The 279,772-nt window shown below is 53.2% G+C and overlaps 4 protein-coding genes, 2 long non-coding RNA genes and 1 other non-coding gene across 14 annotated transcripts; 5 read left to right on the forward strand and 2 right to left on the reverse strand.

Moving 5' to 3' along the window:
* The first annotated feature begins 2,718 nt into the window (after positions 1 to 2,718).
* Positions 2,719 to 177,978, forward strand: NEGR1 (neuronal growth regulator 1). 4 transcript variants are annotated; one of them, XR_014956980.1, is made up of 9 exons: positions 2,722 to 2,955; positions 73,273 to 73,505; positions 93,402 to 93,527; positions 100,248 to 100,379; positions 116,529 to 116,649; positions 122,052 to 122,203; positions 141,810 to 141,851; positions 161,432 to 168,373; positions 168,409 to 177,978. XR_014956980.1 is itself a non-coding variant. In XM_031505577.3 (8 exons), the coding sequence occupies exons 1-8, from the start codon at positions 2,786 to 2,788 to the stop codon at positions 161,554 to 161,556; spliced, it is 1,101 nt and encodes a 366-aa protein (XP_031361437.1). In that variant the 5' UTR covers positions 2,719 to 2,785; the 3' UTR covers positions 161,557 to 177,978. The 4 variants fall into 4 exon arrangements, 3 of the variants coding, with proteins under 3 accessions (XP_031361437.1, XP_031361438.1, XP_085442194.1); XM_031505577.3 differs by having other exon boundaries at positions 2,719 to 2,955; positions 161,432 to 177,978; XM_085586068.1 differs by lacking the exon at positions 2,722 to 2,955 and adding an exon at positions 3,124 to 3,582 and having other exon boundaries at positions 161,432 to 177,978.
* On the forward strand, positions 26,043 to 41,277 carry LOC146766715 (uncharacterized). 2 transcript variants are annotated; one of them, XR_014956979.1, is made up of 3 exons: positions 26,043 to 27,607; positions 27,740 to 33,787; positions 33,823 to 41,277. It is a non-coding gene; the product is annotated as an uncharacterized LOC146766715 (long non-coding RNA). The 2 variants fall into 2 exon arrangements; XR_014956978.1 differs by lacking the exon at positions 33,823 to 41,277 and having other exon boundaries at positions 27,740 to 33,721; positions 33,757 to 33,820.
* LOC146766716 (uncharacterized) lies at positions 146,567 to 151,841 on the forward strand. The gene is made up of 3 exons (XR_014956981.1): positions 146,567 to 148,637; positions 148,674 to 148,750; positions 148,829 to 151,841. It is a non-coding gene; the product is annotated as an uncharacterized LOC146766716 (long non-coding RNA).
* A 24,716-nt stretch (positions 177,979 to 202,694) lies between the features above and the next one.
* Positions 202,695 to 212,695, forward strand: ZRANB2 (zinc finger RANBP2-type containing 2). The gene is made up of 10 exons (XM_021535605.3): positions 202,695 to 202,803; positions 202,944 to 202,996; positions 203,552 to 203,660; positions 204,551 to 204,633; positions 205,488 to 205,564; positions 205,872 to 206,009; positions 206,813 to 206,979; positions 208,994 to 209,080; positions 210,433 to 210,597; positions 211,123 to 212,695. Exons 1-10 carry the CDS (start codon positions 202,748 to 202,750, stop codon positions 211,184 to 211,186), a joined length of 999 nt encoding a protein of 332 aa, XP_021391280.1. The 5' UTR covers positions 202,695 to 202,747; the 3' UTR covers positions 211,187 to 212,695.
* Positions 212,696 to 214,022: 1,327 nt separating this feature from the next.
* Positions 214,023 to 232,504, forward strand: PTGER3 (prostaglandin E receptor 3). 2 transcript variants are annotated; one of them, XM_085586069.1, is made up of 2 exons: positions 214,023 to 214,931; positions 232,180 to 232,504. In XM_085586069.1, exons 1-2 carry the CDS (start codon positions 214,122 to 214,124, stop codon positions 232,312 to 232,314), a joined length of 945 nt encoding a protein of 314 aa, XP_085442195.1. In that variant the 5' UTR covers positions 214,023 to 214,121; the 3' UTR covers positions 232,315 to 232,504. The 2 variants fall into 2 exon arrangements, with proteins under 2 accessions (XP_085442195.1, XP_077641657.1); XM_077785531.2 differs by lacking the exon at positions 232,180 to 232,504 and adding an exon at positions 219,739 to 221,248 and having other exon boundaries at positions 214,025 to 214,931.
* Positions 232,505 to 245,713: 13,209 nt separating this feature from the next.
* TRNAL-AAG (transfer RNA leucine (anticodon AAG)) lies at positions 245,714 to 245,795 on the reverse strand. Its single transcript has one exon. It is a non-coding gene; the product is annotated as a tRNA-Leu (tRNA).
* Positions 245,796 to 248,111: 2,316 nt separating this feature from the next.
* Positions 248,112 to 262,290, reverse strand: LOC110473256 (cystathionine gamma-lyase). 3 transcript variants are annotated; one of them, XR_014956982.1, is made up of 13 exons: positions 262,030 to 262,266; positions 261,070 to 261,205; positions 260,462 to 260,557; positions 259,467 to 259,576; positions 258,785 to 258,916; positions 257,528 to 257,585; positions 257,255 to 257,332; positions 256,457 to 256,609; positions 256,230 to 256,351; positions 255,430 to 255,482; positions 254,281 to 254,419; positions 250,014 to 250,189; positions 248,112 to 249,584 (listed from the first exon to the last, which is right to left on the reverse strand). XR_014956982.1 is itself a non-coding variant. In XM_085586070.1 (12 exons), exons 1-12 carry the CDS (start codon positions 262,189 to 262,191, stop codon positions 249,120 to 249,122), a joined length of 1,704 nt encoding a protein of 567 aa, XP_085442196.1. In that variant the 5' UTR covers positions 262,192 to 262,266; the 3' UTR covers positions 248,112 to 249,119. The 3 variants fall into 3 exon arrangements, 2 of the variants coding, with proteins under 2 accessions (XP_085442196.1, XP_085442197.1); XM_085586070.1 differs by lacking the exon at positions 250,014 to 250,189; XM_085586071.1 differs by lacking the exons at positions 248,112 to 249,584; positions 250,014 to 250,189 and adding an exon at positions 252,517 to 253,058 and having other exon boundaries at positions 262,030 to 262,290.
* Between the last annotated feature and the right edge of the window lie 17,482 nt (positions 262,291 to 279,772).

Below are 279,772 nucleotides of genomic sequence, written 5' to 3' on the forward strand. Positions count from 1 at the left end.
GACAAAAAGCTTCGTCTTTGCTATTATTGATTGAGATTTATAGGATCTTTTGCAACGTGAATAAATGAATAAACAGTGCTGGGGAGATGCCTTTTGTCCCGCTCATTCAAAGAGGAGCAAATTGTTTGATTGTTCGTTAAGGTCAAGCAAAAGGAACATCATTGGACTCATTAAAGGTTACAGAGCTCTCTGAAATGAGCTGTGAGTTGCTGTCACATCCTGGGTGATCTGAGCACTGAGCGCACCAGAGCACCCCAAGGGCTCCTCACAGGTGGCAGCTGGGTGCAGTTTGGCACATCCGAGCCCCCGATGCCCCCGATACGGGCCCTGCTCTGGATGGAGTCTGCAGGGGCTGCCCGAGCTCAGAGCGTGCTCCCAAAGCTGTGCACGAGCACTGGCAAGCACGACCACTGTGCCTCAGGAGTTTGGCATTGCCCGTGAGCTGCTCCAGCTGTGCAGGTGTGGCACAGGAGGGGCCGTGTTTCACCGGGGATGGCAGCTCTGCCAGGGCAGAGTCTGCTCGGAGGGATCAGTGCTCTCCCGGGGTGCACCTCACCTCCCTTTTTGTGAAAGAGTTGTTGTGCAAATGGAATTATCCCGTTTGGGTGCACCCCACAGTGGGATGGAAGGAGGAGCAGAAGGCCTTGAGGAGCAGCTGTGGGGGTTTTGCTGCTCTCCTTGTCACAGTTCTTGTCTTGAGTTCTTGAGGGTTCTTGAGGCCCTTCAGGACCCTTCCCTTTCCAGCTGCCTGGTGTGTGACGTGTTTCGCTGGTCCCTCGAGAAGCTCCCGGCTCTGGAGAGGCGCTGGGGGAGGTGACTGTGAATCTCTGAGTGGGTGGTGGTGGCAGGGTGAGGGGTGGGACAGCTGCACCTCTGTGAACTGCTCGGTGTGGGTGAGAGAGCCCACATCCAGTGCCCAGCCAGCTCCCAGCTGCATGGAAGTGTTCCCAACAATGCTTCTGGCACTTCAGTGCTGCGAGGAGCTCCTGCTGCCACGAGGGCCGGCACTGTGAGCTGGGCAGCTGCCCGCATGGCACGGGCTGTGTCACTGGCACTGGTGTTCCCCGCTGAAAGGAGCTCTGTGCCCCCAGGCACCCCGGGGCAGCCAGCCCCGCTCTCCCCCTCTCCTTCCTTACCGAGGGAACTCTGCAGCCTCGCTGCTGCAGGAGAACGGGAAGAATTCCCTTTTGTGTACACTCGAATTTCTTCTGGCAGCTGGAAGCATCTAATGGGAGATGTGGTAATGAAGGGAGAAGCTTCCAGGAACGGGGTCTGGCTTTCCCGAAAGAGTGGCGGCAGAAGCATCCTGATTATCACAGATCTTCTTCAATTGGAACCTTCTACTCCCAGATCCTTGTGCTGCAAGCCGCGGGCAGGGGAGGAGGGCACACGGAGCAATGCACGCCCTGGCAGGGGATGAAAGGGGACACGCGCGGGCCGGGGCTGCGGGAGGGACAATTGGGACATTGTGCGGGCCAGATGTGCCTGAATCACCCTGGGAACAGCCCCAGTGCAGCGTTCCTCCAATTCCCGTTCCACAGCGGCCTTTATGCAACTTCTCTGGAGCTCCAGAGGAGAGGAGCTCCTGCAGGGAGCCGGGCTGAGCCCAGCGAGGTGCAGCCGGGGCTGTGGTGTGGCTGCTGGGCCTGGGCCCAGCCTGGGATGTTCAGAGAGCCCCAGGGCAAAAGAGGCTGCTCATTCCTGGCTGTCTACAGCAGGCTCGGCTGCCAGGGGATTTCTTGCTTTTTTGAAGGTCTCTAAGTGTCCCAGTAGAATTTTGGAAATAATCTGCCAGTGGATTTATGTTCCTTGGTGAAAGGCTCTTGATGGCCTCGTAGAATCTGTCAGGCAGGGTCTCCAGATGCCCTGCTGGGATCTTGGGGGAAAATGTGGGTGGTTTATCCCTCTTTGCTGTGAAGGTTTCTGGCTGTCCCGGTAGAATTTGGGGAAATAATCTGTCAGTGGATTTTTGCTCCTTGGTGAAAGCTTCTAAATATCCTGGAAGAATCCTTCAGTGGATTTTAGATCCTCGGCAAAGGTTTCTAAGTGCCCTGCTAGAATTCTGGGAAACAACAGAGCAGTGGGTTGTAGCTCCTTGGTCAATATCTCTGAATGTCTTAGGACAATTTTAGGAAATAATCTGTTGGTGATTTTTCTCTCTCGTCGGTAAAGGTCTCTGGCTTCCCTGGTAGAATCTGGGGAAACCATCTGTCAGTGGTTTATTTACTCTTTGGTGAAGGTCTCCAGCCCACAGTCTTTTTATTCTAGGCAGAATATTAGGAAATGGAAGCACCAGAGTGGGCGACCCTCCGTTCCAGAAAGGTCTGGAGCTTCCAGCAGGTCCCAGGGGCCCGTGGCCGGAGCGGCCGGTGCCGTTCCCGGCGCCGCCGGCTGCGTGCTGCCTTTTGGCAGAGCGGTCCGTCCTCAGCCGCGCTCCGCGGGGCGGGCCGGGGGCGCGGGGGGCCGGAGGGCGGAGCGGGCAGCGCGGCAGAAGAGGGCCGAGCATCCCTCCGCCGCCGGGCCGGTTGCCAAGGCGACGGCTGCGTGGCAACGGGCTGGCAGCGGGGACCGCCCGCCGCCGCGCAGAGCGAGCGGAGCCGCGCGGAGCCGCGCGGAGCGAGCGGAGCGGAGCGGAGCGGGCGCGCTGCCCTCCGCGCTGGATGCTGCGGCGGCCGCCCGCCTGCAGCCGCGCTCCGCCGCTCGCCGCCCGCCCGCCCGGGGCCGCCGCCGCCGGCAGCCGCCGCGCTCCGCCGCTCTCCGCCGCCGGGGCCGGCGCGGAGCGGAGATGGTGCCGCTGGTGCGGGGCAGCGGGGGCTCCCACCGGTGGCTGGCCGTCCTTCTCCTCGGCCTTTGCTGGCTCCTGCCTCCCGGGAGATTGGCCGCGCCGGGCGGAGACTTCCCGGGCTCTGCCGTGGACAGCCTGGTGGTCAGGAAGGGGGACACGGCCGTGCTGAGGTAGGAGGCGCCGCGGGGAGGCGAGGACGGAGCGCCGCGCTGCCGCAGCGTGCCCGAGCCGCCCGGGGCTCCGGCGGGGAGGCTGCGGCGGCGCCCGGCCCCGGGGGCGCCCCGGGGGTGTCCCGGGGGTGTCCCGGGGGTGTCCCGGGGGTGCCCCGGGGGTGCGGAACTCGTCCCCAGGGGCAGCGGGCACCCGCAGCTCCGGGCCGCTCGCCGGCTCCCGGCGTGCTTTTCTAACGCGCTTTGCCCTTTTTTCCCTCTATTTGAGAAGCCCTGGCTGGTGCTGGAAGTTTAGAAATGGGTTGTTGGGGTGAAATGATGCGGTTTTGGCTTCCGGCAGCGGTTTGGGGCTCTGCAGAGCGAGCAGCGCGGGGCTGTGGCAGGGAGAGGACGATTAAACCCTGCCAGGAGCGTTACCATCGGTAATAGTTATTTTGATACGTAGTTCTATATTTCCCAACGATTGGAGCACTGGCTCCATGCCACGATGAGATTTTGTGCTTCCCGTGGCTCTGTTCCCGCCTCTCCTAATGGACCCTGTGCTCCCGGATCGCCTCGTCTCTTGACTGGAGCAGAATTTGTTTACCAGCACTCAGACACCACAATCTACTCGGACCTTTCCTTCTGGTTTGTGTTGGGCAATCCTCTGCCTTGATTTAATTATCCCCCAGCCCCCACTCTAACTTTCTATCCGTGTGCTGTACTTCTGCTTGATCCTACTGTAGTTCAAGCCCCCCATTTTCTCCTTCTCTGGAATACGGTTGCAGTTGGTTGAAGCTCCTGGCTGGTGAGAAATCTCCGATTTAATCAGCAGCACTTCTCAGCTACGAAGTCTCTGGCTGTATTGTTTTTTGTTGGGCTGTCACGGAAATCTCCGGGTTGCAATGCATTTTATCCACAAGCCACATTTTTAATGATCCAACAGTCTGCTGTAAAATGCTGCGTGAGGCATTTTCGATGGGGATTTGGAAGCGTTTTTAGGCTGCTCCTGTTGTAGTAGCTCCTGAAAATACAGTAGATGTCTATGTAGGGCAGCTGACAAGTGGTTTTTATGTGTACCTCAATTATCCTCTGTATTTTGAGACGTGCTCAGGTCCTCGTGCTTTCCGAGGCACAAATGGAGAATCAAAGGAAATAATAATTAAAACGTGCTTTATTTGTACTGTTGCAGGGTGGGTTCGCGGGCTCTTCAGACATACTCAGCCCTGTGGAGCACCGTTAGTAGCTCAATACGTTCCCAAGCGCCTCACGAAGGAACGGTGCGGCTGCTGCCGGGCGAGCTCCGGCCGGGGCTGGGCTGGAGCCCGTCCAGCCAGGCCTGAGCTGCAGCCCGGGCTGTAGAACGGGGATGGGCTGCGGGCTGGGGACACGCCGGGCTCAGGCTGGGGAGGGCCGGGGCGCTTTGTGCAGAGATGCTGCCCCGGGGAACCTCGGCGGAGCGGTGGGATGCGGGATGCCGAGTGCGGCAGCTGGGGCTGCCCCTCGTGCCTCCGCTCAGCTCCTCTCGCGTCCCGTGCCCCCGGCAGGCTCGCTTTAACCGGGGGTGTCCTGCTTTAAGCTGGTGCCTTGAAAGGGGAATGACAGCGGGATCACAGCGGGAGCAGCAGCCGCAGGCTTCACCCCGAGCTCTCGCTGCTCCTCTGGCTGGCGCTGGCTGCAGGCCGCGCAACACACCTCGGCACGCGTTAGAGGGGCTGCTCCGGCTCTGGAAGCGCTGGGATCGGCTCTGCGAACCCCAGCGGGCTGCGAAGGCCACGGGGGTGCTGAAGGAGGAGATTGTTCCCCCAGCTCCGGAGCCGGCCGGGCTCAGCCCTGCACGGCCGCGCCTGGCAGCGCCCGGAGCCGGCCGGGCTCCAGCTCCAGCTCCGGCTCCCGGGCAGGGTGTCCGTGGCTCCCGGGCAGGGTGTCCGTGGCTCCCGGGCAGGGTGTCCGTGGCTCCGGGCAGGGTGTCCGTGGCTCCCGGGCAGGGTGTCCGTGGCTCCCCGCCAGGGTGTCCGTGGCTCCCGGGCAGGGTGTCCGTGGCTCCCCGCGGCCAGCACGTCTTGATCGCCCCTCTCCGCCCTGGGTTCGGCCTCCCCGTGCCAGCCAGGGCTCCGAAATGCCGCTGGAGCGGGCGGCTCCGAGCCTGCGGGAGCTGAGCGGGATCTCCGGGCTGGGGCTGAGCCGGAGCCATCCCGAGCCCGGCCTGGGCTGCCCTCGCTGGGCACACAGCCCCGGGCTCGGGCTGCCGCTGGCACCGAGGACACGCTGCCACTCACGAGTCGTTTTGTGCCCATGTGCCAGGGGAGAAGGCGCAGAGCCCCTCCCGATGAGTCCGGGGCCAGGCTGAGCTGGGTCCCGGCCCCAGCCCTCCTCCCAAGGTTTCGTTGCCTGCCTGAAGACGGGCAGTAAAGGCTCCTTGGGCTGCTGGGCTTTTCCGGGAGCAGCCTCTGTGTGCTAACACAATAACAAAGTTCAGCTCCCTCATTTAAATGGTTAATTCGTATCTCAGTGTAATCCGCCGATTTTGGGTCGAGCACACAGAATTTTCTGTATTTTCTACAGAAGCAGCACCGGGAGGATCGTTCCCTCCCTGTCCCGGTGGAGCACGGCTCCCTGCAGCTGCTCCTGCCCAGCCGGACCCCCACCCCTCACCCCCACGGCCCGGAGGGTGGGTGGGCTCCCCACCCTGTGCCAGGCCCGCGGTGGGGCCGGATGGTGCTTTGCTGCTGCCCTGGTAGCACAGGGAGCTGGGACTGTCCCCTGGTGGCACAGGGAGCTGGGACTGTCTCCTGCTGCCCTGGTGGCACTGGGAGCTGGGACTGTCCCCTGGTGGCACAGGGAGCTGGGATTGTCCCCAGGTGGCACAGGGAGCTGGGGTTGTCCCCTGGTGGCACAGGGAGCTGGGACTGTCCCCTGCTGCCCTGGTGGCACTGGGAGCTGGGATTGTCCCCAGGTGGCACAGGGTGCAGGGATTGTCCCCAGGTGGCACAGGGAGCTGGGATTGTCCCCAGGTGGCACAGGGAGCTGGGACTGTCCCCTCAAACCATCACTCCCCAACAGCAGCAGGGTCACAGTGCCCACGTGTCCCTCCCCGAAGGGCTGACGGAAGAGAAGGTTTGCCAAGGATGTCGCTGGGCACCTGTTTTGGTACAGAAGCTCCTCAGCACGGGGATTTTAAGGAAAATCCCTCCTTGGCTGTGGAGCTCCGCCTGTGATGAGTTATTTCTGCAGCCTCAGTAATTAAAGCCTGCTCCCTTTTGTTTGGTTTCAATGGGTGATGGATCCCCGCAGTCCCAACTGTTTGTGTTTGTTGGAGTTAGCAGAAATTCTGTCAGTAACGCAGCTGTTTTGCGTGGCAGAAAAATTTTGGGAAGCCGCTGTTTTTCAGCAGTGGAATTCCATCCTGCATCCTTTCTGTATTCTTCCCAGGCAGGCAGTTAAGATTTTATGAGAACACACGGAGAAGGGGAGAGCGAGTTCTAAAGCCATGGTTTTATTAAAAGAATAAATTGCTGCGTTGTGCACGGGTAGGAGCTCAGGAACCAGGCTGTGTGCTCGGAACCAGGGGCTCATCTTGTGCCGTGACCCTGTGCACGATCCACGGGGGGATCGCCCTGTGCTGCAGCACATCCCTCTCGCTGACAGCAGAAATGGAATTTCGGGAGAGGTGACAAATGCAGAGCCCTTGGTGGGGAGCCAGCGGGGACAGCCCGTGTCACCTCCCGTGTCACCTCCTGTGCCACCTCCCGTGTCACCTCCCTCCCTGCCCGGGAGCAGGGCTGGATACCCGGGGAAACAGAGGCTGCCTCCAGCTGGGAGAGGCTGCTGCCCTCTTCCCGGGCGGTGGAAGGGGATGCGGGGAGGGCAGGGAGGAGCTCACCTGGGGTCGGCAGCACGGGGCATTGCTGCTGCTGCTGCGGGGAAAGCAAGAACTCCCCTTTTCCCTGCTGCAGCTGCTCCAGCAGCTTCGTGCCTGGGGCTCTCGGGGCTTTACCCCAGCCAGGACCAGCGGTGCCAGCAGAGCTCACCTGCAGCTCGGAGCCCAGATCCCCTCGGAGATCGGAACGTGCAGAGCTGAGGATGATCAAAAGGGGTTTTCTAGCGAGTAAAAGTTTGATTGTGTGTTTTGTTTCCTCAAAGCTCACGGGTAACAAAACCGAGTCTGAGTGAGGGTGCCTTTGTAGTGCCTTTACCTTGCGTCAGCGCAGCAGACTGGGCTGTAGAAGTTGTGGTTTTGAAAAAAGCAGATCTTTTTGGCAGCGTGTGGTTCCCGAGGAGTTTGGGGCAGGTGTGTGGTGCAGTCTGTGCAGCACTGAGGGCTCCTCCTGCACAGTTCAAGCTGGAGCAGGATCACTGGGCTCTCGGCTCACCTGGCTGGGAAGTCCCGGGCTCAGCTCTGGGCCAGCGGGTCAGCGAGATGCAGCCACGTGTGGCTACCACCGTGCTCCCTCTGGCCACCTGGGCCGAGTGCTGGCCGGGGCTGGGGCAGCCAGGCTCACCTGAGGGGTGATTGTAGGAAAATGCCTTTTTTGGTCATAGATCAGGAGCTTTGGGGCTCTTTGGTTTGTTTGCTGAACTGGAAATACTTCATGTGCAGCCTGGCTGCTTTTCTGCCCCTTGGAGAGTTCCAGGTCCGTGTGCTGGGCAGTGGCACTGTCCCCTGCCCTGGACACCTGGGGCTGCCACCAAACACCCGGGCCGAGCTGGACGGGCTGAGCCTGCAGGCCAGCACTGCCCAGGGCTGCTTTTACTGCTCTGCACAGTTTGGGCATGTGGGAAACGGCTGATCCGAAATTCCCTGCCTCCTTTGGTGCCTGCTCTTTGATTTTCTCAACTTCTGTTGCCAAGTTCTTCCGCTTGTGGGAAAAGTTCTCATCTGAGGAACGGGAGCAGCAGCTCCTGGTGTCTGGGAGCATCATGGCCCCAAAGGTGGGGAGTGTGACCTGGTGTGCCCCCAGAGAGGGACCATGCAGGCAGTGACCCTGTGTACCTGTGTAGGGAGTGTGACCCTGTGTCCCCAGGCAGTGTGACCCTGTGTCCCCCCCTGTGTCCCCAGGCAGTGTGACCCTGTGTCCCCCCTGTGTCCCCAGGCAGTGTGACCCTGTGTCCCCCCTGTGTCCCCAGGCAGTGTGACTCTGTGTCCCTCCCTGTGTCCCCACGCAGTGTGACCCTGTGTCCCCCCTGTGTCCCCAGGCAGTGTGACTCTGTGTCCCTCCCTGTGTCCCCACGCAGTGTGACCCTGTGTCCCCCCTGTGTCCCCAGGCAGTGTGACCCTGTGTCCCCCCCTGTGTCCCCAGGCAGTGTGACCCTGTGTCCATGCAGGGAGTGTGACCCTGTGTCCCCACGCAGTGTGACCCTGTGTCCCCCCCTGTGTCCCCACGCAGTGTGACCCTGTGTCCCCCCTGTGTCCCCACTCTGGCCGAAGCTGGGGCAGCAGCAGCCAAAGCCACCCGTCCCTCCTGAGCTGTGAACCCCACGGGTCCCAGCTCCTGGGAACACCCAGTTCTGGGGTGGGAATGACTGGGGAGCCTCTGTCCAGCAAACTTTGCATCCCAAACTGGTCAGCTCCTCAGGAGCATGTGGGTGCCTAATTAATATTTAAATTACTGAGGGGCCAGTAACCTTTGGAGATTGGGATCTACCAGTTTTGCCTTCTTTTCCAAGAGATCCATCCTTTATAGCTGAGAGCCTTTGCCTAAGGAGTGATGGTGTCCTGGAAAGCTGTGACACATCTGTCCCAGCTTTTAGGATGTCTGTCCTCCCATTGTCATTTGTGTTAGTGAGAGCTGAGCATTTGGAAAGGAGTTGTGCAGCGGGAGGAGAGCAGTGGACAATGAGTTAATGCAGCGATTGGAATTTTGGGCTACTCTGTGCATCCCAACATCCCAGAGCCTGCCCGGGGTGGGGTGTGGCTGTGAGCACAGGCGCTGCTCTCTGTGCAGAGAGTAATAAATACAAAAGTCCCCTTCTTTCCTTTATAATTTCAAAACATCAATTTCTTCATTCCATACTCTTGATATTCTGGTGCAATTTGGGGTCATAAATCCTTTGGCTCCGTGGGGTTTCATTCCTGAAATGTGGCTGTGGGACGTGCGGGCTCCCGCGCACACCCCCAGTAAATGAAGTTGTTGTTTGCACAAGAATTTCCTCTTCCCAGTCCCTGCCAATTATTAAACAAGCACATTATGGCACTTGCCTCTTGTCTGCGCGGCAATAATAAATAAATCCAGTGCAAATTAAAATAATTTATCATTTTAAATGATGGTGAATGTTTCAGCTGCTCTGCAGAGGAGCTAACAAAACAAGGAGTCAGTAAGGGATGAAAACTGGGATTTGTTCCAAAGGGCTGTTTTGCTGAGGAGAAAACAGGGACTTAATGACTTTCTCCTTGTCACCGTGTGTGAGTGAGTGCAGCCGATGTCCCAGGGGAAGGATCTCGGGGTTCGGGCACTGCTGCCCCGGGCCAGGCAGCCCCCGGAGCTGAACAGAGGTGCTGGAATGGGGCTGCTGCTGCTGCTCTGCTGGGGAGCTCCTGGGAGCCCGGAGGGACCCCAAAGTGAGCCCTGAGTGAGCCCAGAGTGACCCCAGTGATCCCCGTGGGCTCTCCCCAGGAGCTGGAGCCCTGCCCCAGGTGTGTGGGGTGTGAGCCAGGGCAGGAGCAGGGCTGTGGGAGCTGGCCCTGATCCCAGTGGGAATGAGCTGGTTCAGACCCTCAGGGACGTGCAGGGGGGATGTGGGGCTGAGCTCGGTCTCTTCTCCCTGTCCCTGGCTGCTGCTGGCCCAGGAACGTTTGCCCCCCTGGGCCTGCAGTAATCCTGGTGTCTCCTGCATTCCAGGGCAGCTGGAGGCGCAGGGCGGCCAGGCTGAGTGCTGGCTTTGGCAGCTGGCACAGGGGATGGGGCTGGTGGCAGAGTTCAGCACAAGCTGCCCCTCATCCCTGCTGCCATCTGCCATCGGACCAGAGCCTCCCCGGCCAGACCCCCGTGGGCAGAGGCTGCCGGCGCTGCTGGGGCAGGGCTGTGCTGAGCTGAGCTGAGCCGAGCCGTGCTGAGCCGTGCTGAGCCGTGCTGAGCTGAGCTGAGCTGTGCTGAGCTGAGCTGAGCTGAGCCGAGCCGTGCTGAGCTGTGCTGAGCTGAGCTGTGCTGAGCTGAGCTGAGCCGAGCCGTGCTGAGCCGTGCTGAGCTGAGCTGTGCTGAGCTGAGCTGAGCTGAGCCATGCTGAGCTGAGCTGTGCTGAGCTGAGCTGAGCTGAGCTGAGCTGAGCTGAGCCGTGCTGAGCTGAGCTGTGCTGAGCTGTGCTGAGCTGTGCTGAGCTGAGCCGTGCTGAGCTGAGCTGAGCTGTGCTGAGCGGTGCTGAGCTGTGCTGAGCTGTGCTGAGCCGTGCTGAGCTGAGCTGAGCTGTGCTGAGCGGTGCTGAGCTGAGCTGAGCTGAGCTGTGCTGAGCTGAGCTGAGCTGAGCTGTGCTGAGCCGTGCTGAGCTGATCTGAGCTGAGCTGTGCTGAGCCGTGCTGAGCTGAGCTGAGCTGAGCTGAGCTGAGCTGTGCTGAGCTGAGCTGTGCTGAGCCGTGCTGAGCTGAGCTGAGCAGAGCTGAGCTGAGCCATGCTGAGCTGAGCTGAGCTGTGCTGAGCCGTGCTGAGCTGAGCTGAGCTGAGCTGTGCTGAGCCGTGCTGAGTTGTGCTGAGCTGAGCTGAGCTGAGCTGTGCTGAGCTGAGCTGAGCTGAGCCGTGCTGAGCTGAGCTGAGCTGAGCTGTGCTGAGTTATGCTGAGCTGAGCTGAGCTGAGCTGAGCTGAGCTGTGCTCACAGGCTCAGGTGGCTCCAGAAAGGTGGGGGGAAGCAGAGCGTGCCCTCCCTGTTACTGGGCTGTACTGGGCCCTTGGGGTCTGTTGGTCGAGGTGACCCCAGGAGTGTAAAATCCTCATTTCCCAGCCCTGCAGCCAAGGAAGAATTCTGAATGTGCAGGGTCGGCTTCTCAAGGGTGTTTATTTCCTTTATCCAGAACATTCTCTCTCTGCCCTGCTGAGCTCTGGCCAGCAGCTCGGCCATGGCATTCTGTCTGCCCTCAGGGGGTGTTTGCATTTTATACCAAAAACTGCCTGTGCCATGTTTGCAATAACGTGCCAATGTCTGTCATTTGTGTTGGGCAGTGTGTCTGTCCTTAAACCAACAGAAAAGTGTCACCAGCACAGCAGGACATGGAGGGCAAGAAGGAGGAGAAGAAGGGCAGGACATGCCCAAATCTCTTCATCTTGTCCCCTTGAACCCCATTTTAAAAACTCAAAAATTCTACTTTTTCACCCCATGTTAATCCAACTCCCACACCACTCAAACCCTTGTGGTTTGTAACTCCTCATACAAACTTGGCAGCTTTTTCCACAGGCTAAAATCTCAGCCACAGGTGTTTGTGACTTTGTGCCAGGGTCCCTGAGCCCCTGCAGGGTCTGAGCAGCCAGGGCAGCCAGAGGGATGTGCTGGGTCCCACAGGGATGTGCTGGGTCCCACAGGGCTGTGCTGGGTCCCACAGGGATGGGGAGGGTCCCATGGGGCTGGAAGGGTCCCACGGGGATGTGCTGGGTCCCACAGGGCTGGAAGGGTCCCACAGGGATGTGCTGGGTCCCACAGCGAGGTGCTGGGTCCCACGGGGCTGTGCTGGGTCCCACAGGGAGGTGCTGGGTCCCACGGGGCTGTGCTGGGTCCCACGGGGCTGTGCTGGGTCCCACAGGGATGTGCTGGGTCCCACGGGGCTGTGCTGGGTCCCACAGGGATGTGCTGGGTCCCACGGGGCTGTGCTGGGTCCCACGGGGCTGTGCTGGGTCCCACAGGGATGTGCTGGGTCCCACGGGGCTGTGCTGGGTCCCACGGGGCTGTGCTGGGTCCCACAGGGAGGTGCTGGGTCCCACGCTGGGCTCAGCTCGGTGGTGGTGGGTGCCCAGAGCTCTTTACTCCCCAAACCTCTCCTGGGGACACTTGTCTCTCTGAGCTCTCTGCAGGCTCTTCTGCTGTGTCCGTGAGCTGGGCCAGGGGAGGGAAGGGCTGGGCAGGGACAGCTGAGGGAAGTGGGCACCCGTTCCCAGGTGCAGAGCCTTGGCCACATCCACGGGAGGAGGGGCACAGGAAATCTGTTATGAAAGTGGCCTAATTATAACGAGCAGTTTTCCCCCTGGCTGGAACAAGTGGACTAGAAAATTGTACTAGACTTTTCACTCACAGACTATTAAAGAGCAGAGGAAGAGAGAACAAAATATAGCTTTTGTCACAGCTCTTTTTATTTCTTTGTTGTTTTGGTGTGGAGTCTTGCACGTGGCGAGAAATCAGTTTCAAATTAATTCAATTATCGTATTTAGTTTGTGATTGTTTTTTAGCCCGCATAAACCCCTTGGTGTTAGGTTTCTGGCAGCGTGAAGGTGCGAGGGCTGAGCACACAGCACAGGCAGCAGATGAAGCGTGGGGGATGAGGGCATTTGGGGCACGGCAGCGGGGTGCCCCAGGCTGGGCACACCTCGGGCTGGGCCTCCCTGGCAGCCAGCAGGGAGATGCCTCCTGCAGCCCAGCGGAGGGGAGATGGGCATGGGCACAAGGACTGATCCCAGAGAGATGGGCATGGGCACAGGGACTGATCCCAGAGATGGGCTGGGGCACAGGGACTGATCCCAGAGAGATGGGCATGGGCACAGGGACTGATCCCAGAGAGAGGGGAGAGCCTGGGCTGGGCTGGGCACAGGGACTGATCCCAGAGAGATGGGCATGGGCACAGGGACTGATCCCAGAGAGAGGGGAGAGCCTGGGCTGGGCTGGGGCACAGGGACTGATCCCAGAGAGAGGGGAGAGCCTGGGCTGGGCTGGGGCACAGGTCCCAGGGCATCCTCCAGGAACAGGGCACAGCCTGGCGAAGGAGGGCGGGCGTGCCATGGATATTGGGAAGGAATTCTTCAACCCAGAGAAGAGCCAGTCTCTGATCCTCTGGGTTTCACTCAGACTCAGGTTTGCTGACCTCCTCCAGCTTTGCTTTCTTTGGCGTGGGTTTGGTTCCTGCACCTGCAGCTCCAAGCATCGCCCCAGGATATTTCCCTGAGCTGTTCTCGGGGGGGTGCTGGATTCTCCTCAGGGTTTCTTGGAGCCGTGCTGACCACATCGCCTCCCCAAACACCTCTGGGGTCCATGGACACCTCCTGAGTGCCCCCTCCCCACAGGCACTTCTGGGTTCTTGGCTCCTGGCCTGGCTCTGCCCTGAGTCACAACCACCCCAACCCACAGAGGCAGAGCAATGCACTGAGTCATCCTTAACCTCCTATTCCACTTTTTCATTTGCATTAATACCTGCAAACAATATTCCTTCGGAGCCCCCCCTCAGCTAGTCTTGTAAAAGGAAAATGGATTTGGACATGTATAAAACATGAAAAGTCACGGCAATCAAGCTTTTCGAGGCAGCCAGCCCAGAACCATCAAGCTGGAATTAAAAATAAATTTGCTTCCAGGAAATGCTCTCCCCTGCCGTTCCCTCGGTGTAACAACGGGGCAGGAGGCAGCAGAGCCTGCAGGGAAGGCTCGGCAGCGCCGGGAGAGCTCCCAGCTGGAATGGCTGGAATGGCTGGAATGGCTGGAATGGTTGGAATGGTTGGAATGGATGGAATGGTTGGAATGGATGGAATGGTTGGAATGGTTGGAATGGATGGAATGGATGGAATGGTTGGAATGGATGGAATGGTTGGAATGGTTGGAATGGTTGGAATGGATGGAACAGTTGGAACTGTTGGAACGGTTGGAACGGCTGGAATGGTTGGAATGGATGGAATGGTTGGAATGGTTGGAATGGATGGAACGGTTGGAACGGCTGGAACGGCTGGAACGGCTGGAACGGTTGGAACGGCTGGAATGGTTGGAATGGTTGGAATGGATGGAATGGATGGAATGGTTGGAATGGATGGAATGGTTGGAATGGTTGGAATGGTTGGAATGGATGGAACAGTTGGAACTGTTGGAACGGTTGGAATGGCTGGAATGGTTGGAATGGATGGAATGGTTGGAATGGTTGGAATGGATGGAACGGTTGGAACGGCTGGAACGGCTGGAACGGCTGGAACGGTTGGAACGGCTGGAATGGTTGGAATGGTTGGAATGGCTGGAATGGTTGGAATGGTTGGAATGGTTGGAATGGCTGGAATGGATGGAATGGCTGGAATGGTTGGAATGGCTGGAACGGCTGGAATGGTTGGAATGGCTGGAATGGTTGGAATGGTTTCCCTGGGCAGGGAGAGCCTCCCTGGGGCACCTCGGACTGGGAGGGATGCAGGGAGGGCAGGGGACAGTGCTGGGGACAGGGACACTGCTGGGGACATGCTGGGGACAGGGACAGTGCTGGGGACATGCTGGGGACAGGGCACACAAGGCATTTCTGCTGGGAGGAGCTGGGCTGGGATTCCCAGAGCAGCTGGGGCTGCCCCCGATCCCTGGCAGTGCCCAGGCCAGGCTGGGCACCGGGGCTGGGCTGGCAGCTCCTGGGCAGAGGGAGGGGTCCCTGCCAGGGCTTGGGTTTGGAAGGAGGCGAGATTTAAAGTCCCTGCCAGCCCCAGACAGTCTGGGTAAGAATTCTGTGTTTATGGAACTGTTTTGTTTGTTTGGGTTGGTTTTGTTTTGGTCTGGTATTTTTCATGCTTTGTTTGCTTTTATTTTTCTCTTTCCTTTTGTTATGTTTTCGGTTGCGGGTTTTGTTCTGGCAGCTGTGTGCAGATCCCAGATTCCATGATTTTCTGGGAATGTGGCTGAGGCTGCCCCCAGCCCCTGGTGTGGTGCTTCCCTCTCAGCAAAGCTCTGTGAGCTCGACATTCCGACCCTGCTCTGGGGGAGCTTTTTAACATTCCTGAGCCTGAACAAAACAGAGACTGTTCCTGTAGTGCTTCCAAAAACATTTTCACCAGCTAAGAAATTCTTTAAATAGTCCTCACCGAGTGAGGCTGCTAATTTGCATGACAGCTTGATTAAAGGTAACCTGCTTCCACACTTAATTTATTTTGAAACTGCCCAACGTTTTCATTCCACGCCATTAATTTTGCATTAGTAGACTGGCTTGATTATTTAAGAAGGAAGGTAATTTTGTCATCTTCGTTGGTGTAAGTTCAAATCCATACTGAAAAATGGCCTGAAAGCAGTTATAAATAACACAAGCCTTTGCTCCACATAAGGATCTGCTGGACCTGGTGGTGTGATGCAGAAGGAAATGCAGATTTAGGTGGTTTAGTGATGCAGAAGGAAATGCAGATTTAGGTGGTTTAGTGATCATCTTTGACTTCAGCAGAACTTGGGCTGCAAACGTGGCTCCGTGTTGCGATGTCTATTCTGAGTGTGGGGGTTTGGGGAGCCAAAAAAGCAACGTTTAAGGGTGCAGCTTCCCCAGGTGCTTCCCCAGGAAGTGATATTTTTGGGAACACGGAGTCTCAGATGCTCAGATGCTTCCCCCGTGCAGCGGATCTGTCACAGAAATGGGCCACGGCTCTTTGCTCTCCACGGGGCTGGGGCTGGGGTGCCTCACGCTGCTGCCCAGCCCTGCAGAAAAGGGCCCAGGCAAGACCCCCTAAAACTTATTTCTGCACTAATTTAATCAGCTTCTCTTGCCAGGGCAAGACTTGTACAGAAAGAGAATATTTCAGATTTCTTGCAGAACTGGAGCCTAAACTAAAAATTATTTAGGTTATCAACCATCTGTTCTCAAAGGATGGTTTCATGAATATGGCTGTGAATGCAGTTTTTAGGTAAAGCTCCTGAAATTCCTCCTTTCTTTTTTTTTTTTTTTTTTTTTTTTGGTTCCCTTTTGAATATTCCTGTTATCCCACACTTTTGCCCTGCAGGCAGGTTCTGGATCCTTCTGGATCCCCTCCCTCGTTTCCTCTCTCTCTGCTCTTGGAAACTCAACTTGCAGTCTCCATGAGGATGGCACAGAGATGTTTTTCTATTTCAGGTTTGCAAACTGAAATGTTCATTTTATCTGCTGAACTGTCCTTGTAGATGCCTTCCAAGGAGCTCAAGCCTTCCACTAAAAGAGAATAAAATCCCTCCTGTGTCATTTCTGCCAGGCCCCAGGGAAGGGACTCATCCTTGGACACCCCGCGGGGCAGCTGTGCCAAGGTCTGAGCCCCTTTCCATGGGGAAATTCCTGCTGACGCTGGGGTGAGAGCAGTGGAGATGAGGAAGAGGGAAGCTGCTCAAAGGGACAGCCCAACAAGCTGGGTCCAGTTTAAAACCAGAATTTATGCTGGGCCTGACTCAACACCACAGCAAAGCCCAGGATCCCGAGGTGTGCACAGCTGGGCGTGGAGGAGGATCCCAAGGCTTGGCTGATGTGGAAACATGCTGGATCTGTTTTCCCAAAGCTGCTGGCAGGGCAGAAAGGGGCAGAGGAGGGAGAGAAATATTGTACAGGAAATCAAAAATGTTTGCGGGGAGAAGCTTCAGGAGCTCCGGCTAATTAGCTTGGCAGAACGGCATTAGGCACCCTCATTGTGCTGGAGAATGGTTTAATGTCAGAAAACTCTGAAAATCCAATCTTGGCAAAAAACCCATCATGCAAACGAATGGCTAAAAGCTGAAACGGAACAATTCCAACCTAACTGTGAAGCGAGGGCTTTAGAGGCAATTAGCTGCTGGAACCAGCTCTCAGCAGTGCAGGGCTCCACATCTCTCTGCCTCTGCTGGAGGCACCTGAGGCCCTCTGCTGAGCTGGATGATGGCAGGAAGGGCTTTCTTGGGCAGGGGCAAGGGAGAAATTCCTGTTTTCCCAGGCCAAGGGCTGCAGGGCTCTCCTGAAGCCCAGCTCCCCCCGGCACCACTGGTGTCACAGCAGAGAACAACCATGGGCTCTTTTGAGGATTTCCTGCAGCCACAGCTTTGTTTCTGAGTGTTAGTGGGTGTCAGTGTGCAATTAATGCTGGTCTTTAAAACTCATTAAATTGTTCTTTGAGTTTAATGCTAAAGATCTGATTTCTTTAGTGACCCAAATGGAAGCTGTTGTGTGTAGGGATGGGATCGAGAATATTCTAATGTAGGCTGCGGGTGTGGAAAAAAATGCAAAACCTGTTCAAGGGATGCTTGACCTCTGCCTTGTCATTGCCACCCCGTGGCACAGGGCTGCAGAGGGCAGCTGAGCTGATTCCAGCTCCTCCAGGAGCCAGGCAGCCAGCTCAGGCACTGCTGTGCCTTTCCCCACAGTTATTTAGGAAACAATTTGCTCCCGTGTCCTCTGCTCATAAACCCATAAATCTGTGCTATAAGCAAGCAGTTCAATTTAATAGTCAATTTTATCTGCAGATTGTGGACGTCAGGACTTCTGAGCAGCAGTGATTTCTGTCAGCAGCAGGAAAACGCTGCCTGAGTTCCCCTGGGGGAGGCGTGGGGGATGCCCCCGGACCTGCAGGGGGGCTGCACTGGTGGCAATTAGCAGGGAGGGCGGGGGGGCAGGTCCCTGCTAATTGCAGGGGCTGCACTGGTGGTAATTAGAGGGCAGAGCAGGGGCAGGGGGCTGCACTGGTGGCAGTCAGGGGGCAGAGCAGGGGGCAGGTCGATGTCCTGGAGCACCTCGCTGTCCCCTGGCAGCCCCCCAGAGCTGATCCCACCGGGATGCAGCCCACGCCGGGAGGATCCATTTGCTTCCTTCCCAAAGCACTGAGGGCCCCAAGCTCACGCAGCACTCGCTGGAAACAGGAAAGATCCACAGAGAAAACAGAGTTCACACACGAATGGCGTGACAGAGCTGCATGCAGCTGGGCTGCCCCCGATCCCTGGCAGTGCCAAGGCCAGGCTGGGCACTCGGCTGCAGCTCCCGGGACAGTGGGAGCTGCTGGATCTGGAGGAGCTTTCTCCACATTTCTCACTCCTGAAGCTTTCAGGAGTTCCACACGATGTCCCAAGGGCTCTGGGTGGGTGACAGATCCCGTGGTCCTGCCAGGCTCAGTGGGTGCTCCCGGGGCGATGGGAACCTGCCTGGCCAGCTCTCATGAAGGTATCCCACATCTTGGGGATCCAATTTACTGACTGTCACTGTTAATGAAATCTCTCCGAGTAAAACCCGGGTTTGACACTCCCACGGACAGAGACAGAATCCATTTCAGGTGAGCACGGAAATTCAGCCTGTGAGGTACCTGTGACTGTCACAGGTGAAAATCTCTGCTAATGAACTGTGTATTAGTGTGAGACGGGAGAGAACTCCCTCGGTCCCTGAATTTACTTTGAATAATTCATTAGCTTGCACTCCTCACCCGTGGCAGTGCAGGTAAATCCCACACTGGAGCTGCTAATTAAACTTGCAGGATGAAGGGAAGCTGCTAATGAGATGCGAGACAAGTCCTCCAACAATGCAGAGGCTCCTGTAGGAGCAGGAAGTTTTATTGTTGGTTTTCACAGAGGGCAGGGAGCGCTGGGAATTCACACTTGTTCCAGCAGCACTGGATCAGTGCACAGCCCCTGCCAGGAGGGGACAGGGACAGGAGAGGGAACGGCCCCGGGCTGGCCAGGGCAGCTCAGGGGGACTCCAGCAGGAATTTCCCCATGGAAAGGGGCTCAGGGGTTGGCACTGCCCAGGGAGGTTGGATGCCCATCCTGGAGGTGGCACTCAGAGCTGGGCTGGGCACAGCTGGCACTCGATGGGCCGGGAGAGCTTTTCCAGCCTCGGGGATCCTGTGAGGAGCAGGAAGCTCCTGTGGCACCAACATGAGTCCTTCGTGGTCTCCAAACATGTGGAGATGGGAAATAGTGCAATGTTTCGCTTTTTTATGAAATAGAAAAAGAACAGATCTATACATCAGTGTGGGTTTTACTGACACTTTTATGGATAAATGCACTGCTATAACACCACCTCTGCACCGTGCCATGTTTTACAGGTTACAGCCAGCCCTTGTCACCTGTGCCAGGCCTGGCTGTGCCATGTGCTCAGGGGCATGGCCCTTAGGGAATGAAAAACACAGCTTTGCATGGTAGGGATTTGTGTATCTGCTGTTTGCTTCTACAGCGTGAGATGCAGGGACTGAATGCTGTGTGCAGAGTAGAGAAAATTGCCTTTCTGTGGTTTGTGTTGTCTGGCTTGTTCCCTGCACTGAAATTTGTGATGTTGCAACACGTTTAAATGTGTTTTCTGCTGGTTGGGAATGAGATGTCCAGAGATCTGTGTGGGGACATGGAGAGGGACAAAAATAGACTTTTAATGATTATTTTCAATGTACAAATTGCAGCTAAATGCTCAGACAAAATTACTCCAAGCACTTTATCTTATTCAAGAAATTATCTCCCAGAGAAATCTGAGCAGCAGAGCCCCCTGAGCCCGGCCCAGATGGGTGTGAGGAGGGTGAGAAGCCCTGGGAAAACCTGCTGGAACAGCTTTCCTGTGGAAACTGGGAAATACTAACACTGTGCCTTTCGAATAGAGTGAATTGAGATGGGGCTGAAACACACATAGCTGTGATTTAACATGCAAGCAACCTCTGCAAATCAATATCAGCTCTATAAAAAGGGTTCAAAATGATAATGCAAATGAATGCTGAGGTGCAATGTTCCTGGCAGGCACAGCAATTGTTTCCTGAATAACTGATCCCTGCCACTCCCAGCCTGCTGGTGTCTGCAGCGAGGTTCCTGCACTCCTGGCAGAGCCACGATGGGAAGATAAGGGCCCCGTTTGAACCAAGCAGGGCTTCGACAAAGCCTCAACAGCAGCAGGGATCCAGAGCTGAGCCCAGGGCTGGTGCAGCTCAGGGAGAGGGTGTTCAGCAGTGACCTCTGTGCTCAGCACTCCAGATAGCTCTGGAACAGCCTGAGCCAGACCCAAATCCAGCTCTGGAACAGCCTGAGCCAGACCCAAACCCAGCTCTGGAACAGCCTGAGCCAGACCCAAATCCATCCCTGGAGCCAGACCCAAACCCAGCTCTGGAACATCCTGAGCCAGACCCAAATCCATCCCTGGAGCCAGACCCAAACCCAGCTCTGGAACAGCCTGAGCCAGACCCAAACCCAGCTCTGAAACACCCTGAGCCAGACCCAAATCCATCCCTGGAGCCAGACCCAAACCCAGCTCTGGAACAGCCTGAGCCAGACCCAAACCCAGCTCTGAAACACCCTGAGCCAGACCCAAATCCATCCCTGGAGCCAGACCCAAACCCAGCTCTGGAACATCCTGAGCCAGACCCAAATCCAGCTCTGAAACAGCCTGAGCCAGACCCAAATCCAGCCCTGATCCAGACCCACACCCCGCTCTGCCCAGTGTGGGGCTCCAGGGGAATTGGCACCTCTGGGTGTCCTGTCCCTGTGCCAGGGGAGATGCTGGGACCCTCCTCCAGCAGCCTGTGTGGGGTTTACAGCGTTTGAACAAAAAAGTGAAGTTTCCTCGTTAGAGGCAATGACAAATAATCTGCACAAGGACTCATTAGCAGAAAGTGTAATTATTGCATCTTGCATTGAAAATGATTTAAACCTCTATTCTTGACAAATAAAGCAGGTGACCCTTGATTAAAAGAGATGATGGGTGTGAGTAATTAAGGCCACACTAAATGAAATACATCTTCAAAGCATCCCTGTGCAATTTGTCTTCTCTTGCCTCTTTTGAAAACTTCTCTTCCTTGTTTGAGGTTGCTCCTCCAAGGATTCTGAGTAACTGAATTATTTTGCTGGTTAGTGGATTGGAAAATAATTTCCTAACCTTGATCATAAAAGTTCTGGGAAACACCTGGGCTTCTTCTCAGTATGAGAAATCCACTTAGTGTAGAACAACTGTCATTTGAAAAAAATCTCTTCCCTAGGAGTTGTTGGAAAGGAAGGGGAGCCGAGCTGGTGTTCTGGCAGTCAGGAGCTGAGGCATTGCAGGGAAGGGAATTTCCAGCTCTTGGGAGCTGTCCCTTTGGACACTCATTTGGTAATTCAGATTTGTACAGGTCACAGAACCATTGCAGGGCTCATCTTTTCCTGATCTGAAATGGTTCTCTTGCTGTAAATCAAATACCCTTGGATGTGTTTGTGGTCATGAATGAATTCATTTCTCTCACAGCGATATGAAGTCAGTGCTCCATGGTCAGTCCTTCCCCTTTCTGGACTCTGCGATGGTGGGATCCTGGTGCCACAGAAACCCACGGGCACGGGACTGTGCCCTCAGATTTTAGAAACAGTGGAAATCTTGTTCCTCAGATTAGAAGTCCAAGGGCTTTCAGTCTTTAAAGGAAAAGAGGAAATGTTTCCCTCCCCTTGCCATCTGGGAATGCCCAGGAGCTGGATCTACCTCGTGTGTGGACAGGACACAGCAGAAATGCCAGACCTGGAAGCACAGAGGCATCCCATCTCCTGGGCTGGGCAGGATCCTGGAACTGCCTCCTGCTTTCTGCAGAAAAAACAAGAACCAAGTGCTGCAGCCTTGCTGGAAAGGGCCAGACCTTGCCCCGGGCAGGGCAGAGCTGCAGCTGGTGCCAGCAGAGCCAGGATCTGCTGCTCCTGCCACTGCAGTGGAAATGGGAAAGAGCTGGAAGGAGAGCTTCTTTTGTAGCCAGGGCCAGAACAGGGCAATAATGATTTGGGAGACTGGAAGTTCACTCCTGCAAGGCTTCAGAGAGCTGGTCCAGCTTTTCAGGCGGCTTCATCTTGGTTTGATCTGGATGGGAAAGCAGATCTGAGGTCCCTCTTTCCTTTTCTGCTGAGACCTCACTCGCCCAGTGCATTGCTAGGAAAAGGAGACCTGGTGGGTGCCTGTGCTGGGAGGGACCTTCCATCCCCTGGGACTGCTCTTCCAGCCCTGGAGCTGCAGCCAGCCTGGCCCCTGACTTTCCTCTCTGTGCTTTACCCCAGAGCTGCTTCCAGAAGAGGACAGACACCTTTCCTCTTCCTCAGAGCAGTCCGAGTGACTCATTTCTGCTATTTCAGTGATAAATTAGTCAATATTGCTGAGAAGCCACGTCTTAAATCCTTTTATTTGTTTCCTTGGGCCCTTCAGGAGTCATTTTGAGTCTGGCCACGAATGTTGTCTGTGTAGAAAAAAATGCCAGCAGTGAGACTGGCCCTGGAACGTGTCTGTGTTTTCCTTGCCACCTGAATTTTCCATTTCCTTCCTACGAATGAGACTGAAGTTTGGTAACACAAGTGGGAGTTTTGACTTCTATCAGAATTAGAGAATAGATTCACCTGATTCTTTTCATCTAAACCCAAAAGCAGGCTCTGTACATCTGAGTTCCCACTTTCCTGCATTAATTTCCCAGGCAATCTCAGCAATCTGGAGTCAGTGTGTTTTTATTTAAGGTGGACACTGCTGACATGCCCAGAAACACTCCCCAAAGCTCTCACCCAGCCTGGTGATTGCTTTGTGTGAGGAACAGGCAGGGAATAAATACGAACAGCAAGATTTTGAGGCAACTTCATAAAGCCCCACTGCTGTCAATGCAGAGGGCAAGTTCAGTGCTTTAGAAGGAGAATAAGTGTAAAATAGGAGATGGAGGCTGTGCTGCCAGCATGGGACAGGCTGCAGGCAGAGGTGGATATGTGCTGAGCTCGGGGCTCTGGCATCCCAAATTCTCCACCCACACGCTCATTTATTTTCATATAATGTGTTTTTAATACCACCATTTGAATCTGCCTTCGTTTCGAACTGCATTATCTGCATAGAAATGCCTGGGTTGTGGCTGAGAGTCCTCCGAGATGTTTGTGGATCTGAAAAGAGACAGATTTATTATTCCTGATAGTGTCACAGAATCCCAGCCTGGTTTGGGTTGGGAGGGACCTTGAAGCCCCTCCATTGCCACCCCTGCCAGGGCAGGGACAGCTCCCGGTGTGCCAGGCTGCTCCAGGTGGAGCAATTCCCGATTCCAGTCTCCCATCCAGCCCTGCCCACCGGGCACTGCCCGTGTCCTTGTGGCTGGAACCCCGGGTGTTGGTGCCTGCTTTGGCTTCAGCCTCGCTGCGGGCAGGGAGTCACGGGGAGCTGCCACCCTGGGGCTGAGAGAACCTCACCCCCCTGCTCTCAGCTGCTTTGGAAATCAGTTATTCCTCTCGTCGTGAATAGACCCATGGGATGCAGGAAAAGGAGGTTGATTCCCCCTCGGGATTGCACGGTGCCTGTCAGAGCCTGCTCCAGCTCCCCTTGCAATGAGAACAGCTCTCCACGGCTGGCAAAACCTTCCTGTCCTGAGAGGAGCCTTCCTGGGCTCTGAGAGCTTGGCAGAGCACTTCAGCCCGGAGGAGGAGGAGGAGGAGGAGGAGGTGCTGGCTGCCAGAGGCACCCTGCTCCCTGGCAGTGCCGCCCCAGCCGTGCCCAGCTGCCAGCACCCCCATCCTGCTGCTGAGCTCCTCGGGCTGCTCCTGGCAGCAGTGGCCCGGCAGCTCCATCCCGGGCTGGGCTCCGGGGCTGGACTGGGAATTTATCAGCCAGGCAGCACCAGGCGCTCCTGTCACCTTCTGCGCCTCCGATTGAATCTGGAGAGGAGTTTATGGCTTTAATAGTTGATGTTCTCTGAGTTTATCGGAGAGCCCTGAGGAGCCCTGGGCCTTTCCCTGTGGCTCTGAAAGGCTCCGCAGTGCCCCGGCTCTCTGGGCTGCTGCCCCTCTCCCCTGGGCACAGCTCCTGCCTGCGAGTGCTGGGGGATCCCCTCCTGCCCCCTGCCCTGCCCAGCCAGCTCCTCCCTCAGCAGGATGCCAGGGGAAGGAGAGTGCCACGGTTCCTCCAGCACCCAGGCTCTCAGCTGGCATTTCCCGAAGGGCTCGGGAGGAGCAGGAGCGCTCCTTTGGGTGAGGAGCCCCCAGGGAGCAAGCCAACCCCTCTGGGAGCGCTGCAGCTCTGCTCTTCTGCACCGAGCCTCCCCCAGGGCTGCGGGGGTCTCCCCTTTGCTTTCCCTTTCATTCCTCCCTCCCTGTCACTAACACTTGTGACCAGCAAAGGCTGATAATGAGTGTTAATGAGGAAACTTTTGCTGCTGCAACTCTGGCCGGGATGAGGATGGAATCGGAGCACAGGGGCCGGGGGGGTACCTGCCTGTCTGAAACCTGAAGGGTTTGCACCAAGCCCGGCCATTCTGTGATGCTCTGTGCTCTGGATAAAAATGGATCCAGCCAATTTAAAAAGGAAAAAAATAAAACATTTATTACAGCGATCGAATTCTCTCTGAGCCAGCCACAAAGAAAAGGACAGTGCCGAGCCCGGGACCGGCGCTGGTGGTCACAGGTTTGATCACTCCAGCAGTCTCCTCTGCCACACACATCCTCTGGGCACAAGCGGTTTTTATAGGAAATATCCTGCCCGAGGCCGGGATTTCGGCACTCAGCCTTTTCTTTCCATTCAAAGTGCCACATATTGCTAAAGTCTCTTTTCTCTGTGCTGGGGTGGAGCAGTTCGGCTCCGGTGGTGCTGAATCTCCCCGATGGAGCTAAGGGAGCAGCATTCAGGTTCCCAGCCTCGGGCCATTACGGGATGAGCAGCTCCGGAGTGTTCCGTGTCACCTGGAGGAGCGGCCCATCTCCGGGGAACCACGGGGATTAGCTTGCAAATGAGCTTTGGTCAGAAACCGCTTTCGGGTATGTGGGGCAGCTCCCAGTGCTGCCGTGTGTGCTTGCAACAAAATCACATATTGCACATGTCATGTTACACTGGCGCGAATCGCATTCATCACAAACTGCGCTCGGGATGGCATTTCTGCTTTTGGGAATACAGCTTTCCCTCCACCTTCGCCTCTCCCAGCTCGAGTCTCTCTTTTCCCACTCCACCGTTGCCTCCGTTTCCTTTTCTTCATAAGAACATTTCGTAGAGCCTTTCAGATTATCAGCACGGTCGGTATTGTTTTTCCTTTCTGATTGCCAGTATAATTTTCCCTATGTCCCACTTTGATCCCGGCTTTTCCTCAGTGCCTGATCATGATTAAGAGATGACGACAAATCCCGTGTGTTATCTCCCTGCTCTCAGCAGCAGCTCTCTTTAGCTTTGAACCATTCCAGCAAAACTAAGTTTGTAATTGGGAATCTTTCCTTTATGGGAGACTTTTTTTCCTGTTAATAAGATTTGCTCGGCAGCTGTTGGGTCCCCATCCCCGGAGGTGGCACTCAGCGCTCTGGGCTGGGGACAAGGTGGGCACCGGGCACAGCTGGGGCTCCGTGGGCTTTTCCAAACTGCAGGAATCGGTGATTCCCTGGAGGAGAAGCTCCGGGACGGGGCAGAGGGGGAAGGGGAGCTGGGGGGGGGTCCCAGGGCTCGGGCCCCGCCTGTCTCGCTGCGGGGTGCAGCGTTCCGAGCTGCAGGACACGGCAGGACACGGCAGGGAAGCGCTGGGAATAGCAGGGCTGGGATGCAGGAGAGCTCGGGAACCGCGCTGGGTACAAAGAGCGGCTCCAGCCGCCATCCCCGGTGTTCCAGCGGCGGCACCGCTGGCCGGGCCGGAGCACGGCCGGAATCTGCCCTGCAGAGGGTTAAATCCATCCCCGGGGTGCGGGCAGAGGAATCTGCCCTGCAGAGGGTTAAATCCACCCTGGGGTGCGGGGAGAGGAATCTGCCCTGCAGAGATTAAATCCATCCCTGGGGTGCGGGCAGAGGAATCTGCCCTGCAGAGGGTTAAATCCATCCCGGGGTGCGGGCAGAGGAATCTGCCCTGCAGAGGGTTAAATCCATCCCCGGGCTGCGGGCAGCGGGATCTGCCCTGCAGAGGGTTAAATCCATCCCTGGACTGCGGGCAGAGGAATCTGCCCTGCAGAGGGTTAAATCCATCCCCGGGCTGCGGGCAGAGGAATCTGCCCTGCAGAGGGTTAAATCCATCCCGGGGTGCGGGCAGAGGAATCTGCCCTGCAGAGGGTTAAATCCATCCCGGGCTGCGGGCAGAGGAATCTGCCCTGCAGAGGGTTAAATCCATCCCGGGCTGCGGGCAGAGGAATCTGCCCTGCAGAGGGTTAAATCCATCCCCGGGCTGCGGGCAGCGGGATCTGCCCTGCAGAGGGTTAAATCCATCCCTGGGCTGCGGGCAGCGGGATCTGCCCTGCAGAGGGTTAAATCCATCCCCGGGCTGCGGGCAGAGGAATCTGCCCTGCAGAGGGTTAAATCCATCCCCGGGCTGCGGGCAGAGGAATCTGCCCTGCAGAGGGTGAATCCATCCCCGGGGTGCGGGCAGCGGGATCTGCCCTGCAGAGGGTTAAATCCATCCCGGGCTGCGGGCAGAGGAATCTGCCCTGCAGAGGGTTAAATCCATCCCCGGGCTGCGGGCAGCGGGGGGAAGCAGCGAGAGCGCCGCGCTTCCAGCCGGGCGCGCATCCTGAGATTGCCGCGGCTCCTGCCGGCTCCCGTTTCCATGGGAGACGGGCACTTGTGCGGCAAAACCCGAGCTCGGACTCGTTCCTGCCGCTGCTTCGGGCCGCAGCCCCGGAGCAGCTCCGGGAGCGACTCCCGGGGCTCGGGGAGCCTCCTTGACCTGGGGCGGTGCCGGCGGTGGGAGCTCCAGAGAGGCGCAAAACCATCTTAGAGAGGCACAAAAACATTTTAGAGAGGCACAAAACCATCTTAGAGAGGCACAAAACCATTTTAGAGGGGCACAAAACCACCTTAGAGAGGCACAAAACCATCTTAGAGGGGCACAAAACCATCTTAGAGAGGCACAAAACCATCTTAGAGGGGCACAAAACCATCTTAGAGGGGCACAAAACCATCTTAGAGGGGCACAAGACCACCTTAGAGAGGCACAAACCACCTTGTGGAGGCACAACAATGTCCTGGAGAGGCACAGAACCATCGGCCAGAGCCCGGCCCGGCCCCGGGGCTTGCCGGGCTGGGAAGGGGGGATGAAGCCCTGGGGTGGGGAAGCGTTCCTGGGGATCCGCGTGCTTTGGTCCATTTGCAGGACTGGTCACTGATAGTTTCAGTGTGTGCAGCACTTCCTCCGACCCTTCCCGTAGCTCGCCGTGGATCATCTGTGTGCCTGGCAGGACACTCTGAACCCCACAAGGGTTTCTACATCAGCAGCTGCATCTGCTTTCCAGCACGCACCAAAATCAGCTTTTTCTTCAGATCACTGGCCCGGGGAGCAGCTGTGCAGATACCTGGCTGCAGGGGTGTGTTGGATTAGTGAGTTTTAATGCACTGCAATTCAGGATTACAAAGTGCTCCTTGATCAACTCTCTGGAATTGTTTTGTCTCAATTAAGAAATATTTCTCTATATTTTAGAAGAAGTTAAATATCTTTTATTGTCACCTTTACTTGAAGCATGATTTTGTTTTTTAAAGAAAAAGATTGTGGGTTGTGGAATGAAGGCAAGCAAGAAAACGATTTCTTTCTCTCCTATTCTTCTCCAGATACTATTTTTTTTTTTTTTAAACATTGTTTCCCAGCTGAGCACTTTGGGAAATTTAAAAGCATTTTTGATGCGGTGTGGTAGCAAGCAGGGTTATCAGCAAATGGCCTGTGCCCTTAGCAGCAATATCGTTCCTGCAGCAGCACCTGCCTCTGCAGGAGGGGAGCAGCTGCTGGGGCTGGCAGCAGAAATGAAACCTTGATGGAGTCCCAGTTCCATTCCCGTTCCGTGCCCCTTCCCTCCCTGCTGCTCTGGCTCAGCCCGCCCGGCCCCGGGGCAGCTCCCAGGGCCATTCCAGGCTGGACAGGCTCCTCTGGAGGCCTGGGAGAAGCAAAGCCCTGCTTTTATCTGCAGGCTCCAGTGGGGAGTTTCTGTGCTGTGAATGGAGTGAGATGCTGCAAGGAGGTGGTTCTGTGTCCTGGGTGAGGCTCGAGGAGATGGTTCTGTGTCCTGGGTGAGGCTGCAAGGAGGTGGTTCTGTGTCCTGGTGAGGCTGCAAGGAGATGGTTCTGTGTCCTGGGGGTGAAGCTGCAAGGAGATGGTTCTGTGTCCTGGTGAGAGGCTGCAAGGAGATGGTTCTGTGTCCTGGTGAGAGGCTGCAAGGAGATGGTTCTGTGTCCTGGTGAGGCTGCAAGGAGATGGTTCTGTGTCCTGGTGAGGCTCAAGGAGATGGTTCTGTGTCCTGGTGAGGCTCAAGGAGATGGTTCTGTGTCCTGGGGGTGAAGCTGTAAGGAGATGGTTCTGTGTCCTGGGTGAGGCTCAAGGAGATGGTTCTGTGTCCTGGTGAGGCTCAAGGAGATGGTTCTGTGTCCTGGGTGAGGATCAAGGAGGTGGTTCTGTGTCCTGGGTGAGGATCAAGGAGGTGGTTCTGTGTCCTGGTGAGGCTCAAGGAGATGGTTTTGTGATGGTTCTGTGTCCGGGGCTGGCCCCTCAGCCTGGCAGCGGGGCCGGGGAGGGACTGGGGACAAGGATGGAGGGACAGGACACAGGGAATGGCTTCACTGCCACAGGGCAGGGATGGATGGGAGATTGGGGATTGGGAATTGTTCCCTGGCAGGGTGGGCAGGCCCTGGAATAGAATTCCCAGAGCAGCTGTGGCTGCCCCTGGATCCCTGGCAGTGCCCAGGCCAGGCTGGAGCAGCCTGGGACAGTGGAGGTTCCCTGCCATGGCAGGGTGGCACTGGGTGGGCTCGGAGGTCCCTCCCAGCCCAGCCCAGCCTGGGATTCTCTGGTTCTGTGGCTGGCACAGGGGCTGGACTCGAGGCTGTCCGTCCCTGGGCTCTGGCCAGGCAGCTCCTGGTGGGTTTTTGCTTCCAGCTCCAATGGCCCCAGTTCCAAGCCCAGCTCTTTGCCATCCTGGCTCACCAGGGCAGCCCCTGCCAGCCCAGTGCAGTTAAACACTGCCCTCCATGGCTCTGCAGCTTTGTGCTCTCCCCTCCACCCCCTGATCCACTCTGACAGACTGATGTGGGCAAACGTAGCCAAAGAGATTTTTCCTCATTAGGGTGATGCCTCATTCCTCTTCTGTTGCTTTTCACTCCAGATTTTATAGCTTGCTCTGAGAAGATTGAGATGTTTTATTCCTACTCCATTAAAAAATAAAACACTGGTACAAACTAAATGTTAGTTTGAGAAACAAAGTGTGAGAAATGGGCTGTGATTGCACTGTGGTGGAAAATCTCCCTATTTTATTGAGACATAATCAGTATGGATCAGTTCTGTGGTGATCACAGCAGCCCAGGGACCTGCAGCCAAAGGGAAATTGTGTGTGGAGAGGCTGCTCACCCTGCTGAGAACCTCACTCAAATGTGACCTAAAGTCTTCCTGATAGGGACTTAGAAAACGTTGTCCTTTGACTCCAGGTCCCGTTCTCTGCAATTCCCACAAACCTGGCTAGTGCAAAATTTCCTGTTCCAGTCACTTACCCCTCTGGCATTAATGGAGAAAGCTCGGCCAGAACTCTTTTCTCATTATGCCTTCCTTAAAATAACAAACCCCAAACCCTCAAGTAAAGAGCTTTTTCTTCCCGAGTCCAAGTGTGTCAGTTCCAAATTCATGGGATTGCTGCAGGTGGAAAGGTTTGTTCCTCCTGACAGCTGTCAGCTTCACTGGGGATGCAAATTAATATTGAAGGACAACAAATGAATGGCAGAGGAAATCTTGAAAATCTGCTCAGCCCGAGACATTCGGGTGCAGACTTTTAATGCACTAAAATATGAATTGCAAGTAGGCAAATGACTGGGGGATTTGGAGCATTGTGAGGGGAAGGAGCAGATCCCTCTGACAGGCCCAGAGTGGACAAAGCGTTTCAGAGCCCACCTGGACAGACAGAGCTCCCAGGCACTGCAGGCACCGGTAGCTCAGTGCAGGAAATGGAATTTCTGTCATTATCACTCACTTGTTGTTGCTACTTTCCACGGCTAAATTATTTTACCAATATCGGCCTCTCCTGTTTGATGAGAGGAAACAGCCTCATATTGTGCCAGGGGAGGCATGCTCATATCCACCCTTTTATTTTTTTTGTTGTGAATTTTTAATTATTGCCCCAGTGTGCCTGGGAGAAGCTGCAGTTGTCAGATTATCGGTTGTAAAGATTTACTCGTGTTGGAGTGCTGTGGTAGTTTGTGCTATAAAATTCAGGATTGGAGAGCAGCACAGGAAAATTTAGGCTGAGTAATTTTTCCGGATCAATAAGTGCATCCGTGAGCGCGGGCGCAGACGGGGCTGGAGGCTGGAGCCCTCATCCATCACTGACCCCGGGAGCCAGGCAGGGCCAGAGCTTTGTCATGGCAGCCCGGTGCTGGGGACAGCCTGCTCTTGCTTACAGAAAATGAATTTATTGACAGCTGGCCTGCATCGATTGCAGCCCGGCTCTTCCTTGCCAGCGTTTCCCTGCTCTTCACCAGGAACGCTGGGGAAGGGAGCCCGGGGCAGGGCAGGGATTTGCTCTGTGGAAGCCCCGGGCACCTGCAAATCCACAGCTCAGGGTTAGCACCCCGACACCAAAAATAATCAACAGCAAGTGCCAGGAGCGCTCCCTGCCCTGCCAGGCTCTGCAAGGCGCCTGTGCCCACACGGCAGCTCCAGCTTCCCGTGGGGCTGGCAGCAGAATATTCCACTGGGCAGGAACTCCTGCTGCTCTTCTCCAGAAGAGATCAATCTGCAAATAGTCATTTCGCACAGCGCTCCCCGAGTGACCTGTTTAGCTTTTCCTGATGTATTTTTAGTTGCATTTTTTAGGCGTAACTCTTGATTTGTGTCTGGTCAACACCGCTCCCTTCTCAGTGCTGGTGATCTTTCATATGTCATACAGTGAATTAATTATAAAGGGAAAAAAAAAATCTTCTGGAATGGACTTTGTGCACGTGTTTATCACTGTTTAGTGAGACAAAATTAAATCAAGCGAAATCTAATGGAATAGAAAATCTGATCTCCCCAAGGGGGTTGCTGTGGTTCCTTGGAAGCTCAACAGGACTCAAGCATGACTAATCCCAAAGTTTTAGAAATAAATAAAAATAAAGTTATTGCTGCTTCCATTGGAAGGGGCTGCTCCCATCCCTCGGAATGACCCTGCCGTCCTCGGTTTACATTGGGTATGCAAATCAGGTAATTAGTTGGCAGCGTGCAATTGCGGGGTTTTGCATGGGTGATTCTGCAACCCGGGCCTCAGGTGCGGAGCGCTCACCGTTTCCACACGTGCCGCTCATTTATTTATTTTAATGCCTTTTTTCCACACGCTGATCTCTGTGTGCCTCGAGACCGGCAGAATCTCCCGTCCCTTGGAAATGCAGGGCTGTGCTGGATTGCAATTTCCCAGGGGAGGGGAGAACAGTTCTCTCTATTTTCACTCCATTGTTTGTAATGGGAATCAGCTCTTGGTAGAATATTTGCAATAAAGAGCTTTGAAATAGATTAAATGCCTGAGGTTCCTCTTGGCCATTAACCAAAGTTGGCAGCCATTTATTGCTTTGAACAGAGCGAGGCAGCAGAGCTAATCCCTCCAACGGAATCGGTCCCTGCAAAGAATGAAGTGCGAAGAGCAGCGTGATGATGTCAAAGTCCTGCCTTGTAGGGATGATGCAGGAATATCGTATTTCCAGCAAGGGCAGCTTTCCTGCAGCAGTGACACTGGCTCCCTCCCTGGGCTCCCCAGGAAGCTTCACCCACACCCAGAACTGCCAGTTCCCATCCACGGTGGACAAAAAATCCATTTCTGGAACACGCACCCGAGTTCATTTTTCGCTGGAGCTCTGGGTTTTTCTAGGCCACCTGCTTACCCTAAATATTCTCCTCTGCAGTCTCTGCCTGTTTACAGCAGGCCCAATTAGTCCGATCTCAATCAGCCGGGTTTAATGAGGCTCCTTTGAAGCTGCATCCCTGGGGCTGAGCCCGCTCCCTCCTGGCAGAGCTGCTCCCCTTCCCCCGGGGTCTGCCCTCTGCCAGCCCGGGGCTCTGCTGCTTGGCCGGGGCGCTGGGACCAGGGCAGAGTGCCGTGGGACGTCAGAGCCTGCGGTGGTGTCCAGGGACAGTGGTGGGGTTGTGGGTGGGGATTGTCCCTGACAGGAGTGGACATTGTCCCTGACAGGAGTGGACATTGTCCCTGGCAGGAGTGGGTTCCAGGTCCAGGAAATCCTTGGGAAAACTTCAGAGGTGGTTGTCTGAGAAATTAAAGTCATCACCTGGAAAGGACAATATTTACAGTATTCCTCTGCTTCCATTTCACAGCTTCAGTGTAAATCCTTCCACACAAATTTATTATTTACCTTTGTCGCTGGAGACCTTGTCTGGTGTTATTTATCATATATATTGTGTGTGATTATATTTCAACTTCAAATTACTACTGGCAGACACGGCCATGCCTTGGCATCTCTCTTTATTACACTTTGTGCTCAGCAATTCATTTTGCCTGATGCAGCCAGGGCATCACACGGGCAGGTTCCATGATTTATTGCTGTGCTCCCAGACTTTTTTTGTCTTGAGCCTCCACCTGTTCCCCAGCTGTTATTGGAGCACGTGTCTCACTTTGGGAGGGTTGGAGCTGTGCTGGTGAAGCTCTAATGCAATTCCTCTCTGTAATCCCACTGATGACACAGGGCTCTGTAATCATCACTGGTAATCTCCTTTGTTCTGATGTGTGTGCAACCCACAGCAAATTGCAAATGCTGCCTGCTCTGCTCAGCTGGGCCATAAAAGCAACTCCAGTTGAAGCCCAGGTAGCTCAGAGGTCAAAATCAAGAGCACTAAAGTGTGCAGGAACCAGTGAGCAGTCGCACTGCAGGATCAGGGAACCCCAGGCTGGGCTGGGCTGGGCTGGAGGGGCCTTAAACCCACCTGGGGAGATTTGTTCACTGCATTTGGGGTAAAATTCAAAAGCTGCACCGTGTCTGGTTGTTCATCCTAATTCAGCCTGGGACACCTTGAAGGAAACTCTCCACAACAGGAAGATTTCCTTCCCTCTCAAAGCGTTGCATAATTCTGATTGCATTAGGTCAGGCACGGCCGAAGTGCCAAGTTTGTGCCTTCAGTGAACACGTGGCATCAAACGTGGCAATGCCAGGGTTTCTGCCACGCTGATGGAAAGCTGACTGAGTTCCTCCAGGGGCTCTCTGTGTTTGTCCCTGGGGTGCCAGGGTGGGGTTCAGGACAGGCACTGCCTGCAGCAGGAGCAAGGCTCTGCTTTGCAGTGAGGACTCTCCAACGTCCCAGGCTGCAGTAACCCTGCTGGGGTTTTGGTGTTTGGGCTCCGGGGAGAATGGAAGGACTGGGACAAGATGATCCTTAAGGTGCCAAGCCTTCATTCTGTGATCTGGGAGAAGTTCTCCCTTCCCAACTGTGTAACAGTGATGTTCATGATTTTCAACCACACACTCTGTAAAAGAGCAGAGGATTTCCAGCCAGTCTGGTGTCTCTGTGCAGCACTGGGGCTGGGCAGGGGCTGCTCCACTTTGGGATTCATTTTTGTGGGGTCCCATCCTGGACATGGGGTCGGGCTGTGGGGAGGGATTTGGGCCGAGCCTCAGCCCTTCTCAGCAGGGTTTGGCCCTGGGGCAGTGCTTCACTCACATTTGGGGAAATGGGCTCAAACACAGATTTTGGGCCCATTTCTGCTGGAAATTTGCACCATAAATTGCATTTTCAACTGGGCAGTAAATGGCATTTGGTCCCTTTTGGGGGACAGCATTCTGTGTATAACAAGGGGGTTTCCTGCAGGCGAGGGGTGAAGTTCCCTTTTTGTGGTCAGGTATTTCCTTTAGGTTCATTTCCAGTGCCAGGTGTTTCCTTTAGGATTGTTTCTATGGCCAGGTGTTTCCTTTAGGATGGTTTCTATGGCCAGGTGTTTCCTTTAGGATGGTTTCTATGGCCAGGTGTTTCCTTTAGGATCGTTTCTATGGCCAGGTGTTTCCTTTAGGATGGTTTGCAGTGCCAGGTGTTTCCTTTAGGATGGTTTCTATGGCCAGATGTTTCCTTTAGGATGGTTTCTATGGCCAGGTGTTTCCTTTAGGATGGTTTCCAGTGCCAGGTGTTTCCTTTAGGATGGATGGTTTCTATGGCCAGGTGTTTCCTTTAGGATGGTTTCCAGTGCCAGGTGTTTCCTTTAGGATGGATGGTTTCTATGGCCAGGTGTGATTCCTACAAAGGAATTCCTGAGCGCTGCCGGGGCGGATTTTGGGGCACCGGGGACAAAGCGCGGAGCATCGGCCCGGCCCGAGGAGCCGAGGCTGCTCTCGGCAGAGTCAGAGCTCCCTCTGCTTGCAGGCAATTAGCGATGGCGTTAATGACGCTGGCACTGGCACGCCAGGGGCAGGGCTCAAGCTGCTTCTCTCGATGCAGGATGCGGGTGGTGCTGGCACGGGACGTCAGCAGGAAGGTCTCCAATATGTGTGAGGGCTTCCAGTAAATCTGGAGATTAGAGGGAAATTCCTCTCCCTATCTCTGATTTCTTAGTTCATTTCCATATCCCACTAATAGAAATTATAATACTTATTATTTTAGATATATGTGTACATACATGTACAATAATAATGCAGTAATGCACATAACATTAAATAAATTAAAAAGCAATATATTGCTTCATTCAATTTAATTTCAGGTACAAACTCGAGTCTGATGTGAATCCCTGGCTTTGGTGATCCAGTGCTTAACACCAGCTCAGGGTACTGCCCCAAATCTCCTAAGTGAGGGATTCTTTTTCATCTCAAAGGAGGAGAGAGCAGGATCATGTGGAAACAATCTTGTTACAGCAGATTGGAAGCGACTGGTGTATTAAACTTGTAAGAGGAGCCTTTCTGGGCTTTAATTGCACAAAGGCCGGGCTGTCACTCTGTGCTGGTGCAGCAGCTCCTCTGGGTTGGTACATGGGGCGTAGCTGAGCAGGGGCTGTGACCCCTGGCAGGGCAAGCACGGCCGTTCCCCGGGTAAGCCAGCTCTGCAAAGGTGTTTTTGTGAATGAGCAGCAGGTTTGTTCAGAGCTGGGAGCGGGACTGGGAGCACCTCTGCTGGGGTGGGCTCTGGGAGTGCCTGCGGGGCTCTTCCCCGAAAACAGCATCCCAGGGATCTCAGCTTGGGATGGAGGGAGCGTGTGTTCCCCGAGCTGGGAATTCTCACTGGGAATTCTGGTGAGAGCTCTGCTGCAGGGATGAGGCTCTGGGAGTGCCTGCGGGGCTCTTCCCCGAATAGAGCATCCCAGGGATCTCAGCTTGGGATGGAGGGAGCGTGTGTTCCCCGAGCTGGGAATTCTCACTGGGAGTTCTGGTGAGGGCTCTGCTGCAGGGGTGACAGCTCGCTTCCCTTGGCCGGGAGCGGCTGAATTCGACCTGTTCTGGTAAATTTGTGTGATGTCTGAGAGCAGCTGGGTGCCAAGTGTGGCACCATGCAGGGAGAGTCCTTGTTTCCTGCTTCCTTGCCGAGGCTGGGCAGAGAGGAGCTCCTGGAGCTGGGCAGGAACAGGCACAGGCTGGGGGTGATGTGCCCTGGCTTTGCAGGAACTCCGTGGTTCTGGATTCTGAAACGCTTCTCCCAGGGCTGCTGGCAGCTGCAGGAGGTGCCCAAGGAATGCACAGCACCAGCCTCTCCCTGACTGCAGAGAAAGTGCTGGAGATCAGGATTTTGCTCTCCTCCTGCCCTTCCGCACCCAGGACTGTTTGGGGCTGGCAGAGCTCCAGAGATGTTGGTCTATAGAACAGTTGTTCCCTGGGAGACAAAGCAGGTCCCTTGTTATTACATAAAAACCCCAACACAGATATACTAAAAAACCCCACAAACGCACAAAAAACCCCAGCAAAAGTCAACAAACAGAGAAACAACCAACCAATATCAAACCCACCAAACAAACAAGAAATAAAGGCAGAGAGATGGAGAGAAAAAGGCTCCCAGGTGTGTTGTCAGCAGGAGGGGCTGCAGCCCCCTCCTGCTCCTGCCTGTCCTCTCTCCAAGAGGGGCTGGCAGGGGATGGGCTGGCTGTGGAAATTCAAATTAGGCTCATCTGGACCCTCACTGCACAGCAGCAGAGCACCCTGCACAGACTCAGGCAGCACAGGGCACAGCACTATCCCAAAGGATACCCTTGGGAAATGGGACCCCAAACTGGGTTTAACTGGAGGCAAACTGCTGACCCTGGGCTGGGCTGGTGGGCAAAGGCAGGCTGGGAGGCAAAGGGCTCTGTGTGCAGCGGGGAAGGGAAAGCAGAAAATGAGGGAAATGATGCATGCAAAGGGAAATTCCAAGAAAATTCCTCTTTCCAGGCTTGGGAAACAAGTGCCATGGAGTTAAATGTGTCCTTGATCTCGCAGCCACGCAGCGAGGCTGGAATACGGATGTGGATCTGTGAGGGATGGTGTGAGCTGAATGGGAATTCCTGGAGCAGCTGAGCCAGCAAGGCTGGCACGGGGCTCAGGGAAACACCGACATGCCCTCTGCATTGGAATTCAGCTCAGGACTGCAAAGCAGCAGCCACGGGCACGGTGCAGCACCCCAGGCTGGGAGAGCTGCTGCCCACTGCCAAGGAGGGGAGGCACTGCCCACAACTCACCAAAGTGTGCGATGCCAGTTTATGTCCGTAGTTATAATGGTTATCAAATGCCCAGTTTGTAACCAAATTTACCAAATCTCAGTGCTGCAGTTAGCTATTAATGAGGCTACAGCTGATGTGCACGGAGAGATATTAAAATGGGGGAGACATGGAAAAAAAGAGAGAATAAAAGAGAGAGAGAGAGAGAGAAAGAAAGAAAAAGGAAGAAAGAAAGAAAGAAGGAAAGAAAGAAAGAAGGAAAGAAAGAAAGACAGATTAACAGAAATTTGTGTCCTGCAGGTGTTGCTGTCCATAAGTTTTTGAATGTTCAGGTTACTATTCATTTTGTGGCCACAGTGAGCGAGGGCTGGGAGGATGCTCAGAGGATCAGCAATAACCACCCAAAACACGACAGGCTTCCCAAACCATTCCAGTTTGAAACAGGTACTCACACTGGTTTCCTTTAACTTGGTTTCTCCAGGCTGAGATACTTGCAGTGCTGCTCTAAAGCAGTTATTGGATTTATCTGTGCCTTTCTTGCCGCCTGCAAAAGCTGATGTACAGCACAGCTCCTTCCCAAACCTCAGGTCAGCAGATCAGGGAATAGCCAGGAGTGCCCCTTGCTGCAGGCAGGGCAGTGTCTGTCTCTCTGGGCACCCTGTGCCAGGGCCTCGCCTCCCTCACAGCAGGAATTCCTTCCCAAAATCCTGGCTAAACCCACTCCCCGTCTGACAGTCACTCCTCCTTGTGTCTGCCAGCATTTCCTCTCTGTTAACGGGGGATGTTAATAAATACAGCTTTGTGTCAGTGGTGGTGGCCGCTGGTATTTGCTGCACAAGCAAAGATTCCTGGAAAAGAAATTAAAATTATCATCAGTGGACATCCCTGAGCTTTCTGAGGAGAAAAACCCCGATTTTTAGGCGGGTTTAATTGTTCTCCAAGTGGCTGTTAGTGAAGAGGTAATTCAGCCTGAGCAGGAGGAGGCTGAGCACAGAGCAGTTATTTGCCATGGTTACCCCGGCCCTGAATGAAGGGACAATTATTCGGAGAGGAGCTGGAGATCCTGCTTGCTTTGCCGTCCTCAGAAGTGCTTTTCCCACTCCTTTGTGCAAACAACCAAAAAGCCAGTTCGGTGCATTTATCCAATTTTAGAGCCCAGTGTTCGTAATTAAGAGTTTGCTGCTGGCCTGGGCGGGGGTGAGGGGTGCCAGGGGTGCCAGGGGTGAGGGGTGCCAGGGGTGAGGGTGCCAGGGGTGAAAGGTGGCTGGCATGGAAAATCCCCGTGCTGCCCAGCTCCAGGCTGCAGGAGCTGTGCTCTGCTCCCGTGTGTCCCACCAGCCCGGGGATGCCCAGATCCTGTGTCCCAGCTGTATTCTCCTGCTGGGCTGCACAGGTTGGCTCCCCAGCAAAGCTCTGGGTATTTTGGACTGGGGGGACTTGGGGAGTTTTGGCAGGGAATGCTTGGATGAGCTGCCTGGGACAAAACACCTTTACAGCCAGGAGAGCAGGGACATGGCAGGGCTGGCAATGCTGCATGATTCCGGGCTTGTTCTTGGACTCTTTCTCGATTGTTCTGAGGTTTGGAGCCCCCAGCAGCAGCAGCTGTGTTTGAGGGCTCCCTTTTTGTGCCTGGCGTCTTCTGGAGGAGCAGATTCCTGTTGCTCGCACCTCCAGCTCAGTGCCAGCCTGGAGTTCCTCCTCTCTCCTGTCTGCCTCTCCCTCCCTGTTCTCCCTCCCCTTCCCATTCCAGGGCCATTCAGACCAGCCTGGAGCTCCTGGGGAAGGGCAGAGCCAGCTCTGGGTGCCCCTGGCTGTGCTGAGAGAGGCTCAGGGGTGCAATGATCCATGAAAACCCTCCTGGGTGACTTTGCCACGGAACACAGAGACTTCAGTTTGGGCAAAGGCTTCACAGAATTTACCCTCCTCTTGTCTTGCACCCATGTTCAGTAGAATGAGTTTGATCAGGGTCACTGCAGAGAGAGAAATAAAAGGAGCTTTTTCTTCTGAAAGAGAAAAAAAATTAAATTCATTGTATTAGGAGCAGGTTAGGGGCAGGATTTCAAAGGAGCTGCTCCCTTTGGTGACTCCTCCTCTTCCTCCTGTGCGTAGTCAGGAACAGAGGAAAGGAAGATGAATTTGTCAAGCAAATCTGAATTCCTGGGTTCTGTGTTCTCTCAGTCAACAGGAACTCGATGCTTTAGCACTGTAATTAAGTGCTGCTCTTGTCCTTTGGTTTTTCCCAAGAGCCCAGGCCGTTCCTGTTACAAAATGCTTCGAGACAGAACTACGTAAAACATTAGCATGGGTGGTGACTTTTGCTCGGCTTTTATCTTTTAGAAGTTTAGTTTTAATATTTAACAATACTTTAATATTTAATACAAGTGGAGCTGTTGCTGCAGCTCGTTCTGCTGGCCCCTCCGGTGCTGTGCTGAGCAGCTGCCCACTAATGGCATGGTTAGGATGCTTGATGGGCTGATGTTGGGCTGGGACTGATGGAGCTGTCGGGGGGCACAGCGGGGCCGGGCCCGCAGGGGCTGCTCCAGCCCCCCAAAGTTCCTCCTCAGCCTCCCTCCACAGCTCTGGGCTGTGACAAAAGCTGTAGACAAAAACGGGCTGTCCTGCCCTGCCTTATCAAAGTCACTGAAAACGGCCTCCTCCAGCGTTCCTGGGAAACTGCAGGGGTGTGGGGGATATTGTGTCTGGGAAACCAGGGAATCCCACACTGCTTTGGGTGGGAAGGGGTCTCAGAGCCACCCATCCCACCCCAGCCCTGGCAGGGACACCTCCACTGCCCCAGGAGCTCCAGCCCCAGTGTCCAGCCTGGCCTGGGACACTGCCAGGGATCAGGGGCAGCCCCAGCTGCTCTGGGAATTCCATCCCAGCCTGCCAGGGAACTGTTCCCCATTCCCAGTCTCCATCCAGCCTGGCAGGAAGGATCAGGACCTGTTCTCCCAGGGTTTCCTTAGCTGGGTTCCTCAGGAGAGGAGGCACATGGAGCTCTGCCAGCTCCTCCTCCTCGGACAAGCCCGAGGCTCTCCAGCAGAGCACCAGCTCTGGGACAGAGATGGAATTCTCACCAGCTCTGGGACAGAGATGGAGTTCTCACCAGCTCTGGGACAGAGATGGAGTTCTCACCAGCTCTGGGACAGAGATGGAGTTCTCACCAGCTCTGGGACAGAGATGGAATTCTCACCAGCTCTGGGACAGTGATGGAGTTCTCACCAGCTCTGGGACAGAGATGGAATTCTCACCAGCTCTGGGACAGAGATGGAGTTCTCACCAGCTCTGGGACAGAGATGGAGTTCTCACCAGTTCTGGGACAGAGATGGAGTTCTCAGTGTCCCTGGCCAGGTTTCCCTCTCAGGCTTTGTGCAGTCTGGGCTGCGCTGCTGCCCGAGGGCTCCTGGCTCGGAGGAGCTGCAGGATTTTGTGCTGCACGCTCAGGGGTGACAGGAATTATGCACCCAAGAAATGCATCCCCCTATGCACTCCTGGCTTTTTCAGCCCTTTCTCGTGTGAAAAACGCCAATCACTTGGCTTTTAAAATTTTAACAGTTTACTACTAATAAAATGGTTATAAAAATAGTAATACAATTAGAGTAATAAAGTTTAGAGTTAGGACAATTACAAGATAATAAAAAGCAAAGAATTATGGACGTCCTTGAGGCGAGTATCTCATTCAAAAAAAAACTCTCCCCACATACATAGTCTCTATTTTAACATTATGTTGGAACCTAAAGCTATATTTAACACGCTACTTAAGAGAATTAATACAGCATAACTTTCTAACATCACACATATAACATTCACTCTAATATTTGTGAAAAGCCAATCATAAAATCTGCATTTTTCACACCCAGAAGATCTCCCTGAGCTCCTGTCCTGGCTGCTGCCCTGGCCCCTGCTCCCGTCCTCCTGCTCCGTGCTCGGGGGCTCGGGCAGTTGTGGGGGATCCTTCCTGCTGTGCCAGGCTGGTTTAAAACAGCACCTCCAGGACTTAGAGCACATTTCTGGCCCCATTGTTTCGTGCTGGGTGGAGACAAAAATCTTCCCTTCTGGAAGTGGCACAGCCACGAGGCATTTAAATATCATTTACTGGGAGAAACTCCAGGAGTCAGCTCCATCTGACAGTTCCAGGCTTAACTCATCTCAAACAGTTTAAGCCTATATTCTATTCCCCAGATATGGAAAATAGAACTAATTTCAACTGATTTCAAATAGTTTAAGCATCTATTTTAATCCCCAGGTATGGCAAAGATAGAAAACTAAACACGGTTGTTATTTAAAATGCAATTGAAAAGGAAGCTAAAATAATAATGATAATAAGGTTCAGACTTTGTAAGGATTATGTGCATAATAGCACAATAAATCTTCAATTTGAGAGAGTTTGCTCTTATTTCCTGATTTAATATCATTGATGTTTTTTTGGAATCACACATGTCTTGGGCTGACATAGAAAAGTGCAAACAGAGAAGCACACAGGAGAGCGTAGAGAACACACAAGATAATGACAAGGAAAATCACAATTATTGGAGGCTCTCCTGTCCCTTCCCAGCTCTGGGCACAGACACAGACCTGGAGTGGCTCCTCCCCAATGTTTCCCACTGCAGACTCCCTTTGCTTCTCCTCTCCAAATATGAAATGGTTTTCCTCCTTGACTTGTAACAAGCCATTCTCAAATCTCCCTTACAGTCAATTAAATTCATTAATTAAAAGCAGATAAAGATCAGTGAGTAGAGGCTGAGCTAATATATGCCTAATATATTGTTGTATCATGCTTTGTCAAACATACCAGTAATTGCTCATTTAATTTATTCAGCATTGCTGATTTAAATATCTTTCTGGACGTTTTGGAGTTAGTTGTCATTTCCTTAATGTCTGCTGGTTGCATATCAAAATGTCACTTTATTATTTCAATACATTATCTGTGACTTGGGTTTCCTTAAAACCTCTAATTGCTGTGACAGTGCTCCCAGAAATACAGGCCCGATGTGAGGTTAGCTCAGTGGTAATGCAAGCAGGCAGCTTCTCTGGCCAGGAGGCTTTGTTTGTGTGTCACCTTTGCAGGACTGCAGCGTCCTGGGGACCCTGCAGCGTCCTGGGGACCCTCCCTGCAGTGTCCTGGGGACCCTGCAGCATCCTGGGGACTCTCCCTGCAGCATCCTGGGGACCCTGCAGTGTCCTGGGGACCCTCCCTGCAGCGTCCTGGGGACCCTGAAGTGTCCTGGGGACCCTCCCTGCAGTGTCCTGGGGACCCTCCCTGCAGTGTCCTGGGGACTCTCCCTGCAGTGTCCTGGGGACTCTCCATGCAGCATCCTGGGGACCCTGCAGTGTCCTGGGGACTCTCCCTGCAGCGTCCTGGGGACCCTCCCTGCAGTGTCCTGGGGACTCTCCCTGCAGTGTCCTGGGGACCCTGCAGCCTCCCGGGGAGAAGGCAGGCAGGCAGGAGTGCTGCAGGAATTCTGCTGCAGGGAATTCTGCTGCAGGGCCAGCGAGCCCTGCCCTGCCCTGGCTGCTGGGTGTGCCAGGCAGCAGGAGCCAGGGGTCTGCTCTGCCAGCCTGGCCAGGGCCAGCAGCTCCTGCAGCCATGAATGTCCAAATTCCCATCAGCCCAAAGACAGACTCTGCTCTCCTGCCTTCCTCCCAGTCACCCTGTTCCTATCGTGGTGTCCCAGTCACCCTGTTCCTATCGTGATCTGTCCTACAATTCACAACAGACCCCAGGGCTGGCGTGTTTGAGAGGGGGATGTCTGGGGACTGGGTGTTTGGGGGGCTGGGTGTTTGGGTTTGGTGTTTGGGAGGTTTGCTGTTAAGGAGGTTGGGTGTTTGAAAGAGTGGCTGTTTGAGGGGTTGGGTGTTTGAAAGACTGGGTGTTTAGAGGGTTGGGTGTTTGGGAGTTTGGGTGTTTGAAAGAGTGGCTGTTTGAGGGGTTGGGTGTTTGAAGGAATGGGTGTTTGGAGTGTTGGGTGTTTGGGTGTTGGGTGTTTGGGAGGTGGGGTGTTTGGGTGTTGGGTGTTTGAAGGGTGGGATAGATCGGAGGGGTTGTGTAGGTTTGAGTGTGGGAAAGAGAAAACAAAAGCTTTTCAGTGAATGGTTTCAGTCCTCATGCAACCTGAAAGTGAAGAGAATTGCACTGGCACCTCTGAATGATAATGATCTGAAAAGTTTTAATGAAATACGTGAACTGGGGGAAGGCCTGCCTGCCTTGTGCTGGCAGAACCAGAGAATCCCAGCCTGGTTTGGGTGGGCAGGGACCTCAGAGCCCACCCAGTGCCACGGCAGGGACACCTCCCCCTGTCCCAGGCTGCTCCAGCCTGGCCTTGGACACTCCAGGGATCCAGGGGCAGCCCCAGCTGCTCTGGGAATTCTATTCCAGGCCTGCCCACCCTCCCAGCCAGGAATTGCTGCCCAAGCTCCCACCCAGCCCTGCCCTCTGGCCGTGGGATCCCTTCCCTGTGCCCTGTCCCTCCATCCCTGGTAATGGTCTCAAATGCCAGATCTCATCCCAGCCCCAGAAAACATCCACCAACAACCCAGTCCGTGACAAAAGACTTTACCTAAAATGTTAAAACAATTATTTTCATAGGAGACAGAAGAAAAAAAAGGATTAAATATTTGGTAAAATGTCAATTTCTAAAGGTCTCCAGACAAATCAATGGCTGGAGCTCAGCAGTGCAGTGTCGGAGCCAGTGGTGAGGAGGCTCAGAGGGGAGCTTTAGGACAGCAGTCAATCTAAATTCCATATTCCCTGATAGGTTTTCACAGAAGGATTTGATTACAAACTCCATGCAGAGGTTGTGGAAATTGTGTGTGTGCACACGTGTGTACAGAAACAAATGCACAAATTGTATTTCCTGCTTCCCTGGGTGCTCTCTCTGCTGCTTTGCACGGGTATCAAGCACTGATTGTAGCCCATCAGCTTTCTGCCTGGGGTTCTCTAGAGCTCTGTGGGCCTTCAGAATAGCTGGTAGGAGTTGTCAGGCACAGCAAAATATTTCAGCAGTTGGAACTAATTAACTATTGAAGAAGGGGTTTGTTAACTGTGAATGGTGGTGGTTTATTCATTCTTGAATTTTTAAGATTTTTTTTTCCAAGACCCACACAAATGTAGATAAAGCAGTTCCCAATAACTGTTGCAGAACAGTTTGGACTGTCAGTTTGGATGGAATGCCATATGCCCGCTCAGCTGCTCGTGTAATCCTCTCTAGCTCTCCTCAGAATTTACTGCACTGAGAATTGGCTCGGCTCTGGTTTTTACTGGCCACAGGAGCCCTGGGGAGAGGAGCAGTGGCCTGGTGTCGAAGGGACTGTCCCAAGAACAAATACTTTTTACAAATGTTTGTGGCAGAGAAAGAAGAATTTGCCATTAGAAGCAGTCTGTGGTGGTGAGGGAAGCACTGGGAACCAGCTCAGGTGACCCCCCTGAGCTCCAGTGCCAGCAGGGAGCCTACAGGAGAGATGGATCTTTCCTGTGATGCACTCAGGTCATGGACAAAGGCAGGTTTTAGTCAAATGGATAACATTTAGTGTGAAATCTTGGAGAAAAGCTGCGGAGGGATTCCAAGTCCCTAAACCCAGACTGTGCCATGGCGCCCGTGCTTGGTCTCCATCAACCTCAGCAATTCTCTGTTCTTTGACCTTTGCGAGTCACTTCTGAGCTTCTGGTTAGCAGCTCCAGCCTTTGGAGAAGGAGACAGAAATCAGCTCTGCCTGTCCGTGCTGGGGGAGCTTTGGGTGGCCCAGCAGAGCAGAGGGGGAATGAGGGATGGGCACTGGGGCAGGAGCACAGCAGGGTCCCTGCCCGGCCACGCTGGCACGGGCTGAGACTGCCCTTCCTCCCGGGCACAGCTGGATGGGGCAATCCAGCTGTGCTGGGCACGGGGCAATCCTGTGCTGGGCACGGGGCAATCCTGTGCTGGGCACGGGGCCATCCTGCTCTCCTGGGCACGGGGCAATCCTGTGCTGGGCATGGGGCAATCCAGCTGTGCTGGGCACGGGGCAATCCTGTGCTGGGCACGGGGCAATCCTGTCCTGGGCACGGAACAATCCAGCTGTGCTGGGAATGGGGCAATCCAGCTGTGCTGGGCACGGGGCAATCCTGTGCTGGGCACGGGGCCATCCTGCTCTCCTGGGCATGGGGCAATCCTGTGCTGGGCACGGGGCCATCCTGTGCTGGGCATGGGGCAATCCTGTGCTGGGCACGGGGCCATCCTGCTCTCCTGGGTACGGAGTGCTCCTGCAGCCGGGGCTGAGCTGCCGTGCCTGGTTTGGCAGCGCAGTGATGGATGCTCGCCCTTGGACCTTGATTTCTGTGTCTGGGAGGTGCATTAGCCCTGGGGTCACCCTCACCCCGAAGGGTCTGCTCGCAGATTATTTTGTTTTTCACCTTTACCATTGCCTGTCCTAATCTGTTTCCTATTCAACCCAAGCATACCCCTTCCGCTGCCTCTTTTCCTTTGAAATTGGCAGTAAACTACCACTGAAAAAATAAGAACATTCAGACATCAGCTTGGAAGTGTGAACACTTTGTTCTCTCAGCTGCAAACACAGTATTTGTGTTATTTTTGTTCTAATTCTCACTTCACTCCTATTAAGGAACAATTTCAGCACATTCACTTCACATTGCTGCCAATTTTCGTGGCATTTTAAAGGAACAACAAACAGGTGCAGACCTTGCAGGAGTCAGAGTAGTTGGCTCGTGGCTTAAATAGGTTTCATGGAGCTCTCCATATTTTTGGGAATTCTGCTGGTGGTCTCAGGGACTTGGAGAGGCATCCTTCCTCCCCGTGGGGAGCCTCTCCTGTGCAGGGCTGGGCTTCCACTGTGCCCAGCATCGCTGCCTCAGCTGCTGCTGGGGTGAGGAGTCATTTCCTGAGGGGGTTGTAGTGAGCAGCCAACGGGACCTGGCCACCCCACCCCGTGCCAGGGATGCACTGCACAGGAAAGGCTCATTCCCGGCCAGCTGGGGTCCTGTGTCCTTGCTCCTTTTCCTCCCGTTGGAACATTCTCAGCTTCCTCCTTGTGATCATTCTCACCCTCTTTTCCATCAGGTTTTCCCATTGGGAAGAGATGCTTCAGTCTGGGAATGCTGGAATCAGGAGGGGCTGGGATCAGGAGATGCTGGGGCTGGGAAGGGCTGGTTTCAGGAGGAGCTTGTTTCAGGAGGAGCTTGTTTCAGGAGGAGCTGGTTTCAGCTGATGCTGGTTTCAGGAGTGCTGGGCTCAGGAGGAGCTGGTTTCAGGAGGAGCTGGTTTCAGCTGATGCTGGTTTCAGGAGGAGCTGGTTTCAGGAGGAGCTGGTTTCAGCTGATGCTGGTTTCAGGAGTGCTGGGCTCAGGAGGAGCTGGTTTCAGGAGGGGCTGCTTTCAGGAGGAGCTGGTTTCAGGAGGAGCTGGTTTCAGGAGGAGCTGGTTTCAGCTGATGCTGGTTTCAGGAGGAGCTGGTTTCAGGAGGAGCTGGTTTCAGCTGATGCTGGTTTCAGGAGGAGCTGGTTTCAGGAGGAGCTGGTTTCAGCTGATGCTGGTTTCAGGAGGAGCTGGTTTCAGGAGGAGCTGGTTTCAGCTGATGCTGGTTTCAGGAGGAGCTGGTTTCAGGAGGAGCTGGTTTCAGGAGGAGCTGGTTTCAGGAGGAGCTGGTTTCAGCTGATGCTGGTTTCAGGAGTGCTGGGCTCAGGAGGTGTTGGTTTCAGGAGGAGCTGGTTTCAGGAGGTGTTGGTTTCAGGAGGAGCTGGTATCAGGAGGAGCTGGTTTCAGGAGGAGCTGGTTTCAGGAGGTGTTGGTTTCAGGAGGAGCTGGTTTCAGCTGATGCTGGTTTCAGGAGGAGCTGGTTTCAGGAGGAGCTGGTTTCAGGAGGTGTTGGTTTCAGGAGGAGCTGGTATCAGGAGGAGCTGGTTTCAGGAGGAGCTGGTTTCAGGAGGTGTTGGTTTCAGGAGGAGCTGGTTTCAGCTGATGCTGGTTTCAGGAGGAGCTGGTTTCAGGAGGAGCTGGTTTCAGGAGGAGCTGGTTTCAGGAGGAGCTGGTTTCAGGAGTGCTGGGCTCAGGACCCCCTCCCATTCCTGCACACAGCCCCAGCTGTGCTCCCCAGGCAGGGAAGGTGCCTCCCCCCGGAGCAGGGTGCTGGGCAGCCCTGGCCCCTCCTGGGGTGCTCCCCAAGAGCCAGCCCTGCTCCCCAGCTCTGCTGGCTGGCACTGCAGCCCTGGGCAGAGCATCTCTGCTCCCCGGGCTGAATCACAAAGGATGCCAACACCTTTGGAAGGGAAGTGAGCTTGCTAATTTATTTAACCCTGGACTGGAGGTCCTGGAGCGTCTGCTCGGGGCTGTTTTGGCAGGTGCTGGTTTGGCAGCAGTGGGGAACGTGCAGGCTGGGATCTCTCTTTCAGACAGCTCCACGAAGGATTTCAAGCTAGATGAGGCTGTTGTTGTGCAGGGCAGGAATGAACAGAGGGCAGAGCTGCCAGCTCGGTGATGGGTGTGGATTCGGGAGATGATAAATGGTGGGATGCAGAGCAGCAACTCAAGCCTTTGACAGTGTTTATAATAAAAAGACAGTTCATCCTGCATCAAAGGCCTCTGGAAAAACACGCAACAGCTCTGGAAGCAAGGCAAGCACTCCTCAAGAAGGAGCAGAGTGTTTGAGGAGGGTTTGACTCGCCTGGCTGAGGGCAGCCCTGCAGTAAAGGTGGGTGGATGCTGAGGGCTCGCAGCCAGCCCTGCGGGTGACACCTGTGTGACACGGGACAGGGAGTGCTGGCATTGACTTGATGGGCACAGGGCACTGCAGGCCAGGGCTGCCCCGAGGGATGTTTAATTGCCACAGAAATCCCCGCTGGGCACGCTGTGCCCTGCCCAGAACCAGGGCTGAGCTCATTCTGGGAGCAGGGCCAAGCGCTGCTGGAGCTGCTGTTGTTCCCTGCTGGAGGTATCACACCACGCAGGAATTGCTTCCAGAAACCACAGCAGGATTTCCGCGGGTGTTTTGGAGGTGGGTTTGGGTTAGGCCACCCTATCCTCCAGATAAAACCGGATGTGAATGGGTGAAGTCACAGGATCCCTGAGGCTGGAAAAGCCCTCCCAGGGCACGGGGTCGGAGCTGGGGCTGATCCCAGCCTGTCCCCAGCCCAGAGCCCTGCCACGGGCCTGGCTGAGGGAAGGTCCACGTGCACTCCAAGGTGGGAGGCAAATCTGCTGGAACGCCACGGGGACACTGAAGTTTGGTATTTCAGATGAAACCACATGGAAGAATTAAAGGTTTAATCCAAATATGCAAAATGGCATTTATTTTGCCAGGCTAGCTTTCAATATAATTGGCTAAATGGCTTTTCTTCAGTGTTGCATGGGGTCAAATGCTGCGTGAAGTGTTTCAAAGTGCTGATTTTTAACTTAATTACTCTTGATTGAAAATACACCCTTTTTTTACACTAAAACAGTGAGAAACTGCGTGTGACTAGTGGGAAGCACAGTTAGGAGTCATCAAAGCCGTCCCTTCTGGAATTCACGGCTCTGGCATTCGAGGACAAAAGTGTCCCTGTGTCCCAAAGGCTGAGCTCTGATGTGGGGAGCTCCTGGTGCTGCAGGGAGATCACTTCACAACTCCATCTCAACGTCCTCTGCTCAAAGCGGGGCCAGCTCCTTCCCTTTTGTCTTTGAAGTGCTTTTAGAGAGATCTGATGCTTAAAAAGGAGCGGAAATCTCTTCCCTACAAAGGCTTTTAGCATTTGATGTCCTCATCTGATCCCTTTGGAAATGCCCTTCCCACCTTGCAGAGGGGCAGCCAGTGGCACGAGGGTCGCAGTTTGGGGAGCAAACCTCAAAGAAAGGAGAAGGGCAGGAAGAAATGAGCTTCTCATGGACGTGCACAGGTCTTTGGGAAGGCAAACACCGCGTTTGATTTTACACAAATCCTGCCCTCAGCCTCAAAGGTGGAAACACACGGAGGGATTGCTGGTGGAGGGCAGAAATCCGTGGGACAGGGAGAGCCCAGGGCTGCAGTGGGAAGAGATGGAAATGTGACAGCCAGGTCCTGGCACAGGGGGTGTGTGGGACCCCCCGAGAGCTCAGGGCAGCTGGAAAACAGAGGGGAGACATTTTTTACATTAAATATTATGTGAGGACTACCCTTTCCAGGGAGAAAAAGGATAAAACCAAGCCAGGGCAGCAGGAGAAGGCGCAGTAGGGAAGCAGAGCCAGCAGATGTGTGGCACTGGGAGGTTTCTGGGGGGGCTGTGCAGAGATTTCCCTCACACCCCAGCTCCTGGAAGCACTGCGGGATTCATTCCCAGCCAGGTGAGCTCCTGTGATTGCCTCGGATCCATTTCCGTCAGGGAACGTGCTCAGACCTGGCCCAGACCGGGGCAATTATGCTAATGAGGGATGTGAGAAACTAATTTCAAGCATAAATAATGTATTATTGGCCATAAGATTTCCCTCAACCTCCCGTTTCATTCCTTCTCCATCATTTTGCTGCCGAGGTAAATTAGCCTTGTGGAAGGAAGAATTTGGGTCCCCTTGGGATCCTGGACTCTGTCAGGAATGAGTCAGGGCCACCTCCCCAGCAGCTTTGGGGTGATTGGAGGGAGATAAAGGTCTGTGGAAATGCCCTCGGTGGGAAGGGGACGAGGTTCTACAGGGGACTGCAAAGAGCTGCCAGCCCCAGCCCGAGCCCTGCCCACTGCTCCTTCCCAGGGACGGGGCTGAGCTGGGTCCTGTCGGGTGGGAATGGCCAGGGAAAGAGCAGTAATTACCAGGGAAAAAAACAGAAATTACAGGAAAAGAACAGAACTTACCTGGGGAAAGAACAGAACTTACCAGGGAAAGAACAGAACTTACCAGGGACGGGACCTGAGCCAGGTCCTGTCCAGGGGGAATGGCCAGGGGAAAGAACAGAACTTTGGTCAGTGCCTGGAAACTGGAAATTGCTTGCTCTGGACCATGCAAATGTTAATTTTCTGTGCAGGGATCCCACCTTTAATTACCCACAAGGTGTGTGCTCACAGCCCACACGGTTTTGCTGAGCAGGAGGATGTTTTTTGGGTTTGCCACGGTGATTTCTGTTTTCTGGGGATGTGAAAGGAACGTTCCCTTGCCACACAGCCTTTGTTGGTGCCATCGATTCCCTCTGCAAAGGAGAGGAGTCGCTGGTGCCTCGGGGCAGAGGGCACTGCAGGAGCTTTCCTGTGCCAGGACAGGGCAGCTCAGTGCCCAGGGAACAGGGAAATGGGAAATGCAGGAGCGTGGCCCTTGCTCGTCAGGGCAGGGATGAAAACCTCTGTGTGCAGTGCTCACTCACTTGGGCTGCAGCCCCAGCAGGGAAAGCTGGGCTCGGGTTTAGCTGGGGGAAGTGCGTGGGGCTCGGTGTGACCTGGGCAGTGAGGAGCAGCCAGGACTGGCACTGCAGCCCTCCTGGAGCCCTGCTGCATTCCTTGGGTCGTTAGGATTGTATTTGGTTTTCTGCTAACAATTGCAACTGCAGAAGTGCACAAAGGACCAATTCCTTCAGGCCATCAGGCAGACAGAAACTGCTCACGCTGGGTTTCCCTTTCCAGCAGCCTGTGCAATTCCATCCCATAAAGTGCCTGAGGGAGCTGGCACGGCGTGGCACCTCCTTACCTGGACCAGCCCAGGGCTAAAGGGGGCTCAGGCCTGGCTGAGAGCACCTGAATTCCAGAAGGAGCCTTTGTTGTCCCCCTGGGCCCAGCTCAGCTCAGGGATCTCATCCTCCCCTGCCTTGCCTGAGTCCTGTCAGTCCTTCAATCCTGGATCTCCTGAGCTGACAGGACCCAGGGGCATGGCCCAGCTCCTGGCCCTGCCCAGACACCCCAAATCCCACCCTGGGCACCCCTGGCAGCATCCAGACCTCCTGGAGCTCTGCAGCCTCAGGCCGTGCCCATTCCAGGGGATGTGGGCAGTGCCAGCCCCTCTGGGGAAGAGCGTGTCCTGCTCTCTTTCCCAAACCCAGCAGGGTGCTCACTGCTCCAGCAGAGCACTGGAAGCAAAGCTCTGTGCTGGAATTACAGCATCAAGCCAACTTTCCTTCCTGCCATGGTGGCTCCCAGCAGAACTCACCTGGGTTCTTCCAGGGACTCCCCCAGAACAAGCGCTCAGGTGTGGGCCTCACATTCCACACCTGAAGAATATTTCAGCTTTTATTGACTGCCTGAAACTTTGGCTCACAACCTGGAAAGACTTTTTCCAGTCTTTTGGTTTGCTAATTTCTCCCTGGCTAGCTGATCCCTAGTGCTGTGCCCAGGTCAAATTGCGCCAGGGTCATTCCCAAAGGGGATGATAATTCACCCCAGATCTTGCAGGTCTGGCTGGAATCAGCCCCCCAGGCTCTGAAGCTCAGGGGCTGGGATCTGTGCATTTGGAATCAAAGCTCTGCAGTGCTGGAAATGTCATTTGAATCGCCTCTTTTTTGATATTTTCTTTAGGAAAGAATTCCATTCAAACAGAAATGTTCTAGGGAACAAGAAGGAAATGTCATCTTTTATATCTTTTAAAGCCCTATATTGTGAGCTTGTAATACAGCCAGTACAAGCCTTCAGAGCCAGAAAGTTGCTGCACATCAGAATTTTGCCATGGAACACTGTATATTGTCTCCCCTAAATGTCACCCTTTGTGCTCTCGGGCCGGACCCAGGGAGGAAATGTGAAAGGGCTGAATTAATATTTCATTTGATGTCCTGGTAATTACAATCAGGATTAATTCCTTCAGTCTGGGAGCGGGTCCTGGGCATTATGGGCATTGTAAATTATTGATTTGTGAGTGGCACGAGGAGTGTGGCTGAGCCACTCTGCTGCAGTGCCCGGGCAGGGAGCACTGACCAAGGAGAGCTCCAGCCCCAGCGTGAGGAAATCACAGAATCCTGGAATGGTTTGGGCTGGGAGGGATCTCGGAGCCACCCAGTGCCACCCTGCCCTGGCAGGGACACCTCCCCTGTGCCAGGCTGCTCCAAACCTCATCCAGCCTGGCCCTGGGCACTGCCAGGGATCCAGAGGCAGCCCCAGCTGCTCTGGGCACCTGGGCCAGGGCTCTACACAGAATCACTGAATTACAGAATCCCAGAATCATTGAATTACGGAATCCCAGAATTACAGAATCACAGAACCCCAGAATTACAGAATTCACAGGATCCCTGGGTTGGAAGAGACCTCCAAGCCCATCAAGTCCAACCCATCCCAACACCTCAACTCAATCCTGGCACCCAGTGCCACATCCAGGCTTTTCAAACACACCCAGGGATGGGGACTCCCCCACCTCCCCGGGCAGCCATCCCAGAACTTTATCACCTTTCTGTAAAGAACTTCTTCCTGCTCTCCAGCCTGTATTTCCCTGGGCACAGCTCGAGGCTGTGTGCTCTGTTCTGTCAGTTCCTGGGGACAGAGCCCAGCCCCAGCTGGGCACGGGCACCTTTCAGAGCTGTGGGGTGCCAAGGACAGCTCTGGCTGTCCCCAGGTCCCTGCCAGGGGTTTCCTGCAGCCTGGCACCCCTGCAGTAGCCCCAGCCCTGGGCATGGGCACCTCTCAGAGCTGTGGGGTGCCAAGGACAGCTCTGGCCATCCCCAGGTCACTACCAGGGGCTCCCTGCAGCCTGGCACCCCTGCAGCAGCCCCAGCCCTGGGCACGGGCACCTCTCAGAGCTGTGGGGTGCCAAGGACAGCTCTGGCCATCCCCAGGTCACTACCAGGGGCTCCCTGCAGCCTGGCACCCCTGCAGCAGCCCCAGCCCTGGGCACACCCCAGCCCAGCAGCACCTGGCAGGGCAGGCAGAAAAGCCTCATTTTACCCCAAAGCTCCCCTGCTCCAGTCGCAGCTGCAGCTCCTTGGGGAGCACCCTGGGAATAAGGGAAGCTGCAATATGGAACGCAGCCATTGCAAGGGAAATTTCGATTTTGCCAGGGCTAGAAAGCAGCGTTAAGCTGTAATTAGAAAGTTATTGCAAAGCTGCACGAGGCTCCAATTCCGTGTAATGGCTGCAGCTCTCTGTCCATCATCAGGCACAATTGGTACAGAGCCACACAAACCTGGATTTTACCTGTGTAATGCTGGCTGTAATTACCATGTGCTCATATCCGTCCCTAAAGTGGAAATTCTACAAACTGGGATATTTATATTTTATGCATTGAAGTTCTGCTTCAAATCAGGAGATGACCCAACTTGTGCAGGCCTGCAGATTAATTAAAAAAAAAAAAGCAATTATTGAAGCCAAAAATGAAATCCACACTTGTTGTGTATAAACCCAAATACACAGATCTTAGTGGGAGCGTTTTTTATTTATTTATTCCTAATCAGCATTGCAGCAATGTTAGAAAAAACCTGTCAAAACCTTTTACCTGGCAGACCTGTGAAAAGCTTTACAAAATTAAGTTATAACTGTATATAATACAAAATTAATGGAACTGTTTAGAAAACCAGAGGTACCGTTGTGGGAACAAAAACTAATCAGAAATAAAACCTTTTGTTACGTTTAAAGAAAACCTGAAAAAGAAAAACCTTTTGCTTAGAGAATACAGCTGGTGGGCTGGTGTTTGCATTTGTATTTTAGGCACCCTTTTCCTGCCATGGCTTGCAGAACTGGAAATGGGATGGGGGCTGGGGATGGTGGGAAGGCAGAGTTTGGGAGGTGCCTGTGGAAGCAGGAGGTTTGCCAGGAGCAGTGTTTTGGATCCACATCTTCATTTTTCAGCTCAGCATGTCTCAGAGCCAGCTGCTCCTGCTGGAATTGAGAAATTGGGGTAAAAGCGCCCCAGTGCCAGCGTGCTGAGTGAGAAATGCTCTCGTGCACAGGCAGGGCTGTGCAGCTGGAGTTTCCTGCCCTGTTCCTCACGGGTCCTGTAGAAGGGTTTGCATTCAGCTCTCCTCAGCTGGGCACAGCACGGTGCAGGAACCCAGCCCTGGTACTCACCGTTGCTTTATTCCTGTCTAAATTCTGGATTACGAGGAAAACTCTTTAGAATTCAGCGTCACTCTTTAAATGTGACAGAACAGCCCAAGCTGTAGTTTTTTCCCCCAAGTGAAAACCCATCAGCACAATAGCAGAGTGCAGTGGGCTGTGTGGGATCGCTCACTGCCACCAGGAAAGATCCAAAACTTTGCAAAATTCCCTTTTCTCTCGTTTCTGTAATAAGGAGCAGAAAGGGCATTTATGGTTGCCTCATAAAACCAGCAGTAGGCAGCCCCAGGAGATGTTTCCCCCTGGGATGGAGGTAGAAATGTCCAGCTGCTGGGGTGGCCGTTCCTGTGGCTGAGGAGCCCTGCAGGGACCTCTGCCCCTGTTCCTTCTGCCACGGAACAGCAAACAGGAGAGGGGAAGCACAGCTGGGCACTGGGAAAACTCCTTTTGGAAAGGCTGGGATCCCCATCCCTGCCCATTCCCAGCCATCCCTGTCCATCCCTGTCCATCCCTGTCCATCCCTGTCCATCCCTGTCCATCCCTGCCCATCCCAGCCATCCCTGCCCATCCCTGCTCCATCCGTGTCCATCCCTGTCCATCCCTGCCCATCCCTGTCCATCCCTGTCCATCCCTGTCCATCCCAGCCATCCCTGCCCATTCCCAGCCATCCCTACCCATCCCTGTCCATCCCATCCCATCCCTGCCCATCCCTGTCCATCCCTGTCCATCCCAGCCATCCCTGCCCATTCCCAGCCATCCCTGTCCATCCCTGCCCATCCCAGCCATCCCTGCCCATCCCTGCCCATCCCTGTCCATCCCATCCCATCCCATCCCTGCCCATCCCTGTCCATCCCCATCCATCCCTGTCCATCCCCATCCATCCCTGTCCATCCCCATCCATCCCTGCCCATTCCCTGTCCATCCCTGCCCATTCCCTGTCCATTCCCACCCATCCCAATCCATTCCCGCCCATCCCAGTCCATCCCTGCCCATCCCATCCCATCCCTGCCCATCCCTGTCCATCCCATCCCATCCCTGCCCGTCCTGGCTGGCACTGCCCACGCTGTGGCTCAGGGAATGGCATTTCCCAGATAAGCAGGGGAGCAGAGAGGTGCTGCTGCTGCTGTGGGTTTGTCAATAGTCTCCCATCCACGGCTTTGTGTCTAATAGGCTTTGATGGACTTTTCTGCCATTAATTTGTCTAATTGCCTTTCAAATCCATTTATGCGTCTGGCTCCCACGGCATCCTGCGGTAATGAGTTCCACACTTTAATTATGCACTATGTGAAAAATTACTTTCTTTTCTTTGTTTTGCACCCACTCTCTAATTATTTTCTGACAACCCTTTGTTCTCGCGTTTACAGAAACAACAAATAATTGTTGGCCACTTCACACTTGTGCTGCCACCGTGGTTTTCTCAGTGCTCCTCGGCTCTCCTCCCTGAGCAGAGCTGGCTTTGGCATTGCTCTGATCAGAACCTGCTCTTCCCTGGGCTGGGAGAGCTGGCACAGGTGCCCAGAGCTGCTGGGGCTGCCCTGGATCCCTGGCAGTGCCCAGGCACTGGGGCACTGGGGCTGGAGCTCCTGGGACAGTGGGAGGTGTCCCTGCCATGGCAGGGGTGGGATGGGATTTAGGATCCCTCCCCGCCACACCATGCTGGGATCCCGGGATCCCACCACTGCACCATTCTCATCACATTTCCCACACCTTCTTTAGGCCCCGTGGTCCTTTCTGAGCCAGGATGGCAGAGATGCAGCCCTGGCTGAGCGCCGTTCCCGTGGCTCAGGGTGGCACCAGGAGTGCCAAAGCCCGGCCGCCAGGGCTCTGCACACCCCTCAGACATCCAGCACGAGGAATGTGGAGTGTTTCTTGATGGTTTGTTTAATAGTCAGCACCTTCTTCTGTTCTGAAACGCAGCTCCCTTTTTAATGTGGTGAGCTCTGTGCACGCTGGTAGCTTTGGATTGGGCTGGGTTTGGTTGAATTTGCTCTCCTGAGCCTGCTGAGGCCCCAGCAGGGCCAAGGTCACCCCAGAACCCACAGAGCCTCTCCTTGCTTTACCAGGGAGCCCCCGGGGTGCTGCACCCCGGCTGTGCTGGAACCCAGCTGGGCACTGGGGAAAGGAGGCTCAGGGTCCCTCTGCCTCTGCTCAGGGTCCCTCTCAGAGTTCTGGGGGGCTCAGGGTCCCTCTCAGAGTTCTGGGGGGCTCAGGGTCCCTCTCACCCAGCTCTGGGGGGCTCAGGGTCCCATCTCAGAGCTTTGGGGGGCTCAGGGCTCCTCTGCCTCTGCTCAGGGTCCCTCTCACAGCTCGGGGGGCTCAGGGTCCCCTCTCAGAGCTTTGGGGGGCTCAGGGTCCCTCTCAGAGCTTTGGGGGGCTCAGGGTCCCTCTCACAGCTCGGGGGGGCTCAGGGTCCCTCTCAGAGTTCTGGGGGCTCAGGATCCCCTCTCACAGTTTTCACAGGAACAGGATTTTCCCTCATCCCCCGTTCCTCTGGGATCCTGGAATTGCCACTGTCCCTGTTCATGAGTGCTTTTGCACCAGGAAAGCTGCTCTGGGCATTTGAGAGTGACTTTATTGTCGCTGCAGAGGAGAAAACCATTGCAGCCCCTTCCCTCCGAGGTTTGGGAGAAGTGAAAAGCGAGGTTCCCTCCCTGGGGCTGGGAGAGCCCCTCGAGGGGCTGGGCACAGGGTGGCACCTTGGGGGTCACTTTGGTCACCACGGGCTGGGCTCTGTGCAGGGCCAGGGGTCGGGCCCCAGCATCCCTGTGGGAGCCTTCAGGAAATTCCATGATTCTTCCTAATCCAATCAAGTTATTTGCATAACTACCTAATTTCCAGTGTTCTATTTGCATTAGAATAAGAGACTAAATATGCATAAATAAAAGTTATGTTCAAATAAAATGAAGCCAGCGACGATTCCTTCCCAGCATTCCAAACCAATTAAAAAGTTAGACACATGTATGGCTGCTTTTCCATACAAGAACTGTCTAAAAGACCTTCAAAATCTATTTAAATTCTGGCTTGTGTATTATATTAGTTCATTATAAAGCCTTTTAGTTAATTCACTTTATCCTTAAAGGCTTAAAATTCTAATTAAATTTTATATCATACCCCACATTCATTAATATATTCCTTTAAAAGCATTTATAATTCATTGTCTTTATCACTTTTACAATTACAAACGTTACTCTAGTTTGGATCTCAGTACCAAGCAGCAGCTGCCTCTGCAGGCAGCGCTGGGAGGACGCAGAGGAGCTCAGTGCACACTTGTTTCTGCTCCCCGGGTGCCAGTCCTGCCCGCAGGGGTGCCTGTGGCTCAGCAGAGTCTGTGCCTGGCAGGGACATCCCTGTGCCATCCTCCCCATTCCAGAGCCTGGCAGAGCTGGCAGCAGGAGCCCTGGATTCCCAGCAAACAGAGGGTTCAGAGGTTATTTCCCAAATCCATGGATTCCCAGCAAACAGAGGGTTCAGAGGTTATTTCCCAAATCCATGGATTCCCAGCAAACAGAGAGTTCACAGGTTATTTCCCAAATCCATGGATTCCCACGAGGATGCAGAGATTATTTCCCAAATCAAGGGATTCCCAGCAGACAGGGCTCAGAGGTTATTTCCCAAATCCATGGGTTCCCAGCAGGATGCAGAGGTTATTTCCCAAATCCATGGGTTCCCAGCAGGATGCAGAGGTTATTTCCCAAATCCATGGGTTCCCAGCAGGATGCAGAGGTTATTTCCCAAATCCATGGGTTCCCAGCAGGATGCAGAGGTTATTTCCCAAATCCATGGGTTCCCAGCAGGATGCAGAGGTTATTTCCCAAATCCATGGATTCCCAGCAGGATGCAGAGGTTATTTCCCAAATCCATGGATTCCCAGCAAACAGGGCTCAGAGGTTATTTCCCAAATCTCTCTCCCCCGACCATCTGAGGCAGAGCATTCACAGCCCTGCCCTGGCTGGGGTGGCTGCACAGCTGCCAGGCCTGGCCAGCGCTGTGCTTCCCAATCTGATTTCCCCAAATCCTACAGCCCCAGGCTGGTTTGGGCTGGGAGGGCCCTCGGAGCCCCCCGGTGCCACCCTGCCCTGGCAGGGACACCTCCCCTGTCCGGGTGCTCCCGCCCGGCTGGGCACTGCAGGGCGCCGGGGCAGCCCAGCTGTGTTTGTGGCTGTACGAGTGCCCAGAACTGCAGCTCCGGGAGAGGAGCTGGGGTGGGCATGGGCACCCCTGGGAGCCTCTCCTGGGCCCTGGCCAGAGCAGGATGAGGTGCTGCAGAGCAGGACGTGGGTGATGCAGAGCAGGATGAGGGTGCTGCAGAGCAGGATGAGGTGCTGCAGAGCAGGATGAGGTGCTGCAGAGCAGGACGTGGGTGCTGCACCCACTCCCCCAGCCTGGCATCAGCCAGCCCAGGGCCCGGGTCCGTGTTTTCCCCCTGCATCTTCTCCAGATTGTGTTTGGGTTTGTTGTAGGCTGGAGCTGTCACCAGCCCCTCGGTTCTAGAACCCTCTTCCCAGGCGTTTTTGTTATTTTCTCCTCTGCTGCATTAGGGTGCAATTATGCACTTCAGCTAATTGCCAGTTCCTCAGTGTCACAATGCATCCTGAGTGTGAAATGTCCTCGCTCCTCTGTCGGGATCCTGAGCAGGACGGAGCAAATGCGAGCCCTTAGTCTTGGTGAGAATTTACCTGAAAACATTTGGTTTTCCCTGATCCATCCCGTTTTTGGCGGCAGTGCTGTGATTGCAGGCGTTCCTGTTGCAGTTCCTATTTACAAATTATTAGTCCTTGAATCAGTTTTCGTGTGGGACTTATTTACCCAGAATTACAAATTCACATTTGGTTTGGCACGGACTTGGGGCTGATAAATCTGGAAACATTTTTCAGACTAATGTAACTGGACAGCAGCAAGTGCCAGAAAGCATTAGGAAAATGGAAATCTTTTTCACAGCTGAATTTATCCTTTTAGAGACACTGAATGCATTTGAATATTTTATCTCAGATATGTGTGAGGTAGTTGGGAAAAGGTTTAAATTTTAAAAATGGCATAATTAATGGCAGAGCTAATAATGGCACACCTGGCTGAGGTGTGCTTGCTTCTAAAAAAGGAGCTTTTTCTGTTCACGTTGGCAGGCTGCCGGGCTTCTCTTTCAGAGCTCTTAAGTCACATCATTTTTGGCACATGAAAATTATTTTTAAAAGAAAATTAGAAAGTTCCAGAGTCAGTCTTCAGGCAAGGGAATTCTGGAGGAGGGGGCCTGGAGCAATCTGAGCCCCGGCAAGGCAGCCGGGCTTCACCAGGCAGGTTTTGTTGTCTTTTCTGAAGAAAAAAACAGAGAAAATCTGCTTAATTCTGTGGCTTAATGAAAAATCACTGGAAGTCTCCAGAATCTGGCATTCCACAGCTTTTTGCATCTCAAGTGCCAGGTCAGGAAAAGTTTAAGGAGTTTAATGTGCCTAAAGCCAGCAAGGCAAGGAAAAGCACGGGGGAGTGCCTGAGCCTCACACCTCCCTGCACTCAGCTGTTCCGTGTTTGCTGATCTGGGGGTGCCTGCTGTGAGGAAATGTGAAAAACGCCAATCACTTGGTTTTTAAATGTTTAATAATAATAAAATGGTTATAAAAATAACAATACAGTTAGAGTTAGGACAATTACAAGACAATAAAAAACAAAGAATTACAGATGTCCAGAAGCTCTCGGACACTAAGTTGGGAAAAGCATCCCTTGAGAACAAAGGAATCACCCTTAAACCAACACACTTGTTGTATATTCATATATCCTTCATGGTTATGCATACATTCTGTTCTAAACAAGAAACTCTGTTTGTTGTATGTCAGCTGTTTCCTTTAATCCCCTGGTGGCTTCGAGTCTGAGCAAGGCCTGAAGAAATTAGTTTCTTCTGATAAAAAGCCATAAATTCCTTTTCTTTGGAAGATTTAGGTGTTCCTCGAAGTGAGTATCTCATTCCTAAAAACAAACAACTTTCCCCACATCCATAGTCTCTATTTTAACATTATGTTAAACTATATTTAACACACTACTTAAGAGAATTAATACAGCACAACTTTCTAACATTACACGTATAATATTGACTGTAATATTTGCAAAAAGCCAATCATAAAATCTGCATTTTTCACAGGAAACAAAACCAAAATGTGGTTTTGCCTGCAGCTCTGTGGGGCCGCTGTGGCAAGGGATTATTTATTGAAAATGCAGCTGAGAGGAGCCTTCCCTCTCGGGAGGTTCTGGGACTCCCCCGTGGCCAGGGAGCCAAGGGTAGCCAGGAGAGAAATCCCAGAGCAGCTGATCCTGCTGCTGTGGCACTGTGCCATCCCCAGACGGGCACGGGCTCGGGCTGGACACCCTGGGGATGTGCTCCAGGATGGGTGAGAGGGGCTGGCACACCCTGGAATTCTGCTCCTAAAGACAGAGAGGGGCTGGGACACCCTGGAATTCTGCTCCTAAAGATAGAGAGGGGCTGGGACACCCTGGGGATCTGCTCCAGAGGGATGAAAGTGGCTGGGATGCTGGCAGCGTCCCTGCCTGTGGCTTTGGGGCCACACCACTCTGGGTTTGTGATTTTGGCTTTCCCATGGGACAGTTGGAGCTGCACAAACAGCAGAACTCACTGCAGAGTGAGGTTTTCCCAGTGGGTTTGAGCAGAGGGCTGGGAATCACAGGACAGCAGCTCATCCAGTCCTGATCCCTGTGGGAAAAGGTTAATTGCTGAGGAAATGTGCTTTCCTCCCCGTTCATGTCCTGGGGTTTGAAGGGAGAGCCTGGCCTCTGAGCAAATCCTTGATAATTACCAGTACCACAATATCTGAATGTGAAATTCAACCTTTCATCATCTGCTAAATCAGTCCAGATTCCTCCACTTGAACTGCCTTAGGGAAGCCTGAACTAAGACAGTTTTTTTCCTTAATTTTTCTGAAACATCCTTTTTCAAGGGATAGGAGCTTCTGCTCCTCCGAGCTACCTGATGGAAATGAGATGGAAGCTCTGCAGCCACACTGCCCGGGGTGCACAATGCAAATCTGATTTGTACACAGCCATTCCCTTCGGGACCGGGTCTGTAAACCTTGAAAGTGCAGAAACTTCCCCGGCTTTTCCAGCCCTGCCTCATCACCTGGTGGCTGCATCCTGCCACGGCAGGAGCCTCTCAGTGTCTCACTAATTCCCCTGATTTACCTCCACAAAATTTGTTTGCAGCTGCAAAATACTTGCTGCAAATTCAGAGCACTCCAAAACCTGCTCGATGTTCACGGGGTGAGCTGCCCTGCTCCGGGGAGCCTCCCCAGCTGGGCTGGAGCACCCTGGGTGGGGGAATTCTGGGGGGTCTGGGGGCTGCTCCACGGAGAAGGGGCTGGTGGCTAAAACAGGAGGTTTTAGGTCAGGCTGATGCAAGGAGGAAGGGTTTGGTGGCTAAAACCAGATTTTAGGTCAGGCTGATGCACAGAGAAGGGTCTGGTGGCTAAAACCAGATTTTAGCTCAGGCTGCTGCAAGAAGAAAGGATCTGGTGGCTAAAACCAGATTTTAGGTCAGGCTGATGCACAGAGAAGGGTCTGGTGGCTAAAACCAGATTTTAGCTTAGGATGATGCAAGGAGGAAGGATTTGGTGGCTAAAACCAGATTTTAGCTCAGGCTGCTGCAAGAAGAAAGGATCTGGTGGCTAAAACCAGATTTTAGGTCAGGCTGATGCACAGAGAAGGGTCTGGTGGCTAAAACCAGATTTTAGCTTAGGATGATGCAAGGAGGAAGGGTTTGGTGGCTAAAACCAGATTTTAGCTCAGGCTGCTGCAAGAAGAAGGGTCTGGTGTCTAAAACCAGATTTTAGGTCAGGCTGCTGCATAGAGGAAAGATCTGGTGGTTAAAACCAGATTTTAGGCCAGGCTGCTGCAAGGAGAAGGGTTTGGTGACTAAAACCAGATTTTACATCAGGCTGCTGCACGGAGAAGGGTCTGGTGGCTCAAACCAGGGATTTTAGGTCTTTTTCTGGGCTTCCAGAGGGGAATGGTGCCAGCAGGGCCTGGAGAGCTGCAGGAAGCCCCAGGTCCAGCAGGGAATGGCAGGGAGGGACGAGCAGCACTGGGGCTGTGTGTTGCAGAGCTTGAGAAGGGTTCAAATAAGGATTCTCAGTGTGGCACTCCTGCATTTGAATTTAGTTCTGGATTCTGAGTGTCCTTTAAATGAAAGAAGGGACACAAACACCGGCAGAAGCACAAACCCCAGGCAATGGTTAAGCACTACACAGCACTGCAGAGGCTGGGAAATGGCTTCTCTGATTTCCTCCTCCTCCCTGTCCCGTCCTGTCCTGTGACTTTCCTGGTTTTTCTGCAGAGGAAACTTTGGGCTGTGCTGCTGCTCTCTGAGAACTGGTCTCTGCCAGGTTTAATTATTTGTCAAGGGCAGGCAGAATCTCAGAAATGTGTCACTTCACGTTTCGTAGGCTGCAATGGAAATAAATAAATGGGGCTGAGAGCTCAAATGAGTGTCTGCACAGTGGGCAGCAGCACTTCAAATGCTTGGGAGCATTAGGAGGCTGGAATATGTTCCAGCAGCATATTGAACAATGGGAATCTCATCTGGAGCCTCGCAGCCAATTCTGTTTGCCTCCCCTCAGCTCTAATTAAGATTGACAAGGTTATCCAGAGCAGGAGAACAAATATTACAGCAATTGGAGATGTGTTGACACACGACTAAAGAACTACATGAAATTAAATTTCTAGACAGGAAATATGAGCACAATTAAGACAAGGCTACATGAGAAAATGTGGGGAATATTTGTGCGGGAATTCTCGGGCTTTGAGCTCTGGGGCTGATTTTGTGCCATTTTCACAGAATCCCAGACTGGTTTGGGCTGGGAGGGACCTCAGAGCCACCCATCCCACCCCAGCCCTGGCAGGGACACCTCCACTGCCCCAGGAGCTCCAGCCCCAGTGTCCAGCCTGGCCTTGGGCACTGCCAGGGATCCAGGGCAGCCCCAGCTGCTCTGGGAATCCCAGCCCAGCCCTGCCCACCCTGCCAGCCAGGAATTCCTTCCCAAAATCCCACCTATTCCTGCCCTCTGGATCCATCCCCCCTTGTCCCTTGTGACCAGCCTCTTCCCACCTTTCCTGTAGCTCCTTCAGGTCCTGGAAGGCCACAGTTGGGTCACCCTGCAGCTCCTCTTCTCCAATTGTTGCAGGAGGGTCTTTTATTCTTGCATAAAAGTAAAATATCAGGACTGGCACAGGTGCCCAGAGCAGCCGGGGCTGCCCCTGGATCCCTGGCAGTGCCCAGGGCCAGGCTGGGCACTGAGGCTGGAGCTCATGGGACGTCCCATTCCCTGCCATGGGAATTCCTGCCATGGGAATGGGATGAGCTTTAAGGTCCTTTTCAACCCCAAATATCCCATGATTTAATCTAAAATGATTCAAAGTTTGCAGATATTTAATGTAAACATGACTTTTCATGTCTGTTGCTGTGGGTTTTCCAGTGCATGGTTCCCACCTGTTAACACACCCAGCATCCCACCACACCTCACCAGAGGTTATCAATAATCAGCAATCAATGCAGTTTATAAAAGCCTGTTCTGATGGGAAATTGCTGCATTTCAAAGGATGTGATTCTATCTTCCCCGTTCTTCTGCAAGTGAAATGAAAGCCAGGGTACTTTGAACATGGATAGGGAGACTGGGTCTGCTTTCTTCAAAGGGAAAACACAAAGAGGAAATGGAATTCCCACTGGCTGTTGCTATTAAAAAGCTGTTTATAGGTGAAGTGCTCAGAGCAGCCTTGCTGCTCAGGCTTGTGCAAATGTGGAGGGACTCCAGGGCCTTTCTCAGGATATAAAACCAGTTACCCACAGGCAGAGGGAATTTGGGCAGGCACTGAGGGGTTTGGGGTGCTCAGGGAGTGATTGCTGGGTGCTCAGTGATCCTTTAGGGGCTCAGGGTTTAATACTCAATGTTTAGGTGCTCAGGGTTTAAGTACTCCATGTTTATGTGCTCAGTGTTTGTTTAATGCTCAATGTTTGTTTAGGTGCTCAAGGATTTTTTAGGTGCTCGATGTTTATGTGCTCAATGTTTGTTTAATGCTCAGTGTTTGTTTAGATGCTCAGTGATTGTTTAGGTGCTCAAGGATTTTTTAGGTGCTCAAGGATTTTTTAGGTGCTCAATGTTTGTGTGCTCAATGTTTGTTTAAGTGCTCAAGGATTTTTTAAGTGCTCAATGTTTGTTTAATGCTCAATATTTAAGTGCTCAATGTTTATTTAGGTGTTCTGTGTTTAAGTATTGAATGTTTAGGTGCTCATTGATTGTTTAAGTGCTCAATGTTTCTTTAGGTGATTGTTTAAGTGCTCAATGTTTAAGTGCTCCATATGTAAGTGCTCAGTGTTTATATAAGTGCTCACTGTTTAGGTGCTCACTGTTTGGGTGTTAAACATTGTTTTAATGCTCAGTGTTTGTGTAGGTGCTCAGTGCTTGTTTAGGTATTCTGTGTTTAAGTGCTGAAAGTTTGGGTGCTTCTGTTTAAGTGTTCAATTATTTTTTTTAGGTGCTCAGTGTTTGTTTAGGTGCTCAGTGTTTGGGTGTTCAGTGTTTAAGTGCCCAAGGTTAGTTTGGGTGTTCAGTGATCGTTTAAGTGCTCAGTAATTGTTTAAGTGCTCAGTGTTTAAGTGGTCAGTGTTTATTTGGGTGTTTAAGGATTGTTTAAGTGACTGTTTAGGTGGTCAGTGTTTGTTTGGGTGTTTAAGGATTAAGTGACTGTTTAGGTGGTCAGTGTTTGTTTGGGTGTTTAAGGATTAAGTGACTGTTTAGGTGGTCAGTGTTTGTTTGGGTGTTTAAGGATTGTTTAAGTGACTGTTTAAGTGCTCAGGGTTCATTTGGGTGTTTAAGGATTGTTTAAGTGACTGTTTAGGTGGTCAGTGTTTGTTTGGGTGGTCTGGACTGTTCCTTTAGAAAAGCAATTGGTGAAGGTTTCTTTGGGAAGTCCAGGAGCGTTAGTTTGAGTAGTCCAGGAATGTTTGTTTGGGCTGTGCAATCCGTGTTGTTTGGGTAGTCCAGGAATGTTTGTTTGGGCAGTCCAGGGATGTCTGTTTGGGCAGTCCAGGGATGTTTGGGCAGTCCAGGGGTGTCTGTTTGGGCAGTCCAGGGATGTCTGTTTGGGCAGTCCAGGGATGTTTGGGCAGTCCAGGGGTGTCTGTTTGGGCAGTCCAGGGATGTCTGTTTGGGCAGTCCAGGGATGTTTGGGCAGTCCAGGGATGTCTGTTTGTCTTGTCCAGTTGGTGTTTGTGTGTTTGTTTGTTTGTTTGTGGGTGGAATGTTTCTTGGGCAGGTCGTTCCTCCTGGGCGCCATCCCCGGGCCGGGGATCGCTGTTTGGCTGGGGCAGCAGTGGGGCTGCTTCACGGCAGAGGAAACTCAAATCCGCTGGGATCCCTTCTCCTCAGCAGGCTGGGCTGGTCTGGAGGCTGCTCGGAGCTGAGGTTTCTGCTCGGCGGGGCTCAGGTTTGTGTCCGAGGGCAGTGCTGGGACACGGAGGCACCCAGCCCTGAGCCCGGGGAGCTGCTCCCCTCCTGCGGGCACGGCTCTGCAGCTCCGAGCTGGACCCCTGCCCCGGGTCCCCGCCGTGCTCTCCTCCCGGGACAGATCCTGTCCTCGCTGCACCCTGTGAGGAGCAGCCATGGCAGGGGATGGCAGTGCCACCCCAGGACCCTTCCCCGTCTGTCCCCGGGACCCTTCCCCATCCATCCCTGGGACCCCTCCCCAGTGCTGCCCTGCTGGCTGGTCCGGGGGTCTCCCCCCTCCTTCCTGCCAGGATCTTCCCCCCGGGCTGTTCAATAGTGTTGTTAATAATGCATTAGTCTGGAGCAAGCAGCTGGGAGGTTCATCCAAAAATCCGACTTGCTGGCAAACACAGCCCGAGCCATCTGTGCCAAGGCCTGTATTTACATCATCCCTCCACAACCAGTTCCTGCTCTTGTAAATCAGGAGATCATTGTGATCCTCCTGAAAGATTCATTGTGGTGAGAGACTGCAGCACAATTAAATCTGCCTTCTTTTATTATTTATCACTAATATTCCAGCCGGTGGTATATCAACAAAGTAAATGTTCCAGGAGATAAGCCCAGATGGAATCATGGATCAGCCCTGGTAGAAGGGAGACAAATGGAGTCATTCAGTCATGAGTTTGGGCAGGAATTCTATTTCATGAGAGAGCCTTTGGTATTCTGAAGCTTTGTTTTCATTCTGCCAGGGGTTGGAGGTTGAAGTGTTCTGGCAAAAATGGAATTGCAGGGACGGCGTGTGTGCCACAGGTCGTTATCTGGTGACCTGCAGGGGGGACACTGCTGGGGATGAGCTGTGCCTGCCGGGAGCAGAGACCTGCACGGGGGTATCCTGTGGGTTCTCCTGTGGGTTCTCCTGTGGGTTACCCTGTGGGTTACCCTGTGGGTTATCCTGTGGGTTATCCTGTGGGTTACCCTGTGGGTTACCCTGTGGGTTACCCTGTGGGTTATCCTGTGGGTTATCCTGTGGGATACCCTGTGGGTTATCCTGTGGGTTATCCTGTGGGTTATCCTGTGGGTTATCCTGTGGGTTATCCTGTGGGTTACCCTGTGGGTTACCCTGTGGGTTACCCTGTGGGATACCCTGTGGGATACCCTGTGGGTTCTCCTGTGGGTTCTCCTGTGGGTTATCCTGTGGGTTATCCTGTGGGTTATCCTGTGGGATACCCTGTGGGTTCTCCTGTGGGTTACCCTGTGGGTTCTCCTGTGGGATACCCTGTGGGTTATCCTGTGGGTTATCCTGTGGGTTATCCTGTGGGTTCTCCTGTGGGTTCTCCTGTGGGTTCTCCTGTGGGTTACCCTGTGGGTTATCCTGTGGGATACCCTGTGGGTTCTCCTGTGGGTTCTCCTGTGGGTTCTCCTGTGGGTTCTCCTGTGGGTTCTCCTGTGGGTTCTCCTGTGGGATACCCTGTGGGTTCTCCTGTGGGTTCTCCTGTGGGTTCTCCTGTGGGTTCTCCTGTGGGATACCCTGTGGGTTATCCTGTGGGTTATCCTGTGGGATACCCTGTGGGTTCTCCTGTGGGTTACCCTGTGCAGAAGCAGGCTCTCGGGGTGGTGTCAGAGCCCTGGGGCTGGAGCTACCCCTGCTCTGCCCCGGGGCTGGTTTCCACCTGCAGGAGGGGCAGCAGAGGGGTCCCACAGGTGTTCTGTGTTTATTTGGGTGTTCAGTGACTGTTTAGGTGCTCAGGATTTTGAGCACAAACCCCACAGGGCGCTGGGGTTTGGAAGCAGCACGCAGCTCCAGAACCTCTCCTCCCTGCTCCTGGCTGAGTGCTGACGCAGCAGCGCGTGGGCCCTGTGCCTGGGAGTGTTTGGGTGGGATTTGGGCTCCTCTGGGCTGTTTTCAGCCAGCTTTGGAGCTTTCTGCACCAGGAGCTGCTTGGTCAGACGTGTGGTACCTCTGGGGCTGGTTATTTATTTATAAACCTGCTGTCTCTGTTATAAAAAGCTTTGCAATAGCCCAATAATAAATGCATTCATCACCACATCTGCTGTAATCACTGCAGCTCCTGAGCTGCTATTTGGCTCTCATTAGTTGCAACTCCTATTCACCTATAATTTTGGAGAACACACAATTATGTGTTATCACTCCTTCAAGTGATTACCACACTGGATGTTTTTAAGATAATGGCGTGGAACACGCCGTGATGAATTACACCTCTCCAGGTAGTTTTGTTTCTGTCATTAACTCTATTATTTTATTTAAACCGGCCCAGAGGAGCTGTGGGGCAGGGTTGGCATCCCCTGCTCGAGGAAGGGTCCCAGGTCAAGGCTGTTCTGACAAAGGACGTGGCCCAGCACACAATTAATTCCCTCATGTCTGCCCTCCCCACTCACCCTGCAGGTATTATGATGAGGAGACTGGAAACCCAACCTGTGGGCACCTGGAAAGGTCCTTTTTTCATTGGGCTTTGATTGCAATAAAAGCCTTTTCAGGGAGAACATGGGGAAGAACAGGGATGTTGAGAAATCCCTGGAGCCTGGGAGAGAAGAGGCTCCAAGAGCTCTGCTGAGGAGCAGGAGCAGCCTCAGCTCTGCCTGCAGCTCCTCCTGCCCCTGTCCTGCTTTTCCTAACTCCCATATCTCACTCCAGCTCTTGACTCTCTCTGAGCCCAGCCCCAGGTGGGTTGGATTGGCCACCAGGCTCAAACAATCCTCACCAGAACCCAACCAAGCATCACCCCAGGGAAACTATTCTCCAAACACATTCCACATGGGAAAACAAGGAGCAGGAATAGAAATTGTTTTCTCTTTCTTCTCTCTGTGCTGCTCTATGAAAAATCCTGAGAGAGAGAAGCATGTGCCTGTGACAATCTCCCACAGAGCCCAGCCCAGGTGCAGCAGTGCCCAAGGACAGGTTCAGTCCCTCCTGGGCAGGTGTGGGCAGTGCCAGGGCACTCCCAGGGCTTGGGGCACACTGGCCATCCCTGCTCCCTGCCAGCCCTGGGGTCCTGGTCACAGCCACTGCCAGGGAGCACACCTGGCCCTCCTTCCAGAATGAAAAATCAGGATGTTGCCCTGATTTTTAAAAGTGTTTTCTTTTATAGTTCTTTTGAAAGTTTTAAAGTTCTCATACAAAAACTGCTTTAGCCTTCTGATGTTTGCATATTTCTACTGGAGTTCTCACGCACTATTCACGTAAATAATGATTGTTTTGCTTTCTTCATTGTGGGAGGAGAGAATTGATGGGCTGCTGGTTTGACCAGCGTGGTCGGAGAGGTGGCAATCCCATCCTCCAGTCTACATCACTTTTGGAACTCTGTATATTGCGTGGTCAGAAAGAAAAGGAGCAATTTTTCTCTTTTGAACTTAGCAAGATTCTGTGTGCTCCTTTCATGTCCAATAATGACACAGGACCAATGTATGTGTCCCAAAACTGGAATGAAGGCACTTGCTGACTGCTCTAATCCAGCTGGATATTTCGGGATGCTGAAACCCCTCAGCACCACGCTGGGATATTGGAAATTTGGGAAGTAACAGGAAATGTTTTGTCATTCTCCAGACCTTTGCCTTGCTTTGGTCTCAGAGCTCATGGTGCTTTTTACTCCTTTAATTTGTGTTTCAGTGTTTTGTGGTAAAAGAGTCAGAAAAAACCTCTGACTCTGGCAATCCTTTAAAATAAACACAATAATCTCCCAAATTTTCCAAGACCCCTTTCCCTCCCCTTTGAGGAGTAGTGCAAAACCAAAAGGCAAAGCCATGTCTTGAATTGTTTCCTTACTTTTCAGCATTGGTAATGTCTTCTTTGTCATTTCTGGAAGTCAGTGTTTGTCTATCATAAATCTCCAGGAATTAATAAATATCAAATGCAGCAGACAGACCCTTTTTAATATTTCAATATTTTTAATATTTCAAATAATGTGATGAATTTGGGAATTGCTCTCTGAAGCTGAAATCAAGGCTCTCACACCAACACTGGTGTGGGATATTATTTCTGAGCCTTCAAAGAGAAAATAATATGGGCTCCCATGAAGGAAATGATGAATGACTAAAAATTCTGAGCTTTACACTGCAGTGTTTTGTCCATTTTCGTATGAAAATACATCTGTGAAAGGGTGGCGGGGGGAATATTTTTGTATAATTAAAACCAAATGAATTTATTGCAGTCGTGGCAGCACCAGTTTCTCTGTCCTTGCCATGGGGAAAAATCCATTTCCTGGTGGCAGGAGGGAAACAGCCACTGAGGGCATGGCTGGGGTTGTGTGCCAGGAAATCCCTGGGAATGGGAACCCCTGGGACATGGAAATCCCTGGGAAATAGAAACCCCTGGGAAATAGAAACCCCTGGGAAAATGGGAACCTTTGGGAAATGGGAACCCCTGGGAAATGGGAACCCCTGGGGAAATGGGAACCCCTGGGACATGGAAATCCCTGGGAAATGGGAACCCCTGGGAAGGAGGAACCCCTGGGACATGGAAAGCCCTGGGAGATTGAAACCCCTGGGACTTGGAAAGCTCTGGAAATGCCCTTTCTCCTGGCTGGGACGGGCTGGCAGGTGCTGAGGGTGGAACCCACAGAGATTAAAGGTCACATGGCATCAGCTGCAGGGAAAATTGCATTTCAAATCCTGCAGAGGAACAAATGCTTTTGCTCTTAATTACTGATATTGGGCTGGTTTTCTGCCTGCAGAGGTCCAGATGCAGGGGTTAATCCCTGGTTATCTGCAGAGATCTCTGGAGCATCCCGAGGCAGATGGGATTAGGAGCCCAGCAGCACAGGGTCCCTGCTGCTGTCCTGGTGTCCCACCCACGGGAGTCTGAGCCAGTTATGGGCTGGGAGCTACAGCGAATTCATTCTGAGCACAAAAGCAAAAGGATCAATGACCCAAATGGCTTTACACTGAAGGGAGGCAGGGTTAGACTGGAGATTAGGGATGGATCCCTCCCTGGCACAGGTGCCAGAGCAGCTGGGGCTGCCCCGGGGTCCCTGGCAGTGCCCAGGCCAGGCTGGACCCTGGGGCAGTGGGAGGTGTCCCTGCCAGGGCAGGGGTGGCACTGGGTGGGATTTCTTTAATGTCCCTCCCAGCCCAAACCATTGCAGAATTTGGAGACTTTTTTCCTCTCAAGCGCTGCCCAGGCACCTTCCAGCTGCAGCCCAGGGAGAGCCCAGGATGTGCCCCACTCCTGGGGCTTCTGGAGCAGGGCAAGGCTGGGCAGCATTCCAGGCCATTCCAGACAATTCCAGACAATTCCAGACAATTCCAGGCCATTCCAGGCCATCCCAGGCAATTCCAGGCCATTCCAAGCAATTCCAGACAATTCCAGGCAATTCCTGTCCTTTGGGGCAGCCAGGTGGGATCCCAGCCCGTGGAGGCTCCTGGAGCAGAGCCCCTGTGCAGTTTTAATTAAGCAAGTGGAAGAACTGTTTTTTACAAAGATTAATGGATCTCTGTTTTAATTATGGTGGAATAATAGACTGGAGAGCTGGGAAAGTGGGAGGCATTAAAAAAAAGAGGATTAAAAACTTGAGGGAAGCTGGGTGAGACTATATTTTTCCGTACTTACAAATTACAGAAGATCATTCCCATTAATAATGATTGGAAAAATAATAAAGTGCCCTCAGCCATGTATGACAGTTAACATTAAAATCTATTTTTTATGCTTGTTGTGTGGGGAATTTCTGATTGCAATCATCAGTTAAAAAAGAAACTGCGCTTTTTTCCAATCTTCCAAATTTAAATATAGAAGAATTCTCTGCTGAGTTCAGCTATGGTTTCATCAATACTTTTCCAAGCCATGGCAAGGTAAAAAGAGCAAAAGTCACTTTTATTTAATGACTGTTACGCTTACTTTAGTTGTGCTGCAGTGTTATTATTAATTGCTAAAAATAATTGGTTCTATGCATAGATTTAAAAAATACATTGCAGGAAGTGCTGCTGGGATGTGCAGGGAGTTTGATATAAACAGAATTTAGGGAAAGAGAGGAAGAAGGAAAAGAGGCCTCTGATATTTGCAGTTTTTCCTGGTGGCCATCCTTTCAGTGAGTGATTTCCCAGAGGCTGCTGGAGGAAAGGTTTTGTTGTTATTATTTTGTTAAACCCACGGTGCTCTGCTGGAATCCCTGCCCTGGGCACACAGTGGCACACAGACCCTGCGTGGAGAGGCTGCTCCTCCTCAGGAAACTGTGAAGGTTTGGGGGGGAAAGGCCAAACCTTCCTGTAAACAGTGAAAAACCCTGGATTTTCCTTATTTCTGTTCCCTGCAAAAACCCAGAGCCTCTGGCGTGGGAGGAGGTGAGCGAGCTCTGAGGTCCTGCAGAGAGCTGCAGGCAGCAACTGGGGCTCCAGGGCTGGGAGGGGATTTGCAAGCAGAGATTAAATTCGGGAGATCAGAAAACATTTCTGAGATGAATCATTGGACTGCTGCTTCCGTGGGGTAAATATGCATTTATCCATCCCATCCCACGTGGCTGGTGGGAAAGCACAGGATGCTGGCTGCTGCTCCAGGAGCTGGGGGTAATCCAGGAGCTGGGGGTGCCCAGGAGCTCATCTGGGGGTGTCCCAGGAGCTGGGGGTGCCCCAGAAGCTGTGGGTGCTCCAGGAGTTGGGGGTGCCCCAGAAGCTGTGGGTGCCCAGGAGCTCGTCTGGGGGTGCCCCAGGAGCTGTGGGTGCTCCAGGAGCTCGTCTGGAGCTGGTGGCCTTGGGAAGGACCTCCAAGCCCAGCCCATCCCACCCTGTGATCCTGGAGGTCTTTTCCAGCCTCAATGATTCTGTGAATTCTTTTCTGATTTGGGTTTTTGGGGTTTTTTCTGGCGAGCAGGGAGTTGGTGGAGCTGGGTTTTTGGGTTTTTGTGCTGGGAGAGGAGGAGGAGGCTGCATGTCTTGGGACGTGTGAGCGTGAATAGACAGTGGAATTACTGAAGTGGTAAATGCTCACTGAGCTACAGGCTGCCTGCAAAAATGCTGCTTTGTAATTCCTGGAGTCCCAGAGTGGTCTGGGCTGGGAGGGACCTCAAATCCCACCTGAGTCCAGCCAGCAGGGCACGCACAGCTCCCTCAGGCCAGGCTGCTCAGCTCTGCTGGGATGGGCTGGACCCTCTGCTGCAGGGACTGGGGGGAAAGGAGCGTGGGCTGCTGGAAAAATCTCAGTGAACTGGAGCTTCCTCTGCCTCTCCCACCCTGCTGCTCACTAGAATCAAGTTCAAAGCACCGACAGGACTTTGAAGGAGGCTCCTTGCCTTCCCTGGATGGGACCAGGCCCTGCAGAACTCCTCCTGCAGGGATCCCAGCCTCAAAGTGCCACTTCCCTGTGGCATCCCAATTCTCTGCTCTGTAAATGGGGATTTTTTATCCCACGTCGCAGCTCCCCTCAGAGCCCTTTCAGATTTAGTGCCGAGATCATTAATTAAATGACTGGTTATTCTCATGCTTTGTTTCTGAACCATTTCAACCTGATATTTCCAGTTCCTTATTCCTGAATGGAATGTCATTTTCCACTTAAACAATACTGCCAGATGCTTAAGCCACCAAATCACCATTTTCTGCCTCCACTTTCTATGGCTGTGCTATTTTAATGTTTCATCAAAGGGACGAGCTCTACTGCGTTCCCTTCTTCTCTTGGATTTCCTTCATGTAGAAAGCTCTTTATGAAATAAAAATGTCCCATTAGTCTGTTGCCCTTTGTATTATCCTCCTTCTTACCTTCCTTCAGCTTTTAAAATGGTTTCAAAGCCTTAAATTCCAAGGTGGGCATGGGGGTGAGTCTAAAATTTGCCTAATTCATTTGCCACGTTTCCTGAAGAGTCATTAAGTGATGGAGAGAAATGCAGATTTCCCGGTGCCACAGCATCCCTGCCCGATGGCTCCGGGCTCTGCAGCCTCCTGAGCCCGTGCAGCTTTTCCTGGTTCCACGGTGCTGCCCGTGGGCAGTGGAGCACAGAGGTGTTTGAGCCAGGCTTAGACATCCTCCTCCCCCCAGGCAGGCCCAGGCTCCTCCACCAGCTCCTGGGATGGGATGGGGTGGGATGGCATGGCATGGCATGGCATGGTGTGGAATGGCATGGCATGGCATGGCATGGCGTGGCATGGCATGGCATGGCATGGCGTGGTGTGGCATGGCGTGGCATGGCGTGGCACGGCATGGCATGGCATGGCATGGCATGGCATGGCATGGCATGGCGTGGCACGGCATGGCATGGCATGGCATGGCGTGGCGTGGCGTGGGCTGTCAGCTCCCTTCCCACCCAAACCACGGCAGGGGTTCTGGGGTTCTATGAACCCCCTGAAAAGAAGCTGCTCTGGGCTCTCTGGTGCCCAGGTAGCTTTTCCTGGAAACGTCTCTTGGTTCCTGAGCTCAGCAGCAGAAGGGGGCTGTGCCCCAGGAGCAGGGCAGGAATTTTCCGTGGAGCGCGCGTCGCTGCTGAGGCTGGAATAGAAATAATTCTATTCCCAGGCAGGATAGCAATAATAACTGAGGCTTTCCTCCCAGCGCTCCAGCAGCCTCTCCGGCAGGAGAAGGGGCAGGAAGGACAGAGCAGCCTGTGCTGGCTGTGCTGGAAGCTGGCTTGGGCTTGGGCTGGCTCCGAGCTCACGAGTGACTCCTGTGAGGGTTCGGCCCTGATAAACCCCAGCTGTGCTCAGCCTAAAGGCGGCAGCGGGGGCATCGAGCGGCTCCCGCGGCTCCGTGCTCAGGGTTTCCCTTCTCCCCAGGTGCTACCTGGAAGATGGAGCCTCCAAAGGGGCCTGGCTGAACCGCTCCAGCATCATCTTCGCGGGCAGCGACAAGTGGTCGGTGGATCCGCGCGTGTCCATCGCCACGGCCAACCGCAGGGAGTACAGCCTGCAGATCCAGGACGTGGACGTGACCGACGACGGCCCCTACACCTGCTCCGTGCAGACCCAGCACACGCCCAGGACCATGCAGGTGCACCTGACTGTGCAAGGTAGGGCTGCGAGAGCGCTGGGACGGGGAACTGCAGCCCCCTCAGAGCCCCTTCCTTCCTTTCCAGAGTCCTTCCTTCCCTTCCAGAGTCCTTCCTTCCTTTCTAGAGTCCTTCCTTCCCTTCCAGAGTCCTTCCTTCCTTTCTAGAGTCCTTCCTTCCTTCCTGGAGTCCTTCCTTCCTTTCCAGAGTCCTTCCTTCCCTTCCAGAGTCCTTCCTTCCTTTCTAGAGTCCTTCCTTCCTTCCTGGAGTCCTTCCTTCCTTTCCAGAGTCCTTCCTTCCCTTCCAGAGTCCTTCTTTCCTTTCTAGAGTCCTTCCTTCCTTCCTGGAATCCTTCCTTCCTTCCTTCCTGGAGTCCTTCCTTCCATCCCAGAATCCTTCCTTCCTTACTGGAGTCCTTCCTTCCATCCCAGAATCCATCCTTCCTTCCTTCCTTCCTTCCTTCCTTCCTTCCTTCCTTCCTTCCTTCCTTCCTTCCTTCCTTCCTTCCTGGAGTTTTTCCTCTTCTTTCTCTTCTTTCTCTTCTTTCTCCCTCTTCTTCCTCTTCTTCCTCTTTTTTCTCTTATTTCTCTTCTTTCTCCCCTTTCTCTTCTTCCTCTTCTTTCTCTCTCTCTTCTTTCTTCTTTCTCTCTCTCTCTTTCCTTTCTCTCTCTCTCTCTTTCTTTCCTTCCTTCCTGGAGTCCTTCCTTCCTTCTTTCCTTCCTTCCTTCCTTCCTGGAGTTCTCTTGCTTTCTCTTTCTTGCTTTCTCTTTCTTTCTCTCTCTCACTCTTTCTCTCTGTCTTTCTTTCCTTCCTTCCTGGAGTTCTTTCTCTTTCTCTCTGTCTCTCTCTCTTTTTTTCTCTTTCTCTTCTTTATCTCTCTCTTTCTCTCTCTCTCTTTCTCTCTCTCTCTTTCTCTCTCTCTCTCTCTTCTTTCTTTCTTTCTTTCTTTCTTTCTTTCTTTCCTTCCTTCCTGGAGTCCTCCCTCCCTCCCTTCCTGAGCTCTGGTGTCAGCTTTCACACGGATTTAATATTTATTGCATTGTTCCAGGGTGAACAATTCTTGGTTTTGATTGTCTTCCTAATAATTAATGCCCTCATGCAAGGGCTAAAAAAACAAGTTGGAAATTAATTGCGTGTATAAAATACATCAACAGGAGCTTAAAATTAATTAGGCTAACTACAAGCATATAGAGAAATAATAACTCAATAGTTAAAAATATGCATAATTATTAAGCAATTGCATTTATATCTTCAGAAATGCAAAGTATAACCTAAGGCTTTAACTTATTAGTCTTTGGTGCAATCATCATTAACATTTTCTTTTGCATTTTTATGAGTAATAAGGCAATGAATATAGAGGAGGAGAATTGAACTGGCAATCCCTATTAATCCGTGTGGCACGTGGAAATCCCTTAGAAATAACGGGGTGAGCCACCCCCACACCAACTGTCCACACCCACGGGGATCCTGCAGGAACGCTGGGCTGCACTCGGAGCTCAGTGAGTGTTTTATTAAAACACCCTGCAGGCATTTCTGTGACCCAAAACACCCTGCAGGCATTTCTGTGACCCTTGGGCTCGGCCTGGGGCTCGGGGACAGGGACAGGAGGAGAGGGAACGGCCCCAGGGCGGGCACCAGCAGGAATTTCCCCATGGAAAGGGGTCAGGGAATGGCACTGCCCAGGGAGCTTGGAGTGCCCATCCCTGGAGGTGTCCCGGGAATTCTGGAGGTGGCACTGGGTGCTCTGGGTGGGGACAGGGGGGTCCTGCAGCCCCTCAGTGCCTGCTCTGTGCAGGGACCCCCTGACACCCCTTGTGTTCCACTGGGAACAGCAGGGCCAGGGGGCAGAGGACCCCAGCCCCAAAAGGGACACAGGGCAGGGCTCAGAGGGACCCCAGCCCCAAAAGGGACACAGGGCAGGGTTCAGAGGGACCCAGCCCCAAAAGGGACATGGGGACACAGGGCAGGGGGCAAAGGACCCCAGTCCCAAAAGGGACACAGGGCAGGGCTCAGAGGGACCCCAGCCCCAAAAGGGACATGGGGACACAGGGCAGGGGGCAAAGGACCCCAGCCCCAAAAGGGACACAGGGTCACAAGTCAAGGTTCAGAGGGACCCAGCCCCAAAAGGGACATGGGTACACAGGGCAGGGGCTCAGAGGACCCAGCCCTGCACTCGTCCCAGGGGTTTTGGGGCTGGGTTTGGCTGCTGGGGGTGCAGAGCTGGCACAGGTCACTGTTTTGCCATTCCGGTGCAGAGCCCGGTCCCAGCCCTGTCCCCAGGTGTCCCCAGTGCCTGCTGCCCCCTCTGTGCCAGCCCCACACGCCCAGCCCAGGGACACGGCCCCTGCTGCCCTCCCAGCCCCACCTCACCCTGCAGGAACCTGCTCCCGACACGGGAGCTGTAAATAATTCAGTTATCCTTGGAAATGCCTTTTATAGATTCAGTCAGGAACCACAACCTCGGGTTTTTATTTAAGCATGTTTAATGTTCCCCAAGTAATACTCTAGGCCCTTTTTCTGTTTAATAAACCCCCTTAATGTCCCCTAAATATTAATGTATTGATTTAGTCTTTGCAATGTTTGCAAAGTCTAATTTGTTTCCTCAGCCAGGCCAAGAGGGACTTGCATTTGAAGCTAATGAGATAAATCTTCCCCAAATTTATTTAAAGTGGGACAAAATAAATATGCAAAAGACTTTAAAATCATCTAACAACCACTTCCCAGCTAAAACTGACAATCCATTACTCTTTTAAATTGCCAGCACTCGAGCAGGGTGTCAGTTTTCTTTATAAAATCAACTTGCTGGTGCCAGCCGCCGTTATCATCTTGTCCCCGCTCAGCACGGGGAGAAAAAGACTTGGAGAAACATTTCTGGGGTGGGGGGAGGCAGGCACGGAGGGTTGCTGGTGATGCAGAGCCCCAGCGGGTCTCTGTCCTGCCCCACGAGCAGCATCCTTGCCTGGCCGTGGCCTGGCTCCCGTGCCATCGCCACGCCAGCAGCGGCTGATCCCGGCGCTCTCGTGCTGCTCATCCCTGCTCTCAGTTCCTCCACCCGTGGCCCTCCCAGGAGCTCTCGCTCTAAAACAACTCCGGGTGGCTCTTCCCCGCTCGGCCGGGCTCCAGGCACAGGAACGGCAGCGCTGGGAGGGGATCTCGCTTACAGGGATGGAAATCGGGGTTGTATCTGGAGTGGAGCGGGGCTGCTCTCGTCTAAACCCATAATTCTGCCATGTGCGAGATGCTTTGGTCACGGCTGCCACCGAATTTCCATTGCCAGCCTGAAATCTCCATCTTCTGGAATCTGCAGGCAGAGGACAATGGGCACAACATGATCATTTCCTCTCTGGCCTGAAGAGTGTTGGTTCTGTTCCAGGGAATTGAGTGGAGTGGGATGGTTGGTTGGAGTCCTGCTAAAGGTGCCTGCAGCAGGGTCCCAAGGGCCTTTCAGGAGCTCCTTGTGTTACATGGCCATGCCAGGCGCAGGAGGAGGAAAAAATATGGCATAAAGTGAAAAAATAAACCACCTCTCAAAAAATGCTTAGGTGAAAGAAAAGAATAATCCGCCTCCCTCAGTGAAACAAACCCACCCAGCTGGGAAGGATCCCAGACCATTCTGAAGCACAGGGGTTATGGAGATTTTGGAAAGAGTGGGGATGAGCCAGGAGCTGGTGGTGGGGCTGCCCTGTGCCCTGGGCTTTGATGGGATTGAGGCAAACAGGGGTGAAATCTGGGCTTTGAAAATGAGGGAATTGGTGAAATCTGAGCTTTGAAATGGGGGGAATTGGTGAAATCTGGGCTTTGAAAATGAGGGAATTGGTGAAATCTTGGCTGTGCAATGAAGGAATTGCTCTAGGACCACGTCACATTGGAACCTTCAGCAGGGGTTGGTGCCCCCAAAACCTGTTGGGTTGTTTTAAATTGTTCTCCCCCTTTTCAAAGGATAGTTGCTCCATGCAGGGGCAGTCTCATTTGAATGCTTCCACAGAACTTTATTTTGGAATGGACTGCAGGAGAATGAAAGCTGTGACATTTGGTTAATGGCTCTCTCCAGGCTGGTTCCATGGAGGTACCCAGTGTCCTCCACCCCTCTGGGAATGTCCCTTTCCCTGGACTGGGCTGCCCTGGGCAAACGAGGCAGTAATTTTCAGGATCACTGCCATCATCTCCTCACCCAGAGCTGCTGGAGCTGCCCACCCTGAGCCAGCAGTGGAAGACCCCTGAGCTCTGTGCTGCCTGTCCCTGAACTCTGGGGCTGCTGGGATTTTTCCCAGTTTTCCCACTGGATTTCTGCTAGTTCCTCTTCCATAGCTCCAGCCCATCAGTTGTCAGGGGAGGTAAAGGCAGCCCCTGTTTGAAAGTGCAGCTTTGGCCTGGAGAGTTGATACCAAAGGAAATCAAACAGCTCTGGAGAGCACCGGACATGACCTCTGCAGCTCTTCCTCAGAGCATCCTCTTCCTCACCCCAGACTGGAAAGAGAATCTGAAAACTGTCACACTTGATGGCCTGGAATATCCTGGATTTAAATCTTAATATTTAATACTTAATGAAGGCTTGCTAAGGAGGAGCAAACCCACTGATTTCCCCCAAATGAGGTTCCAAAATCTCCAAGCATCCCTCTCTTCTGTTCCTATAAAACTGAGGAGAAGATGCTGCAAAAGCATTTTAGAGTCCAGCTGTGGCCAGGCAGGACTTTTAGGAATTAAAGGGGTCCATGTGCCAGAACCATTCCTACAAATCCTGGGAAGGAAAGGGGATGAACCAAAAGGACTCCTGGAACATCCTCTGGTGTCCCCGTTAGCCTGACTGCAGCTAATGGCTCCTGACACACTAAACAGGAGACACCAGAATTGGATAAAAACATTTGTCAAGTCCAGTCAGCGTTGAAAAAGTGAAACAAATGGAAATTGGGCTGAATTCCCAGGTTTCCTGAGGAGTGAGAGCTGCCCTGCAGCCGCCCTGCTCCTCGGAATGAGGTCTGTGAGCAATTCCAGAGTCCAGCACTTGTTTAAAGAAACAAATCCTTATTCCAGGCTCCAGGGCCCCAGGGATTCACGATTTTACTGTATTTGCAGTTAAAAGCAGCAGCATCAAAGCTTGTTGTGTGAGGTCATGGAGAGGAGAAGGACCCAGGGAGAGCTCGGAGCCCCTGAAGGGGCTCCAGGAGAGCTGGAGAGGGGCTGGGGCAGGACAAGGGAATGGCTCCACTGCCAGAGGGCAGGGATGGGTGGGATGTCTGCAGTGAGAGGAGCTGCACGCTTCAGCTCCCTTTCCATGGTGTTTCCATGATCTCAGAGGGCTCTTTGCTTTGGCTGTGCCTTCCTCTGGTGGAGCAGACCCCTGGCACCTGCAGCCTGCGCTGCTGCTCCTCTCCCAGGCACAAGGGAAGGGACCAGAGGGAGTTTGTCTACTCCTGCTTTTAAACCCCTGTCAGCCTGGGAGATGGGGTTGTTGCCCTGATTTACGTTCCTGGTGGCAGCTGTGGCCCAGCACATGCTGCTGCAGGAGCTCCTGGTGTGCCAGCTTCCCTCCAGGGCTGCCTGAATGTCCCACCTCTGCTGCGCTGCCCATTCACAAACCAGAAACTGCAGGGGGGCAAGGAGCTCGCAGGGAAATGCAGGGGCAAGAGGAGAAATGCACACGCCTGAAGCACTTGAACAACCTGGGCAAAATGAAGGAGGAGCTCCCTGGGCCTGAGGCTGTGCTGGAAAACAGGAGCAGTGTCCTGGAAAGGCTCTGGGAATGCACAGGAGCCTCAGTCCAGCTCCTCAGGATTTGCCAGCTGGGAAAGAGGGGCTGGGGACAGAGCTTTTCATTGCAAAGGTGATTTCTGAAACTGGAAATAATAGCAGTGCATTTTCTCTCTAAACCCCACCTCAGAGTGCGAGGACGCTATTCTTCCATTGGGATTTATTCCATGGCACATCTTGGCTTGGATTTCCGAGCTGGGAACTCGGAGAAGGAAAACATTCAGAGCCCTGAGCTGTGTGGGGTTGGTGTCTCTGGGAGAGCCACAGGGTGGGATGGCCCTGGTCCAGCAGCTCCTCCTCACGCTGCTCACACGAGCAGCATCTCCTCGTGTTCTGCACACACTCCCTACTCCAAACCCCTCGTTTTCATTTCGGCTCCGTAGCCTAAGAAAGGGTAAAGGGAGGATGATGACAAAATCTGATATTTGCAAGCAGCCAAATCCACCAGTTGGAAGGAGCAGAACCAAATGCCTGTCTTTAAAAAGAATGTAGGGAGCTAATTTAGGAAAATTTCTGGAGATGACTGAAAAAACAACTGAGAAGTAAAGTGGCAGATTCATCCTGTAGGACTGGATTGTGAGGGATTTGACAGGCAGCTTTAAAGGGTTGGGATTGAATGTTTCCTGCCTGGAAAACCTCCATTTGAAGGAGTGGATCTTTGATTGTACAGCTTTCCTAAAGGTGTGAAGAAAACTTTTCAGTTGTCCATCCAAAGATTCTGGGGCAGCAAATCCCATGGTTCCCTTCCCTGGCAGGGGTGCAGGGACAGGAGGGGACAGCTTTGGGGACAGGCTCTGGGCCCAGGGACGGGACAGGGGAAAGGGCCTCAGGCTGTGCCAGGGGAGCTTTGAGCTGGTGTCTGGGCTTGAACAGCCAGGTGTCTGCTGAGGAGGGCAGGAGCCTCCCCTGAAATGGAAAATGCAATCCCCTCCCTCCAAATTATTATAATTTTGAAATTAAGGGGCTCTCGGGCAAAGATATGGGAGCAGGAAGAACAGAAAGAAAATTGAAAATACAAATGCAAAAGTACAAAAAAGAAAACAAAGCAGTGCCAGGGTCAGAGCATCCCTGTCCCCTGTGGGTCAGGGAGTGGCTCAGCCCCATCCCAGGGGGGCTCAGCCCTCCTGCAGTGCCAGCTGTGCTTCTGCTGGAGCAGGATCTGCACAAGGGGGGAGTTTTCCTTGGAGCTCCAGGGCTGGGGGAGATGGGCCTGGGCTCCTCTGGGAATGCAGGGGGAAGAAAGCTGCTCCTCTGGGAATGCAGGGGGAGAAAGCTGCTCCTCTGGGAATGCAGTGGCAAGAAAGCTGCTCCTCTGGGAATGCAGGGGAAGGAAGCTGCTCCTCTGGGAATGCAGGGGGAAGGAAGCTGCTCCTCTGGGAATGCAGGGGGCAAAGGCTGCTGTGCTGTTCCCAGGTCAGATTGGATCCAGGTAGGAATGTTTGGCTCCTCCCCTGGGCAGAGCCTCTCCCCATGGATGATGGAATTTTCTCAGCCATGCAGAGACACCCAGTAGCCACGAACAGAAGATAATTAATAATGAATGGCCCATGAACAGCAGAGATCTGGAGGGAGGATTGGCTGTGGCAGAGATCAAGAAAACTGCCCAATGAACAGGAGATAACTGCCCCAGCTCTGACAGGGGGTGACAGAACACACAGCCCAGCCACATCCTGCATTTCCAGCCTCAGGCAGTTGGAGACAGGAGAAGTTCTGCCTGGACAGGGCTGTCCAGCCCTGGCACGGCTGCCCAGGGCAGGGCTGAGTCCCCGTGGAGCAGTTTCAGAGCTTGTGGCACCTGGGGACATGGCTGGGGTGGCCTTGGCAGTGCTGGGAGCAGTTGGACTCCAGGCTGGGAGGCTTTTCCAGCCTGAAGGACGCTGATTCCCTGATTTTCTCTGCCTTTCTGCAGGTGCCTGAGGCTGATGGTGTTTCCTTTAATCCAGCCCTGTAACGCTCCGTGCTCCTCTCTGGGAGCAGATCTCGCAGGGGATGTTCTGGGAGTTTCCTCACAGGATTCACACAATGCAAACCCTGGGACTGAAATTACGGGGGCTCCTTTCCTGCGCGGTGTCGTTTGTGAGGCAGGAACGGGATCATAAATATACAAGGTCTTTAGCTGCAGACGAGGAAACGACAGCAAAATCAAACCACACAGCACTGATTCATAATGCAATCCCATAATGTGACTCCAGCTCCTATTATACCCACTTATCACAGGTCTTTTATCCCAGCTATTCAGATAAAAGCTCGGGAATTTGTGCAGGCAGCACGGCACAGCCCCATGGGTGAATTCTGAATGCTGTGCTCAAGGAGATGCACGCACAGAATCTCTCCTTTTACTGCTGGTTTTGGCATCCTCTTTTTTTTTTTTTTTTTTCCCCCCTACCTGATGTTTTGAACATTTCTCCCCTCAGGTTAATATGTTCATTTATAAGGAAAGGATTAAACAAAAATCTCACGAGGGAGACGTGAACTTGAATGTGAGTGTGCAGATTTGAATGGATAAAGAGGCACTTCAGGAGCTGGATAAAACCAGAGCGTTCCTAAGCCTCTGATTCCAAACCTGCCTCAAGGCCAGCGGTGCTGAAGACATTACAGGGAGCAGAATAAACAGCTAAAAATTGCTTACTTATAAAAAGCTTTGTAATACCAAAGGCTCAAGTAGAGAATTGTAAGTCAGTTATTCTGTTGACCCCCGTGGATTACTTGTTTTGTTGTCTCTAAGATTCAGAAATGTTCTTATTTTATTTAGACTGAAATTTTAATCATCCCCACTTTGCATTTAAAATATGATATTATTTCCCCTTCTATCATCTGTAAGAGAAAATGGGGAAATTTCCTTAATAGTTGGCAGATTAGCTTTGTTATGTAAAGCAGATCCTGGCAAAAGGAATTATAATTAACACAAGCGTTCCATTACACAGTGAAAGGCTTGGTTTAAAGTCTTTCTGTTCCAAACACTTCAAAGCAGAGGCTTTGTTTTGTGCTCCCACTGAATTGGATGTAGTTAGCACGCCCAAATATTTTGCCCATAAATATTCCCAAATCGCGGATGTGATGGCAGCAATCTCCGAGTGAACTTTCCCCAGCCCAGCTTTGGGGTTTGAAAGCTATGGCAAATCATTTCTGTCAAAACCCTGCTCAGCACAGATACCCAGAGCCCTTTAGGAGCAGGAAATTGCTCCTGGTGCTAAGCTGCCTTGGATTTATGGCAACAAGTGCTCGTGCCCACCCACAAACAATGCCCAGCACACATCCTGGCACCCTGGGATCCCGGGCAGGTGATCATTTCTGTGCTGCATGGATGTCACTTCCTCACGGGCCTGTTTCACTGCCTTTCTTGTATCTGGGGGATTTTTTGGGAGGAATGTGGTGGTGACACCCCTTCCCTGGCAGGGTGGGCAGGGCTGGGATGGAATTCCCAGAGCAGCTGTGGCTGCCCCTGGATCCCTGGCAGTGCCCAGGGCCAGGTTGGACACTGGGGCTGGAGCTCCTGGGACAGTGGGAGGTGTTCCTGCCAGGGCAGGGTGGCACTGGGTGGGATTTAAGCTCCCTCCCAGCCCAAACCAGTCTGAATCCCGTGATCCTGGGATTCCCAGGGAGCTGGGGCTGCCTTTGGGCACGCCGGGGGCTCTGGGGGCTGTGGCTCTGCCCCACGGGTCACAGCGAGGTCCCTCCGGAGCCGTGAGCAGAGGGGACAGGGCACCAGGCACAGATGAACCAGCTCCTCTGGGGCTCTGCCAGTCCCCTGCTCTGTCCCGGGCCATCCTGGCCCCACTGCTGTGCCAACAGGGTGTGCTGGGGGCTTTGAACCGCCAGTTACCATCAGCTGATGGAGATCTTATTTGTTCATTTATTCACTTATGCCTTTCTGGATGCTGAGGCTGCGATGTCCCAGCACAGAGAACTGAGATTTTATTTATTTATTCATTAATTTATCCATTTCTGGGTGCTGAGGCTGTGATGTCCCAGCACAGAGAATAGAGATTCTATTTATTTATTTATTTATTTATTTATTAGTTTTTCGGTGCCCAGGCCATGATGCCCCAGCACAGAGAACTGAGATTTTATTTATTTTTTCATTCATTTATTCATTTCTGTGTGCTGAGGCTGCGATGTCCCAGCACAGAGAATAGAGATTCTATTTATTTATTTATTTATTAGTTTTTCAGTGCCCAGGCTGTGATGCCCTGGCAGGGAGAACTGAGATTTATTTCTTTATCTATTTATTTATTTATTCATTCATTTCTGGGTGCCAAGGCCATGTTGTCCCAGCACAGACAATTGATATTTTATTTATTTATTTATTTATTTATTTATTCATTTATTTATTCATTTATTTATTCATTTATTAGCTTCTGGGTGCCCAGGCTATGGTGCCCTGGCACAGAGAATTGAGATTTATTTATTTATTTATTTATTCATTTCTCAATTTCTGGGTGCCCCGGCACAGATAATTGATATTTTATTTATTTACTTTTCTATTCATTTATTAATTTCTGGGTGCCCAGGCCGTGGTGCCCTGGCACACAGAAGCCCCTGGTGTGGCTCTCCCCTCCGATGGACAGAGCTGCTCTGCAGGACCAGGGCAGGGTCGTTAGCTGGGCACCGGTCATTAGCTCCCCCAGTTAAGCAGGGTCATTATCTGGGCACCTAGCCCCCAGTTGAGCAGGGTCATTAGCTGCCCCAATTAAGCAGGGTGATTAGCTGCCCCAATTAAGCAGGGTTTGGGGGCTCAGCCCTGCTGCCCGGGCTGCCGGTGCAGGTCCCGCAGCTCCGGTTTCTCGGTGGCACAGTTCCCGTACCGGTGACTCTCAGGGTGGCACGCGGGCTCGTGCCCGTTCTGCCCGCGCCGATCCCAGCGGGGCCGTTCCCGGGGCCCGTGGGGCCGGATCTGCACCGGACCGGGCAGAGGAGCCGCAGCCCGCGCTGCAGCCCCGGTGTAAGCAGGGTGACTTTCCTGGGCAGCGCTGGCCCAGCGGAGCGCCCTGCACGGGGCTCTGGGCGCTCTCCAGCTGCCCCGTGCCACAGCGGCGGCTCTGCGATCCCGACAGAACGGGATTCACCGGCACAATCCCGACCGAACGGGATTTATGGGCACAATCCCAACTGAATGGGATTCACTGGCACAATCCCGACTGAACGGGATTCACCAGCACAATCCCAATTGAACGGGATTTACCGGCACAATCCCGACTGAACGGGATTCACCGGCACGATCCCAAACGAATGGGATTCACCGGCACGATCCCGACAGAACGGGATTCACCGGCATGATCCTGACAGAACGGGCATGATCCCGACAGAACGGGCACAATCCCAACCGAATGGGATTCACCGGCACAATCCCGACCAAACAGGATTCACCGGCACAATCCCAACCAAATGGCATTTACCGGCACAATCCCAACTGAACGGGATTCACCGGCACAATCCTGCCTGAGCGGGATTCACCGGCACGATCCCTGCACAGCACCACTTCCCCTGTGAAGGGCAGAGCATCCCATCGCTGGTGAGGGCACACCTCGAGGGCTGTGTCCAGCTCTGGCCGCTCAGTTCGGGAAGGACATTGAGACATTCGAGTGCATCCAGAGGAGGCAACGAGGCTGGAGAGGGGCTGGGAACACAAACCCTGTGAGGAGCGTCTGAAGGAGCTGGGGCTGTTCAGGCTGGGCTGTTCAGCCTGTTCAGCCCTGTGAGCAGTTTGAAGGAGCTGGGGCTGTTCAGGCTGGAGAAGAGGAGGCTCAGAGGTGCCCTCATTGCTCTCCACAGCTCCTGAAGGGAGTTGCAGACAGGTGGGGTCGGTCTCTTCCACCTGCAGCACTGACAGAGCCAGAGGACACAGCCTCAGCTACGGCAGGGAAGGTAGAGGTTGGAGATTAGGGAAAAATTTTCACCAAAAGAATAATAAAGCTCTGGAATTGTCTCCCCAGGGAGGTGGTGGAATCACCATCCCTGGATGTGTTTAGAGACTGGCCATGGCACTCGGTGCTGGAGTCTGGTGAGGTGTCAGGGCATGGGCTGGATTGATGACCTTGGAGGTCTCTTCCAGCCTCATCATTCCGGGATTCTGTGATCCTGTGTGATTCGCATCTCAGGGCTGGGCTGGGCCCCTTGGGGGAGAACCCGGAGCCCACCTCGTTTTCCTGCAGGGAAACCAGGGCAGAATTCTGTGCTGTCTCTGGCCAGGCATCCCAAAGTGCTGGGCAGGCAACGGCCCGATGTTAATTGGGTGCTAACTGTCTGTAGAATATGAATATTAATTACGCCATTAATCCCCATTAATCCCAGCAGTCCCCATGCCATTGGAATGTCAGGAAGATTAAATCACACCACTCCCCACGCATTTCCGTGGGATGGGGGCAGCTCTGCAGCAGCTCAAGAGGAGGAATTAATAATGTGGAAAGCAATTCCAGGTTTCAGTGTTAGATAATCACTACTAATTTCTAGGCTTTGTGGTGAGAACAAAAATAAATACTGAATAAATTTGTAGTCACTGAGTTAATCCAGGGAAGAAGCCTGTCCTCCCTTGGACTGAGTGGAAGCACTGGAAACTTGCTCAGGGTAAATTTGTGTTCAGGACGAGCAGAGACCATAATCTCCTAAACCTTCCCATCCCAGCCCTGCCCACCCTGCCAGGGAACAATTCCCAATTCCCAATCTCCCATCCATCCCTGCCCTCTGGCAGTGAAGCCATTCCCTTGTCCTGTCCCTCCATCCTTGTCCCCAGCCCCTCTCCAGCTCTCCTGGAGCCCCTCCAGGCCCTGCCAGGGGCTCTGAGCTCTCCCTGGATCCTTCTCCTCTCCAGGGGAACATTCCCAGGGGCTCTGAGCTCTCCCTGGATCCTTCTCCTCTCCAGGGGAACATTCCCAGGGGCTCTGAGCTCTCCCTGGATCCTTCTCCTCTCCAGGGGAACATTCCCAGGGGCTCTGAGCTCTCCCTGGATCCTTCTCCTCTCCAGGGGAACATTCCCAGGGGCTCTGAGCTCTCCCTGGATCCTTCTCCTCTCCAGGGGAACATTCCCAGGGGCTCTGAGCTCTCCCTGGATCCTTCTCCTCTCCAGGGGAGCCCCCCCAGTTCTCCCAGTCTGGCTCCAGAGGGGCTCCAGCCCTGCAGCAGCTCGGGGTGGAATTCCCTGGAGTCAGTGGTCCATGGGGGTCCCTTCCAGCCCCCAATATCCTGCGGGGCTGTGCTCTAGCACGGGTGGGAGAGAGCTGGGGCTGAGAGGAAAGGACTAAGAATTGCTTTTCACATCAGAGCAAAACGCTTAAAATGGGAACTAAGCAGAGCCATATGGTTGGGATACAGGGAAGGGGGAGTGATGCAGCCAGAGAACTGTCAAGGGAAATTATTTTAATAACTATCTTGGGAATACGATGTAAATCTGTCATTCAGGCTCGCTGAAGAGAGACTGAACCTGTACAATTCTCCAAAAGGAAAAATGCAGAGTTACAAGAAATCATCTCAAATCATTACAGCTCTTTTATTTAGTTCCTGTGACAGCATGAGCAGCAACAGGTATATCACTGTTTACCTGTCACAACCCTCTAATATTCTCATTTTGCCTGTAAGGAGCAGTGATGAGGTTTTACCTCTAATTTTCCAATCTAGAACTCTCTTCTTGGCACTTCTTGTGTGGCAGGAATCCTTCAGTGAACATCCCTTTGCCCGAGCACGTTGGAATTTGTGTTTAAAAGATGGATATCCCTGTTTGAGTGCACAAATTCCAACCTTGGGGACAGGGACGGGGGTGGCTGGGGCTGGGCCAGGGGAGGTTGAGGTTGGATTTTAGGGAAAGGTTCTTCCCCCAGAGGGTGCTGGGCACTGCCGGAGCTCCAGGAGCACAGGGTGGGATTGTTGGGCTGTCTGTGCAGGGCCAGGGGTGGGACTGGTGATGCTGGGGGCCCCTCCAACCCAGGATATTCCAAAATTCCGTGGCTTTCCCAGCAGCCTGCACCCCCTGGGTGCAGCTCTTCCTTTGTCTGCGAGGATAAAGAAAGGAAATCCGAGTTTATTTTGAATTATTACATTTTATTGCTTTTCTGGCTGAGCAAACAATGGTGCTCTGGCTGCTGGTTGGAACTCGAGCCTTGTAGGATTTAGGCTGTGGTCTGGAAAGGGGAGCAGTGGGGTTTTAAGGGGATAATGTGTGTGTCCTTAGGTAGCAGCAGCAGCTTTCTGACACCTCTGGAGCAGCAGAGGAGCCCATGGGTGATGGCCCAGGAGGAGGGGAGGATGGGGCTGCTTTTGGGGAAGGTGGAGGTGTTTTTGGGATCCATGTGCTGGGATATTGATGGGGCTTTGCTGTGTTTCATTGGCCTCCTTCACTCTGCAGCTCCTCAATCACAGAGACCTTCAGGAGCTTCCCAGGTCCAGGAGCTTCTAGGGATGTTCAGACTGGTTTATTCAGATTTATCCAGGCTCTGTTAGGCTGACAAATGTTCATCCTGTCCCACCCAGTTGTCCTTTTCTTCCCCTGGGTAAACTCTTCTGGTCTTGCTTTAGAAGTCTTCTTGACTTATAAAAGACTCCAGGGGAGCACTGGTTTAACCAGATAAAAACTTGTGTTATTTCAACCTTTGACTACTTTCATAGTTACAATCATTCTTCTTCAGCCCCATCCAGCCTGGCCGTGGGCATTCCAGGGGCAGCCACAGCTTCTCCGGGCAGCCTGTGCCAGTGCCCAGGGAAGAATTCACGGGCTCCCCTGTCCCCTGGTGCTGATGGAAAGCATCCCTGCTTTTCCAGAGCCCTGCTGTTAATGTGGGCCCTGCTCAGCCAGAATCAGCGCCCAGCTGGGAGGCCTTTGGCTCCAGCCTCCAGGAGCTTGCTTTTTTTATCGTTATTTTTGCCCTTTACAACTTTTTGGCTCCATTTCCATGATGAAACAGTTGACAGAGCTTTGATTGCAGAGTGCTGCTCGCTGACAGGAGCTTGTGGAGCGTCCCAAAGCTTTTCCAGGGCGTGGGGAATGAGCTGCACCTCCTGCTCCCCGTGTCTGGGGGCCAGGAGTGTCCCGCTGGGCCAGCTGAGCTGCCCTGGCAGGAGGAAGGGTGGAGAGGCACAGCCACAGGCACAGATCTGGCCCGGGGCACAGAATTCCCAACAGGAGCGTTCCTTTTCACCCCTGCCCTGGCACTGCCCTCAGACTGGTCTCAGAAAAGCTGAGCACACAAAGCAGGTGAAGATAGAGTTCTGAACACCACGAATTTGCAGAGATCCGTGGATATCAAAGAGGGAAAAGATCCATCCCAAACTTAGGGAAGGGCCACTCTGGTGCCACTTTGTCACGCCTCGGCGCTGACAGGAATGGGAAATAAATGAAGGCTCGAGATCCAAGCATTTCTCTTCCCAGCCCACCCATCATTCGTGTCCTCAGCCCCACTTTGCCAAAGCTGCTGTGTTTGAGACAAATTGTGTTTAATTAGGAGGAGGTGGAGACCTTTAGGCAAGGCTCTTCAATCAAAGTGCCTGGAGGAACTAATCATGGGCATGCAAAAGCAAAGGGCTGCTGGCTGGCTGTCAGAGGGGAGGGCTGGGGCTCTGCTGGAAAAGCTCTCCTCATTTAAAATCTGGGCTCAAGACTCTCTGGAAATGGTGCTTGTGCTGGGGGCATTTCACTGCTCTGTAAATATTGAGCTCATCTGAGTATGAAATGAAGAAATGTAAGAACTATAAAAAACAGAGCAATTTTCAGTGAGCATTGATAAAAAATTTTACTACGCCAAAAAAGCACAGTTATCTTTTTTTATGATTGATACTTAGGATGCAAGATGTTCAACTACACAGAGGAGTTTGTTGGAAATAATCCTTGGAGAGGCTTAGGGTTGGTTATAGTTTAAAGTCAGGGATTTGGGGTGTGGCAGCCAGTGTTTAGGGATCAGTGTTGTTTCCAGGGCTGAGGAGGAAAACGGTGCCTGGGCTTGCCAGGGAGGTGGAGGATTTATTTTACCAGGGATGGAGGGACAGGACAAGGGAATGGCTTCACTGCCAGAGGGCAGGGATGGATGGGACATTGGGAATTGGGAATTGTTCCCTGGGCTGGAATTCCCAGAGCAGCTGGGGCTGCCCCTGGATCCCTGGCAGTGCCCAGGGCCAGGCTGGACACTGGGGCTGGAGCTCCTGGGGCAGTGGGAGGTGTCCCTGCCAGGGCAGGATGGGATTTGAGGTCCCTGTGAACCCAAACCATTCCAGAATTCTGGGATTTCATCACACAAATAATTTGGGAACCTTGGTGAAATCCAGGCAGTTTCCCCCCCGTTTCTGGGAGCCTCCCAAGCAGCTCCTGGATGGCAATTCTGGGTTTTGCAGCACAGAACTTTCACCTGGCAGAGTGGGCATTGCACAGTCCTGCTCTGGGGGGGTTCTCTGCACTCCTGACATTTTGAACCATTTTAGCAATATTGAACTATTCCATTGCAACCTGCATCGGATTTGTTGTTTTTTCCTTGAACCTTTCCTTTAATTCCCTATTGTGTTTCCCCCATTTTCCCCCTGAAAGTGATGGTCAGACAGGATGTTCTTAGAGCTCCTTTCCAGCCTGAAGGGTTCCAGCATTCCATGATTTGACTCTTCTGGCTGTGTGTGGTTTTCCAGGTACAAGCTGCTTTGTCCTTCTGCTTACAGCAGGAAGAACAGGAGAAGGAAAGAACAGGAGAAGGAAAGAAGGGAATTTAGGGATTTCCTGCCACGCTGAAATTCCTGAGCCCATGAGGCAGGGAGAGGGTGTGTGGCAGGGAAGACTGAGGATTCTCAGTTAGTGGGAATGGAGCTTAATCACCCTCATAAGCACGTTTTAATTTTTCTATGGATTTCTCATTAAAACCAATTATTACGCCCAAGCCATAAAAAGAAGAGCAAGAATCAGTTTCCTGTGCCTGGCAGTGATTTCCAGCTATTCCCCACGCTGATGAAATCAATTTGATGCTGTCCCTCAGAGGAGGGGACAGCCAGGGAGGGGACAGGGGCAGCCAGGGAGGGGACAGCCACCCCAGGCCTGGGCAGCTCCTGCTACTGCCACGGGTGCACTGCTGGAGGGAACTGGGGAGATCACTGTGGAATTCATTGTGAAATTGTGGAATTCTTTGTGGAATTCTTTGTTGAATTCATTGTGGAATTCATTGTGGAATTTGTTGTGGAATTCTGAATTAATTGTAGAATTGTGGAATTCATTGTGGAATTCATTGTGCAATTGTGAAATTAATTGTGGAATTGCAGAATTCATTGTGGAATTCATTGTGGAATTCATTGTGGAATTCATTGTGCAATTGTGAAATTAATTGTGGAATTGCAGAATTCATTGTGGAATTCATTGTGGAATTTGTTGTGGAATTCTGAATTAATTGTAGAATTGTGGAATTCATTGTGGAATTCATTGTGGAATTCGTTGTGGAATTCTGAATTAATTGTAGAATTGTGGAATTCATTGTGGAATTCATTGTGGAATTCATTGTGGAATTCATTATGGAATTCATTGTGGAATTCATTGTGGAATTGTGAAATTAATTGTGGAATTGCAGAATTCATTGTGGAATTGTGGAATTCATTGTGGAGTTCATTGTGGAATTCATTGTGGAATTGTGGTACTCATTCTGGAATTGATTGTGGAATTCATTGTAGAATTGTTAAATTGTGGAATTGTTTGTCGAATTGTGGAATTCATTGTGGAATTGTGGAATTCATTGTGGAAATGTGAACCTGTGGAATTGTAGAATTGATTGTGGAATTGCAGAATTGCAGAATTGATTGTGGAATTGTGGAATTGCAGAATTGATTGTGGAATTGTGGACTTGTGGAATTGCAGAATTGATTGTGGAATTGTGGAATTGCAGAATTGATTGTGGAATTTGGAATTGCAGAATTGATTGTGGAATTGTGGAATTGCAGAATTGATTGTGGAATTGCAGAATTGATTGTGGAATTGTGGAATTGCAGAATTGATTGTGGAATTGCAGAATTGATTGTGGAATTGTGGAATTGCAGAATTGATTGTGGAATTTGGAATTGCAGAATTGATTGTGGAATTGTGGAATTGCAGAATTGTTTGTGGAATTGCTTGCGGACTCGTGGGGGCTGCCAGCCCGCCAGGCCCTCCCCAGTCCCTTCCCTGGCTCCAGGCCGGGGTCCCTCCTGCTTCATCCTGTAAATCCTGGCCCAAGGGGAGCTCTGGCCTCCCCTGAGCCTCTTCCCCCACCCTCAGCACCCCTGGCTCTCTCTGCTCCTCCTGCAGCAGCTCCCAGGCTTTGGGCACACACCCTCTCCAAAAAGGAAAGTTTAAATTAAAGGCATTGTGCAAAAAGGGAAGGGTTTACGTTAAAACATTAACATTAAATTAATGGTTTAAATTAACTTAAAAAAGAAAAAGCCAGATGACTGCAAAGCACTTTCCATGTTGGACCCCCGCACCAAATTTACTTGGGAGTTTAATTCCTCTTTCATCCTTGTTTATTATCTCATTTCCTTGGCCTTCCGTTAATCCGTTTTCTGAATAAATGTTTATTTGCTGCTGTATTTAATTTTTTTCCCTGACCTTCACAGCTCCACGTGGTCTGGGTGGGAGGCAGGAGCTGCTGAAGTGGGGAGCAGCTCAGTGATGGGTTTAATGTGGGCTCCAAGCTCAGCAGAGCAGATTTTAAATGCCAAATCTGCTCCGAGATCAGTCTCTTCAGAGGTGTGGGAAGAAATATGGATGCAAAACAAACATTTTTTAATTCCTAATAAATATTAACATTCCATTGTGATGCTGCACATATACTCAAGACCTAATTAATAAATTCCACAGATTTTAGTGATCTGAATGCAATGATCCCTATCAGGCAGTAAATAGGAGAAGAATTAGCAGCAGACTGATAGGGCAGAAATCCTGATTTGTCTCAGGCTGCCAGGCTCCAGAAATGCTGTGGGAGCCAATTTCTGTCCCGGGATGTTCCTGGGAAATCAGTGGCAGTAATAACGTCCACGGCGTGCCATCAGCCCCAGAGCAGCCTGGGCTGCAGCTCTCTGCTTATTTGGGGTTATTTTAATTAATGGACCTCTCCGATTCATTTCTTTTCTAATTCTATTTTGGAAACGCATCAATGGTGTGACCTGCTCAGTGTCATTGTAACGAGGCTTACAGACATCCTCAACGAGGTTTGATTTAATTTCCTCACTGTAAAGCCCAGATTAAAGAAGAGCCCAGTCAATTAGGAATGGAACAAAGCTCGTACTTAAAAGGAAATCACTTAATCTGCACCCTCTAAGTCTGGAAAATTCTCCACCTTCTACCATGTCACAGCTCCAATCTTGCCTCAGAAAGACTGGAAAGTTCCTGCTGGGAAGTCCCAAGATGCCACAAAAGCCTGCACATTTCTTGTGGGTCAGATCTTGGTGGCTTCAGCCAAACCTGGGGAGGGTTTGTGCCTGTCTGGCAGCCTGGGCTGGGCTGGAGCCCCTCTGGAGCCAGGCTGGGAGAGTTGGGGGGGCTCTCCTGGAGAGGAGAAGGATCCAGGGAGAGCTCAGAGCCCCTGGGAATGTTCCCCTGGAGAGGAGAAGGATCCAGGGAGAGCTCAGAGCCCCTGGGAATGTTCCCCTGGAGAGGAGAAGGATCCAGGGAGAGCTCAGAGCCCCTGGGAATGTTCCCCTGGAGAGGAGAAGGATCCAGGGAGAGCTCAGAGCCCCTGGGAATGTTCCCCTGGAGAGGAGAAGGATCCAGGGAGAGCTCAGAGCCCCTGGGAATGTTCCCCTGGAAAGGAGAAGGATCCAGGGAGAGCTCAGAGCCCCTGGGAATGTTCCCCTGGAGAGGAGAAGGATCCAGGGAGAGCTCAGAGCCCCTGGCAGGGCCTGGAGAGGGGCTGGGGACAAGGATGGAGGGACAGGTGAATCCCCTAATGAAATTTAAGGGAACGCTGCATTCACATGTATCTGCCCAAGGATGTCCATGACATCCAGCTCAGATCAGGCCCCGTATCCCTTCAGATGCCTCCGGAGAGCCACATCCTTTTACTTGTAAATTGGATTCCAACACACACCAGGTTTCGCCTGCGAGGGTGGGGGGACTCCTAAAGCAAACGTGTGATATTCAATATCCCAGCAGATATTCAATGTCCCAGACACCATTCTGGGAATGGCGTGGATTGTGTCTGCTGGGTGACCCCGGCCGCCCTGAGCCCTGTCCCTGTCTCGTTGCAGTCGCTCCCAAGATATTCCGCATCTCCGGCGACATCGTGGTGAACGAGGGCAGCAACGTCACCCTGGTGTGCCTGGCCACGGGGAAGCCAGAGCCCTCCATCTCCTGGAGACACATCTCCCCCTCGGGTGAGTGCCCGGGCACGCGTGTCCGCCCTCAGCCTGGGCAACCAGCGGCCGCTGCCCTGACTGTTAATGGTGTGAGGTTTCTTTGATAGTTCTTCTGAAAGTTTTAAGGTTCTCATAAAACTCCTTCAGCCTGCTGATAATGGTTATGTATTTGAGAGCCAGAGTTCCCCCACAATTTCGTGTATAAATAGAATAGTTTATGTATTTCTCTGTGGGTGGAGAGAAATGATTGATTGATCTTTGACCAGTGTGGTCGGAGAGGTGGCAATGCCATCCTCCAGTCCACGGTCACCTCTGGAATTCTATAAATACCAGGTGGTTGAATAAAACCGGATCTTTTTCTCTTTTGAACTCACCAAACTTCTGTGTACTCATTTTGTGCCCAATAACAACACAACAGGGTCAGAGCTGGCAGGTGACACCTTGGGAGGCTGCCTGGAGCAGGGGCTGGGCAGAGCTACAGGAATATTTATGAATATTTACAGATGGACTCTGAGTCAGGAGTTTCACACTTTTATAAGTTTTGGTCCATTTATTTGGGTTAACTGTTCAATTCCAGCTCCAGGTGATGCATCCCCAACCTGCCAGCCTGCTCTCCTCCATTCCCTGCTGTTTGCACTTTTTGGGGCTGAAGCTGTGTGGATATCCTCAGTTCAGTCAGTGAGAAAAAGAGAAAGATTTCAGCCAGGCTAAGCTTGGGGAAAAGTCCAGGAGGAATGTAAACAATCGATTATCTCTCTTTCCATTCATATTGTTCATAGAGATGTGATATGTTCTGCCACACTGACCTGAGTCCAGTGCAACGACCAGGTGAAATGGTTTTACTCTAAGACCAATGGAATTCATGTTCACAATGTTCTCTATAAAAGAGAGAGGTGCTTTTGGATAAATGCTCATTTGCCTTCTGAAACTGTACAAGTAGTTTTGCTGTCCCTGGCTCAGCAGCTCCAAAGCTGCCGTGGTGTCCTTGGCTCTGGGCTGGAAAAGGATTGCTCTGTCTGGCTGAGCTGTGGGGAGAGCTGCTGGCACTTGAGTTCAGAGTCACACACCAATGCAGAGTCTGGAAAATAGGGAAGCTCAAACGTCAGGCATCACCGTAACACAGGAATGAGGACAGAGCACCTAAAAATGAATATATGTCCTTACATGTGTTGTAATCCCAGTCGTGGATCAAACAATTCCAGTAAAAACCCAAGCTAGGATGAGATGAGGAGCACAGGGGCTCTCTAGAACTGGGAAACGTGAGAGTTAAACACAGGAAGGGGTCATGCAGTAGGTTCAGTTTACTGTCATCTACTGCTACAGGGTGGGATTTTTGGGGTGTCAGGGTTGGGACTTACACTCCTGGTGGGTCCCTCAGGATATTCCAGGATACTGAACCATTATTCCGTGGTACAGCTTATCAGAATGGTTTTGCTGAATGAATTAAATGATGTGTATGAAAAACTGTGAACAGAAGGGCGAGGGAAGGAATGCTGTTTGGTATTTGCATGTACCCCCGTGGTTCCTCGCAGCACGTTGAGAGGAAAGGTTTTGTGTCGGGGCCACTGGAGCTGCTCCCTGTGAGCAAAGCAGGGCTCTGGGGAGATGCCTGCTCTGGAAATGAGGATTTTGTGCTCCCCAGCTGTGTCCCAGGCAGGACTGGAGCTGCCTCTGCCTTGGGGCTCTGCAGGGAGGGATTGCTCTGCTCCCCCAGCCTGCACAAAATCCCTGTAATTTCAGGCAAGAAGGGCTCCGTGGGCTGCCACAGCCTCTCATCATCCTGAGGAACAGTTGGCTTTACAAAGCAAGATCTGGGAAAAAACCCTCACTTTTGACCTTTAAAACAATGACGATGAAGTGTCCATCAAGGGACTGGAGGAAAAATTCAGTTGTAGCAGAAAATGGATTTTAACTAAATGTCAAATAAAATTTTATTGGAAGCCCTGGCGATACTTTGGATTAATGGCTTAAAATGTTTGAGTGGCTGCAGAAAGGAGCTGGGGTGATGTTCCTGGAGAGGGAGAAAAGGAGAATTATTGCACTCAGGCAGCAGCAGGGGCTGGGGGGGAGGCAGAGCATCCTCCTCTGGAGCTCAGGCACCTGGGGACGTGGTCAGGGCTGTCCCCAGGGGCCCAGAGGGACTTTCCGACCCAAATGAATCTGTGGAAATTAATGCAGAGGGGCTTGCAGTGCCCCCCTGGATGTGCTCCTTGCTCCGAGCCCACCTTGGACACTCCCATCCCCAGGGATCTGGGGTTCACAGGCACAGCTGGGTCTGCAGAGGCAGAGTTCAGCCCCCTCCTTGCTCAGGAATGCTGTCAGATGTGGTGGGAGCAAGCCCAGGAGGGCAGGGGCAGTTCTGTGCCCCAGGGGCAGTTCTGTACCCCAGTTCTGTGCCCCAGGGGCAGTTCTGTGCCCCAGGGGCAGTTCTGTACCCCAGTTCTGTGCTCCAGGGGCTCTTCTGTACCCCAGTTCTGTGTCCCAGGGGCAGTTCTGTGTCCCAGGGGTAGTTCTGTGCCCCAGTTCTGTGCCCCAGTTCTGTGTCCCAGGGGCAGTTCTGAACCCCAGTTCTGTACCCCAGTTCTGTACCCCAGTTCTGTTCCCCAGGGGCAGTTCTGTTCCCCAGTTCTGTACCCCAGTTCTGTGCCCCAGGGGCAGTTCTGAACCCCAGTTCTGTGCCCCAGGGGCAGTTCTGTACCCCAGTTCTGTACCCCAGTTCTGTGCCCCAGGGGCAGTTCTGTCCCCCAGTTCTGTGCCCCAGGGGCAGTTCTGTACCCCAGTTCTGAACCCCAGTTCTGTGCCCCAGTTCTGTGCCCCAGTTCTGTGCCCCATTTCTGTGCCCCAGGAGCAGCGGATGCTCCGTGCCAGGGCAGCAGCTCCGTGCCCAGGGTACCCCAGCCCTGCCAGCAGTCCCAGCCTGGCTCCACCAGCTCCTCGTGGTTGGCATTCTGTCTGCAGCACCTCGCCTCCTCCCGCTCAGCTTCAGCCGCACTCGCTAATTCCTGCCCGCTCCCGCTGTAATTCCCAGCGGCACTAATGAGCCTCCCAGGCAGGCAGCGCATCTCCCATCCAGCACTAAATTATATTAACCAAGCATATTTAGAATATTCTCAAATTGTTTGTCAAAGCTGCTGCTAAAAGATAAGGAACTGAAATCTCTGAATACAAATGACTCAATGTAGACTAATTCCAGGATATGATCATGATTTACATCAACACAGCCTCGACTCGCATGAGGTCGGATTCAATTTTTCTGAACAAGAGATAAATTGAACCTTTCGTAGGAATAAAAATAAAATGCATTTCAAGGTGATTTTTAAACTTAGTCCGTAAATTATTGGCCTGGAATCTTTATTGTGCATGTTTAACTTGCAGTCATTATGTAAATGCTCGCGTTCTATAAATATTCATTACGCAGCCCCATTATGTAAATCCAGCAAATCTCCCCACTCAGCGTAACAGCGTCGGGCTGCGGGCTGTAATCTCCAAATCTGTATTGTTGAAATGTCACCCGAATAAATTGCAGGTATTACTTATTTTGTTCTGACATTTCCCGGCAAAGCTCAGCATCGATATTTGGGAATGAAGGCGGAATGTTAAAGGATGAAGTTCTGCCGGGGACCCCGCTCCAGCTTCAGCTCTGCCGTGTCCCACCAATGCCTGGGCAAAGCTCTGCACTCAGAAATCTCCCGATAAAGCTTCCTCTTCACCAAAATCCAGGTGCCGTGCACCAAAACCCTTTCCGCTTTGCTTTTGGCAGAAGTTCCCCAAGGGAGCTTCCCCAGGGGAAGGAAGGGGATGCCCAGGAGGCAGGGACAGCACAGGTGAAGGAGGGTCACTTTGGGATGGAATTCTTCCCTGCAAGGCCCTGAGTGCCCAGAGCAGCTGGGGCTGCCCTGGAGCCCTGGCAGTGCCCAGGGCCAGGCTGGACACTGGGGCTGGAGCTCCTGGGACAGTGGGAGGTGTCCCTGCCCTTGGAACAGAGGAGTGAGATGGGATTTAAGATTACTTCCAACCCAAACCATTCCAGGACTCTGGTTACTTCTAGTTTCATGTTTTCCAGCTCCTCCCTGCTCTCTTTCCTTGTTCTCAGGGTTTTGCATCCATCCCTCCTGGCCAGCAGCTGTCCCGGAGCCTCTGGGCTCACTCACGGGGATTTTGGCCTTTTCTTTTTACCAGGATTTGCAGGGAGGTTTGCTGCTGGCTCCAGTTAAGGACATTCCGTGCCAGGAGCCGCTGCTGGGTGAGGTGACACTGCCCTGCAGCCCGGCCCTCCCAGGGACACTCCTCAGGAAAGGGCCATTGCTATCAGGGCCATTCCAGGAGGTTCAGCATCCCTTCAGGAACAATTAAAGGCATTCCTAGAAACCCTCAGGCCTTCTACAATCCTTTAAAAAATTCCCTTTAAAATACACTTGTCAGGAGAAGAATACTCCAGCTAAGATGGTCAAATAACTGGGGCTTTGTGAAGGAACTGAGGAACAAGAGTGAGATCAAAATCTTAGAGAGATACAAACTAAAACTGCCCAAAAGCGTGGCACAGAAATGAGCAGGGTCTTTTCCTTTTTGACAATTCTATGATAAATGGGAAACATTTCTTGCTTTTCAATGAAAGTAGATGAACTCATTAATAACTCGTAGAATGCAATGAAAATGAGAGTTTTAACGCAGGCTGAGCTTATTCCCACAGACACCAGCTATCATTTTTACCTGAGAAGCGTTGCGGTGTGAATGAGCAGTGTGTGGCTCCCAGGAGATATGTCAGAGCCTCAGTGTTCAGAACCAACGTTTCCTCCTCTTTGCAGAGCCAGCCAAGCCCTGGTCACTTATTATACACCAATAATTCATTCACCCCTTGATGGCCAGACACGGCAGTGTCCCCCCTGCCCACAGCCACAGTTATTAACAGCCAGTTCAAGGCTTTCAGGCTGGGGAAACACTTCCAGCAAGGCTGTTAAACCCTCAGATGTCTAATTTCCAGCATCTGTGGTGGGGGCTGCTGTGGGAGCCTGTGCTGCAGCAATAATGCACTGAACTCTTTGGGGTTTGTGCTGCGGTGTCTTGTGAGGAACCCAGAGCTGTAAGATGGCCCTGGAGAGGCTGGGAGCAGAGCTGGGAGCAGGGAGCAGCTCCAGGTGAGGGACACCAAACACCCCCTGCCAGGTGGGACAGGAGGGGAGGGCTGGCAGGGGCTGGGATTTTGGGAGCTGGGGAAGTGTCTGTGCCCCGTGTCAGGGGGGGAATAATCAAAATCGTGTTCCTGGGCTGTGAGAATTCCTGATTGATGGGTTCCAGCTGAGACAATTCCTGATGGGTTCCAACAGAGCTGGGTCAGTGTTCCTGGAACAATTCCTGATGGGTTCCAGCTGTTCTTGGCTGTGAGAATTCCTGATGGGTTCCAACAGAGCTGGGTCAGTGTTCTGGAACAATTCCTGATGGGTTCCAGCTGTTCTTGGCTGTGAGAATGCCTGATGTGTTCCAACAGAGCTGGGTCAGTGTTCTGGAACAATTCCTGATGGGTTCCAGGGCACAGAGCAGCACGGACACCAATGTTTCTGTTTGGTTCTCTGTCGTTTCCCAGCAGGAGATCTCTGCCTGTCCTGGGAATCTCTCACAGACTGTCCTTGTTCCTGTGAAACCCAGATTCCCATTCCTCCCGGTCCTGTGGCCAAAGAGAAATGTTAATTATTGGATCAGCTGGCTGGGATCTGCTGCTTTGGTCCCTGTAGCTGGCTCTGAGCTGGCTTTGCTCCATCCTGCAGGGCAGGCTGGTGTTACCTTGATTTTTAAAAGTGTTAAGTTTCTTTTATAGTTCTTTTGAAAGTTTTAAAGTTCTCATAAAACTCCTTCAGCCTTCTGATAATGGTAACATATTTCTACCAGAGTTCTCACACACTGTTGATGTAAATAATGATTGTTTTTCTTTCTTCTCTGTGGGAGGAGAGAATTGATGGGCTGCTGGTTTGACCAGTGTGCATGGAGAGGTGGCAATTCCATCCTGGAATTCTCTATATTGCGAGGTCAAAAAGAAAATTGAGTCTTTCTCTCTTGAGCTCAGCAAACTCCTGTGTGCTCATTTGGTGTCCAGTAGTGGCAGGCTGGGCTCAGCCTGCCCAAAAACCATCAGCACTGGGGGATGCAGCAGCTCTGAGGCAGCAACGCTGCAGGGCTGGGCTGGGCTGGCTTGGAGGGGATCTGAAGCTCGTCTTGTCCACCGTGCCATGGCAGGGACAAATTCCCCTAGCCCAGGCTGCTCCCAGCCCTGCCCAGCCTGGCCCTGGGCACTGCCAGGGGCACTGCCAGGGGCACTGCTGTGTTCTGTGACACCCATCGGGGACAAATTAGGCTGCTGTGTCTCGGGGCTGTTGAGTTTCTGTGTGGAGCTGGGTCAGGTGAGACCCTCTGGTCAGCCCTGGGAGTTTTTGGGGTTTCAGCTCCCCGTGGAGCTGGGGTTGCTCTGGGAATTTGGGGTTTCAGCTCCCTGTGGAGCTGGGGTTGCTCTGGGAGTTTTTGGGGTTTCAGCTCCCTGTGGAGCTGGGGTTGCTCTGGGAGTTTTTGGGGTTTCAGCTCCCTGTGGAGCTGGGGTTGCTCTGGGAGTTTTTGGGGTTTCAGCTCCCCGTGGAGCTGGAGTTGCTCCGGGAGCTGCCAAGGCTGAGCTGTTGAACTCTGGCTGCTGCAGTGTGGATTTCAGGAGCTGTGTGCTCAGCAGTAATTTCTGTTCTGATGGTTTCATTTCAGCCAAGCCCTTCGAGAGCGGGCAGTACCTGGACATCTACGGGATCACCAGAGACCAGGCTGGGGAGTACGAGTGCAGCGCAGAGAACGACGTCTCGGTCCCAGACGTGAAAAAAGTCAAAGTCACAGTAAACTGTGAGTGCTCTCATTTGCTCTTCTCTCCTGTCCTGGTTTGCAGAAGGAGTCTGGAGCAGCAAAGAGCAGCTGCTGGCTTTGTCTCAGTGGCTGGGGGTGCTGTGCTCAGGGTGGCACCTGGCTGGCACCAAGGCGGCCACAGCGAGCTCGGGGTGCGGGCTCTCGTTTTTGGGTGATGGTCTGAGCAGGTTCTGGCGGCTGCTGGGCTGAGCCCTCCCTGGTTTCTCTGATCATGGTGGTGCTGGAAATTATGTGAGGAGATGAGAACGTCTGCCTGGGTCCTTGGACAGGGCCTGACCCCATGGGAGTGTGAGCTGCTCCCAGAGGAGCAGCTGGGTGCTCCTGCAGCCCCGCTGCTGCTGTGGGACCTGCTGGGTGCTGGTGGCACCAGCAGCTCTGACCTGCTGGGATTTCCACACCCAGGAGGTGCTCTCAGCTTGGGTCTGAGCCTGATTTAGCACTCAGTGTGATGCGAAATGTTATTTTTCCCTCCAACATGTGAGAAAACACAGGCAGGACAATGTGAATAATTTCTCTTGTTCATGCTAAGTTTTCTTTATGTAAGCTCAGTTACCCAGCGTGTGATTTGTTCCTGGTTTTGGAGTTGCTGTGGCAGCTTTAGTGGTCACAAATATGGGATGGCAGTGTTGTGTCTCCCCCAGAGGCCCTGTCCCAGTGATGTGGGGGGCAGAGCCCCTTGGGGCCGCTGGGCATTCCCTGCCCAGGCTGCTCTCTTCAGGGGCACCAGGGCACGGGGACAGTGCAGTGGCACTCCATTTCCATTCCAAACTGACAAGAGCAAGGCTTCCTCCCCAGAAATTCCATCCTTTCGCTTGGTGCCTGTGGACCTGGCTCGGTGGTGGCTTTGGCAGTGCTGGGGGAAGGCTGGACTTGGTGTCCTGGGGGGCTTTTCCAACCTGAATGTTTCTGTGAGTTCTTTTCCTTTGCTGCTGTTCTCCTGGGTGTTTTCCTCGTGCCATTCCCTGGCTGTGCTCCTGGTGCCATTCCATGATTGTATTCCTGGTGCCATTCCCTGTACCCCACTCCTGGTGCCATTCTCTGATTCTCTGATTCCATTCCTGGTGCAATTCCCTGGCTCCACTCCCAGTGCCTTTCCATTCTTGTCCTGGTGCCATTCCCTGACTCCTCTCCTGTGCCATTCCCTGGCTGTATTCCTGTGCCATTCCATGATGATGTTCCTGGTGCCATTCCCTGTACTCCTCTCCTGGTGCCATTCCATGATTGTATTCCTGGTGCCATTCCCTGGCTCCTCTCCTGTGCCATTTCCTGGCACCATTCCTGGTGCCATTCCCTGGCTCCTCTCCTGTGCCATTTCCTGGCACCATTCCTGGTGCCATTCCCTGACTCCATTCCTGGTGCCATTCCCTGACTCCATTCCCGGTGCCATTCCCTGACTCCACTCCCAGTGCCATTCCATGATTGTATTCCTGGTGCCATTTCCTGGCACCATTCCTGGTGCCATTCCCTGGCTCTACTTAATTTATGTCTGTCCTCCCTCGTTTCCCTGTGGAAAAGGGTGGCCCGAGAAGCTGCCTGAGCTCCAAAAGGATGTGGGGACACGGAGGGAGAGGAGCCACTGAAGCTGCTGGCTGGTGCTGAAGGAATGCTCCACCAAATCAAGTTAAAATAGATAAGATGTAATCCAATTTCATTTCACAAGTAAATCCTATTAGCATTTTCCATTACATTTTGCAAAGCAAATACAGATTGATAGATTATAATATTGAACCCTGCTTTGAATGAACCAGTGTCTGGATTTAATGTGTCATCTGGAAGCTGGTCTGAAGCTCTCCAGGTGCTACTGTCACTTTGCTCCTTCTCTCCTGCTCCATTACTGCCGTGCCTGGAAAATACTAAAGGCAGCTGCTAAATCCTGGAATTTCCAGTAGAGCTGAGGCCACGGCGAGAGGATGAGGAATGGGATGTGTGCCTTAGGAAACTGGAATTTATTTGCATTTATTTCAAAGTGTCAGCTGTCTAAATAAATAGAAAACGTGGATTTAAAGTGGAGTGGCATTGCGGAATTCCCTTTCCTGAGGATAATCCATGCTAAGGGTCAGTTTGCCTGTAATTGTACCTTGGACAGCTCTGCTACAGCTGGAGCTTTCAGACGTGACTGAATCAAGATCTGGCGGCTTTGGGGAGGGAAAAGACATTTTTGAATTCGCTCCTGGGTGGTTTTGTCCAGTTTTCAGGCTGCTTCTTCCATTTCCCTGGGTGATTTCGGGGTGCTCGGCCCTGGTTTTGTGTCACTCCCCAGCAGCAGCCCGGGAGTGGTGTCCAGGTGAGCAGGGTTGGCAGAACCCTGTGCCCACCTGAAGGCAGATTAGAGTAAAAGGGTTTTAAAATCATGGGGATTTAGGGTTAAAAGGAAAATTAATCTTAGTAGGCCCTGAAAAAAAAAAATACCTTGGGTACATGTAGGCCTTGCACCTTGCTAGAACTGCACCTGTGTATCTAGTGCATGATAAATGATATAATTGTTAGATGTGATGATTGTTTAGTAATTAAATATAATTACTGTTTAATCATAAGAATAATCACGAGAAACTGTGCTCAGGGGCCTGAGAAAGATCACGAGAAACTCATGCTTGAATAAAGTCAATGTATACAATAGAACAATATAAGTTCAATAATGAATATGTAAGTTATATAAGAGAGAATATAAAATACGTTCAGCTCGAGAGCTGTGCTGGGGTCAGATTTGGGTCTGTAGCCTGATCCCAGAGCTCTCAATAAAAGCGCTGCAGATGAGGATATCCTGTGATTATTTGTGCTCCTGGAGGCTGGCACGGGCACTGCTGCCGGGGCACGCTGCTCCCGCCCGTGCTGCCCGCTCAGGGCTGCCTAATTCAGCCTTTTAATGAGCTTCTCAGCTCATTAGGCTGATTCGGTTCCAATCACTTTGGTTTATCCAAGTTTGTTTGCTGCACCGCTCTCTCCCTGTCGCACCCCGGGATGCGAAGCGAAGGACTGGGCTCTGTGAGCTGTGGAATCCTGCCTGTGGAATGGTTCTGCCCAAAGCTGAGGGCTCCAGAGCCTGGAAACGCTCTCAGGACGAGGGGCACCCGGGGGTGTCCTGAGCAGGGCTCCCTTTGCAGCCCCCGATCCCCACGGAGCCCCCCAGCTCAGCAGATTCCGGGCTCTAACCCTTTCCTCTTCACGGCCCCGCTTTGTGTCCTTCGCCCATCCCTCAGTCTGGGCTTGGGGCTGATTCCCAACTTCCTCAGGTTTTCCTGTGCCTCTGGAGCCTGGGGTGAGTGCTGGGAGCAGTTCCACATTCCCTGGGACCTGGGGGACACCCCGGCCCCTCCAGGGCTCCTCAGCCAGCCCGGGGGGGCTGCGGAGGGTCCCCAGGGCAGGCTGTGCCCTTCCCTGGGATGCATCCATCAGGAATTTCTCCGGGATGCTGTGATCAGGAATTTCTCCATGATGCTTCCATCAGGAATTTCTCCGGGATGCCTCGATCAGGAATTTCTCTGGGATGCTTTGATCAGGAATTTCTCTGGGATGCTTCAATCAGGAATTTCTCTGGGATGCTTCCATCAGGAATTTCTCCGGGATGCTTCAATCAGGAATTTCTCCAGGATGCCTTGATAAGTAATTTCTCTGGGATTCTGTGATCAGGAATTTTTCTGGGATGCCTTGATCAGGAATTTCTTCGGGATGCTTCCATCAGGAATTTCTCCAGGATGCTTCAATCAGGAATTTCTCCAGGATTCCTTGATCAGGAATTTCTCTGGGATGCTTCAATCACGAATTTCTCTGGGATGCTTCGATCACAAATTTCTCCGGATTCCTTGATCAGGAATTTCTCCAGGATGCTTTGACCAGGAATTTCTCTGGGATGCCTCGATCAGGAATTTCTCTGGGATTCCTTGATCAGGAATTTCTCTGGGATGCTTCAATCAGGAATTTCTCCAGGAAGCTTTGATCAGGAATTTCTCTGGGATGCTTCAATCAGGAATTTCTCCGGGATTCCTTGATCAGGAATTTCTTTGGGATGCTTCCATCACGAATTTCTCTGGGATGCTTTGAACAGGAATTTCTCTGGGATGCTTCGATCAGGAATTTCTCCGGGATGCTTCCATCAGGAATTTCTCCAAGATGCTTCCATCAGGAATTTTTGGCAGTGGGGTTTTTCTGGTGCAGGAATGTGTGAGTTCTTGCTAGGAATTTTAAGTGGGGTGTTTTGTTTTCGCTTGGCCAGGCCGGGCTGTGCAGAACAGCTCCCCTCATTAGCATTTCTCCCCTCATTAGCATTTCTCCCCTCATTAGCATTTCTTCGAAGGCTCCTCGCTGTTGCTATGGTGCTTTGCATAACATTATGGATAACGCTGCGATTTTACTTTGAAATCAGACATCCTGTACAAGCCACGCCGGCCTAATTAAATCTGTAACCTCAATTCTCCTGGGGAGAAGCCGCGGGGCTCCGGGGCTTGGGGCTGCCAGTCCCTGGGACCTGTCACCGAGACTCTGCCCGGGAATTGTCACCCGTTCCCCACCCGGGATCAGCATTTCCTTGGCAAGCTTTTGAGTTCGGGTTCAAGAAGGAAAGTTGCCTCGGTTAAATTATTAAATATGAAGGCAAAGCCCACATATTTTCTGGAGGTCTCAGTCCTCCTCTGCTTTGGCACCAAGTGAAAAATTGCTCAGAGCAATTTAATTCTAATTTCCTCTAATAAAAGAGAGGGTAGGAGGGGGTTTATCTCGAAGTAGAAATCAAGAACTCTGATTCTTTTTTTTTTTTTCTGTTTTTAATAGCTCCTGATTTGCAGCTCCATCTTTTTATCCCTAAGTTTGGGGTTTGGGGTTCAGGTCAGCGTTGGCTTTAGGTGCCAAGCTTCGCTGCCAGGGGTTTTGCTGCTTGCTCAGGCTGCAGCCTGCCCTGTGTGCCACACAAATTCTGCTGTGCTGAGCGAGGGCCGCTGCTCCCCTTGGCCTGGGATTCCCTCCCCGCTGCCGCAGCGTCCTCCCTTCACCTTCCCACCCAAAAACATCTGCAAGAGGGCACAGCTGGAGCTCTGCTGCTGCTCGAGTGGGGACAGTGGCCCTGGCACCCTGCTGGGGACAGGCTCAGGATCACAGGATCCCGGAATGATGAGGCTGGAAGAGACCTCCAAGGTCATCAATCCAGCCCATGCCCTGACACCTCACCAGACTCCAGCACCGAGTGCCATGGCCAGTCTCTAAACACTTCCAGAGATGGTGATTCCACCACCTCCCTGGGGAGACAATTCCAGCACTTTATTATTCTTTTGGTGAAATTTTATTCCTAATCTCCAACCTCTACCTTCCCTGCCCTAGCTGAGGCTGTGTCCTCTGGCTCTGTCAGTGCTGCCCGGGCCAGCAGTGCCATGGCCAGGCTGGGAGGGCTGGGGTGCAGGGACAGCAGTGCCATCCATGGCCAGGCTGGGAGGGCAGGGGTGCAGGGACACGTTTCCTGCAGCACGTCCCACCCAGCTGGCAGCAGAGAATGGCCAGGAGTGAGAGGGGACAGAGCTGCCACTGGGCTGAGGCAGGTGAGGGGCAGCACAGCCCTGCTGGAGATTTGGGTGGTGCTTTCAGTCAGTGCTGGGTTTGGAGCTGCCAGCAAAACATTACAGATGAAACCAGTGCAAATAACAGCTTTGGGTTGGTTTTTTTTGGTTTTTGGTTTTTGGTGTGTTTTTTGTTTTTGTTTTTGTTTTTGTTTTTGTTTTTTATACATAAGATAAAGGTCTTTGGGGAATTCCTGTAATCCTATAGATGGGAGGTTTTGTTCATGCACAATGGCATCAGTTGGGTTTTTTTTTTGCTTTTTGGGTTTTGTCTGGCTATTTTTGGTCTCCATGAGGACCAAGTTGTTATTTAGCTGATTTGCAAGCTGCTCTCATCGCTGAGAGCCCATGTGAGTGATGTGCTGTGCTATCTCATAGCAACACAGTGAGAACCAGCTTCCACCCTTCCATAGGAGCTGCTCGGGCAATTAGAGCCACCTCAGCTGCTCGGTGAGGGAAGGATGCTGCTGCTCTGAAGGAAATATTTCCCTTCTCTGCTGGGGAAGGGAACCTCCTGTGGAGCAGTGGTTCTCACTTGATGTCCTTCAGGTGCTTTTATTAACATTCAGGTGCAGATTAAACAATGTGGCTGGCGTTGGAGACTCGAGTGCAGTTTGGCTCGTGGGTTCCTGTGGATTTCTTTGGGGGGATGCTTTGTGCAGAGCTTCTGGGAGCTGATCCCTGCAGATCCCTGCCCAGCTGGCTCCTGTGGGAGCGTGGCTGCTGCCAGCCCTGCTCAGGGGGTGGCACGGTGTGCCAGCTCCTCACCGGCTGGGCAGTGCCCAGGGAGCTGCAGCGTCAGCTCCCCACCTCCCAGACATGAGGAGATGGTCTGCACCTTCCAGAGAAACCTCTGCCTGCTCTGCCAGGATGTGTTGGTCAGGAGCCAGCGGTGCCAGGGTGGGGCAGGTGTGCCAGGACAGCAAGTGCTGCTGTCCCCAGGGTGCCAGGACAGTGAGTTCTGCTCTCCCCAAGGTGCCAGCAGTGCCAGGACAGCGAGTGCTGCTTGCCTAGCAAGGAGCCCACAGTGTTCTGTCTGCCCTCAGGGTGGTATTTTCCTTTTATATCAAAAGTTACATATAGTCTGTTTATAACAATGCACCAATATCTAACATCTGTGTTGGACAGTGTGTCTGTACCTTAAACAAACAGAAAAGTGCCACCATCGCAGCAGGACATGGAGGGCAAGAAGAAGGAGAAGGGCAGGACACACCCAAATCCCTCCATCTTGTACCACCTTGAAACCCATTCTAAAAACTCCAAAATTCTACTTTTTCGCCCTGTGTTAATTCAAATATCACACCACTCAAACCCTTGTGGTTTGTAACTCCTCACACAGAGTTGGCAGCTTTTTCCACAGGCTAAAATCTCAGCCACAGGTGTTTGTGACTTTGTGCCAGGGTCTCTGAGCCCCTGCAGGGTCTGAGCAGCCAGGGCAGCCAGAGGGATGTGCTGGGTCCCACAGGGCTGTGCTGGGTCCCACGGGGCTGTGCTGGGTCCCACGGGGATGTGCTGGGTCCCACAGGGAGGTTCTGGGTCCCACAGGGAGGTGCTGGGTCCCACAGGGATGGGGAGGGTCCCACAGGGCTGGGAGGGTCCCACAGGGAGGTGCTGGGTCCCACAGGGAGGTGCTGGGTCCCACAGGGAGGTGCTGGGTCCCACAGGGATGTGCTGGGTCCCACAGGGAGGTGCTGGGTCCCACGGGGCTGTGCTGGGTCCCACGGGGATGTGCTGGGTCCCACAGGGAGGTGCTGGGTCCCACAGGGAGGTGCTGGGTCCCACAGGGATGCTCTGGCACTCCATGGCTCTGGGGACCTCTCCCAGCCTGGTTCTGTGGGAGGATGCAGCAGGCAGGCCCAGAATTGGTGGGAAGTGCAGGAATTGCTGTATTGCTGCTGGTTTTTACAGCCACCCTGAGAAGCTTTCAGGCTGCTGCTGCTGAAGGTGTGGCACCGGCCCCTGGGTCTGCGGGCAGGAAAATCCATGGAAAGGTTTTCCATGGAAGGGTTTCCAGGGGGTTTTATCCAGGGCTCTGCTCTGCTGTCATTGTGCTCTGCCAGGACAGGGTGACCCCCCCCAGCTCCAGGTGATGCCACCTTAAACTCCAGTGGAAACACAGCTGGGGAGATGGAGCTGTGATGGGAACGGGTTCCCCTAAAGGGCTGCTGCCTTTGAAGCAGCAATTTGGAGCAGAGCTGTGTTGGACTCCGGGCTAGAGCCAAAATTAATGGAGAGCTCTCGAGCTTCCAGGAGTGTTCCCCTGCCCAGATCACTCTTCAGCAAAAAACAATTACTTAAAATATTTCCTAATAGCCAAGAGACCTCAAAGCAATATTTCTCCCTGTAATTGCATCGCTCCTGCTGCTGCGGGGCCGGGGCTGAGCCCTCCCTGTCCCTTGCAGAGCCTTTGAGCTGATGGCCAGAGGGGTCTGAGTGCAGCTGCCGACAGCAGCTGGAGCCACAAAAAGCCAGGGCTGAGCAGTGTCAGCCTCGTGCAACTCTCCACCCCTTGATTTCTCTTTTTCCCCATGTTTTTTATGCCAGTAATTGCAGTTTGAAACGGTTCTGCACTAGGGATGTGCTGTAAGGATATTATTACAACCTGATTTTTACCTGCTGTGGTGGCAAAGGTGTGCTGGAGGTGGCAGGTGGCAGCTACAGGAGCTTTGGGAAGTCCTCTTTTGCTTCCATGGTTTCAAACAAAGCTGTGCTGTGGGTGCCAAAGAGAGGAAAAGCTTCCAGCAGCACTCCTCGGGCATCAGAATCCGTGAAGCTGCTTCTTTTTGCCTCCTGGAATGAAACCCAGCTGGTCTGAGGCTGGAGGGACCCTCTGTGCACCTCGGAGCTGTGGGGCGAGCGGGGGCTCCATGCTGGGAGGTGTGCCCCAGGGACAGAGCCCGTGTCTGGGAGTTCAGTTCACTAGGAAAAGCTCCCTCCAAATGCTCCGTCTCCAGTGCCCTTGGAACAAATCCTGTGAAAATTCAGACGTGTCCCCACCCACGTGTGCGCTGCCCCTGCAGCCGCTGGGGCCGGTGGCCGAGGCAGGGGGACAGGTCAGGAATTGTGTCGGGGCAGCAGCTGCTGAGGGCAGCTCCAGGTGCAGCCGGGGTGTGCCAGGCGCTGCCCGGGATCTGCCATCCCTTCTGAGCGTGGGACAGCCCTGGCAGGGACGGCGTGTCCCCGGACAGGAATCCAGCCTGGCAGTGCCCGGCACGGCCCCTGCTCAGGGCTGGGGACCTGGGCAAGCCCTGCCAGAGCCAGCCCGGGAGCTGCTCAGTGCCCTTTTTAACTGCAGCTTTGTTTCCACAGCCCGGGCTCCTCCGGGAGCGCAGCTGGCATTTCCGTGGCTCTGGTGTGCCACTGGCGTGCCCAGCCAGGCTGAGCCCTTCCCATCTCCCAGAGCTGCCAGGCCCTGGGGAGAGCCACACGCCCTCCCCTTGTGCAAAGTGCCCTTCTCTAGCTCAGGGCGAGGGCTCCGAGCCCGTGCGTGGCTCCCTCACCCTTCAGGAGCTGCACCAGCTCCGACACGCTGCCAGGGAACAGGCCTCTCAGTCAAAGAGCCTGTCAGGAAAGCTGATTGACTCCCAGGAAAGCTGTCAGAGCCTGACAGCTGCTGTCTGCAACCCCAAACAATCTGCTGGCTGCGCCCGTGCTCGCACTGATTGTGCAGCAGCAATCAGGGCAGGGCAGGGCAGGGCAGAGGTTGGGCTCACCTGGCTGCTGGGCAGAGGTTGGGCTCACCTGGCTGCCAGGGCAGCACTTTGGGCTCACCTGGCTGCTGGGCAGCACTTTGGGCTCACCTGGCTGCCAGGACAGAGGTTTGGGCTCACCTGGCTGCCAGGGCAGAGGTTGGGCTCACCTGGCTGCTGGGCAGCACTTTGGGCTCACCTGGCTGCCAGGACAGAGGTTTGGGCTCACCTGGCTGCCAGGGCAGAGGTTTGGGCTCACCTGGCTGCCAGGACAGAGGTTTGGGCTCACCTGGCTGCCAGGGCAGAGGTTTGGGCTCACCTGGCTGCCAGGACAGTGGTTTGGGCTCACCTGGCTGCCAGGGCAGCACTTTGGGCTCACCTGGCTGCCAGGACATTGGTTTGGGCTCACCTGGGTGCCAGGACAGCACTTTCAGCTCACCTGGGTGCCAGGACAGCGGGTCACACCTGAGCTGGGTGGGGTCCCTCGCTGCAGGAAGGTTCTCTCTCCTTCTGAGCTCTGCTCCCAGCTCCAGTGCCAGCCTCCGCTCGCTTCCATCGCTCTGAGCTGGGATTTCAGGGCTGCTGGGAGCCAGGGAGAGCGTCAGCTCTGATTTTCCCTTTCTGGTGAATAATGGATTTCGGTTTAAACACACCAAAGGAGTTTATCCACAGAAATGACTGCAGGAGTTTGGGCTGGTGCTTAATTATCCCAGCAGCTCGAGAGCACAGAGCTCCCACCCTGGGTGGGAAGGACTGAGGGCTCAGGCTGCTGCTGTCCCGGTGTCAGCGCTCACACTGCCAAAATTTCAAATGAAAAAAGAGCAGGAGCACCTTGACATGTCCCTCAGGAAAAGGCTTCCAGCCCTGCCTCACCATCCCCAAATCTGCTTTGCTGCAGGTCTGGCTGATTATTGCCAGCCTGGCCCGTGACAGAGCCGGGCTGGAGCTGGTTCCTCCTCCCTGCTGCAGTGCACCCCAAAAATCCCCTCCTGCAGCCCTGCTGGCCCGAGTTCCTCCTGTCCCTGAGCCTGGGGTGCTCCAGGGTGCCTGGCCCTGTGCAGGGCTCTGCTGTGGGTGAGCAGCACCTCTGGGAGCTCCCGAGATCCCAGTGGGGCAGCGAATTCACCCGAGAGCTGCAGGGTGAGGCAGGGCTCAGGGTTAGGGGGTGTGTTAGGGGGTGGCTGTGCTGGCTTTGGGGTGTCACAGGTACAAATTAACTGAGCCCCTTGGCTTTCATTCATTTGCTTCAACCTGTATACAAATATTTCTTGGCAATATGACATATCTCATTGTTATATCACTTTATAGGCAGGAATTGCCTGTATTACCCATGACGGGGTCACGCTGAGTGGGGGCACAGCCAGGCCCCTCCTGGGTGGGATCCAGGGCATCCCTGTGGCTGCACCCCTGGGTGCTGCTCAGGGCAGGGTCTGTGTCCCCAGGAGCAGCTGGAAAAGCTTTGCTGGAAAGGAAAGGGATCAGAGAGCTGCAGCAGAGATAAGCCCCATGGGCAGAGAAACAAAGCCGTGCTTCCAACCTGCCTCTCCTTCTGCAGCTCCTCCAGCTCCTTCTTTGCTCTGCTGCTTTTGGGGAGCCTTCATTAACTTTTTCCTCTTGTTTGTTTTTGGGTTTTTTTAATCCCTGAGCTACCTGTGAAACAGATTGTCCAGCTTTTCGTCTGGCGGCCCACTATTGATTAAGTGTCATTCTGTGCTGCTGATTTTGGTGTTTTGCCCCCACATCCCCATCCCCCGTGGGTTAGGAGCTTTGTGCTCAGCACAGGGAGGGCTCTGCCCAAACCCCTGAGGACACAGCGGGCAGGGCTCTGGGGATCCAGGGCAATCCGTGGGCTGGAGCCCGGGAGGAGCAGGGTTTGGGGGCCCCGTGGCACCCCAGATGCCAGGCAGGGAATGCCTGGGGGGGCTGGCACCTTCCTCCGCCTTGAAGCACCGCGCTGGGAAAGGGGAGGCTGAAGGGAGACTCCTCTAGACGGGACATTGGGAAGGGAATCCTGGCTGGGCTGGAATTCCCAGGGCAGCTGGAATTCCCTGGGCAGCTGGAATTCCCTGGCAGTGCCCAAGGCTGGGCACTGGGGCTGGAGCTCCTGGCACAGTGGAGCGTCCCTGCCAGGACAGGGTGGCACTGGGTGGGCTTTGGGGCCCCCCCAGCCCAAACCAGTCTGGATTCAGTGGAAAGCTCCAAGGAGAACTGTGCTCCATCCAGAGCTGAATTCCTGCCACATCTCCTGAGCTTGCCTGTGGAATTCATGGAAACGTGCGTGTCGGGGTGGCGGTGAGCCCAGGGTGCTGGGAGTCCTGGGGAAAGGCTGGGATAAATCAGCTGCTCCTGGCCGAGCCCCGGGGCTGTTCCAGGCTCTCTCAGGAGTTCCTCCCGGCAGAGAAGGCTCTGACACGAGGAGCCATTCTTAAACCCCTCCATCCATCCGGGGAGAGGAGGGCCGCCGCGCTGAATAAATTAGAGAAATTAAATAATCCAGAGTGTCGAAAGCCCATCTTAATTATTTAAAGTACAAGTAGCACTGTCTGACTCGTTAGTGCGTTGGTAAAACACTCGGAGGGTGCATACACAGAAAAGAATATATTTGAATATCGCTGATATCTGTTCCTCTGAGCACAAAACACATCTCAGAAAACCCGTTCTCCTACCTGGAATTTTTTATCTTAACGCCCTGGAAAGCAATTTCACTAACAAAAGGTGGCATTAGGATGCCAAATGAAAAGCTGATGAAAACAGGGAAAATAAAAGATCTTTTTTTTTCCTTGACATTTACAATTAATGCCACAGAAATGTTGGTTTAATCAGACAATATGGGGGCTCACAAAGGTGAAATTGGAAGTTTCCAGCCCTGAATGCTCGTGTAAAAGTTAATAAATTCAGTTCGTAATCATTATGCACATGCTAGTTATAATAATTTACTGTCCATACCAAATCTTTATAAGCATTGTAATTAAATATAAAATGCACATTAGAATTATAATGAGTAATTAGGGCAACATAACTAATGTGCCTAAAAGTCCCGAAGCTCATTAAAATGTTGAAGGAGGAAAGGGCTGGAGCAGAGCTGGGGCTGGGCTGAGCACTCCCGGTGCTGGGAATGCCTCGGGTCTGGCTCTGCCTCTGGACACCTGGGAGGGTGCTGGGGTGGCACCGAGGTCTGGTGACACCTGGGAGGGTGCTGAGGGTGTCACCAAGCCCTGGGTGGCACCTGGGAGGGTCCTGGTGGTGACACCGAGGTCTGAGTGGCACCTGGGAGGGTGCTGAGGGTGTCACCAAGCCCTGGGTAACACCTGGGAGGGTCCTGGGGTGGCACCGAGGTCTGGGTGGCACCTGGGAGGGTCCTGGGGGTGTCACTGAGCCCGTGGTGGCACCTGGGAGGGTCCTGGGGTGGCACCGAGGTCTGGGTGGCACCTGGGAGGGTCCTGGGGGTGTCACTGAGCTTTGGGTGGCACCTGGGAGGGTCCTGGGGGTGTCACTGAGCCCTGGGTGACACCTGGGAGGGTCCTGGTGGTGGCACTGTGGTCTGGGTAATACATGGGAGGGTCCTGGTGGTGACACCGAGCCCTGGGTGACACCTGGGAGGGTCCTGGTGGTGACACCAAGCCCTGGGTGGCACCTGGGAGGGTTCTGGTGGTGACACCAAGCCCTGGGTGGCACCTGGGAGGGTCCTGGTGGTGGCACTGAGGTCTGGGTAATACATGGGAGGGTCCTGGTGGTGACACCGAGCCCTGGATGGCACATGGGAGGGTTCTGGGGGTGGCACTGAGGTCTGGGTGGCACCTGGGAGGGTCCTGGGGGTGTCACTGAGCTTTGGGTGGCACCTGGGAGGGTCCTGGGGGTGTCACTGAGCCCTGGGTAACACCTGGGAGGGTCCTGGTGGTGACACCAAGCCCTGGGTGGCACCTGGGAGGGTGCTGGGGGTGGCTCCAGCTCTCTCTGCTTTGTGTTTCCACGCCTGGAGTAACCAGGGATTTCCTGGAGCAGGGAACATTGGTTTCAATGCTTGCTCCGAACAAGCAGCAGCTGAAATCCTGCTCAAAGGGACATCTGAGGAGATTCCCTCCTCAGAAGTTTTCCAGCGGTGCCCAAGCCAGCAGCAGGGCCTGGGATTGTTACTTGGAGCTGGGGTGCAGCTGGCAGCCCCATCCCAGCTGGCCCAGGAGCAGCAGGAAGCCGCAGGATTTTATGCACCAGCTCATCCCCAGTGTCAGGGATGTTCTGCTTTTGTGTGAAAAACAGCCAGCCAGGCAAGACAAAAATCCCCCCAAAACAGCTGGGAAAGGTGGGCAGGCCCAGGGGGAAGCAGCAGGCTGGTGCCTCTTAGGAACAGCAGCTTGGGCTGAGCTCTTCCAGTGCTGCACCTCTCACAGAGCCTGGGGGAAGGAGGGGAACGTTCCAGTGTCCCCGTGGTTTTCAGGGAGGAGCAGAAACAATCTGTACGTTCTCTTACGCAGATGGTGGGTGTTATAAATGAGAATTTATTCAGCCAGATTAAAAATAAAAATCATTTTATTTGCGATCAAATTCTATCTAACCAGCCACACGGAAAGGACAGAGCCGAGCCTTGAGTCAGCCCTGGGTGTGCAACAAGGAGTCAGCCTCAGCAGAGGTTTTCCCCTATGCCCACACACTTCCATCCTGGCACGAGCGGTTTTTATAGGGAAAATTCCTCCTGAGGCCAAGATTTCAGCAGTTAGTCTTTTCTTCTATTCAGAGTCTATAGGTTAATTAGATTATCTTTTTTTGGTGATGAGGAGAAATAATTCAACGTCCGGAGTAGTTGAATTCTTGATGAGAGTTTACGGGAAGGCTGCATTCACATGGATCTGTCTGAGGATTTCCATGATATCCATCTTGGACGATCAGCACTGATGATAGTGATGATCAACACCTGGAGCCCAGCCATGGCCCATCTCCTGGCCAAGCCACATCCTTTTACTTGTAAATCAGTTTCTAATATACATCCAGTCTCGCCTGTAAGGGGGGGGGGACTAATACAACAGGCATAATCTAACAAGTATCTAATATTACATATTTCATACAAGGGATGGCACACATTATATTTACTACACATAGCAGTGGGGAAGCCATGCAAATTGCTTGTATGTGTATTCTGCCCTTCGGTCGGTAATGTGAATGGAATTATGGATTTTTTTTTGCTGTACTCATTGGATGAGGAGGCTGGAGGCAGGGGCTGAGCCTGCCGGGCTGATGGCACAGGGAGAAGGTGGAACTCCTGTCCCAGTGCAGCCACACCAGGCTCGTGCTGGGTGCTGGGGCTGCTGGCTGGCCCTGGCACGGCACATTCCCTGCCTGCGCCTGGGATGAGGCTGCCACTGCCTGCAGCTCCCAGAAAACATGCCAGCCTGTGCCACAGGGAGGGTTTTGCCAAGGAAACACCTCCCAGGGCTGGCAGAGGCAGCGGGTGCTGGGGCTGGGGACGTGGGGCTTCGCAGAGCTGGTCTGGGGCGCTGCCGGGCCAAGCACACAAGGGAAGGGTCTGGGATGATCCACACAGGACAGGGGCGTGCAAGAGGCAGAGCAAAGGACAGGGAGGCAGAGAGAAGGCTGCACAAGGTTTGGCAGTGCTCAGCCGTGGAGAATTTCACATTTACAAAGCCATTTGCTGGGGTTTGACTGTAATTGCAGCAAGGCTCAGCCACAGAGCTGAGATAGCTGCGCCCAGCCACGATCGACTCACACCCAGCTAAAACCAGGCGTGCCCCTGTTTCCAGGTGTGGAAATGGGCTGTGCAAGGCTCCCTGTGCTTCGGTGAGATATTCCCATCCATCCATCCCTCTGCCTTCCCCCAGGGAGGGGTTTGCACCCGGACACGCTGCTGCTCTGGGGCTGGAGATGCTCCCGGGGCCACCACCAGCTCCCATCCTGGCCACAGCCCAAGCCAGCAGCTCTGTGCTTTCTTCCCAGCTTTTCCAGAGCTGCTGGCATGGCCAGGCTCGGCTGGGCTGGTCCCAGGACCCTCCAGCAGTGGGGTGCTGCAGCCGGGGCTCCTGAGCGGCTCCTGGGGCTGGGCTGGGGGAGCAGAGCGAGGCAGGCTGAGCTCCCCCTGCCCATAAACATCCTAAAGCAACATCTGGAGAGCTGCTGGGGAAAAAACAAACAGATTTTTATTTATAAGTTATGTGGTTTGGTTTTACAGCGTTTTGATGATGCACATAAATTATTGTTTAAAACAGAGAGCGTAAAAAGTTGCAGGAGGAGGCAGTTGCTGCCTTTGATAATCTCCTTCCTGAGGAATTTGCTGTGTTTTATTTTCAGCTGGCGGTTCCTTCTGCTGGCAACTGGAAAACCTGACAATTGCTTTTCATCTTTATTGGTGTCTGTAGTTCTAAGCTCAAAAAGTTTATTACTATTTACAATGTTTACTATTTAAAAAGACAAAATGCACTTACTGAAACAACTCCATATGCGGCGGAACGGTGGGAAAGCCACTTTTCCCTGGGGTTTGTGGCTGGCTCATCGTTCCGGAGGTTTGCAGTGTTAGTGTGAGGTGTCAGAGGTTTGGGGGAAGGAGATAAGTGCAGGGGATAAGGACCCCCTCAGTGCCAGGGTCCCCCGTGCTGGGGCTCCCGCGCCTTTCCCAGTGCTCAGGGCTTGAACTCGGATCGCTAATTCGGGAATGTGCCAGCCCTGCCTGTGCTGGGCAGTGAAAGCAGCTTTCTCCAGGGCTGCACTGCTGTCCCCACGTCCCAGCTGGGTTTCCAGAGCAGGCCCACGGCAGGATGGGCAGGGTGGGACGTTTTCCCCTGCTGGAGCCCCAGCTGAGACGAGCCCTCGGCGGGGCCGAGAGGAGCGGCGGCGCTGGGTGACTGCCTGTCCAGATGCCAACGTGCCTTTGTTTCACGATTCTTGTTTTGCAGTCGTCCCCACAATTCAGGAGCTCAAATCCAGCGGCGTGATGCTCGGAGGGAACGGCCTGATCCGCTGCGAAGGTGCAGGAGTGCCTGCCCCGGTCTTTGAGTGGTACAGAGGAGAGAGGAAGTAAGTAGCGCTGCCCGCCCGCCCTCGAGTGCCAGGGCTGCTGCCAGGCTGGGGCTGCCCGCGCCTCCTGCCCTGCCAGAGAGGAGATGCCAACGCCTGGCACCCGAGGAGCTGCAGCCCTTGGAGGGAGACAGCCAGCAAGGCGCTGGGAAAAGCCTGCAGGAAGGATTTCTGTTGAATTTGTCTCCCTCGCCCTTGAGAGCGGGGCTTGGGGCCCTGTGGGTGGTTCTGCTCCCTGGGTGAGAAGGGGCCGGGGCAGCGCTGAGCCCTGGCAGCTGGCCCTGTGTTCTGGCCCTGTGTGGGCTCTCCTGGTCAGCAGCAGCTTCTCTCGGAGTCCCCTGTTCCAAAGCAGCTCAGCAGACAGCAGGGGCTTTGCCTTTGACAGGACATTTTGGGTTCCAGCTCTGGGCCCTTGCAGGAGCTCCTTTCTCCTGGGCTCTCACGCTGCTGCACGAGCAGGTGGAGCTGTCCCCTGGGGCTGGGAAGCTTTGGGAATTTCCCGGCTTCCAAGCGCTGGGTTTGTCAGCTCCCACGTCCCATTAAACCTGGGAGCTGGCAGGAGAATATTAATGGCCCTTTTTCACAGAAAGCCATCTGGCAGCTCCTTCCTCAGCTGCTCCCCTGCTGCAGCACGAGCTGCTGGCCTCCTCCCTCTTTGCTGAGCCGTGGCCTCCACCATCTCCTAGAGCTTCTCTTCCACTCATCTTGCCTCTGTGGACCAGGAATATTTCCCCTGATGGCGAAACCCATCTGCATCCCATTTCCCTGGCTGCTGGGTCGTGTGGTGCCCATCCTGGGGCCATTGCAGCACAGCCTTTCTCTGGGGATGGTTCAGAGCAGGTTTTGGCACTCCGGGATCAATTAGCAGCTCCCAGCACGCTGATCACCTTTCTGCTTGTAACTCTGCCCAAAGCCCTCCCTGCTGAGCAGGTTCAGTGCTGGGGCAGCAGCAGGAGAGGTGAAGCAGAGCAGCTCAGGACACCCAAGTGTGCTCCTGCTCCTGCTCTGCTGGGCCTCAGCAGGAAAAGCTCTGTCCTGCTGGGTCTTGAAGCTCAAATATTGGGTTAAATCTAATGCTCCATCCTTTCAGGAGCTGGGCTCTGCTGATCCTTGGGGGTCCCTTCCAGCTCAGGGGATCCTGTGAGCCTTGCTGGTGCTGGGGATCTCTGAGCTCCAACCCTTGCAGGAAAGGGGAAAGTACCCAGAGGGTTTTTTTGGGGTTTTTTTGGGCTGGTTTTGGACCCAGTGTCTCCCCTCTGCCTCTGGATGATGGGCAGCCAGCTCAGGATGGTCCTTGGTCAGCTCAGGATGGTCCCTGTCAGCTCAGGATGGTCCCTGGCCAGCTCAGGATGGTCCTTGGTCAGCTCAGGATGGTCCCTGTCAGCTCAGGATGGTCCTTGGCCAGCTCAGGATGGTCCCTGTCAGCTCAGGATGGTCCTTGGTCAGCTCAGGATGGTCCCTGTCAGCTCAGGATGGTCCTTGGTCAGCTCAGGATGGTCCCTGTCAGCTCAGGATGGTCCCTGTCAGCTCAGGCACTGCTCTGGTGCAGAGCTGAGCAGGTTCAGCCCTCTCACAGGAGTATCCCCACTACCCTGCAGATAATTTGCAGCCGTGCTCCACGGCTGAATTTGCTCCCTGGGTGCGCACACCCTGCTGGACTCTGGGCTAACCCAACTGAGAGGATCTCATTTTTGTCAGATACTCTTGGGCTGGGACTCTCCTTCTCAGAAATCGGGATGGGCTGTTCAATAAATTCAATAAATTCTCACACCTGTGTGAGCAGTGTGTGAAACAAGACTTTTGGGCTGGAAACGGCCTCGTTGTTGCTGAGATTGCTGTAAACCCAAGCACACCGCTGCCAGCCTCCAGGGACCAGCTCATCATAAAATCCTCATTAAAGCTGAGCACGGAGGCAGCAGCAGGCTGCACGGAGGTAAAGCCATTGCTCCTTGGGCAGAGGCTCTGCTGGTCACTGCTCAGGAACTCCCCCAGCTGCTGCTGCACAGCCTGGGGAGAGCTGGAGAAAATCTGGGGGCGAGTTACTAAAAGCATCTCAGAATTGTCCTGGAAACAGCACAGGGCTGGCCTGGAAGGGATCTGAGAGTTGACCCTGCTCCATCGCCCTGCCACGGGCAGGGGCACCAGGCTGCTCCAAGGCTGCCCAGGATCCAGGGGCACCCAGGGATGGCGTGGCAGGAATCTGTGCCCGGGAGGGCTGTTGGCATTCCCTGAGCAGGGCAGGGCTGTGCCAGCTCTGAAGCCAGCCTGCTCTCAGGCTGGGTTCTGGGCATGCACAAATTCGAGCTCAGACATGAAACAGCCACAGGCAAGAAGCCCAAAGGTCACCTAAATGAAATATTGAAGTATTAATTGCCTTTTCCTTCCCAAAGCAAACGAGACTTACGTTTGAAATGACAAAGCTCATTGTCATGGCTTCATCCATTCTAGCAGGGGGCAGGATGAGGGCGGCTGGCACCGGGCTGGCACCGGGCTGGGGATGCCAGGGAGGCACCCGAGACAGGAGCAGCTCCTTCAGCCTGTGGGACACGCACAGGGCCAAGGGGAGGGCGTGCAGGGCAGCTGGGCACACCCGGAGTGTGCTGGGCACACCCAGAGTGATGTTTGCACACCCACAGCACTGCTGGGCACACCCAGAGTGTGCTGGGCACACCCAGAGTGATGTTTGCACACCCCGAGTATGCTCTGCACACCCAGAGTGTGCTGTACACACCCAGGGCAGCTGGGCACACCCAGAGCGATGTTTGCACACCCAGACCCTGCTGTGCACACCCACAGTGCTGTTGCACACCCACAGTGCTGCTGTACACACCCAGAACTCTGCTGTGTACACCCAGACCCTGCTGTGCACACCCAGAACTCTGTTGTGCACACCCAGACCCTGCTGTACACACCCAGACCCTGCTGTGCACACCCAGAACTCTGTTGAAGCCTGGCAGTCACTGGGTGAGGCCCAGCAATAAACGATTATACAATAAACGATTATACAATAAACAATTATACAATGAATGATTATACAATAAATTATTATACAATAAACGATTATACAATAAACGATTATACAAGAAACAATTATACAAGAAACTATTATATGATAAATGGTTATACAATAAATGATTATATAATAAACAACTATACAATAAACGATTACACAATAAACGATTACACAATTAAAAAAATCACACAATAAACCACTCTATAATAAATGCTAAATGCCAGCTCAGAGCTGCACCTGCCAGGCCGCGCATGGGGCAGCAATGCCCCAGGAGGAGCTGCCCTCCTCAGCTGCACACAGCCAGCCTGCCAGCTGTGCCCAGCTGCTGCCCTGGCAATGATGCCCACCCAGCTGTGCCCCTGCCAGCTGTGCCCAGCTGCTGCCCTGGCAATGGTGCCCACCCAGCTGTGCCCCTGCCAGCTGTGCCCAGATGCTGCCCTGGCAATGGTGCCCACTCAGCTGTGCCCAGCTGCTGCCCTGGCAATGGTGCCCACCCAGCTGTGCCCCTGCCAGCTGTGCCCAGATGCTGCCCTGGCAATGGTGCCCACTCAGCTGTGCCCAGATGCTGCCCTGGCAATGGTGCCCACCCCGCTGCACCCCTGGCAGCCCCGTCTGCCGCAGACCCCAGCCCCAGCTCTGTGCCAGCCCCTCCCAGCAGGGCAGAGGGAGGCAGGGCCCCGAGAGGCAGCCCTGGCAGCCTGGGGCAGCGGGCACACGGGCAGGGCACTCTCACGTGAGAGATGGCACCTGGGACGGGGCAAGGTGACAGCAAAGATCCCAGCACTCCTTTTCTTTGGGGAAAACCAGCTGAACTTACAGCTGAGATGGAGATGGTGGAGCTCACACCTTGGTCACGGGCTGGGGAACAGCTGGGGCAGACCACGGGATCCCAGGCTGGGTTGGGGTGGAGAGGACCTCAAATCCCACCCAGTGCCACCCTGCATGGCAGGGACACCTCCACTGCCCCAGGAGCTCCATCCCAGTGTCCAGCCTGGCCTGGGCACTGCCAGGATCCAGGGACAGCCCCAGCTGCTCTGGGCACCCGTGCACGGGAGCAGCACAGCAGGGGAGGTTTGGGAGTGAAGAATTCCTTTGGAATTCTGCAGCGGAGGGACAGCCCTTGGTGGGTTTAGAGGAGACAATCCACGTGCAAAGGCTGAAGGGACAAATTTCCACCCGGCACAGAAATTTTCTCTGTCTGGACAAAAGGTGGATCTCCCAAGAGCAGCGCTCACCCCAATCCCTCTTTCCCACGTTTTCATGCCCATGGGGTGTTACACGTCCCCTCCCCAGCCCTGGGCTGGAAGAGCAGAGTCCTTTGCAGCAGCACAGCCTGCCCAGGGAGGAGAAATCCCCGTGTGGGCAGCACCTGCAGGGCCCTGGTGGGAAGAGAGGCAGCCCCTGGCAGCGAGCAATGCTCGGTCCACAACCTGCAGTCATGACGGATCTGCCAAGGTTTTCACACACAACGCTGCGAGATGGCATCAATTCCCAGGATAGATGATTCCATCCTTCAATATAGCAGACAAAAATTGCATTCTTAATCCAAAACTCTGCTCCTTATGGGAAATAGAAGGAATTATGAGTAATAACTCTAGCGAGTTTTTAATAACCCGGTTCCCCTTCTCGTCTCCTTGTTTGATCAGACGTGGTTTGCCTACGACAACATCATTAAAGTTGGTTCTCCTGCTTTGTCCTGGAGCCCAGCAATGCTCCTGGCATGGCTCTGGGAGCAGTATCCACACACCTGCACTTTTCCTATGAATCTGGGGTGGGAAGCTCAAAGCTGGGTGAGAGGAGTCCTGATTTGCTTTTTTCTGTGCTTCATTACCTGATCCTGCCCAGGCTGCTGCCTCAGCAGTGCTGCTGGAGCATTTTGTCCCTAATTGCAAGGCTCATTTGCTGCTGTAGAGCCCCATAAATGAAACCATGGTCACAGTCCTGGCTCCTAATCCTCACCTGCCACCAGCCAGAGCTGTGAGAGCACACAACAAACTCCCGGGGCTGAAAAAACCCTCTTAGAAAGGCTTGCCAGGACCCCTTCCTGCTGCAGGGAGGGAGTTTCAATTCCCAGCTGGCTTTGCCCAGTTTAAAATCCGAGCTCTGCATCCAGGAGTTTCTCCTCCTGGCAGGCAGGGCTGTGGGTGCTCCTTCTCTCTCAGCTGCAGGACACGCAGGCAGCACCATCACCCCCAGCCCCAGGGCTGCCCGTGCCCTGCTCAGTGCCAGGAATTGTGCTCAGCACAGGACTGGCACCTTGCAAAGAGCTCGCCGTGCTCCCGGGGCTGTCTGTACAGCCAGGAAACAAAAGAGAGCTGTGGGAAAAATAAATAAATACAAACCTTGGTTGTGGTATATGAGTTATAGACATTTTCTTTTTGCTTTCTAGACTGATCAATGGGCAACAAGGAATCACTATTAAAAATTATAGTACAAGATCCCTTCTTACTGTTACCAATGTGACAGAAGAGCACTTTGGCAACTATACTTGTGTCGCTGCCAACAGGCTAGGGACGACCAATGCCAGCCTGCCTCTCAACCGTAAGTACGGGGACGTGTGGCCGTGCCCAGGGGGTTCCTGCAGCCCCGAGGGGGGCACGGCCCCAGAGGGGCAGCGTGCCCGTGCCCCTGAACCCCTGGAGGTGCCCTCGTGCCCGCCGGGGCTGCTCCGAGCTGGGAAGGGTTTGGGCTCCGAGCTGGGCTCTGAATTGGTCTCTGAGCTGGGCTCTGAGCTGGGCTCTGATTTGGGCTCTGAGCTGGGCTCTGAATTGGGCTCTGATTTGGGCTCTGATTTGGGCTCTGAATTGGGCTCTGAGCTGGGCTCTGAGCTGGGCTCTGAATTGGGCTCTGATTTGGGCTCTGAATTGGGCTCTGAATTGGGCTCTGAGTTGGGCTCTGAGCTGGGCTCTGAATTGGGCTCCGAGCTGGGCTCTAATTTGGGCTCTGATTTGGGCTCTGAGCTGGGCTCTGAGCTGGGCTCTGATTTGGGCTCTGAGCTGGGCTCTGAGTTGGGCTCTGATTTGGGCTCTGAGCTGGGCTCTGAGTTGGGCTCTGATTTGGGCTCTAATTTGGGCTCTGATTTGGGCTCTGAGTTAGGCTCTGAGTTGGGCTCTGAGCTGGGCTCTGAGTTGGGCTCTGAATTGGGCTCTGAATTGGGCTCCGAGCTGGGCTCTGAGCTGGGCTCTGAGCTGGGCTCTGAATTGGGCTCCGAGTTGGGCTCTGAGCTGGGCTCTGAACTGGGCTCCGAGCTGGGCTCTGAGCTGGGCTCTGATTTGGGCTCTGTGCTGTGTTCTAGGGGGACCAGGGGCTGGGCTCTGCCAGAAATGCCAGCTGACCCCACCCTGGTATGGAGGCACAATGTGCACAGCCCCATCTCCCTGCTCCAGGGCAGCCCCAGCTCCCTGTTCCAGGGCAGTCCCATCTCCCTTTTCCCAGGGCAGCCCCATCTCCCTGTTCCAGGGCAGCCCCATCTCCCTTTTCCCAGGGCAGCCCCATCTCCCTGCCCCAGGGCAGCCCCATCTCCCTGTTCCAGGGCAGCCCCAGCTCCCTGCTCCAGGGCAGTCCCAGCTCCCTGCCCGGGGCACTGCCAGCCTGGCAGAGATGCCCAGCACAGTCCCGGGAGCAGCCTGAGCTGCAGACCTGGGATGTGCCACGGCTCCGTCCCAGCTGGGGCTGCCCCTCGCCGTGCAGAGCAGGGGAATCTCCTGCAGGACACTCGAGGAGCAAGTGTGGGTGCTCAGCGTGGAGCCTCCCCCAAAGGGACCCAGGAGCTGCTGGGGAGGAGTTTCTAGCTGTGCCTTGGTGGCTCTCACTGCTCTGGGCTGTTCAGCTGTGTGCTGGGGGATCCACAGGTGTTTGTGGTGAGCTTTGGTGCTGCTCTGTTCTGATGGTGATGAAAGAGAGACAAAACTCCGGGTGTACCCTACACGTAAAGATATTCCTCACTGCCTGGAAATGCCGAGTTTCTGTTGCTTGAATCCCACAACTGTTACCTTCCTTCCGTGAAATTTTCTCCCGAACGTACTCCCCATATGATGAGTGTTGTCAGGAGGTTCTAAATTCCTGCAGGAGCGATGGAACAGGCACAAAATAACAGAGAGCCTTTGCTGCCATTTATTTAATATTTGAGGGATCATTACCAAAGCAGGAACCACGTTACACTTATTTTAAACAGAAAATGCAAGTGAAAACAAGGGAATATTAAGCCAGAAGGAGCTGGAATTTGGTGTATTTGCAATTCAGAGCAGGTAGAAGGAAGGTCTGGCTTCATTTGAACAGAGCAGAGCTGAATCTGTCTCTGAGCTGCTGCCAGGATTTTTTCCATCTTAAATTGTGCGGTGCCTTGTAGCCACCCTTGAAAGCACTTTGAGAGGCAGAGGTTGAAAATGTCATAGAAGTACCAAGTGCATTGGTACAAACCATAAAAATAGATGTTCTCCACCATGAAAGAAAGGGGAGGTGGGAAGCAGAGTGGTCTGAGACAAAATATGGAAATCTGGGTCTGCTCCTGACCTCAGGAGGGAAATGGGGGATGTTGGCTCAGAGGTTTAACTCAAAGACCAAGATGAAATGTCTTATTTTATACTGTGATTTTTTGAATCCAGCTCTCCAAACAAGACAGCTGCCCTAAAGGTGGTGATCTGGATTTTGGTTGGGTGTGAGGATCATTTGGTGAAGCTTTTCCTTAATGCTTATAATTTACATTAATATTATCTAGAAGCATTATCCCTTTAAAAAAACCAAACAAACTAAAAAGTAACAATAATTCTCAGGGTAGCAACTCGTTAAGTGTGGAGTCCTTAATCCTTCAGCGAGAATCTCCTCCTGTGGAGCTCTTGCCTTTCGTTTTGCTGGCAGTGAGTGGCCCACGTGTGCTGGTTCAGGTGTGTGCTGGTTCAGGTGTGTGCTGGTTCAGGTGTGTGCTGGTTCAGGTGTGTGCTGGCTCAGGTGTGTGCTGGTTCAGGTGTGTGTGAGGGCTGCGGGCTCTGCCTGCCTGCAGCTCAGAAGCCAAAGGCAGAGCTCGGCAGAGCCCCTCCGTGACTGAGCAGAGCTGGAATGGAGCTGCTGCCTTCTTCCACTTCTTCCAGGGCGGGCAGGCTGGGGCTGCACGGGGAGACACGGGCGGAGGGACGGCGGCGACTCGGGAGCCCCAGCCCAGGGAACCCTGGGGAGTGCAGGGACACGGGGGGATCCCAAATCCCCAGTGTGACCCCGTGCTGTGACCTGGGATCCTCCATCCCAGGGAACCCTGGGGAGTGCAGGGACACGGGGGTATCCCAAATCCCAGTGTGACCCTGTGCTGTGACCTGGGATCCCCATCCCATGGGAAACCCCTGAGGAATGCAGGGACACGGGGGGATCCCAAATCCCAGTGTGACCCTGTGCTGTGACCTGGGATCCCCATCCCATGGGAAACCCCTGGGGAATGCAGGGACATGGAGGGGGATACCAAATCCCCAGTGTGACCCTGTGCTGTGACCTGGGGGAGTTTGGGATCCTCCATCCCAGGGAAACCCCTGAGGAATGCAGGGACACGGGGGGATCCCAAATACCAGTGTGACCCCGTGCTGTGACCTGGGATCCTCCATCCCAGGGAACCCTGGGGAGTGCAGGGACACGGGGGGACCCCAAATCCCCAGTGTGACCCCATGCTGTGACCTGGGATCCCCATCCCATGGGAAACCCCTGAGGAATGCAGGGACACGGGGGGAATCCCAAATCCCCAGTGTGACCCTGTTCTGTGACCTGGGATCCCCATCCCATGGGAAACCCCTGGGGAATGCAGGGACATGGTGGGGATCCCAAATCCCAGTGTGACCATGTGCTGTGACCTGGGGGAGTTTGGGATCCTCCATCCCAGGGAACCCTGGGGAGTGCAGGGACACGGGGGGACCCCAAATCCCCAGTGTGACCCCATGCTGTGACCTGGGATCCCCATCCCATGGGAAACCCCTGAGGAATGCAGGGACACGGGGGTAATCCCAAATCCCCAGTGTGACCCCGTGCTGTGACCTGGGATCCCCATCCCATGGGAAGCCCCCAGGCTGTGCAGGGACACGGGGGGATCCCAAATCCCAGTGTGACCCTGTCCCATGGCCTGGGGAGCCTGGGGTCCCCATCCCAGGGGCACGGGGAAGGGCAGGGCAGTGCCCTGAGCTGGCCCTGCTGCAGCAGGGTGGGCTCCTCTGCCAGCCCCGACCCCACCCCTCATCTGGGATCTGGCCCTGCATCCCGGGCTGGGCGTGTCCACCCTGTTCTTTCAGAAGTTTAAACTTCTTCTGAAAGTTTTCTATGCCTTCTGATGTTTACCTATTTCTGCTGCAGTTTCTCACATACTGTTCGTATAAACAATGATTGCTTTACATTCTCCTTCGTGAGAGGAGAGAATTAATTAGTTATTTTAACCAATGCAGTTAGAGAAGTAGCAATTTCACCCTCCAATCCACTGTCACCTTTAGACTTCTGTATATTGCAGAATCAGAAATAAACTTCCTCTTTTTCCCCTCTTTTGCATCTAGCCTGCATGTGTGAGTTATTTCGTGTTGTAGTGCCACAGGCGTGCCAGGCTCGTCAGGAGTTTACCCTGACTTCATTCATTAACTGGCACCTTCATTAATTAACTGGCACCACAAAGTTCATCCTCACACGCAGCAGTTCCATTTTACTGACTGAGAAATCACATCTCAGTGCCTTTGTGTTACCCTAGTTTTTAAAAGTGTTTTCTTTTATAATTCTTTTAAAAGTTTTAAAGTTCTCATAAAACTTCTTTAACCTTTTGATAATGTTTACATATTTCCACTAGAGTTCTCATACACTGTTCATGTAAATAATAATCGTTCTACATTCTTCTTTCTAAGAAGAAAAAAATTAATAGACTGTTAGTTTAACCAGTGTAGTTAGAAAAGCAACAATTTCATCCTCCAATTCCCGTCATTTTTAGAACTCTATATATTATGAAGTCAAAAGTAAAATGTACTCCTTTTGTCTTCTAAGCTTACCAAACTTCTGTATACTCATTTCATGTCCAATAACATTTTTGGGCCTGTGTCAGGTTTCTGCTCAGGTTTAGCTCCACAGCTTTGCCTGGCCCACCAAACCTGACATTTCTGGAAAGAAATACATTCTCCAGGGAAATTCCCTTTGTGTCCACAGTTTCTGCTGTTGTCCAATTACCTGAGAAAGATTTTGCTATTTTATCTCTCAAATACCGGCCTGGAAAGCAAATCAAATTTCAATTTGCATAGTTCTGTCTCAGCCAGGCGGGCTGGTCTGCATCAGAAAATGAACAGAAAAAGTGTCTGCAGGTATATATATTTATCTATAAGCTTAAATGAAAATTGCTGTTCTCATTAGCAGCCTGCTGGAAGGCTGCAGCATGAGTCAGAGGACAGTTATTGATTCAGCAAGGCTTGGATCCAGCCCCTTGGGCACACAGCACCGGCTGCTGCAGGAGAAGTCTGGTCCATCCTGGGAATGGTCCATCCTGGACACGGACCCAGCTCCTGCAACTCAGAGCAGGACTGAGCACAAATCCACAGTTTGGGGGTTTTTATTTCTGCTCCTGGGTGTTTTGGGTGCTTCTTGGTGACCGTGGCTGATCTCTCTGCTTCCTACAGCTCACTTGGTGTCCCTGGTTCCTACAGCTCCCTTGGTGTCCCTGGTTCCTACAGCTCCCTTGGTGTCCCCGGTTCCTACAGCTCACTTGGTGTCCGTGGTTCCTACAGCTCACTTGGTGTCCGTGGTTCCTACAGCTCACTTGGTGTCCCCGGTTCCTACAGCTCACTTGGTGTCCCTGGTTCCTACAGCTCCCTTGGTGTCCCTGGTTCCTACAGCTCCCTTGGTGTCCGTGGTTCCTACAGCTCGCTTGGTGTCCGTGGTTCCTACAGCTCCCTTGGTGTCCCTGGTTCCTACAGCTCACTTGGTGTCTGTGGTTCCTGCAGCTCACTTGGTGTCTGTGGTTCCTACAGCTCGCTTGGTGTCCCCTGTTCCCACAGCTCACTTGGTGTCCCTGGTTCCTACAGCTCACTTGGTGTCCCTGGTTCCTACAGCTCACTTGGTGTCTGTGGTTCCTACAGCTCACTTGGTGTCCCCTGTTCCCACAGCTCACTTGGTGTCCCCGGTTCCTGCAGCTCACTTGGTGTCTGTGGTTCCTACAGCTCACTTGGTGTCCCCTGTTCCCACAGCTCCCTTGGTGTCTATGGTTCCTACAGCTCACTTGGTGTCCCTGGTTCCTACAGCTCACTTGGTGTCCCTGGTTCCTACAGCTCACTTGGTGTCCCTGGTTCCTACAGCTCACTTGGTGTCCCCTGTTCCCACAGCTCACTTGGTGTCCCCTGTTCCCACAGCTCACTTGGTGTCCGTGGTTCCTACAGCTCACTTGGTGTCCCCGGTTCCTGCAGCTCACTTGGTGTCCCTGGTTCCTGCAGCTTCCACCAGGAGTGTCCCAGGTCCAGCTGCAGCTGCTGGACCTGCCCCCAGTGCCCTCCAGGTGGATGTTTGTGGAGATTTCTGTCCCCTGCCTTTCTGAGGGCATCCATCCCATGGGTGGATGCTCTTGGGGTGCAGCAGGTCCCAGCTGCTCAGGGCTGGGGAGAGCTGGCAGCAGCAGGGCTGCAAATGCACAGAGATGCTGCTCCCCAGGGCAAACAGCTCAGAGAGCTCCCCGGAGCCCAGGGCACTCCAGCCAGGGAATCCCTTCCTGCCCTGCCCTGTGCCCTGGCAGGGCTGGGGAGCCCTCCCAGAGCTCATCGCTGGGAGCTCGGCACCCCGGATTCATCCGCTGCAGAGAATGGATAAATGGCCAAATCCCCCATTTGCCTAAGCCATAATAATTCTGTTAAATGTTGGGTTTGAGCTCCTTCCATATGGATGCCAACTGCTGCTCCAGGTAACAATTACCGAGAGTTATGAAGGAATTTTCTCTAAATCCATTTTCCAGCTTGAGCTTTATTATGAATTATGTGACAATAAGTGACTGAGATGGGATGAGGCAGAAATAACCCGTTTGTGCAAGGCCAGGAACACAAGTTTCTCCTTGACATTTAGCAGAAATGTAAAGGCCTGAGAGTGGCTCAGGGAAAAATCAAGCAGAAATCAAACAAAAGCCCCGGGGTCTTTCTGTAGGTTCTTGCTGAGTTGCCCCAATGCTCTGGTTTGTTCCATTTGTGTTTATGTGCAGAAATTTTGCAGTTACCCACGGGGTTCAGACTCCTCTTCTTTCCCACCTGATTAAATCAGAGGGGTTGAAGCGAGGCCAAATCTTCATTTTAGGTACCAATCATAAAATCCTGGAATGTCCTGGGTGGGGAGGGGCCCACAGCGATCACTGATCCAGCTCCTGGCCCTGCAGACACCCCTCAATCCCCCCTGCCCCTGATTGTGTCCAAACACTGATTAAAACATTCCATGGAATATTAAATTCCCTGTCTGTGCCCCCTCAGGGGGAGCAGCACCCATGGGCAGAGCTCACTGTACCTCGAGTTTCTTCTCAGAGTACAAAAACCTCCAAGTAAATTTAAAAAAATGGAAAATCCAAAGAATACAAATGGGATGAAGACACAAAGTGCTATGAATAGCCCCATAAATAATGATTTAGATTTATTTTACAGCTCAGGCTGGAACACAAACTTCAGCCTGGCCTCAAAACTTGGGGAGGGAGGGAGGGAGGAGGCTCAGAAAGGAAGCAGAGGATGGAACAATCCCCAGGTGAAGGGACTGGAGACAATTACTGTCTCTCCTGGGCAGGAAAAGTGGGTTATTGGAATATTGGCAAAGGTGCATTAGGAAGTTTTCTCATAACACAGGCCCAGGAGAGAGTCACTTAGGCTGATCAGTGACCAATTCTAAACCCAATGCAAAGCACTTCTTCATTAGAAGGTTATTAAGTGCAGAACTCATTTTCATATCGAGTTGTTGAGCAAAGCTCAGGGGGCTTTACAAAGGAATTAGATATTGATCGAGGATATCCTGAGTTTTCAGAGAGATCAGAAAATAGATTTCAAACCCAAGACTTTGGTATTTAAGCAAATAGTCTAACAGGCTGGAAAATGCCAAAACTGAAATAATTTCCCAGACAAATTCTGGGTTAATTGACAAAAGCATTTGCTTAAACCCAAACATTTACCTGCAAAGTTTGTGTGCTTCTACCGAGTCAAGTGTTTGTAATTTAGGGATTGCCAGAAAATAGAGACTTGGTGATTCCACAGCTTCACTGCATCTTCCTGCTCTGAGTTCCTGAGTGTCTGGGCCCCAGTGAGCTGAAGGAAAAGAGGAAGGGGAAAAAATTAATCTTTTTTTTTTTTTCTTTCTGCAAGAAAGCTAAAAATAACTTCAGAGATTCAGAAACAAGAGGTTTTCAGTGAGCCCACACCGGAAGCACTAATTAACCTCTGTGCTGAACCACAGAGGTAACAAAATGCTGAGGTGCCTCAACGAGCCTCGAAAATCAAGAGCTCAATTACTGCTACCCTTAATTCCCCCTCCAGGTTTCTGTGTGGAGATTTGGACTGGATTTGCAATAATAAATTGAGCATAAAAGCTTTTCTCTTCTCAGGGCTCTTCCAAGCCTCGGGTGCAACGCTCTGGCATCAGAGGCTTTGATTTGTGATATCAGAGCTATTCACAGAAAAGGGCCTGTAATGAATTTTTCAGAAACTTCCTTTTTTCCCCCACATATCTAAAGTAACAAAGCTGATTTCTTGACTTTTAAATGTCCTGCCATGAAGCACCTGGAGAAATAACCTGAATTTTACTGTGGGGGAAAGCGCTGTTCCTTTAGAGACCATTTCTTTAAATTGATATTCAGAATTTTAGGCTTGGCAATATTTAGATTTACTAACTATATTCAAAAATAAAACACAGGCATGAGAGCTGAATCATTTAAATTCTGTTAATTTATTCAGTTAAAATTATATTCCAAGGAAAAGAAGAGAGATTTTTAAAGGCTGAGGATGTGAGGAAGGAAGGAGCAAATCTCATGGAGGGGCTGCATGCTCTGACGATGTAGCAGCTTTAATTTAGTCAATAAATCGTCCATCTTTTGCCAGCCCTTTTTCTGAGGCTGGTGCTGAGCTGTCCAGGGGGCTGCAAATACTCAGGAAACGCCTGCAGGAATGGGAAATCAGAGTCAGAATAGAACTGGGGCTTATCTGGCTCAAAGGATAAAAATGTGGATAAAAATCAAACCACAAAAATGTGGGTTTTGTTAGGTTTGGGGGGTTTTAGTTTTTTTTTTTAAATGTAATTTTACAGCCAGTGGTAGTTCTGTGCATTTATTCAGCTTCTCCATCAAGTTAATTCAATTTATTCATCTTAATCAAGCGCAGACTTTGAAAAATCAGCTCCTGCTGGTCCCAGAATGTTGCATGCAGGATGTGTGGTTCCAAAAAGTGCTTTTGAAAGTGCTTTTGCAGAATCACTGCCCTGCTCCGGGCTGTCCCCAGCCTGGTTCTGAGGCAGTGCTGCCCATCCCTGCTGTGTTTTCCAGGGCACAGCTGCACAAAGGAGGCAGCTGTGCTTCCCTGGCCTGGCCTGCAATGATCACACCAGGGTTTATTCACCTGCTCCTTTCTCCCTGCCATGATCACACCAGGATTTATTCATCTGCTCCTCTCCTTTCTCCCTGCCCTGCTGCACCTGCAAATTTCAGATTCACTCTTCACTCCCAGACTGGCCCAGGCTGAAGGGACCACAGCGGCTCCTCTGGAGCCACCTCCCTGCTCCAGCAGGGACATCCCAGAGCACAGGATTGTGTCCCAATGGTTCTGGAATATCCCCAGAGGGGAGAGCCCACAGCCTCTCTGCACAATCTGCTCAGGGCTGGCACTGCCCGGGGCAGAAGGGCCTCCTGTGCAGGGGGAATTGCTGGGCTCAGTCCCTGCCCGTGGCTCTGGGGCCATCGCTGGGCCTGGAGCAGAGCCTGGGGCTGCTCTGACACCCAGGGACAGACAGGGACAGGCAGGGACACACAGGGACACACAGGGACACCCAGGGACAGACAGAGATACGCAGGGACAGACAGACAGGGACAGGGACACCCAGGGAGAGCCAGGGACACACAGGGACACACTTAGAGATACCCAGGGCTGAGCACTCTCACTGGGCTCTCTCCAGGCTGAGCAGCCCCAGCTCCCTCAGCCCCTCCTGGGCACCGAGATGCTCCAGGCCCTTCTCAGCTCCAGGAGCTCCTGGCCCTGCTGTGCTGAGGAGCCACAGCTGGACACAGCACCCAGAGGTGCCCCCAGGGCTGGGTGCAGGGGCAGGATAATCTGCTCCTTCTTAACTCTAACTCCATCTTAATTAATCTCCTTTCACAGAAATTGTAGTCATTTCAGGAATCTCATCATGACATGGGCACATCTCCTGTGTAATTTATAGAGATTGTAATGATTCATTTGATAGGCATTGTCTGTGGATTTCGGCTCGTCAGGGATCAGCAGAGCTATAATTACACTGTAATTACTAAATAAGTTATTCACAAATTGCTATGCCAGTGAAAGCAAATAGCAGAGCACTTGAAGAGTTTCCAGTTCTGGGCACGTGTTCGACCCGTGTGGGGAGTGCGGGGCTGGGAATCCATGGAGCATGAGGGAGAGCTGCTGGAATCCATGGAGGATGAGGGACAAGGGCTGGAATCCATGGAGTATGAGGGACAGGGACTGGAATCCATGGAGTATGAGGGAGAGCTGCTGGAATCCATGGAGGATGAGGGACAGGGGCTGGAATCCATGGAGTATGAGGGAGAGCTGCTGGAATCCATGGAGCCTGAGGGACAGGGGCTGCTGGAATCCATGGAGCATGAGGGAGAGCTGCTGGAATCCAGGGCACAATGAGGCCAGTCCTACAGGGACCATCTCTCAGACCACAAGTGGACCCCAAATGCTGGGAAGTGTGGGCACCTGGATCCATGTGGACACCTGGATCCATGTGGACGCCTGGATTTGGGTGGGCACCTGGATCCATGTGGACACCTGGATCCATGTGGACACCTGGATCCGTGTGGACGCCTGGATCTGTGTGGACACCTGGATCCGTGTGGACCCTCCCCATCAGCTCCCATGTCCGGGCTGCTGCTCCCGTGCGACGCAGGCAGATCCCTCAGGTTCCTTCTGCTGGTTTCCTGGGAAATGTGGTGACGGGCTGCCCCTGCAGCGGGCAGGGCTGGGTGGGACATTGGAAGTGGTGCCTTGAGGAGCTGGAGCAGAAGCTAGGTGGAGTTAAGAGCAAGAAAGAGAATATTTATGGCAGGGCCTTCAAAGGCCACACCCTGGAGCCACAGCCCTGGCTCTGCCAGGAGGGCTCCAAGATGGGAGCAAAAGAGGGCTTGGTCAGGAGATCTGACATTTCTATAAGTTCTGCTCCATTTGCATACAGGAGATAACTGCCTAATTAACAGCTTCAAATGATAGAGTTTCATCCTCCTTGCTTGCTTTCCCTCTCTCCCTTGTCACGTTGTTTGTGCTTTGGGCCTGAGGTTTGAAGAGATTGTCCTTGAGTCTCCAGCTAGAGCAGGATTGTTTTGTCCTCCCCACGCTGGGAAAAGATCCCAGTAACACTGAATAATATAAAGCTAAAAGCTGCACACCAATACGGAGCAGAACAACATAAACCCCAAGGTTTTCAGTTTCTCAGTTTCAGTTTCCCCACTTTTGACAGAATTATTCCCTGGCAGGGTGGGCAGCCCTGGCACAGGTGCCCAGAGCAGCTGGGCTGCCCCTGATCCCTGGAATGTCCAAGGCCAGGCTGGGCACTGGCCAGCATCTCCAGGGGCTGTTGGGCCGTGTTTATCCCCAGAAGTGCACTGACAGTTGTGCAGATTTAAAAAGTGACCTGTGAGAACAGGAATATCGATGCTGGGAGCCAGGGCAGTGCTAATCATATGTTTCTGAGCAGCAAAATGCTAACAGATTTCCAGCTCTGCATTATTCATGAGCTCCCATTTATCCATATGAATGGAAGACCAAGCTCAAAGGACACAGCCAACTCTGGCACTTTTTCTTCATTTTGTTGTGATGTCAACAGCTGTAAAAACTATTAAAGCAGCAGTTTTCCCTGGAAAAATCCGAAATGGGGGATGAGGACTCGTGAGCAAATATTGTTTGTCCTTTAGAACAGTGTACTTTGAATAACTAAATCAAAGCTTTCATGTCCCTTTGGTGACCTGGACATATCCCAGTGTGTGAAATGTGTGGCTTTCTCCCTTCCTGGCCTGCTCTGGTTTGGGTTTTCCTCTGAGTTTTCTTGGCAGGAGCTTCTCCAGGCACACCTCGGTGGGGTGCAAGTGCTGGGGGTCCTTCTGAAACCTGTGAGGATCTCAGTGCTCACATTTATTTCTCAAATCTGATCAAATCCATGATTAATTTAGTCGATTTTTTTCTTCCTGTGTTGCACCTTTCCATTTTGAATGGTTTGGTGCTGCAAATGCTGATGCAAAGACGTGCCCTCACGTTAGTGGGTATATAATTTCATGATCCTCAAAAAGTGGCCTGCAAATGAATGGCTGCTTTTGCCAACACCCATTTGCTGGGGACAAAGTTCCCTGATTTATTCATTTATGCAAAATACAGGCAGTCCTGCGAAAGGTAAAGCCTTGAGCATATACAGTGTCTTATAGATGTGAAATTGTTGTGAGAGTGAGGATGGAAAATGCATATTTTTACTGCCAAGAGAATCAAATGTGTGACCTTTAATTAATACATTATTTTGAATGTTTTTAATTAAAATATAAATTTGTCTGTTGCTGGTTCACACACACACACAACACGGCCCCTCACATTTAAATTAAATTAAATTGAATTTAACTAAATTAAATTAAATTAAATTAATTTTTTTCACACTATGAAATTGTTAATCCTGCATAAAACATGATGGCTCACTCTGGAGCTTATTAAAAAATAAATAAATAAAAAAGCTTTTAGTAGACCGGGGCAGTAAAGCAATGTGTTTAGTACCTTTCTCTGCCTTTCCATTTGGAAAGCAAATTCCATCTGAATTTAAGTAAAATTTGAAATTCATCCCATTGTGCTGCCAGCTGAGAACAAGTCTGGGACCCGGGGCTGGAGGCTCTGGCACAAACCTGGAGGCTCTTAAAAATTACCTTTTGTTGGACTTCTTGTACAACAGGGCACGAAAAGCTGTCAATAATGTGGTTTTCTACCGCCTTAAAAACATTTGAATATTTATTGAGAAGCCCTTGTTATCAAGCAAAGCAATCAGCTGGAGGTGTAGAGCTGCCGGAGGATGGAGTGAGAAAACTCCTTGGCAATTTCAGGCCTCAGACTTCAAGTTCACAATTATTATTTTTTTAACGTCTCACCGGTGTAGAGCTATTAAATATTTATCATCCTGTAATAAAAGAATAAACCATTTAAATAAAATAAACCATTACGAGGCAATTAAGGTGTAATAACTCAAACCTGCAGAAAAGCTCTAATTGTAATTGCAAAATATTAAGGGTGAGAGAAAGACACGGAATAAATTAAGGTCACGTCTCTGCCCCATCCACTCAGAGTTTCCATCCAAAAGATTTATTATGAAGTGTTTTTCCATTTTTCCTGGTACTCAAACAGGCTCTAGCTTCCCTAGGCTTAAAGACCTCGATTTCACAATAAATCATTAATCTTTAACAAAGCTGATGAAGCCTGGGGGAGATTAGCTTAAATAAACCCAGTTAATTATCAAAGGTCATAAATTGAAGCAGTTATGAGCATTTTTTTAATTAACTAATGAGATGGTATTTAACTGCCAGTTGTGTTTTGGTCCAGTTATTGATTCCTCCGCGTTGAAATATCAAAGTCAAACAATCGTACTGGTGCAGATGGAACTGAAAGGAGCTTTTTGCATTCTCCAGCTGGGAATGTTCTCCTTGGGACCATCCCAGCCATCCCACCCTGTGCATCCCTGAGAGCTCTGGCAGGTTTGGGAACGTGCCCGTTCCCTGGGGAGCACCGCATGGAGAAGAACCTCTCCTGAGATCCACCCTAAACCTGCCCTGAGGAATTCCTGAGGGGTGGCAGCCACCAACGTCACGAGTGAGGGGCTGCAGAAAGCAATGGAACATTCCAGAGTTTGTGTTCCTTGAAAACAGGTTGGGTTTTCTGCCACTGGAACAGTGAAGGACACTGGGAGTTCATTATAGCATTGCTTTTTTATTCCCCAAACCAGAAATTAGGCGTGGCTTTACTCACAGCAAAGCACATTTTTCACTTTTAAAGCCTGGTATCCCCCTCGCAGCTGTAATTGCTCCAGCACAACCGTTTGCTTTTGGACCAGCTGCAGAGCAATAAAATCAGGTACCACTGACGCTGCTGAGCCAGGGACGGGCAAAATGGGTCATACCATTTTAGAAGGTAGACTGAGTGCTTATATAAAAACACTTTTTTTTTAATAGAGAACATTGTGAACATGAATTCCATTAGAGTAAAACCATTTCACCTGGTCGGTGCACTGGACTCAGGTCAGTGTGGCAGAACATATCACATATCTATGAACAAAATTAACAGAAAGAGAGATAATCGATTGTTTACATTCCTCCTGGACTTCTTCCCAGGCTTAGCCTGGCAGAAACCTCTCTCCTCTCTCTGACTGAACGAGAATATCCAAGTACCACTGTAACAAAAAGTGGGATTGGTAGCTTCAACTCTAGACCTGGTCCCAGGGATGGGCTGGTGCTGAGCTTGTGCAGGGAGGGGGCTCCGGAGGACTGGAAAAGGGCACTGGCCTTTGGAATGGGAATAGGATGGGATGGAATGGAATGGAATGGAATGGCATGGAATGGAATGGAATGGAATGGAATGGAATGGAATGGAATGGAATGGAATGGAGAGGGATGGAATGGAATGGAATGAAATGGAATGGAATGGAATGGAATGGAATGGAATGGAATGAAGAGGGATGGAATGGAATGGAATGGAATGGAATGGAATGGAATGGAATGGAATGGAATGGAATACAATGGAATGGAATACAATGGAATGGAACAGGAATGGAATACAATGGAATGGAATACAATGGAGTGGAACAGGAATACAATGGAATGGAACAGGAACGGCCAGACAGGAATGGGATGGGAAGAGCTGGGACGCCCTGGGCAGTGCCCAGGCTGCGGCTGGCTCTGCCGGAGCTGCTCCTGGGATGGATGTCTCTGGGGGCACGGGCTGAGATCACTGCTCTGCCCTCTGCTGAGCTCCCCCTGCTCTCTGGGGGATGAAGTTTGGGCTTTGCCGTGGACAGGAGCCAGGGTCGGTGCTCTGCTCCCTCGGGTCATCCCTGCCCAAATCACCCGAGTTTCCTCCTCACAGGAGCCTGGTTTGTTTGGGGAGCTCCGAGGAGGAGCAGCGTGAGCACAGGCAGGCTGGAGAGGTGCACGTCCCCCTGGAATTCTGGAGGAATCTGCCCCCAGTTTGTTCCCTTTGCTCAGGCAAACAGGGGCTGATGAATCGCTGCCTTCCTAACCACATGCAGGAGATTTGCTAGGCAAATAATTACCAGTAATTGGCCTCTGGTAAACTAAAAGTCAGGGTTTATTTACTTGCTTGTTTTCACCTGCCTGTATCCTCTAATAGCTCCTTCCAGCTCATATTTTTCCCAAGCCTTGGATGTCAGGAAGCTGCAGCTGTGGGTCCTGCCCTCCTCGAGCACGTCTGTAATTCTCAGCCCCGCTGTCCTCCCCTGCCTGGGAATTTACTGTTGTTTTGACAATTTTATGTGCAAACATATTTAAATCCCTCTGACCTCAGCCTCCTGAGCTGATTGAATTTTGTTTTAACTTTGGTCTGGCAATTTCCATTTTCATGTTTTTATGCAGAATGCCAGGGTTTCTGCTTGTGATAAAACTGAGACAAAAATAGGTTTGGGTCCGTGCTGAATTTCTGTGTGAGCAGAGGGGCTCTCATTTTGCTCAGGGTGCCTCATTCCTTCACTGTGTTCTTGAGTGGAAATGGTGGGGTTTAACTTGGACTTGATGATCTCTGAGGTCTCTTCCAGCCTTAATGATTCTGCAGTCTCTGGGGTCAGCTTTACTTTGGCGGTTCCCTTCCTGTTCTGGCTTTCCCAGCCAGGGCCTTTTTGCAGCCAATTCCTTTTGCTCCCTGTAATTTGCCTCCTTGTGCTCCCCTTTCATGGGATGCTTTCCCATTCTGATAAGAGGTTTTCTCTGCCAGCTCTTTTCTGCTGGGATCAGAAAGGAATTTCTAGATACAATCTCTGTGCTTTTGGTAAAAGGCAGCTACTAAACGTCCTTGGCATTTAACCTCACCTCCTTGGCCCAGCTGCCTTTAGTGCTTACATTCTGCAGAGGTTTCCCTTTTGAGGATTAGAGCTGCAGCTACAAATCCCTGGGGTTTATTCTCCCACTCCATTTGAACCCTCTCAGCTGCTGACTGTCTGGGTCATTTCCAGCGTTAGATGCGGCTCACCACCCCCAGCCAGAACTGATTTTGAGGAGAACAGCAGGATTTACCTCTTCCCATGACAACCTGCTGGGGATTCCTGTGCCCACATATTCCAGCAGAGCTGGGCTGCCACACCAGCACTGCCTGAGCCTTTCCTGGTGCACCAGGGCAGGTCTGGTTTGGATAGGAGGGAAAATTCCTTCCCTGGTGAGTCAGTCAGGGGCTTGGGGCTTGGGGCATTTAGAGCTGGGCAGGAACTGCATCCCCACTTCTCCAGGTGCGTTTGGCAGCCAGGATGTTGTGCCAGTATCCCCATGCCCAGAACATTCCTGGTTTATGTTTTTGAGCCCAGCCTGACGCCAAGCTCTGCTTTAAACCAGCGAGCCGGGTTTGGTGTCCCCGAGGAGGTGGCTCTGCAGGGACCTCACACAGGTCCTGCACACGCAGCCCAGCTCTGCCACGGGCACAGCAGCAGCTGCTGGGCACTCCCTGCTCTTCCAAAGCCCCACGGTCCAGCTGGGGAGAATTCCCCACTGCAGCCCCAGACACGGTGGGTTTCCATTAGACTTGCAGATTCCTTTTCCACAAGCACCCTTGGAAATGTGAGCAGCCCTGATAGCGCAGGACTGGGTCCCAGGGAGGTGCAGTGCAGATCGTGCCACTCTTGCCCACGCTTCCCTGCCTCCCAGGGCTCCTAAGGAGTCATTAACAAATTTTAATTTGAATGAACCAGCCTAGCGTGCTTCTTCAGAACCAGCTGGTTTTGTTTTCTCTCTACAGACCTGAACATTTTCATGAATAAAGATTTGCAAAGAGTTTCAGAACTTGAAACTAGAAATAGATCCGTCTCTCCAATGCCTTGGTCTAATAATGTATTTAAAAATGAGATTTTTTGCAAGAATAATACATTAAATCACCGCCCTCGCTTCCAGCCTCAATGCTGCCAGGAATCTGTGACTTTATGCTACCTTAAGCACCTATAATTAAGTCTAGATCTGATGTTTCCCAGGGAGACACGATCCCAGCACAACCCCTGCTGGTTTGGGTAGGGTATTTTGCTTTTTAATGAAATATTGTACTGACTGAGTGTGTTAATTTGCCTGATTGTTGGAAAGAATGGTGTTCATCTGCAGCAAGAGGAACTTTCCCAGGAAGCCACAGTCACGAGGATTGAGTCCTAAATTCCCAAGAAAAAGATGCTGTTAACTTAAGGTAGCCAGAAAAATAACGTTTGTCATCATTGCACAACACATTTGAGCCAGTTTGAGAATTATCCATGAGGAGAAGGCTGTAATTGCTCAGAACATTAAGGCTTGGGAGAAGTTAAGGAACACTAAATCAAATTATTGTCACACTTTTAAAACAGCCTTTAAAATACAAAACCGAGGAAATCTTGATAGGCTTTTGTTTTGTCTGAGCCTCTTGTTGGACCCCAGCTCCTGTTTCTCCTGCTGAAGTCAGGGTTGCTCCGTGCAGGGGCACAGCCTCCTTTGCCAGGGGAACATTTTGGGGTGGGAGCATTTGCTGTGCTGAGTTTCCCTATTTCCCTGTGCTGAGTTTCCCTTTTCCCTCATGTTGAATTTCCCTTTTCCCTCATGTTGAGTTTCCCTTTTTCCTCATGTTGAGTTTCCCTTTTCCCTTATGTTGAATTTCCCTTTTCCCTCATGTTGAGTTTCCCTTTTCCCTTATGTTGAATTTCCCTTTTCCCTCATGTTGAATTTCCCTTTTTCTTTTGGGTTGAGTTTCCTTTTCTTCCTTGTGTTGTTTTTCTTTTCTTCATGTTGAATTTTCCTTTTTCCCTCAGGCTGAATTTCCCTTTCCCCCATGCTGAATTTCCCCTTCCCTCATCCTGAATTTCCCTTTCCCTCATGCTGAATTTCCCTTTCCCTCATGCTGAATTTCCCCTTCCCTCAGGCTGAATTTCCCTTTCCCTTGAATTGAATTTCCCCTTCCCTCATGCTGAATTTCCCCTTCCCCCATGCTGAATTTCCCTTTCCCTCATGCTGAATTCCCCTTCCTTCAGGCTGAATTTCCCTTTTCCTCGCCTGGAGCTCCAGCAGCTGCTCTTGCTGGGGCTGTCCCTGATGTCCCCTGCGTGGTGCAGTGGCACCCAGGCCCTCCCTGTGCCCCTGCCTGAGAAAGCACCTTTGGGATTTTCAGATCCAAACCCCACAAATGCACCTTTGTGGCTCTTTCCCCTTTTCCCCATCCACACCCGTGTCACAAAGTCCAAGTTTCTTCAGTTTCTTGAAACTTGGGCATCGCTGCCATGAATTTGGCATCTCACAGATTTCTGCATTTCTGGGCAATTTTGCTTTCTCTCAGTTAAATATTCTGGGGAAAAGCCTTGTTTGTGCCCTGGCTGGCTGAGCAGAGTTTTAAGGCACAATGAGCACCCTCCCCATCCCTCCTCTTCCTCGCTGGAGCCAGCTGCACGTGCCTGGGATGCTCCTGCATGGAGAGCAGCATCTCCCCCTCTCCCTTGCCATGCCACGCTGGGGAGTGAGGTGGGGTACCAGGGACAGACCCATCTGCCCCTGCCCCTGCACAGGGCTGGGAAACCTCGTACCCAAAACCCTTTTTATGCTGAAGGTGTCACCAACTTCATGGATTTTAATGCCAATTAAAAGTTTAACACAGCTCAAATTCCATTTCGCTTTCAAAACGTGATTTGGGTTCATCAGCACCCACAGTGTGTTTGTCAAGGTGTTGAATAATTGGTTTTAAGGTTGGAAACATTCATCTGCATTAGCAGAAGTTTAGCAGTTGGGTAAAGAACCTTCATAACTTTTTATTTGGGGAAATATTTGTCTGCTATTTCTCTTGAACTCGTGTTTGCACAGTATTAACCTGAAAAGCAATTGTAGGAGGAAAAAAACCCTCAAAATTGGCCAGGAGCTGGTGTGTGCTCAGCCATTCCCTGCACATCCCTGCTTGTCAACTCGCTCCCATTTTTTTTCATTAGTTTCTTGTTATAGTCAAGATATGGTCAATGATCTTTTGAGCTTGGTAATTTTGTTAAACCTTTTTTATGAGCAGTATTGAATTGCTGCATTGAGACGGGAGCTTGCTTCCGTGCAAGATTAATTGGGACCGGTATTTCATTTTGCATAGCACTATTCAAAGCTAATAAAAAGGCCCAGAATAATGAATTTTAAAGTCAAATTATAATGAAAAGCCACAGGTGATTGTTTCATTAGGCTGGATGCAGGAGAACTGTGTCTTCTCTTAACTTTGCCTGTTTGTATTGGTTGCCCTGGGGGAAGTAAACAACTTCCAAATGGGTTTGATGTTTCTGAGAAATGTTCTCTTCTGGAAAGACTTCAATAATTAAAAAGATGTGCCTTCTTAAAAGTTCACCGAAGCACAAAACAATTGCTTTAAAACATTCTTTGTTCAAAACTGTTACCTTGACTGATCTTCATGGGAGGAAATTGCCTTCAATGGAGAGAACAAAGCCCTTCCCTTAGCCAGGTTTCAGTGGCTCCCGGGAGAAAAGCTTTGGAGCTCCAGAACCCCAGGGGCAAAAAGCCCGGCCCGGAGGGGGTGTGATGGTGCTGATGGTGTGCACAAAGTGTGGGTAAGAGCAGTGCTGGGTGAGCTCCAGCACAGAGCTCTGCCCAGCCCCACTCGAGATTGAACTGTGCTGTCTCTTGCATGACTGTTTGCTGTCTCATTCTGTACTTGTCTTCCATGTGTGATTAACTCCCAAATGTTCTCTTTTTCTTTTTTTTTTTTTTCCTTTTCCCTTTTTGTAGAAATTATTGAGCCTACTACCTCTAGTCGTGTCTCGAGCCCAGGTCAGTATCCCCCGCAGGAGGTCGGTGCCTGCCGGGCCTCATTGCCATCCGTGCCCGGGGCTGACCCGGGCTGCTGTGTCGTGGTAGTGCTGGACTGTCCCTGTCTTTGTGCTTCCATTGGTGTGTCTTCCCTGCAGGCTTCGTGTCTCGTCCTCTTTCTCCCTGTTTCGAGCAGCCTGTCCCCCATCCCCTCCCTGCCACGGGTCTCTGCGGTGGGGCTGTGCAGGGCACTGCTCCCTGCGGGCACCTCCCTGCTCTGGAACCACCTCCCCCTCCGAACCCTTGCTGGTGTTGTTGCAAATGTGGGTCTTGGTTGGAGGATGTGCAGATCTCTCGCTGCCTCGTCTCTGGCTGCCTGTGGGATGGAGCAGGAGCTGTTGGGAGGGCTTGGTGGGGGCTGAACGCTTCTCCGTGGGCCTGGAGGGCACCCACAGCTCCTGGTGCTCCTGCTGCATCCCCCTTTTCTTGGGGATTCCTGTTACTGCTCCCCAGCAGGACCCTCAGTGGGGCTGCTCACAGAATCTTGGAATGGTTTGGGTTGGGAGGAACCTCAAAGCCCCTCCAGCGCCATGGCAGGGACACCTCCCACTGTCCCAGGTGCTCCAGCCCCAGCGTCCAACCTTGGGCACTGCCAAGGATCCAGAGGCAGCCACAGCTGCTCTGGGCACCAGTGCCAGGACCATGCCTCTCTCACAGAGAATAATTCTTTCCCAATATCCCATCCAGGATAGCAGGCAGAATTTTCCTCTGGCAAAGCCTTCACCAGATGAGTACTTTTATTTCCTAACTAAAGATTGGAAGGATTGCACCAGAAAGCCACAGAAATTGAGGTGATTAAACCAAGTGAGGCAGGTTAAACCAAGGGCTGCAGAAGGAAAAGCAGGCACAGGTGATTCCAACACCCCAGACCTACAGGAGCAGCAAGCTGAGTGTTTAAATCTGCAGTGCTTTAATTAAAGAGCTTAGGGAGGGCAGCTCTGGTGTCACTCAGGGGGCAGAGGTGCTGCCTCCCTGCTTTCCCCGGGCTCCAGGGAGCATCCCAAAGCTCTCCATCTCCTCTAGGGCAGAGTGTGTCCCTGTCTCCATCTCCTCTAGGGCAGAGACTGTCCCTGTCTCCATCTCCTCTAGGACAGAGATTGTCCTGTGCCTGCAGCCAGAGCTGCAGCAAAACCTCTGCATGATGCCTCCATCCAAAGCCACGGCATGGGAGGGGGGACTGGACTGCAAAAAGCTGATGGTGCCTGCAGTGAAAGTCCCCATCCTGGGGATTTTCCACAGTTGCTTTGGACTAGCAAGCAGTTGGACATAAGCTGGGGAATTATTTTTGGATTAAGAGAAGCTGAGAAGAAGGGTCGGGTCGCTGCTGTGTCGGTCGTGCAAAGCAGCGATGGGAGAACCTCACCCTGGTGGTGTTGAACACTGGGGTTTGGAATTCCTGAAAAAGTGCCCTCAGCCTGGTCCTCTTCCAAGCTCTGCCCAGGGAAGGAGGGAAATGCCGGGTGGTTGCAGCTGGAGTGGACTCCAGTAACATTTCTGGGTTCAATCCCCAGAAGTGAGTGCTCCAACAGAGTCACGGTGGTTCCTCACTTTCAAAAACTGCTCTTCAAGTAACGCAGCTTTGAGATGTGTTTGCATTCTTGTCTGCAGAGATTTGCACCAAATGAGCAAAATTATGTGTATTTTTGGGAGCAGCATGGAGATGGGGGAGTAGAAAGCAATAGAGTCCTTTAATAATGATCCCTCTCTTAATTCTGAAAGCACGGTGCTAAATAGAGAGGGATTTTTCCAAACATGAAATTGAGAACATGAAAACCTCTGAACACAATAGTAGAAAAATTTGGGAGTCATTAAAGTTGCAATAGTTATGAAACTACGTGAGCAAATCCAACTTTAAATTACCAAGGAAAGCACTGAGCTCAGTTTGCAGTTGAAAACCAACATCTGTTCTGCTGAAAGACAACAGAAAAGGGGAGGAGGGTTTAAAGACAGTTCTCAAAATGGTTGAAAATTTATTATTGAGTCTTTCCTCCTGGAAATGAGCCCTGGTACCAGCAGTGACATTGCAATGAACTGTTCTGTTTGCCTTCCATAATTAAATAACACTGTGATAGTCCCTCTACTTGGCTAATTTTAGCCTGGTAAATAGCTGGGAAATGCCAGCACTATTGTTACCAAGTCATTCAGCTGCAGAGGCAATGAAAACCTTCCCAGAGTGCTGGGAACTGAGTCCCCGGTGTGCTGCAGCAGCAGCAGTGAAGGCAGCAGGTTGGGCTGATGGTGGCAGAGAAGCTGGGTTATCTGTCCACAGCTGCTTATGACAGTAAAATTTATCATAAACCACAGGATGGTTTGGGCTGGAAGGGGCCTTAAAATCATCTCGTTCACCCCCTGCCAGGAGCAGGGCCAACGTTTCTGGCTTTGTTCAGGTCCTCCCAGGAGGTTCTGGCCAAGAGTCCTTTGGGTCTGCCTGCCTGCCCCGCTTCCCTCGTGCAGGAATACAAAGCATGGATAATCTCTAGGAGCTCATTTTGGCCTCGTGTCTCACATCAGTCAGAAAACAGAGCATCGGCCTCCTTCCTGCTCAATCAAGGCTCTGCAGCTAATTAGCTAATTACCGCCATCCTTCAGCGCTTCAGCGCAGCTTCGGGGGGCGTGTTCTGCTCCCCGAGAAGGTTTTGCTGCTGGGAGGACACAGATCCTTGGCAGGGTTTCAGCGCTGAGCCAGAGGTGTGAGAACTCCCCAGAGGGAGGCCGACACTGCCTGCAGCTGGCTGAGGGAGCTGGGGACAGGCTCCCCAGAAATGCAGGGAAACGCCTGACAGCATGGTCGGAGTCCCATCACCACTGCTCGGTCTTCCCAAGGACTGGGAAGGGTCTTCCCAGTCTTCCTCAAGGGACTCGGGTCATCCCAAAGACCCGAGGGTCTTCCTCAAAGACTCTCAGTTTCTCTTGGGGTTCTGGGGGTCAGGATGACCCCGAGAGATCAAAAAGAGTCTTTGCTTCCCTGGCCCGGCAGCCAGAGAAGGAGCCTGGAATGTCTCCAATTGCATTCTCCAGGCTGTTTATTTCTTCTTATCTAAACATTCTTTCTCTGACCTGCCAAGCTCTGCCTAGCAAGGAGCCCGTGGCACTCTGGCCCGAGCCTTGGGCAGCTCCCACATTATATACCCAAAACTACACGTCTATGTTTACAATTTCTTCACCAATTCCCATCACCCATGTTAGACTGTGAATCTCTACCTTAAACCAATAGAAAAGTGCCACCATCACACCAAGACATGGAGGGCAAGACAAAGGAGAAGAAGGCCAGGGCATGCCCAAATTCCTCCATCTTCATGCCCTGAACCTCATTCCAAAAGCCCAAAATTCTACTTTTTCACCTGTGTTAATCCATCTCCCACACCACTCAAACCCTTGTGGTTTGTAATTCCTCATCCAGAGCTGGCAGCTTTTTCCACTGGCTAAAATCTCGGCCACGGGTGTTTGTGACTTCGTGCCAGGGTCTCTGAGCCCCTGCCAGGGTCTGGAGCAGCCAGGGCAGCCAGAGGGATGTGCTGGACTCCGACAAAAGACCAGGCTTGGAAGTGATTCTCTGTAGGACGTGAGGAGTCTGTAGCAGCCTGGAGAACTTTCAGGATCCGCCCCGGTTCCCAACAGGGGACAAAGCTTTTAGGACATTTTTAATTCATGCAAAGCAACGCCGTGTTCGAGAGCCCTGGTGGCACATTTGTGCATTTCTCTGCCGGAGCCCTTTTCCCACATTTGGGGATTTGCTCTCCTAATTTGAAGCGACACTGCTTCAAGCATGTAGAATTAGCTGCAGAAAGTTACCAAATTGGGGCCACGGTTGGTATCTGTGTTGTCAGCCAGCACCAGGAGCTGGAGCTCCTTACAAATCTTTCCTCCTTCAGCATAATTAGTTCACAGGTGGTGTCTTGGAAAGCCTTTGAAGATGTTGCTGAATTCTTAACGCTGACTAAACAAGTAACTGTGACAGGTCAGAGAGAATAATTGAGGAATCTTTTTTAATTAATGATTTCACATCTTATGAGGCACTTTTATAAAAATTGGAGTGGGAGAGAGAAGGACCTTAAGTTATTTAATTTTCTCAGGAACAAAAGCATGTGTTTAAATGAGCACTTGGGTAGGTTGGACAACTCCTTGAACTCCAGTTGCTTCTCCCTGCTCTGCCTTTCTGCATATCTAACAAATTTAATATGCCAGAATACTCAATAATACCTAATTTCAAGCAGGCTCTGTTTGTTTCATGGGAAACCTGCCAACCCCTCCAGTTTTCTCCTCTTAATGCAGTTGCAAATCCCATTTAAATCAATCAGTGATTTTGTGTAAGGAAAGTCTGCAGGGCTGGACTCTGAATTTCGGGATTTACAGTGGTCTTTCTTGCCATTAGTTCTGTCTGTTGGTGAGGAAAGCAGCGTGTTCCTGCAGCTGGGGACTCTGCATGGCAGCAGGAGAGGCTGGTGCAGCAGCCCTGGAGCAGGGAAGAGCCCTGGGGCAAGAGGCAGGGCCAGCTGTGCTCCTCCAGCCAAAGCCCAGCAGCTCTTCCTTCTGCAATTCCTGCCAGAACTCTAAAGGGCTGTGAAAAGGTGATCCAGATTTCAGGAGCCGATCCTGGATCACGGCAAATTTAGCTTCTACATCCTGTTGGGAGCAGATGTGTGTTTGTTCCAAGAGTCTTTGATGCTTGGTGGCTGCTTTGTTGCCTCCCAAATCCCCCACCTGGAAGGGAAGGCAGAGTCTCCCAGCTCCATCAGCTGGTGGGAATCACCCTCCAGCACCCAGCCCCAGAACACCCGAGCTTCTTCTGTCCCAGCACAGGTACAGGGCTTCACGGCTTGCTGTGGGTACGTTGGCATCAAACAGGTGAACATCTCGAGAATATCAATGTATTAAAGCTCCTTGTTAATCAGCTGGGAGCTTTATGTTCCGGGCACATGGAGGGCACTGCTGCTGCGTTCCAGAGCCCGGGCAGGGGTGAAATTCCAGCGTGGCTCCAGGAAAAGCTGGTGCCTGTGTGCAGCCAGCTCCCTGCACCTGCACCGCTAATTCTGGGTTTGTTTCTGTGGGAACCCGCGGCCGAGCCACGCTGGGAATTATATCCTGGGGGAAATTGCTGCTTCCAGTGCTGCAGTCACCTGCTGCTTCAGGCAGGTGGACTCTGTGCTGGTAAATCATGCCGTGAAGGCACACCCTCCGAGTGAGCGTGTGGAATCAGGCAAACATTCCTGCTTGAGCTGAACGAGCGTCTCAGGGCGTGCTCAGTGACATTCAGCGTGTTCAGAGCCTGCATCACCATTCCAGAGAATGTTTGAACACACTAAATCATATTATTCACTGCTTGCTGAAGAGATGCATTATTTAATATCAAGAGAGCTGCTTTCTATCAGCTGAAAAATAGGACTAGAACTAGGTCGTTTTTAGTCCATTGATTCCCACTCTCTAAGCCGGCATGTAAAATACAAGGATGTTTTTTTCCTGATACTGTATTGCCTACAAGCCTTCTGTCAGTGGGGATTTCAATATTAATGAGTTTTCCCACGAATATGAGAAGCCCACTTAGGAGAAGAAGCTGCTCTGAGAATCCTGAATATTTTACAATATCACACATCGATCAGTTGGCTGGAATTTCACATTTTAACCAAGGAGTGCTTTTGAGAGATGCCAGGAAAGCAGAGCAGGGCCAGGTGTGAAATGGCTTCTGGAGGCTGTGAGAAGGGTGGAGGATGTGGAGGGTGGGGAGATGCTCAACCTCCTGTTGCTGCTTTCTCCAGCCCGTGTGTGGCTGATGCCGGGGGCTGTGGGAACCCAGGGCACCGGGGATATTTCTGTGTCTGCTCTGGGGTGTCCTGACCCCCAGGGCAGCTCTGACCTTGACCCTCAGTCATGGAGAAAACTCCCAAAGCCTCAAGGTAAACTAGAAACCACGAAAGTGTGAAATAGATTGTAGAGAGTAGTGGAGTATGTCACATGGGTGAGAAATTTAGGATTTTTGGAGTGTTATAGATGGGTTCAAGATGGAGAGTACAGGGTGTTTTCTCGAGTTCCCTTCTTCTTTCCTCTTCTTCCTCTTTCTTCTTGGGTTTGGGTGGTATCTTGTAATTGGGTGGGAAAATCTGCATTGTGGCTCTTTAGGCATCAGTTATTGTCTTAGAAAGGAAAATAATCTAGGTGTCACTTCTTAATTGGGCAGTTAGTTTTTGATTAGGCTAAAAAGGCCTTGCAGCACGAGGTTGTTGGATATTTTTGTGCTGTTTTCACACCTGCAAGGTCTGGGTGCAGTGTGCTGAAGTTTTGATCAGGTAACAATAAACAGAGGCTGAAGACTGAAAAAGTCCAATGTGTGTCTGCCTCTCCTGACACAGAACTGCTCCAGGAGGGTCTCTCCTGCCAGGGGAGCCCCAGGGTGTTGCCCAGCTTGGGGCCCGAAAATTCAGAGGGGGTGAGCCAGGAGGTTCCTCCCATCTCTGAGGGAGGTTCTCAGCAGCCAGGGATCTCTGTCCCTGGCTGGGTGTGCATCAGTGCCAGGTCAGTTTGTGTTCCCTGGCTGGGTGTGCATCAGTGCCAGGTCAGTTTGTGTTCCCCAGTGCTGGGTGTGCATCAGTGCCAGGTCAGTTTGTGTTCCCTGGCTGGGTGTGCATCAGTGCCAGGTCAGTTTGTGTTCCCTGGCTGGGTGTGCATCAGTGCCAGGTCAGTTTGTGTTCCCTGGGTGTGCATCAGTGCCAGGTCAGTTTGTGTTCCCCAGTGCTGGGTGTGCATCAGTGCCAGGTCAGTTTGTGTTCCCTGGGTGTGCATCAGTGCCAGGTCAGTTTGTGTTCCCCAGTGCTGGGTGTGCATCAGTGCCAGGTCAGTTTGTGTTCCCTGGTGTGCATCAGTGCCAGGTCAGTTTGTGTTCCCTGGGTGTGCATCAGTGCCAGGTCAGTTTGTGTTCCCCAGTGCTGGGTGTGCATCAGTGCCAGGTCAGTTTGTGTTTTTGTAGATGGGCTCAGTGTTTGTCAGGTGTGTGCCTTGTGTAGAACTCCAGCGTGGGAACCTGGGAACACGGGGAGGGCTCTTCCAGTGCAGCTCTAACTTCCCACAGTTAGTTGGGTTTAGAGCACAGATACTCACAGAATCAGGGAATATCCTGAGCTGAAGGGGCCCAAGGATTATTGATCCAGCCCCAGGCCCTGCCCAGACCCCCCAAAATCCCACCCTGGGCATACCTGGCAGCATCCAAACCCTCCTGGAGCTCTGCAGCCTTGGGGCCGTGCCCATTCCCTGGGGATATGGGCAGTGCCTGCACCCTCTGGGGGAAGAACCCATCCCAAAATCCAACCTGAACCCCTCCTGGGCCAGCTCCAGCTGTTCCCTTGCTCTTTACACAACCTATTTACCCCTTCCCTGAGACAAGTCCCAGTTCTGACTGAGAGAAGACAAGCAGGAGATTCCAGAATGTGATTCACCAGCAGGAAGAGAGCAGTCCGTGTTTTTATTTATCACAGAAGGATATGTTTTAAGTGAAGGTTTGATCAGCCAGAACTGGCTGACTAGAGGAATTGTACAGGAATAAATATGCATATATCCATCTAGATGAGATGGGTGCCCATGTGCAGAGATTTAAAATGTATATAGAGCTGTGTATCCAGAGCTTCAGGGAGGGCCCAGCTCTGCGTGGAATACGAGGAGCCTGCAGCTACAGCTGGCAGGGAAGGATCTGACAAACTTGGGATGTGGAGGGAGGGAAGGCTTGGGGGATTAGGGGACTTGTCAGAAAAAGCCTGTTTGAAAACTCCATGAATATGTCAGTTTTAAAGAAATTCAAATAAAGGCCTGTTGAGTTTTGAGTGGGAAAAAAAATATGTTGGCTTCCTTCCAGGCTCCCCATCTCATTCCAGGCAACACTTCTTTTTTTGTCTTTTCCCTGTCTGAATTTCGCACCAAATGGAAATTTCAGTTCCATGCCAGCTGCATTTAGAGTATCTGTGCAACATGGACATTTTGATGGAGTTGCCAACAATATTTCCAGCCAGGATGGAAAACAACATCCCAGGATGACACAGGATCAGCCATTTCCTCACTCTGAACCTGATGCATAAAAGCTGCATCGCTGCATCTTTTCCTTTCCCTCACGACAAACAGGTGCAAGGCCCAGTCCACTGAGGTGGATTTTAAGCTGGGTTTTGTCCTCCTTTAAACTTTCCAGATGAGCTCTTAACATGCAGGCAACCCCTGAAAGGCTGAGTGTGGGTTTTTCTAAGAGGCCTTCTGGGTTAAAGAAAGCAGCACCAAAATTTGTAGGCAGGAACATGACAGCTGAGCCAGGCTGCATCCTTCCAGGAACAGGGTGGTAACAGGCTCAAGCAGCAGCTCTGAACAATTAAATAAATTGAATTGTGCTCTTTTAGCACTGGCACCTGCTCCTGTTCATGGTTTTCAGGAAGCCAGATTTTAACCGAGCCTCTGAATCCACGGAACAGCGTGGAGCCATCTGATTAAAATTTTAAAGATGCTTTTCATTAAGATGGAAGCTGTGCAAAATGCCTTCCCGTTTTCAGCTGCTGAGTCAGACAGCTCCCTAAGAAAACGCTGTTGGCAGGAGGCAGTGGAAGATGAGCCCAGGGGGTGGGTGGCAGCCTGCTCCCCAGCGAGGCAGGGCCTGGGGTGATGCTGGGTGACACCAGCAGCACCTGCCACTGCAGACACTGGGGTGGAATGATGGACCTGGGCCCCTTTGGGCCCCCTCGTTTCGGGGCACGGGGCTCAGCTCTGCGTGCCTCTCCATCATCCCCAGGTGCTGCCTGTTTGTGCAGGAGGATTGTCATCACCTTCCTCTGCCCTGGTGGCTCTGCAGGGTTTGTGTCCCCCTGGGGTGAGCTCTCTGCACAGCCAGGCAGCTCGGAGGACAGCTGGCTCTGGGAAGCTCCAAGGATGCTCACAAACAAACAGGCCATGGATTTTGGACTGGGCAAGCAGGGAGTGATGTGAATAACCCCCAGGAAACTGCCAGGGCAGAGAGCTCTGCTCAGAGAGCCCCAGCAGGAATGAGCAGTGCCTGCCGTGCTGCTGTGAGGATCCCAAACCTGCAGCCTGCTGTGCCCTGCCCTCCCACGCTGCACAGCCCCACTTTGTGCTCCATTTTCCCAGAACCACAGAATATCCTGAGCTGGAAGGGACCCAGCAGGGCCCAGTCCAGCTCCCAACAGAAGGAGCTGTGGTTTACAAAGAGGTGGAAATCCCACCCTGCTCGATGCAGGTCATCACTGTCCAATTCCCAGTCAGGTGCTGGAGAAACCCAAAGGATTTCAGTGCTTAGGGGCTATACATGGTACAAACTAGGAAAAAAAGATTGGTTTAGATTGGTTTTCAGGCAGAATATGTCGTTCTGCATGTGTCTCAGAGTCAGTTTTAAGGCATCTATCTCTGTCCCAAAAGCACCAAAATACTGTACTAATTACTAGGGGTTTTCAATGGCATGGATCTTAGCAGAACCTGCATGCCTAAAGCTCCCAGTCAGCTTTGAAAAATCTCAGCTGCTGGGTTTTTTTCCTCTCTTCTGTGCAAAACATATGCAAAGCTGAGCCATAATGTCTTCAAAATCCTCAGGATTAAGCTGAAAAGCGAGTGGGGAAGGCTGGGGCATGGAAAGCTTCCTGATGCAAAATCCTCCAGCAGCAGGAAAAGCTGCAGAGCAGCAGCAGGCAGGAAAGGGTGAGGGGCTCTGGAATGGGACCCCCAGCAGAAATCCCACCCCAAATGGCTCTGGAAGTGGGGGGATCATTCCCTCTCACCCACAGGTGGCTGCAAGAGCTCAGAGTCCTCCCTGCACACCCCTGCACTGCTGAACACCCCTGCACTGCTGAACACCCCTGCACTGCTGCACACCCCTGCACTGCTGCACACCCCTGTACTGCTGCACACCCCTGCACTGCTGAACACCCCTGCACTGCTGAGCCTCTGCACACCCCTGCATTCCTGCACACCCCTGCACTGCTGAGCCCCTGCACACCCCTGCATTCCTGCACACCCCTGCATTCCTGCACACCCCTGCATCCCTGCACACCCCTGCATTCCTGCACACTGTGGGAACTCAAATTTGGAAGCACGGGTTGGAGGAGGAATTTCACCACCATATGAGACCCCAGAGCAAGGCTGGGGTTCTCACAGCACACCCCTGCATCCCTGCACACCCCTGCATCCCTGCACACCCCTGAATTCCTGCACACCCCTGCATTCCTGCACTCTCCTGATGCACACGTCAGGCGAGGCCGGTGCTGGCTGCAGCCCAGTCGGGGGAAGATGTCCATCAAGTTGAAAAGTAGCAGCAATTTCAGCGGGGCAGTGTTTGAACACTCTGGAGCTCCATGAATAGTTCATGGCACGTCAGGGGCTGCAGATGAACGCTGCTGGCTCTGGAGAGCAAATGGCTCCGGCTGCCGTGAGCTATGTTGGTTCCTGGCGCACACAGCCCGTGGAAATGGCAATCGTCCCTCACGAGGGGCTCAGCTGCAGCCAGGAGGGTGGGCACTGCCCGGCTCTGAGTGCCACCTCCAGGGATGGGCACTCCAACCCCCCTGGGCATCCCCTGACCCCCCTCTCCACGGGGAAATTCCTGCTGCTGTCCCCCCGGGGCTGTTAGGTGCAAGGTGCCACTGTTGCTTCTGGAATTAGCAAACAGTTGGGCTTGGTTGTTTATTTTGTCCACCAGCTTCTTCTAATCAAAACTCTATTGGTGATTAATTCCTTGGCTATATTGGCAGTTTGGGAGTAAATTTCCCTGGCTTATGGGGTTTTTAAGATTCCTATAAAAAGAGAGGAATACATGCACTATGCAGAAATGTGACCAAGAGGAGCCCAGCAGAAATGCTTAAGAAAATCAACAGAAATCTGAATAATCCCCACATTTTAGAAATCATCTGCCAGCCACCTCAGTGGAAGGTTTGCTGAAAGGCTACCAGCACTTCCAGCTGAAAAACTCCTTCCTCATACACCCAAAAAAGGAGAGAAATCATGTTCCAACCTGCTCCGCTCCACATCCTTTGTCAAGAGCACAAGAATGATGTGGAAACCGTGCAGAAACTGGAAAGCTCAGTGTAAAAAATTATCATTCACGCTGCTGTATGACATTGCCTCAACACAGCAGAACCAACAAAGTCTTCCTGATATATGAGAACTATCAAAGATTGCCACTGAACACGGAGATTTAATGTGCTGCTTAATTCAAGAGCTTATTTACAATGTCACACGTCACTTGGAGAAAAATGGCTCTGACAACCAATCATTTAAAATATAGGAAGAATGTTTAACAAAAGGTCAGAAGTACAAATATTTTACATATTAACTACTAATAAATTCATTTCCTCTCAAAGTTAGGAGGATCAGCAAATGTCTCCAAATCCATTTGCAATATTTCAGCACGAGACCCAACCTCTAATTACCAATGTAAGCTGTAAATAATTGTCAAGTATGCAGATGAGCCAAAAATTCTCTCAAATTAAAGTAATTAGCTCCCAAGTCAAATTTTTCTGTCACATTAAAATGCTTTTCCTTGTCTCCAGTGTGACACTTACAAATAAGAGCCACATTGTCAGGGAAGCAGTTATTGTAGGCTGCCAGAATGATGCCTGAGGAGCCTGAGCTTCCCAGCAGTCGATGTTTTCCCTGCTCACCCTACGTGGGAGTGGGGAATTCATCCAGCTGGAATCCTGGATTCCAGGAGCAGGTGGCTCCAAAGTTTCCCCATCCCTTGGTGTGGGAATGTCCCTCATGGAAGGCCTCAGTGCTTGGCTCTTCCTGGTTCTCCTTCCCTGAGGAACCTCTCCAGACCTCCTGGTCCGGCACACAGGGATGGGGGAATGGGATTGGGATTGGAAATGGGGATGGGGATGAGCAGTTTGCTTCTCCCAGTGCTTTCTCTGGCCCTGTCATGGTTTATTTCCAATGTCCCCTTAACCAAAGCTGTGTTTGCCATGTCCAGTGGAGGATCCTGGGCCATTCTCCTGTTTAATTTTGGATTCCCAGGCAGGACCCAGCGTCAGGCTTGGTTTCTCTTTAACTTCAGGCTAAACAAGGTTGGGTTTGTTGTAGATGAACCCAAAATCAGGGCAGATGTGAGGGAGGATGGAGTCCCAGCCTTGAGCACATCCCATCCCAAGCCAGTTGTGTGACCAAAGGGCTGCACAGAGCCCTGAAATGACACAGGACTGGCCTGTTCCCTTCCAGGATCCTTTCCAGAGCCCTGAAATAACACAGGACTGGCCTGTTCCCTTCCAGGATCCCTGAAATGACACAGGACTGGCCTGTTCCCTTCCAGGATCCCTTCCAGGGGCTGTTCCCCTCAACAGTTGTTGCAATTCCACTTCTTCCAGACAAGACCACGGGGTTAGACTCAGCAATCCCAGCTGGATGTGTGGCATGGTGTGGTTTGCCCTGGGTGTGCCAGGAGCAGTGAATGTGGAGGATTCTTAGCGCAGGAAATCTGGAGGATCCCTGCAAGGGCAGGGAGGGGCTGAGCCCTGCTCAGCACCTCATCCCTCAGGGCTGCAGGGCAGGAGGGGTGCTTCCCCCAGAGGGGCTGGCACTGCCCGGCCTCCCAGGGAACGGGCTCATTCCCAAACCTCCAGAGCTGCTCCAGGAGCGTTTGGACAGTGCTGGAGGGCCCAGGGGCCACGGTTTGGGACCGTGGGTGGCTCCTGCTGCCAGAGCCATCGAGTCCCTGCTCCCTTGGCTGATTTCTGCCGTCTCCTTTGCTGGCTGAGGGGGTGAGGTGGTGGTCCCGTCCACCCCAGGGCTGGGGCCCAGATCTCCTCTGCGTGTCCCACCCAGCCCAGTGCTCAGGGCTGTTCCCATCCAGAGCTGTCACTCCAGAGCTGCTCAGAGATGTTTCGATTTTCCAACACGACCGCACTCCTCAGCCACACAAAGAAAGGGGACACGACTCCAAGATAAAGGATGATATATAAAGCCAAATTCCATTCTGTTCCCTTGCAGTCATTTTCCTCATAAATACTTCTTGGGATTGTGAAGTGTTGCTTGCAGCAGAGTCCGAGTCCATCGGGACTGTGCTATTTCATCCTGTTCAATGGAGCTTTCCGTGCCTCATTCATCCCACCCAGGCATCACAGGGCCTCTGTTCCCCTGCAGGATTTCAGGGAAGGTGCTTGTGTTAGATACCTCCAGGTTTATCCCTGTGTGAATGAAACTGCACTGAAGCCACACCTGAGCAGTGCGAGAAGGCTGAAAACGGGGGCTGGAGCTGTTTAGTTCCTGGAGCTGCCACTAAAGCTTGTCACTGCTCTGATCCTGGGACACCCAGGGACCTCCACAGGATCCCAGAATGGTTTGGGCTGGGCTGGGCTGTGGACATCACCCAGTGCCACCCCTGCCCTGGCAGGGACACCTCCCACTGTCCCAGGAGCTCCAGCCCCAGTGTCCAGCCTGGCCTGGGCACTGCCAGGGATCCAGGGGCAGCCCCAGCTGCTCTGGGAATTCCATCCCAGGGAACAATTCCCAGTTCCCAATCTCCCATCTAAATTTACCTTCTTTCAGCTCCCAGCCATTCCCTGTGTCCTGTCCCTCCCTGCCTTGTCCCCAGTCCCTCTCCAGCCCCTGCCAGGGGCTCTGAGCTCACCCTGGATCCTTCTCCTCCCCATGGCAGAGCAGGAACCCCAGCAGGACCCACAGGAACTGCAGGGATTTTTAGATACCATGGATAAGGAACCACTCAGTGCTCTTGAGCAGTTGCTGGCTTGGGAAATGCTTTGTTCCAGGGTTCTTTGGGAGCCCCCTTTTCCCCCTGAGCCCCAACCCCTCTGTCCCTCCGTGCCCGCTGAGCCGGGCTGGCAGCCCTGGGGGAGCAGCTCTGCTTTGAGCCACAAAGCAAAGTGATCCGACTTTAAATCCCCAGCAATGGGTGTATTTTTAGCAGTGTGAAATGAATCTGTGTCTGTTTACAGTATTTAGCATGAGTTATTTGTCAGGGAAAGGTGACTGCTGTGGAGGGCAGGCAGGGAAGGTGTAAAATGTAAAATGTCTCCTCCTGCCTCCTTGGGCCCCAGAGCCCAGGCAGAGATCCCCACAATTCAGGATTGCACAGCTGGTGGCCATGGTTACCGTGTGTTCATCGCTTGACTCTCTTTGCAACCTGTAAATATCATATTTTATATTTTACCTCAGTCAAAAGCAGCATCGGGATCAGTTTTGCATTAAACACAGGGCACATCCCAATTGGGGTCTTCATGACTGGAACAAGAAATGCTTCTGTCTCATTTTCTGTGCGTGCACAAACACAGGCTGGGATAATATTTCGCTTAAGACATTGCTGGTGGCATGTCTCAAGTGTTTAAAATACTAAACTTTCAGATTTTAGCACAACAAACAGCTGATTTTTTGCTTCTCCAGTTCTAACAATCATATTTTAGTCCCTGTTTTCCCATTTTAAGACTCATAAAATGCTTTTTTATTCATTTAAATTCTAAATAAGGACAAATCAGCATTTCATTTCCTAGTTCCTGCCCTGCCAGCAGCCCTGTGTGAGTGCTGATGGACGGGACCTGATAACACCCCTCTCTTATCAGCCCCATCACTCTTCTGGGGCTCATCTGCTGGATCTTCCTGCCAGCACTCCCATCCCAGAGGATGATAAAGGCCCTCTGTTAAGCACCTGGCACTTCCCAGCTTTATCCTCCCAGCTCTGGCTTATCCACGGGCAGAGTCAGCTCTTGGACAGCTCCTGCAATATTCCGTGTCCTTCCTCAAGGATTTTCTCAGAGATTTGTCTGAGCAGTGCTGAGCTCTTCTTGACAGATAACTCACAACAGCAAGATCCAGCTTGGAGCCAGGGACGGGCTGGGCCAGAGCTGGGACAGTCCTGGAGAGGGGCAGGCTCACAGGACATGCCCTGTCCTCGTCCCTGCAGCTCCCAGCCCTGCCCTGTGCAGCTGTGCCAGGGCTGGAGAACCTTTCCAGGAAGGAATTTTCCCAAATATCCACCCTGAGCTGCCCTGGCCCAGCCCGGGGCCGTTCCCTCTGCTCCTGTCCCTGTTCCTGGAGCAGAGCCCGACCCCCCGGCTGTCCCCTCCTGGCAGGAGCTGTGAGAGCCACAAGGGCCCTGAGCCTCCTTTGCTCCAGGCTGAGCCCCTTCAGCTCCCTCAGGGATTCTCCAGCCCCTTCCCAGCTCCTCAGGGATTCTCCAGCCCCTTCCCAGCTCCTCAGGGATTCTCCAGCCCCTTCCCGGCTCCTCAGGGATTCTCCAGCCCCCTCAGCTCCTCAGGGATTCTCCAGCCCCTTCCCGGCTCCTCGGGGATTCTCCAGCCCCTTCCCGGCTCCCTCAGCCTCTCCTGGGGCTCCAGAGCCTTCCCAGCTCCATTCCCTGCCCTGGACATGCTCCAGGCCCTCAATGTCCTTCTTGTCCTGAGGGTCCCAGAACTGACCCCAGAACTAAACCAGAACTGACCCCAGCACTGACCCAGAGCTGACCCAGAACTAAACCAGAGCTGAGCCCAGGGTGCCCCAGCACGGGAGGGATGCTGTGAGCCAGGCCAGGGACAGAGGAACCCAGGGCTGGAGAGAACCTCCAGGAAATGCTCCAAAGGCATTTCCACGTTTCTGAAATTGCTTCTCCAGGTGCTGCCATCGAGGCCAAAGCTGTTTAGCCACAGCCTCCCCTGGCAGCCCCTTCGGGGTGCTCCATGTGCCTCCCTCCTGCCTCTCGCTCACAGAGCAGCTCCTGGCCCGCTCAGCCTTCAGCAGGATTGCATTTGCATCAGCCCAAACAATCCCTTCCTCACGGGTTCCTTTTCAGACAGGACTTTCGGGTTTTGTTCTCCCAAGGCCAAGCTTCGCCCAGCCCTCCCTGGCCTCCAAGGAGGTTCCTCCTCTTCTCCTGGCCAGAGGAGCTGGTTCAGAGCTCTGCAGGCACCCATCACCACTGCTGCTCCCTAGCAGAGGCTTTTATAGAGTGCCGACCTCCTCCTCACAGCCATAAATCCTCCAGCAGCTTCAAGTGGAACAAAATTTAGAGATGTTATCCCTGGGCCTCGCCCGAGCCTTCTGAGGCCCATTATCTCCCCATCTTTTCTTTTAAAAGAATGTTATTTGACAGCCCAGCCTTTTTCATCCTTCTTTTTCGACTTAGTGCTCTGACCTTGAGTTAGTTTATTCCTTCCTTCTCTGTATGTTTTAAACGTTGCACCAAAAAATCCAATTTATTAAGGCTTTCCTTTAGTAAATTATTAACCTGAATATGGTTAAATGAAATGCTTATTAACATCTCCCTGCATAATCCATTTAACAGAATTAGTCTTGCTTATTCAGACAACCTAAAGGGGTCTGTGCTTTTGTCTACACAGCATCAGCATTAAAGCTTATAATTATTTCTGGTTAATGCAGCCCTTGGTGCTAGGAAATGCTGGTTTGTGTGTTCCAGCATAGCACTTCCCCTAATCTCTTGTATTAATTAGAGATACTGATATAATATTACTTTGTTCCTTTCTATTCAGCACCAGGAGAGATGTCTGAATATAATCCTATCTGTGCTAAGGGTGTCTTAAATATTTCCACAAGTGCTGGCTGGTGTAAAACATTAGGATTAGGTCCAATAATCCCTAAATTGGAAGAAAGGCGAGTTTACAAAGGCACCCCACACCGGGGTGGTGCCGTGGCCCAGGCAGGGATTTCTCCTTGCCCCGAGGGGACATTTAAGGTCCCCTACAACCTCAGTTTCCACCCCTAGCCCCTGTGGGTCCCTTCCCAGCCCCTGCTGATGCTCTGTGTGTGTGTGTGTGTGTGTGTCCCTTTCCCTTTCCCTTTCCCAGAATGATGCAGCCACTCTGGCTCTGAGCAAAATTTGACTTACCGAGGAACATGAAAGTAAATTATTACTCCTCAGTGGCTGGAGCTGACATTTTAAACTCCCTGTGTCTTCTAAATCCTGGGTCATTTGCTATTTCAGACATCAGGCTGTGCGTGGAGCTCCTTTTAATCTTCTTCTAGATGGAAATTCACTTTCTTTTCAGCCATTTCAAGGTATCACTCCCCGGGCTCTGAAGTGAATTTGCAGCACCAGATCATAAAGTCATGGAATCGTTTAGGTTGGAAAAACCCTCCCAGACCACGGCGTCCAACCATCCCCAGCACTGCCAGGGCCACCCCTGAGCCACGTCCCCAGTGCCACATCCCCAGGGCTTTGGGATCCCCCTGGGGATGGGGAGCCAACCTCCCTGGGCAGCTGTGCCAGGGCTGGGCAGCCCTTCCCGTGGAGAAACTCCTGCAGTCCATCCTGACACAGCTCTTCCCCGCTCCAGGCAGCCAAAGCTCTGCCAAACCCTCTAAATTCAGCTCTGTGTCATGCTGGGGATGGGGCTCAGGGAAATGCCCAGGATGGCTGCAGGTGTAATCACAGACTCCAATAATTCCAGCTTTTATTTAAAGCCTAATCACACATTCCCCCACCATTACCTCCCTGCATAAATATTAAGACTGGGAGCTCGTGTGTGTGTGTGTGCGTGTGTGAAACAATGGAATGGTAATATTTCAGTGGGGGAAAGCAAGGCAGCTGGTTTATGCTGCTCTCAAGAATTTAAACCTTTTCATTTTTCCCTAAACTGAGGGCTTAGTCTGACACAGAGAACCATCCAAAAGTGCTTTGAAATTACCAAGTCCAAGAACAACGTGACCTTGCATGGCCTTGCACAGGAAAGCAAGGACTGCTCAGTCCTTACTAAAATAATTACTCAGAGTAGATCAAGGGCTGAGCAGACCATGCTAAGAGTCTTTAAATTTTAAAGGTGTGTTTATTTTTAAAGTGTATATATCAGCACAAAGCTACGGAATTTTATTAATATCCAGCAACAGCGTTTTGCTTGGCCAGCAAAGAATTCAGGGAGCCACAGGAAAATTTAATCAAAATTCTGAGGGGGGGGGGGGGGGGGGAAGAAAAAGTCTGCAGGAGATTATTAATTTTTAAGAACTTTTAAGAGTCTAGCCCAATATTTTAAACTATGTGTCATCCAGTAGGCCTCATGTGACATCATAATTGATAATTAAGCTTCTCCGGGTTTGCTTCTCCTTCAGGTTTCTTTTCCATCCAATTCTCCTGCTTAGGCAGCTCTGGGAACTTTAACTTTTCTATCATCTCCCAAGTCAGAGCATTTTCCCCCCATTAACTCCCTCTTGCCTTTGTGCAGAAACAATCCAGGTATGATTTAATAAGCCTTGGAAAGACGGAGCTGGTTCATATGCAGGAAATCAGATTTACATAATTTTCCGCTCTCTTTTATAGCTGCTGCAGTTCAAATTATCCTTAAGTTGGGGAAGGTCTCTTCATACCATAAAATGAAACAGCACCTGTGTTATGCTTCAGCTTCCTCGCCCGGCCCCCGTGATAAATTAAAGGTTGATTTGTCATCCTGACTTAGCACAGAAAGCCCTTTTTTAATGAGAGGAGAGGAAGTGCCCTGGCCTGCAGTTAGTCACAGTCATCAGTCACTAAACCAAGCTTCACAACCAAGTTAAATCTCGTTGTGTTTTGGGTTATTACCTGAGCCTTTCTGCACGGGGGGAAAGCAGAGGATTTTGGGTTGTGTCACAATTCCTGCGCCAAGTAAAATGTCACAGGCTGCCAGCGGAGCTGCAGGGGTCTGTAGGGAAACCAAAGGGTGCTGGTGATTCGGATTTGATCAGGATTTGGGCTGAAGAAGCCTTGGGACAGGGAAAGCAGGCAGGATTTGGTGTGGGGTGAGGGAACAGCTCCTTCAGCTCCAGAGCAAACCCATGGCTTTCATAGAATCCTGGCATGGTTTGGGTTGGAAGGACTTTAAATCCCACCCAGTGCCATACTGCCCTAGCAGGGACACCTCCCTCTGTCCCAGGCTGCTCCAAACCCATCCAGCCTGGCCTTGGGCACTGCCAGGGATCCAGGGCAGCTCCAGCTGCTCTGGGAATTCCAGCCCGGCCCTGCCCACCCTGCCAGGGAACAATTCCTGCCCAGTCTCCCATCTAAATCAACTCTCATCCAGCTTCAGGCCGTTCCCCGTCCCTGTCAAGGACAAATTTCTGCCGGGTCCATCCCTGAGGCACAGCTGGGACATCCCCATCCCAGGGACCAGCTCCTCCCTTGCTCCTCAGCACCGATTTCTTGTATTTCCCCTCTTTGCACTTTGTGTGCATTTACCCAGGAATTCGAGAAAGGCTTCGTGGTAAACAAATAAATAAAATTACTTCAAAATAAATATTAATGTCTTTAGCTGAGCACAATTGTCAAACTCTGGCTTCTGGAGCTGGGCAGAAAATGAGCTGTTTTCCAGCAGGGCTTAATCCAGTCCCCTGTCATTGATTGCACTGCAGCTCTTCATGCTCAGTAAGTCAGGAATGCATCGATTATTCAGCTGGTTAAAAATGGAGCGCTCCGTTGCTGAGTGCTGGCCTGGACACGGATTTCTGCTGCTGGAGCAGGGGCTGTCCCCGGGCTGCGGGCTGGCTGTGCTGGCTCTCTGCTCCCCAGGGGAACCCTGCTGGGAAGGACTGGAGAAGGAGGAGGTGGGGATGAGGGGGGACTGCCACTGACCCCTGTCCTTGCCTTGCAGCTCCCAGCACAGCCCAGTACGGGATCACCGGGCACGCCGAGGTGCTCTTCTCCTGCTGGTCCCTGGTGCTGACGCTGTCCTCGCTCAGCAGCATATTCTACCTGAAGAACATCCTTCTGCACTAAATGCAAAGACCATAAAAGGCTTTTAAGGATTCTCTGGAAGTGCTGATGACTGGATCCAATCTGGTAGAGTTTGTTAAAAGCGGCGTGGGATATAATCAGTGCTTACATGGGGATGATCGCCTTCTGTAGAATTGCTCATTATGTAAATACTTTAATTCGACTCCTTTTTTTTGATTAGCTGCATTACCTTGTGGAGCAGTACACATTGTCCTTTTTTAAGACGTGAGAACTCTGAAATTACTTTTAGAGGATATTAATTGTGATTTCATGTTTGTAATCGACAAGTTTTCAGAAGCATTCAGTCATGGTCTGCTGAGTCGCAGACTGTAGTTTACAAAACAAGGATATTGCAGTAAAAATGTGCTTCTTTAAGGCTGCAATACAAACATTCAGTTCCCTTCTCAACTAGCATTCTCTCCAAACTTACACGAAAAACATTTGTTCTTTTTTGAGTCAAAAAAAAAAATCAAATAATATTGCCTTCAAAATATTTCTTCAAAATATTACACATATCTAGATTTTCTTCTAGCATGATATTCAGGTTTCAAGAATGAGCCTTGTACTATAACTGCGTTGTGCAGTACTGCTTTTGTTCTCTTCCCTCTTTCCTGCCAATTCAGCATGGTTGTGCCTTCATGAAACACGACTTTCCTCTTCCTCTCCAAGCGGTCTGGAATGTGTTCTGGGAAATGCTGGAGCATCCTTTGGAGCGTAGGGGATCTCTGGGAGAGCCAGAGGTGCCACGGGCTGCCAGGAAAGGGGAGCTCCCCGGGGCAGGGCTCAGCTCAAGGGCAGCACAACCCTTTTTGTCCCTCCCTCCACCACCACTGAGCAGTAGGCGACCTCTGTAAAAACGACATTTCCCTCTAGAAAGCAGAACTCAAATGATTTTGTGGCACCTTTTGAATGTCGGAATGTTCCCCTGAAGCCAAATTCCCACCTGGCTGTAAAGGTCAGGACCCTCCCTTTTGTATCGCTGGCAAAGCCGACTCAAATTGGTATTTTTCTTGCACTCAATTTTGTACTGGTTTGGCTGATTTAGCAATGATAAAGGATGCTTTGAACCATGAGACACCTGCAAATCCCTGGAGTATCAAGCAGAATTTTTTATCTCCACGTGTCCCCGTGGCAGCAGCGAGGCTGCTCCTGCTGAGGGCACGTGGCCGTGCCTGGGAGAGCCACCTGGGCTTGGGGGACCTGCTGCCCTGGGCAGGCTGTCCCCCCAGCCCTGCTGCAGCCCCTGAAGAGGGGACCCTGCTGGCACACGCTGCAGGACCAGCCCAGAAACCAAACTCGTGGGTAATGGTGCTGTGTCCTTCGCAGCCTGGCCGCTGCTGGCGCGCAGCGCTGCTCACAGCTCCCACCTGGCTGGGAACTGCCACCCGTGTCACTCGCTGCGGTGGCCCTGGCCAGCAGCCCTGGGCCACCACATCCCCTGGTGGCCCCAAGAGCTCCTGACCTGCTCACCAACAGCCACTGACAGCAGGAATAACAAAATCCTGAATAACAGAATCCCGGGCTGGGAGGGACCTCAGAGCCCAGAGCATCCCACCCCTGCCAGGGACAGGGACAGGGACAGGGACAGGGACAGGGGGACAGGGGGACAGGGACAGGGACAGGGACAGGGACAGGGGGACAGGGACAGGGACAGGGATAAGGACAGGGACAGGGGGACAGGGGGACAGGGGGACAGGGACAGGGACAGGGACAGGGACAGGGACAGGGGGACAGGGACAGGGACAGGGATAAGGACAGGGACAGGGGGACAGGGGGACAGGGGGACAGGGACAGGGACAGGGACAGGGACAGGGACAGGGACAGGGACAGGGACAGGGACAGGGATAAGGACAGTGACAGGGACAGGGACAGGGACAGGGACACCTCCAGCAGCCCAGGCTGCTCCAAGCCCCGTCCAGCCTGGCCTTGGGTGGGACAGCAGAACTTCCACTGTGATCACTGCCAGGTCCTGTGTGAGCTCCAGGAGGTGACACCAATTGCCCAGGTCCCCACTTTTTGTCCTCATGGCTGCAGTGAGCAGCCCCAGCCGAGCCCTGGGAATGCTCAGCAGTCCCCAAATCCTGTTTTTTCAGCAAGGAGGACTCGGAGTTTCCTGGGCTTGGTCTGAGCTGTCCCAGCCAGGAGGTGCAGTGCCTCTGCCGTCCCTGCTGAGAAAACAGAGATGTTCACTCCAAAAGCTGGCAATAAAACCTCCTGGGTCACTCTGCACGTGGTCAGTGACAGACTGGATTACTTCTCCTATTTTTTACTGCCATGTGCCAAGCAGGTGCTGCTTTCAGAAATGTGGCATTTTTTAAAACCTGGAATAACATGAACAAACCCATTCTGGAAGGAAAGGGCACAAACTCGTCTCAAATGAGTTTATCAGTCCTGATATCCCAATCTCTCTTGTATTGCAGCTTTAAAGTGCTCTATTTTATAATCCATTCACTAGAAACAGTGGTGCTGCAGGAAGTCTTGTGTCAGTGCAGTTTTATGAAGGGAAAAATGAGGATATGGATGACCCAACCCACGCACGTAAGACTGGGAGAGGGTTCTATGCTGTGGCTGGATCCAACCCTGCATTCCAGTGATACATTGCATTCCAGTGACTCCTGACATTTGGAACCTGATCTTTCCAGCAACAGGATAGAATGAACAGCAGCTTTATTAGACATGCAAAAAGGAATATACAGCGAAGCGTTGAATGTCTGCACTGCCAACCCCGCTGGGTGGCACGGAGGAGAGGTCCTGCCCCGCGTTTGCTTTCACCTGGGGGACACCCAGAAAGAAAACCCCAAACCCACAAGAGCAGCAGGAGTGGGAGCCGTGTGTGGGTGCCAGGGGTGTTTTTGGGAGCAGGAGTGTGCGAGGGGCAGGGGCCGAGGGGCTCGGGGCTCTGCAGCCGGGTTTGGGCAGGGCTGGGGGGCAGCGGGGACTCCTGGCTTGGGGAGCTGGGCTGGGACAGGCTCTGTGCCCCCAGAGCACCAGGCTGAGCACAGCCACTCCCGGGGCTGCAGGACGGGGGGGGTTTGGGGCTGGTTCCAGCCCTTCATTTCTGGGGCAGCTGTTGGAAGGTTTGTTCTGGGTTCCCTGTTGGTGGCTGCTGGGCCGGTCTGGCTCTGTGGGTTCCCACTTCCCAGGAGGAACAGAAAAGGTTCAGTGAGTATTTCCAGCCCCTGCTGGAGCCGCCAGCCTGGGAGGGGCTGCTGGGCAGGAGCTCAGGGCTGTGTCCCCACACGGAGAGGTGACACTGCTGGCACACGCTGCTGCCCTGGAGCTGACGCTCAGCTGAGACACGTCTCACAGCTCAGCAACAAATGCAGCTTCTCGAGGGTTTGTATCTTGGCAGGATCCTTCAGAGCCAGACAGCTTTTTTTAAACTTTTCAATAGGCTTTTTTTAGAGTCGATGCTGTTTTTAAGATCCAGGAGTGTTAAACCCATCCCGGTGACAGCTGCTTTTTTTGCACATTTTCTGAGCAAGTGTTCAAAATAGACAATGGCAAATGTTCTGCTACCAAAACCTCCACAGAGCCCACAGAACTGTGTTGTGAAGAATGTGTATACCAAAATATGTATTTACATGGATAAATATGCCTTAAAGACTAAATATGCATTTACTTCTAAGGCTGGATCAGCCTCGTGCCCAGTCTGGAGGTAAATAATCCATATTTCACAGCTGCCATGGAGGGGGGTGTTTCTTTGGAGGAAAAAACAAGGGGGGGGAGTGGGGGGAAGCATTTCTTTTAAAAGAATCCTCAATAGTTTTAAAATCCTTGCATGAACTGCCATGTGTGAGGAGGAGTGGGGAGAGGATGAAGTTGGGCCTGGCACTCCAGCACAGGCGGTGTGGGGTTCGCTGTGGAGCTGGCAGTGCTGTGGTGCCACCAAAAACCGCCACATCCTCTCCCATGTCCCCCCACACACCCAAACTCCTTGGAGCTGGGGCACAGCGAGGGGTCTGGTGTTCCTCAGCCCCACAGGGCTGTGGGAATGGGGCCACCGAGCCACAGCCTCCTGCCATGCTGCAAGATCCTGGGAAATGAGGAAGTGTTGACAAAAAAAAGGGAATTTAGAAAACTGGAATTAAAAATGCTCCGTTCTGCCTTAGTTGAGAGCAGAGGAATAGGTGCTGGCAGGACAGGGAGGAGCTGGCTCTGGATTTGGCCAAGAACAAGGGGGATGTGGTGGGGCAGGGACCTTGGCCGTGCTGGGCTGTGCTGGGCTTGGTTCCTTGGTTGTGTTCCTCCCCTGGGCTCCGAGGGCAGGGCAGGGATTTGTTCTGCAGCCAGGAAATTCCATAATCCACCTGGAAACAGGCAGGGCAGGCCAGTGGCACCGAGGTCTCGGGCTGATGGGGAAGGGATTCTCAGCAAATCCTGCTCTCGGAGCTGTGTGTGAGCAAGGGCTTTACTGGGGCACCTTCAGCGCTGTTTGCTCCGGCTCCCGATGCCTAATTCATGAGGAGCTCCAAGGCTCCTCTTTATTAGAAAATTCTCATGTTAAAAAATGCGGGGATCAGCACATTTGCCACCTCTCATCAGCTGAGCTCTCAGTCATTCACATTTCAGGGCGTACGAGGCGCTCCCGTCGTCGGCAGGATGAAAATCCGCATTATGGGATGGGGAGGAGCAGCTCCCACCCGCCCCAGCTGCTCTGCCCTTGGCTGGGATCAGCTGGGAGAGGCCCTGGGGTCTCTGCCTGGGCGTTCAGGGGGTGCAGCTCAGTGCCAGGTGCTGCTCCATCAGCCCCGCTGCCAGAGCCATCCCCAGGGCATCCCCAGTTTGTCCCACGGCCACCCCGGGGGTGGCACCTTGGCTCCCTCCCTCCCTGCACAGAGCTGGGCAGAGCAGGGCCTGGGCTGTCCCACAGGGAACTGGAGCCCTCCAGGAGCAGCAGGGACAGCCAGCCCAGCCCAGAGTGACCCCAGGCAGTGCAGGGACAGCAGGGACAGCAGGGACAGCAGGAATGCCCCTTCTGCAGCAGCCCCAGGGGAAGCACAGCCAGCTGCTGGGGTACCCATTATCCCCATCCTCCTCTTCCCCAGCTCATGAGCTGCCTGCAGCGATGATTTATTCCAGTCGGTATCCAGAGGGGGAAATCGGCTCTCTCTTTTCGGATTTCTCAGCCCAAAGCCAGCTGGCATTTCTGTGGGATTTCTGTGCAGCACCATCAGCTTGTCCCCCTCCCAGCCCCATTAGAGTCAGAGGCACACGGGTCCCATTAATCCCCACTTGAGCCCCAGGTGAGAACAACCCTCCAGGCCGAGATGGAGCAGCAGCAGCCTCATTTTCCAGTGGGTGCCTGAGGGTGGGATGGCAGGGCCAGGCTGCCCTCCCTCTGTGTTGTAGCTTTTTTAATATAAAACTGCCTCTCCTCTTCGGAGCTGTGCATGGAGGGGCAGCCTTTGAGAGGAGCCCAGCGTTTGTGATGTGTCCCTTCAGCTGGGGCCGGGCAGGAGCTGCTCCACCCCAGGAATGAGCCCGGTCCTGGCAGGAATTTGGGCTCTGCAGGAGGCACCAGGCTCATTAGGCTGGCAAAGCTTTCAAACCTTGAAGGAGCTGCTTTTCCTCCCCCTTTAAGTGAGCTGCTAAAAGCATCGAGTTGTTCTTCCACAGGATTTCAAATTCACTGCTTTTTCATTATCTTTGACCTTTTCACATTTTTTCTTACCGTAAGTGGGAAAGAAATTAACTTTGGAGTAAATTACTGCAAATCCCTCCCCAAAAACGTTTAAAAACAGAGCCTGGGAGGCTGGGATGGAGGCAATGGCTCTCAGTTGCCACTGCTTTCTGTATAAAGAGGATTTAATGTCTGTTTGCCAAAATGTATGGATCCTAAATCCCTGTGACTCATTTAGAAATGACTTTTAGCAGGACAGGTGCACGGAACCTCCCCTGTACTTTGAAAGACAAAGGATGGGACACTCTCCTGTGTGCTGCTCCTGCAGCCTTGGACTCTGGGTCTTGGTCCCTGTGGTTTTGATCCCTGTCCCTTGGTCCCCATCTCTTGGCTCCCATCTCTTGGTCCCTATTTGTTGGGCCCTGTCTCTCCACTCCCATTTCCTGGTCCCCATCTCTTTGTCCCCATTGGCTCCCATCTCTTGGTCCCCATCTCTTGGTCCCCATCTCTTGGTCCCCATCTCTTTGTCCCCATCTCTTGGTCCCCATCTCTTTGTCCCCATTGGCTCCCTTCTCTCCTTCCCCATCTCTTTGTCCCCATCTCTTGGTCCCCTTCTCTCCTTCCCCATCTCTTGGTCCCCATCTCTCCCCGAGGGCAGAAGGGGCAGGCAGGGAGCAGGAGCAGGAGCAGGAGGAGGCTGCAGCCCAGGCTCAGCTCCCACCCCATTCCCTGGACCCTACAAAAGGCATCGGACCAAGACACTGGCAGAGGCCCCCTGGTGCTCGGGGGGCTCCCACCTTCCCTGGCTCCCAGCTCAGCCTGAACAGACCCCAGAACTCCAGGGTGTCCCCTGGGCTCAGCCCAGCTTCCCTCCCCAGGCTGACAGTGAGCTCTGAGTGAGTGCTGAGTGAGTGTTGAGTGCTGAGTGAGTGCAGAGTGAGTGCAGAGTGAGTGCAGAGTGAGTGCAGAGTGAGTGCAGAGTGAGTGCTGAGTGAGTGTTGAGTGCTGAGTGAGTGCTGAGAGTGCTGAGTGAGTGTTGAGTGAGTGCTGAGTGAGTGCTGAGTGCAGAGTGAGCTCTGAGTGAGTGCTGAGTGAGTGCAGAGTGCTGAGTGAGTGCTGAGTGAGTGCAGAGTGAGCTCTGAGTGAGTGCTGAGTGAGTGCAGAGTGCTGAGTGAGTGCTGAGTGAGTGCTGAGTGAGTGCAGAGTGCTGAGTGAGTGCTGAGAGTGCTGAGTGAGTGCTGAGTGAGCGCTCAGTGAGTGCTGGGTACTGAGCCTCGCTCTCTGCAGCCCCTGCCGAGGCCTCACTGGCTGTGTGAGCCATTTGGGAATTAATTAATTTCCCAGCATTAATCACCCGGGCTCTCTCCTCTCGCACTCTGTGGGAGCAGAGCAGGGCTGAGAGCAGAGCAGCCTGAGAGCCAGGCAGCCCTGAGAGCGCTCCTGCCGTGCCATTTCTCTCCAGGAGATGCAGATCACACACTTCATTCCCAGAAAAACGCTGCTGAGGGCTTTGACCTTCCGCTGGAGAACGGAATCAGCACTCCAGGAAAGGTTAATGAGCACGAGCAGGCAGCGTTTTGCACGGAAGGCTTCGGAGAGGGATGCTCAGCCCAGGGCTGCTCCGGCAGCAGGAGCTGCTCCCAGGCTGCCAGCACAGCCTCCCAGGAGAGGAGAGAAGGGAGAGGAGGATTCCCCAGAGGATGGAGGAGCAGGGATTCGCTGCAGGCCTGCCTTTGTTCTCAGCTGAGATCCCCACGGAGCACACGGACCTCGCTCTGAGCGTTCCCAGTGTGTTCCTCTCTCTGAGAGCCGCGATCTTGAATTTAATTTAATTCCTTTCCTTGAATTCAATTCCTGTCCTTGCTTCCTCATCCGGCTGGTGCTGGGGCAAAGGATCCTTTTGCCACGTGGGGGAAGGTGCCAGGATTGCTGCCAGGTCTTCCCCAGGATCTCCTCCAGAAGGGCTGGCCAAGCCAGCAGAAAACAGCCCAGCCTTTCCTTTCCCCAGTCCAAAACTGCCTCCATTTCTAATCCTCCCCCACCCAAAATCATGGCATCACTGCTGTAAACGACAAATCAGATAAACACTGGGGGAGACCTCAAATGAATGTCAAGAATTAGGGCTGCTCTAATTTAATAATCACTTCATTGTGTTCATTACGTCTGTCATCAAAGGCACTTTACCTGAATTTAATGTTCAGGCCCCTGGAAAAACCTAGGAATTCAGACAAGTGCTTTAATATTCCAAAAGATTACAAATATTTTGGGAAAGAATTCTTTCCTCAAGCTGAGGCAGGAAAGCAAAACCAAGGCACAGCCCACCAAAGCAGGCGCTGCTCAGTACCGGCGACTTTATCACGGAGTCACGGAGTGGTTTGGGCTGGAAGGGGCCTTTGGGATCATCCAGTGGGGAGGTACAGTGCCTCTGGAGGGGTTATTTATGGCTTTGGTGAGAAAACCCCACAGCATGGAGCCACCAGCATTTGCTGAAGTCAAGAGGCACCAGCTGAAAACAAAAGGCAGGCCTTGCAGGGAGCCAGCCTGTGTGTAATCACGCCCTGGCCACCCAAAATCCCATTCCTGAACAGCTCCCAGCCCCGGCTCCAGCGCAGGGATCACAGCCATGCAGGGAACAGCCAAACACAGCTGTGCTCTGGGGGGAGCTGGGCAGGTCCCTGCCCCAGCATGGGACACCATCGTCCTCCAGTTCCCAAAATCCCTCAACATTTTCGGCAAGCTCCAAGGCTGGAGTTGGTGACTAAAGGGCAAAGAGCAACTGGCACCAAAATGCAGCCTGAGGGAAAATGCTGGGATCAGCTCAGCGCCCGCTCTTGTCCTTTTCTGCCAGAGCAGCTTCCTGCTTGTTCCCTCCACGGGGTAAACTCCTGGGAATTTTAGGAATTTCCCTGTTATAGGGACTATCCTGGCGTCCCTTACAAACCCGTCCTTGGGGTCCCAGGGAAAGGGGGGCTCCACGGCCCAGCACCCCCCCGGTCAATTAAAGATGCAAATGCACTCAGCAAAGCGCTCCTGCAGATGTTCTTAATTAAACCAGCCCACCCCGAGCCCACATGAAGCAATCACCCCCCAGAACGCCTTCCTGCTCTCAGATGTTCCCAATCACTGCTGCAGGATCCTGCAGGAATATTATTTCTGTAGGAGTAAACCATTTGCTAAATAGGCCACCTGTTAAATAAACACTCCCACTCTCCAAATATTGTTATTTTGTTTTCCAGCCTATGCACAATCTGGATTTATTTTAGATGAAAAAAGATAATCACTAAAGCACAAAAACGCCCAAAAAACAGTATTTTGACTATTTGCAACTATCCATCTTGTGAGCACATCTGCTCCTTTGCAAGCTGGCAGAGCTGTTGCACTCAAAGAGATTCACAGCTCCTTGTTCAGCCGGGAGCTGATGAATTTCCCTCCCAGACCTCGCACTCTTCCCTGCTTTGTCACCTCCTCAAGCCTGGATTGCTCCCACTCCCCAGCTTCCCCTCCGAGCTGCACTTCCCACAGGGACAATCCCCGGAGATTGGGCAGGGCTGGACAGGGGAAAGGGCAGGATTTGCCTCCAGTTCTGCCACAAAATCACATTTTCTGAGCTTTCAAAGCCAGGCTCGCCCTTCTCCCCCTCGAGCCTGCTGTGCAGGAGCATCCACAGCCCCTGGAGAGCAGCAGGGTGGAGAGAATGCAGGATGGGCATCCTCGGGATGGGATGGGATGGGATGGGATGGGATGGGATGGGATGGGATGGGATGGAACAGGATATTTCCCTGGAAGGGATCTACAAGAGCTGCAGGACTTAAGCAGCACCACTGCCATCAGAGCTGGGAAGCAGCCTCCTCTCCTTTGCAAAGCATGGGACAATCCCATGGAATGCTGGAATCATTCAGGTTGGAAAAGCCCTCTGAGAGTCCCAAATCCAGCCATGCCCAGCACTGCCTTGTGCCCCCAAGTGCCACATGCCCAGGGCTGGTAAACCCCCAGGGTGGGGGCTCAGCCCTGCCCTGGGAGCTGCTCCAGCACTCTCATTTTCCATGAGAACTTCCCTGGCACAGCCTCAGCCAATGGCTCCCATCCTGCCCCCAATCCCTGGGAGCAGAGCCCCATTCCCACCCAGCTCCAGCCCCCCAGATCCCCATTCCCACCCAGAGCCCCATTCCCACCCAGAGCCCCATTCCCACCCAGCTCCAGCCCCCCAGAGCCCCATTCCCACCCTCTCCATCCCCCAGAGCCCCATTCCCACCCTCTCCATCCCCCAGAGCCCCATTTCCACTCTCTCCATCCCCCAGAGCCCCATTCCCACCCTCTCCAGCCCCAGGCCCCTCTGGGTGCTGCTGCAGCCTCTGGCAGGGCTTTGCGAGGGCCCCAGCAATTCCCAGCTCTGACAATGAACCTCCCTGGCCGAGCCACGAGGGAGGGACACCCCTGGGGCAGCAGCAGCTGCAGGGAACATCTGAGGGCACCAAACGTGGCCAGGAGGAGCTCTGGCACCAGGAAAGTGCCAAAGCAGCAGGACTGGCCCAAGCTGCTCCTCCCAGCCTTCATCCCACAGCCTCTGTGCCCATGCCTGTCGCTCTTGGACACGAAATGAGCACACAGGAGCTCGGTGAGCTGAAGAGAGAAAAAGAGCAAATTTTATTTCTGACCTCGTAATATACAGAGTTCCAAAAGTGGCAGTGGACTGGAGGATGGGATTGCCACCTCTCCATGCACACTGGTCAAATCAACAGCCCATCAATTCTCCTCTCACAGACAAGAATGCAAAACAATCATTATTTACATCAACAGTGCCTGAGAACTTCAGTAGAAATCTGTAACCATCAGCAGAAGGCTGAAGGAGTTTTATGAGAACTTTAAAACTTTCAAAAGAGCTATAAAAGAAAACATAACACTTAAAAATCAGGGCAACACATCCCTGTCCTGCTGCTGTTCCATGTTCACCCTCATCCTCTGGCTCTTTGGCACCAGCCTGGCCCCACACCCTGCAGTGGGGTTTTTCCTGAGCAGATCTTTGCCCCTCACTCTCTTATGGGGTTTTTCCTGAGCAGATCTTTGCCCCTCACTCTCTTATGGGGTTTTTCCTGAGCAGGACTGTTCCCCACACTCTCTTATGGGGTTTTTCCTGAGCAGATCTTTGCCCCTCACTCTCTTATGGGGTTTTTCCTGAGCAGATCTTTGCCCCACACGCTGCAGTGGGGTTTTTCCTGAGTGGGGTTTTTCCTTTCCCCCTGCTGGAGGCAGAGCTCTCCAGGCAAGCCTCACAGCCCATCCTTACCAGGAACCCTTCTAATCCAGGCTCACAGGACTTTTCCAAGTGCTTTTGTGCTTTCTGACTCGAATTCTGATTCTTAAACAATTCCACAAACCCTGTGCTGCTCATTTCACTTCAAGTGCAGCTCACAAATTAATGGTGTGTGTTAATTGGGCAGCTGATCCCCCTCCCAGAAAGAAGAAAACAACCTTAAAAATTATCATAATGCTTCCCATTTTTGGTGCTGTGCTGCAAACATGTTAAAGATATTTTAATAAATTAGAGGCCTTAATTAGAGTAGAGTGAGCCCTACAGTGCCCTGCACATAAAAGACACTTGTGCAGGATGGAAAAAGGAAGAGTTGGATCCTTTCAAGGCAGACCCTTTCCTCAGCCGTCCACCTCAGCCTTTTCCATAAAGAAATCCAGGATCCCTTTCCTTCAAAGCATAGACTTTAAATTCTTACACCCATCTCAGGGCAGTATTAAATATTAAAGTCGGATATTAAATTTTCAAGGAACCTAAATTAAACCTGAGGTACTCAAAAATAAGTGTTGTTGAATATTTAATGGCAAAGATTTGGTAATTAACTTTAGAAATCTCTCCCTCCAAGACAGAGGAGGGCTGCCCAGCAAAATGTGACCATGCCAGTGACCTTCCAGGGGGCTGCAGCAGGAGCCCCCCTGAAGGATTCAGGTTTCTGGGGCTCTGTGGAATTCCTGTGGCACCCTGAGGAAGCCTTGCCAGCCCTCCTCCTTCCCAAAATCCAAAGCATCTAGGGGAAAAATCAACCTCACTTGAAAATTGGATTTGTAGTCAGACAAATGGTGCATCTGGTGGAAGAGAAAGTGAAGAATTCGTTTTTAAGGAGCCCACCCAGGCAGCCCCCAGGGTCGCCCCTGTCCCCGGTGCTCCCTGCAGGCAAGGGCCAGTTCCTGACAGGGAATCTCCTCTCCACATCCCTGAGTGCAGCACAGCCTGGAGCTTCCCAGGCCAGGGCGTGCCAAATGGCATTTAAGCAGGGTTGGTTTGGAAAAGCAGCCTAGAAGAAGAGCGAGCATTCCCTGTGGGACAGCTCAGCCTGGCCCCGGGGCTTTCCTGTGATCCACAGAACCACAAAGAATCAGAACCAAAAATGCTGGCAAGGGCCTCCAGCACCAGCAGCCCCAACCATTGCACGGTGCTGTCCTGGGAAAGCTCCTCGGGGCCCATTCCGCAGCAGCTGCTGAATGAAAACCCACATTTCCCATTCGCTTCCATCCCTTAGTGCCAAAAAAGCCCTCTGGCAGAAGCCCAGCGCTCCTTTTCCTGCAGAATGAAGGGCTGAGGTGAATCCAGCCCAGAGGAGCTCTCTGGAAAACAAACGTGCCAGGTCTGACCCGTGTGCTGTGAGAAGCAGCCTCCCACAGCCACCAAATGCTCTTATTAAAATAAGCACAGAACCAGGGAGGGTCAGACCTCGGGTTTAAACAAAGCAAACCCCGCTGGGTTTGTGTAACAGAGAGGGAGGGCTGGCCCTGGCTGTTGACTTAAGAATTTCCATTTTCATTCATGGCAAATATTGGCCTTCCCTTCTCATTTCCTACAGAAAGTGAGGCAGAACCATTAAATGAAATATGGGAAAGAATAAAATCAACCTGCAAATGGAGGGGTTTCACTGGAATCCACAGTGAAAAAAGCCAGGTAATCCTCAACAATTCCAGAATGTCTCCAAAGCTGAGCCAGAGCCACACCAGTGATCCAAGGAAAGGAGAGACATGTGGAATACTCAGTCCCAAATATAAAAAACTTCAGATATTCTGAGGAATATCCCACACACGCACCTTAACTGTAAAGAAAACCATTTTTATTGGATTTCCCAAACCTCAGCTTAGTTAAGTAAATTAATTCTGATTTTATTAATGATGGGGCTGAAGGAACTCGGCCACGAGAGCCGACTCTGAAGGAGCTACAGGGGGAGCCACAAACAGCCCTGCCTTTATCCCAGGCAACCCCACAGCACCAGGGAGCAGCAAAGCCGAGTCCCAGCCCTGGGCAGCTTCCTCGTGGTGAATTCATAATAAATCCAAGAGAAAGCATAAAATCATGGAATGTTTTGGACTGGGAAGGACCTGATACCAGCCAGTTCCTCTTCCCTGCTCCTCCCACCATCCCAGGTGCTCCCAGCCTCATCCAGCCTGGCCTTGGGCACTGCCAGGGATCCAGGGGCAGCCCCAGCTGCTCTGGATAATCAGCCTGGAAGTGTTTCTGTAAAATGTGCAATTCTCACAATTCCAGAGCCATCATTTCACCTGCCAAAATCCCTCTTCCAGCCCAACGTGCAGCGTCTGTTTGGAGGGGTCAGCTCCTGTATTTGTCTCCTGGCTTGTTTCCAGCTGACAGCAGCAGCAGCCGAGCGGATCCAAGGAAATCAAACCCTGGCAGTGCCCCGCTCACCCCTGCCCTGCTCCGAAATCCTTTCCCTCGGCTGGGGCTGCTCCAAGGGCATCAAGTCCCACTTGAACCCCATCAGTCGGCAGCAGCCGTGCAGAAACATCCCCAGAGCTCCTGGCAGGGCTGGCGGAGCAGGGCCAGCTCCCACCGGGCTCCAGAGGCGCCCGGCGCCGGGAATTCCTCATCCAGCCAGGCCAGGAGCTCCTTCCGTGGGTGCCCATCCCTCTGTCAGCCCGGCAAGCCGGCACCGGGGCTCCCTTGTGCCAGGGGGCTGCAGCCTCATCCAGGGAGGATCTGATCCTCACTCCAGGGAGGGATTCACCCTTGTTCCAGGGAGGGATTAATTCTCATTCCCAGTGAGGATCTGATCCTTGCTCACAGTGAGGATTTGATCCTCACTCCCAGTAAGGATCTGACCTTGCTCCCAGTGAGGATCTCATCCTTGCTCACAGGGAGGATTTGATCCTCACTCCCTGAGGGACCCCGAGCCCCAGAAAGGACAAAGCCATTGAACCCAGAAAATGCACAAAGAACAGGAGGTGGTGAGTCCCTTTTCCCTCCATCCCCTCTGCTTCTGTCCAGGATTGTATTTTATTCCCAAATCAGGTTCAGATTGTACATTGTGTTACGATTAGCAAAGGATAATTATATATATATATAAATATATATTTTACTCTTTTTTATTCATGTCTAAATAAATCCCCTGGGGGTGCCAGGACACAGTGAGGATTTTCATTTTTCACAAGTGGTTTACAGTAACTAAACTCAACAGATGCCTTATTCCTGAGGATGGCAGGAGTTTTTGGAAGAGGAGCAAGCCCCTGTTCCCAGGTCCTGGCAGGCAGGGATGCCTGAGGCAGCAAGGGTTTCTGTGGAAAGGCAACAGGGCAGCAGGATGGGAGCAGGAGGAGGAGCTGGGTCTGAGAGGAGCCTTGAGACCCCAGGCTGGGGCTGCCATTCCCAGATCCAGGGCTGCCTGAGCCCTCCAAGCCCTCGGAAGTGGCTGGTGCCTTTGTGGGGGTCTCAAGCCCAGGCAGATCCCTGCAGGCCCAATGCTGCAGCACACAGAGCGTCTGTGTCCACGTCCCACAGATCTCCCTCCCCGCAATTCCATCAAAATCCTCTTTAAAATACACGGAGATTTTTCCAAAGCCACTCGCTGACTTCCCCTCCCCTCACTGCTGTACAAGGGGCAGGGAGGAGAATCCCTTTTCCAGAAGTTTTTCCTTTGGCTAAGAGCAGAACTTCTCCTCTCCAGGATTAAACCACGGTGACATTTCCTTTCCCTCTTTCTTTAATCCGTTTCACCTGAGGTTGGCAGAGCCCCGAGTTCACCCCAGGTTTCACTCCAGCCCGTAGGGATGAGTGCATTTCTTGCTGCAGCTCTTCTCCAAATCCGGTCCCAAAACCATCCAGCGGTTCCTGTGGGGCTCCCACGGAGCCTCCCGTGACCCAGAGTTGTTCCCACACCCCTTTCACCCCTCCTGGCCTTTGTCCAGCACCACGGCAGGGCTCCCCCTGCTCTGCTGCCAGGAGTTCCCCTGGCTCCGTGGATGCAGAATCCCACCGGGATCGGGCGTTTGGATGGACCCCAAACGCTGCCCTGGCACCAGGAACTGTTGTACTGCTGCACAAAATAACTCACGCACTCACACCGAGCTTAAAAGAACAAAAGGAAGTAACTTTTATTTCTGATCTTGCAATATAGAGTTCCAAAAGTGACCGTGGATTGGAGGATGGGATTGCCACCTCTCCAACCATGCTGGTCAAACCAGCAGCCCATCAATTCTCTCCTCCCACAGAGGAGAATGCAAAACAATCATTATTTACATGATAGTGCGTGAGAACTCCAGTAGAAATATATAAACATTATCAGAAGGCATGAAAACTTTTAAAAGAACTTTAAAACTTTTAAAAGAACTTTAAAACTTTTAAAAGAACAGGGTGACAAGGAATATCCTGGGAGGGATTTCCTGGCAGCTGAACCCCAGGAAGAGCTGCCAGAGCCATGCTCAACCCTGCCCCAAAGTCCCTTCTTCTTACCTAAAAATCTACCAACCCCAAAAATCCACTGACCGCAAAATGCACTAACCCTAAAAATCCACCAACATTAAAAATCCAGCAACTCCAAAAATCCACCGATCCCAAAAATCCACCAAGCCTGAAATCCACCGACCCCAAAAACGCACTGACCCCAAAAATTGACCAGCCTCAAAAATCCACTGACCCCAAAAATCCAGCCCCCAAAATGCACCAACCCTAAAATCCGCCCGGCCCAAAAATCCACCAGCCCCAAAAACCACTGACCCAAAAATCCACCAGCCCCAAAAAAGCCACTGACCCAAAAATCCACCAACTCCAAAAATCAACCAACCCTAAAATCCACCAACTCCAAAAATCCACCAACTCCAAAAATCAACCGACCCTAAAATCCACCAACTCCAAAAATCCACCAACTCCAAAAATCCACCAACCCTAAAATCCACCAACTCCAAAAATCCACCAACTCCAAAATTCAACCAACTCCAAAAATCCACCAACTCCAAAAATCAACCATCCCTAAAATCCACCGACCACAATAATCCACCAACTCCAAAAATCAACCATCCCTAAAATCCACCGACCACAATAATCCACCAACTCCAAAATTCCACCAGCCCCCAAAATGCACCAACCCTAGAATCCGCCAGGCCCAGAAATCCACCAACGCCCCCCAAAATGCAGTGACCCCAGAATTCAACCCGCCCCAGAGATGAGGGAGCCCAGCAGCCCGGCCGAGGCTGCAGCCGCCCCGCGGGCACGGCCCTGGCAGCAGCCGCGTGTCGCTTCGATGTGCTCTTGTGTGGGGTAGAGAAGGTGGCCCTGTCGTGTTGTTCGTGAGCTGTTCTTCCCCAGAGAGGTGTCCCATGTAAAATACGTCAGTGCAAAGTGTATATTTTATGTGAGAGGAAATTACATTTTAATAAAGGTAAAGCTTTGTTTAGCTGTAAAAAATGGCAACTGTTCAAGTGTACAGTAACTTCTTACTAATGTATGAAAATCTGTGATATTTTTGATTTGATTGTATTTGTATTGCCCAAATAAAACATTTTGGCTGTATTGTTCCTAACTCTTACCTTTCCTTTTTAAGGGGGGAAGTGTATTTATTTCACAGTAATTGACTTTGTTCGGGGAAAGCGAAAGAAGAATGACCAAATTTTCCACAGTGAATTACCAGCTGCCCTGAGCAAACGTGGCAGCTCCTACAGTGAATTCCTGGGTGGGAAAAGAACAATTCTTCAGCTCAGGCAGGGCTAGGGGAGATCCTGGAGGGCTCGGAGAGGGGAACCCTGCGGGGCTGAGCGGTGACATCCCCGGGGATGGTGGCATTTCAGCCTGAGGACAAATGGGAGACAATTCCCACTGGGAACTGGGATATTGGATGGATGGATGGATGATGGATGGATGGATGGATGGATGGATATGGATGGATGGATGGATGGATGGATGGATGGATGGATGGATGGATGGATATGGATGGATGGATGATGGATAGATGATGGATGGATGATGGATGGATGGATGGATAGATGGATGATGCATGGATGGATGGATGGATGGATGGATATGGATGGATGGATGATGGATAGATGATGGATGGATGGATGGATGGATGGATGGATGGATGGATGGATAGATGGATGATGCATGGATGGATAGATGGATGATGCATGGATGGATGGATGGATGGATGGATGGATGGATGGATATGGATGGATGGATGGATGGATGGATGGATGGATGGATGGATGGATGGATGATGGATGGGATATTGGGCAGGATTTGTTCCCTGGCAAGGTGGGAAGGGTCTGGGATGGAATTCCCAGGGCAGCTGTGGCTGCCCCTGGATCCCTGGCCGTGCCCAAGGCCAGGCTGGACCCTGGGGCTGGGAGCAGCCTGGATGGTGGGAGGTGGCTCTGGGTGGGATTTGAGGTCCCTCCCAGCCCAGCCCAGCCCAGTCTGGGGTTCTGGGACCCTCCCGAGCCCAGCAGTTCTGCTGGCACAGGATGTGGCACGAGCAAACCTGGCCTGGAAAAGCTCCGAGGAAACGCAGCTGCCCCGGGGTGTCCTGGTCATCCAGAAACCCAGAAATCCCAGGAAGACGGCTCTGGGAGGCAGGGAGGCACTCCCGGCAGGACGGAGCCGCTGTGGAAGGACACCGAGCTGCTGAGGGCTCTGCCCGGGCCCAGAGCTGGCACAGAGCCGCTCTGGGCAGCATCTGTGGCATCCTCGACATCCACGGTACCCGCAGCACCCACAGCACCCACAGCACCCACAGCACCCGCAGCACCCACAGCATCCACGGCACCCACAGCACCCGCAGCACCCACAGCACCCACAGCACCCGCAGCACCCACAGCACCCACAGCACCCGCGGCACCTGCAGCACCCACAGCACCCACAGCATCCGCGGTACCCGCAGCACCCACAGCACCCACAGCACCCGCAGCACCCACAGCACCCACAGCACCCACAGCACCCACAGCACCCACAGCATCCACGGCACCCACAGCACCCACAGCATCCGTGGCACCTGCAGCACCCACAGCACCCACAGCACCCGCAGCACCCACAGCATCCGTGGCACCCGCAGCACCCACAGCACCCACAGCACCCGCGGCACCCACAGCACCCACAGCATCCGCGGCATCCGCGGCACCCACAGCACCCGCAGCATCCGCAGCACCCGCAGCACCCGCAGCACCCGCAGCATCCGCGGTATCCGCAGCACCCACAGCACCCGCAGCATCCGCCGCGTTTCCACGGCAACTCCGCCGGGACAAAGCTCGGCCCGGAGCGTTCCTGTGCCAGGAGAGCCGTGACGGGAAAACGGGGCTCGGAAAGCCCTTCCACCTCCAAGGGGCCTGCAAACACCTCGGGACATTTGCCCGCTCCCGAACCGCCAGGCCGGCCGCTGAACCGCAGCTGCCTGCGGCCGGGAGCCGGGATTGGGAACAGCCCGGGAATAGCCCGAGATTAGCCCGGGAATAGCCCGAGATTAGCCCAGGAATAGCCCGAGATTAGCCCGGGAATAGCCCGAGATTAGCCCGGGAATAGCCCGAGATTAGCCCGGGAATAGCCAGAGATTAGCCCGGGAATAGCCCGAGATTAGCCCGGGAATAGCCCGGTACCTGCAGTGCTGGAGCGGGAGCTGGGATCGGGAATATCCTGAGGATATCCCAGGAATATCCCGGGAATATCCCAGGAATATCCTGGTACCTGCACTGTTGGAGCAGGAGCTGGGATTGGGAATGTCCCGGGAATATCCCAGGAATATCTCGGTACCTTCAGTGTGGGAGCTGGGATTGGGAATATCTTGAGGATATCCAGGGAATATCCTGGGAATATCCCAGGAATATCCTGGTACCTGCACTGTTGGAGCGGGATCTGGGATCGGGAATATCCCGGGAATATCCCGGGAATATCCCAGTACCTGCAGTGCTGGAGCTGGGGTCAGGAATATCTTGAGGATATCCTGGGAATATCCCAGGAATATCCTGGTACCTGCACTGTTGGAGCGGGATCTGGGATCGGGAATATCTTGAGGATACCCTGGGAATATCCTGGGAATATCCTGGTGCCTGCGCTGCTGGAGCAGGAGCTGGGATCGGGAATCCCCGGGAATATCCCGTTCCCTGCACTGCTGGAGGGGGTGTTGGGCTGTGACTATCCCGGGAATACCCCAGGAATGTCCCTTTGCTTTCCCGGGGTGCAGCCCGAATTGCCTCCCCTGCCCGCCGGGGAGGGCCGGGTGGGTTTTGATCAGAGGTTTGTGTTCTGATCACCGCTGCTGCACTCCGGCTGTACGGCTCCCCTAAACCAGAGAGCACCACTGGACTTCTCCTGATGGATGGCGCCTGCCCACTCTCTTGCACTGCAAGGTGCCTCATTAGTGCGTGTTGGGGAATTTAATTTCTGAGCATGTGAAATAGCCCCGGTACTCCGGCCACTTAATTGGTTCAGCGGTGCCGCTGTGCCCGGGCTGCAAAGCCAATAAAAGGGAGCACGGAAAAGAAGAATATGAACAGTTCTGACTTTGTACAGATAAGCTCAGCAGACGGGTCACGCTTTAATTAATACATGGAGAGCAAAGAACGCTGCCTTAAAGAGAGATTAAAGAATTCCTTGTGGTTATTTTTTTTAAAATTCATTTTTCTGTCCCACACACGTTTAACCATCTGCCTCCCATACAGGATCTTCAACTGTGAGTTCGTGCACCCCAAGAAAAAGGCACTTTGCACATTAAATTCTGAATGTGTGTGCAAAGTGCCCGAGAACGCTTTAATCACCACCTTTACCAGAGGATCCTCTCTAGTAATTATTCTTACTCAGATTTAAATACTTACTTAGGGTTAAAGTGTCCCAGAATTAAATTTATTGCCCAATTTCTCCCGCCATAGATCTTTGCAAATGGAATTCAAAAGGAGACGGGTGGGGTTGGCTGCTCTGAGGGTCTCAGTGGGGATGTGGAAAATGTTTGAGTAGCTTGGTCTGGAGGGAGTTTAACGGGGATCATATATAAATATTGTGCACATATATATATAATATTATAAATAGAATTTTGCTGCAAGATATGTTCTTCTAGGCGTTTTTGCTTCTTGCATATGGCAATTCCAGCAAGCACCAGCAGCTCTTCCCTTGCAGAGAGTGGGGAATGGAGCCGGGAAGGGTCTGGAGAATCCCTGAGGAGCTGAGGGGGCTGGAGAATCCCTGAGGAGCTGAGGGGGCTCAGCCTGGAGCAAAGGAGGCTCAGGGCCCTTGTGGCTCTCACAGCTCCTCCAGGAGGGGACAGCCGGGGGATCCTTCACACCCCAACCCCTCCTGGCTGGGCCACAGGGCCCAGCTTCCCTTTGCTGCTGACAAACAGCCCCTCTGGAAAATGCATTTCCTCGCTTTTCCCACCTGCAAATGCCGACAGGAATTTTAATGGGATATTTGACTTGCTTGAACAAATGCAGCCTTCATTAGTTGTTATTTTTCCCGGCGATAGGCAGTGGTAAATCCCACACCAGACTTTTGTGACTGTGTCTAATAAATGTTGCCTGGAGGCCTGTGCTGTCTTTAATAAGCACAAATCTTGCTGCCACGCCGCTTTCCTGGCCTTTCTTCCCAGAATGAAATCGCTGCTGCCGCTGCCTCACGCTCCCCACCCTCCTTTTGTTGTCAGAGAGGATCATTTTTTCCAAGGTTCTGAGCAGAGATTGTTTTCTACACTTTAAGAAAAGGGACCAAAACAACACAAACACACACAAAAAAAAAAAAAAAAAAAAAAAAAAAAAAAAAAAACCAACCCCAAACCTTTATCTTTATTTGCTGCCTTTTGCATAGGAAAAGGAAAAGCCAGTGACATTTGGAGTGCTGGGGGAGCCCAGAACCATTCCATGCCTCTGTGAACACACAGAAGAAGGAAATGCATCCTCATGTTGGCTGCAACCATCTCCTACCCTCCCTGAACTTCCTTTATGCTCTTCCTTACCTTTTATAAAGCCTTTTTTGCCCAAAGCCCAAAGCTGAAGCCAAGGTCACCCAGGCAGAAATTTCTCCATGAGCGTGTCCCTCCCCTGTGAAAGTTATATCCAGGGAAATGTGATTTAATCATTTAATCCATAAAACAAAGTCCCACTTGTGGATGCAGAGCTCTTTATGGCACTGGGGCGTCACTGCTTGCAGCCATAAATACAGGATGGATCCCAGGGGAGCGGGGCAAAGGCAGCACCGGGTGGGAATGGTTCTGCTGTTCCCGGGATCCCCGCTGCCTTCCCGAGCTGGAGGGACCCACGGGGACCATGGATCCATCTCCTGGCCCTGCACAGACCCCAGCGATCCCAGCCTGTGCTGGGAGCCTTGTCAAACCCTCCAGGAGTCCCTCCAGGAGCTCCCTGAACACCTCTCTGTAATTTCTGGGCGCAGGCAGCTCCCCTGCCTCTCCCCCATTGTCATTTTTGTAGGATCCAGGCGGTTTTCCCGAATTTCAGGCTGGATTGCTTTGGCAATGTGAAACTCCTATTTTTATCAGTCCAAGGCAGCCTTGCTGAGACGTGCTCGGTTCGGAGTGGAAGCGATAAACCCACGGAAACCCGGAGATAATGGCAAAATTTGCCTTCTGGAGTTTTATTCTTCACTTTCTGCCAAGTTTGAAATGCAAATTGCAGGGGACCTGTGGTGTAGTGCTTAAAGCTAAACAAATGCAGCTTCCAGTCAAAAATATTATAAAGAGCCAGGAGAGGCTCCGAGGATTCCCAGGCTGGGGCTGGAGCTGGAAATGCCACGGAAGGCACATTGCATCCAGAATGTGACGTGTCAGGACAAGCCAGGAGCAAATGAATCCCAGGCTGGCTCTGTGGCATTTATCTCAGGTGCCCAGTCGCTCACTGGCACATTCTGCCCCTCGTTATTGTCCCTGCTGAGCCCTAATAAAACTCCCCCTGGTTTCAATGCCCTGCATCTCGTGGTGCCTCAGCTGCCAGGCTGGGAATTCCCATCAGTGATTGTTTTCCTGAGATGCCAAAGGGTTCCAGGAGATGGAAGCCCTCCCGTCACTCTCCAGGCCACATCCTCTGCCCTGGGAGAGGGGACGGGACCCTCCTGGGCTGCCTCGGGCTGGGGATGGAGCGGGGAACTTCTTCCAAAACTTGGGAGGGCTGGCTTCAGAGGAGCCACTGGAGCCGGGTGATCCATGGGTTTATCCACTGCTGAGGGATTCCCTGAGCAGGGCACTGCTGGCACTGCTGGCACAGCTGAGAGCCCCAGGGCTGGGCAGGGTTGGGATCCCAGGAAAAGGGGGACCCTGAGGGGCTGGAGCGAGTCCAGGGCAGGGTACGGAGTTGGGAAGGGGCTGGAGAATCCCTGAGGAGCTGAGGGGGCTGGAGAATCCCTGAGGAGCTGAGGGGGCTGGAGAATCCCTGAGGAGCTGAGGGGGCTGGAGAATCCCTGAGGAGCTGAGGGGGCTGGAGAATCCCTGAGGAGCTGAGGGGGCTGGAGAATCCCTGAGGAGCTGAGGGGGCTGGAGAATCCCTGAGGAGCTGAGAAGGGGCTGGAGAATCCCTGAGGAGCTGAGGGGGCTGGAGAATCCCTGAGGGAGCCGGGAAGGGTCTGGAGAATCCCTGAGGAGCTGGGAAGGGGCTGGAGAATCCCTGAGGAGCTGAGGGGGCTGGAGAATCCCTGAGGAGCTGAGGGGGCTCAGCCTGGAGCAAAGGAGGCTCAGGGCCCTTGTGGCTCTCACAGCTCCTGCCAGGAGGGGACAGCCGGGGGGTCGGGCTCTGCTCCAGGAACAGGGACAGGAGGAGAGGGAATGGCCCCAGGCTGGCCAGGGCAGCTCAGGGTTGATATTTGGGAAAATTCCTTCATGGAAAGGTTCTCCAGCCCTGGCACACCTGCCCAGGACAGGGCGGAGTCCCCATCCCTGGAGGGATTTCAAATCCCTGTGGATGTGGCCCCTGGGGACACGGTCAGGGGTGGCCTGGGCAGTGCTGGGGATGGCTGGGCTCAGTAATCCTGGAGGGCTCCTCCAACCCCAACAATTCCGTGTTCTGTGTGTTGCACTCCTGGATTCCGTGCATTGCTGGGTGTCCCTGTGCTGTCCTGCCCTGCCTGGCACAGGTGTCACTGTCACACCCTCCCAGCTGTCCTGTGGCCGTGCCCGGCTCTGGGGTCACACAGCTCCTGGTGCTGCATTCCCATCCAGCCTCTGCCCCGGAGGCACCAGCAGCGCCCAGAGCCCCTGCCCAGTGCCCCCAGCCAGCTCTGCTCCACACCAAAAGCTGGGCCAGAAAACGCTGGGATTTAACTTACCAGCCCTTGGCAGATTTTTCTGGGCCAGACAATACCAGGGAAGGATCATTTATCATAAGTACATCCCTCTAATATTCAGAGAAACAATTTTTCAGCTCTGTGTTATCTGTTATTGCGCCTTTTATGTTCTTGTTCCTTACTATGAGCTTCTGTTCAGGAGAAAAAAAATTAAGTCTATTTCAGAGTGACTGGAGTCCTACATGCAGCTCTTGTGTGATATGTTCAATATTTTACCATTCCTTTCTTCTTAAGTATTTCTGAGAAGCAGAACGTCACCGGCTGCTGAGGAGAAATCGGATTTGTTACTATTGAACAATCCTTAGAGAAGGAGACGGAACCACAGAGGTGTGGGGAAGCTTAAAGGTTGAACTCTTCCATCTCCAAAGGAACACAGAAGGCAGCTGGAAATAAGAGCTGTGGCTTCTGCCCTTTGTGCCATCCCAGCTTCGAAACACAATTCAGGATTAGGAGCCGGAGGTGAATTTTGGTTCCAGGGCTGTCGGTGCCCGTCCCTGGCAGCAGCAGGGAGAGGATCTCCTGTCCCTGGGGAGAGGCTGCAGCCCTGTCCTGCCCGCCCCAGGCAGAGCCCCAGGGGCACCAAACCATCGAGGCTGGAAAATCCTCCAGGGTCACCCAGCCCAGCTGGGCCTGACCCCCCTGTGCCCAGCCCCGAGTGCCACCTCCAGGATGGGCATCCAACCTCCCTGGGCAGTGCCAACCCCTGAGCCCCTTTCCATGGGGAAATTCCTGCTGGAGTCCCCCTGAGCTGCCCTTGCCCAGCCTGAGGCCATTCCCTCTCCTCCTGTCCCTGTTCCTGGAGCAGAGCCCGACCCCCCGGCTGTCCCCTCCTGGCAGGAGCTGTGAGAGCCACAAGGGCCCTGAGCCTCCTTTGCTCCAGGCTGAGCCCCCTCAGCTCCTCAGGGATTCTCCAGCCCCTTCCCAGCTCCTCAGGGATTCTCCAGCCCCTTCCCAGCTCCTCAGGGATTCTCCAGCCCCCCTCAGCCCCCTCAGGGATTTTCCAGCCCCTTCCATCTCCGTTCCCTGCCCTGGGCTCGCTCCAGCCCCTCCAGATCTCTCATCCTGAGGAGCCCAAAGTGCCCCAGTAAAAGCCACCAGCAGCTCCTGGAGCAGCCTCACAGTTCAGGTTTTCCCCATCTCCGGGCACAGGGCAGGAGCAGCAGCACAGAGGTCACTGCAAAGTGGAAATTCTCCAGCAGCAACGTGAGCCCAGGAGAAAAAAATAAAAGCATGAAACTGCAGATGAAGAAGAAATAGTGCTAAAAAGATCATCCAACTTTTCCTCCTTGCCTTCTCTTACTTCATAAATCATTTTGTTTATGTAAGGGAGAACAATAAAGCAGGCCAGATTTAGAAAACATTTTTTCCTGTCAACGGGCAGAATGATTGATGCTGTGCAAAACCAGTATCTAAGTAGGGAAAAAAAAAGCTTTCAGGGATGATTTACTGAAACCCACTGAACAATTGGATTTGGATGCTGAAAAACAGCAACTCCTGAGACTAAATTAATTAATGAAATATTTGGGAATGGCCTCGAATAGTTAGAACTAAACAGAAGCGAGGGGGAATGGCGTAAGATTGTCTTCAATTCCAACCCACTCACCGGATTATAAAGGGAATTATTTAAGAATCACAATGTAGCCCAAATATGTGGAGAGAGCAGCGGAGCCCTGAGCCCTGGAGCCCCACCAGGAGGCCCTGGTGGCTGTGTGGCACACGTGGTGTGGGTGGCTCTGGGATGCCCATCCCTGCTGCTGGGAGAGGGAGCAGAGCCTCCCCTGAGCCCTGGCAGCACGCTGGGGTCCCATGGGTGCCCCCCTGCACCGGCATCCCTGGAGCAGGAGCTCAGGGAATGGCGTGGGGAGGCTGCAGGGCACTGGGCAGGGATTCCCTCAGCCAGGGATATTGGAAATCAGGTGAACCCACGGGCAGAAATGATGTCTGACTCAGCTCAGAAGGCTGAATGATTTCTTTATTGTAACTACACTGTAATACATGCATATGCTATTTAAGGAGATACTAAAACTGCAAACCTACTTTCCTAACCCCCATATCTAACTCCTCACAGCTCATGACCCTCTCTGAGAGCCCAGCCCCAGGTGGGTTGGATTGGATTGGATTGGATTGGATTGGATTGGATTGGATTGGATTGGATTGGCCACCAGGCTCAAACAATCCTCACCAGAACCCAACCAAACCATCACCCCAGGGAAACAATTCTCCAAACACATTCCACATGGGAAAACAAGGAGCAGGAATAGAAATTGTTTTCTCTTTCTTCTCTCTGTGCTGCTCTATGAAAAATCCAGAGAGAGAGAAGGATGTCCCTGCCACACAGGGAAGCAGGGAGGGAGATGTCCCTTCCTGGGATGGCTGGGAATGCCAATCAAACAGGCATAATTGTCCTGGCCCATCCCAGTGTCTATAGAAACGCCAGCCTGCCCACTTGGCTGGGAATATTTTGGGAGCTGCCTGGCCTAAGGAGATTTTTATTCTCCACACTCAGCTTTGAAGCCTTGGCAACACACAAGCACTGCATTGATGCCAGCGCTTTCCCACAGCTCCTGCCTGGCTGGAAATCCGTTCCATGGGTTAAACATCAACGGGCTGAGAGCTGGCAGCTCTGTTTGTGACCCAAACCCTCCCGGGAGGCTCCAGCAGCACCAGAGCAGTGGATCCACACGCTCCCAGTGGGAACAACGTGGGCTCAGCACATCCTGCTCGCTTTGGGATTAAATCCACACGTCCTGCCTGAGGCTGGAAATGCAGGATGTGGCTGGGCTGTGTGTTCTGTCACCCCTGTCAGAGCTGGGGCAGTTATCTCCTGTTCATTGGGCAGTTTTCTTGATCTCTGCCACAGCCAATCCTCTCTCCAGGAGATCTCTGCTGTTCATGGGCCATTCATTATTAATTATCTTCTGTTCATGCCCAGTGAGTGTCCCTGCATGGCTGAGAAAATTCCAGCATCCCATGGGGAGATGCTCTGCCCAGGGGAGGAGCCAAGCATTCCTACCTGGATACAATCTGAGATTTTGGCATATCACAGCAGCCTTTGCCCCCTGCATTCCCAGAGGAGCAGCTTCCTTCCCCCTGCATTCCCAGAGGAGCAGCTTTCTCCCCCCTGCATTCCCAGGGGAGCAGCTTCCTTCCCCCTGCATTCCCAGAGGAGCCCAGGCCCATCTCCCCCAGCCCTGGAGCTCCAAGGAAAACTCCCCCCTTGTGCAGATCCTGCTCCAGCAGAAGCACAGCTGGCACTGCAGGAGGGCTGAGCCCCCCTGGGATGGGGCTGAGCCACTCCCTGACCCACAGGGGACAGGGCTGCTCTGACCCTGGCAGTGGGGTTTTGTATTACTGCATTTTTATTTTATTTTATTTTTATTTTTTCCCTAGTAAGGAACTGTTATTCCTGCTCCCATATCTTTGCCTGAGAGACCCTTAATTTCAAAATTATAACAATTCAGAGAGAGGAGGTTTCCATTTTCCATTTCAGGGGAGGCTCCTGCCCTCCTCAGCAGACACCTGGCTGTTCAGACCGAGGCACCTCCTGACTTGGAATTGTCTGGGATCTTCAAACCCGTCCTGCTTCGGAGCCAGCCCGGGGGGTGGTGGCAGCTCCCTGGTGTCACGTTGCCCTGATTTTTAAAAGTGTTAAGTTTTCTTTGGTAGTTCTTTTGAAAGTTTTAAAGTTCCTTTGAAAGTTTCCTATGTGTTCTGATGTTTACATATACCTACTGGAGTTCCCACTCACTGTTCATGTAAATAATGATAGTTTTGCATTTTTCATTGTGGGAGGAGAGAATTGATGGGCTGCTGGTTTGACCAGTGTGGTTGGAAAAGTAACAATTCCATCCTCCAGTCCACGGTCACTTTTGGAACTTTATATATTGCGAGGTCAGCAATAAAGTTTGCTTTTTTTCTCTTTTGAACTTACCAAGCTTCTGTGTGCTCATTTGGTGTCCAGTAGTGACGTGTCACACTCAGGACAGGACTCGGTGGCCTCTGAGGGCTGCTGGCTCACAGGCTGGGCAGGTCAAGCGTTGCAGACTCAGTTTCCCTTTCCTTCTGCTGGCAGCCCTCAGATGAACCACGGGATCACAGAGCGCAGCATGTGGTGGGAAAACCCTCTCACACCAGTCCAGTCACCCCCAGCGCTGCCCCGTGTCCCCAGGCCCCATCCACAGAGCCTTTAAATCTTGCCAGGGCTGAGGACTCCAGCCCTGCCCTGGGCAGCCCTTTCCAGGAGGAATTTCCCCAAATCCAGCCTGACCCTCCCTGGCCCAGCCTGAGCCCTTTAGGGTCCCAGCTGGCCACCTCCAGCCCTGTTTGTCACCATTTCCCCGGGGCTGCCGGGGCTCATCCCCTCGCTGAGGCTTTCAGAGGAGGATTTTGTGCTGCTTTGCACAGGATTTCTACCCAAGCTCCATCTCTTCCAGGAAAAGAGAAATCACTGAGCCTTTCCTGTTCCAGCTGACGTGGATATTAATCTCCAGGAGTCTCCACACAGAGTCCATCACCTGCAGGTATCAGCCCTAACACAGAGCAGTGGCTCAGAAATCAAAACACACTGACAATAATCCCTTTTTCCTCTCATCCATCCCTGCTCTCCCAGCTCTGAGCTGCTTAAGGCGTTCCTGCCTCTGAGCAGGATTTTTTTGTTTCCTCTGGATCTCCAGTTTTCAGATTCACTCTCCTGACGTCGCTGAGAATGAAGCTTGAAATACAGCGATTTCTTCAGAACAGGATTTATGTGAGTTTAACTAAGACCTGAAGAATAATACCTACAATTTCTCGAGGAGAAATGATTTTTAACTTCAATATTTTGTGCGAAGAACATGAAGCACTTCCCAGAAAACCTTTCTCACGGAGAAGTGCCAGAAAAGTCCCCAGAAAACCATTCTCACGGATTTCTGCCCAGCAGAAATCTCTGGGTTTCACTGGAAAACATTCCTGTTTCACTCCCCAGATAGCCAGGCAGCTGTGTGGACAGTGCAGCCTGGCTGGAGCTGCTGAAATGCAGCTGACACCCATCCCCTGGGCAGGGGAAATAAAAACAGCTGATCCTGGAGTGGAGGGGATGTGGATGTGTGCATTTCAATGGGCAAGCACAGATAAAATCAAACAGCAGGAATCCAGTGCATGTAAAGGGAATTAATGGGCATTCTGAGGCACACCCAAAGCACAGGGTTCAGTCTGGAGAGCAGATTTAGGGCTGATTGTTTGCTCCAGAGCTGGTTCAGCTGGTGAGATCTCAGAACCCCAGAATCCCAGAGCAGTGTGAGCTGGGAGGGACCATAAATCCCATCCCATCCCACCCCTGCCATGGCAGGGACACCTCCCACTGCCCCAGGAGCTCCAGCCCCAGTGCCCATCCTGGTCCTGGGCACTGCCAGGGATCCAGGGGCAGCCCCAGCTGCTCTGGGAATTCCATCCCAGCCCTGCCCACCCTGCCAGCCAGGAATTCCTGAGTTCCTGGGCTGCTCTCCCTGTGCAGGTGCAGTTTGCTTGCACTGGAGCTCACCCACAGCACAAAGCCTGGTGCCAGCAGCTCACACAGAAAAAGGGAATTCTCTGGGCTGTGCTGGGGCAGGGCTGGGCACGAGGGATTTGCCAGGTTTAGGGAATGCAGGAGCCTCAGCTGTGCGGGTCTCTGCTGCTCTGTGCATTCCCACACACACGGTGCTACAGCTCTCCCCACGGATCCTTCATCAGCCACACAGCCCATAAACCTCACCATTTATTTATTTCTTTATTCATTCCCACCAGTGATGCTGGGGACCTCCTGGAAACAACATTTATTTTCATTTTTTAGCAGTTTCTCGGCAATATAACATTTCCCAAAGTTAACACCACCAGCTGTAAGTGAGGAGGCAGAGTTCAACCCTTCTGCTTTAGTACATGGAATTTATTTCCCTGTTCCCAGCCCTGACTCAGCCCATCGCTGTCCTGCCCAGAATCACGGAGTTAATGGATTAGCAGGGCAGGAACAGCTAATTACTGGAACATCAATATCTTCATGCTTTGGAGGATCAGAGGTCAGGGAGAAGGAGATGTGGGTTTAAATCAAGGCTTTGATTGTGAGCTCATCCTAAAGAGTAATTAGCAGTGTGTGTTAGTGTATGGAACAACTGCTAATTACAGAGTGTGGGGCAAAACTTCTGCTGCAGCAAGGAACTTCAGCCCCACAGCTCCTGGATTGGAGATCAGCTGATCCTTACGGAATCACAGAACCATCCAGGCTGGAAAATTCCCTGAGCCCATCCAGCCCGACCATCCTCAGCACTGCCAAGGCCACCCCTGCCCCGTGTCCCCCAGTGCCACATCCCCAGGGCTCTAAATCCTTCCAGGGATGGGGAGCCAGCCCTGCCAGGGCAGCTGTGCCAGGGAATTTGGAAAAATTCCTTCCTGGAAAGGGTTGTGCATCCCTGGCCGTTCCCTCTGCTCCTGTCCCTGTTCCTGGAGCAGAGCCCGACCCCCCGGCTGTCCCCTCCTGGCAGGAGCTGTGAGAGCCACAAGGGCCCTGAGCCTCCTTTGCTCCAGGCTGAGCCCCCTCAGCTCCTCAGGGATTCTCCAGCCCCCTCAGCTCCCTCAGGGATTCTCCAGCCCCCTCAGCTCCTCAGGGATTCTCCAGCCCCCTCAGCTCCCTCAGGGATTCTCCAGCCCCTTCCCGGCTCCTCAGGGATTCTCCAGCCCCCTCAGCTCCCTCAGGGATTCTCCAGCCCCTTCCCAGCTCCTCAGGGATTCTCCAGCCCCTTCTCAGCTCCTCAGGGATTCTCCAGCCCCTTCCCAGCTCCCTCAGGGATTCTCCAGCCCCTTCCCAGCTCCATTCCCTTCCCAGCTCCATTCCCTTCCCTGGACACGCTCCTTGTCCTTTCTGAAGGACAGCCTGGGACACGTTGGGAAGAATTTGTTGCTTCCACAACAGGGACACACTCTAGTTATTGATGGAAGTGAGTGTAACACCACTGCTACTAAAATAATTCCTAAGTACAGGCCAGCTTACCCCATGGAATCAGATTCCCAGTCTGGTTTGGGTTGGGAAGGACCGCAAAGCCACCCAGTGCCACCCCTGCCCTGGCAGGGACACCTCCTCTGTCCCAGCTGCTCCAGCCCGTGTCCAGCCTGGCCCTGGGGTCCCGGGGCAGCCCCAGCTCCCATGGAAGATTCCTTTGGAGGAAGCTCTGGTCAGCTGGAAGTGTCTGGCACAAGTCAGGACATGCATTGATTTCCTCAGTAAATGAATCAGATCTGTGGAGTACAAATTGATCCAAATATTGGGATTTTCCTATGTAAATGTCAGGACTCTACAAACAGCAATTAATGAAAGACAAGATGAGCACGGGGGGGTTGTAAAGGAATTTTGGGGAAATAAATGGAAATAGCAGGCATTGCTTTCCAGTGGCCTGCCCTGCTGGGGGCTCAGGCTGTGCCCGTGGCTCTGGGCAGGTGGGCAGTGAGTCCCTGGAACTCCAGGAGCTGCTGGGGGAGCACAGGGAGGAGCTGGGGGAAGAGAGGGGAGGTGGAACAGAGGAAGAACAGGCCAAAAGAAAGAGGGTAATTGTGAGTGAGAATATTCCCGTCGGAAATGGAACACCAAGAACTGCACAGGACAAGGTTTTTGTTCTGAACAAGAGATGAAACCTAAAATTACTCAAACCTTTACAGTTTTATCAGTGGCCTTAATACACTTTGCCATTTAATTGTATAAAGCTATCCTTTACAAGAGTATCTGTACTTTTTAAAACAAATAGTGCTTTTAATTTAAAAAACCCCTCAACACCCCACGAAAAGCTACAGATGGAGTTTTCATGGGGAGTTGTTTGAGTCCCTCTCCCATTGAACAGGTCCTCAGCAGAGCCTGGCTGCACCTGCTGCTTTGTACTCTGAATATTCATGGTGCAGCCTGGAGGAGGGGCTGGGGGGTGTCCCAGGCTGGGCTCCCCCCATCCCACCCAGCCCCGGCTGCTCCCACCGCTCAGCCCCAGGGGCCATGGCCAGCAGAGGGGAATCCCTCCCTGGGGCAGGAGAGGCCCTGGAACAGAATTCCCAGAGCAGCCGGGGCTGCCCTGGATCCTGGCAGTGCCCAGGCCAGGCTGGACACTGGGGCTGGAGCTCCTGGGACATGGGAGGTGTCCCTGCCAGGGCAGGGTGGCACTGGGTGGGATTTGGGATCCTTCACACCCAAACCAGCTGTGACTCTGATTTTATGAACTCCACCTCCTTGGCCTTCACTTGGAATTCTTCTGAGGGATCCAGGAAGCCTGAGGGACCTAGGGAGACACAGAATCCAGGGAGACACAGGATCCAATGACCCAGAGGATCCAGGGACTCAGAGGATCCAGGAACCCAGAGAGATTCAGGGACCCAGAGGATCCAGGGAGACACAGAATCCAGGGGCTGATTCAGAGGGATTCAGGGACCCAGAGAGATTCAGGGACCCAGAAGATCCAGGGACCCAAAGGGATTCAGGTTCCCAGAGGATCCAGGGAGACACAGAATCCAGGAACCCAGAGGATCCAGGGACTCAGAGGGCCTCAGGGACCCAGAGAGTTTCAGGGACCCAGAGAATCCAGGGAGACACAGAATCCAGGGACTGATTCAGAGGGATTCAGGGACCCAGAGAGATTCAGGGACCCAAAGGATCCAGGGACCCAAAGGGATTCAGGGATTCAGAGGATCCAGGGATTCAGAGGGATCCAATGACCCAGAGGATCCAGGGACCCAAAGGATCCAGGGACCCAAAGGATCCAGGGACCCTGGGCCAGCCCTGTCCAGGAGTGCTGCCTCTGCTGGGAGCCTGACACAAGAATAAATCTCCACGTGGTCATTTATTACAAATTCTAATGCAAACAGAGACAGGGGGTTTTATTTCTTCCTTCTGAGCATATGTAGAATTTTAACACAAGTGTTTTATTAAAAATCAGAGCTATGAATCATTCATGGCCAACAAGTGACTCCCACTAGTTGGCAGAATGACCCAAGCTTGGCTTTTCACTGACAACAAATAAAGCAGTGCTTAATGAGCCCAGACAGGTTGTTCTGAAGGCACGGGAGAAGCAAAATCAGGTGGATTTTTAGGATTCAAAATAATGATATATTTTGTCAGAATCTCACTGGGGTTTTTTTGGTGTTTTTTTTTTTCCCTTTGGTGAATAATGAATGGAGTTTTTTAAGGCAGTGCTAGTGCTGGAGTGCTGGGTGAGGGTTCAATGGAGAGGCTGTCAGGGCTCTGCTGCTTCTCTGACAAGGGTTGTCATGTCCCTGTGACACCTGACGGGGCTGGGAGATGGAATTGTCACTCTGCATCACCTGCACAGCAATTAGTGAGAGGAGAGGAGAGAGGAGAGGAGAGGAGAGGAGAGGAGAGGAGAGGAGAGGAGAGGAGAGGAGAGGAGAGGAGAGGAGAGGAGAGGAGAGGAGAGGAGAGGAGAGGAGAGGAGAGGAGAGGAGAGGAGAGGAGAGGAGAGGAGAGGAGAGGAGAGGAGAGGAGAGGAGAGGAGAGGAGAGGAGAGGAGAGGAGAGGAGAGGAGAGGAGAGGAGAGGAGAGGAGAGGAGAGGAGAGGAGAGGAGAGGAGAGGAGAGGAGAGGAGAGGAGAGGAGAGGAGAGGAGAGGAGAGGAGAGGAGAGGAGAGGAGAGGAGAGGAGAGGAGAGGAGAGGAGAGGAGAGGAGAGGAAGGCTGGGTGGGGCCGGCAGCGCCCTGGGCTGGGGCAGGTGTCCCTGCCATGGAACCAGAGGAGCTTTAAGGTCCCTTGCAGCCCAACCAGCCCACGATCCCTGCTCCGTGGACAGCTCCAGCCCGATGGGGAGCAGTGCCGGAGCCTGCGGGGCTGGAGCCCTGCCGGGAGCTGGTTTGGCTGGAGGAGCTCCCTGCTGCCAGCGTTTCCCTTCCCTGCGGACCGCCCTGCTCCTGGGGATGCTCCGGGTGTCCCTGGGCTCGCCTCCTGCTGCAGGGGCTCTGCCATAACCATGGCAACGAGGAGAGCGTGCTCCGATCCCTGCTGGCGCCGAAAGCGGAGCTGCGGCACCGGGAGGAGGCAGCATCACCCTGCCGGGCTGGGAGGGACCTGGGTGGGGTCAGACAGAGCCGTGGTGACTGACCCCGCACTGGGACAGAGCTCCTGGCACCTCCGGGATCCCTCTGCCCCACTGGCACCTCCCGGGATCGCTCTGTCCCACCTGGCACCTCCGGGATCCCTCTGTTCCACCTGGGATCCCTCTGCCCCACTGGCACCTCTGGGATCCCTCTGTCCCCCCTGGCACCTCCTGGGATCCCTCTGTCCCACTGGCACCTCTGGGATCCCTCTGTCCCACCTGGGCTCTCCTGGGATCCCTCTGACCCACCTGGCTCCTCCGGGATCCCTCTGTCCCACCTGGGATCCTTCTGTCCCACCTGGCACCTCTGGGATCCCTCTGTTCCACCTGGCACCTTTGGCATCCCTCTGTCCCCCCTGGCACCTCCTGGGATCGCTCTGCCCCACCTGGCACCTCCGGGATCCCTCTGACCCACCTGGCTCCTCCGGGATCCCTCTGTCCCACCTGGGATCCTTCTGTCCCACCTGGCACCTCTGGGATCCCTCTGTCCCACCTGGGATCGCTCTGCCCCACTGGCACCTCTGGGATCCCTCTGTCCCACCTGGGCTCTCCTGGGATCCCTCTGCCCCACCTGGCACCTCCGGGATCCCTCTGTCCCACCTGGGCTCCCTCTGTCCCACTGACACCTCCCGTGTCCGCACTGTCCCCTTGCCCCAGGCTGGGCTCGGGGTCTGGCCCAGCCTCTGGCCCATCTCAGGAGGGTTTGGGGAGAATTTGGAGCTGCCCCCAAACCCCCCTGAGCTGAGGCTCCCCAGAGCGGGCTCTGGCTCTGCTGCTGGTGGCAAACAGCCTTGGTGGCATTCCCAAATTCCCGAATTCCCGGGAACACTCGGGATCCCCTCGGACACCCAGAGGGGCGGATGCAGCCCCAGCAGTGGCCCTGGGGGCCGTTCCCCCCTCGGGGCTGTTCAGCTCCTTCAGCCAAACTCCTCCTCGGCTGGCTGGTGGTTGTTTTGTTTTGTTAGAACACAATTTGGAGGAGAAGCCAAATATTTCCCGTCGGCGAGATGCAAAAAGCAGAGAGCAGACTCCTCCAGGGGTGAGGAGTCACTTCAGCGCCCACAGGAGCCAAATCCTGAGCCCGGAGTTTGGTGCAGTTCAGAGCCTCCGACGAGAACAGGGCTCAGAGCAATAATATTTCAGTTAAAATTAGTGCAAAACGTGTGGGTGCAGTTCCTCCTGGGATTGCTCCTCAGCCTTTAAACGCTCGCTGGCACATTCCCGTGGGCCGGGATGCCGTGAACAGAGCGCAGCGCTTGTTTGTGCAGGCAGACTGCCAGAGGAAGAGATGCTTTGGCAAACACACCGCAGTTACAAGAACAAAGCAGAAAACTGTGGTCAAATCGGGTTTATGATTCCTCAGCCCGGGTTAGGCTTCGGTCACTTGGCACCAAATTCCAAGGAGTGAACTTGAACTTTGCGGAGTGACTGGATCTGCAGAGCCTTGCGGGGAGCGCTGCTGGTGCTGCCATGGCAGGAGAAGAAAGCCAAAGGTGAGGAAGGAAAACACAAAATCCTCCCGGGAAGGGCTGCAGCCTCCAGCGAGGGGCACCGCGTGCTCAGCTGCCCGGGATGGGCATTCCTGGGGCAGGAATTCCAGGAAATCCTGCTTGTGGTGGTGTGAGGAGCCCTGCTCTGGTCAACCCAGCAGAGGTTAATCATGCTTGTTTTCCTTGACAACCACTTCCTAAGTGATGAACCTGTTCCAGCCTGCCTTTCAGATATATAGATTAGATCTCTTTACCTGCCTCACCTGCACTTGCCCACTAAATGATTTTGCTCCAAGAAACTTGTGATCAAAATCAGGTTTTTGAAGCACAGTAATTAATGCTGTTAGTGGGGGCATTATTTATTCTCATCTCACCTCTGGGGTCCAAACACACCTTTGAAATGTGTAAATATTGGCTTTTCTGTCTGTTTTTCTGGAACACACCACCTCCCTTCAAGGAGCAGGTTCAGGGAAGAGGATTCCTGCTTTTCCTGCTTTTCCTGCAGTGACTCGGGAGCACAGAGCCCCTCAGCACCACCCCAGCATCCCTCAGGTGCTGGAGCTGGTCCCTGCTCAGCTGCACCGCTGGGCTGCAATGCTGGGAAAGCCCCTGGAGCTCTCCAGGGACCCTGGAATACGGGAGCAGGCTTTGCTGTCCTCACGGAATGACCTGCACCGTGCTGCAAAAGGAACAAGTGACGAGGCTTTGTGGTGTTTCTGCTGTCTGACAGCCTCCTCTGGCTCCAGAGGGGGATCCTGCAGTCCCTTCCTGACAGGCATCCCAGAGGAGGGGAGCAGGACAGGTGGAAGGCAGCGAGGAGCAGCTCCCGGGGGAGCTGGGGTGCACAGGCTGGTCAGGGGAGGCCTGAGGAAAACTTGCCTTCATTTCACACCTGCTTTGAACACTGAGCTTAAAAACCTAAACCCTGTTGGGGCAGGCACATTCTTCTCTCTCTCAGGATTTTTCATAGAGGAGCACAAAAGAAAGAAAGAGAAAACAATTTCTATTTCTGCTCCTTGTTTTCCCATGTGGAATGTGTTTGGAGAATTGTTTCCCTGGGGTGATGCTTGGTTGGGTTCTGGTGAGGATTGTTTGAGCCTATGGCAAATCCAACCCACCTGGGGACTCTCAGAGAGGGTCACCAGTTGTGAGGAGTTAGATATGGGAGTTAGAAAAAATGGGCCTGTAGTTTTAGTATCTCCTTTAAATAGTGTATTAATGTATTATAGCATAGTTACAATAAAGAAATCATTCAACCTTCTGAATTAAAGTAAAACATCATCATTTCTTCCCACTGGGTTCACCTGCATGTCCAGTACCTGTGGCTCCAAGAGACTCCCAGGCTGAGCTGCCAGCAGCGAGGGAATTGGGGCCAAGCCCGGTTTGGATGCCCCTGTCAGAGGAGAAGGAGCATCCTGAGAGCCCTGAGCCCTGCAGCAGCCCCTGCCACGAGGGGTTTGCTGGGGAAAATCCCACACCTCCAGCCAGCTGAGGCTGCAGGAAAGGCTCTGGCAGGGATGGAGGCAGGGGGAGGACGTGCTGCTGCTGCTTGGGAGCAGGGATTTGATGAGAGGTGATCCCTTCCTGCTGAAATCCCGTTAACCACCCTGCCAGGGAACAATTCCTGCCCAATATCCCATCCCACCCAGCCAGGGAACAATTCCTAATCCCCAATGTCCCATCCCAACCTGCCAGGGAATAATTCCTGCCCAATACCCCATCCCACCCTGCCAGGGAGCAATTCCTAATTCCCAATATTCCATCCCACCCTGCCAGGGAGCAATTCCTAATTCCCAGTGTCCCATCCCACCCTGCCAGGGAACAATTCCTAATTCCCAATACCCCATCCCACCCTGCCAGGGAGAAATTCCTGCCCAGTCTCTGCTCTAAATCTAAACCTCTCACTTGCTTGAACAGCTCCGGAACCAAACGTGGCACTGGAACAAACCATAGCTGACCAACTGCCCATGGTGTAAAAGTGCTTATTTTATGGCTCTACACAGATATTTACTATATGTATTATGTTATATTGATCCAAAGTGCTGTATTAACATTTTAATAGCACAGTAAATGTAGTTTTGTAGTTACAATGGAGCTTTTGTAGAAACTGTCTACGTGGGAAGAAAGGAATGAGGTACTTGCATCGAGATAGCAGCCACAGGACACCGAAATCTTCCAGAGAAAAAGAACTTATGGCTCCCTTACCAGAAGAAACGAACTTCTCCCTGCCTCACTCGGCCCTGAGGATGCCACAGGATTAAGAAGTAGACATTGCCACTGATCAGAGTTCTTTGTTTCGACAGAATTTATGCATCATGTATGAGATATATGAATGTGCAACAGACTACTGCTTTTAAGGGTTAATTCTTTGTTCACAAGGCGTGCTTTTCGTGCCTTAGAGAGCATCCAGACATCCATAACTCTTTGTTTTATTGTCCTTTACGGTCCTAACTCTGTCCAAATTCTTATTGCAGTAATTTTTATTCCTATTTTTATGCTATTAAACTTTTAAAAAATTTCAAACAAGCGACTGGCGTTTTTCACAGTGGGCACCCTAGAGCCGTGGATGTGTCTCGGGGGTTGGTGGCACAGCCCCACACCCCACAGCCCCGTTACCCCAGGAGCAGCGAGCCCTGCCCGGTGCAATTCCAGCAGCTCAGAGCAGGCAGCTCGCCCTGCTGGAAGCACTGCGCTGCTTCACCTCCCACGGCTGAAATGATTGTTGTTATTGTGTCTTGGAAGGCACCAACAACGTATTAAGTGCTTTAAAGTGATGCTTAAAATCCCGGGAGCCCTGAGCTGCTGAGTGAAGAGCGTGGCACGAAGGCAGCAGCCCGGGAAGGGCTGGGCAGGGCTGCAGGCACAGCCTTCCTTTCATTACCTGCCTTTGATCTTCCTGGCCTTTGTACCATTCAGTTTTTCTTCGGGAAACTGATTTTCAGGGCTCCTTGGTAGGAATTGGCTGTCTAGAGCTGGGCCAATTAAACAGTTTTCTGCACATTGATTCATTCTCCACTGCTCGCTTTCATTATGGTAAAATGATGGCTGATGTATTTCTCATTTACCGGGTTATTATCAATTCCTCGGCCTCGTCTGAAGGCCAAATGTGCTGTGATAGAAACAGGAATCCAATAAAAGTGTTCACAAGCTATTGGGATACGGGGGGAAGATTATTTAAATGGAGCTCTGTGGGAGGAACACGGGGAAAGAGGAGCAGCACAACAGAAATCCGAGAGCAAAGCTGCTCATTCAGCAAAGGGAATGTCCTGGACAGCCACAGGAGTGGGTGCTGGACTGTGCCTGGGAGCTCCAGGTCCCCCCTTGCCCACCTGGGCTTTGCTTTAGTCATAAATTTAAAGGGTTTTTCAGTTCTCAGTTGGCTTTTGAGTTTTTAATCAGAGCTGGGGCTGCCCCTGGATCCCTGGAGTGCCCCAGGCCAGGTTGGACACTGGGGCTGGAGCTCCTGGGACAGTGGGAGGTGTCCCTGCCAGGGCAGGGGTGGCACTGGTTGGGATTTAATGTCCTTCCCAACCCAGACTGCTCTGGAATTCCATTCCATTTCCTAAATATTAGATGAGCAGAGTTTAGCACACAGATTTCCTTCCGACGTTCCTGCTCAGACATTTTTTGACACAGAGAAGGGCACAGCAGCAGAAGAATCCCTTCCATCCCTCATTCATTTACTCCCCGGCCCCGCTGGTTTGCTCTCCCTGGCATGACACTTCCTGGTGGATATTCCCACTTTTATGGAAGGTTTTTCCCTAAAGGCACCCGGGAATGGATCAGGTCCAGGCTGTTCCTCCCTGGAAGCCTCAGGAGCTGCTGGGTGGTGCCTGCTGGTCAGGAGCAGGCAGGGAATACAGGGAATATCCCACCGGCTGGAGGTGACGTTTCGTCACGTTTCTTTCATGGGAAAGAGCTTTAAATAAGAAGAGGTGATTAAAATGGATCAATGGTGTGGTAAAAAACCCAGTTTGTCTAGTTGGCTTGAACTGAGACGGATTTTAGCCAACTGTGAGGCAGCTCCTCTTCTGTAGACTCTTTTTTAATTACTTAGGATTTTCAGCTGCATTGCATGAGCAAAATTAATCATTTTGTAGAATAAAACCAATACTTTTGCAGAATAAAATTAATAGTTTTGCTGCTCACAGATCCGTGTCCTGTGCCAGGAGCAGCCGAAGTGAATCCATGCTCAGTCCCACACGGTGACACTGGTGCTGTTTCTTATTTTGACGCTGATATTTAAAACATCCCATGGAAAAGCGGGTGGTTTTCCATGGAAAACACGCGTTCCTCAAGTGCCACCTGCTGCACCGACCGCAGCAGGACACGGCAGCGGGGAATCCTTCCAGGAGCCTCTCACTGCCAAATTCCAAATTCCAGCCCAGCCCTTCCCGGCAGCAGGAAAACGCAGCTTTGTCCTTCCTGATTGCTGGGGACATTCCCGAAGTGGGGATTTGCACAGCCCCTGCGCAGAGCAGGCACCCCTGCGCGGCTTTAGCTTCTGGAAATAAACAGCAATGGCACTGCCACCTCCCCATCACCTGAGAGGGAGGGATAAAAACCAGGAGCAACCCCAGATGGTTTTGTTCCAGGAGCACATCCCAGATGATTTTGCTCCGGGAGCAGATCCCAGATGGTTTTGCTCCAGAAGCAATCTCAGATGATATTGCTCCATGAGCAGACCCCAGATGCTTTTGCTCCAGGAGCAGACCCCAGATGATTTTGTTCCAGGAGGAGATCTCAGATGTTGCTCCAGAAGCAATCCCAGATGATTTTCTTCCATGACCAGATCCCAGATGATTTTGCTCCAGAAGCAATCCCAGGTGATTTTGCTCCATGAACAGATCCCAGATGATTTTGCTCCAGGAGGAGGATTCCAGATGATTTTGCTCCAGAAGCAATCCCAGATGATTTTGCTCCAGGAGCAGATCCCAGATGATTTTCCTCCAGAAGCAATCCCAGGTGATTTTGCTCCAGAAGCAATCCCAGGTGGTTTTGCCACGGGATGTGGCCACAGGAAGGAGAGAGAACAGAAAATGCCAGGACGGGAACATTTGCTGTGGACAAACACGTAGCATGGATGTGCTTTGGGAATGCTGGGCCACCTAAGCACTGCAGATCTTGGCAGATTTCCCTTTTCTAGCCCCCCCAAAAAAGTGGTGTGAAAATGTGTATTTTGTCATTGGCTCTTTGCAAATATTAAACTGAATGCTATATGTATTATTGAGGGTTATTTTGGAATACTGTGTTAATCCTTTTAAAGTAGTGTGTTAAATATAAGTAGTTTTGGGTTACAACATAATGTTAAAATAGAAACTCTGCAATGTAAGATATTTTTTACTAGCTCAAGAAAGGGATAAGATAATCAAGAAATTCTTCACACAGAGATAAAGCTACATGGAACCTGAAGAGTTACAGCCTCCTTATCAGAAAAGACAAACATTCCTCCACCTTCTCTCCGTCTTTATGGAACCACCAGGATTAAGGGGAAGAAGTTGACAAAAACCAGAAAAATTCCTAATTTAAAAGGAATTTATGCATCATGTATGAATGTATGAATATACAACAGGCTGTTGCTTTTAAAGTTATTCCTTTGTTCACAAGGCCTGGTTTTCGTGACTTAGTGTCAGAGCAATGGACGTCCGTCATTCTTTGTTTTATTGTCCTTTATGATCCTAACTCTGATTGTCCAAATTCTTATTGCTCTAATTTTTATTACTGTTTTTATGCTATTAAACTTTTAAAAAATTTAAAACAAGTGACTGGCGTTTTTCACTTCTTCCATTTCCCTTTTCCCTTTCTCTTTTTCCCTTCCCATTTTTCCCTTTTCCCATTCTCATTTCCCTTTTCCCATTCCCATTTGCCTTTTTCCCCTTTCCCTCTCCCTTTTTTCCCTTTTCCCTCTCCCTTTTTTCCCATTCCTATTCCGTTTCCATTTTTCCCTTTTCCCTTTCACTTTCCCTTTTTTACCCCTTTTTTTCCTTTCCTTTATTTCCCTTTTTCCTTTTTCCCTTTCCCTTTTGTTCCCTCTTTTCCCTTTTTTCCCCTTTTTCCCTTTCCCTTTTGTTCCCTCTTTTCCCTTTTTTCCCTTTTTCCCTTTCTCTTTTGTTCCCCTTTTTCCCTTTCCCTTTCTCTTTTGTTCCCCTTTTTCCCTTTTTTCCCCTTTTCCCCTTTTCCCTCTTTTCCCTTTTGTTCCCCTTTTTCCCTTTTTCCTTTTCCCCTTTTCCCTTTCCCGCCCCGCGCTCCCCTCACGCCGCCCTCCCCGCCGCCAGGGGGCGCTCCCTCCCCCTCCCTCCCCGGGCTGAGGCGTCCGCGGCGCTGCCTGAGCGCGGCGGGCGCGGCGGCGGGGCGGCGCTCAGGCGCGGCGCTCAGGCGCGGCGCGGGGCAGCCCGCGCGGCGCAGGGCCCGGGTCCTGCGCGTGGCGGCGCGGCCCGGCCCGGCCCGAGATGGCGGCCAAGAACTTCCGCGTCAGCGACGGCGACTGGATCTGCCCCGACAAGAAGTGAGGGCAGCGGGGCCGCGGGGCGCGGCGGGGCGCGGGGGGCTGCGCGGGGAGGCGGCTGGTGCCGCGGGTGAACGGCGGGGGAGCCCCGCGGGTTCCGCCTCCCTCACCCGCGGCCCTGTGCTCTGCTCCGTGCCCAGGTGTGGCAACGTGAACTTCGCCAGGAGGACGAGCTGCAACCGATGCGGCAGAGGTGAGAGATCCCACACGCGCCCTGCACCGCGGCTCTGCCCCTGACCAGCGCTGAAACCGCCGTGCAGCCCCAGGGTGTTCGGGAGCTCCTGTGGGGTTGTTTAAAACACTCTGAAATCGCTGTGCACCCTCAGGGTCTTCGGGAATCCCTGCGTGAAAACACTGTGCAGCCCTGGGCTGCTCGGGAGCTCCTGTGGGGTTGTTTAAAACACCCCGAAATCGCTGTGCAGCCCCAGGGAGTTCGGGAATCCCTGTGGGGTTGTTTAAAACACCCCGAAACCACTGTCCAGCCCTGGGCTGCTCGGGAGCTCCTGTGGGGTTGTTTAAAACACTCTGAAATCGCTGTGCACCCCCAGGGTGTTCGGGAATCCCGGTGTGAAATCGCCGTGCAGCCCCAGGGAGTTGGGGAATCCCTGTGGTTCTCTTTAAAACACCCCGAAATCGCCGTGCAGCCCCAGGGAGTTGGGGAATCCCTGTGGTTCTGTTTAAAGCACCCCGAAGTGGCTCGGGCGCGTCCCGCGGCCGCTGTTCCATCGCTCTCTGTCTGTCCCCGCAGAGAAGACGACGGAGGCCAAGATGATGAAGGCTGGGGGCACGGAGATCGGGAAGACGCTGGCGGAGAAGAGCCGGGGGCTGTTCAGCGCCAACGACTGGCAGTGCAAAACGTAGGCTGGGACACGCGGCTGCTCCTCCCCGGAATTCCCTGAGGCTGGGGCAGCAGCGATCCCTCCGGGCCCTGGGATGGAATTCCCAGAGCAGCTGGGGCTGCCCCTGATCCCTGGTAGTGCCCAGGCCAGGCTGGACAGGGCTGGAGCAGCCTGGGGCAGAGGGAGGTGTCCCTGCCAGGGCAGGGTGGAACTGGGTGGGATTTAGTGTCCTTTCACACCCCGACCAGCTGTGACTCTGAGGTTCTTGGATGTGGCAGTGGCAGTTGCAGTGAGCCCTGGCAGGGCAGGAACGGAGCTGGGAAGGGGCTGGAGCCCCAGGAGGGGCTGGGGGAGCTGGGGAAGAGCCCTTCTGTGCTCCTGTCCCTGCTCCTGCCCCTGGAGCTGACACCTTCCCCAGTGCTCTGTCCCCACCCTTGTGTTCCCGGGCTGCAGGGGAGGTTTGTTCCCATCTGAAGGATAAGGTTTATCCTCAATCTGGAGGATGTTTTATTCCCATGCGAAGGATAAGCTTCTGTTCTCATCTGGAGGATAAGGTTTCATTTCCATCTGGGAAGATAAAGTTTTACTCTCAATCTGGAGGATGTTTTATTGCCATTTGAAGGAAAAGGTTTTATTCCTATCCGAAGGATAAGGTTTTATTCCCATTTCAAGGATAAGGCTTCATTCCTATGTGAAAGATGTTTCATTCCCATTGAAGGATGTTTTATTCCCATTGAAGGATAAGGTTTCATTCCCATCTGAAGTATGTTTCATTCCCGTTGGAGGGTGTTTCATTCCCACTGAAGGGTGTTTTTTCTCCACTGAAGGATGCTTTATTCCCATGGGAATGCTAAGGTTCCATTCCACTGAAGGCTGAGTTTCATTCCCATCCCCCTGTCTCCCTGCAGCTGTGGGAACGTGAACTGGGCGCGGCGCTCGGAGTGCAACATGTGCAACACCCCCAAGTACGCCAAGCTGGAGGAGAGGACGGGTGAGCTGGGGGTCCTGGCTGCTGGCCCTGCTGCCAGAAGGGCTTGGGGATCAGAGGGGGCATTCCTTCTTTTCCTGGTTCCTACAAGGTGCAGGAGTTTCGGTGCTGTGGGAAGTGCTGGCTCCGAGTAGGATTTTGGTGGAGAACATTCTGCCTGAGCTGCCCCCGAGTTGGATTTTGATGTCAGGGCTTTGGAGGCAATGTTTAATTAATCTGCAGAGGCCTCCTGTGGGCTGGCCACGAGCAGATAAGGCTGTTATCTGCTCAGGAGGGCTGGGGCTCAGTTTCAGCTCTCCTGAGGGAACTGGGGCAGGATCTCCTTACAGCTCCTGCACGCTCCCCTCTGTACCTGGGATCAGCCAGGGAATTCACCGCAGGGATGGAGCAGGGCAAGGAACTTAGAGCCCAGGGTGGAACACAAAGGCACAGAAATAAAGGAGCCTAGAGAAGAGCACAGAGCTCATTATTTGAAAGGAAAAACAATATTTCAGTATTGAGTATTGTGGAAATAGTAAAGGAAATTAAATAATACAATCATATTTCATATAATTATTATAATTGCAAATAATATATCCATGTATTTATTATTTAAATAACTTATTGAAGTACTCTACTTTATTAAGTAAGTACTTAATTAAGTTGATAAATACTTTTAGTGGTCCTAATCCATTATTTTAATTGGATTTGTGAGAAACTGCATTTAATAAACATGCGTGGGAACAATTCATGTTCCTCCTGAGATCCTGTTCCGTCCTTGTGGCAGATTTGTAATTCCATGAGGGTTTCCAGAGCCCCTGTGGGGTTTCTGTGCTGCAGCAGCTGAAGGCTTTGTGTTGTTTTGCCCCTTTTCCAAGGCTACGGAGGAGGCTTCAATGAACGGGAGAACGTGGAATACATAGAGCGGGAGGAGTCTGATGGGGAGTATGATGAGGTAAGGAGGGGCAGGGATTGCTCTGCTCTGGGGAGACTCTTGTTGTGTTTTTTAAGGATATCCCATAAAATTGAAATACAAAATGCTCAGATTCCCGTTCACCTCTCTGGAGTCTCACTGTGCCCAAGACGAGCGTCTCTTTGAAAGTTCCTTGTTGCTAATTGGTGTTCCACAGTGCTCCATTTTCCCTTGGGGGAAGCTCTTTAAATCGATGATTGTTTATTTTCCTATAGAAGTGTTATCAAAAATACAGTTGGTGATTGTTTTTGGTTAAATCCTGTTCTAACCCTGGCATGAAATTCCTCAGTTTGGGCGCAAAAAGAAAAAGTACCGGGGGAAGCCGGTGGGTCCTGCCTCCATCCTGAAGGAAGTGGAAGATAAGGAATCTGAGGGGGAGGATGAGGAGGATGAGGATGAAGATCTCTCCAAGTATAAATTGGATGAGGTAGGATGGTTTGCTGTCTTGAAGCAGTTTTTAATCATGATTTCAGTGCTGCCCAGGAGCAGGGGAGGGGCTGGTCAGTGTTTTCAGCTGCCTTTAGAGCAGAGCTGTGGCAATAACGGTGCCCAGAGCTGCTGGAGGAGATGTGCACAAGCTCTGCTTTGTTCTGAACACCTGCACTTAAAAATGGGCAGTTTCTGAAAGCAGAAATGACAAGAGATGAGAACCCAGAACTCCAAGATCTTTATTTGGAGCCCGGATGTGTGGTTACCATGTATAGCCAGTGCTCTTGAGTTTTCTTCCTAGCCTTTTAAAACCACATCAGATTTATTTTTTATAAAACGAAATAAAATATTCTGAGGGTTTTTCCCATATTTTCTGAGATATGAGTATCACTTATTGGATTTTCCACATCTTTGGGCAGCAGCCCTGCAGAGACAAGTGCAGGTGGTCGTGTTTTACACAGCAGTCACCCAACTTTGCATATGAGATCTGTCTCTGCAGAGTTGGGCTTTGCTTAGAGATTCTGAGGGTGAAGATTCATTTAAAGTAAGTGGTAAAAAGGTGTCTGTGTGGTCATTAACTTCATTAAATAACGCGGAGGCAGGGGGTTGTTGCAGGGTTTTTATTACTTTGGTTCAAAACCAATTTTCAGTCACTGTTCACCGCTTAAAATTGTGGGGTCTGGTTAAATTCCGTTCAGTTTTCAAAGGCCGGGAAAGAGCAGGAGGTAAGGGCTGGAACCAGTAAAAACTGCAGGGAAGCTGAAAGCAGTGCCTGAGTTTGCTGTGCTGTGCCTGTGGCAGGATGAGGATGAAGATGATGCTGACCTGTCCAAGTACAACCTGGATGCCAGCGAGGAGGAGGACACCAACAAGAAGAAGAAGCCGCCGAGGCGCAGCCGCTCCAAGTCCCGCTCCTCCCGCTCGTCCTCGCGCTCATCCTCTCACTCGAGCTCGAGGTCTAGGTCCAGGTAAACGGGTACAGGTCCAGGGTAACGCCAGGCAAAATGTCAGTATCTGACTTCCTTCTTTACTCTATTGATTGCCTTACACTTGTGTGATGTGTGAATAACTCTCCATTTACAGAGGTGCTGATGCTCTGCCTGAGTGCAGCGGGGAGGCTCCGTGGGGCTTGTGCCTTGTTGTAGTGATTTCAGTTGATGTTTGGTGAAATCCTCCCAAGAAATGGAATAATGCAATTTATTTTCAGGTTTTCAGGCTCGTCGGCCGTGCGTGGTTCTGTTGTTGGACAGAGGGTGGCACTGCTGCAGTGGGAGGAGGTGGCAGAAGAGGCAGTGGCAATGCAGCCCGGGCAGATTCAGGGAAAGGACACAGGGGGAATATCCTGGGAATAAAGACAAGAAACTTGAACTCAGGTTAATGGCAAGTGACAAAGCTCTAAATGCAGTGCCAGTGCTGTCAGCACCTTGCCATCCCTGGAACTGTCCAAGGCCAGGCTGGACAGGACTTGGAACAGCCTGATCTGGCGGAAGGTGTCCCTGCCCATGGAACAGTGAAATGAGATGAGCTTTAAGCTCCCTCCCAACCCAAACCACTCTGGAATTCTCTAATAACACTGAAGGTTTATAGGGGACCTCACAAAGATCTGCTGGGCATGCTTAAGCTTTCTCATTGCCATTCCAATTCAGTAATAAATGAACAATTCAGTCAGTGCTTTGAAATTGGGTGATGTCAGTTTTGGAGCTTCTGAGCTGCCTTATAGCTCATGCAAGGAGGATCCTGATAATTCAGAACCAGCTCCCAGGGTCAGTTATTTCACATCTGTGAATAAACAGTGAAAGTTCAAGTTTCTTCTGATCTTCCCAGCTTCATCATTGCCCCTCTGTGCTCTCAGTGCTGTCACTGCCCAGATTCTGCAGCCCCTTGTGACCAGGGGCAGGCCCCAGCCTCTGGCTTGGCTTCTCCCCAGGTTGGCTCTTGCTCCTGCTGCCTCTTCTGTTCCTCAGCCTCCCCTGCTTCCCACTGCTCAGAGCACTTGGTGTGCAGTGCTTGGCTGGGGGGCTCCAAGGACACTCAAAACCTCACCTGCCCATAACTTTGGTCATTAACAGTGATAAATATTGACATTCACAAATATTATCAGTGAAGTAAAAAGTAACTTGTCCTAACTGAGATTTCAACTTTCTCTTGGAACTCTTTGCTTTTAGCTACAGATCATTTGAAATACCAGTTAGCATTTCTGGATGCTTTTTTTGTGGGTTTTAAAAATGTTTAAATGTATTCCTAGCTAGGAAATGTTCACACTAATGTGTCCTGCCCAGTAAAATGAGAAAGTTGTGGTAACAGTATAAACTCAGAGGTTTGAGAGCAAGTAGAATACATTTTACCTGAAAATATTATTAGAATTTGTTTAAAATGCTTTTGTTTCCAGGGGTTGCTGAAACCTGCTGCCGTTATAAATTTCTCATGTGGTTTGTGCTTTAGAGAAAATCCATCAGTGAAAAATTGGGAAATAATTGTGGCCACTTGCAAGTTGTGTTGGATATGGCAGTATTTTAGCCCCAAATTAACTACTTAATTTATAATGCAGGGGAAAATCTTTATGAAAGTTTGAAGGTGATGACAAAGTGCTCGTGAGAAGTGGCTGGGGGAAATTTAGCAGACCAACCCTGATGCTCTCATCTGCTCTGCCTTTCAAGGAAGCTGATGGGTTTCCAGTTAAGGCACAAATTAAAGCATTGATTTCATGAAATAATGAGTAGATAGGAAGTTATTTCTTTTTGGCAGGGGACTGCAATCCTGTTTAATTGTTGTGCTTCGTTTTAGGAACCATAAGCTAGAGCTGACTTTGTGATGTTGCTGTGTAGAAGTGTCTGGTTAAAGCGTGCCGTGGTGATGCTGGGGCAGGAGGGCAGTGGTGGTTTAGCACTCACACGGTGCTGCTGCCTCCTGCCTGCTGCTCTCAGGAGCAGTGACTGCTACGGGCCAGTCAGGCACTGGAAAAGATCTCCCGTGTTGTTGCAGGTCCCATTCCAGGAGTTCTTCCAGCTCCAGATCGAGGTCCCGCTCCAGCTCCAGGGAACAGTCGCGGTCCCGTGGGTCCAAATCCAGGTGAATGAGGTACCAGCCTGTCCCTGCACAGACACAGGGTACAGGCTGCAGCTGCTCTGGTGCCACCGAGGCTGTGCTGCTCAGACAAACATTAACTGCTTTTTATCTTGGAAGTCAGACTTGCTGGCTCTGCACCGGGTGTTCCACCACAGCTGTGTTCACTGAGGAGCAGAGTTTTGGTGCAAGAGCTAAGTCTGGCCTAAGCCGGACGAGCGGACGCCACCGAGCTGCAGTGGAGGAAGAAGGATTTGAGTGCATGGTTCCCTGCTGCAGGCATTTGGGTGCTTTTCCTGTTTCCACTGGGGCTGCTTGAGCTGGAGGAACGTTAGGAATGCTGCTGTCCTTCTGGTTTTGTGTTCAGTGAGAATTCTGTGTCTCCCACGAGACGGGGCAGCCATTCCTGTACAGACCTGGGGGAGCATAGGGAAATGTTGGCAGGAGATGGTGGGAGAGGCTGAGAGCAGTCAGAGTGATTTGTGTAGAGCATCACTGAGCTGGGCAGGGCACAGGAACAAAAGCACATTTGAGGTGTCCTTGCACAGGCATTCCATTGGCAGAACATTCCCTCTGTGGTGGAATGAAGGGCTGTCCCTTCTCCGTGCATTCAGAGAATCCCAAACTTCCAAATGAGGAAGCTTGGGTTAGGAAGAACACTCACAAATGCTGCCACCACCCCCTGGGGGCAGGCACGTGCTGTGGATTATCCCGTGAGGGTCAGCACAGGATTGAATCCATGCTTTTGGGAAGAGGAGAGGTGCCCCTGTGCCCCACCAGAGGGGCACTGTGTTCCAAGAGACATTTTTAAATCTTCTGACTCCGTTCTGAGAGGCTTTTTGCAGTATTTTGGTTGAAGAAGGTTTTTTAGTCTCGTCACAAATGTAGTTTGAGATCTGTAAATGCAACAGCTGGATTTGTTCCTATTGACCATGCAGTGTGAAATGTCCTTCAGGGTAAAGTGCACCATGGTAAATCAGCTTCAGATCTCTGGTTTCCAGGTTATTCTGATGTGGGAATTTAACTGCTGAGGAAGGTCCTTACAGAGGCAGCTTCCCAGCAGTCGCCCAGTGCTTTTTGCCAAAACGGCTCATTTTGGTGAATGCTGGGGAGAGCTTTCCAAACCACTGGTGGTCCATTTATCAGGAAACACTGCTGAGCAGAATTTCTTAGGCAAGCTGCCCTGGCAGCAGCAGGGTTCTTGGCAGAGTAAGTATGGAAGCCCCTCGTGTTTGTTTTCCACACCCCTGGAGAAAACAGAGTAGTGAATGCTGATGAAAACTGTCTCTGCTTGTTGTGTCTTTGTGCCTTCTCCATGATCCCAGAATTAAATGTGGTTTATTTCTCAATCAATAAAGATCCAGCTCCAGGTCCTACAGGGGGTCTTCCACCCCAAGGAAAAGATCTTGCTCCAGCTCTCGCTCCTCATCTTCCCCGGAGAGAGGCAAGAAGCGAAGCCGCTCTAGATCCTCTTCCTCTGGTGATCGCAAAAAAAGGCGCTCGAGATCACGGTCGCCCGAAAGGTTTGGGTTTATGTAGCATAAGAATGGCTGTATTGACATGTGTGATGGTTTACTGTAGTTATCCAAGGATGAGATTCACTGGGAAGCAATTCAATCTGAGCAGTTATTCTCGTAGTAAAAGCAGTTTCCTCACTTGCCCTACTCTTACTTTTGTTAACCCCTCTGTAATTGCTTTTTTTAAATAATTTCCCCCCCCCACTCCAATGAAATTCCTTCTGGTAGGAGCACGTTCTGTATAAAGACCTGGCTCACCCTTCTTTCAGTTTGTGATGACAGTGTTAATGTGTTCATTATTGAATTATTTTCCTTAGTAAATAGTGCATTGAAATAGAAACTGTATTCCACTCTCACTATTAAACTTAGACTTTTAGTGTTTATTTAGTGGCTTAGAATTACTTGTATATTCTTGTAAGGCCCCCATGAGATATACTTGGCTTCCAGCTATGGTAGGATGCTGCTCAAAGTGGGTGCCAGGATGAATCTGAGCTCATTTCTGTGCATGCTTTCTCCATTTGTATCTTGCAGACGCCGCAGATCTTCCTCCGGATCCTCCCATTCTGGTTCCCGTACGAGTTCTAAAAAGAAATAATGTGTAAAAGCTCACACTTACAAAAACCCACCAAAATTCCAGTCAGTGCATGAGACATTTTTAAGAAGTTGGTGTCTTACTTGGTCAGAAGTGCTCAATCTGCTAGTAGAGGTGCATGTCTGTCCTGGCTTTCTGGCAAACTGCAGCTTTGTTCATCCATCACCCAAACCCGCAGTAGCATTTTAAGCCATAAACTCCCCGGCACAGGGGGAAGTTCTGTGGTGTGGGGGGGGGGGTTATTATTTTTCCAGATCAGTTCCCCCACTCCTGGCTCCCTCAGCTGGAGGAGCAGGTTGGGAATGTCCTGGCACAGCTCTTTGTGCAAGGAAGAAGCCGTGGGTTTTCCAGAGCAGGACGGAGCTCCCGTGGGACCACAGCAGGGCAGGGCTGGGGGCACCCGGGGCCAGCAGCGGGGCCGTGGGCTGAGCAGTTTTTGTTTTGCCACGTAGCAGTGCCAGAGCAGATGGACGCCCCTCTCTAGCAGCAAACCCCCAGCCCATCATGATTGCAGAGGGAATTGGCCTCGTTCCTGGCGAGGGAGGACAGTGCTGTGGCTGTGGTGCTTTCCAGAGCCCGGACTCCGGGCTCCCTCCTGCCACACGGATCAGGTGGGATCTGCTCGGGCCGGAGCAGTGTGGAACTGCTCCTTGGAATCAAGGCAAGCTTCCGCAGGCCGCCTGTAAAATTCCCTTTGGGGCTGACTAAAATTTGCAAGGTATCTTAATCTTATTTTTCTTTAAAAATGAGAATGAATAAACTGTGTAGAAGGTCCTGGCATCTTCAACGTCTTCTTCATCCATCATTCTTTTTCCCTTCAACATAATTTATGGCTTAAAATGCTTTATGGAATCCATTTTGAATATAAAACTTGGTCTCTCTTGAGCTCCGTTTGGTTAAGAAAGGTTTAAGTTTCTTCAGTGCCATCACAAGGTAAGTATGGTAAGGAAAACTTATTTGTAAGCAAGCAAAGAGCAATATACCTTCATTTATTTCAGTAATAAAACTGCCAGATTTGCTGCTTGTTTTGATAAACTGCACAGAAACAAACGGAGCAAAAATGAAAAACTCCATTTGGCTTTTTTTTTCTCTTTTTTTTCTTCTTTTTTTTGAGCCATGTCTTATGGACTGGTCTAGAAGCAAAATGTTTTTGGTGTAGAGGTATTTTGATAAATCTCTTTGCAGAAAAAATGCAGTTCCTTCTTTAATGCTTTCTTTTCTCTCTAATTTCCATGCTAAATGTGTGTAGGTTGCACAAGAGCAGGTTAGTCTGTAACTGTGCCTCTGACTTCAACTAAACTGTAAAACCAGATCAAGTAGACGCTCTGTTGTTAGCCTTGGGTTTTCTTGTGCTTTGTATTCCAATTGTTGCTGTACTTAACAGATGGGAGGTTTTAAATTTAGCAACTGATAGGCCACAGGCAGAGGAGGAGGAGGATGGTCCGTTTGGCTTAGAGAACGTGTAAGGCAAAATGATGCTGTAGACAAGTGTAAATAAAACTGTCAGCCAGCTGTGCTCGAGTGCTTTGTCCTGGGGACACTCAGATTCCCTGTCACCTGCACCCACCCTGTCACCTGTGCTGACCCAGATCCTCATCAGCTCACCTGGCCCATGGCTCTTCCGTGTTCCCATCGTTGCAGTCCTTTAAGTCTTAAAAATTATTTTTAATTTCAGCAGCAAATGAGCTTTTACAACTTCCAGGTGTTCCCACAGACTCATGGAATATCTTGGGCTGGATGTGACCCACAGGGATCATTGATGCAGATACCCCAAAATCCTACCCTGGGCATCCCTGGCAGCATCCAAACTCTTCAGAGCTCTGGCAGCCACTGTGCCTGTTCCCTGGGGATCTGGGCAGTGCCAGCACCCTCTGGGGAAGAGCCTGTCCCAAAATCCAACCCAAACCCCCCTGGCCCAGCCTGGGGCTGCTCCTCTCACAGAATCCCAGAATGATGAGGCTGGAAGAGACCTCCAAGGTCATCAATCCAGCCCATGCCCTGACACCTCACCAGACTCCAGCACCGAGTGCCATGGCCAGTCTCTAAACACATCCAGGGATGGTGATTCTACCACCTCCCTGGGGAGACAATTCCAGAACTTTATTATTCTTTCAGTGAAAAAAATTTCCTAATCTCCAACCTCTACCTTCCCTGCTGTAGCTGAGGCTGTGTCCTCTGGCTCTGTCAGTGCTGCAGGTGGAAGAGACCGACCCCACCTGTCTGCAACTCCCTTCAGGAGCTGTGGAGAGCAATGAGGGCACCTCTGAGCCTCCTCTTCTCCAGCCTGAACAGCCCCAGCTCCTTCAAACTGCTCACAGGGCTGAACAGGCTGAACAGCCCAGCCTGAACAGCCCCAGCTCCTTCAGATGTTCCTCACAGGGTTTGTGCTCCCAGCCCCTCTCCAGCCTCGTTGCCTCCTCTGGATGCTCTCGAGCATCTCAATGTCCTTCCCAAACTGGGGGGCCAGAGCTGGACACAGCCCTCGAGGTGTGCCCTCACCAGCGCTGAGTACAGGGGAGGAATGAACTCCCTGCTCCTGCTGGCTGCACCACTCCTGATCCAGGCCAGGAGCCATTGGCCTTCCTGGCCACCAAAGCACATTGCTGGCTCTGCTCCTGTCCCTGTTCCTGGAGCAGAGCCCGACCCCCCGGCTGTCCCCTCCTGGCAGGAGCTGTGAGAGCCACAAGGGCCCTGAGCCTCCTTTGCTCCAGGCTGAGCCCCCTCAGCTCCTCAGGGATTCTCCAGCCCCCTCCGCTGCCCCGTTCCCTCCCCAGCCCGGTCCCCGCTCCGTTCCCTCGCTCTGCCCGCTCCCGCTCCGCCTCTCCCGGCCCCGGGGCGGTCCCGCCCGTCGCTCGCATAAAGCGGCCGCGCTGCTGCCGGCTCCGTGCCCGCTCCGTGCCCGCTCCGTGCCCGCTGCTGCGGGACCCGCCGGCCCGGGATGAGCCCCTGGCAGCAGCGGCCGCCCAACGGCAGCGCGGCCGGGCCGGGCCCGCGGGGGAACGGCACGGGCCGGGCGGCGGAGCGCGGCGGCGCCGTGTCCGTGGCCATCCCGCTGACCATGATGCTGACGGGCGTGGCGGGCAATGCCCTGGCCATGGTGCTCGTGTCGCGCAGCTACCGCGCCAAGGGCAGCCGCAGGAAGCGCTCGTTCCTGCTGTGCATCGGCTCCCTGGCGCTCACCGACATGCTGGGCCAGCTGCTCACCAGCCCCGTCGTCATCTCCGTGTACCTGTCGGGCCGGCCCTGGGCGGCCATGGACCCCTCGGGCCGCCTCTGCGACTTCTTCGGCTTCAGCATGACGCTGTTCGGGCTGTGCCCGCTGCTGATCGCCAGCGCCATGGCGGTGGAGCGGGCGCTGGCCATCCGCGCCCCGCACTGGTACGCGAGCCACATGAGCCCGCGGGCCGCCCGGCGCGGGCTGGCGGCCATCTGGGCGGCCGGCGCCGCCTTCGCGCTGCTGCCGCTGGCCGGGCTGGGCCGCTACGCGCTGCAGTGGCCCGGCACCTGGTGCTTCATCAGCGCGGCCGGCGGCAGCGCCTTCGCCGCCGCCTTCGCCGCGCTGGGGCTGCTGTCGCTGGCGGCCACCGCCGCCGGGAACCTGGCCACCATCGGGGCGCTGCTGTCCCGCTGCCGCGCCCGGCCCGGCGCGCCGCGGCCCGGCTCCCGCTGGGGCCGCATCGCCACCGAGACGCTGCTGCAGCTGCTGGGCATCATGTGCGTGCTGGCCGCCTGCTGGGCTCCGCTGCTGGTAGGTGCGGCCCGCCGGGCTGCCCGCAGCCTCCGGGGCACAGAGCCGGCGGGGAGGCTGCGGGGACACCGCTCCGGGGGCATCCGGGGACAGGGATGGGACAGGGACAGGGATGGGACAGGGACAGGGACAGGGACAGGGACAGGGATGGGGATGGGGACAGAGACAGGGACATCCGGGGACAGGGATGGGGACAGGGACGGGGACAGGGACAGGGAACAGGGACAGGGATGGGGACAGAGACAGGGACATCCGGGGACAGGGATGGGGACAGGGACGGGGACAGGGACAGACACAGGGACAGGGACAGGGATGGGGACAGGGACGGGGACAGGGATGGGGACAGGGACGGGGACAGGGATGGGACAGGGACAGGGATGGGGACAGGGACAGGGACAGGGATGGGGACAGGGACAGGGACGGGGATGGGGACAGGGACAGGGATGGGGACATAGACAGGGACAGGGAACAGGGACAGGGACAGGGATGGGGACAGAGACAGGGACATCCGGGGACAGGGATGGGGACAGGGACGGGGACAGGGACAGACACAGGGACAGGGACAGGGACAGGGACAGGGATGGGGACAGGGACGGGGACAGGGATGGGGACAGGGACAGGGACAGGGATGGGACAGGGACAGGGATGGGGACAGGGACAGGGACAGGGATGGGGACAGGGATGGGGACAGGGACAGGGATGGGACAGGGATGGGACAGGGATGAGGACAGGGATGGGGACAGGGACGGGGACAGGGACGGGGACAGGGACAGGGATGGGACAGGGACAAGGACACAGCCGGGGGTGCGGAGGGTGGGACAGGGGCAGGAGAGGAGCTGGGAGAGGTCCCAGAGCAGAGCCGAGTGCAGGGAAAGGAGCTGCGGGAACCGGAGGTTAAAGGTTCTCGTTAGAGGAGAAAAGGGGGATGTCAGGGGAGACTCTGGGAGCAGGACGCTGCAGCCAGGTGGGGTTTAGGGGCTTTTCTTTGCTCCCACCTTGCAGCAAAACTTCAAACAGTGTTTTTTGAGAAAACGCACAGGCCGTGACTCTGAGTGCCGGGTGGCTGGCAGCCGGCTGTGCTTGATTTACAGCAGTTCCGGGCTTGGCCAGCCGGCTCCTTAAGGATCTTTGCATTGCTTTCACTATTTTATTATTCCTTCCTTGAGAACCGCTCCTCCTGTGCTGGAGGGGGGGAGGCAGAATCCACATCTTTGCTCTGTGGGACCGGGGCACACCCGCGGGTCTGGAATCCCAAAAGGCTGGGTTATTCTATCAAGGATTTTAGTAGAATTAGTAGGATTTAGTAGAATTTAGTAGGATTTTAGGAGAATTGGTTCTTGGGCTCTCTGAGCAGGGTGGGCTGAAGCTGGCTGAGGACATGCTGAAGTTGTGTGAAAGGTTCTTGCTGGCTGGAGAAGCAGTTTTCCTCTTGTCCTGTCACCCCTGAGGGTTCCACCAGCCTTGCAGCATGAGAGGAGAGCCCTGAGATGGGGAAGCATTTCCTCCTCCCTCATAACCAGGTAAATGAGGAAGGAAGCAGGGATTCTGCTTGGTGGTTTGGTGCCCTGGGCATTTCTGTGGTTCCAGAGGCAGGAGTGAATTCAGCACAGTGAATTCCCACAGGCACAAGGGAATTCAGCAGCACTTCCCTTCCATCGGTGCCAGCAACACTTGGAGGTGTGGAAGTTCTTCTGTGGAGTTCTCACAAACCAGACTCATGGCTGAAGGGATTTTTTTATAAATACACCTCCATTTTTATACATAAACCTCCATTGACACGCTCCCCAGTTTGTTCTGTGCACCTCTGAAGTGCAGGTCAGGAATTAGAGACCAGATTTTTGGAGAAGTGACCACGGAGAATGCAAATGCCTTTTCAGTGAAAGCCAGCTCGTAGCAATCACTTAACCCGTAGCTGCAGCACTCAGCAGTTGTAAGAAACAGAGCTGCAATGGAAATCTGCTGCTTTATAGAGGAGTTTTTTTTTGTTTCTGTGTTTTTTTTAAAGACATCTGAGTTTTGTAACTGAGAGCTAATGGATCCTGGCAGCTGCTGCTGTGAGGTAAACAACGCCCTCGCCACACACGGTATTTTTAGGGCTGATCTGTTGATGTAAACGACAAAATCAAATGTGATTTATCAGCAGAGGGAAAGCTCTGACATTGTGGCTGTGCTCTGAAGGGCTCCTTGGAGTGTCCTGCACGTCTGGCTGTGTGCTGGCTTGGGAAGGAGGGAGGAGAGCAGACAGCAGTGCAGGAATTGTTTCCTTCTGGGACACTGGGAGGTGTCCCTGCCAGGGCAGGGCTGGCACTGGGTGGGATTTGAGGTCCCAAACCAGTCTGGGATTCCGGGATAACCCCTGAGCTGCAGGGAAGCAGACAAATGAAGCTGAGGTGAAACGGAGCAAGCTGTTCCTTGATTTTACAGAAACGCTGCTGCAGCACAACCTGGAATTACAATAATTTCAGAGTCCCAGGCTATTCCTTCCCAGAGTTGTTCCCAAGTTATTTAAAGCCAAAATGCTCAGAAGTTCTGCTGCTCTTCCTGTTAAAATATTTCTGCTCCTTATCCCTCCTGGCAGACAGAAATTACAGACGTATAAAACCACACTCATGATAACTGTAAAGTTTTAGCCGTTCTTGTGGAATAAATCCAATCATCAGCATTTTGAGCCAGATTTTTAATGACATGAATTATGTTGACTTTATTCCACCTGATGTTGTTCCTCTGCCTTGTGCAGGCTTTTAATCCATTTAGAAGACCAATACAGGCCATGATAAACAATCTCTAATGATATCAAACAAACAAAATTTCCAGTAGAGCATCTGTTGGCCCAACAACTACTCCCATAAAGGGCTCTTACGTAATAAAACCACAAATGAGCAGCAGTTTTGTGCTTGGGAAATGTATTTTTATTAGCCTGGTGGTTTTGGAGCTCCATCTGAAAAAGAGATGGCAGAGTCTGGACAGGGTCGGCGTGTGAAGAGCCAGGGAAGTGGTCAGGCTCTGGAATCGTGGTGCCCTAGTGGCTCCTGATGTGCTCTGGGTCTGTATCCATGTTTTTACAAAGCTCTGCATCCCCGTTTTCCCAAGGCTCCATCCATGGCCACTTCTGTCAATGAAATGTCGTGGGTGGAATCCTCAGCTGCTTCTGTTTAAAGCAACAAAAACAGTTCTCCTGTGCTGTCCATGCTGCCCTGCCCTCCAGCTTCAGCCCAGGCTTTCCAAGGTCAACAATGGTTAATTGATCTGGCACCCAGAATATCCCTTGGAGTGGAAAAATGCTCCCTGGAGCCTCTGTGGCTCCAGCTGTCCTGGCCTGGGGGGACAGCAGAGCCCAGCTGGGACCTTTGGGGTGACACAGCTCCGGGGAGGCTTCCTGTGGGATTGCAGGTCAGGCAGCGATTCCCGGGGCTGCTCCTGGGGCTGTTCCCAGCCCTTCTGGGCCTGGCTGCCAGTTTATCTGGGGCTGGAAGCTGGGCAGAGCTGGGCAGAGCTGGAGGTGCCCCGGGGCAGCGCTGGGTGCCTCCATCTCCGTGGCACCAGAGCACACATGGCACGATGGACAGCCTGTTCCACAGGGGTCCCAGGCTTGGACAGCTGCGGCCTCCAAACCATGCCCAGGAGAGATCTGAGAGCAGGAGAAGGGTCTGTGCAGGAAAGATCTGGGAACAGGAGAAGGATCTGTGCAGGAAAGATCTGAGAGCAGGAAAAGGGTCTGTACAGGAAAGATCTGAGAGAAGAAAAAGGGTCTGTCTAGGAAAGATCTGGGAGCAGGAGAAGGATCAGGTGTTCAGGAAAACGAGGTGTTGAGGAAAATGAGGTGTTCAGGAAAATGAGGTGCTGAGGAAAACGAGGTGTTGAGGAAAACGAGGTGTTGAGGAAAACGAGGTGTTCAGGAAAAGGAGGTGTTGAGGAAAATGGGGTGTTGAGGAGCCCTCCCACAGAATCCCATACAGGCTGGGGTCGGAGGAACCTTAAACCCTTCCAGTTCCAGGGGCAGGGACCCCTTCCAGCATCCCCGTTCAGGAAAATGAGGTGTTCAGGAAAATGAGGTATTCAGGAAAATGAGATGTTGAGGAAAATGGGGTGTTGAGGAGCCCTCCCACAGAATCCCACCCAGGCTGGGGTTGGGAGGAACCCTAAACCCATCCAGTTCCAGGGGCAGGGACCCCTTCCAGCATCCCCGTTCAGGAAAACAAGATGTTCAGGAAAACAAGGTGTTGAGGAAAATGAGCTGCTCAGGAAAACGAGATGTTGAGGAAAATGAGGTGTTGAGGAAAATGAGGTGTTGAGGAGAACAAGGTGTTGAGGAAAACGAGGTGTTCAGGAAAAGGAGGTGTTCAGGAAAATGAGGTATTCAGGAAAATGAGATGTTGAGGAAAATGAGGTGTTGAGGAGCCCTCCCACAGAATCCCATACAGGCTGGGGTCGGGAGGAACCTTAAACCCTTCCAGTTCCAGTGGCAGGGAGCCCTTCCATCATCCCCGTTCAGGAAAACAAGGTGTTCAGGAAAACAAGGTGTTCAGGAAAATGAGGTGTTGAGGAAAACGAGGTGTTGAGGAAAATGAGGTGTTCAGGAAAAGGAGGTGCTCAGGAAAAGGAGGTGTTGAGGAAAATGGGGTGTTGAGGAGCCCTCACACAGAATCCCACCCAGGCTGGGGTCGGGAGGGACCCTAAACCCATCCAGTTCCAGGGGCAGGAGCCCTTCCAGCGCCGCCGGCTGCTCCCGGCCGTGCCTGGGACACTCTGGGGACGCCGTGCCGGGCCGTGGTGGCCGCTGACCGTGTCCGTGTCCGTGTCCCCGCAGGTGACCATGCTGAGGATGGCGTGGCAGCCGGCGGGCGGGCGCTGCCGGGGCGGGCAGGGCTGGGCGCCGCGCCGGGAGTGCACCCTGCCGCTGGCGGCCGTGCGCCTGGCCTCGCTCAACCAGATCCTGGACCCCTGGGTGTACCTGCTGCTGCGCCGCATGCTGCTGCGCCGCTGCCGCCAGGCCGCCGGCGCCGTGTCCCGCTGCCCCAGCGCCGGCTGCGGCCACGGCGACGCTGCCCTCGGCCTGTCCCACGAGATCCGCCGCACCGCGGTGTGAGGGGACACCACCAGGGCCTGGGGGACACCACCATGGCCTGGGGACACCACCATGGCCTGGGGGACATCACCATGGCCTGAGGGACAGCCACCAAAGCCTGAGGGGACAGCCACCAAGGCCTGGGGGACATCACCGTGGCCTCTGAAGGGATATCCACCATGGCCTGGGGGACATCACCATGGCCTGGGGACACCACCAAGGCCTGGGGGACACCACCATGGCCTGGGGACACCACCAAGGCCAGGGGGACACCACCAAGGCCTGAGGGACACCACCATGGCCTGGGGGACATCACCATGGCCTGAGGGACATCACCACGGCCTGAGGGGACAGCCACCAAGGCCTGGGGGACAGCCACCATGGCCTGAGGGACAGCCACCATGGCCTGGGGGACAGCCACCATGGCCTGAGGGACAGCCACCATGGCCTCTGAAGGGACATCCACCATGGCCTGAGGGACATCACCACGGCCTGAGGGGACAGCCACCAAGGCCTGGGGGACAGCCACCAAAGCCTGAGGGGACATCCACCATGGCCTCTGAAGGGACATCCGCAATGGCCTCTGAAGGGACATCCACCATGGCCTCTGAAGGGACATCCACCATGGCATGAGGGGACATCCCACAGTGGCCTGAGGGGACATCCCACAGCTCCCAGCACCTGGAAACCCTGCTGGGAATCTGCTCCATGCTGGCACCCCCTCACGGTGTCACTGCTTGGACCCAGAGTGCCAAATTCTCCCTGCAGGGTGCCAGAAGCGCTGGGATCCAGCAGGATGGGACACTCCATGGTCACGGTGGCTGAGCTGGCATGAGGGCACTCATGGTCCCTGCAGAACGAGATAAGGACATTCCATGGTCACTGCAGAAGGGATGAGGACATGCCACGGGCACTGCCACTCGTGGCTGAGCTGCAGAATGAGATAAGAACATTCCATGGTCACTGCAGAACGGGATGAGGAGATTCCATGGTCACTGCAGAACGGGATGAGGACGTTCCATGGTCACTGCCACTCGGGGCTGAGATGAACAGTGGGAGGTCTTGTGGGCCTGAAGTAGAGCCTGAGGGGCTTCTTTTGCTTTAAGGTGGAGAAAATTACAGCAGATTCTACAGATGGAATTACTGAAGGGACTCACTCCTAAGAATGTTTAATACTAACTTTGTCTCCTTCAGAGAGCCCTTCCTCCTTTTTTCTGGAAGGGCAAGGGGACACAGGGAGAGAAACCACAGGAATAAGGGAGAAAAAAAAAAGAAATTTGATTGGATTTAAGTGTCTTAAAACTGAGCAGGGTTGCAGCAATGATGGAACACCCATCCCCTCCAAGAACTGAGGCAGCGCGAGTGTCCTGATAAACACTCATCCACGTGGTAGCTGAAGGGAGCTTGAGGAGGATTAGCAGTTCCAGTCCATTTGTGCCACATCTGAGGCTTGTTTTTTAAAAAGTTGTGTCTTAACGCGTTTTCTTCACCCTTCTGGAGCTGACAGCCTCTCGTGTCTCCTGTTCTGTGGCCTTCGGGGTGAAGTTAAATGCAAATACAGTAAAATATACTTGATATTCCATGTGCCAGGTACTGTGGAATTCAGGGGTCTTACAGGCAAATGAAGTCCTGCATCTGTGAGGAATTTCTTGCACAAAACCTTTACTTTTACTCTATTTAATTTGTTTATGAAAGTAACTCCTCAGCAAAGAATCTGTGCCTTCACTTTTGTTCTGCATTGTCTGATTCTTGTCCATGTAAATCTGATTTTATCTGGGTGATGTCTGAGTCCAGTCTATAAGCCAAGGTCTAGCTTTAATTGAAGACCCAGCCTAAAACCAATGGATTAAATGTCTTTTTTAGTTAGAGTTGCTGGACTTTCTCTGTGCTGAGCTACTCCTGGGTGTAACAGCTGCGGGTTCATCAGTGCTTCAGTTTCTGGGTGGTGCTTTGAGGGAAAACTCGGACTCTTTCTGCCTAAAAAAAGTGCCTTGCTGGAGTCAGGCTGTTTTGTTGGAATGATTTGGGGTGGAAAAAGCCTGTGGTGTGCAGAGGATCCCTGTTGTTCCCTCTGTGTACTTTTCCTTTGGGAAAGGGCTCCGCAGAGCCGCTCACTTGTGAAATATGTCAGGATGACCTCAGCTGCCTGCAGCAGCCCTGGCCAGCACATTCCTGGCTCCGGGATGGTTGGGATCAGCCTGGGATGGAGAGGAGCTCTGGGAGGAACAGGGATCCACGCCTGTGATCCACTCCTTTATAGGAGCAGCAGGGTGCTGTGTCTCCTTGGAAAACCAGGAATGTGACATTGGAAGGGTCCTCCAGCAGATTCAGGGCAGCTGATTCTTAATATCGGGGTGGTTTCACTCCAGTTCACACAAAACAATGCCTTTTGTCATGAATATTCACAGGGTTTGGGAGGGGAACTTCTGTCCCTCGGTGCTGGGGTAAAATGAGGAAGCTACTTCATCAAAATGGGAAGGGATGGGAATTTCATCAAAATGGGAAGGGATGGGAACCTTGTCCAAATGGAAAGGGATGGAAGCTTTACAGAAATGGGAAGGGATGGGAGCTTTATCCAAATGGGAAGGGATGGGAGCTTTATCCAAATGGGAAGGGATGGGAGCTTTACAGAAATGGGAAGGGATGGGAGCTTTACCCAAATGGGAAGGGATGGGAGCTTTACCCAAATGGGGAGGGATGGGAGCTCCCCGTTTGCTTACAGGACAGGAGGAGTGGGAGCTCTGCCCTCCAGCCATGGCTTTTGAGGGGCTGCCCTTCCTGAACGTGATCCCAGGAGCTGAAGTGCACCTGGGAGCTTCCATTCCCAGGTTCCTGGCACGGGAAGCTGGGTTGGTGGCGTTTCTGTAAGGATGTCTTTTCAGCCTGCTCTCTCTGTGCTGTTCCTCTGCCTGAGGCACCTACAGAAGATCCACCTGGAGATGATGGTTTGCCTGCAAGCCACTCCTGTGTGTCCCAAAGCTGCTCCTGTGTGTCCCAAAGCTGCTCCTGTGTGTCCCAAAGCCACTCCTGTGTGTCCCAAAGCTGCTCCTGTGGGTCCCAAAGCTGCTCCTGTGTGTCCCAAAGCCACTCCTGTGTGTCCCAAAGCTGCTCCTGTGTGTCCCAAAGCCGAGCGTGTTGGGTCAGTGAGAATAAAAGCCGGAGTGACCCTGGCTGGGGTTTGCAGGAGCTGCTGGAGGTGGGGCCAGAGCAGATCTTATCTGCCAGCTGATCCAGGAACTACTGTGGGAGCTGTCTGCTGGGAATTCCAGCCTGGGGATGCCTGGGGAGCACAGCTCCTGCACCCCAAACCAGCCCGGGGATCCATTTAGGGGCACAGCTCCTGTACCCCAAACCAGCCCGGGGATCCATTGGGGAGCACAGCTCCTGTACCCCAAACCAGCCCAGGGATCCATTGGGGAGCACAGCTCCTGTACCCCAACCCTAAACCAGCCCAGAGATCCATTGGGGAGCACAGCTCCTGGACTCCAAACCAGCCCAGGGATCCATTTAGGGGCACAGCTCCTGTACCCCAAACCAGCCCGGGGATCCATTGGGGAGCACAGCTCCTGTACCCCAAACCAGCCCGGGGATCCATTGGGGAGCACAGCTCCTGCACCCCAACCCTAAACCAGCCCAGGGATCCATTGGGGAGCACAGCTCCTGCACCCCAGACCAGCCCGGGGATCCATTGGGGAGCACAGCTGCTGCACCCCAACCCCAAACCAGCCCAGAGATCCATTGGGGAGCACAGCTCCTGCACCCCAACCCTAAACCAGCCCAGGGATCCATTTAGGGGCACAGCTCCTGCACCCCAACCCTAAACCAGCCCAGGGATCCATTTAGGGGCACAGCTCCTGCACCCCAACCCTAAACCAGCCCAGGCTCTGCAGTATCCCAGCAGAGGTGAATCATCTGCAGCCCTCGCTGCCAAGGCTGCTCCCATGGTTTTATCCCATTATTCCTATTATTTTACTGGTTTTTTGTGTTTTGGGATTTTAACAGGAACTTTCTGAGCTCCTCAGGCAGGCTGACACAGGGCAGCAGCACTGGGATGGGCAGCCCAGGCCAGCCCAGCAGAGTGGGAAATCCCTGGTTGCATGGGGTCTGAACTGACACACGAGTTCCAGACAGGCAAATCCCGGGATCCCTGAGCTTGGAAAAGCCCTCCCAGACCACTGAGTCCAACCAGTGTCCAATCTCCACCTTGTCCCCAGCCCAGAGCACCGAGTGCCACATCCAGACCTTCCCTGGACACCTCCAGGGATGGGAACTCCACAGAATCCCACATTACATTTCCCAGGTGATGGCAGGAACACCTCAGAGCCAGCCCAACCCCCACTGAACTGCTGGGTTTGAGTTTCCCTTTATCAATTTGATCTAATTTAAAAAAAAAAAAAAAAAGGCAACAAAAGGCAACACAGGATTCGGGTTTGAAAATGAGCAGAACACGGAGAGCTGTGAAGGCAGGGTTTAAAGGGGGCTGATATGGTTTAACAGGGGCTGGCAGGGTTTAAAGGGGGCTGGCAGGGTTTAATGGGGCTGACAGGGTTTTATGGGGCTGGCAGGGTTTAAAGGGGCTGGCAGGGTTTAAAAGGGGCTGAGAGGGTTTAAAGGGGCTGAGAGGGTTTAAAGGGGGCTGGCAGGCTTTAAAGGGGCTGGCAGGGTTTAACAGGGGCTGAGAGGGTTTAAAGGGGCTGAGAGGGTTTAAAGGGGCTGACAGGGTTTAAAGGGGGCTGGCAGGGTTTAATGGGGCTGACAGGGTTTAAAGGGGTCTGGCAGGGTTTAAAGGGGCTGGCAGGGTTTAACAGGGGCTGAGAGGGTTTAAAGGGGCTGACAGGGTTTAAAGGGGCTGACAGGGTTTTATGGGGCTGGCAGGGTTTAATGGGGCTGACAGGGTTTAAAGGGGTCTGGCAGGGTTTAATGGGGCTGAGAGGGTTTAAAGGGGGCTGAGAGGGTTTAAAGGGGGCTGGCAGGGTTTAAAGGGGCTGACAGGGTTTAACAGGGGCTGAGAGGGTTTAAAGGGGCTGACAGGGTTTAAAGGGGGCTGGCAGGCTTTAAAGGGGCTGGCAGGGTTTAAAGGGGCTGAGAGGGTTTAAAGGGGCTGAGAGGGTTTAACAGGGGCTGAGAGGGTTTAATGGGGCTGGCAGGGTTTAAAGGGGCTGAGAGGGTTTAAAGGGCCTGGCAGGGTTTAAAGGGGCTGGCAGGGTTTAAAGGGTCCCCCAGGAGCACCCTGCTCCCCTCCCAGCGCCCTGGTCTCCCCAGCTCAGCTCCCCCCGAGCCAGCCCTGCCCATCTGAGCCCTCCCTGGCTCCCCCAGCTCTGCCTTCCCTCGGAGCACTCCGGGTTTTTCAGGGATGAAGCCAAAAGCAGAATTAATCTGGGCTCGGCCAGGCTTGCCAGCAAGACCGAGCAGCCCCAGCAGTGGGGGAGCAGGAGCTGAGCCCCCCTGCACTCCAGGCACAACATGAAAGAGCTGCTCTCAATAGGAAACGTGTCAAATATGCCCCAGTGCATTTTGTAAAAGACAATGTATTTATGTTTGGGGCTGCTTTGTTTGAAGAATCCGCCGTGGCCGGGGATAGCAGCCCCAGTTATTTTGGGTTCTGTAAACACTGGCTGGACAGAGCTTGCCCCCCTCCCCACACAGGCTGTTTGCTCAGGGAGCCACAGCTCTTGCAGGCACCCATCAGGACACGTGAATTCAGCATTTCTGCCAGCCCCGGGGCAGCAGAGGAAAGGAACTGTCCATCCCTGCTTGGAGAGGCTTCCAGCGGGGCCGTCCGTCCTTCCTCCCCAGCACTTCGTGGTTTACGTGGCAGGCTGGACTTTGCTTGGTGTGTTTGTGGTTCCCTGGCTCTGAGCAGGCCTCAAGGAACAGAGACAGACACAGGCCTGGAAGCCTCTGCCCACATTTGGGCACGGCTTTGGCAGCTCAGAGCCTGGCAGTGCCACCAGAGAGCTGTGCCAGCCCCACCCCGGGGAGCTGCAGCTCTCGCCAGCACCCAGGGCTGAGCCCAGCCCAGACAGCTCGCAGAGCCAGGGGCTGCTCCCGCAGGGCTTGGGGCTGGAAGTGCCCTGGCACAGAGCCCAGCCAGCCCCGGGCATCGCCCCGGGAGGGGAATGCCCCAAACCCGCCTGGATGCCACCTCCCTCCCACCCCTGCCCGGTTCAGGCATGGGGCCTCTGCTCCTGGACTGGGAGAGACCTGCAGCCTCTAAAGGCCACAGCTTTAAACACTGAAACCAAAGGAAGGGCCTGGGGACCTGTACATGGCACAGCTTTAAACACTGAAACCAAAGGAAGGGCCTGGGGACCTGTACATGGCACAGCTTTAAACACTGAAACCAAAGGAAGGGTCTGGGGACCTGTACATGGCACAGCTTTAAACACTGAAACCAAAGGAAGGGTCTGGGGACCTGTACATGGCACAGCTTTAAACATTCAACCCAAAGGAAGGGTTTAGGGACCTGTAAATGGCACAACTTTAAACACGAAAACCAAAGGAAGGATTTGGGTACCTGTACATGGCACAGCTTTAAACACTGAAACCAAAGGAAGGATTTGGGTACCTGTAAATGGCACAGCTTTAAACACTGAAACCAAAGGAAGGGCCTGGGGACCTGTACATGGCACAGCTTTAAACATTCAAACCAAAGGAAGGGCCTGGGGACCTGTAAATGGCACAGCTTTAAACACTGAAACCAAAGGAAGGGCCTGGGGACCTGTACATGGCACAGCTTTAAACATTCAACCCAAAGGAAGGGCCTGGGGACCTGTACATGGCACAGCTTTAAACACTGAAACCAAAGGAAGGGTCTGGGGACCTGTACATGGCACAGCTTTAAACACTAAAACCAAAGGAAGGATTTGGGTACCTGTACATGGCACAGCTTTAAACACTAAAACCAAAGGAAGGATTTGGGTACCTGTAAATGGCACAGCTTTAAACACTGAAACCAAAGGAAGGGCCTGGGGACCTGTAAATGGCACAGCTTTAAACACTGAAACCAAAGGAAGTGTATGGGGACCTGTAAATGGCACAGCTTTAAACATGCAAACCAAAGGAAGGGTTTAGGGACCTGTAAATGGCACAACTTTAAACACTAAAACCAAAGGAAGGGCCTGGGGACCTGTACATGGCACAGCTTTAAACACTAAAACCAAAGGAAGTGTATGGGGACCTGTAAATGGCACAACTTTAAACACTAAAACCAAAGGAAGTGTATGGGGACCTGTAAATGGCACAACTTTAAACACTAAAACCAAAGGAAGGATTTGGGTACCTGTAAATGGCACAGCTTTAAACATTAAACCAAAGGAAGGATTTGGGTACCTGTAAATGGCACAACTTTAAACACTAAAACCAAAGGAAGGATTTGGGTACCTGTAAATGGCACAGCTTTAAACATTAAACCAAAGGAAGGATTTGGGTACCTGTAAATGGCACAGCTTTAAACACTGAAACCAAAGGAAGGATTTGGGTACCTGTAAATGGCACAGCTTTAAACATTAAACCAAAGGAAGGGCCTGGGGACAAGGTGGGATCAGCCGAAGCCTGGGCTCGGTGATGCTGCTGCTGTTTTCCAGCCCAGAACTCTGATTCTGTGGCTCTCGTGGCACACACCAGCCCTGGCACACACCAGATGTGGCACACACCAGCCGTGGCACACACCAGCCCTGGCACACACCAGCCCTGGCACACATTGCCAGGGGCAGGGCAAGGCCACTCTCTGCAGGACACCTCTGCAGGACAGGGTTCCACAGGGTTTGACAGGGTTTTTAACAGGATTCCACAAGGTTTAACAGGGTTTTTAACAGGGTTTACCAATGTTTCACAGGGTTTAACATGGTTTCACAGGGTTTCACAGGCTCTCACAGGGTTTTTAACAGGGTCTCACAGGGTTTAGCAGGGTTTATCAGGGTTTCACAGGGTTCAGCAGGGTTTAACATGGTTTAACAGTGTTTCACAGGGTCTCCACAGGATTTTTAACAGGGTCTCACAGGGTTTCACAGGGTCTCACAGGGTTTCACAGGGTCTCACAGGGTTTAACAGGGTCTCACAGGGTCTCACAGGGTTTAGCAGGGTTTCACAGGGTTTAGCAGGGTTTAACATGGTTTCACAGTGTTTCACAGGGTCTCACAGGGTTTTTAACAGGGTCTCACAGGGTTTAGCAGGGTTTCACAGGGTCTCACAGGGTTTTTAACAGGGTCTCACAGGGTCTCACAGGGTCTCACAGGGTTTCACAGGGTCTCACAGGGTCTCACAGGGTTTTTAACAGGGTCTCACAGGGTTTAACAGGGTCTCACAGGGTTTAGCAGGGTTTCACAGGGTCTCACAGGGTTTTTAACAGGGTCTCACAGGGTCTCACAGGGTTTTTAACAGGGTCTCACAGGGTTTCACAGGGTCTCACGGGGTCTCACAGGGTTTAACAGGGTCTCACAGGGTTTAGCAGGGTTTCACAAGGTTTTTAGCAGGGTTTTTAACAGGATCTCACAGGGTTTAGCAGGGTTTAACAGGGTCTCACAGGGTTTAGCAGGGTTTCACAAGGTCTCACAGGGTCTCACAGGGTTTTTAACAGGGTCTCACAGGGTCTCACAGGGTTTTTAACAGGGTCTCACAGGGTTTTTAACAGGGTCTCACAGGGTTTAGCAGGGTTTCACAGGGTTTAGCAGGGTTTCACAGGGTTTAGCAGGGTTTAACATGGTTTCACAGTGTTTCACAGGGTCTCACAGGGTTTTTAACAGGGTCTCACAGGGTTTAGCAGGGTTTCACAAGGTCTCACAGGGTCTCACAGGGTTTTTAACAGGGTCTCACAGGGTTTTTAACAGGGTCTCACAGGGTTTAGCAGGGTTTCACAAGGTTTTTAGCAGGGTTTTTAACAGGGTCTCCCAGGTCTCCCAGGGCTGCACACCCGTGTCGGTGCGGTGCCTCCCGCCGGTCCACGCTCACTGCTCTGTGGCAGAGCCGAGCCGGGCCAGCGCCGTGTCGCGGGGTGTCCCACTGTCCCCTGTGTCCCTGCTGTCCCCTGTGTCCCCAGTGTCCCCTGTGTCCCGCTGTCCCCTGTGTCCCTGGTGTCCCCAGTGTGTCCCCAGTGTCCCTGCTGTCCCCACTGTGTCCCCAGTGTCCCGCTGTCCCCTGTGTCCCGCTGTCCCCTGTGTCCCTGGTGTCCCCACTGTGTCCCCAGTGTCCCTGCTGTCCCCACTGTGTCCCCGCTGTCCCCTGTGTCCCCAGTGTTCCCTGTGTCCCCACTGTCTCCTGTGTCCCCACTGTCCCCTGTGTCCCCACTGTCCCCTGTGTCCCGCTGTCTCCAGTGTCCTGCAATCCCCAGTGTCCCCACTGTTCCCAGTGTCCCGCTGTCCCACTGTCCCCCCGGTGTCCCCTCTGTCCTGCTGTTTCCAGTGTCCTACAGTCCCCAGTGTCCCCGGTGTCCCAGTCTCCCTGGTGTCCCCTCTGTCCCTGCTGTCCCCAGTGTCCCCAGTGTCCCCGGTGTCCCCAGGGCCTGCTGGGCACTGGCACAGCTCAGGGCAGGTGCAGGCGAGCTCAGGAAGCTCGGCAGTGCCCTGGGAATGCTGGCAGGAGTTTCCCAGTGGCACTGCCTGCTGCTGGGCACAAGGTGCCCATCGGGAAGGGTCGGTGTCCCCACGTGTCCCCCCTGCTCTGTGCCGGGCCCTGCAGCCACCAGGCTCGCCCCAGCCAGGAGGGCATTTTAATTCCCATTTTCCATTTGATCCAAAGGCGCCCATCCCACCTGGGCATCAGTTATCCTTGCCTTCTGCCACCCTGGAGTGTAAATCTGGGATTAAATCACCCAGTGCTGCTGGCTGATCTCGTGCTGTGACTCCGTGACCTTCTCCGGTTCTGTTTAGAAACACCAGGCACCAAATCCCCCTCATTTGTACACAGAGAATTTTAATTGCCATATTAAAATAAATGTCTTGACATCACCCTGTCACCTGCCTTCAGCTGCATTTACAGTGGCCTTCTCCTGTCCCTAAACTCCCAACCTGAGATCCCCAGGGAGCGTCCCCGGGGTGTCTCGGGGTGTCCCGGGGTGTCCCCGGGGTGTCCCTGGGGTGTCCCCGGGGTGCCCAGGCAGGTCACAGCCAGAGCTGCCCCTCAGTGCCGGGAATTCAGAGCTCTGTTGGCTTTGAGGGAAGAACACGGCAGGAGCTCCACGGCCCCTGCAACACCAGCTGCTCTCTCCTGACAAAACAAGCATTTAGCAACGCCTGGCACCCTGGTGGCCTTTTCCTTCCCAGAACACCCGGGGTGAGCACCACCCCAAAAATGAAAGCTGTTCCCCCACATCAGAGGGGTTTGTGCAAGTGTGACCCTGGATTTCTCGGGGGCAGCAGACACAGGGTGCCCACGGGACGTTCCCAGTCTGTTCCCAGCACTGCCTCTCAGGAGGCTCGTCCTGGATCCACCCCAGGCAGGACCTTTCCCGGAATGGGAGCTGCCCCTGTTGGGAAAGGTGGTGAGAGGGCAAAGGCTGCTGTGCCAGGGGCTGCTGTGCCAGGGGCTGGCATTCCAGGATTGGTGTTCCAGGGGCTGGCATTCCAAGGGTTGGTGTTCCAGGGGCTGGCATTCCAAGGGTTGGTGTTCCAGGGGCTGGCATTCCAAGGGCTGCTGTTCCAGGGGCTGGCATTCCAGGATTCATGTTCCAAGGGCTGGCATTCCAAGGGCTGCTGTGCCAGGGGCTGGCATTCCAGGATTGGTGTTCCAGGGGCTGGCATTCCAAGGGCTGCTGTGCCAGGGGCTGGCATTCCAGGATTGGTGATCCAAGGGCTGGCATTCCAAGGGCTGCTGTGCCAGGGGCTGGCATTCCAGGATTGGTGATCCAAGGGCTGGCATTCCAAGGGCTGCTGTGCCAGGGGCTGGCATTCCAGGATTCATGTTCCAAGGGCTGGCATTCCAAGGGTTGGTGTTCCAGGGGCTGGCATTCCAAGGGCTGCTGCTCCAGGGGCTGGCATTCCAAGGGCTACTGTTCCAGGGGCTGGCATTCCAAGGGCTGCTGCTCCAGGGGCTGGCATTCCAGGGTTGGTGATCCAGGGGCTGGCATTCCAAGGGTTGGTGTTCCAGGGGCTGGCATTCCAAGGGCTGCTGTGCCAGGGGCTGGTGTGACACAGCCAGCAGTGAGGTGCCACCAAGCCCCAGCCAGGGGCTGTCACTGTCACTGCCCTGCAGCAGCACAGCCCAGCTCTATTCCCGAACCCTCTGGGTTTTTCCGTGCCCAGCTGTCACCACGTGCTCCCAAGCCAGCCCAAACCAGGCTGGCATTCCGGGATTCCGTGATCTTCCACCCTTTGATTTCCCTTCTCATTCCCAGGGCTTCCACACCCCTGCCATGGCTGGGGTCCCGAGGGGGGCTGAGGCTGCCTGGGGTCCCTGCTGGCTCTGGAGTGGGGGTTTGTGATGGATTTGCAGGGTTGGGATCACTGGGATCTCTGGGATCTCCGGGGCTGGAGCAGGACCATGCACAGGGCAGGGAGGGTGCGAGGCTGGGCCCCCAGAGCCCCCTTGGGCAGCTTCCCCTGGTCCCGACCCCACTGAGCTCTGGGGACCCCAACACCCCGGAAAGTGCCCTGGGAATGGGCTGGGGGGGCAGGGTGCAATCCCTGCCTGTCCCTGTCACGTTTTAAGGCGTGACTTCAGCAGCAATTCCCATTTTCGTGCAGCTCCAGCGCCCTCGCCAAGCTGGGAGTCCTGGAAGCTGCTCCTGGCAGGGACACGGGGACAGCCCAGCCCCAGGCTGCACCTTGCCTGGCCCAGCAGGATCATGGAGCACTGTAAATTAAGCACAAGAGCCACAATTTATTCCTTTTTTGGGAAGCTTTTATGTCTCCTCCAAAACATCCCCGCTGCAAATCCTCCCCCTCCGGAGGCAGAGGGGAACCCTGCCCGCGAGGGCTGAGCCCGAGGCAGCAGAGATTTTATTTCTGTTTTGCTCACTATTTATGGGGGTTTTTAATTAACTTTTCTAATGTTACTCAATACCCACGTGCGTTTAATTTCCTTGAGCTCCCAGTGAGGCTCTCCAAGGCTGAGCAGCCCAGTGGTTCCCAGCTGGATTAACAGCCACAAAATGCCCTTCCCTGCCATATTCTGTGGCCACGCTGAAAAAAACTCTGCAAAAGGATGATTTTGTCCCAGTCTCACCTGTTTTTTCCTTTTTCCCCTCAGTCTCAAGTGGCTGCTGAGAGCTGGGTGAGCTTGTTCCCCGTGGCACTGCTGGGAGCTGCAGCCGTTCCCTGGGAGCAGCAGCAGAATTCCCTCCCTTCCACAGCACCCAAAGCCACGGCTCCAGAGGCTCGATGAAAGGGCAGCTCAAGTTCCTTGGGAAGAGCCTGACCTGGCTGAGGCTCAGGGCCACCAAATCAGGGCTGGCTCCTCGTGTCAGGACCTCAGCCGGCTGCGGAGCTCAGCTGAGGGGAGGAAGGATGAGCCCAGCCTGAAAAAGGAGGGGAAAAGCTTTTAAAATAAACATAAAATATAAAAAAGCAGAAAATGGACTTCTGTCACAGCGTTGTCCAACTTCCAACCCTACATCCAGTTCCAAGTTTTAAATCCACCCAGTCATGGGAAAAGGGGGATCGCTGATCCCTGGAGGGGCATTTTCCAGGGAAGAGAAGGGTGACCCAGATTCCATGGCAGAGGGTGAATCTCGGTGGTGTCACGGTGATGTCACAGTGATGTCACGGTGATGTCACAGTGATGTCACAGTGATGTCACAGTGATTCAATGGCAATGGCCACTGCAGCCTTTGCCTTCAGCACCTGCCCACTTGGAAAGCAGGTGCTCCCTCCAGCACCTCTTCCCAACACCCTGTGGGGTTTGGATTCCAGCTGGGTTTGGCTTCCAGTTGGGTTTTATCTCCAGTTGAGGCTGGTTTCCAGTTGGGGTTGGTTTCCAATTGGGGTTGGTGTCCAGTTGGGTTTTATCTCCAGTTGGGTTTCATCTCCAGTTGGGTTGGGATTCCAGTTGGGTTTATTTCCAGTTGGGGTTGGTTTCCAGTTGGGTTTCATCTCCAGTTGGGTTTTATCTCCAGTTGGTTTTGGTTTCCAGTTGGGTTTCATCTCCAATTAGGTTTCATCTCCAGTTGGGGTTGGTTTCCAGTTGGGTTTCATCTCCGGTTGGGTTTATTTCCAGTTGGGTTTCATCTCCAGTTGGGTTTCATCTCCAGTTGGGTTTATTTCCACTTGGGTTTCGTCTCCAGTTGGGTTTCATCTCCAGTTGGGTTGGTGTCCAGTTGGGTTTATTTCCAGTTGGGTTTCATCTCCAGTTGGGTTTCATCTCCAGCTGGGTTTGGATTCCAGTTGGGTTTATTTCCAGTTGGGGTTGGTTTCCAGTTGGGTTTCATCTCCAGTTGGGTTTCATCTCCAGCTGGGTTTGGTTCCCGTGCTGGATCCGAGCGTTCCCTGGATCTTGGGGCACGACCCCGTCACTGACACTCGATGTCTGTCCCGTGTTCTCCTGCTCTTTCTCGGAGGTTTCTCCCCAGGGATCTCTGGCCAGGCCTTTGGGAAAAGCCCGTCCCGGGCAGCGCTGGAGCCGCAGCCCGGCTGGTGCCCGCTCCCGCCCACGCTGGCACGGGCACCGGGCTGGGCCCGCGGGACCCGTCCCTGCTCCTCCGGGCCCGGCTCCGGGAGCCAGGGCAGGCGGCCCCGGAGGGGAGAGGGGCTGGAATGTTCCCATTTCCCAGCAGGAAGGGAAACCCAGCCCCTGCTCCGCTGAATTATTCCATGGGCTGCTTCCTGCAGCCTGGGGAACACAAACAGCATTCACCCCCAGAAGAACATTAATAATCCCACTGGCTGGAGTCTGAAAGGTGTTTCTTTTATTCTAAGTGTTTGCAGAGTGAAATTAAACTGCTGTAAGCACTGAGGAAAGGTAATTTATTTTTGTTTCCATTTTCCCTTTCAACCATGGCATTAAATATTAACTGTGGGATGTTTTACCAAGCACATCAATTCATTTCCTGTGGGGGCAGAACCAAACTGCCTCCACGGGAGCTCTGACGGCCTCAATGAAACCCTGCATTAATCAGAGCAGTGGAGCAGACCCTGAGCAGTGACCCTGCATGGAAACACCCCCCAGCAGCCGGATTTGCCCGGAGCTGCTCTCCTGCCTCCTCACATCCTCCTTCCTTGGTGGCCTCGTGCCTCTGCTGAGGCTGAGCTGCTGGAGCCTGGCTTTGAGGGGGACACAACCACTCCTTGGGGTCAGCCCCACGTGGGGACTGACCCCACAAACCCCCTGAGCTCGGGGCTGAGCCCACACCTCTGCCAGGACCAGAGCTCCTGGCTGAGCCCAAACCTGCCTGGTTCCTGTGCTGGGTTCACAGCTGGGCAGCCCTGGCTGAGCTCAGCCCAGCCAGGCTCCTCCCAGAGCCCAAACCCACTCAGTTATTGTGCTGGGTTTAAAGCTGGGCAGCCCTGGCTGAGCTCAGCCCAGCCAGGCTCCTCCCAGAGCCCAAACCCACTCAGTTATTGTGCTGGGTTTAAAGCTGGGCAGCCCTGGCTGAGCTCAGCCCAGCCAGGCTCCTCCCAGAGCCCAAACCCACTCAGTTATTGTGCTGGGTTTAAAGTTGGGCAGCCCTGGCTGAGCTCAGCCCAGCCAGGCTCCTGGCTGAGCCCAAACCCACTCAGTTATTGTGCTGGTTTAAAGTTGGGCAGCAAGAGAAGGAGGAGACCTCGAGCCTCCCCTCCAGGGAGCTCCGGGTGGCTTGGTGCCCCCTCAGCAGGAATTCAGCTCTGAAAGGACAATTTCTCTTCCCAGCAGCTGGGGTGCAGATGGGGAGCAGCAGAGAAATCTTCATTGTGTTTAGAACAAGCCACAGGAAAGGAAGGACCTGTGAATTCACAGAATTAATAAGGCTGGAAAAGCACCAAACCCAACCTCTGAGCCAGCCCCTCCCTGAGTGCCACGGCCAGTGCCCCATTGCTGTTCCCAGCTGGATTTCACCTGTGACACTTCTGTGCATTTCCACACTCCCCTGTGAGTACTGAAGACTGGGCTGGGTGCTCCCTGTGGCTCCTTTCCAGCTGGGGATATTCTGTCATTCTGCAATTCCTGTTTTCTCCCAGGCTGGATTGTTAAACCAGAGCATGCACAGCAGCATCCTCAAAGAACAACACAAAAAAAGCAATGTTCCATCTGTCAGGCTTTTTTTAACCTTCCACAGGGCTGTAAAATCACAGAACAGTTTGGGTTGGAAGGGACCTTTGGGGTTCCTCTAATCCACACCCCAAAATAGATCAAAAGAGGGTAGAGGTTGGTTTTGCTTTCCCAGAAGAGAAGCATGTGGCTTGTCTGTCATTAACTTATTCTTTAAACTACGTTTTTTGTTGCAAAAAGCCCTGACTCAGAGTGCTTTCGAACAGGACAACTTCCCCCATTCAAAATAGCCGCAGTTCTTTGAATAAATACAACCCTCAGGCCACTTCCTTCCCCCTGAAGTGAAAGCTCCTGGAGCAGAGGTGGCAGGCACTCGTGGCTGCAAGCTCAGAATTTGGAATGCTGACCCCCAGAAGCAGCTGCTGAGGGGGGCTGTGGCTGTGCCAGCCTGGCCTCCACCCCTGCAGCTCCGCCAGGGATGGAAAATAAACAGATGGAGGCAATTCCAGCCCCCTGCCCCAGCTGCGCTTTGGCTCCCAGCAGTTTATTCCTCTCTCTGCTCAGCAGCACTCGAACCTGGGACAGCAGGAGCGGGCCCTGCTCCCCCACATCCTGCCTTTGCTGCTGTTTATTCCTCTGCATTTCTTTCGTTATTGATCCCCTGGCAGCAGCCGTGGCACTGAACACCAGCCGTGCCAGTGCTCCCCCCTGGCTCCCAAAGCCAACTATGGCAGAGCAGCTCAGGGCTCTTCACTGCATAACCCCGTCCCGTTTCTCTCCCATTTTCTCTCCACGGGACATTCTTTGCTTTCTGATCAGGATTTGCCTTTTGAAGCTCCTTTATTCCCATCCACTCGGCGTGGGGCCAGCCCAGGGCCGGGATGCCCGGCAGGATCCGGGGCCAGGAGCTGCTGCAGGCTGCCAGGGGCACGGGCAGGGAGCTGGGAGAGTGGGGAGGGAGCAGGGCTGCAAGTGGAGCTGAAGCAGCAAAGCTGGCAACAGCTTCTGGCAGTTTTCAAAAAGAGGGGATTCCCCAGAAACAGGGAACCCCAGACTGGTTTGGACTGGGAGGGGCATTGGAGAGCATCCCGTGGCAGGGGCACCTCCCCCTGTGCCAGGCTGGGAGCTCCAGGGATCCGGGCACAGCTTGGGAGCTTCTGCAGAGTGCCAGAAGCTCTGGGAGAAGGCAGAAGGTGAATCTGGGGCTGGATCTGCAGCCGCCCCTCGGCACAGAGCCGGGGCTGGGAGCTGCTGCCAGGCTGAGCTCAGAGCCCGGCCCTGCCCAGGCAGCCCTGCCAGGCTCTGCAGGGCACCAGGGCAGCCCTGCCAGGCTCTGCAGGGCACCAGGGCAGCCCCAGGGCTCCCAGCCTTGGAGCTCTGCCCTTTCCTGTTCCAGCTCGAGGGATCCTGATGGGCCTGGGCTGGGTCTGCTCAGCGAGAGGCTGGCTGGAAATGCAATAAAAAATAGAGAGATAAACAAATAGATAAATCAAGCAATCCCTAGCAACAGGTGCAGCCCTTTCCCAAGGTATTTTAGGATTATAGAATGATGGTTGGGTTGGGAGGGACCTCAAATCCCACCCAGTGCCACCCTGCCATGGCAGGGACACCTCCCATGTCCCAGGAGCTCCAGCCCCAGTGTCCAGCCTGGCCTGGGCACTGCCAGGATCCAGGGCAGCCCCAGCTGCTCTGGGCACCTGTGCCAGGGTCTCCTTTTGTCCCCTGCCCCTCAGCCCTGGCACTGAAGGTGTCACAGCTGTGCCCTGGCCCTGTCCTGAGGACAATTCTCAGTGCAGAGGGGCTGTGCTGGCTGAGCACGGGGCTGGCACAGCCCTGGGGGCAGCAGGAATTGAGGCTGGGGGCTCTGAGGTGCCAGTGGCACCCCTGGCACACCGGGGGAGCCGGGGACACCCCTGGGACACCGGGGGAGCCGGGGACACCCCTGGCACACCGGGGGAGCCAGGCTTGGCTGTCCCCACACACAGAGGGGACACCAGCCCGGCTCCTGGCACGTCCCCGTGCCCTCCCTGCCCATGCTGGCCCCAGCAGGAGGGCACAAGAGGGGCTGGAGGTCCCCAGGGCAGGGGACAGCAGCGGTGGCACACGAGCCCTCCTGGCTGCTCTCCGTTTATTTCTGTAATTCCGTTTATTTAGCAGCTCCCATCTGGAGTCCCTGTGCCAATTTTCCTCTGCAGGGCACAGATTTTCCAGCAGATTTTCCATTCCCAGCTCCTTCCAGGGGGTTCAGCACACGACACCCAGGAGGTTCAAGCTGAACGTGTTGGGGGCAAATGCGACGTCCTCCCACAAAGCTGCTCTGGACAGGAGCCCCTGAGGAGCCCCAGGCCGGGGAGTGAGGCTGGAAAAACCTCCAGGACCGTCGGATCCAGCCTGGGAGTGAAAGGGGACGGGTTTTGCTGAGCTTGGTGGCAGGGACCAGGTGGCAAACGGGGCTGGCAGGGTGGGAGGCTTTTCCTGGGGCTCAGCACGGGGAAACTGAGGCAGCTCCGCAGCCCCCAGCAGCCAGGAAAGGCTGAACTCGCCCAGGCTGAGGAACGAGGGGAGCTGTGGCTGCCCAACCCAGGAGCGTCCCTGCTGTGGGAATCTCTGATATTTAAATGTCCCCGAGGTTGTACAAAGTCTCTGAGCTGCCAAAGCAGAAGCCAGAATTGGTCTGTGCTGGTTTCCAGGTTGTTTATTCTGTTGATCTCTCACATGTTCTGCTGCCCTGCCCAGCTCTGTCCTGCAGGGCAGCGTGTGGGGCTCTGCCCTCAGTGGGATGTGACAAACATTAAATACCAGAAACTCCCTGGGCTGGATTTACAAGAACGTGCCAATATCTGTCACCTACGTTGGACAGTGTGTCCCCAGCCTGAGCCAACAGAAAAATGCCAACACCACAGTGAGACATGGAGGGCATGAAGAAGGAGAAAAAGGACAAGGCACACCCAATTTCCTCCAGCTTGTCCCCTTTGGACCCCTCATCTAGAATCCTAAAATTTTACTTTTGCACCTGTGCCACACTTAATTATTACTGATATCAAACACTCAGAGCTGGTAATTGATCCTGTAAGATTGAAAACTCTTTTCCATGGCCAGAGATCACAGCCAGTGTCTCTGGGGCTCTGTCCAGGGGGTTCCTGAGCCCTGCCAGGGTCCCAGGGCAGCCAGGGGGATTCCCTGGATTCCCACACCTGGACATCCCCAGGAGTGTCCCTGGGCATCCCCAGCGTCCCCACAGTGTCCCCAGCTGAGGTGACATCTCCAGCCAAGGCTGAGCTCATCCCCATCCCCCTGCAGCTCCCAAACCCGGGACAGCCACGGAGATGAATTCCCTTCACCACAGACCAGTGAGGAAAAACACACCCCTGGGCCTGGAGAAGGAATTTCCATGTGCACAAGTTTTCCAGATAAAAAAGACAGGGATTTGTTACCATGTGTCTCTTCTCTCTGCGGTTGTATTTCACAGAGGAAAGCTTTCAAAACAACTTTGACTTTTATTAGAGGACACACGTAAAGAGCTTTTTTTAATTTTGTTTTTATTTTTAATGAATCAGCTGTTCCGTCTCCCCTGAGTCCAGATCCTGAGAAGCATAAATTCTGCAGAAGACGCCTTTGGGAACCAAGAACTGAGGATGGATTAGAGACAGTTTTATACCCTCAGGGAAAATTGAAACCCTGGATGTTCAGGTTCTTCCGTGCTGGAAGGGACCTCAGGAGGCCTCCAGCCGCCGTGAGCAGGGAGCTCTGGGCTGCCCAGGACCTCCCCAGCCTGGTCTCCAAGCACGGGGACAGCAGTGTCCCTCGTGTCCAGCCTGCAGCTCTGAGTGGGAGCCCTGGGAAGTGTCAGAAATCCTGGAATAAAACATTCCCAGTGCTGGGGGGGCTGGAGCTGCAGCCCCCTCCAGGGTCTCAGGGTGTGGAACCCCGGCCTTGCTCTGGGGTCCCATGTGGTGGTGAAATTCCTCCTCCAACCCGTGATTCCAAAGGAAAACTCCACAGGCTCTTGCTGTTTGGTCTCAAGGCAGTTTATTGTGAATTATCTAAAAGATTTTCTCCTGGGGCTGCTGTGGTTTGCTCACAGCTCAGGCAGAGGCACACACACACCCTGATATCCTCTCTGTCTGTGTCTTCTTCTTCTCTCCCTGCCCAGGGCTGATATCTTTTATATGATATATTATGTATTACATGTTTATAGTTTCCCCCCAATGCCTATTACCTATATTAAATGGTGATTTTCTATCTTTTATATGGTACATTACGTGTTACATGTTTACAGTTTTCCCCAATGCCTATTACCTATATTAAATGGTGATTTTCTACTCTAAACCAATCTGTGAGTGCCAACATCACCAAGAACATGGAGGTGAGGAAGAAGAAGGAGGAAGAACAGGGTCAGCCCACTTTCCTCCATCTTAGAACTTCTGACCCCCATGTACAAAGTAAAAACCCCCTGTACAGGTGCTAAAACCCCCCTGTACAATACTAAAAAAATTCCCCTCTGTTTTGTAACTACTTTTACTATCCCATCTAACCCTTTGTGACTGTTTGTTCCACCTCCAAAGTTGGTAACTCATCCCATGGCTCAAACCCAAAATCACAGCTGTGTCCAGCTGCCTGCTGGGGTCTCAAATGCTTCTGACCAAGGTCTGGAACATCCAAAAATGTCTGAGGGACATTTTGAGTTCCAACATCAGGGTATGTCCCACTCCTGCCACCTCCTCTGGGGGATGTTTGGAGAACTCCCAAGGCCCCTGGATTTTGTGTTGTCCCCCCTGCCCCTCGCCCTGTGGTCCCAGGGGTGTTTGGGATTTTGCAAGCCAAGGTGAGCCCAAGCTCCAGCCCTTCCCAGCAGCCAGCACCCGATCCAGAGCCCGATTCCCACAGCAATATTGATAAAATAAACACCCTGAAGTGGACAGTGCCTTAGTGGGAGTGCTTTGTGGACATGCTTTAATTTTAAAAAACCCTCCTAAATCAGTCCAGAGGAGGCTCTGGAGCCAGGCTGGGAGAGCTGGGGGGGATCCCCTGGAGAGGAGAAGGATCCAGGGAGAGCTCAGAGCCCCTGGGAATGTTCCCCTGGAGAGGAGAAGGATCCAGGGAGAGCTCAGAGCCCCTGGGAATGTTCCCCTGGAGAGGAGAAGGATCCAGGGAGAGCTCAGAGCCCCTGGGAATGTTCCCCTGGAGAGGAGAAGGATCCAGGGAGAGCTCAGAGCCCCTGGGAATGTTCCCCTGGAGAGGAGAAGGATCCAGGGAGAGCTCAGAGCCCCTGGGAATGTTCCCCTGGAGAGGAGAAGGATCCAGGGAGAGCTCAGAGCCCCTGGGAATGTTCCCCTGGAGAGGAGAAGGATCCAGGGAGAGCTCAGAGCCCCTGGCAGGGCCTGGAGGGGCTCCAGGAGAGCTGGAGAGGGGCTGGGGACAAGGCAGGGAGGGACAGGACACAGGGAATGGCTTCACTGCCAGAGGGCAGGGATGGATGGGACATTGGGAATTGGGAATTGTTCCCTGGGATGGAATTCCCAGAGCAGCTGTGGCTGCCCCTGGATCCCTGGCAGTGCCCAGGGCCAGGCTGGACACTGGGGCTGGAGCTCCTGGGACATTGGGAGGTGTCCCTGCCAAGGGGATTGGGATGAGCTTTAAGGAGTGTTTTTCAGAGGAATGGAAATGATATAAATTATAAGCAGGGAATCTGATGAGTAACAGCTCCTTGGAGCAGTGGAACAGCAGGAATTCAGGGTAGAGGAAATTCTTTCCTGTCCAGGGGAGGTGCAGTGGGGGATGAGGAACGGGACAAACACGGCACAAATCCCTGCCAGGCCCAGGGGGGCTCTGGGGTGTCTGTGCAGGGCAGAGTTGGGTCAGGGGTCCTGGGGGTCCCTTCCATCAGGGCACTCCAGGAGCCTGTGCTACAACAGCCTGAGCCACAGCATCCCCCAGTGCAGGGGGACCCCTCAAACCTCGTCCTCTCATCCCTCCCCCCGAGCCAAGGTGGGATTTGATCCATGGCTTTGCCTCGTTGGCCCCGGGAGCCCGGAATTCCTGAGCTCTTCCCAGGTTTTGGGGCACACGCCATCCCAAACGGGCGGCGTCATCTCGGCTGCAGGACGTGAGCACAAGTGGGCAGCCCAGAAATACCCATTCTTGCTCCGTGGCAAACAGAAATGTGTTTTCTGTGTTTTCTGTCTCCATTCTTGCTTTGTGGCAAACAGAAATGTATTTTCTGTGTTTTCTCTCTCCATTCTTGCTTTGTGGCAAACAGAAATGTGTTTTCTGTCTCCATTCTTGCTCCGTGGCAAACAGCAATGTGTTTTCTGTGTTTTCTCTCTCCATTCTTGCTCCGTGGCAAACAGCAATGTGTTTTCTGTGTTTTCTCTCTCCATTCTTGCTCCATGGCAAACAGCAATGCCTGCAGGAAAATGCACGTGGCCTTCAGCAGGAGGAGCAGGGCAATTATTCGGGGCACGGCAGGAATTTCTCTCCCCTCATTCCACCTCTTTTATCCTTCTCTGCTCTCCAGGATCCCCCAGAGGTGGGAGCTGCTGTTGGAAAGCAGAGGAATGAGCTGCCAGCACGGCTCAGCTGCCTGGGCAGCTGGGTCCCCGTGGATTTGGGTGGTCAGGAGCCTCATCCCCGCTCCTCCTCTGCCCCCAAACGAGCCTGCTGAAAGCAGAGCAGGACACCCGTGATCCCAAATCCCACCCGGACCTCAGCAGAGCAGGGACCACCTGGGGCAGGTTTGGGGACCCACGTTGTCACAGGGACATTCTTCTCTCTCTCAGGATTTTTCATAGAGCAGCACAGAGAGGAGAGAAAACAATTTCTATTTCTGCTCCTTGTTTTCCTGTGGGGAATTGTTTCCCTGGGGTGATGCTTGGTTGGGTTCTGGTGAGGATTGTTTGAACCTATGGCAAATCCAACGCACCTGGGGACTCTCAGAGGAGGTCATGAGCTGTGAGTTAGTTAGAAAAAATAGGTTTGTCGATTTAGTATCTCCTTTAAACAGTATATTAATGTATTACAGAATAGTTACAATAAAGAAATCATTCAGCCTTCTGAGCTGCAGTCAGAAATCAGCATTTCTGCCCACCGGGTCCACCTGCATTTCCAATAGCACATGGGCAGGTTTGGCACCCACAGGGACGGGTTTGGCACCCACAGGGACGGGTTTGGGCACCCACATGGACAGGTTTGGCACCCAAGGGACAGGTCTGGCACCCACAGGGACGGGTTTGGCACCCACATGGGTGGGTTTGGGCATCCAGGTGGGCATCCAGGGCCGCCTTCCACAGCCCAGGGTGCTCCAATTACACTTGCATAAATTGCCCTGGGAGGTTTTTGACAGAGAAAAGATGCAGAAAAGCAGAGTGAAATCATTCTCCTGTCGCAAATCTGCCCAGGGGAGCAGGAACATCCTGTTTGCACTATTATGAGATAATAATGTCATTAAACAGGACATGATTATGGCCTCATTAGTTGTGGCCCTACACATTTATTTGAGGGATTAAATCTCTCTGTTCAGACCACAGACTTGACCTGGCATAAAAATCCCACTGAAATGAAAAAGTTTTCCTTTAAGTGCAGTCTAGGAGTCAATAAAATCCACGGGTCCCAAACAAGCACGATTCCTGCTGGGATCTCTGCGCCAGGGCTGTGGCACTGTGGATGTGGCTGGGACAAGGTGACACTTTCCTCCTGGCCACATGTGGCAGCATCAGGGGTGGTTTGGGTGGAAGGGACCTCAAAGGTCCCCGTGCAGGTCCCTGCAGCCCCTCCCCTGCGATGGCATCTCTCACATGTTATTTATGAACTGCTCTGGCTTTTTTAATAGCAGAGGAAAACTTCCCTCCCCTCCCTTCCTCCTCATTTATTACAGGCATTAAGTTAAACATGGTTTCCTCTTCAACTCGACCAAATCCAATTAATAGCAATATTGCCCTGAGCCAGGCTGATCTCATTAATGTTGATATTTAATATCTTTTCTGCGAGCTGGGCTGAAAATAAGCTTCTTGCTCTTCAGCGACTCTGGAAAGAAGGAGCAGCGTTTTCTCCCACTGGGGAACCTCAGGGTCTGGGTGTTGGGGTGACCCCAGGAGTGTAAAATCCTCATTTCCCAGCCTGTGCACCAAAAGGAGTCTGAATGTGCAGGATCAGCTACTCAAGGGTGTTTATTTTCCCTTCTCCAGAACATTCTCTCTCTGCCCTGCTGAGCTCTGGCCAGCAGCTCGGCCATGGCTTCTGTCTGCCCTCGGGGGTGTTTGCATTTTATACCAAAAACTGCCTGTGCCACGTTTGCAATAACGTGCCAATATCTGTCATTTGTGTTGGGCAGTGTGTCTGTCCTTAAACCAACAGAAAAGTGTCACCAGCACAGCAGGACATGGAGGGCAAGAAGGAGGAGAAGAAGGGCAGGACATGCCCAAATCTCTTCATCTTGTCCCCTTGAACCCCATTCTAAAAACTCCAAAATTCTACTTTTTCACCCCATGTTAATCCAACTTCCACACCACTCAAACCCTTGTGGTTTGTAATTCCTCATCCAGAGCTGGCAGCTTTTTCCACAGGCTAAAATCTCAGCCACAGGTGTTTGTGACTTTGTGCCAGGGTCCCTGAGCCCCTGCAGGGTCTGAGCAGCCAGGGCAGCCAGAGGGATGTGCTGGGTCCCACGGGGCTGTGCTGGGTCCCACAGGGATGGGGAGGGTCCCACGGGGCTGGGAGGGTCCCACGGGGCTGGGAGGGTCCCACGGGGCTGGGAGGGTCCCACGGGGATGGGGAGGGTCCCACGGGGCTGTGCTGGGTCCCACAGGGATGGGGAGGGTCCCACGGGGAGGTGCTGGGTCCCACAGGGATGGGGAGGGTCCCACGGGGCTGGGAGGGTCCCACAGGGATGGGGAGGGTCCCACAGGGATGGGGAGGGTCCCACGGGGCTGTGCTGGGTCCCACAGGGATGGGGAGGGTCCCACGGGGCTGTGCTGGGTCCCACAGGGATGGGGAGGGTCCCACGGGGCTGTGCTGGGTCCCACAGGGATGGGGAGGGTCCCACAGGGATGGGGAGGGTCCCACAGGGATGGGGAGGGTCCCACGGGGCTGGGAGGGTCCCACGGGGATGGGGAGGGTCCCACGGGGCTGGGAGGGTCCCACGGGGCTGGGAGGGTCCCACGGGGGGCACGGACGGGATGGGAGAAGGAAGGGCCGGGGCAGGGGCTGCACCCAGCAGCTCCTCTGCCCCCCGGCCCGGGCAGGAGAGGGGCCTGGGGGTCCTGGGGCCGGGGCCAAGGAGGGAATGAGGAGGAAGCGCCGATAAAACCCCGGGATAAAACGTGCATCCTCCCGGGGCATTCCCAGAGCTCCGTCCTGGGGACACCGTGTGACACCAGCGCTGGTGGCCCTCCCGCAGCTCCGGGCACGGCTCATTAACGGGGCACGGCTCATTAACGGGGCACGGCTCATTAACAAAGCGCTCCTTGACACGCCGAAGGTCAGGGGTTCCGTTTACTCCGCAAGGAGCTCTGTGCTCGCCCAGAATGAAATCCAGGGAATCCAGCATTCCTGCCCGCGGCAGAGGGGCTCGGCCGGGCTGCACAAGGACTTTCAGCCCTGGTTGTGCCCTCGGTCCCCTTCCCTGCCCTTGGAGCAGCTGCCGAGGCCAGGACAGGGTCTGGAGCAGAACCACCCCAGGTTCTGGTTGCAGCAGCAGCAGGCAGTGAAACAGGATCCCCGTTACTCAGAACAAAACTCCCTTTTTGGTTCGGATCCAGCAGCAAATAACAGGGAGCCATGGAATGCCGTAAAGCCGCCGAATGGTGTGGGTTGGGAGGACCTTAAAAAACAAGATGATCCTCCCCTAACCATTCCATAATTTGCAAATAATTTCCTTTCATGTGCAGGGCCTGTGGAGATGATGCAATGAAAACTGCCCAGTTCCAGCCCCAGGGCTCAGTGTTAGATGTGTTCATCCTCCTCCTCCTCCTCTCAAACCACAAAATTAATCTTTTCTTGCCGTGACCTCCTGGTTTTAGGCCAGGCTGCTTTTGTTCACCTCTGCCCCTTCCCACCACGTCCTGGCTGGTGCCCAGGGCAGCCCTGCCTTAGCAGAGACAGCTCCGTCAGGAGCAGCAGCAGCTCCAGCTCGGCCCTGCTCATCTCTGCAAACCCGTTTTCAGGGAATTAATGCTGTGTTTCAGCCCCCAGAACAGTCACCAGTGGGGCACACATGGGACAACCCCACCTGAGCCCAGGGGGAATTATCAGCGACTTGTTTGTGGCTTTTCATAAAATGGGCAGGTTCGGATTGGGAGGGACCTCAGAGCCACCCATCGCACCCCTGCCATGGCAGGGACCCCTCCCACTGTCCCAGGAGCTCCAGCCCCAGTGTCCAGCCTGGCCTGGGCACTGCCAGGATCCGGGGGCAGCCCCAGCTGCTCTGGGCACCTGTGCCAGGGCCTCACCTCCCTCCCAGCCAGGAATTCCTTTGCAAGCTCGCATCCCGAGTGGATCCCCTCCCTGCCCTGCCCAGGGGCAGCCCCAGCACCCGGATGACATCCCGAGATTCCCGGGGCCGCTGGTGAGGCTGGCCCGGGTCCCTGGGGTGCCAAAACAGAGCTGGCAGCGGTGGGATTCGAACCCACGCCCCCGCAGGGACTGGAGCCTTAATCCAGCGCCTTAGACCGCTCGGCCACACTACCCTGGCCCGCCGCGGCCCGGGACTGGCGCTGGAGCCGCCCCGGCGCCGCGCCCGTCCCGGCCCTGCCCCGGCCGCCTCCTCCCCGCGATGCTCTGCGTTCCCCTGCGCTCTCAGGAGCTGCCCGGCAGGACGGAGCCCCCAAACCTGCCCTTCCTTCCAGCGTGGGACCGCTGCTGTGCCCCTTCCCTTCCCTTCCCTTCCCGGATTAACTGCACGGCCCCAGCTGCCCCAGGATCGGTCCCAGGCTCTGCCCCAGGATCGGTCCCAGGCTCTGCCCCAGGATCGGTCCCAGGCTCTGTCCCAGGCTCTGTCCCAGCCCCGTCCCCGCTGCACGCTCACCCCGCGGCTCTGTCCCCAGGGAAGGCTGAGGACGGCGCCTCCATCCCACGGGAACAGGCCCAGGAGCCGTTTTCCTGCCGGGTTTGTGCCCTCCTGCCGTGCGGGGTCCCAGCGGTGCAGAGGGAGCCGGGCGGAGGGGACAGAGCCGGGAACAGAGCCGGGAACAGAGCCGGGACAGAGCCGGGAACAGAGCCGGGAACAGAGCCGGGACAGAGCCGGGAACAGAGCCGGGACAGAGCCGGGAACAGAGCCGGGACAGAGCCGGGGACAGAGCCGGGAACAGAGCCGGGAACAGAGCCGGGAACAGAGCCGGGACAGAGCCGGGAACAGAGCCGGGACAGAGCCGGGAACAGAGACGGGAACAGAGACGGGAACAGAGACGGGAACAGAGCCGGGAACAGAGACGGGAACAGAGACGGGAACAGAGCCGGGACAGAGCCGGGGACAGAGCCGGGACAGAGCCGGGGACAGAGCCGGGACAGAGCCGGGGACAGAGCCGGGGACAGAGCCGGGACAGAGCCGGGACAGAGCCGGGACAGAGCCGGGGACAGCAACGGGGACAGAGCCGGGACAGAGCCGGGGACAGAGCCGGGACAGCAACGGGGACAGAGCCGGGACAGAGCCGGGGACAGAGCCGGGGACAGAGCCGGGACAGAGCCGGGAACAGAGCCGGGAACAGAGCCGGGACAGAGCCGGGAACAGAGCCGGGACAGAGCCGGGAACAGAGCCGGGACAGAGCCGGGAACAGAGCCGGGACAGAGCCGGGGACAGAGCCGGGAACAGAGCCGGGAACAGAGCCGGGAACAGAGCCGGGACAGAGCCGGGAACAGAGACGGGAACAGAGACGGGAACAGAGCCGGGAACAGAGACGGGAACAGAGACGGGAACAGAGACGGGAACAGAGCCGGGACAGAGCCGGGGACAGAGCCGGGACAGAGCCGGGGACAGAGCCGGGACAGAGCCGGGGACAGAGCCGGGGACAGAGCCGGGACAGAGCCGGGACAGAGCCGGGACAGAGCCGGGAACAGAGCCGGGACAGAGCCGGGACAGAGCCGGGACAGAGCCGGGACAGAGCCGGGGACAGCAATGGGGACAGCAATGGGGACAGCAATGGGGACAGAGCCGGGGACAGAGCCGGGACAGAGCCGGGGACAGAGCCGGGGACAGCAATGGGGACAGCAATGGGGACAGAGCCGGGGACAGAGCCGGGGACAGAGCCGGGACAGAGCCGGGACAGAGCCGGGGGCAGAGCCGGGGGCAGCAATGGGGACAGAGCCGGGGACAGAGCCGGGACAGAGCCGGGTCAGAGCCGGGACAGAGCCGGGACAGAGCCGGGACAGAGCCGGGACAGACACGGGGACAGAGCCGGGGACAGAGCCGGGGACAGAGCCGGGACAGCGCCGCTGCTCCGCGGCCCGCAGAGATCCCAGACTCGGCTTTGGGATCGGGGAAGGTGCCAAATCCTGCAGGAAACCTCCTGCCAAGCGCTGGGAGCCAGGGCCAGGCGAGTTCTGGAGTTACATAAACATTTTTCTTCCGCGGTTAAACACAGCCACTTTCTCCTTCCTCCGCGCGGCGATAAAAGCACATTTCAATAAACAGGCTGCAAAGGGATGTTTGCACTGCGCTCCTCTCCCGGCCTTTTTCATTCACTGGAACAGCTCCTGGCTGCAGGAACCGCGGGAGAGACCCCTCAGCTCCCTCTGGAAACTTGGCACCTTCTCCCAGATCCTCCCAGCCCCGGACACGTTCTGATTTAAACTATAAAAATACCCGGTGATAAAAAAGGGGACGTCTGTAATTCCTGGCCCCAGGGGTTTTTGATCCACGTTGCTCCAATCCCAGGAGCCCCTAGACCCAAATCCCAGCACGGATTCCTCTCAGGGATTCCCTGCAGAGATGATGAAACTCCAGGAGTAAATTGGTTATTTGAGGATAAATAATTGGATTTTCATTAAGGGGACACTCACAAACTGCTGCAGGTTTCTGAAACCTGATTTATTTCCAGCCAGTAGCTGCCAAATCATTCCCAAATAATTCCAGCACCAAGGAAGTTTTACATTGCCCTACAGCTCCCATGGATCTGGGGACCCTGATCTGCCCCAGGAGAGTTAGGAAAGTGCAGGATTGGAGGCATTTTGCACCTCATTGTGTGGCAGAGGTTGGGAAACCTTCCCTATAAACCTCCTGCAGCGCTGGGGAGGTTTGGAATTAAAGCCCAAACCACTTTAATAAACCCAATGGGATTATTTCAATTAAAAAGAAGTTATTACAACAGCCCTTAATTTCTTATTAGGGCATTTATGCAGCCTCTATTAAAAGATTAGAAGATATTGAGCCTTTGGAGGGCTCTCAAAAACACTGTTTGGAATATCCCTGGTTACAATTATTGCTGTTTAAATACTTCTGCCTAAAAATTACATTAATAAAATTGGACATCCCTGTCCAAATTTAGGACAGCAGCTTTGAGAAGTCCTGAGACCTCTCCAGGGACCACCCATGGCCACAGAAAACCCACCTGGGATGGTAGAAAATGTTTTTATTCTCCTGAAACAGAAGAAAAACCCCTTCAATATTCAATCTGCTCATTCTTGTGTTCTCCAGCAGCCCAGCCCAGGGCCAGGAGCTGCCAAGAGCAAATAATTCCCATTTCCATAGATGAGGAGATGAATAATTCCTGGTATTTTTAGCAGGTCATTAAGGGATATTTGCAAACTGACTTGTGAGGGTTTTCACTGGTGTGAGAGAAAACATCAACTGGGAGTGAGAACAGAGGGAGTGGAGAAGTCGGAGACCAGCACAGTTCTCCAAGGTCAGACATTCCTGGGAGAAAGGCAGGGAGCAGAGGCTGAGGGAGCTGTGGCAGCCCCTGGCAGTGTCCCAGACCAGGCTGGACAGGGCTTGGAGCAGCCTGGCACAGCAGAAGGTGCCCCTGCCCTTGGCAGGGGTGGCACTGGGTGGGATTTAAGCTCCCTTGTTATTCCTGTCACCCCGGGGAAGGCAGGAAGGACAAGGGGAGCTCTCCCCCACCACAGGCAGCACAGAGCCAGCCCCTGAGGGAAACACACCCTGACCACAAGGAGAGCACAGCACACCCCAAGAGCAGCCACAGAAACCCAAGGTCAACGAGCCAAATATCTGGAAACAAGCAGGAGCAGCTCCACGTTACCTGGGGCACTTCCCTCTTCAGACAGGCGTTTGTTGTGCAATCTCTGATGGAGGTGTCCAGAGACTTTGAATCCAAACTTCCCATTGCCTGCTCCAAGATGCTGCAGAAATGAGTTGAGAGCTGGCTACTTGGATGAAATCCCTCCCCAGGAGCAGCCCATGGGTTTGCCATGGAGCCTGGGAACAGAGCACATGGCTTATGGCTGGAATGGCTCTGTTTCTGCTCTTCCCTCTGTGTCCAAGCAAGAGAATTCCTTTTACGTTCATCTGTCCTCATGGAAGCCTGGAAGAGGAGAGATAAATGATTATAAATTATTAACATCATCTAAATAAAATTCCTTCATTCTGAGAGCCTTTGTGGCACACTCCCTTGGGAAATACTCCCAACTGAAATGGAATTCTGCTCTGTTCCTCACAGATCTCCCATTGCTCTTGTGAAACACAAGAGCCACTAAAAGTCAGCAGTAACAATGTCAATAATGGTGTCCTGGTGAGAACCCAACAGGCAGCTTGGAAATGCAGGCAGACAGGGAAACACTGGAAAAAACCACCCCAAGGGGTAAACTTTCCTTCCCAAATCCTGCAGCTGCTCTGGATAAACATCCATCAGGGTGAGATGTGTGGAAAAATGGGATTTGCAAGAGAAGGAAAACAAATTTCCAGTGGTGTTTAAAGAGTTAGAAATGATAGCTGAAAACTTGGGGGGACACACCTCTCAATTCCTGCCCCGCTCCAGCATTCCAGGCCCCAGCTGGTGGAATACTGTGGGACACAGGGTGGGATTGCTGGACTGGATCATCCCCGTGGGTCCCTCCAACTCTGGATATTCCATGATTCTGTCAGGCTGCCAGGGTGGGAGCCATGGCTCCAACTCCATTTCCCAACACCCTTAAGAAAGACAGGAGAGAATCAATATTTTTCTACTGATTAGATCGTAAAAAGGAGATGCTAAAAGGGAAGAATAACAATTGCATTTGTCAGTCAGCTACTGCACACAGCAGCAGATAAAATAATTACAGAGCACTCATGGGGCTCAGGCTCATTCCAGTGATTCATGGGCATGTTGGGAAGCTGTGCTGGGACTCAAGGGCATCTGGAGTTTGTGCCTTGGAGTCCACTCAGTGCAGAAATGTGTGGCATGGGAGCTGTGGCTCCCAGCCCTGCTTGGCCCTGCAGCAGCAGCACCCCAACTCCCGTGGCCAGGGCCAGTGGCCAGAGAGGGGCAGTGCCAAAGCCCCAGAGTGGCCCTGGGTTGGGAATTGGGAGCTCAGCATTCCTGGATGCCCAGTTCCTCTCCTGGTGACACAGAGGAGAGCAGTGACAGAACTTTCCTGTAAATGAAGGCCGGAGTTTCTAAGAACTCTTCTGACTAATGTGGCTCGGCCTTGGCGGGAGGACACAAACCCTTCATCAAGCACAGTGAGAAATGCCAGAGAATGCTCAAATCCAGGGAATGTGAGGCTGGGAGGGAGCAGGCTGACCCCAGCACTGAGAATGCCGGGGCTGGGAGCCAGGCCCTGCCTCAGGCTTAGCTGGGCAGGATTCAAGGCTTAGTGCTGGTCCTTTGTTCCCAGGGATAACGATATCCTGGGCAACACGAGGGATCTGGGCCTCAGCACGGAAACGGAATTGCCCTGGAAGTGCAGCGAGCCTGAATCCAATCTGCAACATCAAATCCAAGGTAAAACACATCCTTTGGGTCTCAGGAAGATGGAATATGGGAAATACAACCCAGACCTGGGATCAGCCTGGAGCAGGGACACAGGGTGGCTGCAGGGAAGTCACGAGCTATTGACGCATCCCAGAGGATTCTCTCCTGCTCAGAGGGGTGGAATCATGGACTATCCTGAGTGGGATCCACAGGATCACCCAGCCCAGAGGGGTGGAATCACAGACTACCCTGAGTGGGATCCACAGGATCACCCAGCCCAGAGGGGTGGAATCATGGACTACCCTGAGTGGGATCCACAGGATCACCCAGCCCAGAGGGGTGGAATCATGGACTATCCTGAGTGGGATCCACAGGATCACCCAGCCCAGAGGGGTGGAATCACAGACTACCCTGAGTGGGATCCACAGGATCACCCAGCCCAGAGGGGTGGAATCACAGACTATCCTGAGTGGGATCCACAGGATCACCCAGCCCAGAGGGGTGGAATCATGGACTACCCTGAGTGGGATCCCACAGGACCATCCAGCCCAGGGCCTGCCCTGCACAGACACTCCAATGCTGCCACCCTGTGCCTGAGCATTGTCCAAGCAGGCCCTGAGCTCTGGCAGGTGTGGGAACAGGAGAGAAACTCTGCACAATCAGTCTATGAGGAGCTCACTGCATTCTCCCACAGCCTCCCTAAAAAGAGAGCAGGTCCTGGCAGGTCCAAGCTCAGAGCCAGCCTCAGGCTGATAGCCCACGGGTCAGGAAAATCATGGAGCAATTCACTGAGAATTTCCCTGCTGGCAGAGGGATCTGCCCTCTCCCCAAATCAGTGGGATACGGGAAATCCAGGGCAGCAGGAGGCTAAGGAAGCACAGCAGCTCTCCATGCCATGGGAGATGTTCCTGTGACACAAAGCAGACCCTGCTGCTCCCCACAGACCAAGCAGCAGCTCCAGGGCACAGCAGGGGCTGGGCTGCCTGGAAAAACATCTGGAGCTGAGGGACGTCCATGGAGGGGCCCTGTGAGCTGACCTGGTGTAACCAGGATCCCACCCTCAGCAGGGACAAGGGAAAGGGGGCAATGGCTTCACATGGACACAGGGCAGGGTTAGACAGGACATGGGGCAGGAACTGTTCCCTGGCAGGGTGGGCAGGCCCTGGAACAGAATTCCCAGAGCAGCTGGGGCTGCCCCTGGATCCCTGGCTGCGCCCAGGGCCAGGCTGGACACTGGGGCTGGAGCAGCCTGGGGCAGTGGGAGGTGTCCCTGCCATGGCTGGGGGGGACAGGGTGGGCTTTGAGACCCATTCCCACCCAGAGCAGTGTGGGATGCTGTGGAATGAGGAGGGTTAGGTGGGATCGCCTTCACTTTGGTTTTGTCAGGATTTCATCCCTCTGTGCAATGAAGGTTATTCTGGGAGTGGCCAGTACAGAAGTGTCCTGCCTCAGCTCCAGCCTTTCCTCAGCTCCATCCCCTCCTGCCTTCCCACGGGAAAATCCCAACAGCTCCAGGGTCACTCCATGCCCTGATTTTGAACATAAGGAGCACATGCACATGGGAATAAATGCAAGGAAAGAAAAAGCACATTTTAATTAAAAGGATCCAATCATTCCCACAGCACATGATTTCTTCAAATGACAAAGATTCCTCTTTAGAAAGTTATTTGCCAGGTGTTGGATTTCACTTATCTTCAATGTTGCAAAAGTATCAAGAGAAGGAAAAGCTTTTAAAGCAAATCTCCAGCCAAATTAAAATAAATCTGAGCTCAACCGAGTTTTGGAGCTGAGCTGACGGGTGAGAGGAGAATCATCTGAGAGCAGTAACAGAAGCAGCCCCTGCGCCCAAACCCTGCAGGAGCAGCAGGAACACTGAGCTCTGCTGGGAGAACTGGGAGCACATTCCCGGGGTGCCCACGGCTGCTCCCACCCAGCTCCTGGCTCCAGACATGGGCAGGGAGAGCCCAGGCTGTGCCCAGCACGGGAGAGCCCGGGAGCCCAGGCTGCAATTCCCAAAGGCAAAGCAAGAGTGGTTTGGTTTCCGTGTCCTCGTCCACAGCCAAGTCCAGTTCCAGGTTCCTTCTTGACCCTCAGGGTTTATGCAAACTGCAGGAAGGAAAGGGAGGGATCATTGTGCTCTGTCCCCTACCAACCACACATTTTTATTTTCCTTTGCATCAATTACAGTCACATTTTAGCATTTGAGTTGCCTGAATCCATGGGGAACTGTGCCTGGCACACCCCAACTGCTCCTGAATCCATGGGGAACTGTGCCTGGCACACCCTTATTCTCCTGAATCCATGGGAACTGTGCCTGGCACACCCTAACTGCTCCTGAATCCCTGGGGAACTGTGCCTGGCACACCCCAATTCTCCTGAATCCATGGGAACTGTGCCTGGCACACCCCAATTGATCTTGAATCCCTGGGGAACTGTGCCTGGCACACCCCAATTCTCCTGAATCCATGGGGAACTGTGCCTGGCACACCCCAATTCTCCTGAATCCATGGGAACTGTGCCTGGCACACCCCAACTGCTCCTGAATCCATGAGGACTGTGCCTGACACACCCCAATTGATCCTGAATCCATGGGAACTGTGCCTGGCACACCCCAACTGCTCCTGAATCCATGGGAACTGTGCCTGGCACACCCCAACTGCTCCTGAATCCATGGGGACTGTGCCTGGCACACCCTAATTCTCCTGAATCCATGGGAACTGTGCCTGGCACACCCCAATTCTCCTGAATCCATGGGAACTGTGCCTGGCACACCCCAACTGCTCCTGAATCCATGGGGACTGTGCCTGGCACACCCTAATTCTCCTGAATCCATGGGGACTGTGCCTGGCACACCCCAATTCTCCTGAATCCATGGGAACTGTGCCTGGCACACCCCAATTCTCCTGAATCCATGGGAACTGTGCCTGGCACACCCCAATTCTCCTGAATCCATGGGAACTGTGCCTGGCACACCCCAACTGCTCCTGAATCCATGGGGACTGTGCCTGGCACACCCCAACTGCTCCTGAATCCATGGGGACTGTGCCTGGCACACCCCAATTCTCCTGAATCCATGGGGACTGTGCCTGGCACACCCCAATTCTCCTGAATCCATGGGAACTGTGCCTGGCACACCCCAACTGCTCCTGAATCCATGAGGACTGTGCCTGGCACACCCCAATTCTCCTGAATCCATGGGGACTGTGCCTGAGCAGGGCTGCAAACAGGGAGTTTTCCATCCCCAGCCCAGGGTCCCTCAGGCTCAGCCCCTGGGAAAGGCTGGCTGGGATTGCTGTTGGATTGTTGTTGGAGGGAGCTCCCCACTCACCGCAGCCTTCAGGGCCTGGTCCAGGTCTGCCAGCAAATCCTCCTCATCCTCCAGCCCCACCGAGAGGCGGATCAAGGTGTCAGTGATTCCCAGCTTTTCCCTTATCTCCTTAGGCACAGAGGCGTGGGTCATAGTGGCCCTGCAAGGACAAAAAACATCTTTATCCCAAGAATTTGGGACTTTTATTGGTGAAACCAGCCCAGGCGGTTCCCTGCCAGCACCCCTGGAATGGCAGCAGGACCTGACACCTCTGCTGTGCCTCTTGTGTGACCCCACAGATGCAAAGAGCTCCTGGCAGCAGTTCCTGGAAATGGTGGGAATGCTGACAAGTCAGGGAATTGCATCTCCAGGATGTATCTCCAAGACACAAATGATTAACAAGAAGTGGATACTTAAAAATCTGGACCTGACAAAGGAGACACTCCTATTCCTCTTCCTTCCAGAGCTGTTCTTTTATTCCACAGAAGCTCTGTAAGCTCTGCATGTGGGGAATGTGCAACCTCCAGGATAAAATCTCCTGGTTTCACTTGTGGTTCCTCAGATCCCTTCTCAAACTGTCCCAAAGGACTCTGGAGGGTTCATTCTCTCCAGCTACAGAGGCCACAGGCAAGAAGGGATTGCCACATGGGCTCAGTCACTGGCACCAGTTCCTTCCAGCTACTGGAAGGGTTCAGGTTTTGCTGTGAAATCATGAAGTGAAATGATTTAACATTTAAATAGAGTCACTAAAAAGCAGACTGGCTTTGAGTAAAATAATGCCATTCCATGAAGATGCTATTTTGAGCAGTTTAAAACACCCGTGAGGCCCTGCCAGGGACCAGAGGCAGCTGGGGGCACACAGTGACCGTGCCCCCTTGTGAGAGCAGGGAGCTGGGCATTCCTCAATCCCAGCTGCTCCTCATCCCAACACTCTGCAGCTTCTGGGATTGTCTTCATGGACACCAACTGTGCCTCAGCCCTCCAGGCAAAACTCCTCTGTCTCTGCACCCTCACAGAATTCCCTCCCTCTGGAATCTCCCCTGGATTTGTGCTGCACAACTGTCCCCGAGTTCTGCTACAGGCAAAGCAGCAGAACAGCTTTGGGGGTTGGGAAATTGTGGGAATTCTGTGGTGCTCTGCAGCTTTTTGAGGCTCTGAGGATGAACTTACGGATGCTCTGCCAGGCTCTCGTAGCCACCCAGATTATAAGCCAGGGTGAACACCTATGGGAGAAAGGGAAGGAGGTTATGGATTCATGGAAAGAGAGCTCACAGAATCGGGGAATATCCAAAGTTGGAAGTGCCCACAGGAATCATTGATCCAGCCCCTGGCCCTGCACAGACACCCCAACAATCCCACCCTGAGCATCCCTGGCAGAGCTGTCCAAACCCTCATGGAGCTCCAGCAGCCTCAGGGCTGGGACCTCTTCAAGGACATTGAGGAAAATGGAAAGTTTGGGCACTTTATTCCCCCAAAGTTTTCTATAATAACTTTCATATTATAAACTGTATTAGCTGTAATTAGGGAATAAAGGGCACAAATGGCAGGTAAGAGCTATGATCGAGAACAGTTTCATCCTGCCCCTGGATCCCTGGGAATGGCCTTGGCTGGACCCAGCCAAGCATTCCCAGAGCCAGGGGCTCCCTCTCTGCCCCACGAGTGCCTTTCCCTCCTGAGGGCACTCTGCACTGTTCCAGCAGAGCTGCCCCAGCTCCCCAGCCCTGCAGGAAGCCCTTTGCCAGCAGCAGCTCCTGGGCTCAGCTGGACACGCCTCACCTGGGAGCAAACAAACAAACACTTCCAAGGGGCTGAGGCGCCCCTTTGTTCCCTCTCATTAACCCCATGGGCTAATTATCCCTGATTTGGAGTGGGACACAGCCAACGGACTTGGCAAGAAAAGGCACTTCACCCTCCCCTCAGCAGGGCAATTACAGCTCCCTCTGAGGGTGACTTTATTGTCTTTATTTTACCTTCAGGTTCTCGAGAAAGGCAAAGGCATTGTCTTTTGTCCCTTTGATGTAGAAGCTGAGGATCCCTGAAACACCCGTGCACTGCTTCTTCATCACCTCGTGCTGAGGGTGGAAAGGCAGCCCTGGAATGGGGAGAGTTGGGAGAATTCCCAGTGAATTCCAGTGCAGAGCTGGGCACCCAGCCCCAGTCACGGGGCACCACAGCTCCCAACTCCCTGCCCACCCACCTGGGTAAAGGACCTTCTCCACCCGGGAGTGGAATTCCAGGAATTTGGCCACAGCCAGGCCATTCTTGAAGTGCAGCTTCATCCGGATGTGCAGAGTCTTGAGCCCCCGGTTGCACATGTAACAGTCAAAAGGGGAGGGGACAGCTCCCAGGCCTAGGAGGGAATGGGAACAGAATTCCAGAAAATTCCACAAATTCCACAGCAGCGTTGGTGTTCTGCATTCAGCAAAGCCGAACACATCCTCATCTGCAGCATTTCTGAGGTTGGAACACGTGGGAAGACTCCCAAGGCAATCTCTGTTCCTCATCTCCCACACTGGGGAGCCAATTAATGAGGCCAATTAACAGGCTCAGACCTCAAGGATTGCATTTATTGGGCACAATGCACCTTCACTGCAGAGGGCAGAGCCATGGACAGGAATTTATTCCTGACAATGAAGAGGCTGGAAAATCACTGGAATCATCAGAGATAAGAAAATTCTGCATTGGGCCCATCATGATGGGTGAGGGAGTTCCAAACCCCTCAAACCACAGGGGGAACATCAGTGGGTTCAGGATGGGCTCCAGTGCTTTCCTGAAGTGCTTAGGAAGTGGAGATCAATGTCCCTCATTTTATTGTCATTTTTCTCCACTTTGAGTTGTACTTATCGAAGTGGTTTTTTTTAAATTGAACTTTTTCAGTTCTGCCCATTAGTCACATTCCCAGGCAGATTTCCCACTTGTGTGCGTGCCCACCCTCCCCAGCAGGAGCTGTGGATGTGAACAGGATTCCTGTCAGGAATTCCCTGTCTGCACTTACGAGACTGCAGGTGTTTGAGGCTCTTATAGAGATCATCCCGGTTTACAGAGACCAGGCCCATGAGGACATCGCAGTGCCCTACAAATGACAGGGGACAAGAATGGGATCAGCCACTCCAGGCTCCTGCCACAAGCCCCAAGTGTAAATAAAACCCCTGGGACACCTCCCACCATCCCAGGCTGCTCCAGGGGCATCCCCACCCTCCCAGCCAGGAATTCCTTCCCAATCTCCCTCCATCCCTTTCCTAAGGATGTGCTGAACTCTCAGACTCACCATTGATGTATTTGGTTGCAGAAGACATACAAATATCAGCCCCCAGGGACAAAGGACGCTGAAAGGAAAGGAAAATAACAACATAATTCAAGTTTGGCTGCACTCAGGTTCATTCCCTGCCTTTCCAAAGGGCTCTGAGCTCACACAGGAAAAACGAATGGAGAAACAAACACAAAAACCTGAGAATGACAACAGAACATGTGCTAAAAGCAGCAGTACAGGGAGGCACTCTGAAAATGTGATTTAAAAGCACTGCTCCAGCTCCCACAGGCTCCAGGGAGAGAAGAGACTGAGCACATCCAACAGACACTGCAGAGCTGGGAAAAAATGGTTCTACTGCTGAGCTGAGGCAGGGACAAATCCTGGCACTGACCCACAGAGGGCATTCCCTGGGAAAGGAAGGGCTCAAACTGCAAAGCAAAAGAACTGCTTTGCTTTCCAGGTGTTGCAGATCCTGCCCTGGGGGAGCTGAGAACACGAGGAAAGGAGGCTCCTTTGGCAGCCCTCTCTCCCCTCAGCTCCCAGCCCTCTGCCCAGGAGCCTCCTGAAGTGAGACAAACCAGGAGGTGGATGGGCAAGAGGTGCTGAACAGTGACAGATTTTTAATTGATCATTAATTAAGGCACCTTGCCCATGGTATCAACACATTCTAAAGAGCGAGGACCATCACTGTTAAAATGGAACAAAGCAGGCAGATTCTAGCCCACAGTAAGATCAACAATGCTTCAAAGTTTGTTATTCTGAAGCATTTGTAAAACTTAAAGAAACCCACTTCTTGGCTTCCAGTTATCAATACAGAAAAGTTCTGGTTGTTGTTATGAAGAAAGTTGTAAACTTCTGAGTCATACATTCAGCAAAATGTTGAAGAAAAAGGTCACCTGGATGTTTCCAGGAAAGACTGGACAAAGATTGCTTGGTTTAAGTTTTTCTTCCACTACCTACTGGTTTTTAGCTTTGTGGCTCAGAACAGCCCATGAACAGCATCTACAGAAGAATTGATGTAAAAAGGCCAAAGTGAGGGAACACTTTTTAACTGTTCTGATTTCCATCAGGAAGAACAGAATTCCATCATTCCTGAAGGACAGACACCCCTGCCCCCTTCACTGGTGCACCCACAGCAGCACCTGGGCTGGGGCTGAACCAGAGCAGCTGATTTTACCATGCAGAGACCAAAACTGCAATTCCTTGGCAGCACTTCCCAACAGGGATCTCCAGCCCCACTGGGACAGGTGACAGCCCTGTCCTTTTCCCACACACCTGGAAATATGGAGACATCAAGCTGTTGTCCACGGCCACCAGCACATCCTTGTACTTGTGTGCCACGTCTGCACAGGCTTTGATGTCGATCACCTTCAGTGTGGGGTTCGTGGGGCTCTCGAGCCAAACCAGCTGCACAAACCCAAAAATCTGCAGGTCAGGGAGGTCCCAGGGCTGGGCTGAGTCCCAGGGGCTCTGGGGGTTCAGTGGTGGCAGCTCCCCGTGGGGTTGGTGCAGTGGGATGGGCAGTGGCCCTGCCAGAGCCAGGGGAGGCTCCAGCTGGTCCCTCCAAGCTCAGGGAGGTTTCCCTGGGCTGGGTTTGGGCCATCCCAGTGCATCCCAGCTGGAGAAGGCCTCCCACAGCCAGGGCAGAGCCTTTCCCAAAGCCTTTCCAGCACAGTTCCCATCCCCTGGAGCAGGGGATCACCCAGCAGTGCCACGGAGCACCCCCGGCTCCGCACTCGGTGTTCCCTCTGCTCTTCCTCACCGTTTGCCTTTTCCCTCCTTTCTCTCCAGGGCTTTCTGCCCTTCTTAGGATGCTTTCCATGAGGCAGCACCGTGGGATATGGTGGATCTAGCTGAGCCCCAAGCTGCCCCCCCTCAGCTCAATGCACCCCCAAATCCAGCAGGAGCAAGGATAAAGCAATTTAACATCTCTAAAATCCACTTCCCTCTCTCCTACCTTGGTCTCTGGTGCAATTGCAGCTTCCAGCAATTTTAGGTCTGTGCAGTCAACATAACGCACTTTGATATTATAATCCTTTTCTAGTTTGTCAAATAATTCCCTCGTGCCTAAAAAGAAACAAAAATAAAAAAATGAAACAAGTTCCTTAATGTTCACTCCCTGCTCTCCAGCCTCCTGCATCATGCAGGGACACTCAGGAGGGCACAGCTTATGCTGCATACCAGAAATGGCACATTTATATTTTCTTTATTTGTACAAAGTTTAAAGATTGTTGCAGATTTAATGATCATGAAATAGCAATAATGGAAATATAGGATCAGAGTGATTTAGGAAGTACTTGAAATCAATGTGGGATTTATGATCAGGAAATTAAACAGAGAAGAATGAAGGGGAAGGCTCCAGCCACTCTTTCCCATCTGTCCAATAAAAATGATTCCTTCCTGTCCTTGAAGCCTTTCCCTGGGAAGATGTAAAGAATCCAGCAGCAACGGGGGATCAATGGATGTGCAGTACTCACTACCAGGAAACACTGCCTGCATTAAAAATTTATTGATCAGCTCCTTTTGCCAGGTGATCCCCAGGGACTCAGTTTTCCATCCGAGCATGAAGGGCTGGAACATGGAGGTGGGTTCTGCCAGCTGAAGGAAACATCTGAGAGATGTTTGGGAGGTTCTTTTGTGAGAAACCCTTTCTTTATAACAAACCAAGGCGGAGGAGAAGCAGTGAAATTCACCCCTGCAGAAACCAGCCCAGGCTGAGGCTGAAAGGAGCAGGGGAAAGTTCCCAGGAACTGCAGTGAGCCCACCCTGCTGAGGGACTCTGGCAGGGCTGGGTGCACCCTGCCACTGGGCAGTGTGAGGAAGAGGGGATTGATAAAAACTGCCTTCAAAGGACAGGGGGGTCCCACAGGGGAAATTCAGAGCTCCTGAGAGCCACAGACAGGTTTGATCCCCTGCACAAAGGAGGCTGAAGACACTGAATGCTGTACACACCTGAATAGACATCATCAATGCAGGCAATTGCATCCCCCGGCTTCAGCAGGTAGCAGATATTCAGAATTGCTGCCATGCCAGAGGAATAAGCCAAACCTGGAGGAGAAAGGATCATCAGTGCTTGATGTGATGCAACAAGTCAGATTTACCTTGGCCTTTCTTGCTTTGCCTCTGAGAAGAACCTGTTCTGTCACTGCCTCACTGAGAACGTGGAGCCAGTGAAAGCAGGAGATGGATGTGCACAGCAGGGAACCAGCACGGACACTGGGACAGACTGGGACAGACTGGGACCAGGGGCTGCCTGCTCCCACTGCCTCCAGTGCTGCTGCACAAGGATGGATCCAGCTCAGCCCAGGCCATCAGTGAGGAAGCAGCAGAGAAACCCAGGCATGGAGCTGGAATTTCCTGAGCCAGAAGTGTTAGGCTCTTCCCCACCTTGGAGCTGCTCCTGCCCACAGCCAAGAGCCAGAGCCGTGGTCACAGATCCATGGAATGGTTTGGGATGGAGGGACCCCAAAGCCCACCCAGTGCCACTCCCTGCCATGGGCAGGGACACCTCCCCCTGTCCCAGGCTGCCCCAAGCCCTGTCCAACCCATGAGGTGCTCACAGTATTCAGCTCCATCAGCAGCAGCCAGGCTTTTCAAATCCATTTGCTGCCCTCGGTGTTTGGCTCCATCAAGGGCAGTCATAACCTTCTCCAGGACATGCCGGCTTGGGTTCCCAGACCGAGTGTATGTATAACCCTGGGGTGGCAATAGAAAACAAACATCAGAGAGGGCACTGGGAAATTCTGGGATAACAGCAGCTCTAGGTTCCTTAAAGAGCCCTGGCTGAGGGCATCCAGCTCCTCCCAGAGCAGCAGGAGGGTGTCCTGGCACAATATCCAGCTGCGGGGCAGAAGGGCTGGGGAGAGCCTCCCATATTCCCGGCTCCGGGCAGCCCCTGGAGCAGCATTCCTGCCAGCCTGGGGGCACTGGGGGCTCCCTGCTCCCCTTCCCCCGCCTTCCACACGGGAATCACCCCAAGCTCACGCCAAGCGCTCCGGGCCGCCGCCCGCCGCGGCACGCAGAGCCCCGGGCTGGCTCGGGTGAAGGCAGCACAGCGGCTCCTGCGCTGCCACCGCTGCCCGGCGGGGCCGTCCCGGGGCGCAGGGCCCGGCCCCGCGGGCAGGCGGCTCCGGGACGGCCCCGCCGGGAGCCCGCAGCGCCTCCCGGGCGAGAGCCCCGCACCGGCCGGGGGAAAGGGCCGGGAGCGCCCGCAGAGCCCCGCACCGGCCGGGGGAAAGAGCCGGGAGCGCCCGCAGAGCCCGGGACCGGCCGGGGAAAAGGGCCGGGAGCGCCCGCAGAGCCCGGGACCGGCCGGGGGAAAGGGCCGGGAGCGCCCGCAGAGCCCGGGACCGGCCGGGGGAAAGGGCCGGGAGCGCCCGCAGAGCCCGCAGAGCCCGGGACCGGCTGGGGGAAAGGGCCGGGAGCGCCCGCAGAGCCCGGGACCGGCCGCCTCCCGTACCCCCGCCGGGACACGCCGGGGTCGGAGCGGGGCTCGGTGCCCCGCTGGCGGCCGCACGCACCTTGTTCACCCCGGGCGCCTCCTGCTTGAAGGTGGCGGAGAGCGTGATGGGCGGCACCACGGCCCAGGAGCTCCACTGCTCGGGCTTCTGGCCGAAGTGGATGGCATCGGTGGCGAAGTGTTTGAAGGGCGGCAGGTAATCGGTGCACTCCTTACAGGACATAGCGGCGGCTCTGAGGCGGCGGCAGCTGTGATGCCCCGGCCCTCAGCGCGCTGCATTTAACGGCCCCGCGGGCTCGGCGGGGCGCGGCTTTCGCGCCTCCTCATTGGCTGCGGTGCCGGCGGGGCGCGGCTTTCGCGCCTCCTCATTGGCTGCGGTGCCGGCGGGGCGCGGCCCTCGCGCCCTCCCATTGGCTGCCGGCGGGGCGGGGCGGGGCCCGCCCTGCACAGGCAGTGCCCGCCCGCTGGGGGGCGCCGCACGCCGCGGGGCCGCTCCCGGGGGCGCCTTTCCCGGGAGGAACCGGGAATCACCCGGGAGCGCCGGGAATTACCCGGGAGCACCAGGGATCAATCATCCGGCAGCACCGGGATACCAGGAGGAACCGGGAATCACCCGGGAGCACCGGGAATTACCCGGGAGCACCGGGGATCAATCATCCGGCAGCACCGGGATACCAGGAGGAACCGGGAATCACCCGGGAGCGCCGGGAATTACCCGGGAGCACCGGGGATCAATCATCCAGCAGCACCGGGATCCCGGGAAGAACTGGGAATCACCCGGCAGCGCCGGGGATCATCTGGCAGCACCGGAATCATCCGGGAGCACTGGGATCATCCCACAGTACTGTGCTATAGCTAAAAATTGGTCCAGCCAAGTAAAAAATGAAAAATGACAAATTTTATTTAGGATGGAATTCTATCTGAGCCAGCCACAAGGAAAAGGACAGTGCTGAGCCCGGGTTCGGCGCTGGGTGCGTGACAGGAAGGAGCCTCTCAGCAGAGGTTCCCCTGGACACACCACCGCCTTCCTGGACCCTGCAGTTCTTATAGGAAATGTTCTGCCCGAGGCCAGGATTTTGGAAATCTGCCTTTTCTTTTCATTCAGAGTCCCACATCTTCATAAAGTTCTTTTCTCTGAGTCGAGGTTGAACAATCCAGGTCCAGGTGTGGACAATCCTCCCTGATGGAGTTACGGGAACTGTGGCATTCAGATGTATCAGCCCGGAGGATTCCAGCGATCCCAATCTCGGGTCATTACCGGGATGAACAACGCCTGGGCATTCCAGTATTGCCTTGTGGAACAGCTCATCTCTGGGCGAGCCACATGTACTAAATTGCAGATGAGGCTTTGTCCAAGAAGACCGGTTTATTTGATGTAACAAGTATGTGGGGGCAGCTCTCAGTGCTGGCACGTGTGCTTGCAGTAACAAAATATCACACGTGTCAAATCATGTTTCCTGTAATCAAATATAACAATATTACATTGGCGCAAATTATAACCGACATACGTATCAGCTGGGATCATCCGGGAACTGGAGTCATCCAGGAGCACCGGGAATCATGTGGCAGCATCAGGATCATCCGGGAGCACCGGGGTCATCCGGCAGCACCGGGAATCAATCATCCGGGAGCACCAGGATCATCCAGGAGCACCGGGATCATCCAGGAGCACCGGGGATCATCCGGCAGCACCACAATGACCCCACTGAACGGGCACGAGGCCAGAGTGGTCTGCAGTCCTGGTGCTCTTTGATCTTCCCTGCCCTCAAGTGATTCCCACTCGGTGAGCAGCAGAGCTGAGCTGGTGAAACAAAGGAGGGCCATGAAATCTGGGAATGGGCTCTCCCTGCCATTCCAGACGCTGCCCATGGCCTGCCTGTCCCACCTGGCCGTGCTCCTGGAACACGCCAAAGACACCAGCTGGGTGCACATGCCATACCCACACCCAGCCCCAGGACACAGCGAGGGGAAACCAGTGGAGATGCGACCTTCAGTGCCCAATTAGTCAGAGGTGGGGCAGCCTTAAACCCTGGGGAAATGCCCAGCAGGGCAGCACTAATGCACAGTCCCATAAATCATGGCTGAGGGGTGGCCTGGGGTGTTCTCCCTGGCCATGGTGGCATTGTGAGCCATTCAGGAGCATCAGGTGGAGCTTCCCTTGTTCCTGAGTGACTCATGAAAGCACTGAACGCTGAGGGTCTTGCATTGTGAGCCCTTCTGGAGTCAGAACTGGAGCTTCCCTTGTTCCCAAGTGACTCATGAAAGCACTGAATGGATGAGGGTCTTGCATTGTGAGCCCTTCTGGAATTGGAGCTGGAGCTTCCCGTGTTCCCAAGTGACTCATCACAGGAGGCCTCCGGGGAGCACGGCAACCTGGAGCACGGCGAACAGGGTCACAGCAGTTTGCGCAGGCATGGCAAGCAGGCAAGGTTGCAGGTTCTCGCTAGTCGGGTGAGGTGTTTTCACTTGCTGCTTGATTTTGGGCTTTCTCCTAGCAATGGTTTTAACACGTTTGAAATCTGTGGTTGGTACAAGTGTATGTGACCAAGTGGAGCCCTCCAAAAAGGATGTGTGTGTACAGAGCCATTCCTGCCTGGAGGGTTTGCGCTTGCCCATGGTTTCGGGGGGTGCTGTGGAGGAGGCCTGCCTACGGTGTGAACAGGTGAATGACCTCCTCTTGCTGGTGGCCGAGCTTACGGAGGAAGTCAAAAGATTAAGGAGTATCAGGGATAGTGAAAGGGAAATAGACTGGTGGAATTCAGCCCTTACATCTTTAATGGAGGCCCACCAAGGGTCAGAGGACTCCTGTGCCTCTCACTCCCAGGCAACAGAGGGGCACCTGGTAGATGAAGGGGAGTGGAAATGGGTCCCTGCTCGGGGAGGTAATAACAAAAATCCCTCCTGCCCCCATCCCCTAGCCAGGTGCCACTTCAGAATAGGTATGAGCCCCTGGATCTGGAGAGCCAGCCAGATGATTTAGAAGAATATTATCTGCCCAGTGAGCCTCCCAATTATGACTCATCTAAAAAATGGATTGGCACCTCTAACATCAAAAAGGAAAGAAGGGCAATCGCGGTGGGTGACTCCCTTCTGAGGGGAACAGAAGGCCCCATATATCAACCAGAGCCACCCCACAGAGAGGTCTGCTGCCTCCCTGGGGCCCGGGTATGGGATATCACCAAGAGACTTCCTGGGCTGATTCAGCCCTCTGATTATTACCCACTGCTGATACCCCAGGCTGGCAGTGATGAGATTGAAAAGAGGAGTGTCAGGGCAATTAAAAGGGAGTTCAGGGCACTGGGACAGGTGGTTGATAGGACAGGTGCACAGGTGGTGTCTGCTCAGTCCCTTTGGTGGCAGAAAAAAACAATGAAAGAAATAGGAGAACTCACATCATTAACAAGTGGCTCATGTGTTGGTGTCATCAGCAAAATTTCAGATTCTTTAATCATGGGGCAACTTTTACAGCACCTGCTCTACTGGAATCAGACGGGGTACATCTCTCTGTTAAGGGCAGGAGGTTTTTAGCTCATGAACTGGCAGACCTTGTTGAGAGGGCTTTAAACTAGGTCTGAAGGGGAAGGGAGATGTAGCTGGGTTGTCTGGAAGCAGGCCCAAGGGTGGTAAGATTGTGTTAGGGGAGAAATCAGCAGCCCAGCTGAGGCGCACGTACACCAATGCACACAGCATGGGTCACAAACAAGAAGAGGAGGCCATGGTGCAGCAGCAGAGCCATGATGGAATTGCCACCACAGGAAGGTGGGGGGATGGCTCACATGGCTGGAGCGCTGCCCTGGATGGCTGCAAGCTCTTCAGGAGAGACAGGAAAAAGAGAAGAGGTGGAGGGGTGGCCCTTTATACTGGGGAGACTTTGGATGTCATAGGTATTGAAACTAATGATGATGAAGTTGAGTCCCTATGGGTAAGAATTAAGGAGAAGGCCAACAAGGCTGACATCCTACTGGGAGTTCTTGTCCACCCAAGCAGGATGAAGAGGTGGACAACACTTCCTATAAGCAGCTGAACAGTGTTTCAGGATCATCAGCCCTTGTTCTTGTAGGTGACTTCAACCTACCAGACATCTGCTGGGAACTTAATACAGCAGAAAAACAGCAGCCTAGAAAGTTTTTAGAGTGTGTGGAGGATAACTTTTTGTCACAGCTGGTGGGCAAGACCACCAGGGGAGGGACTATGTTAGACTTGTTCACAAATGGAGATGGACTGGTGGGTGATGTGGAGGTTGGAGGCCGCTTGGGGCACAGTGATAATGAAATTATAGAATTCTTGATAATTGGTGAAATAAGGAGGAATATCAATAAGATCTCTACATTGGACTTCTAGAGGGCAGACTTCGGCCTATTTAAGAGACTTCTTCAGAGAGTTTCTTGGGAAAGAGCCCTTGAAAACAAAGGAGTCCAGGAGAGATGGGTGTGCTTCAAAGCAGACATCTTGAGAGCACAAGAATAGATTGTCCCTGTGTGCCAAAAGATGAGTCAACGAGGCAAATGGCCAATCTGGATGGGCAACGAGGTTTTGAAAGAACTTAAAAATTAAAAAAAAGATGTATCATCTTTTTAAGGAGTGACAGATTCCTCAGGAAGTATTTAAGGGAGCTGCTAGGGCATGTAGGAAAAAAATTACGGAGGCCAAAGCTCAGTTTGAACTTAACCTGGCAACTTCTGTTAGAAATAATAAAAAAAGTTTTTACAAATATATTAATGGTAAAAGGAAGGGTATAGCCAGCCTAGGTTCCTTATTGGATGAGGCAGGCAACCTAGTAACTAAAGATGAGGAAAAGGCGGAAATGCTTAATGCCTTCTTTGCCTCAGTCTTTAGTGGTAAAGCAGCTTGTCCTCAAGAGAACTGTCCTCAGGGGTTGGTAGGCAGTGCCAGGGAGCAGAATGGTCCCCTTGTTATCCAAGAAGAGGCATTCAGAGAACTGCTGGGAGACCTGGATATTTATAAATCACTGGGACCAGAAGGGCTCCACCCTAGGGTGATGAGGGAGCTGGCAGATGAGCTTGCGAAGCCGCTCGCCATCACTTATCAAGAGTCATGGCTCATTGGTGAGGTTCCAGATGATTGGAAACTGGCCAATGTGATACCTGTTCAGAAAAAAGATAGGAAGCAGGATCCTGGTAATTACAGGCCAGTCAGCCTGACCTCAGTACCTGGCAAGATAATGGAGCAATTTATACCGAGTGTCATCACACAGCACTTACAGGGTGGCCAGGGTGTCAGACCCAGCCAGCAGGGGTTTAGGAGGGGTAGGTTGTGTCTGACCAACCTGGTCTCCTTTCATGACCAGGTGACCCTCCTGGTGGATGCAGGACAGGCTGTGGATGTGTCTATTTGGACTCCAGCAAGGCCTTTGGCACTGTCTCCCACAGCACACTCCTGGAAAAGCTGCAGCCCACAGCTGGGACAGGAGCACTCTGTGCTGGGCTCAGAACTGGCTGCATGGCCAGCCCAGAGAGTGGTGGTGAGCGGTGCTGCATCCAGCTGGGGACAGTCACCAGTGGTGTCCCTCAGGGCTCTGCGCTGGGCCAGCTCTGTTCAATGTTTCTATTGACCACATGGATGAGGGGATTGAGCCTTTCATTAGTAAATCTGCAGGTGACAATAAGCTGGGAGCATTGGATGGAAGGAGGGCTCTGCAGAGAGACTTAGATCGGTTGGATGGATGGGCAGAGTCCAACAGCATCAAGTTTAATAAGTCTAAGTGTCGAGTTCTACATTTTGGTCACAAAAATCAAAAATCCCCTACAACTTTACAAACTGAGGACAGTGTGGCTGGACAGTGCCCAGGCAGAAAGGGACCTGGGGGCACTGGTCAACAGCAGCTGAACGTGAGCCAGCAGAGTGACCTGGTGGCCAGGAAGGCCAATGGCTCCTGGCCTGGATCAGGAGTGGTGCGGCCAGCAGGAGCAGGGAGGTCATTCCTCCCCTGTACTCAGCGCTGGTGAGGGCACACCTCGAGGGCTGTGTCCAGCTCTGGCCCCCCAGTTTGGGAAGGACATTGAGATGCTCGAGAGCATCCAGAGGAGGCAACGAGGCTGGAGAGGGGCTGGGAACACAAACCCTGTGAGGAGCATCTGAAGGAGCTGGGGCTGTTCAGCCTGTTCAGCCCTGTGAGCAGTTTGAAGGAGCTGGGGCTGTTCAGGCTGGAGAAGAGGAGGCTCAGAGGTGCCCTCATTGCTCTCCACAGCTCCTAAAGGGAGTTGCAGACAGGTGGGGTCGGTGTCTTCCACCTGCAGCACTGACAGAGCCAGAGGACACAGCCTCAGCTACGGCAGGGAAAGTAGAGGTTGGAGATTAGGGAAAAATTTTCACCGAAAGAATAATAAAGTTCTGGAATTGTCTTCCCAGGGAAGTGGTGGAATCACCATCCCTGGATGTGTTTAGAGACTGGCCATGGCACTCGGTGCTGGAGTCTGGTGAGGTGTCAGGGCATGGGCTGGATTGATGACCTTGGAGGTCTCTTCCAGCCTCATCATTCCGGGATTCTGTGGGATGGGGCACTGGGATGGGGAACGGGGATGGGGAACAGGGACTCTGGAGCCAGGATGCAGGAGCTGCACAGCCCAGTCCCCTCAGTCCCCCAGCCGCTGTCAGTGCCCCCAGCCCACCCAGCTGAGCACCTCAAGCCCACCAGCCCCGCGGGCTCTCCCTGCCCATTTCCCATTGTCAGTCCCCATTTCCCACTGCCCATTTCCCCTTTCCCATTCCCCATTGCCCGATTCCCCTTTCCCTTTGCCCATTCCCCCTTTCCCCTTTCCCATTGCCCCTTTCCTTTCCCTTTGCCATCTCCCGGCTCCCCATGCCCGGGATGCGCCAGCACCGCCCGCGGCTGCTCGGGCAGCGCCGGCCCCGCGGGCAGCGGGACCCGAGCGGCTTTTCCCGGCCCGGCTGCTCCCAAAACACGGCTCAGGGGCCGGGTTATCTCCTCCTCCCCCCGGCGCTGGGCAGGGCGGCCGTGCCAGCCCGCAGCGCTCAGGATGTGCTGTGCCACGGGAGAGCAGCGGGCTCTGGGATGCGGGGAGCACAGGGGCACCCCAAAGCCCAGGGATTTCCCGCAAACAGCCCCAAAACACGCCGGGGTCGGATTTCCTGTGCCTGCAGAAGTGCAGGGATGCTCTGGCGGCAGGAGGGTTTGTCCCGCTCAGGAGCTGCCAGCCCAGCCCGGCTCCTCCCGAGCCCAAAACCTCCGCAGCCCAGAGCCGCAGGCCGGGAGCGGCATCGAACGACCGGGATGCAGGGGATGGTTCAAAGAGCGATTTAAATCCACGGGAGAAGGCAAATGACCGGGCCTGGGCTCTGGCCTGGCAGGGAAGAGCCGGGAGAGGGATCCCAGCCTGGATCCGGGAGCTTCTGGCACCGGAGGGGGCACAAAGGGGCAGGGACAGCCCAGCCAGAGGACACCGGGGCCACCCAGGGGTGTCCTGATCCCCGAGACCCCCGGGGCATCACCCCAGTGCCCCATCCCTGTCCTGGGGGCTCAGAGCCCATCCCCAAAACCCCTGATCATGTGCTGCTCATTGACAGAACCCCCAAAACCCCTCATCATGTCCTGCTCATTGACAGAACCCCCAAAACCATGTCCTGCTCATTAACAGAACCCCCAAACCCCCTCATCATGTGCTGCTCATTAACAGAACCCCCAAAACCCCTCATCATGTCCTGCTCATTGACAGAACCCCCAAAACCATGTCCTGCTCATTAACAGAACCCCCAAACCCCCTCATCATGTGTTGCTCATTAACAGAACCACCAAAACCCCTCATCATGTGTTCCTCATTAACAGAACCCCCAAAACCCCTAATCATGTCCTGCTCATTAACAGAACCCCAAAACCCCCTCATCATGTCCTGCTCATTGACAGAACCCCCAAAACCATGTCCTGCTCATTAACAGAACCCCCAAAACCCCCGATAATGTGCTGCTCATTGACAGAATCCCCAAAACCATGTCCTGCTCATTAACAGAACTCCCAAAACCCCTGATTATGTCCTGCTCATTGACAGAACCCCCAAAACCATGTCCTGCTCATTAACAGAACCCCCAAAACCCCCTCATCATGTCCTGCTCATTGACAGAACCCCCAAACCCCCTCATCATGTGTTCCTCATTAACAGAACCCCCAAAACCCCTGATCATGTGCTGCTCTTAAAACAGAAACCCCCAAAACACCTCATCATGTCCTGCTCCTTAGCAGAAACGAGGATCATCTGTAATGAGGACCACCCTTAATGAGAATTACCCTTAATTGAGGATCACCCCAAATGAGAATTACCCTTAATAATGAAGATCATGTTAATGAGACTCCTGAGCCACACCCAGCGCGGTTCGGGCTCGTTCCCTTTGTTAAACAAATGAAGCCGCAGAGGTGCCGATATTTGCTCAATATTGATAAAATAAACACCCTGAAGTGGACAGTGCGTTAGTGTGAGTGCTTTATGGACATGCTTTAATTTTAAAAAACCCTCCTAAATCAGTCCAGAGGAGGCTCTGGATCCAGGAGAGCTCAGAGCCCCTGGGAATATTCCCCTGGAGAGGAGAAGGAGCCAGGGAGAGCTCAGAGCCCCTGGGAATGTTCCCCTGGAGAGGAGAAGGATCCAGGGAGAGCTCAGAGCCCCTGGCAGGGCCTGGAGGGGCTCCAGGAGAGCTGGAGAGGGGCTGGGGACAAGGCAGGGAGGGACAGGACACAGGGAATGGCTTCACTGCCAGAGGGCAGGGATGGGTGGGAGATTGGGAATTGGGAATTGTTCCTTGGGAGGGGCTGGGATGGAATTCCCAGAGCAGCTGTGGCTGCCCCTGGATCGCTGGCAGTGCCCAAGGCCAGGCTGGACACTGGGGCTGGAGCTCCTGGGACAGTGGGAGGTGTCCCTGCACATGGAATGGGATTTCAGCTCCCTCCCAGCCAAACCCAGCTGGAATTCTGCCTCGTCAGGGGCACAGCCCATCCCTGCTGCCGCTGGGGTTTGCATGGTGGGGGAGGTTCCCCCTCTCCACAGCCACCTCCGCAGGATATCCAGGGTTTGAATCCATACCACCTGGAAAAGGAGGCTTGGGAATGGCCCAGAAAGTGAAAGCAGGCACAGAAGCCACGGCCCTGAGTTTGGAGTGAGCGGGACACCCTGCTCTGCACAGGAGCAGCCTGGGTTCACCCTGGATTCACCCTGGATTCCTCCTGGATTCACCCTGAATTCGTCCTGTTTTCCTCCTGGATTCACCCTGGATTCGTCCTGTTTTCCTCCTGGATTCACCCTGGATTCACCCTGGATTCGTCCTGGATTCACCCTGAATTCGTCCTGCTTTCCTCCTGGATTCACCCTGGATTCACCCTGGATTCCTCCTGGGTTCACCCTGGGTTCCCTCTGGATTCACCCTGGGTTCACCCTGGGTTCCCTCTGGATTCACCCTGGGTTCACCCTGGATTCCTCCTGGGTTCCTCCTGGGTTCACCCTGGATTCCTCCTGGGTTCACCCTGGGTTCACCCTGGGTTCACCCTGGATTCCTCCTGGGTTCACCCTGGATTCACCCTGGATTCACCTTGGGTTCCTCCTGGGTTCACCCTGGATTCTTCCTGGGTTCCTCCTGGATTCTTCCTGGGTTCCTCCTGGATTCACCCTGGATTCCTCCTGGGTTCCTCCTGGGTTCCCCCTGGATTCCTCCTGGGTTCCCCCTGGGTTCACCCTGGATTCCTCCTGGGTTCCCCCTGGATTCCTCCTGGGTTCCCCCTGGATTCACCCTGGGTTCCTCCTGGGTTCCTCCTGGGTTCCTCCTGGGTTCCTCCTGGGTTCACCCTGGGTTCACCCTGGATTCCTCCTGGGTTCACCCTGGATTCCTCCTGGGTTCCCCCTGGATTCCCCCTGGGTTCCCCCTGGGTTCCTCCTGGGTTCCTCCTGGGTTCACCCTGGGTTCACCCTGGATTCACCCTGGGTTCCTCCTGGGTTCACCCTGGATTCCTCCTGGATTCACCCTGGGTTCACCCTGGATTCACCCTGGGTTCCTCCTGGGTTCACCCTGGATTCCTCCTGGATTCACCCTGGTTTCCTCCTGGGTTCCTCCTGGGTTCCCCCTGGGTTTCCCCTGGGTTCACCCTGGTTTCCACAGCGGATTTGAGAACCTGCTGCAGGATGTGTGCTGCGGGAAGGGAGCCAGCCCTCCCTCCCTGCTTCTGTCCTCGGTGCCGGCCACACGGTGGTGGTGTTGTTTTCCTAATCCCGAAAAGCTCCTCCGGGAGCAGCTGAGGGACTGGGAAGGGCTGCAGCTGATCCTGAGAAACCTTCCTGCAGTTTTCATGTCAGGACATCAGAACCGTGGCACCAATATTTGTGTGGAGAAGCAGTGCTGCTTTTCCAGCTTCTCAGGCTTTGGAATCCAGAATTTCCCCGAGTTTGGTGGTTTAGTGCTGCTTTATCCCCATGGGGTGAAATGAGGTGAGCCTTTTTTTCAGGAGAATTTAGGAACTCTTTGAGTCCTTGGGTATCATTTTATACAATTAAAGCTGTCGTTTGTGAAAAGGTGGTTTAAGCTCTGTCATAAGGAATGGATCATTCCAGATTCCCATTGGCAGTGGTTTAAATCCCAAAAATACATTATTTGGGAACCTGCCTGCTCAGGGAGAAGGCTCAGGCAGTGGTGCCCAGGAGCAGACAGAGGTTGGAGCTGCTGTGTGTGATCCCTGAGCGCCTGATCCAGGCCAGATCTCCTTGGCCAAATGCCCTGCAGACTCTGGAATGCTGTGAAATCCTTCCTGGAAGTCTGGGAAGTAGCCAAAGGCTGTGGGGAAAGGCAATTGAAATATCCTCGAGAGCCAGAAGTCCTGGGCAGGCCGTGTTTACAGGCTGGGATTAGAGCAGGAATTAAACAAAAATCAGCCCAAAACTGAACAAAAACACCTCAAAGCAAAAGAAAACTCAGCCCAACAGGATGAGGGGTGTGGGATGGGCTCCTCCATCCCTGTTGCTCTGGCTCTGGAAGCTGAGCTGTGCCCTGGGTTAGTTTTAGGGCAGGAGGCACTTTGACTGGTAAAACCTGACTTGAAGTGGCCTGGGCTCTGTGCTGCTTGGAAATGGAGCTCACCTCTGGTGGCAGAGGAAGCAGAGCCACCCTTGTGTGGAGGAGAGCTGGAGAGGGGCTGGGGACAAGGCAGGGAGGGACAGGACAAGGGAATGGCTTCACTGCCAGAGGGCAGGGATGGATGGGACATTGGGAACTGGGAATTGTTCCCTGGGCTGGAATTCCCAGAGCAGCTGAGGCTGCCCCTGGATCCCTGGCAGTGCCCAAGGCCAGGCTGGACACTGGGGCTGGAGCTCCTGGGACAGTGGGAGGTGTCCCTGCCAGGGCAGGGTGGCACTGGGTGGGCATTAAGTTCCCTCTGAACCCATCCCAAGATTCCATGACCACCCTGGCATTTCCTGGTTCTTGTGCAGGTGGAGCTGTGTAATCTGTTCAGTTCTGTGGAATGTAATTTCTAAATGCATTTTAAAAAGGGCAATTCGGGGGAAGTTCAGTGTTTTTGGGGGCAGAGCAGCTCTGACAGCTCCTCTCCATCAGGCACCTGTCAGTGCAGCTCCAGCATCCCCAGCAGCCCTCCAGTGCCATTTACTCTGAGTGGGCTTTGAATTCATTGTGTGCACTTCAACTTTGGCAAGTTTTTGTACTTCATTTGCTTGTAAGCTATGGACAAAAATGGCAGTAATTTGAATTTTTTCTAGGTCACTGTACACTATTATCAGCTGGTCTCCTTCCTATCAGTTTCAACTCTTCAGTTTTTAGCCAACAGATTTTTAAAATAAATATGCCCTGGCTGAAAAGGAGGAGATGCTGTTCTAAAATTGTTAGAGCTTGTTGTTAAAAATGACCTTCATGCAAGAGGAGGTTATTTGACTTAAATAGACTTAAAAAAAAGTCTTCATTTCGGCAGAGCAGATTTTGATGGACTGAGAGACTTGCCTGACCATTGACTGAGAACAGGAAGGAATTCCAGGACTGGTCTAGTAGCAGCTGATAAGGAGGAGAAGGGCTTGGCCTTCTGTGTGGATATTGGGACTGGGAAAATGTTGGAATGCTGAGAGAGCCTTGGAAGGAGGACAAATCATGCAGGTGGTGTGGTGGAGGTGGGAGCTGGCCCAGAGGGCAGCACAGGACAGGCTGTTTGGTGTTGCAGGGACATTCTTCTCTCTCTCAGGATTTTTCATAGAGCAGCACAGAGAAAAGAAAGAGAAAAAAATTTCTGTTTCTGCTCCTTGTTTTCCCATGTGGAATGTGTTTGGAGAATTGTTTCCCTGGGGTGATGGTTTGGTTGGGTTCTGGTGAGGATTGTTTGAGCCTGGTGGCCAATCCAATCCAATCCAATCCAATCCAATCCAATCCAATCCAGCCCACCTGGGGCTGGGCTCTCAGAGAGGGTCACGAGTTGTGAGTTAGATATGGGAATTAGAAAAAGTAGGTTTGTAGTTTTAGTATCTCCTTTAAATAGTATATTAATGTATTATGGTATAGTTATAATAAAGAAATCATCCAGCCTTTTGAACTGAGTCAGACATCAGCATTTCTGCCCACCGGGTTCACCTGCATTTACAATAGTTTTCTGTTTCCAATAAATGTGTGTCCACCCCCAGAGCCTGGCTGCCTTCACTCAGTCCCGTGCCCTCAGTGCATCCTCCTGCTCCAGAATTCCCTTTTTGCAGCCTGTGCTCAGCCAGGCTGAGTGATCCCTGCCCTGGCTCTTGCCCAGCTCCTGTTTCTGGGCTGGGGAATATTTCTGAGCAGTCAAACCTCCTGTCCACGCTGCTCGAGGCAGAGGGACTGTGCTGGCTGGAGGTCACATCCTCCTGCCCAGGAGCTCCCAGCTCTCCTCGCAGCCCGAGCTGGGGTCAAACGCTGCTGCAGGCAGGGAGGGCTCCCTCCCCGAGTTACAGACATCTCTCCTCCACCTGCGCTGGAATGGGAAGTGATGAGACACCAAATGTTGTCTCAGGAGAGGCTCCTCCAGCAGAGCCAGTGCTCGGTGCTGAGCAATCTCCTGACAGGAAATACAGCCAGCCCCGTCCAGAATTAGCTCAGTTCCATTCTTTTCAGCCAATTTTTATTTTTTTTCCCCCGATAAGGCACTCTCAACACCTCTAATTTTAGCCTGGCTGCGCGTTCTCGGAGCGAGCCGTGCCAGGAGGGTGGAGCGGCGCTCTGCTGGGAGCTGATGGGCTGAGGGCAGCGTGCCCGGAGCCCCCCAGGCCACGGGGCTTTGTAGGGCCACTGGTGTGGGGACCGAACCCCTCTGGGTGTCCTGGGCTGCCCACACCCCGAGCAGGGCTTGTCCGAGTTTTGGGTGGGATTGTGGAGCTGCGGGAAGCTCTGCAGGGCCACTGCGCCATTGGCACCCAGGGGTCAACAGGGCCCGGGGCTGGGGCCTGCACTGGGCTGGCAACAACCCCTGGAATGCTCCAGGCTGGGAAAGAGGGGCTGGAAAGCTGGGAAAGGCCCTGGGGATGCTGGTGACGGCAGCTGGAAATGAGGCTGGGGGTGCCCAGGTGGGCAAGAGGCCGACGGCCCCTGGACTGGGTCAGCCCTGCATGAGAGACCCTGAGGGGCTGGAGCGTGGCCAGGGCAGGGAACGGAGCTGGGGAGCGCTGGGGAATCCCTGAGGGAGCTGAGGGGGCTGGAGAATCCCTGAGGGAGCTGAGGGGGCTGGAGAATCCCTGAGGAGCTGAGGGGGCTGGAGAATCCCTGAGGAGCTGGGAAGGGGCTGGAGAATCCCTGAGGGAGCCGGGAAGGGGCTGGAGAATCCCTGAGGGAGCCGGGAAGGGGCTGGAGAATCCCTGAGGAGCTGGGAAGGGGCTGGAGAATCCCTGAGGAGCTGGGAAGGGGCTGGAGAATCCCTGAGGGAGCTGAGGGGGCTGGAGAATCCCTGAGGGAGCCGGGAAGGGGCTGGAGAATCCCTGAGGAGCTGAGGGGGCTGGAGAATCCCTGAGGGAGCCAGGAAGGGGCTGGAGAATCCCTGAGGAGCTGAGGGGGCTGGAGAATCCCTGAGGAGCCGGGAAGGGGCTGGAGAATCCCTGAGGAGCTGAGGGGGCTCAGCCTGGAGCAAAGGAGGCTCAGGGCCCTTGTGGCTCTCACAGCTCCTGCCAGGAGGGGACAGCCGGGGGGTCGGGCTCTGCTCCAGGAACAGGGACAGGAGGAGAGGGAACGGCCCCAGGCTGGGCCAGGGCAGCTCAGGGTGGACTCCAGCAGGAATTTCCCCATGGATTGGCACTGCCCAGGGAGGTTGGATGCCCATCCTGGAGGTGGCACTCGGAGCTGGGCTGGGAGAGCTTTTCCAGCCTCAGGGATCCCGGGATTCTGTGATGTTTGCAGGCAGGACCATGGCCTGAAACCCCAGCTGAGAATCCCGGCTGGATGAGGTTGCCGGGTGGGTTAAACACTCCTGTGCTCCAGGACTGAGAGCTGGGCTTATCTTCACTTAGTCTTGACTCAGCACCAGTTAAAGGCTGGGCAATGCTTTGAACTTTCCTTCGTAGCAGAAATTTGGGCAGTTCAGCTTCTGAAACTTTGGGATCAGGGCTCTGTCCTGGAGAGCAAATGGGTACCAGGGATGGACTCCCCGTGCCCCTGGGAGTGCTCAGGGCCAGCTTGGTGGGCCTGGAGCTCAAGCCTGGATTTTGAACAGTGGAAGTTTGAGCTCCTGCATAGGTCCAGGCTGTACTGCTGAGTGTTTAAAAACGGTCACAGAGACTATTTATTCTAAACCCAGAACCGGAATTTTTCAGGAATCCAGCAATACCTCAGTTCAGACTTGGCATTGGGCTCACATCCAGCTCATTTAAACATATTAAAAACAAACCAAAACAAATGTCACTCAGAGTTTCTGATGGCACATTCATGATAATAATGATAAATGCAATTAATATAATTTGCTTTCTTAAATTAGGGCTCTTTGAGAGTTCTGGCAGAGACTGAACAAGCGGGCCCATGACCAAGTGATCTCCCAGCTCTCCAACCTCCCCTTTATCATCTGTGCTGTTTAAAATCATCAGGGAGTTATTTTGATAAGAGTTTGGAGCTTGTGGGGTTTCAATTGCCAAGAAAACTTTAGAGGAGCGCTGGGTCCTTAACAGTAAATGTGTCTGAATTAGATTGAAACTGGTATTTAATCTGGGGCTAAGCCTCAGCTGCAACTTTGGGGATGTAACACTTCAAGCTCTGCTTTAATAAAATGGAAAAGCTTGGTGCGGTTCAGTGAAATTCCTGAGGTGATCCCTGCTGGCTTTGGGACCAGGGATAATCTGCATCCCGAGGAGTCTCAGTGTGGTGAATCAAGCAGCACAAACCCTACTCACAAAAACCTGCTTCATTATATAAGGATGCTCAGGGATTGCCAGGGCTCTGTCCTACAGGAGACAGGACAATTTTAACCTGAGAAATACAAAAAGCTGATTTAGAGCTGCCTGGGTTTGGATAATGGTGCCCAGCCACTTCTTCCTTGTCAATCCTAAAGCCAAGGGGTGGTTATGTGTGGAATTAAACTTGCCATAAAAGTACAGTTTAAAATGGAAAGCAGCATTTCATTAGTTTTTGATCACTTTTAAACATTTATTTGTTTTTATTTTCTTTCCTGACTGGAATTCTCCCTCAGTTTCAAGGGCTCACCTGTGTGAGTTTAGCTCTGGTGATTACTCTCTCCCTGTCACAGAGATTCCTTACCTGATCACATTAAAGCCTTCACAAATTCTCCTGGACGTGAGCAGATGTTGCCGGGTTTAAAAACAAAATTAAGCCACCAGCAGCAGCAGCTCTTGAGAATTCCTCAGCCATCGGGGCTTAATTCCATGGTGCTGTGCTGTTGTCTGTCAACCATTCATGCAATTAAGGGAAAAGCTCTCCCAGCGTTTCCATGGTGCTGGAGCACTCCAGGAGAACAGGCAGCCCACACAGGAGCCAGCAGCAATGAAATATTAATTGAGCACCAGCACATGTTCAATAATCCCCACACTTAATCCAGGCCCAGCAACTGAGGAGTGAGGCAGAGCACAGCCAGGCTTTCCTTTGTCCAAGGGAAAAAGCCATTTTCCACGGGCTGGGGCTGGGAGGTGGCAGCAGTGTCCTGGGGGAGCAGTGTGGGGCTGTGGGAATGCAGGGGGGGCATCCAGAGAAACCCAGGGGAAAAGGGATTTGGGAATGTGCACCAAGCAGGGGATGATGAACGTACTGCAGGGCCCTGAGATCATGGAATCCTGGAATGGTTTGGCTGGGACCTTAAAGCTCATCCCGTTGCACTGTTCCATGGCAGGGACACCTTCCTCCATCCCAGGCTGCTCCAGCCTGGCCTTGGCACTGCCAGGTGTGGGAATCCAGGGATCCCCCTGGCTGCCCTGGGACCCTGGCAGGGCTCAGGAACCCCCTGGACAGAGCCCCCAGAGACACTGGCTGTGATCTCTGCCCATGGAAAAGAGTTTTCAATCTTACAGGATCAATTACCAGCTCTGAGTGTTTGATATAAGTGATAATTAAGTGTGGCACGGGTGCAAAAGTAAAATTTTAGGATTCTAGATGAGGGGTCCAAAGGAGACAGGATGGAGGAAATTGGGTGTGCCTTGTCCTTTTTCTCCTTCTTCATGCCCTCCATGTCCTGCTGTGCTGGTGACACTTTTCTGTTGGTTTAAGGACAGACACACTGCCCAACACAAATGACAGATATTGGCACGTTATTGCAAACATGGCACAGGCAGTTTTTGGTATAAAATGCAAACACCCCCTGAGGGCAGACAGAAGCCATGGCCGAGCTGCTGGCCAGAGCTCAGCAGGGCAGAGAGAGAATGTTCTGGATAAAGGAAATAAACACCCTTGAGAAGCCGACCCTGCACATTCAGAATTCTTCCTTGGCTGCAGGGCTGGGAAATGAGGATTTTACACTCCTGGGGTCACCCCAGCACCCAGACCCGAGATATAACTGCTTTTTATTCAGTTTTCCAGAGCTCGTGTGGGACTCCAGCTGGCCAGCTCTCTTGCCAATGACTTTATTGTAATAATCTATTGGAACCTTTATTGCAATAACCTGATAACTTCATTGTAATAACCTGATAACTTCATTGTAATAACCTGTTAAGAAGTTGTTACCCTGTATTGGGTGGTCACTCAAACTCTCGGTGTCTACGTGCAGGGAGAGTTGTTTGTGAGAGAAACTTTCTGTATTGGAAGACCCAGATCCCCAAGAAAACACTACGTTTGACCTGAGGGCCTAGAGAAAACTTCCAAAATTAAATCACAACGATAAGATTTTAAGTGTGTAGTTTAATTAAAAGTGTATTATAATATAATATAATAACATAGCATAGCATAATATAACATAGCATAGCATAGCATAACACAACACAACATAACACAACATAACACAACATAGCACAACATAACAAAACATAACAACATAACATAACATAACATAACATAACATAACATAAACCTTAGAGTTTAAAGTTTTAAAATATAGTAATATACAGAAAACAAGATAAAAGTTTTAAAGCAGAAGCTAGATCCTTCTTCGCCTTCTTCTTCATGGGTTTGGGTGGTATTTTGTATTTAAACAAAAAAGTCCACATTGCGAGGCAGGCATGATTAGTTATTAAGTTAAAAGTAAAAATAATTTAAGTATAATTTAAGTAGTTTTTCCTTAAAAGACCTTGTAAAGATAAATATGAAGATTCAATATAAATATATATGAATATATTTATATTTATATAAATATAAATATAACTTATTAGTAAAATACTGTAAAGCTCACAACTTGTAAAACTATAATATAA

The sequence above is a fragment of the Lonchura striata genome, chromosome 8, assembly GCF_050655825.1.
Source record: "Lonchura striata isolate lonStrDom1 chromosome 8, ASM5065582v1, whole genome shotgun sequence".
Lineage (NCBI taxonomy): Eukaryota > Metazoa > Chordata > Aves > Passeriformes > Estrildidae > Lonchura > Lonchura striata.

Coding starts and splice junctions, on each gene's coding strand:
- NEGR1 (XM_031505577.3), top strand. CDS start 2,786: ATGGTGCCGCTGGTGCGGGGCAGCGGGGGCTCCCACCGGTGGCTGGCC. Junction 93,528..100,247: donor GAGACACATCTCCCCCTCGG/GTGAGTGCCCGG, acceptor GTTTCATTTCAG/CCAAGCCCTTCGAGAGCGGG. Junction 100,380..116,528: donor AGTCAAAGTCACAGTAAACT/GTGAGTGCTCTC, acceptor CTTGTTTTGCAG/TCGTCCCCACAATTCAGGAG.
- ZRANB2 (XM_021535605.3), top strand. CDS start 202,748: ATGGCGGCCAAGAACTTCCGCGTCAGCGACGGCGACTGGATCTGCCCC. Junction 206,010..206,812: donor CCAAGTATAAATTGGATGAG/GTAGGATGGTTT, acceptor TGCCTGTGGCAG/GATGAGGATGAAGATGATGC. Junction 210,598..211,122: donor AGATCACGGTCGCCCGAAAG/GTTTGGGTTTAT, acceptor TGTATCTTGCAG/ACGCCGCAGATCTTCCTCCG.
- PTGER3 (XM_077785531.2), top strand. CDS start 214,122: ATGAGCCCCTGGCAGCAGCGGCCGCCCAACGGCAGCGCGGCCGGGCCG. Junction 214,932..219,738: donor CCTGCTGGGCTCCGCTGCTG/GTAGGTGCGGCC, acceptor GTGTCCCCGCAG/GTGACCATGCTGAGGATGGC.
- LOC110473256 (XM_085586070.1), bottom strand. CDS start 262,191: ATGTCCTGTAAGGAGTGCACCGATTACCTGCCGCCCTTCAAACACTTC. Junction 255,483..256,229: donor CCTTTCTCGAGAACCTGAAG/GTAAAATAAAGA, acceptor TTTCTCCCATAG/GTGTTCACCCTGGCTTATAA. Junction 249,585..254,280: donor ACCAGGCCCTGAAGGCTGCG/GTGAGTGGGGAG, acceptor CTCCTCTTCCAG/GCTTCCATGAGGACAGATGA.